This window comes from Bos javanicus, chromosome 14 (genome assembly GCF_032452875.1).
Source record: "Bos javanicus breed banteng chromosome 14, ARS-OSU_banteng_1.0, whole genome shotgun sequence".
Classification (NCBI taxonomy): domain Eukaryota; kingdom Metazoa; phylum Chordata; class Mammalia; order Artiodactyla; family Bovidae; genus Bos; species Bos javanicus.
This window is the reverse complement of record NC_083881.1, coordinates 33,397,275-33,638,391: the sequence shown is the minus strand read 5'-3', so window position 1 is coordinate 33,638,391 and position 241,117 is coordinate 33,397,275. Positions and strand designations below refer to the sequence as shown.

The following is a 241,117-nucleotide window of genomic DNA, read 5'->3' as shown; positions in this document are numbered from 1 at the left end:
TTTTCTGAGTCACTAAAGAGAATAATTCTAAGCATTTCATCTTTTATCTATTTAAATTCAAACAAAATTTGGAGTTACAGAACTGTATGCCTTGAATATGGTTGGTGTTAGTCAGGATAGGCTATGTCATACTTAAATAACATGCCAGTCCCCAAATCTCAGTGGCTTCATAGCACAAAATTCATTTCTCATTAATAAGACACATCTGTGTGGGTCTGTTCTAGAGTCCTTCAGGGACCCAGCCTGACAGAGGCTCCCTCATCTTGAAGTTGCACAATTTGGAACTTTCAGAGATGGTTTTGGTTGTTAGAGGCAAGGAAGAAGCATAGAGAAAGGCAAAGGGGCTTTTCTGTGTCTCAGACTGGAAGTGACACACTGTATTCCTCTGAACTAGAGGTGTGTCCCTGCTTAACTGCTGGGTCCTGGAAGTGTTGGGGAGCAGATAGCAGGCATTTGATGGATGTTACTCTTTGCCACCAAGTTGACCATGATAGGTTTAAGGGTATTTCCAAAGGAGTGCAACTCATGAGTCTGTTGTTACTTAGTTGCTAAGTTGTATCCGACTGTTTTGCCACCCCAAGGACTGTAGCCTGACAGGCTCCTCTGTCCATGGTGTTTTCCAGGCAAGAATACTGGAGTGGGTGGCCATTTACTTTTCTAGGGGATTTTCGAACCCAGCGGTCAAACCTAACGTCTTTGCAGGTGATCTCTTTACCACTGAGCCACCTGGGAAGCAACTCATGAGTTTAAGAATTGATAAACCAAAGGAAGGTCTCAAGCATAAAAAAGAATGATTTCCAAAGGAATAAATATAAAAACTTGATCACCAAAGCAGTTAAAAGCCCCGTTCCCCTAGTCTCTACTGAATAACAAGCTGATCATTGCTCATGGCGGCCAGGAGCTGGCCTGAGCCTAGAGGAAGAATTTGTGGTCAGACTCCAACCCCCATGGGGAAAAAGCACTGGATTTTGAGGGCTTATCTGAAGGGTAACGGCATTTTCTAAGTGTACTGGCATCTCAAACTTTTGGGTGAGAGGCAGAAGGAGCTAAATGAGCCTTGGAAATAACAGCATGACTCATGGACTGAGATGCAAAGTGGCTATATTTAGAACCCAGCTCTGGAGCACTCAATAGGTGGAAAGCAGGACAATTGATTTCCATTTACCACCCCCTTGCACACCTAAACTAAAAGGTCACAGTAGCCCAAGATACATGGATAATTGGAGGGAGTCTGTGCTTCTGTACTGATTTCTGGGCAAAACTTTCTTTTCCTCCATGGCTTTGTGTATTTAACAAAAGAGCCATTTATGCAAAGACCAAATAGTAACCCCTATCCAAGTATACTGTCTTCTCTGGATTTCCCTTGAATCTCTTCGATAGCCCACACCTTCAAGGGAGAAGCAGAGCCATTCTGGATATTACACCATTTGAAATAAACACAGAAGGAAAACAGTTTCTTTTTAAGGAATGAAGACAGCAGAAATGTTTTGAATGTGACAACTCATCTTCCATGCTTCAGCCCCAGACTTGGTAAAACCTCAGCATTTTCAGAGCAGTTAAAAAGCATTCAGTTCCTTTTGGTCTTTAAAAAATTGCCCGCTGGGCAGAGACGGCCTCCGTAGCTTGGTTTATGGGAGCCAAAAAACATTTTTAATTGCACAGAGTCATGGGGAAGCAAGGAGATCGATATTCGGGGCTCACTCTTGAATTTAAACGTCAAAGTTTGATGCAATCCCTGCTAATAATACCAATATAAATCAGTAGAAAGCTAAACTGTTCTTTGGCCTCCTGGAATGGCTAAGATCCTAGGCACTGAAGAAAGAGCAAGCCTGCCATGGATCAAGTTGTTCTAGATGTTTTCTTAGAGATATGGTAGAGCTACTACTTTAGAAATCAATATAAAGGGCTGCTTTGCCAAGGGTCTAGGCCCTGGGACCCAGCAGAGGTCTTTAGTTGCAATAGAGTGACATCTAATGGTCATTATGGAAAAACACAAGCTGTAATCTCTTAACCCTTCAGATTCCCTGGCTGGACTTGGGTGGCTCTGTTGTTGTTCTGGTGTTGTGTCCAACTCTTCGTGACCCCATGGACTGCAGCACGCCAGCCTTGCCTGTCCTTCACTGTCTCCCAGAGTTTGCCCAAACTCATGTCCAGTGAGTCGGTGATGCTATCTAACCATCATCTTCTGCCGCCCCCTTCTCCTCCTGCCCTCAATCCTTCCCAGCATCAGGGTCTTTTCCAATGAGTCAACTTTTCACGTGAGTTGGTCGAAGTATTGGAGCTTTAGCTTCAGCTTCAGCATCAGTCCTTCCAATGAATATTCAGGGTTGATTTCCTTTAGGATTGACTGGTTTGATTTCCTGGCGGCCTAAGAGACTCTCAAGAGTCTTCTCCAGCACAGAATCTTCCGCAGTTCGATTTGGGTTCGATCCCTGAGTCAGGAAGTTCCCCTTGAGGAGGAAATGGCAACCCATTCCAGTATTCTTGCCTGGGAAATCCTATGGATACACTGAGGATTCTAAGGACACAAATGCTCTGCCTTACAGGAGAACAGAGGAACCAGAAATCAAATTGTCAACATCTGCTGGATCATCAAAAAACCAAGAAAGTTTCAGAAAAACATCCACTTCTGCTTTATTGACTATGCCAAAGCCTTTGACTGTGTGGATCACGACAAACTGTGGAAAATTCTTCAAGAGATGGGAATACCAGACCACCTGATCTGCCTCCTGAGAAATCTGTATGCAGCTCAAGAAGCAATAGTTAGACCTGGGCATGGAACAACAGACGGGTTGTAAATCGGGAAAGGAGTACGTCAAGGCTGTATATTGTCACCCTGCTCATTTAACTTTATGCAGAGTACATCATGAGAAATGCTGGGCTGAAAGAAGCACAAGCTGGAATCAAAATTGCTAGGTGAAATGTCAATAACCTTAGATATGCAGATAACATCACCGTTATGGCAGAAAGTGAAGAAGAATTGAAGAGCCTCTTGATGAAAATGAAAGAGGAGAGTGAAAAAATTGGCGTAAAACTCAAAATTCAGAAAACTAAGATCATGGCATGCAGTCTCATCACTTCATGGCAAATAGATGGGGAAACAGTAGAAATAGTGACAGACTTCATTTTTGGGGGCTCCAAAATCGCTGCAGATGGTGACTTCAGCCATGAAATTTAAAGATGTTTGCTCCTTGGAAGAAAAGCTAAGACCGATCTAGACAGCATATTAAAAAGCAGAGACATTACTTTGCCAACAAAGGTCCATCTAGTCAAGGCTATGGTTTTTCTGGTGGTCGTGTATGGATGTGAGAGATGGACTATAAAGAAAGCTGAGCACTGAAGAACTGATGCTTTTGAACTGTGGTGTCGGAGAAGACTCTTGAGAGTCCCTTGGACTGCAAGGAGATCAATCAAGTCAATCCTAAAGGAAATCAATCCTGACTGTTCATTGGAAGGACTGTTGCTGAAGCTGAAACTCCAATACTTTGGCCACCTGATGTGAAGAACTGACTCATTTGAAAAGACCCTGATGCTGGGAAAGATTGAAGGCAGGAATGGGAGTGGATGACAGAGGAGAGATGGTTGGATGGCATCACCAACTCTATGGACCAACTCTATGGAGTTACTCCTGAGTAAACTCTAGGAGTTGGTGATGGACAGGGAAGCCTGGCATACTGCAATCCATGGGGTCGCAAAGACTTGGACATGACTGAGCCACTGAACTGACTGGAGAACAGTTTGAGCAGATTCCAGTAGATAGTGAAGGACAGAGAGGCCTGGCATGTTGCAGTTCATGGGGTCACGAAAGAGTCGGACACAACTTAGCACCTGAACAACAACAGAGCTACCTAAGTTTAACCCAGGAACCAGAAGGGCTGAGATGTTGGAGAACTGTCCCAAGGAATTAGCACTGTCTTTCTTGGGCATGTTTTGGAAAAGCAGTCTGTCTGCTGAGTGTCTTGCCATCCTTGACTCAAACCTATTTTATAGTCAAAGAAGCTGTGTTGGAGTGCTTATGTGACTTTTCCAAGCTCACGCAGAAAGTAAAAACTAGAGTTTGTGGTGAAGTTAGTCTTCTATAATTTCATGCCTGTCAATCTTTCCACTACTGACCAGATGGGGTCCCCACTGTGGCCTCTGTTTTCATGGATTTGGGGTGCGTGCGTGTGTGTGTGTGTGCCCCCATGTGTGTTGAAATGGGGAAAGTGGACAGGGCTGGCCCTCAACTCTGCTAAATCTCTCTTCTAAACCCATGGGGAGCACACAGGTGGCCATCAGCACACCTCTTCTGGGCATCAGCTTTGTCACAGATTACAGGAGACCCGCCTGCCAGCAAATCTTCAGGGGGCCTTTTGAGATCTGAATAGTTTCCCTCAAGCCCTTTATGCAAAGTAGCTACTTAAACAGAAGTAGAAATAGTTATTGAACCACAGTGGAATTTCCTCCAGGATAGCAACATTTGGTTTATTCACATCTTGCGGGACAGGAACAAGGAAGGCACAAGGATGCGTCTTTGGACAGTACTATTACCTTGGATTCTTCTCTCATGAAATCGTGGTGTTAGGACTGGAAAGTGTCCCCTCAAAATTCATATATTGAAGCCCTAATCTCCTGTGTGACTGTATCTGGAAAGAGGATTTTAAAGAGGTGAAATTAAATGAAGTCCTGATGGTGGAGCCCTGATCTAGTATGACTAGTGTTTTCGTAAGAAAAAGAGCCCCACCCCCACCGGGAAATGTACACACGGAGAAAAGGACATGTGAGGATACAGAAGAAAGTGGTCCTCTGCCAGCCGAGGAGAGATGTCTCTGGGGAAACCGTACCTGCCGATACCTTGGTCTTGGACTTCTAGCCTCCAGGAGTGACAAAATAAATTTCTGTTGTGTAAGCCACCCAGTCTGGTTCTGTTATAGCAAACAGATAAAGATGGTTTGGGGTTTCCCTGGTGGTTCAGTGGTAAAGAATCCACCTGCCAATGCAGGAGACGTGGGTTCAATCCCTGGAGGAGGGCGTGGCATCCCACTCCAGTATTCTTGCCTGGAGAATTCCATGGACAGAGGAGCCTGGTGGGTTACAGTCCATGGGGTCATAAAGAGTTGGACGCGACTGAGCACTCATTTACAGATGGTTTCCTTCATTATCCAGGGGTTGAACTGGCAGGTCCCAAAGTTCTTTGCTTTTTTTTTTTTTTTCGTTTACTATTAACGTTCTGAGCTCTGGACATGTCACAGATTGTTAGCCTCTCTATCTGAAGGGGAAAAAGCTCCTCAGGAGATCTAGAATAGAAGGAGGTATATGGAACTTGTCAATCAGAAAACTTGAGGTCTTGGAAGGTGGTGAGGAATTCACCAAATTTCATGGTCACCAAAGAATTCAAACTTCCTTCTTTAGGGAGGGGAGTGGTGTGTCCTCTTGCTTTTGAAAAACTCCCATTTCTGCTGCCTAAGACTGGCTACATAATTTGCAAGTTCAGTGAAAAATGGGAACATGGGGTCCCTTGTTCAAAGACTACTGAGAATTTCAAGATGGCAACCGTAGAGAATTCAGCCCAGCGCTGGCCCCTTTGTAGCTGCCCAGGCTGCCTGCCCAGGGAAGCCACCCTCGACTGCCTCTGCTACACCCCTCTGGACACCAGTGAGGCAAATCCATGTTGAAATCATCAACTGGAGAATGTTCTATAACATACACTGACTTTGGATCAATTTTTCAAATAAGGATAATGTTTAATCATATACATTGAGGGACTTCCCTGGTGGCCTAGTGGTTAAGGTTCTGTGCTCCCAATGCAGGGAGCACAGGTTCCATCCCTGGTTGCGGAACTAAGATCCCACAGGCCACAAGGTGTGGTTAAAAAAAAAAGTGAAAAAAGAAATTATGTACATTTAAAAAGAAAAAAGAAATTATGTACATTTAGATCAGGACTCCATTTTACTGGGATGAGTGTACCACAGAAACTTGGTTAAGTTCATTTCTCTGAAACGGGTAAAGTTTAAACTCCTTTTATTTTAAGAAATAGTGCCTCTAGACTTTCCTGAAGCCAGAATTGTTCTATAAAAGTATCACAGAATATTACACAAGATTTTAAAAAACACAATATGCTTCCTAATAACTTGAAACCTTTTTTTACAAAGCACGTCATTCATGACCATAAATATGTTTCATCTGTCATTCAGCCGGTGACACACACATCTGATAAAGAGTTAATTTTAACATATGTACAGAGTCTATGATAAAGACAAAGTTATCAAAGATTCAACTCTAACATATCAGGTTTTCTTTAAAAGAGTTTACCTTAAACACGTAAAGGTAACATAACTTACCTATGCATTTGATTATCTAAAAATAAAATGAAAATTACCATTAAGCTAAAAAATACCTTCTTGGGAAGTTGGCTAGGATACTGCAAACTCTCAGTGAGGTAATAATCCTTTTGCTGGTACTGAAACATCTATATAGGACAAATATTTTCAAGAACACAGAATTTCAAAAGCAGTTTTCACTTATGCCTTAAAAAAAATCAGAACCTGGTGAAGGCCTTAAAAGTAACCATAGAACACATATGGTGCATTTAAATTATGAAACATTCATGAGTTTGTTTTACTGAAAAAAAATTTTTTTTTCTTATATAAATTCAAAACTAGATATATTTTCTCAACACTTAAGCTTACTAGCCAGGTCAAGAAAACAAAACAAAGATTAAAAAAAAAGTCTTCAGTCCTTTTATCCTGTTAAGCAAATAATAAAAATTTAGCAGTTTTAAAGCAGATGATGAACACTTTGAGGCTAGGCACAGAGAAAGCAGGCAATCTTTGTTTTGTTTATTTGTTTATTTTTACCGCCAACATCCTTAGCCATGCCTTTCTGCTAATCGATTTTAGCAAGTCGAGGTAAAACACATGCATTATTTTCTGGCAAAAGCGTACGCTGAACAAGATGTGATGATACTGTCTGTCATCCCTGGGGTCCATTTTCCTTTGTCACACTGAGAGCAAGCAGTGACGCTGTGACAAGCCTGGGGAAAAAAATAAGACTAACCAAACAGACATGGCATTCCCATCTCAAAGTGCAAAAATCACTGGGTGAAAAGCAAGGGCACTGAAAAATTCCAGTGGTTAAAAATGAATTGAAACCACATTACGCACGCAGTGGAAAACAGATTGAAATTTCACCGAGGATGTCAATTTCAGAAACTCAGAAAGGCACAATTCTAGCCATCTTGACTGGATAACATTTGTATACACACATCCCTAGAACTTTCAAAGGTTAATACTGTTTTAGTGCCCCCCCAAACAAACAAAACCCCACAAATGCACCTTTCTCTCTATTCTTGACAGTGACTTAGAAGACCAAGTCCCTAGGTGCGTGCCGCTCGTGTCCGCACTGACTTCCGCTGCACAGGTGTACCTGGGGCAGTTTGGAATGCTGGCTGTCATGACCACCTTTATTAGTTTACTACGAACAAATTAAAAAAAAAAATACTGTGTTTAGGGTAAGGCCACATGGCATCTAATCAGAGGAGAGTGGAAACGAGGCACTGCCTTCTAGACTCTGTAGGCTCCCGGCCCTGTGGTTCTTCTCCACTTGGTTTGACATCCTCTCTGTGATGCTGGAGGAAACAGGCGGCCCCCTGGTGGACTCTCTGATCACCAGATCAGTGGAGTTAACATCAGGACGTGCAGAAAGAAGCAGCTGATCTTCGGAAATATCTTCCTTTGGATGACCATCCTGGGGACGGCCCTTCTGCTGCCTGGGTCTAGGCTGCACCAGCTCTGTCATGCCATTGCCGCTGAAATCAGTTTCAAGGTGATTGATCCCTTCATGCTCCATCCATTTGTCAGTTTTATGATTTCTCCAGTGTTCAGAATCCAAACGATGAACTTCGGGAATGTCGTTGTTCCATTCAAGTTGACTGTCTGGACTGAATGTTGGTCGGCTGGAATGCAGGGTGGGAAGGTCAGCCAGCAAGGTCAAAGGAGGCGCTTCCCCAACCCTACCCCGGGGGTCTTCATCCATCTCTGCTGGGGCTGAGAGGTCAGCAGACACAGCCAGGAGCCCATCACTTGGAGCACTTTTAGTCTCATTGGCTTGGTTTTGCTCATGGTGACTGTTTAGCAGTGCAAATACTCTATCTACATCCTTCAAGTAATTAGTCCAGTCAGCCAGACTAAGTCTATAGTTTCGTCTGTCCTTGTAGGCGCTTCCATTCACACTGTATACATCCTCCGGGCCTTGCCAGTTGCCGTCTGCAGTGAGACTGGGCAGATTAACCTTCCCATCCATCCCATAACTGTCCTCTGTGAAGAGAGATGAAGGTGGATCATTAGTGAGAAAACATGTTCAACCTATTGAATAAGCAACTTGCATTGTTTTTGTGGCACAAAGCAATTTGAAATAAAACATGGAAAAGTATGTGTCTCTAGTAATTTGTTATCAAGGACTGGCCTTAGGTTACGGAAGTGACTGAATGAGAATGAACTTTGGAAAGAAGACTGAACGAGTGAGGAATTCTATAACAGACTTGGCTGGTACTGGGATTACACTGGTATTACCTGTCAGGGGCTTATGTTTTACTCCTGGCTCTACTCAAGTCACCAATGTAACCAGGAAATCAAGTGTGTTAGTCTCTCTGAGTCTTGGTTCCTCATCTACCAAATATAGCTATGTGTTAAAACCTTTATTACATACAGAGCTGCTAGATGAATGATGTTTCAAAGTAATTTAATGTAATAGACAACACTTTGTAAGATATTTTTATTTTATTATTTTATACTCCTTGACAGTATAAAAACACATTTGAATGCAGTTAAATATTTGCATCTATTTAACTTCAAATTAGATCTGTTTCTTTGATCGTTTTTTTTTTTTTTTCTTTCCTCTAAAAATTCTATCCTTTAAAGAAACCAACCACTGAGTGGTTTTGCACAGCATTCAATGAACCCACTGGCTTTCTTGCTCTGATTTTTCTACATCATCAAAATGACTATAGTTCTGCAGAAAACAATGTCTTTTCCCTAGGTGTGCCCAAGTACCACTTAAGAAGAGGTGGCCTAGAGGAAGGCAATGAACTACCTAGAAAGCAATACAGAGAATCCTAGAATCTTCAAATTACCTGTAAGTTAAAAAAAAAAATTAATACCAAATGCCAGTAGAGCTGTGTGTCACACTTTGGGCACCAGCCCTGGGAAGACTGTATAGAAAAGAAAAGAAGGAAGTGAGAATGCAGTCAAAGATAGATTTGAAACCATTACTGGAAAGAACATCAACCTGTGGTATAAAACTCTGTAGAGTCTTGGTAAATTGTGGTTGCGAATGAAGAAAAGACTGAAGGGAGCATGAATGGAGATGACAGTCTTGAAAGGCATCACTTTGGGGGGAAAAAGGATACAAAGGAAGAGAGAAATGGCCTTCGAAAACTGGGTGACAAAGGAAAAAAGAAGCCAAAAGGGTGCAATTTCAGTCCTGTAATAAAAAAGAGAAACGGACAAACTGGAGGACACACAACCTCTTATAACCCCATCCCCAAATAATAATGCAATAAAAAGTGAAAAAAAAAAGTATGCTTGGTTACACTGACAGAATGGGCTCTTCTTAAACTAGGCATCTTGGAAATACTTGAAGTCCCTGAAATTAATAAAAGCAGTCTAAATGTAAACAAAATTATTACAAAAGAACATAGAAAAAAAGTACAAAAAGTCTACCATCCTATGAAAATGCCCCTGCCAAAATAAACCCGAAAGTGAAGAAAACCATAATGTAACACTGTTAAGTAAATGAAATCTTCTCAATCAAGTATCCCAGGATGTGAAAGCCACCTTAGATCAAACATGAACCGAGGGTCGTATATCCAGCCAACCTCTCCCTTAAGTATCAAGGCTACAGGAAAACAGTTTCAAACATGGAAGAATGCAAAGAACATGGGACACATCAGGTCATCTTGAACAGTCTCCCAGAGGGTGAGTTTCATTCAATCAAGAAATCACTGGGGAAACGTGAGCAAAAGGATGGGTGGTGAGCGTTTAACACATTTATCAGATCCAGGAGTGAAAAAAATTAATAAGGCAAAGAACAGAAAAATGACATATCTAATTCATAAATATTGATAATAAATCAAAACCCTGTTTTTTTTTTAAGAAAAAGGATCCCAACAGTAACTAGCTCACCTCATTATGAAAAAAGGCACCAATTTCAAATAGACAAAATAGAAAATGACAAGGCAGAAATAATGATTGAAATATACAAAATTTAAAAAGTAAACAAGTACTCTGCAGATATCAAAGCAAATCAATGGAAAAAACTTAGATGAAATAGATAATTGTCTAGGAAAACATGTTTTATTGAAATTGATCCAACAGAGGTAGAAAGTTTAAACAGAACAAGTCCCAAAGAAGGAAAATAAAGGTTTATTACCTTTATATAAGTTTATAAAAAGTACTTAAGAACTTTCTATCAGTGTTATAAGAACTACACTACAAAGAAGCTTCCCTGGTGGCTCAGCAGTAAAGAATCCACCTGCCAATGCAGAAGACACAGGTTCAGTCCCTGGGTTGGGAAGAGCCCCTGGAGGCGGACATGGCAACCTACTCTACTATTCTTGCTTGGAGAATTCTACGGACAGAGGAGCCTGGCAGGCTATAGTCCATCGGGTTGCAGAGAGTTGGACGTGACTTAGCGACTAAAACAACGAACAATAAAGAAACAACAGGTCACTATAGTTTTGCAGGAGAATTTTACCAAGCCTTCAAGGAAAAGAACATCTCAATGCTATACTAACTGTTCCAGAGCATAGAAGATCAAAGAAAACTCTGAAGCTCTTTCTACGAAGCAAGTCTAACCTTGTTCGCTGTGGCAGGCAGAAGAGTGTACTCACCTTTCAAAGATGTCCACATCCTAATCCCCAGAAACTAGGTATTGTTGCCTTACATGAAAAAAGGACTGTACAAATTCAAACTAAGTTATGGATTCTGAGGTGAGGAGGTTATCCTAGCCAGGTGGGGCCAATGTCATCCCGAAGATCCTTTTTAGGAAAAGGAGGGCAAGCGAGTCAGAGAAAATGTGACCTTGGAAGCAAAGGTTGGCAGGGGAACAGGTAGGTATTGAGACTTGAAGACACTGAATTTTCAACTTTGAAGATGGAGGAAAGGGCCGTGAACAAGGAATCCAGGAAGCTTCTAGAAGCTGGAAAAGGCAAGGAAATGGACTCTTCTCTAGAGGCCCTAGAAGGAACACAGTGATTTTAGCCCAGTAAACCATTTCAGACTTCTAACTTCTAGAAATGTCAGAGAATACGTTTGTGTTGCTTTAGGGCATGGGGTAGGTATCACTTGATGGCATGGTGGTAAAGAATCTGCCTGCAAAGCGGAGATGCTGGTTTGATCTCTGGGTCAGGAAGATCCCCTGGAGAAAGAAACGGCAACCCACTCCAGTATTCTTGCCTGGGAAATCCCATGGACAGAGGAGCCTGGCAGGCTGCAGTACATGAGGTTGCAAAGAATCTGACACAACTTAGCAGCTAAACAACAACAGGCATGGGGTAATCATGAGTTATGACAGTGATAGGAAACCAATACCTAAAAAGATAACCTAGCATAAACACAAAGACAGTTTCAGACCGAATCATTTATAAGAAGACACAAAAATCCTAAATAAAATATTAGTGACGAGAATTCAATAGTATATTAAGAGAGTAACACATGATGGTCAAGCAAAATTTATTCCAGAAATGGAAGGTTAGTTGGTCTACTCTTAGCAAATCTATTAACATAACATATCATATTAGTAGATCTGAAAAGAAAAATTATCTGAGTAACTCCATAAATGCTGAAAAGGTTTTTGACAACCTCAACATTCAATAAATACTAAAAACACTAAAAAATACTAGAAAAGAATTGATGGCTATTTCCCTAACATAACAAAAACATATATATCTTAGTCCTAAAGCCCGCTTCTCACTTCACTTCATGGAGAAATCCTGAAATTACTTTCACTAAGAACAGGGACAAAGTAACATTGTACTGAAAATATTAGCTTATTCAATTAGATAAATCGATGAGACACATAAATGGGAAAACAAGCAAAGCTATCTCTGCAAATGTTTGACAGTATACCTGGGAAATTGAAGAGAATACATGACAAAGCTGACTGAAAAAAAATTTTTAAGGTAGCAGGTAGTAAAATTAATGTACAGAAACCAATAGCCCTCATATATATAAACAATTATCAAGTAGACGTTTTAATGGTGGATGAAAACTTTATGTAGTTACAAAAAAGATAAAGTGCTTACAAATACACTTAACAAGAAATGTGCAAAACCTTTAAGAAAATACTTTTTAAAAGCTTCTGAAAGACCCATAAATATACTTGACCAAATGGAAAAATGTCCTTTGTTTGACAGAGCATGACAAAGATATAAATTCTTTACAATAAACAATATTTTATAATAACTATATAGTTATAACTTCTAAAAATTGTGAATCACTATAAAGTACACCTGTAACTTATGTAATATTGTACATCAACTATATTTCAATAAAAAAAAAAAAACTCTTCCTGACAATTCTTTCAGAAACCAGATAGAAAAATGGTCAAAGGCAGAAACAGTCTACAAAATATGCCAAATTTGCAGTTAGTGTGAGTTAACAATTCTGAAATTCCTCCCTGTGTACTGCAGCATTTAGAAAATGACTGAATCCACTGAGGATAACAGGAACTGGGTTCCAGGGCCCGCCTGTCCCCCGACGGCACACTTCTGTGCAGGGTGCAAACCGCACAGCGCCACCCAGCGGCCCTGGTCCTGACTCACACTCTAACAGCCCTAACGCAGGTCCCCTTCATTGTCTTAGGAAGCCAACCTCACCTCCAGACCTTTTAACTGCAAACCCTGGTCTTGACTCATCTCTTGGTTGAGTGCCTTAAAGAGAAAAGTCCAACCGTACTAGCAAGGTAGCTTGAAAAGAAAATGGAGCCCTGAGATGTGACCGAGAGAAGATAGCTTTCTTTGGGCAACACAGAAAGTTAGTCACTCGGTCGTGTCTGACTCCTTGAGAACCCATGGACTGTAGCCTGCCAGGCTTCTCTTTCCATGGAATTCTCCAGGCAAGAATACTGGAGTGGGTCGCCATTTCCTTCTCCAGGGGATCTTCCCGACTTAGGGATAGAACCCAGGTCTCCTGCACTGACAGGCAGATTCTTTACTGTCTGAGCCACCAGGGAAGCTCAGGACAACACAGAGCAGGGCAGTAAAGGCTGCATTTTTTCCTTTTGATCTCAAGAGATTCCGGTGGTTCAGAGAACACATTTGTGTGCTGAACTCTGGGTTGCCAATGAGTGATGATGGAGATGGTGCTGGCTCTGATAAGATCTCTTTTTGGGTTTCTTAAAAAACACGGTAGCATTCTTTTATCATTTATTATCACCTTTCACATACCACTTTCTTCATGTGAATTTTTTGCACCCCCATATTATTATACCGGACTAGTAATACCCATCATTCCTGGGGCTTGCTATACGTCAGGCTCTGTTCTCAGTTTCTGACGAGCAAGACTGGGATTTGAACCCAAGGCAGGCTGGCTTCAGCATCCGTGCTCTAACCACAATACCGCACAGCCTGTAACACACGGCTATGTCACCCGTAACTGTCTGCAAGGCATGCGCTGTTGCCACAGGGACAAGTGAATCAAAATGAGCAACAGGGGTTCCTTAAAAGACTGAAAGTAGAGCTACCATATAATCTAGCAATCCCACTCTTGGGCATATATCCAGAGAAAAGTTTAATTTGAAAAAATAAATGCACCCCAATGTTCATAGCAACACTATTCACAATAACCAAGACATGGAATGATGGAAGTGTATATAGAGGAATGGATAAAGAAGATGTACATATATAGAATAGAATATTAGTCGTAAAAAAGAATGAAATAATGTCACTTGCAGTAACATGGATGGACCTAGAGATTATCATACTAAGTGAAATAAATCAGAGAAAGTCAAATATCATATGATATCACTTATATGTGGGATCTAAAAAAGGGTTAGGGTTAGGGATATCACTTATACGTGGAATCTAACAACAAAAAACTTATTTACAAAACAGAAACAGACTCACAGACATAGAAAACAAAGTTATGGTTACCAAAGAGGAAGGAGAAAGGGGAGGATAAATTAGGAGTACGGGATTAACAGATATCTGTATAATATAATGGCAACAAACTCCAGTGTCCTTGCCTGGAGAATCCCAGGGACGGGGGAGCCTGGTGGGCTGCCATCTATGGGGTCGCACAGAGTTGGACACGACTGAAGCGACTTAGCAGCAGCAGCAGCAGCAGCATATAATATAATATAATACAGATAAACAACAAAGTCCTACTGTCTAGCACAGGGAACTATAGTCAATATCTTATAATAACCTATAATAGGAAATAATCTGAAAAAGAATTGATGTGACATGAAGCCTAGCATATAGCATAGAGGTGTGCTCAGTTGTGTCCAACTCTTGGTGACCCCATGGACTGCAGCCTGTCAGGCTCCTCTGTCCACGGGATTTTCCCGGAGTGGGTACCATTTTCTTCTCCGAGATATATGTATAAAACTGAATTGCTTTGCTGTACACCAGAAACTAATACAACATTGTAAACCAACTATACTTCAAGAAAATGAAAAAGTCAACTTTACATGTAAAAAGAGAAAAGCAAAAGCAATGTGAACAGGAGGTATGGTTGCTGAGGGTGGGCACAGTGTGGCCTTCGGGCCTGCAGGGCGTGGACAGAAGGGTCAGGAAGCTGCCGTGCCAGCGTCAGGCTGCCAAGAACTGACCGTCTGGCCCACGCAGCCATGGACACACACCATGACTGCCGGAGAAGCTCATCAAAGGTCAGCAGCATCAGTTTTCAGACAACGAGAAAAATAAACACCCCATTAACCTGTGGATCCTATTCTATTTTGCAACACAGAAATTATTACTTTCAACTCAAGCCAACAATTATTTCCTGAGTCATGGCGGCCACTTTACTGAACTGTATCCTTACCCTGAGCTTGTCCTAACCGGAAAATGAATAAGCAAAGCATTTCAGCTGCCCCTGCCTTATGCAACTACCACGCCAAAAAGAACAACAATAAAAAAGAAATTGAACTAGGGAGCAGACTTTTTAAAGACCTTCTAAATATGTCTAAGGATTAACCCACAAAATTGAAGGCAGTTTAAAAACTCTTCTGTAGTCAGTCTCATACAAGATACATCTTCTAATATCCTCTGCTGAATTTTCAAGTTCCAAATTCTTCACGTGTGTTTGTTATCATTTTTATCAAAGGCTTTTGTAATCAAATTTCATGATTGAAAACACACTTTAATTAGTTTTCTCTTTTTTCTTTCTTTCTAGTTTTTGGTAGCACTGCTTGGAATATGGGATCTTAGTTCCCTGACGAGGGACAGAACCCCTGCCCACTGCATTGGAAGCTCAGTGTCTTAACCACTGGACTGCCAGGGAAGTCACCTAATTAATTTTCTTAAAAAAAAAAAAATATATATATATATATTAAAGGATCGAAGCTTCCAAAATCCTGGGAGGACTAAGCATGGGTACACTGGGACAGTGGTTTTTCTGACTTTTCCACATCGCTGCCTGTCAATCCAACAGAATACAATGAACAGGGAAGGCTACATCAAACACTGCCTGGAAGTGTCCAGTGAGAGCACAGTGTGACAGGTTGATGCTTTCCTGTTTCATCATCTCCTGCCTATCGTGAGGACAGCAGCTGAAAGGTAGTTTGCACCATGGATTATGAAGTGGTAGAGTCTGAAAAACCAGTCATTTTGAGTTAAAGAGGATCCTTAAATTTGTCCATTTGTAAGGAATTTAGAAGGAAAAGAAAAAGCAACAGGTAACACGAGGTCAGCGCACACACAGTTTCATGCCACGTTACCAGGGAAGGGATGACATCAACAACCAAAGTCACCAAGGGCGTGCCAAAATGACCCCAGAAACGAGGGATTTGGCTCCATTTAGTGGTGGTGGTGAAGGCAGTGGCACCCCCACTCCAGTACTTTTGCCTAGAAAATCCCATGGACGGAGGAGCCTGGTGGGCTGCAGTCCATGGGGTTGCTAGAGTTGGACACGACTGAGCGACTTCCCTTTCACTTTTCACTTTCATGCATTGGAGAAGGAAATGGCAACCCACTCCAGTGTTCTTGCCTGGAGAATCCCAGGGACAGGGAGCCTGGTGTGCTGCCGTCTATGGGGCCGCACAGAGTCGGACACGACTGAAGCGACTTAGCAGCAGCAGCAGTGGTGGTGGTTACGGTGATCAGGGCAGGGGGAGTTCCAGATGTGCACGCTAAGTTGCTTCAGCTGCATCTGACTCTTTGTGACCCTAGGGGCTGCAGCCTGCCAGGCTCCTCTGTCCATGGGATTCTCCAGGTAAGAATGCTGGAGTGAATTGTCGTGCCCTCCTCTAGGGGATCTTTCTGACTCAGGAATCGAACCCTGAGTCTCCTGCACTGCAGGCCTGGGAAGCCCAAATCCCTTTAATCATGACTGGAATGGAGATGACATTCTTCATCTCAGAGCTATCGGGGGATAGCTTGTGAAGAAGAACTCTTCCTCAGCTCCAACCAGACTTATGTCTTGATCTTTTACCTCTGTCATGAGAGACATAAAAGAGGGCCAGACGGAATATCCCTTGGCTGTAGAATCGAGTGCCTCATAAAATAACTGTAAAGTCAATGTCCAGTGTGAGCTCCGCTTAAAATGCCCTGTTTGAGAAATGTCTTAAAGGGGCCCCCGGGAGGCAGGCAGATGAGTCCCAGTGTGTGAGACAGTATTACCTCACCGGCACATGGCCCGGGGGGAGACCAGCTTAGGAGCAGGGTTTTCTGTTCTGTCTTATGCATGCTGGGGGAGGGGACCCAGGGTGGGTTTGGGAGCAGAGTGAGGAAAGGGAAGAAAAAAGACAAGAGGGAAGAGAGAAGACAGAAAGAGATGGTTATCACGGATCCTCAAAAGTCCAAGTTCCTTTGTCTTGTTTGATGCTTACACCTTCCCCACCACCACCCAGCTTCTCCTGGCACCAATAAACTGACCTTTAAAAGAAGGGATCTGACAGTTCCCAGATGGTAAAGAATCTGCCTACAATGCAGGAGACCTGGGTTGGAAGCCTGGGTCAGGAAGATCCCCTAGAGAAGGGGATGGCAACCCACCCCAGGATTCTTGCCTGGAGAATCCAATGGAAAGAGGAGCCTGGCGGGCTACAGTGCACAGGGTTGCAAAGAGTCGGACACGACTGAGTACAAGCACAAGCAAGCACAATATATGTGTGGCTTGCCTGTGCTAAAAGAAAAAAAATGGAATCTGAGACCAGAGCTCAGAAGGCTTGAGGGAGGGTGGGGCCACCAGCACATCCTGGAAGGGCAATATTCTTCGGTTTCTCTAGGACAATATCAAAACAGGTGACACCAATGAAGTCCATGTTCCTTTGATGGAATCATTTCTCCCAAGAGGATTCATGAACTGAGGCCGTGCCTCAGTTTCCCCTCAGTAAGGTAGTAGGGACAGGTCCCTCCTGCCCCACACGGCATGCTTCTGACAGACCTGCCTGAGGTCTCAGCAGGGAGTAGAAGGTCATGAGCAAGGGCTGACCCCGTCACTAGGTGTTTGGGGTCCTCCTCCCCGACCCCAGAGTTCAGGGAGGCGGGGGGCTATTTGGGGGCGGGGGCGAGGCTAGAGTGAAGTAAGAAGGCTGGTCCCAGGGCTGGTCTTCAAGCTTTTGTGTGTCAGGCACTATTGTCTCCATGATGTGCTGAGACCTTCCTGTGTGTCTTGACTCTAGGTTTGCCGACCCCCATTTTCCCCCTTCACACACCACCACCCTACAGAGCTTCTGAGCCCCAGCGTGGCTGCTTTTATCACCGCAGCTAATTAAGGACCGTGAACAAGGAAGCGCCTTGTCTTTCCTTCAACGTCAGCTCTACCACGCTCTTTACATTCCCACGATCCCTTTTGTGATACTGACGTCACATTTCATGAAATCTCTAACTCGTTGCCATGACACCTCTCCAGCAAGTCGACGTGTAAGAACCATCAGGAAAATAATTCTCCCTGCTTTTTCCCAGGGCTCCCGAAGGTCATTCTGTGTTCTCCCCCTTCCCGTCATTCCATGCTGCCAAGCACCATCCAACAAGCACACAAGCACGAGTCAGTAAAGGCTCTGAGACACATCTGGTTGTGACAGTGAGTTGATTTCAAACAAAAATGACAGATCTGTTCCCGATGACACAAGACGGTGGAGAGAGCTGTTAGAACATGCATGCACCCCAAGCTACGCTCTGAGCGACAAGGTGAGGGGCGGAAATGAGTTAAAATGGCTCGATCATGCAATTATTGGGAAAGAAGCTGCCAGGGAGAATAAAAAAGTCTGAATACCTGTGCAGGTCATAGCTTCCTCCATCTTTATTTCCTGATGTAGGAAAATATAAGAGTAATTTATGTTAACTTTAGAACTCATAAAAACCACCCCCTCTGTCCTGCTTCATGCACAACCTCTAAATCCTAGAAAGAAATATATCATGTGAAATACAGACAGCGCCAGAGTCCAACAGAGCTTTTCTGTTAGGTTCAAAATGAGGATGGAAAGCTATAAATAAAAAAAGGGTTTAAAATAAAACATATTGGAGTTTACATGAAAAATAGGTGGGGGTGAGATAGGAGAGTCCATTTCAAAGTAATAAGACGGTACTTCCCAAAGTTCAAGTAAGTCTCAGGAATAGTTAACTTTTGGTGACTTTAGACCGAACCCTTGGAAGAAAGGGCCGACAATCATCTCTCTTAGGAATCGTCTAGAAGTGGACTGCTTGAAGTGTAACAGCAAAAACAGGCTCCACCTGGCACGTCACTCACCATTCAGAGGCTTGATCAGGTTTCACTAAGTAGAGCTGCCATGTCATCACCAATAAGACTGCTATGAGCTTCGGGGAAGAGATATCTGGGTGTCATATTTCTAGTGCCTCTAATGGTTGTTCCAGTTTCCAGGCTGTAGGTTTTTTTTTTTTTTTTTCCTTCAGGATTTGAGGAAAAGGTCAGATACACCAGATATCTGAAAAGATTTAAGTTGAGTGGAGCTACTGACCAAAAATCTGGACTCTCCTGGCTGGTGATGAATTCCACCAAGGCATGAATGGAGGGGTGGGGACTGACAGCGGTGATGGGACCGCCCACGGGATGTAGAATTTTCAAGCTGCAACTTGCAGTTTGAAAACCTCTGGGACCCAATACTGGTGGAAGTGACTGGTGACGATGCTGCCATTTCAGGATGCATCCTGGCTTTTCATTCCCATCACTCACATGGCCCAGGGAGCTGTCTGCTTTTATTACTGGTGATGCTGCTGATGCCGGCTTACAGGGGACCCACAGAGACACAGGCCCTTAAGGGCACTGAGAAAACCCAGCTGCCAACAGAGGAGTCTTGCAGATTGCTCCCCACTGCCTACGGATCCAGGCTTCCCAAGTGACACTAGTGGTAAAGAACTCCCCTGCCAATGCAGGAGATGTTAAGAGACACAGGTTCAACCCCTGGGTCAGGAAGATCCCCTGGAGAAGGGCATGGTAACCCACTTCAGTATTCTTGCCTGGAGAATCCCATGGACAGAGAAGCCTGGTGGGCTACAGTCCATGGGCTCTCAAAGAGTCAGACACAACTGAGGTGACTTAGCACATAGCACGGAGAAGGCAATGGCACCCCACTCCAGTACTCTTGCCTGGAGGAGGAGCCTGGTGGGCTGCAGTCCATGGGGTCGCTAAGAGTCGGACACGACTGAGCGACTTCACTTTCACTTTTTCACTTTCATGCATTGGAGAAGGAAATGGTAACCCATTCCAGTGTTCTTGCCTGGAGAATCCCAGGGGCAGGAGAGCCTGGTGGGCTGACGTCTATGGGGTCACACAGAGTTGGACACGACTGAAGTGACTTAGCAGTAGCAGTAGCAGTAGCAGCACATAGCACATGCCTATGGGTCAAACTCTTGGCCCTTTTGGGGTTGACATGTTATGCCCTTGGCCAGCTCCAGCACTTTCTCCTTCCTTCTATGGACAGCTGATATTTACATTTCTATAGGAATTATGAGAAAATCAGTATTCTCATTAACCAGGAAAGAGCTGGGGCAGACACTGGAAAGAACTACTCTCCAGGAGCCAAAGGAGAAATGAGTGAGTTTAGCACTGCAGACCAGGGAGGAAACTTCAGGCTGATTCCATGTCAGCCCTCTTAAACTTTCAGATCTCAAAACAACATCCTGCTCAAACATCTCTAGTTTCAGACAGGAAATACTGGCAAAAGAAATCTAATTCAGTATGTCATGGGCAGGTATCCAATTGGGTAAGTTTCAAACTCTGAAAGGCAGAAATAGGGCATTGTGTGTTTCCATTCTAATTCTCTTTAATAAAAAAAAAAAGGATTTCCCAGTTGACCTAGAGTATCTCTTATGACTGTTGACAGCAATAACAAATAAACCCCTGGGGCTTTCATCCCATCTTCCAATGGATGCTTTCATCAGATATTGAGGTTTACTAAGAGAATGCATCTTTGGGAGAGATGGAATGAAATGCCCACCAAATCTTTAGGGGTATTAAATTTTTCATTAGTGCACCCAGAGCTAAATTTATTGAACAAAGTATGTTTGGAATTGCCTGGAGAGTTTCCCCTGTAAGGGTCCCAAAAGATACGCTTTCACATCTTCTCTCCCCAGCTATATGTTTCAAAGGCAGAAAACTTGACCACAGAAAGAATTTTCCAGGTGCTATAGGAAGAAAAAAATTCTTTTTTTCTCCTTACCAACTTCAAGGCCCTTGGGTCTTGGGTTGCACTGCTTATACCCTTGGCAGCTCCTGAGCTCCATCAGCTGCAGGTGTAGCTGATTCAAAACGCCCCGCTCGACTGTGTGCACCGTGTTTGTGAGCTGTGGACGAAGAGGCCAGGACGACAGCTTTAAGCTCACGTTCTCCTTATTCCATTTTCAATAGCTTCACAAATGAGAACATAGGGACTTACCTGATAAGGATCTGTATTCATATCAAAATACTCCAAAAAGCCAGTGGCAAACTCGCAGAATAGAAAATTATGCGTCTCATTAACTGTCCGCAAACACCAGTAGGTGTTATTGTTAGAGCTCGTGCAAGCACAGAAGGATCCCACTGTTGGTAAGAAAGAAAATAAAGGGAAGACAGTGAGACAAGGTGGCAGCCTAGCTATTTCAACCTTTTCTTGTCTTCACATTTTTAAGTTCATATTTTCTCTCTTGCAAACACTGTGTGGGTGGACATTAAAAGTACTCTATTTCCTCCCCCTTCTCTATACAAATTTGCTGTGAGATTAGATGAAGATGGAAAAAAACAGTGGCGACTCATGAAGGTGAAGTTTCAGGCCTGTTCGTCTGCTGTCCCCTAAGTTCTGCTGGGTATTGATCTCTAAAACCTGGTGATGAGTGGAGAGAAGGAAGGAAAGTATCAGAACTCCTATTTATGGTTGTTGTCATTTTTTATAAAAATGAAAAAAAAAAAAAGGTTGCTTAATAAAAAGATGGACGCAGGGCCTTAGCTTGTTTTGAATGTCAGATGGTCGAGTGTTACAAACGGGCCCTGGAAACAGAGGGGATTCTGCAGTGTAGATGGGCTTGGAGAAGGCCTGAATCCAGCTCAGAGGGTTTAAGGATGTCGAAATTTGTGATGTCACAGACTCTCCACAAGACTTGAACATGAGATGGACAGTTACCATGAACATTTCTTGTACCATGCAGAAGTTCACTGGTTAACTTGTAGAACGTATATGAAAGAGCTGTCAGATTAAAGCTGCTACTGTGTGTACATGTCCACCCCAAACTCCCTAACGCCCCCCATCCTTCCCCGCTGGCAACTGTAAGTTCATTCTTTAAGTTCTGTGAGTCTGCTTCTGTTTTTTAAGTCGTTGTGCATGCGTGCTCAGTCATGTCTGACTCTTTACGACCCTGGACTGTAGCCCAGCAAACTCCTATGTCCGTGGATTTCCCGGGCAAGAATACTGGAGTGGGTTGCCATTTCCTACTCCAGCGGATCTTCCTGACCCAGGGATCAAACCCAAGTCTACTGCACCTTCCTGTACTGCAGGTGGATTCTCTACCACTAAGCCACCTGGTAAGCCCATGTAAACCTAAGTGCAAACAGAGACACTGAAATCAAGATGCACGAAAACAGAAAGATAGAACAAAAATGGTCAGAAGATAGGCCCTCGGTCTCCCTAAGAATGGTCTGTGGGTTCTTTGAAGTCTCCAAATTCAGTTTGCGAAGCACTGACCTGGGAGGCCTACTGCGGTCCTTTCAACTAGAAGATCTGGTGTTTTGGCTACTCTGTGGGCTGGCTGGCCTTCATGCAAGAAGCTGGTATTATTGAAGGGGACTGAGAATAAATCTGACAGAGTCCCTGCGTTCAAGGAGTTTTACTTCCTTTTGTGATATGCAGAATGTGTTCTTGAAGAAAGCAGAAACGAAGCATATTCGGGGTAAAAGTGTTCATCCATTTATTCAGTTACTTAGTGATGGAGCAGTCTTGCTGGGCCAGAAATCCGTCAAGGGCTGGGGACCTTGTGAAATATTATTGGGAGAAAAACCCATGGAGAGCGTGGCATTTTCAAACAAAAGACCAAAATAAAAATTTCTAAAGAAAAAAAGTAATTTAGAGGCAAAAATGATCCTAGTTGTCGGTATAGAAAAATGATATGATACTTTAATCTAGAATCTTTCTAGATTCCTGGATTCCAGCTGCTGAATTCCTTCATCTAAGTAACTGGGTGAGCTGCTGGCTGTCCACATGGTGGCAGGAAGTAGCATTTTTCTTTTTTTTTTGTCAGCACTGGGCAGCCTGTGGGCTTCCCAGGCGGCACTAGTTGTAAAGAACCCGGCTGCCAATGCAGAAGACATAAGAGACGCAAGTTCAATCCCTGGGTTGAGAAGATCCCCTGGAGGAGGGGATGGCCGTCCACTCTAGTATTCTTGCCTGGAGAATCCCATGGACAGAGGAGCCTGGAGGGCTACAGTCCATAGGGTCACAAGGAGTCAGACATGACTGAAATGACTTAGCATGCATGCATGCATGCGCAGCGTGTGGGATCTTAGTTTCCTGACTAGGGATTGAACCCTGGCGCCCCTGCATTGGAAGGGCAGCGTCTTAACCACTGGACCAGCAGGGAAGTGCAGGAAGGAGCACTTAGATGGAGCGACTCACGGTTCCAGAACGGGGCCGTCTGCCAGTGGCTGTTGTCGTGTGTGAAGCAGGTGAGGCCGGGGAGGCTGCACTCCTCGCCCTTGCGCTGCCTCCTCTTCTCCTTCCTCTCTTTCTTCCTCCTGCGGTTCTCCTTGTAAAGCTGCAGTTTGCTGTCTACTTCCTGAGCAGCTTCTCTATTTCAACAGAAGGGATGTTTAAATGATCAGAAAGCACTTTCTCAAGTAAGAACAGGTTGCTATGAGTCTCACACACATATTCAGGCATAAGATAACAGACACACAATAATAGATGGCCTTAAGTTTTCAGGGCTTCTCTGGTGGCTCAGATGGTAAAAAAATCCTCTTGTGATGTGGCAGACCTGGGTTTGATCCCTGGGTCAGGAAGATCCCCTAGAGAAGGGAATGGCAACCCACTCCAGTATTCTTGCCTGGAGAATTCCATGGATAGAGGAGCCTGGTGGATTACAGTCCATGAGGTCGCAAAGAGTCAGACACAACTGAGCAACTTTCAGTTTAAGTGTTCAGAGGGCCTCAAAGCATGGAATATAATCAGTGATATTGAAGAAAAACTCATTAAGTGACAACACCCTTAGCATTTTACTATCTCAACAGGATCAATATTTTCTTCCTTACTGAATGCAAACATTGATGGAAATAAATGTCCATGTGAATCAGAAGATTCCACTAGCCTTGCCCTTTGGACAAGTGGCTCAACCTCCTGGCAGCTCAGTATCTATCAGCCATGAAATCAATGATTGGTTGGATTAGATAACTTGAATTAAGTTTCTAGAATTCTATTGACAAATCCTACAAAACAGGCTTGGAAAGAATTTTTTTTTAAAGTGTTTTTACTTTTTCAATTTTTCCATGAAGGGCTCAAATTTTGTTGAGGCTCAAATATTAAATTCCTCTTATATGCTAATTTTACTATTATTTTAAAAAGATGTTGATTTCTTCCAGCTTTCAGAATTCAACATGATTGCAGGCTGCTCTCCAGAACACAGGGACCTAATTCAGTGAGTCCATGTGTTGTGATCACTGCCCACAGAAAGCAGTGCATGGAGGACAAGCCAGTTACCAGCCAGTGTATCGTCAGAGGGAACACAGTGTATTGTCAGAGGGAACACGTGGAATTAGATTACAGCCCCATGTGATGCCCCCTCATGGGATTCCAGAAGCAAGGATTGCCTCTGTCCCTTGGTAAGATGTGGGCTTGTTTTCAACTTCTTGAGCTAATACCCTCCCAGCTGTATCTACTTTTCTCAAGCCACATCACTTGGAACAGAGTTCCAGTCCCCTTTCAGAAACGCCCAGCAAACAGTCCCTTCACTCCCAGGAAATGTAGCAAATGGTTACTCACTTGAATGGGTGAAGGTGGCTCTTTAATTTCTCTTGCTTTTTCACGCCTTTCTCTTTGTTGTAATAGCTGCAGGCAAGAAGGTTAAAAAGTGAGTTTGCTCTCAAAATGGATTAAAGATCTCAACGTAAGACCAGAAACTATAAAACTCCTAGAGGAGAACATAGGCAAAACACTCTCCGACATACATCACAGCAGGATCCTCTATGATCCACCTCCCAGAATATTGGAAATAAAAGCAAAAATAAACAAATGGGACCTAATTAATCTTAAAAGCTTCTGCACAACAAAGGAAACTATTAGCAAGGTGAAAAGGCAGCCTTCAGAATGGGAGAAAATAATAGCAAATGAAGCAACTGACAAACAACTAATCTCAAAAATATACAAGGAACTCCTACAGCTCAACTCCAGAAAAATAAATGACCCAATCAAAAAATGGGCCAAAGAACTAAATAGACATTTCTCCAAAGAAGACATACAGATGGCTAACAAACACATGAAAAGATGCTCAACATCACTCATTATCAGAGAAATGCAAATCAAAACCACTATGAGGTACCATTTCATGCCAGTCAGAATGGCTGTGACCCATAAGTCTACAAGCAATAAATGCTGGAGAGGGTGTGGAGAAAAGGGAACTCTCTTACACTGTTGGTGGGAATGCAAACTAGTACAGCCACTATGGAAAACAGTGTGGAGATTCCTTAAAAAACTGGAAATAGAACTGCCTTATGATCCAGCAATCCCACTGCTGGGCATACACACTGAGGAAACCAGAAGGGAAAGAGACACGTGTACCCCAATGTTCATCGCAGCACTGTTTATAATAGCCAGGACATGGAAGCAACCTAGATGCCCATCAGCAGATGAATGGATAAGAAAGCTGTGGTACATATACACAATGGAGTATTACTCAGCCATTAAAAAGAATACATTTGAATCAGTTCTAATGAGATGGATGAAACTGCAGCCTATTATACAGAGTGAAGTAAGCCAGAAAGAAAAACACCAATACAGTATACTAACGCATATATATGGAATTTAGAAAGATGGTAACAATAACCCTGTGTACGAGACAGCAAAAGAGACACTGATGTATAGATCAGTCTTATGGACTCTGTGGGAGAGGGAGAGGGTGGGGAGATTTGGGAGAATGGCATTGAAACATGTATAATATCATGTATGAAACGAGTCGCCAGTCCAGGTTCAATGCACGATACTGGATGCTTGGGGCGGTGCACTGGGACGACCCAGAGGGAGGGTATGGGGAGGGAGGAGGGAGGAGGGTTCAGGATGGGGAACACAGGTATACCTGTGGCGGATTCATTTCGATATTTGGCAAAACTAATACAATATTGTAAAGTTTAAAAATAAAATAAAATTAAAAAAAAAGTGAGTTTGCTAATCATGCATTTCATCAAATAGTTCATTTATAAAATGGAAGCAGAATGGAAGGTAGGCGGTTACTTTGTTATATGTAACAGTCTTAACGGGACTTTTTTTTTAACCTTCTGCTTGGGTTTATGACATATTTAATTTGACTGAAATGGTTTAGATTGTTATAATATGCATTAGGGAATTCCATTTATTAAACTTTCTATTGGTGAAACAGAGGCGAGCCCTGTGCGTGTTACTGCAGCTTGTGTTTTGAAGATGATTCTGTGGTGGGACACGCACACACACCTCTGTTTACTGCAGCCACACTCCTCAGGCTTCCTTCTCTTCAGATGCCCTCTCACTTCTCTCAAATTCTTAATTTTATCTTGCAAAGCTTCAATCTGGAAAACACACACACCAACAATGACATCATACGGTCAAGATCTTCTATACGAGGTAACTTTCTTTCCGCCCCGTTTTCCGTGATCCATAATTATAGCTATTCATCTGAGACAACAGTTTGGAAACAAGCTGAGCACAGACTAGGTCTACCTCTCTATACCGTCCAATGTGTTATAATAAGCATTAATAGCTGGCTCTTTCATAATCGAATCATTCTGCTCACAGAGATTTCAAGAGGTCAGGCTTTTCTCACTGTCTATTTTGCCTTCCGTCAGGACTATCGCTGTATCACTGGAGAAAGAGAAGCACCTTGTTCTTCTATTTTCCACCTAATTATAAAAAAGGATGAGCGTACACAGCAGGGCTGGCGAGCAGAGTTTGCAACTGGAATACACCTGCCAATCACGTGGCTTCAGCTCACCTCTTTATCAATGAAGGCCTTGTGGTCCTTCCAGGCTCTGGCTGATTGATAAAGTTCTCTCTCACAATGGATTGTATCATTTGGAAGAATAAAGCACCTGCAAAAACAAGCTACATTAGAAATAGGTTTCTAGTCTAGTATCAGAAAACATTAGAGGGACTTCCCTGGTGGTCCAGTGGTTAAGATTCTGCACTCCCAATGCAGAGGGTAGAGGTCTGATCCCTGGTCGGGGAACTAAGATCCCATATGCCACGTTGCCAAAAAGTAAAACACAAGTAAATTTTAAAAATGCACCTAATGCTGGTTCCGAGGCTCTTTGGAAAACACTTAAAAAAAGGCAAGTAGTTTAAAAAAAAAAATTAGGAATAGCAGAGGGAACTTCATTATCTAAATGCTTAACTTGGATGTTAGCATTAATTTGGAGCTGAGCCATAAACAAGGATAAGTGGGAATATTTCCTGGCAACTGGCAAGGTCAAAGGATGGTGTCAGAGAGACATCATCACAAAGTGAGAGGAAATATTTAAGCATCACCCCAAACTCCATTTCTGAAAGCCCCACCAAATACTGTAGGAAAAGAATGAGGTTCTCACAGCCATAATGGAAGTGACTGACTTGAAGAAATACAGAGTTAGAAGGGGTTTATTAATCCAGCCCATTTTGTTATAAAGAGCCTGACTGAGGGGCCTCTTTCAATGTGAAGTAAGAAGCAGCCCCAGGGATGGACAGCAGGTGAGATGGGGTCGGGGGTATCAACACTGAAAGAGAAACCAAGCTGGGTCTAAATCTTTCAGTATCCAACCATAACCATCATAGGAGCCTAGAGACCCTTGTCCGAAAGATAAAAGTCCTGGCAGTCCTCATGGCACCCTGCCTCCCTAAAGATGAAATGAAAAGAAAACAAAGATACTGCTAATGCATTTGGAAAGAAAAGACTTCTCTATCAAGAGAGCACACAGATTTTAGAAAGATGAACAGGGCAGTCGGTCAAAGCCGAGGAGGAGTCATCTCCCCCACCCCACCTCATCTCTGTGATTCTCTGGGATCTGGACAGGTCAGGTGTTTCTGATCTCACATCCATCCCCAATCTACACCATCTTTCTGGAAGCTTCTCTAGGACCCAGAGCCCTCCCTTGGGCTGTATTTCATCTCTGAAGTCCTGAGGGTAAACTGCTCTGAGCCACGGTGACCAGGCAGCAACGGGGCACCTCTGCAGTCCGGGTAATGATTTGTACGTGTTTTCTAGACCCCACAAAGGTAACCGCTTCAGAGCAGAACTCCATGCCTGCTAAGTCAAGATGTGACAGCATCACTCTGTCTCAGGGCCCAGCTGATCAGCCTTCATGTGATACCGACCCAAAACAAAAAGTGTCCAAATCTATGACAGTCTGGACTCCTGTTGCTTCTCACTCAGTCGTGTCTGACTCTGCGACCCCAGGGACTATAGCCCACCAGGCTCCTCTGTCCATGGGATTCTCCAGGCAAGACTATTGGAGTGGGTTGCCATTTCCTCTTCCAAGGGATCTTCCCAACCCAGGGATCGAACTCACATCTCCTTCATCTTCTGCACTGGATCGAACTCGCATCTCCTTCATCATCTGCACTGTAGGCGAATTCTTTACCATTGAGTCTCCTGGGAAGCCCCTCTCTTGATTCTTAACCCTCAGTTATCACGTGGTCTAGCACTCGGACACTGCCCTGCTGAGCGATATTACTTTTTGCAATGGGGAAAAATCATGACAATATGGAGGGATGGCTTTGAACTCAACTCCCGTGACCACAGAGCCTTCTTACTTGTGCGTCACGCGGACGGTGGTGGGCAGGCCCACGACATTGCCACTGTCCGCCAGCATTGTGTCCCCGTCACCATCGCCAGTCGCCTGGTGGCCTCTGGGCCCCTGGCGGCCTTCATCATGACGCTTGGCAATGTTTCTTGGCCGCAAGACCTGCAGTTCTTCTTCTTCCAGGTTGATGTCATATATTTCGCCTTCAAATTCGACTGACAAGGAACGTGTCTGCCGGGTATGGACAAATCTGGGCTTGTACTCTGGAAAGAAGGGAAGACAAATTAACATGAACATCCGGGTATAGTTTAGGAGGGATGAAAATGATCGCCAGGCTTGGGGAGCATTTCGAGGGGGATGAGCAGCACACACGGCCTTGCTAGCTGGCCCGAGGGAATTCATGCGGGAAGAGGCAGGCTCTGGTCCAGGCTTGAACAGCGCAGAGTGGTGTGCTTTTCTGGACCTTAGGCCCTTCATCCCTCAAGTGAGGTAGTAGGTCAAGGTGATCTCTAAGACTTTCTGCTTACGGTAGGCTGTGAACTTCTACTGCCTTAGTCACTCAGTTGTGTCTGACTCTTTACAACCGCATGGACTATAGCCCACCAGGCTCCTCTGTCCATGGGATTCTCCAGGCAAGAATACTGGAGTGGGTTGCCATTTCCTTCTCCAGGGGAACTTCTATTGAGTTGGCTAAAAATTTGTTTGGATTTTTCTGTAAGATGGTATGGAAAACGAACTTTTGGTCCACCCAACATTGTTTTCAATGTGAACTACAAGGCTGTTTGGATAAAACTATAAATAATAGTAATGACTATAATTTAATAAGCTTTTGCTATGTATATTTCCTTCACGCATGTGTGCTAAGTCGATTTAGTCGTGTTCAACTATGTGTGACCCCATGGACTATAGCTACCAGGTTTCTCTGTCCATGGGATTTTCCAGGCAAGAATATTGGAGGAGGTTGCCATTTCCTTCTCCAGGGGATCTTCCCAACCCAGGGATGGAACCCACGTCTCTTATGTCTCCTGCGATGGCAGGCAGGTTTTTACCACTAGTGCCACCAGGGAAGACCATTTCCCACGTACATATTTCTAATGCACAATCATGAAAGACAAGTATTATGATAATAAATCCTCACATTAAAACAAAACACGATCAGATTGTCAAAACAGGCTCATGAATGTGGTGTTCTCATCTCTATGTTATGACGAGAAATCTGAGGTTCGAATGCTATGAATCTTTTGCAAGGTCATGCAGCCAACAGTTGTGGGGGCTTGGACTATAAACTATCAGATTCTAAAGATGACAAAGTCGCCCCTTTTTGACTGGGCTGCCTTTTCAAAAAGGTAAATGGCTCAGATAATGAAGAATCTGCCTGCAACGTGGGAGACCTGGGTTTGATCCCTGCGTTGGAATGATCACCTGGAAGGGAATGGCAACCCATTCCATTATTCTTGCCTGGGAAATTCCATGGACAGAGGAGCCTGGCAGGCTACAGTCCATGGGGTCGCAAAGAATTGGACGTGACTGACTAACACTTTCACTTTCAAATGTTCCAGACACCTTCTATTTGCACAAATAATAAAAGATTGCTCTAAGAAAAAAATTGAACTTTGCAAATGCTTTCATCAGCCAATGGACTAATGGCAGATGGACCTGGCAGATGGAGAAATAATGCCGGGGGGAGGCCAGTATGCTTTCTGGTCAACATAGACCACTGTCAAAACTCATTGTGGGCTAGGTAAGAGCTTTAACGTGCAAACATGGGCTCCTGCCGCTCAGATGCACTCAGGCTCTGTGGGGGTGCACTCAGTGCTCTGATGTGTCGACCCTGCTGCTAAAGTAGGAAGAAAGGGCACACATAGGCTGCAGAATCAGAACCATCTTGTTCTCTGCTGCTCTGAGATGGAATGCCTCTTTGAGGTAGCTCACTGAGAGTGCTCATGAATTCCACCGTGACGGAAAAGAGGAGCATCCAACCCCTGTTCCCCACACAGCTCGAAAAAAATGGCCCTAGACTTCTCCGGCTTGTGCTCAACACAGAAAAATCAGTGTGCTTTACGGTCAGTGCCTGGGGAGTAACACTGAAGTTCTTGGGAGAGAAGAGGCTGCCTCCACCTTCAAGCTGGACACTGGGGATGGTTTCTGTTAAGGGTGAGGGTCTGGGTCCTCTCCTTTGTCATTTTCCCATTAGAAATCTTGGTGTGAATTATTAAACCTGGCATTTTCTTTCAGGAGGAAAGAAAATCTCCCAAGTCAATGATTTTCAGCCTTTTGGATTATCGATTCCTTTAAAGTTTTGTATCTAGAAACGTGCATATATACACAAAGAATATACTTAAAATTTTGGATAAAATTTTAGAGGGCTCAGTGGTCATGTATGGATGTGAGAGTTGGACTGTGAAGAAAGCTGAGCACCGAAGAATTGATGCATTTGAACTGTGTTGTTGGAGAAGACTCTTGAGAGTCCCTTGGACTGCAAGGAGATCCAACCAGTCCATCCTAAAGGAGATCAGTCCTGGGTGTTCATTGGAAGGACTGATGCTGAAGCTGAAACTCCAATACTTTGGCCATCTCATGTAAAGAGTTGACTCATTGGAAAAGACCCTGATGTTGGGAGGGATTGGGGGCAGGAGGAGAAGGGGACGACAGAGGATGAGATGGCTAGATGACATCACTGACTCGATGGACATGAGTTTGGGTAAAATCCAAGAGTTGGTGATGGACAGGGAGGCCTGGCATGCTGCAATTCATGGGGTTGCAAAGAGTTGAACACGACTGAGCAACTGAACCGAACTGATGATCCTATACAGTTCACCTGTGGAGTCTGAGTTTAAGAAGTCTGTTCTAAGGGCTCCCGTTGTTCTAGTCTATGATTTGATTTCTTGGTTCAGAATTTAATGTATTTTGCTTTTCAAAATGGGAGAGGGAGAGGGTGGGAAGATTTGGGAGAATGGCATTGAAACATGTAAAATATCATGTATGAAACGAGATGCCAGTCCAGGTTCGATGCCTGATACTGGATGCTTGGGGCTGGTGCACTGGGACGACCCAGAGGGATGGTATGGGGAGGGAGGAGGGAGGAGGGTTCAGGATGGGGAACACATGTATACCTGTGGCGGATTCATTTTGATATTTGGCAAAACTAATACAATTATGTAAAGTTTAAAAACAAAATAAAATTAGATTTAGCAAAAAACAAAAACAACAACAACAAAAAAAGTACATAAAGGCATTATCATGGAAATGTCACTTTTCGTACTTAGCCACTAGATGGCACTAAACTCTCATTCTTTTATGGAAGGTGCCGCTTCATAGGAATCTGATAGCTAGCTGCCTGATAAGAGTTTTTATAAAAATGCTAGGCAGTGCTTTTCATACTGAATTCGACTAGTTAGACCCTACAAATCAATGAGAGGAATTAGAAAAACACATTGTCCTAAAGCAGACAAGCTTTTTTTTTTAAAAAAGCATGCATGCTTCTCTTATTAGTTAAATGCATAAGCCCTGAATTTTTTCTTCCAGTATACAAAGAAAGCCAGATAACATTATCATTTCCAGAAAAAGATGTATACAAGTCTGAGAAACTCCTAGTAGTATAGAATCTATGTGTTCTTTCTTACTATTCAGTTGTTCTGATCTGCTGTAGATGTAAAACAGAAGAATGCAATGAATATCTGGATCCTCATCACTCAGGAAAACAAACTATTAAAATAACTATGCCTCCCATTGTACCACGTTAAATTTAATGTTTTATAGTGAAAGTGAAAGTTGCTCAGTTATATCCGACTCTTTGCGATCCTATGGACTACATACTCCATGGAATTCTCCAGGCCAGAATACTGGAGTAGGTAACCCTTCCCTTCTCCAGGGCGTCTTCCCAACCTAGGGATTGAACCCAGGTCTCCCACATTGCAGGCAGATTCTTTACCAGCTGAGCCACAAGGGAAGCTCAAGAATACTGGAGTGGGTGGCCTATCCCTTCTCCAGAGGATTTTCCCGACCCAGAAATCCAACCAGGGTCTCCTGCATTGCAGGTGGATTTTTACCAACTGAGTTATCAGGGACATGCACATATACATAAATAATTTTATGACATATTTTTTAGCAATTTATACTGTTAACTCATCTTCTAGCTGAAACTTCAGATTTTCATTTTCTTTTTTAAGTATGCATATGTTTGTGTCTGCCGCTTTTACAGAGTATATTTTCATTCTAAGCTTAATATTCACAAAGCAAAATTTCAAATGACCTCAGCCTTCATATTTTAAACAGAACCATTATTTGCTTTTAGCCCCAAACCTATGCATTGGTGATATTTAACATGTAGATGGATCAAGGCTTGTTTGCCTTCCTAACGGCCAAGCCTGAAAGCCTCAGCCTGCCACCGAGAGGGTCACAGGCAATGGCTTACTTGGGGTCCCCTGGTTCCGCAGGAACTGCCTCTGATTCTTTCTCTGGCTCCTGCTGGCCCGATACCCGGACTCGCCACAACTGCACTCTTTGTCCTTGTCGTGGAAGCCACGAAAGAGGGGCCGCGTGCTCTGTCGGACAGCGAGCAGGTCACCAGAGCCCTTGCACTTGTGAATTCGAAGCTTGCCAGACGTGTCCTCGACGCACTGCCACTTCTGCAAGAGCCAACGTGAGAGCCAGTTACACACCCACATCAGGTGTTTCTGATTAAGGACTGCTGCTTTTGTTTTTAGAACCCTGGCAACACCGTTAAAAAGAGCGCATGAAAAAAGGCCAGCTTTCAAGTGACCCTGGAATAAGTTGACTCCTGTTCTCTTAGTTCTTTCCTTCACTGCGGGCGAATACAGATGACCACGAAATCACAGGAAATCAGAACTACCTCAATGACACAGAGCCAAGAATTGATACATAAATCCTCAGCATCCAGACTAAACAGTCTTGAATGAAACATGGAAAAGCCCTTACTTAACTCACCAAGCCTCAGAGCACAGCTGTTAGGGCTGTTTTCACCAGACCCGTCTTTTTTCTGGAAAAAACAAACTTGGCTGCTTTGTTCTCTGCCCTTGAATTTCTAATTCGAGGCCAGTAAGAGTGGCATATGAGGAAGACAGAAATGAATTTAACCTGAGTCCATCATGGCGAGCCAAATTTCATACACGGCAGACAAGAACATTTGCTTCTCTTAGCTCAGGCGGTAAAGAATCCGCCTGCAATGGAGGAGACTTGGGTTCGATCCCTGCATCAGAGGGATCCCTGGAGAGGGGAATGGCAACCCACTCCAGTATTTTTGCCTGGGAAATCCCATGGACAGAGGAGCCTGGCAGGCTACAGTCCATGAGGTGGCAAAGAGTCAGACACGACTGAGCGACTAACATGCATACACACATAGACATGAGCAGATGAGCCGAGCATCCTCTGTGACTTTTCTTATCCTTCTACAAACACTGCACACTCTTAATTGGAGGCTAATTACTTTACAATATTGTGGTGGTTTTTGCCATACACTGACATGAATCAGCCACGGGTGCACATGTGTCCCCCTATCCTGAACTCCTCTCCCTCCTCCCTCCCCACACTATCCTCTGGGTTGTCTCAGAGCACCAGTTTTGAATGCCTTGCTTCATGCCTCGAGCTTGCACTGGTCATCTGTTTTACATATGGTAATATACATGTTTGAACGCTATTCTCTCAAATCATCCCACCCTTGCCTCTCCCACATAGCCCAAAAGTCTGTTCTTTACATCTGTGTCTCTTTTGCTGCTTTGCACACAGGGTCATCGTTACCATCTTTCTAAATTCCATATATATGTGTTAATATACTGTATTGGTGTATCTCTTTCTGACTTACTTCACTCTGTATAACAGGCTCCAGCTTCATCCACCTCATTAGAACTGACTCAAATGCATTCTTTTTTTATAGCTGAGTGATATTCCATTGTGTATATGTACCACAACTTCCTTATCCATTCGTTTGCTGATGGACATCTAGGCTGCTTGCATGTCCTAGCTACTGTAAACAGTGCTGCAGTGAACACTGGGGTACGTGCGTCTCTTTCAATTCTGGTTTCCTTGATGTGTATGCCCAGCATGGGGATTGCTGGGTCGTATGGCAGTTCTACTTCCAGTTTTTTCAGGACTCTCCACACTGTCCTCCATAGTGGCTGTACCAGTTTGCATTCCCACCAACAGTGTAAGAGGGTTCCCTTGCCACTAGGTTTTCTCGTTTGAGCTTTCTATTAAGATAGCTACAGAGGTGGGACCTCCCCGGTGGTCTAGGGGTTAAGACTCCATGCTTCCACTGCAGGGGCCGTGGGTTTGATCTCCAGTGGGGGAACTAAGATTCTGCATGCTGCACAGAGAGGCCAAAAAAACCCCAAAACATATATATATATATACAGCTACAGAAATTTCCAGCTTAACTCTGGATGAATATGACACAGCATCACATCTCAGTGCCCCCTCCTCCATTTTATGGGTATCAAACCTGGCTGAAATAATAGCTCTTTGCCTGGGGGTTATTTCATGGGATCCTCTATAACTGACTTAAGAGCGGATAATCTTCCTATTTTCCCTTTTCTCTCCCTAAAATATTAATCTGGCAAAAGGGAAGAATAATGACATTCATTTCAAGTTGATCATGGTTGTTACAACATGGTACAATATAGAGTTATCAAACTTTTGTGTTTTTTTCCCCCACATCCATATATGAGTATCACCTGTGTACAATTTTTTATTGATACTTTTTTTCTTTAAGTGAAGAGTTAGTTGCTCAGTCACATCTGACTCTTTGCTACCCTATGGACCGTAGCCCACCAGGCTCCTCTGTCCCTGGATTTCTCTAAACAAGAATACTGGAGTGGGTAGCCATTCCCTTCTCTAGGGGAATCTTCCCAGCCCAGGGATTCAACCTGGGTCTAAAGAGTCAGACATGACTGAAGTGACTGAGCATGCACTCCTGTACTGCAGGCGGATTCTTTACCATCTGAGCCACCAAGGAAGCCCCTTTTTCTTTCAAATGGGTGTATTTCTAAACTGTGGACAAAGCCATAATACTTGTAAAATTGTGTGTTTGTTGTGCCAGTTTTATATTTTCAAATATACATGAAAATAAATGAAAAATGATTAGATAAAAGATGTTTTTTCAGGCCTTCTGTGAAGTGATCTCATGTATCCCCTTGTTATACCTGTATCTTTGAGGACTATTTTGATGCAAGGTGAAGTTTGACACTGACACTAGTGTACAAAATGGTGTGCAGCCCTTCACAATGGACCATCATGCTGAGCCACAGTTTGTTTTCTCTTAACGGAGTCACATGCTTTCCCAGGTGGCACTAGCGATAAAGAATCCGCCAGCCAATGCAGGAGATGGAAGAGATGCAGGTTCGATCCCTGGGTCAGGAAGATCCCCCTGGAGAAGGGAATGGCAACCCACTCCAGTATTCTCACCTGTGAAATCCCATGGACAGTGGAGCCTGGCGGGCTACCGTCCAGAGGGTCGCAAAGAGTCAGACATGATTGAGCAACAGAGCACACATGTGGCGTCAGTAGCTGCAGAATGATCACAGCAACCTTTGCACTTCTACCTGTGCGTGCTAAACCCTTCAGTAGTGTTTGACTATAGCCCGTCAAGCTGTTCATGGGACTCTCCAGGCAAGCACAGTGGAGTGAGCTGCCATGTCCTCCTCCAGGGGACCTTCCCAACCCAGGGGTGGAACCTGAGTTTTTTGTCTCCTGCACTGGCAGGCAAGTTCTTTATCACTAGGGCCACCTGGGAGGCCCTATCACAGAGCTCCCAAATCCCTGCTATCTAGAACGTGTTCTATAATTTCACTTTAGCCCCTATACACTCTGTGCTGTTGAATTAAACTATTTCAACACACCAGGTAACAACCTTCTTTAGCGGTTTGGCCAGAATGTTTTGAATGTAAATCTCTGTCCAGAGAAGCAGGAGCTCAAGAGACAAGACAAGTAACTACCTATTTACAAAACCAAGAAAAGGCAAGAAGTCAAGAATAATCTAAGGACCAACTAAATTAGAGATGATTTAACTCGACTCAAACAACAACAACAAAAAAACCAAATATGAATTCAAATTGATATGGCACATGGGAGTTATGAATACATCTGATCAGTGGTTCTCACCTTGGCTGGACACTGGGATTTTTCCAAAGCTTCCCTGGTGATTCTAATGTGAAGCTGGGTTAAGGATCACTGCTTTAGATTCACAACTGGTTATTGGACCTCTTTGCAGTGGGATCCCACAGGAGGGCAGAAGGTATACTTTTAGGTCTAAGGAGCTCAGGTGGATGGCCTTTAAGAGGGATGTGCATATTTTTGAGTGTGAAGCAATGTACTGATGTGACCCGGTTAGAAAATGGCTCCAGTTGAATAGACGGACACTCCCAGCTCATCTACAATGGCAGAACTACGTGCTTTATGAGTAACCAGTTCTCCTCACTCTCTCCTAACCCTAACCCTTTGTTGTTGTTCAGTCACTAAGTCATGTCCGACTCGTTGTGACCCATGGGCTGTAGCCTGGCTCTTCTGTCTATGGGATTTCCCAGGCAAGAATGCTGGAGTGGGTTGCCATTTCCTTCTCCAGGGGATCTTCCCACTCCAGGGATCAAAAGCAAGTCTTCTGCATTGGCAGGTGGATTCTTTACCACTGAGTCACCAGGGAAGCCAACCCTAACCCTTACCCTGATCCTAACCAGAACAGTTAGTTGATGAATGACACAATCTTCACACATTCTTAGCTGAAAACTGCATGGAGCTGGTGCTATGCAGTTGTTTTTTTTTTTAACATGGAGATCAGTGCTTTCTAAGCTTGGGTTTGCTGCACTGTACTCCTAGATATGGCCAATTCGCTTGAGGAGGTGCCAGGAAATTCTCAGAAGAGTTCTCGGAGGGCTTCTCTGGTGGTCTAGGGGTTAAGAATCCCCCTGCCAATGCAGGGGAGGTGGGTTTGAGCCCTGGTGTGGGACGATTCCACACGCCCAGGAGCAACTAAGCCCTTCAACCACAATTACTGAGCCCAGGTTCCTAGAGCCTGTGCTCCACAAGGAGAGAAGCCGCCATAATGAGAAGCCTGTGCATCGCAGTGAAGAGTAGCCCCCGCTCCCCTCAACCAGAGAAAGCCCATACGCAGCAACAAAGACCTAGTACAGTCAAAAATAAAAAATGAAATTCTTGCTCGTGAAAAGGGTCTCAAAAAAATAATATTTCATAGCTCCAGAATGTTTGGGAATCAGTGGTGCTTGAGTTTTTATATCATGTATCTGTCTTAAATCCAAGTGGTTTAAGACACATCCATCCACCTCATGCATTCAAAAACCAAGTGTTGATTACTTAATGTTTGTAGTAGCAAAAGAAGACATCAGTGGATTCAACTCACAGCCAAGCAGAAACTTAAGAAATACTCTATTTTTTATCAGACAGAAAAATGTGGCTCTCTTTATTCTTAAAAAAATGATGGCTTTATGTCTTTCTGTGTTCCAATTTATATCAACTTCAGTGCAAACACTAATTTGTAAAACACAACTGTACTGAAAACCTTCCTTAGTTTTAAAACCACAATGCATTAAAAATTTTCTTTTTTTGTCCTGGAAGAGCTGAGGGGACAAGTAGATTTCTGTAGAAAAATATAGGCAGAATTTTTAGTGACTTATCCTATTTGGATTACAACCCATTAGCCAAATTCCTTGTTGATTTCCGATGGGACCGAAATGAACAAAAAGTGTGTTTCTTTCCTGAAGAGTTGAATTTAATCCCATCTAAGGTCTAGCATGGTCATTGGCACAGATGACATATCATATAAAATCAAACATACATACATACATACATGCATGTACATATATACACATGCGCATATACATATACCCCCAAACACTACTTATATATACATTCTTGTATAATACAGAAGTCATTGACAAAAATGCCAATTATTTCCTGTACCACGGACTCTCTGAACAAGTCATTGACCCTATTAGATAGAGTAATTAGCTAAAGGCTTTGAAAATCTCCTTAGTGGCAAGCATACTAGGAATTTTAATGAAATATAATTACCACACGTGGGCCACAGTCATTTTAGTGTTCTATATCATGGCAATTTTTATGGCTGAGCAATAAAACCTGGAAATAGCAGCAACTCAAATGGTCATCTTACTTGGAGAGTTTATAGACGGAGGTGGAGAAAGAGAATTTTTAAAGGAATAGCTCTGAAACCTGCTGCAGATCATTTACATGCTCCTGGTAATGAGATGGTTTTCCAGTGCAGAAGAGTTGCTGGAATCAGATAAGAGCGTGACTTCAGGTAAGGCTAATGGGACCTGAAGTACGTGCCCCTCCCGAAATACAGATGTCACACTGCCTCGCTTTTATCTACGCTCTTGGACTTTTTTGGTAAATCGGTTAATGGCCAAATCCAGTTTTCTCCATCTTCTCCAACCACTTACTCCTGCAAATTCCTTTCCTGCTTTCTGGGACAACATCAGTTCAACCCTCCTCCTCCTCCGTCTCTGACGTCTTAGTCTGTGTTGATAATTTAGCACATTCATTCCACAAATACTTCTGGACATCTACCATGCTCAAGGTGCTCGATAAAACTATTTCAGTAATTCCAAAGTTATTATTATTTCATGTGAGCCTTTCCAACTATGCTGAAACTTGGGATGAAGGGGACGGACCAAGCCTCATGCATGAATCATTCCCTGAGTTTAACTCAGCATTTAATCACTCTGTTTAGTAACTGTGTCTAAGTGCTTTGGATGGGTTATATTGGGTTGACCAAAAATCTTATGGAAAAAAAATGAATTAACTTTTGGCTGAGACAATATATAAGTGAAGGTAAGACACACCTGAGGAAGAAGAGAAGGTTGGCTCTTTTGTTCAAAGAATCATGTGTGCAGCTGTTTGGGTAGAATCCAATCTAAGGGGAGATGTCACATTATCATCACCTATTAAACTCTTACTTGATACCAGGTACTGGTCTAAGGTGTTTTATATAAAAATTTATTCATTTAATTTCCATAATAACCTAAAGTGCTATGCTGTGCTTAGTCTCATCCAACTTTTTGCGACCCCATGGACTGTAGCCCACCAGGCTGCTCTGTCCATGGGGAGTCTCCAGGCTAGAATACTGGAGTGGTTTGCCATACCAGGGGATCTTCCAGGGGATCTTCCTGACTCAGGGATCGAACCCAGGTCTTCCACATTGCAGGCGGATTCTTTATCGTCTGAGTCACCAGGGAAGCCCAAGAATACTGGAGTGGGTAGCCTATTCTTTTTCCAGGGGAACTTCCCAACCCAGAAATTGAACCAGGGTCTTCTGCATTGCAAGCAGATTCTTTACCAGCTGAGCTACCTGGGAAGCCCAATCTAAAGTACTACCATAATTCATTTATTAGAGTAGGACTTTGTAGCACTGAATATCACCTATCTTCTGCCTGGGACCTGGGAATGGCATTTCATACTCATATTGATGTGGCTTATTGGAAAAATCTGGACTTTCAAGCTAGAAAAGCCCGATTTGAATATGTTAAATTTATCACATTGCTAGATACCAAGGGAACATTTCGTGCAAAGATGGGCTTGATAAAAGACAGAAATGGTATGGACCTAACAGAAGCAGAAGATATTAAGAAGAGATGGCAAGAATACACAGAAGAACTGTACAAAAAAGATCATCATGACCCAGATAATCACGATGGTGTGATCACTCACCTAGAGCCAGACATCCTGGAATGTGAAGTCAAGTGGGCCTTAGAAAGCATCACTACGAACAAAGCTAGTGGAGGTGATGGAATTCCAGTTGAGCTATTTCAAATCCTGAAAGATGATGCTGTGAAAGTGCTGCACTCAATATGCTAGCAAATTTGGAAAACTCAGCAGTGGCCACAGGACTGGAAAAGGTCAGTTTTCATTCCAATCCCAAAGAAAGGCAATGCCAAAGATTGCTCAAACTACCGCACAATTGCACTCATCTCACACGCTAGTAAAGTAATGCCCAAAATTCTTCAAGCCAGGCTTCAGCAACACGTGAACTATGAACTTCCTGATGTTCAAGCTGGTTTTAGAAAAGGCAGAGGAACCAGAGATCAAATTGCCAACATCCGCTGGATCATGGAAAAAGCAAGAGAGTTCCAGAAAAACATCTATTTCTGCTTTATTGACTATGCCAAAGCCTTTGACTGTGTGGATCACAATAAACTGTGGAAAATTCTGAAAGAGATGGGAATACCAGACCACCTGACCTGCCTCTTGAGAAATTTGTATGCAGGTCAGGAAGCAAGTTAGAACTGGACATGGAACAACAGACTGGTTCCAAATAGGAAAAGGAGTATGTTAAGGCTGTATATTGTCACCCTGTTTATTTAACTTATATGCAGAGTACATCATGAGAAATGCTGGACTGGAAGAAACACAAGCTGGAATCAAGATTGCCGGGAGAAATATCAATAACCTCAGATACGCAGATGACACCACCCTTATGGCAGAAAGTGAAGAGGAACTCAAAAGCCTCTTGATGAAAGTGAAAGTGGAGAGTGAAAAAGTTGGCTTAAAGCTCAACGTTCAGAAACCTAAGATCATGGCATCTGGTCCCATCACTTCACAGGAAGTAGATGGGGAAACAGTGGAAGCAGTGTCAGACTTTATTTTTGGGGGCTCCAAAATCACTGCAGATGGTGACTGCAGCCATGAAATTAAAAGACGCTTACTCCTTGGAAGGAAAGTTATGACCAACCTAGATAGCATATTCAAAAGCAGAGACATTACTTTGCCAACAAAGGTTCGTCTAGTCAAGGCTATGGTTTCTCCTGTGGTCACGTATGGATGTGAGAGTTGGACTGTGAAGAAGGCTGAGTGCGGAAGAATTGATGCTTTTGAACTGTGGTGTTGGAGAAGACTCTTGAGAGTCCCTTGGACTGCAAGGAGATCCAACCAGTCCATTCTGAAGGAGATCAGCCCTGGGATTTCTTTGGAAGGAATGATGCTAAAGCTGAAACTCCAGTACTTTGGCCACCTCATGTGAAGAGTTGACTCATTGGAAAAGACTCTGATGCTGGGAGGGACTGGGGGCAGGAGGAGAAGGGGACGACAGAGGATGAGATGGCTGGATGGCATCCCTGACTCAATGGACATGAGTCTGGGTGAACTCTGGGAGTTGGCGATGGACAGGGAGGCCTGGCGTGCTGTGATTCATGGGGTCGCAAAGAATCAGACACAACTGAGCGACTGAACTGAACTGAACTGATAGAATGGGCAGCAAGTCAGTTACACCATCAAAAATTTTTTTTTTTTTTTTTTTTACCATCTAAATTTTTATAGGGTCATGAGCAGTAAAGGTAACTCATAGGAAGAACTCAGCACATGGCAGGTACTCAACAAAGGTAGCTGCTATTACTATTATTATTTTTGCACACACACACTTTATTATTTATAGAAATTTACCTAATGGAAGCTTCATGAGAGGTAGTCATTTTTAACGGGGATGAGTATTGGGTTAGGGATCTGAGGACCTCAATTTTAATTTTCTTTTGCTGCTAACTCTATGGCCTAGAGCAAACTGCAGCATATCTTTGTTCTTCCAGATTCCACATCTGGTAAAATAACACTTATTCCTCCTGGCTTCAAGGATCTGTCATGAGAATAAATTGTTGACCATTTTTGGAGTTCTGAAGAAAAGATGCACTATAGGAATCTGAAGCAGAACTATTATAGATGACCTTTAACAATGCCTACCCAGTCCTTGGGCAAGTCACCCTTCCCTGGTTGTAAGCTGTCTTAAATATAGTAATTAGTGTTTCGTGGGAAGGTTGCAAGCTTCGAATCACAAGGATCTTGTTTTGAACAGACTTGTCACCCTTCTAACTGTGAAAATTTGGTCAAGTAACTTTCCCATTTAAACCTCATATTTACAATGGGCATAATATCTATTTTTAGAAGAGTTTTCAGGTGAAAAAATGTCCCATGTAAAATGCTTAGGACAGTGACTTCCCTGGCAGCTCAGTGGCTAAGTCTTGCGCTTCCAATGCAAGAGGTGTGAGTTCAATCCCGGTGGGAGAACTATTAATAAGATGCCATATGCCATGAGTTGTGACTCAAAAAAAAATGTTTAGCATAAGTATTAGATGATGATAGAATTCTGGGTACTTCCCTTTCCTGAAGTAACCACTTGAGGATCATTATAGTTTCTATGTTTCGAATTGTATATATTTCTCAGATTGATTAAGAATGCCCTGTAAACTTATTCAGTAAGTGTTGTCTTACTAAGTATTTAGTAAGATACTTGGTCGTATCTGACTCTTTGCAATGCCATGGACTGTAGCCTCTGTCCATGGAATTCTCCAGGCAAGAGTACTGGGGTGGATTGTCATTCCCTTCTCCAGGGGATCTTCCTGACCCAGGGATTGAACCTGGGTCTCCCAAATTGGAAGCAGGTTCTTTACCATCTGAGCCACCAGGGATGAGTATAAAAAATCTTATTTATATAACTTATACCCATTTTCATGAGTAAGAAAAAAACTGGTGACAAGTTTTTCGAAGGTACACTGCAATGAAAGCTTAATTTTATATACATATATGCACATGCATTAATTCTGTTATTATACTCCCTATTACATGGATTTGGCTCTAATGCAGGTCGGATTATATTCTCTAAGATGTAACAATGATATACTAATTTTCTATAACCTGGTTATCTGTTAACCCAGTGCCGACATCATGGGAAGCAGTTACCTGCATGAGGACATGTGTTTAGAATTTTCACCTGGGATTATTGTTGTTCAGTTGCTAAGTTGTGTCTGACTCTTTGTGACCCCATGAACTGCAGGACACCAGGCTTCCCTGTTCTTCACTATCTCCTTGAGTTTGCTCAAACTCATGTAGGATGAATGTAGGCAAATGGGTAAAAGTGGTCAAAATATACAAATTTACAGTTATAAAATAACCTCCTGAGGGTGTAATGTATAGCATGGTAACTACAGTTAATAACAGCCTAGTACATATTTGAAAGTTGCTAAGAGAGTACATTTAACAAGTTCTCAGTACAAGAAAAACAAATTTTAACTGTGGGGTGATGGATGGTAACTAGACTAATTGTGGTGATCACTTTACAATATATACAAATATTGAATCATTAAACTGTACACCTGATACTAATACAATGTTATATATCAATTATACTTGAATTAAAAAAAGAGTTTTCATCTCAACACTGAGGAATATGGCCATATAAACATCCTTGTTCAAATTGCTACTAGCTCAAGTTATTTTCAGACTTTCTCACAAACATGAAATAGAGTTATTTGTGCTGAAGATATTTATCTCCTGCTTTCTCTGAGATGGGGTGAAACAGGATGGGGCAGGGGTTGGAAGGGGGAGGGAAAACCAGAAAAAAGATAAAATGTTTCCTCCTTTAGATTTTAATGTGAATAACCATTTGTAAAAGTCGCTGTTGGAATGTTGGAAGAAGTATGGTTCTTGCAAACGAGGGAAAATAAGATTGGTGAACTGACCTTGGCTAACAATCAAGAGCCAGTATTTGTTGAGTGCTTGCTATGTGCTGGGGACTCCTGCGATACATTTAACTCCTACAGTCTTTTGCAGCAACCCCTGGAGGCAAGTACTATTTTATGCCCATGTCACAGATGAAGAAACTGAGGCAGAGTTAGGGTAAGTAATGTGCCTGCAGTCACATGCTAAGCGAACAGCTTGGATGCAATCCTGGTCGATGAGGACACCGATACAAAAGGGGATTGGTTTGGGGCAGAATGTGAGGCTGCCGATAGGTTGAGGGAAGGACACTTGGGAAGGCAGAGGTGAGAACTAACACGCAGGAGAGAACGTTATGCTTGAGACACATAGACACTGTTATGCATGAACAGACAACTAATGAGAATCTGAAAAGACCCTGATGCTGGGAAAGACTGGAGGCAGGAGGAGAAGGCAGGATGAGATGGTTGGATGGCATCACTGACTCGGTGGACATGAGTTTGAGCAAACTCCGGGAGATGGTGAAGGACAGGGAAGCCTGGAGTGCTGTAGTCCATGGGGTCCCAAAGAGTCGGACACGACTCAGCAACTGAACAACAACTTAGCTGATTCACTTTGCTGTACAGCAGAAAGTAACACAACATTGTAAAGCAACTATATTCCAATAAAAATGAGTAAGAAACAGAGAGACAGAGGGAAGAGGGGAACCTGACCAGGGTGGGCACAGTGGGAAATGAGAGAGTATGAATTAAATAAGCTGGGATCACATTATGCAGTTGATGGGAAAAGCGTCTGTCCTCAACGTTTGTTTCTGAGTTGTTTGGAGCATTACTAAAGATGGTTTAACGTTTAACCCTGTGATTTGTGTTCTGAAAAAGGCAAAGAAGCCAAGCACCTAGGGAGATGACCGGCCATTCGGCCTCATCCTTCAGTGCAGGCTAAAGAGAGCAGGAGACTAGCCTTCCATATTGAGGCTAGTTGAGACTCTCCCTGTTGAGATGAGAGTTGAGCCAGAGGATGGCATCTGGAGGCTCCATATTTCTGGCCGATTTCTCTGGAGCTCAGAGAGCCAGGGCAAGGGGAGGTGGGGAGGGGATGGCCACAAGCCATGTTGTGATCTTCACCAGGGCTCAGCGGGTTTCTGGAAACAGGCAGTGCATTTCGGGCACACTAACAATTCTAGCCAGACCTTCCTGGCAAATGCCTTTTTATTCCTGCTCTGCAGCTGGTCACAAAGGGTCAGAGGGACCTCTGGTCAGAGGGATAATTTTTGGATGACAGCATAGATCCTGGCACTAAACCAGTTTACACTCAACAGGCTACATTTTAATTTTCTTTGCCTGATGCTGAGGTCTTTTCAGAATTTTAACAGATCTTTGATTTTGTATTGATACAATAGTAGAAAGGCAAACTAAATTACAAAGATGCTGGAATTCAATGATTTAACAAAAGGACATGCCATTTGCTCTATAAAAAGAAAACAAGTTGCTTTTTTCCTCGTAAAGGACAGAGAATATATGTATTAAATGAACTTCAAAATGGAATGCCCAGGGAATTTCTCTTTTATGTAACTCCTATTTAAGAAATCAATATCTATACCTAGAAGAGGAACAAAAAATGACCACCCTCCCCCAGCATGAATGGTTTTCAATCTTGGCTGGTCAAAGGAATCACCCAGGAGCTTGAAAAAACAAAACAAAACACTGCCACCTGGGCCCCATCCTCAGGGATTCAGATTTAATGTGTCTGGGCTGAGATTCAAACATGGGCATTTCCAAAGGTGCTTAAGTGATTCTAATCTGAGGTCATGGTTGAGAGTTGCTACCCTAGATGCTGTGAGGGATTCATGGAGGCAAATGCCATTGACAATTTCAAGCAGAAAATCTACTGTCTTACATTTTTGCAGAGGCAGGATGTTCTGGGGAAGAAAAGATTTGAACATGAAGTGAAGAGATGCAGGTTTTGACATTGGGTTGGTGGCTTAAGTTTTCTGGATCTAAATTTCCTTATTAGGAAAAGGATACCATTTGATCAGAAGATTTCTAAGCCTCCTTCCAACTTTGACATTCTTAGATTCCAGATCTGTGGTTTGTAATGCTGTTAAAAAACACACATGCCTTGACCATCCCTGCAGACATGTTCATCTGATTGGTCTGGGGCAAGGCTGGACATCAGTATTTGCAAAAGCTCCTCAGGTGATACTGATGTGCAGAAGAACTGAGCATCACTGATCTATGTTCTCCATTGAACCAACTTCAGATGAAGCTGAGCTTGTACATGACTGTGTGCATGCATGTGTGTGTGTGTGTGTGTGTGTGTATAGTGTGCACATAAGTAAGCGTGGGGGTGTCACACCAGCTGAGAGAGTGATGGGAATTCACACTCAGCCTTGTATTAACTCAGAAACATGGAAGTAATGCTAACACATATGTCCATGCTGTCTTAATTACTCCGTGCTGGTTGTTTAGTTCACATGATGGAGACGTGATGCCAAATGTCTGGGATTCTGGCCCATTTTCGTTCCCTATTGGCTTCATAGGAATGAAAACAACAGGTAAGATGGCCTGGAACAATACTCACACACTACTTTAAAGCTCACCTAGAACTTTACATACATGATGGCACTTTATCCTCCCAAGACACAGATCAATTTTCTTTCCAGAGACAGAACATCCAAGACACAGGAGAAACTGTCTTCTGAAAGAACATACAACTGGAAGGGAGTGGATGCCAATATTCTAACCCAAACCTCTGAACTTCACACTGCTCCTTCTTTTATTTACTCCACTTCCTGAATCCACATTGACCGTACCAAACCATCCTAGGAGACCAGACATGGGGTCTGTTGGAGGAGTGAGGGGAAGGCACTATCTTTTGGGGGATTAGGAGTGAAGTGAATCAGGCTAATGGTGCTGATTTTTCCTCTACATTCCATGGAGAGTCAAACCAAGGGTGTTCCCTTTGAAGGAAGGCAGCTAACCTTGGTGAGAGCAAGAAAAGCAGGGCACAGGCCAGGTGTAAAACGCATGTCAAGGAAAGAAAACCCAAGCAAGTCAGTTCAAGACTTGGCTGTCATCTTGATCCTGAACAGTCTCATTATTCTGGACTTTTTCTTCCCTTCTAAAAGCCAATGATATAGTAAATAAAAAGACAATCTTCAGGGACTTCTCTAGTGGTTCACTGGTTAAGAATCTGCCTTCCAATGCAGGGGACATGGGTTTGATCCCTGGTCAGGGAGCTAAGATCCTACAACCTCAGAGTGACAAAGCCTGCATGCCACAACTACTGAACCCTTGCACCACAACTGCAGAGTCCGTGGCCACAATGAGAGATCCTGCATGGCACAGTGGAGATCTCATATGTCGAAACTAAGATCCAAAGCAGCCAAGTAAATAAATAAAAGGTAACTTTATTTAAATCATTATCATAAATAAATGATAATAAATGAAAATTTATCATTTTTTAAAAAAAGGTAATCTTCAAAGTAGAGCCAAAAAGAAAGAGCAAAAAACCGACATACAAAGATTCTATAGAATATAACCAAGCTATGTCAGGTTGGACTTATAGGTTTAATAACTGCCTTGAAGAGGCTCAAAATTTTCTCAAAGTTCTCAGCTTCTAAAGGCATGGTTTGCCACCACCTATAGAGAGAAATCACCATTGTGCCGAGTGTAATTCTTTGCCCATTAATTCAGGCACTTCTCAAAGAGATCATTGCTAATGTTCTTATATACTTATGTGAAAGTGAAAGTATTAGTCACTCAGTTGTGTCCAATTCTTTGTGAGCCCATGGAACCTGCCAGGCTCCTCTGTCCATGGGATACTCCAGGCAAGAATACTGGAGAGGGTTGCCATTCCCTTCTCCAGGGGATCTTTTCGACTCAGGGATTGAACCCAGGTCTCCTGCACTGCAGGCAGATTCTTTACCATCTGAGCCATGTGATAGAAACCAAATTCAGAGTGATTAACAAAGCAACAGAGGAAAATTCCAGGGAGCCACGCATGAAAACATTTCATGGGGGCAAAATGCGTTTAGAAAACTATAAAAAAAAAAGCAAAGTGAAGTTTTTAACATAGTTGGCATTTAGCAAATGAGTGAAGAGCTGGGGCCAGTAATCTAGTTTATGCTGTGTTTGCCCTTGAGGACATAAATTAAAATTTCAGCATGAGCCATATAGAGAGGTTTGCAAAAGTGTATACTGAAAGGTAGGCCATGAACCTTATCTTCAAAGGGTTATAAGTCTCTCCACTTAGCTGAAATAGCAACCAGATCACTAATGTGCATGAGATATATTTAACACTGAACATTTCCCACTCCTGAATAGAAGTAAAATTAGTCTATTGAGGCTGCCTCATAAAAATCGTTTTAGAGCTACAAAACAATTCTGAGGTTTTAGTCATAATACTACTTGGAGCTTCCACAAGAAGGATTTGGAGACTTCAAATTAAAATATAATGAATAGGTCTAAGCTTCTCCACTAAACACTTGAAAATTAAGGCTTAGCAGAGTGCTATGAAGGCTTGGTTTTATCCCTTAATTCAATAGCCCTCCCTCCTCACCTTTTTCCACTTCAAAGAGATTCCTGTGTACAAAAAGACACAAGGAAATACAGAGCGGATGAGGGTCAAGTAGTTTATTATGAACATCTATTCAATATGGTTAGATGCCATATAAAAAGCGTATAAGAAACGAGGCCATTTCAATAATAACTGGGCTACCCATTTTATGAGTCTGATACCTTGAACTGGTGTTGGCTAGTTGTGTGACTATCCAGAGGTCAGATTAAAAAAAGGAAAGCAAAGACAGAATTGAACTTCTCTTCCTCTTGTTAAAAATTTACCTTGGAAGGCATAAAGTGGCCCAAGTTTTAGAATAAGACAATTTATGGATTCCCAGATTGTAAAATGAAAATGACTATGCCTCTCTTGACAGGGGTGATGATTAAATTGAGCTAATGTGTATAAAACACTGCATACAGTGCCTTACAGATTGGGAGTTTGGGATTGACATATACACACTGCTATATATAAAATGTCTTTCCATAAAAAAATAAAAGATGTGTTAGGCTCAGCATATTAACAAAAGGCAAAAGCTCAATAAATGTTATTTTTTCTCTTTCTTCCAATTCTGTTCTAAGTTGTAATGACTTAGGCAGAAATTTAGTCCCTCTCATCGTGACATAGTGTTTTTCTCCCAGCTAGCATAGATTTCAAGCAAGAGTACTTAAATTAGTTTGTGTTCCTATGTTCTCAGTTTCCTTAAAAACAGGTCTGTGTAGTGGGAGACTTTAATACCCGACCATGGATAGACCTATGGATAGACCAACTAAACAGAAAATTAACAAGGAAACACAAACTTTAAATGATACAATAGACCAGTGGATAGACCAACTAAACAGAAAATTAACAAGGAAACACAAACTTTAAATGATACAATAGACCAGTTAGACATAATTGATATATATAGGACATTTCACCCCAAAACAATGAATTTCACCTTTTTCTCAAGTGCACTTGGAACCTTCTCCAGGATAGATCACATCCTGGGCCATAAATCTAGCCTTGGTAAATTCAAAAAAACTGAAATCATTCCAAGCATCTTTTCTGACCACAATGCAGTAACATTAGATGTCAATTACAGGAGAAAAACTATTAAAAATTCCAACATATGGAGGCTGAACAACATGCTGCTGAATAACCAACAAATCACAGAAGAAATCAAAACAGAAACCAAAATATGCATAGAAACGAATGAAAATGAAAACACAACCCAAAACCTATGGGACGCTGTAAAAGCAGTGCTAAGGGGAAGGTTCATAGCAATACAGGCATACCTCAGGAAACAAGAAAAAAGTCAAATTAACCTAACTCTACACCTAAAGCAACTTGAAAAGGAAGAAATGAAGAACCCCAGGGTTAGTAGAAGGAAAGAAATCTTAAAAATTAGGACAGAAATAAATGCAAAAGAAACAAAAGAGACCATAGCAAAAATCAACAAAGCCAAAAGCTGGTTCTTTGAGATGATAAATAAAATTGACAAACCATTAGCCAGACTCATCAAGAAACAAAGGGAGAAAAATCAAATCAACAAAATTAGAAATGAAAATGGAGAGATCACAACAGACAACACAGAAATACAAAGGATCATAAGAGACTACTATCAGCAACTATATGCCAATAAAATGGACAACTTGGAAGAAATGGACAAATTCTTAGAAAAGTACAACTTTCCAAAACCGAACCAGGAAGAAATGGAAAATCTTAACAGACCCATCACAAGCACGGAAATTGAAACTGTAATCAGAAATCTTCCAGCAAACAAAAGCCCAGGACCAGATGGCTTCACAGCTGAATTCTACCAAAAATTTAGAGAAGAGCTAACACCTATCCTACTCAAACTCTTCCAGAAAATTGCAGAGGAAGGTAAACTTCCAAACTCATTCTATGAGGCCACCATCACCCTAATACCAAAACCTGACAAAGATGCCACAAAAAAAGAAAACTACAGGCCAACATCACTGATGAACATAGATGCAAAAATCCTTAACAAAATTCTAGCAATCCAAACCCAAAAACATATTAAAAAAAATCATATATCATGACCAAGTGGGCTTTATCCCAGGGATGCAAGGATTCTTCAATGTCCGCAAATCAATCAACGTAATACACCACATTAACAAATTGAAAAATAAAAACCATATGATTCATCTCAATAGATGCAGAGAAAGGCTTTGACAAAATTCAACATCCATTTATGATAAAAACCCTCCAGAAATCAGGAATAGAGGGAACATACCTCAACATAATAAAAGCTATATATGACAAACCCACAGCAAACATTATACTCAATGGTGAAAAATTGAAAGCATTTCCCCTAAAGTCAGAAACAAGACAAGGGTGCCCACTCTCACCACTACTATTCAACATAGTTTTGGAAGTTGTGGCCACATCAATCAGAGCAGAAAAAGAAATAAAAGGAATCCAGATTGGAAAAGAAGTAAAACTCTCACTGTTTGCAGATGACATGATCCTATACATAGAAAATCCTAAAGATTCCACCAGAAAATTACTAGAGCTAATCAATGAATATGGTAAAGTTGCAGGATATAAAATCCACACACAGAAATCCCTTGCATTCCTATACACTAACAATGAGAAAACAGAAAGAGAATTAAGGAAACAATTCCATTCACCATTGCAACACAAAGAGTAAAATACTTAGGAATATATCTACCTAAAGAAATAAAAGACCTATATATAGAAAACTATAAAACATCAGTGAAAGAAATCAAAGAGGACACTAATAGATGGAGAAATATACTGTGTTCATGGATCGGAAGAATCAATATAGTGAAAATGAGTATGCTACCCAAAGCAATCTATAGGTTCAATGCAATCCCTATCAAGCCACCAATGGTATTTTTCACAGAACTAGAACAAATAATTTCACAGTTTGGATGGAAATATAAAAAACCTCAAATAGCCAAAACTTGAGAAAGAAGAATGGAACTGGAGGAATCAACCTGTCTGACTTCAGGCTCTACTACAAAGCCACAGTCATCAAGACAGTATGGTACTGGCACAAAGACAGAAATACAGATCAATGGAACAAAATAGAAAGCCCAGAGATAAATCCATGCACCTATGGACACCTTATCTTTGACAAAGAAGGCAAGAATACACAATGGGGAAAAGACAATTTCTTTAACAAGTGGTGCTGGGAAAGCTGGTCAACCACTTGTAAAAGAATGAAACTAGAACACTTCCTAACACCATACACAAAAATAAACTCAAAATGGAGTAAAGATCTAAACGTAAGATGAGAAACTATAAAACTTCTAGAGGAAAACATAGGCAAAACACTCTGACATAAATCACAGCAGGATCCTCTATGACCCACCTCCCAGAATATTGGAAATAAAAGCAAAAATAAACAAATGGGACCTAATTAAAATTAAAAGCTTTCACACAACAAAGCAAACTATACCGCTGCTACTGCTAAGTTACTTCAGTCGTGTCTGACTCTGTGCGACCCCGTAGACGGCAGCCCACCAGGCTCCCCCGTCCCTGGGATTCTCCAGGCAAGAACACTGGAGTGGGTTGCCATTGCCTTCTCCAATGCATGAAAGTGAAAAGTGAAAGTGAAGTCGCTCAGTCGTATCCGACTCTTAGCGACCCCATGGACTGCAGCCTACCAGGCTCCTCCATCCATGGGATTTTCCAGGCAAGAGTACTGGAGTGGGATACCATTGCCTTCTCTGAAGCAAACTATAAGCAAAGTGAAAAGACAGACTTCAGAATGGGAGAAAATAATAGCAAACGAAGCAACTGACAAATAATTAATCTCAAAAATATACAAGCAACTCCTGTGCAGCTCAATTCCAGAAAAATAAATGACCCAAATCAGAAAATGGGCCAAAGAACTAAACAGACATTTCTCCAAAGAAGACATACAGATGGCTAACAAACACATGAAAAGATGCTCAACATCACTCATTATCAAAGAAATGCAAATCAAAACCACAATGAGGTACCATTTCATGCCAGTCAGAATGGCTGCTATACAAAAGTCTACATGCAATAAATGCTGGAGAGGGTGTAGAGAAAAGGCAACCCTCTTACACTGTTGGTGGGAATGCAAACTAGTACAGCCACTATGGAGGACAGTGTGGAGATTCCTTAAAAAACTGGAAATAGAACTGCCATATGACCCAGCAATCCCACTGCTGGGCATACACACCAAGGAAATCAGAATTGAAAGAGACACGTGTACCCCAATGTTCATTGCAGCACTGTTTATAATAGCCAGGACATGGAAGCAACCTAGATGTCCATCAGCAGACCAATGGATAAGAAAGCTGTGGTACATATACACAATGGAATATTACTCAGCCATTAAAAAGAATACACTTGAATCAGTTCTAATGTGGTGGATGAAACTGGAGCCTGTTACACAGAGTGAAGTAAGCCAGAAAGAAAAACACCAATACAGTATACTAATGCATATATATGGAATTTAGAAAGATTGTAACAATAACCCTGTATGCAAGACAGCAAAAGAGAAACAGATGTATAGAACAGTCTTTTGGACTCTGTGGGAGAGGGCGAGGGTGGGATCGTTTGGGAGAATGGCACTGAAACATGTATATTATCATATGTGAAACGAATCACCAGTCCAGGTTTGATGCATGATACAGGGTCCTCGGGGCTGGTGCACTGGGATGACCCAGAGGGATGGGAGCGGGAGGGAGGTGTGAGGGGGGTTCAGGATAGGGAACACATGTACACCTGTGGCAGATTCATGTCAATGTATGGCAAAACCAATACAATATTGTAAAGTAATTAGCCTCCAATTAAAATAAATAAATTTGTATTTTAAAAAAAAGGAAAGAAAAAAAAATACACAGAAATTGAAATAACATCCCCTCCCCAAAAAAACAAAACAAAACAGGTCTGTGTTAATTCACCGCACGGTAATTCTTTAGTTCTTATTGGTAACACTTGGTGTTCTGGGTAGCCCTGAGTTCTCTACTTAATATTCTATAAATGAAGAGGATTGAATCTAATGAAATATTTGATGTCAGTAACTTTGTGAGCACAGGTAGAAACAATAAACAAATAGAATATGGTTTTCCTTTTCATTCCTCAACCTTGGTCACAGACTCTGTCCTTCTCTCCGGGTTAGATGACATCTGATCCTACTCCAGGGTGTGGAAACCCAATCATGGCTCTTGGGGTGGTTTGCTGTCCAGAGGCTCAGTATCTGCCTCAGATCTTGATTAAGCTATCTCTTGACACGTCCTGATCACCTGTTAAGAGGGGTGGGGTTTTCTCCTTAGATGCAAACAGTCTCTGAACTTTCTAACACAGGACTATCCATTTCCTAAGTCTGATATCTTGAACTGATGTTGGCTAACTAGGTGGATATCTAGAAATTTCACTAGAAGCACCATCTTTTTTAAATGGAGAAAGCCCAAGCAGTGATGAGGAGACCCAGCTGGGACCAGTCAGACATTGCTCAGTCAGTGGAAAGGGGTTGCAGTGAGCACTCCATGACTGCTATGAAAAGCTTGCTGCTGCTGTTGCTAAGTCGCTTCAGTCGTGTCCAACTCTGTGCGACCCCATAGACGGCAGCCCACCAGGCTCCCCCGTCCCTGGGATTCTCCAGGCAAGAACACTGGAGTGGGTTGCCATTTCCTTCTCCAATGCAGGAAAGTGGTAAGTGAAAGGGAAGTCGTTCAGTCGTGTCCGACTCTTCGCGACCCCAAGGACTGCAGCCCACCAAGCTCCTCCATCCATGGGATTTTCCAGGCAAGAGTGCTAGAGTGGGGTGCCAATATGTACATTATCTGACATGTTGCAAGTCTTTACATCAGAAATGGAGAAGCAAATGAGTGATGGTACAGAAATGCTGAGTCACTCACCTGCCCGGGCTGTTCACAGGCTGTCTGGTACCTGGCTTGCTGGCACAGTTCTTTGACCCTCTCATATTTAGGCAAGTGATTAGACTGTTGGATATTCTTGTTTGATTCCTCTTTCTTACGTAGAAATTTCCTTTGACAGAAAAAGAAAAGCTTATGTGAGAAGTGATCTGAAATGACCTTCACTGTGACGCCTGTCTTTTTTTTTCCTTCCCTGTCACATGACTCCACACTCTCCAAAAAGCAATAAATAGTTATCAAGTCTCTACCCACAGGAGCCCAACATTTTATGAGTCCTTTGGGAAAATTACAAGCTGGGAATTATGAAGATGAGAGATCAGGGAAGGAAAATCACTTCCTTCAAAATCTTCATTTCAAAACTCTGAGCATAAATGTTCAGCTTTATAGGCTCAAAGTTCATTTTTGTTAAAAAGCAATGATAGAAATGTTTTTCTCTTGCCTAGGGTAAGCATGGAGAAAAACAAAGACAATGGACATTACAAATAGAAAGGAGAAACCCAGAAATGACTCTGGAACAGTTATTAATACAAACTCATCTATTTGTCTATTCAAAACTAGGAAAGGCACATAAGGAAAAGAAGTGGAAGGGCATCAGGCAGAACCTGGAAGGGATAACTGAGAAAGTCAATTAACCGGTTCATTTAGGAACTGAGGTGGACACATGCTGTGGGAATCCACGGCCTCATAAAGACTGTGGTCCCATCTTTGCAATTCTGACTCAGCCATCATTACTCTGCTGGCCAGAGGAGGATGAGTCTTATGACTAGGTTTACGAAATCCACACGCTTAGTAAACCAAAATAAGGGGGAAAAACATTCCCAGCAGGGAGAGCTGCCCACAAAGACTCGTTCCCAGAAGCACCCCAGGAACCAATAATTACCCTCTTTCCACGAGGAATGTATCACGCCAAATTTTGACCTTCTTGTTTGTTCGAAACCTGGAAGCAAAGTAATAATATTTACTGTTGGCACTGGGACACTTTTCCAAATGGATCTGTGCTAACAGTTTATTTAAAGCAACACCCCTCGCTTCCCACAGACCAGGACAGCATCTCCATCATCACGCCATTCACAAACAACGGAGGAGGTGCTCAGCTCAAGGCGATCCCCGGGGGCGGAGGGTATTTTGCCTCCACTTCTGTTGGCTGCTGGCTGGCTCTGGGAGCTGGTGTGCTCGGGGCTGGCTGAGGGGAAGGAAACTGACGCACCTGTTACCTGGCTTTTCCTGGTCCAGAAGTTTGAGTACAGACTTGCCGTCTATGTCAGGAGGTGCGTCGAGCCCTGCGATGTCCAAGATGGTAGGGGCCAGGTCAATGTTTAGAACGATCTGTGGGACTCTGTAAAGGGACAAGATGGTTATGCCTGGGCCCCAGCACCAGTGGAGGGCCCCACCAGGACTGTTTTTCCCATCCCAGTACTCCCTGGCCTTCACTGCTTCGCAGCTTCTCATCTGGTTGCCCAGGAATGGTGGTTGATTCTGGGAGGTACCTGAGTGCTCAGCCACTGGGACCAAGAGAAAGACTGACTGTCACAGGGGTCAGGCTGGAGACAGGCTTGTCCCCCTGAGTTCTGGCCACACCTCAGACAAATTGTGGCCTGATGTTTGGCTTTTGTAGGCTATGTATTTTCTTCTGAAACCTGAGAGTCCATCACTCCTCTGTTGAACTAGGGCTTTGAAATCAATCTTCTGAAAAAGGACACAAGGTTTTTATACTTGAATTAAATGCATGCTGCCTAGCCTTTCAAACATAAAGCCTTCCGACTCTAGATCCAGTGCTTCCCCAGGAGTTTCCAGCGATCTGGAGACAATGCATGTGTGCACATGACTCCTTTGCATGTGTCACCCAGTCGTGTCCAACTCTTTGTAACCCTGTGGACTGTAGCTCACCAGGCTCCTCTGTCCATGGGATTTTTTTCAGGCAAGAATACTGGAGTGGGTTGCCATTTCCTCTTCCAGGGGATCTTCCTGAACCAGGGATCAAACCCCCGTTTCCTGTGTCTCCTGCATCGCAGGTGGATTCTTCACCTGCTGAGCCATCCGGGAAGCCAGGGAAAGACATAATAACATTCTCCAAAGCGGCCCTTCTTATTGCCATCACTTCCTCCCCAGCATGCACTGGAATGCAGCAGCAGACAAGCCACATAGATGAGACTCAGATTATCTGGCATCTGGGCCCCACTGCTGTCACATCCAGGATGGGGGAACTCTGAGAGGGGCGTGCGTACCCTGTCTGTGCAGCTTCTTCATTGTGAAATCAGGGGTCCAGACTGGATGCACTTGAAGGGTCATCCCAGGTTTTGAATTCTACTTGCACTCTTTTCTTTCACGCTTTCGGTAACTGATTCATGTAAAGGATCTCATTTTACACTACACATTATGATGTGCTGGCAGGGCATACAAAATCCATTTATGATGGGAATACTGACATGCAAAGGGATGCAGTGACTTAAGATGACAGAAATGGAATTTCAGTCCTTCAGGCTTCTTTTCTTAAAATTCATTTAAAGTTCATTTAAATAATTTTAATTAAATAAAATGTATCTAAAATTATTTAAACTTTAAAGTTCTTAACATTTAATTTCCTTTAAAAATTCTTCAGTAATAGTTTTTTTAAAAAAGCAACCAAGAGGATGGCACTGGTTATCATTTTAAAAAAAGATTCGAAGAAGGTAAGGATGACATACCTAAAATCACACTCTATGTCTGTGTTCACAGTCTCATGGATTCTGGTCGGTTTGAGAGAGCTAATCATTGATACAGTTATTTTTCCTTTCTCTTGAAAGAGTAGACATTAATTTAGCATGTGGCAGGACTGGGGGAGGGGTGGGGCAGGCGGGAGGTTTTGTCTTCTAAATTATGAACCTACACTCACCCTTTTTTGTTTGGACTAAAGGAAACCAGACCCTGAGATTGGTAATCGAATTATCTCAGACATACACGAGCTATGACAGTTGAATGTTGGAAACAGAGAAATACGTACATGGATCCTGGCTCTACACTTGGCCCACGAATAAAGAAAGGCACGCGGATATCAAAGTCATATGGCATGGATTTCCCCTTGACCAGTCCAAATTGCCCGATATGGTAACCGTGGTCGGCGGTATAGATGATGTAAGTGTTCTCCAGCTCACCCGTTTCCACAAGCATATTATATAGCTGAAACACAGCACAGACCTCAGTCAGAAACAACTGTGATGGCATAAGATGACAATAGCATCGCCATGATTCCCCTCAAATCCTTTTTCCATTATTTTTAGAAGGCAAGAGTTGCTTTACTAGGGCTGACAAACATGTACGTTTATACACATTTTTCAAGTTGCCTGCAATCCTGGAGGGAAAAAGTCCAGTAATACAGTTGATTCTTATATAACTTTTCTTAATCTGGCTTATTTTTGCCTATTTGAAAAAAAAAAACACACAAAACAACCTCTACCATCAAACTTTAAGGTTTTACTTTGAAAAATCCATTTTAAAGCAAATTTGACTATCATCCCTCATATTTAGTTATCAAAGATTAAAAACAGGCTACCTCTGAGCCTGATCCAGTCACATCCAGCCTTTAGGCATGTCTTGTTTGGTTTATGTTATCTGTAAAACTCAGGAAATTTAAAATACAATTTTTGTATTTCTGGCTTCTTTTAAAAGTCAGAAGACTTAATACTGTATCCATATTTTCACAAGACCAAAATTAGTTGAAGCTGAGTAGCTGTTCCTTGCGTTAGATGAGGGAGTTTAGATTTGAGTTCACCGTGATCCTCACCATGCCCTATCGCCTTATACTCTATCTACTTTAGCTATCTACACTATTTGCTTAACCCCTGAAGGTATTTGTGGTGATAACCCTTGATTTATGATCAAAGGTTTATGATTTTTGGTCAACTCCTTTTTGCTACTGGCTCCACAAGAACCAAGCCTAGAAAGAGAACAAGATGAGGGGGGATGATGAGTTCACAGAATACCCAGCCCCCACACTCTCGCAAAATGAAAAACAACAACTACTACAGAAGCAGGGTTGGCAAGAATGCATCTGCACAAGGGGAGCTGGACCAAAGCCCATCCCTGGGGCCGGTTCACGGGCTTACCCGTTCCACAGAATCATCCACTGACATCAAAGTTTGCAGCCGTTTGCGATGTAGAACGTTTGTGAACTCCATGTGGATGGGCAGCATGGGTCCCGTGTACTGCATAATCCAGTGTTTGTCCATATTGGGCGCATAGTTATAACTAGGAGTTCTGCAAATATCCAGAAACGAGTCTTACTATATATGCTTTTTAGTCATTTAGAGAAATAGTTCACGTTAAACGTTGTGAAATAACCATTTAGGAAAGACTTCAGACACAGCTAAAGAATTTTTCTCTCTGGTACATCTCTGTGTTTGTAAAGCGATTTCAAGTGTGCACCACCCCAGACCACACGAGTTCTCTGAAGGTGTATGGGTTCAAACTTATAAAACCAAGACTGGCAGTGAAAATCTAATTAGTGCAAGTTCATTTAGGTTCATTGAATAAAATGTGTAAAAATACCTCGAGATGATTGTGGTCATGTTACAAATTTACAGATAAAACTCAGTAATGTAGAAGGGAATGTTCTCATGGTGATGTTAACTCATAAAATTTTACTGCTAATTAGGCTATTAAATATAGTCACTAATGTGTTACGTGCAGTGATGAAGAATCATAATTTCAACACATTTTATCTCTAGAATTTACTAGGGTATTATATTGATTACTTACATATCTAGTCTCTGAATTTTTCTCATTCCTAACCTCACATATAGATATCATCAATTTATTGGATTTGCTGGAATTACAAGCAAGTCTACTACAATATACATGTTTATCAGTAAAGCTGTTCATTATAGACAAATCAATATAGGTACAGGCATAATTTTTGCTAACTATAGGGAAGTGAGTCCTATTGTTCTAAAACAGGTGGTTTGAGCCTATATTTAATCTATAGAGATCTAAGCAGTGCCCATACTTCCCTTTGGGGACCCATAAAGTACATTACCTTCTCTTTGAAGTCTTCCCCAACTCCCTGGATCATAAGACGCTGCCACTTCACACTCCCAAAGAACATATCTATGCTAGAATATATCTATGCTTTTCACACTGAGAATTGTTTTTCATTTGACCTCTCCATCAGACTATAACGTGTTTGAACTTTCTCCTTAGCTGATAAGCCTATGAAAGTCAGTCACTCAGTCATATCTGACTCTTTGAGACCCTATGGACTGTAGCCCACCAGACTCCTCTGTCCATGGAATTCTCCAGGCAAGAATACTGGAGTGGGTTGCCATTTCCTTTTCCAGGGGATCTTCCCGATTCAGGGATTGAACCCGGGTCTCCTGCATTGCAAACAGATTCTTTACTGTCTGAGCCACCAGGGAAGCCTATAAACATTGTTTAATAGTGAAAATTCAGTATTTACCACGGGTCAGGGACTGTGCTAAGTGTTTTGTTCACATCTACTCATTTAATTAGCTCAGCTCTTCTGGGAAATAGGTTTATCATTCCCATTTCACAGGTGAGAAAACTGAGGCTTAGCAAAGCTAACTTTCTCAAGTTAACAAAAGTAGCAGGGAATCGAACCAGGACTTGGTTCCAAAGCTCATTTGCTTTAACAAAATGAAGGGAAAGTAAAATGATGGGGGCTTCCTGCATCTGAAGCTGCTCTTTGTGTGAACCACAACTGTGCAAATAGCCAGTCTCTCAGAACAAGAGAGGCTGATAGAGGAATCTGATTACTGCTCTCTGTTCCGGGGAGAACCCTATCAGTGAAAGGCGGTGGATAATGATGACTGCAGGAGATCCTGTGACATTGTTTACATCATAAAACTAGAGAAACAGTCAATCACTGTGACCTGGTGAGTCCAGAAGCCTCGACCATGTTCTACTTGTCCCGTCATGGAGCAAATTTCCTATTGAGGAAACTTGGAGTTTCTGAGCTGCGTGACTGTACACAGAACATGAGGCTCTCTATATGCTACCTGTTACTATATATTTTCTTCCACCAGTGGATTTGCAGCGCTTCTCTTTTAGTAGTTGAAAATGCTGTTTTGGTACCATTGGCCTTCCTGTGTAGAAAGTTACCCTAATCATCTGTATGGATGCTGGCTGCTTAACGAATGCCAATACAACACTGAGCACAAGAGAAACTGTCCTTAAAAGTGTACAAGTTATGCTGAGAGGTGTCAGTCAACTTCCTTTTAAAGAGACATATTTGTAGGGTAGGTAAATGTAGCTCAATTTGCTCACCTGGAAATGGGGATAAGAGCATCTCATAAAAATCTGCTTTGAGGAACAACAAATCTGACTAGGGACTTCCCTGGTGGTCTAGTGGTTAAGATTCGGTGCTTCTGATGCAGTGGGCGTGGGTTCGATTCCTGATTGGGGAACTAAGATCCTACATGCTGCATGGTGCAGCAAAAAAAAACAATAAAAAAAAACCCAAAAAAACTCAGCCTCTCACCCTCTAAAATCTTTAAACCTGTCTGTCTATTTATCTATTATCTATCTATTTAAAGTGCCCAGAACAAAGTACCTGAGTTTCCTACATAAGCCAATAAACAAATGTATTCTATATAAGGATCTGGGTGGGAAAAAAAATCCGTGACATTAAATAAACAAATTTTCAGATATCACTTGCCATTCTTTATCAGAGAAACTGTCAGCACGAACTTTCCTCTGCTCACCAAGCAGACAACTCATGAACCGAATGGTCCCATTTTTGGTCTGAAAGGGTTCTTCGTATCTCCCATTGCACCACAGACCAAATGAGACCCTTGTATTTCAGAAGCCTGGGCAGTAGGAAAGGACTTAAGCCCGGGTTTCTTATTCTTAACGCAGCATGTAACCTTACAAACAAGATTAGAGGAAGAGACTGAAGAGGAGGAGGAGAGAAGGGGGAGCTTCTAAATCCCAGAGGAAAGAGATTTTCACCGTTGGGGGGAGTTTGAGGTCAGAGAAATAGAGCAAGCTGGTCACGAAAGGTCCTTCACCACTTACTGATACGTGCCCTGAAAAAGAATATGGCTATAAAAGATTACACGGGCTTTCTTCATAATACCTCACCAGCCTCCTCTTACTGCCTTTGATGTCGGTGTGCTTTAATTTAAAAATAAACCTAGTTGACTTTTTTTTTTTAACCACAAAACCTCAAACACAAATAAAAATTACAATAGGGAACCGAGAAGCAGGCTCATGGTGGGTAAATCGTATCTTCCACCGGTTACCTTCCAGTGCTTGGCACGGCTCCATCCACCTCGCCCTGAGGAACAGGGAAGCTCGCAGCAAATTACAAGCCTCAAATTGGACTCCCGGATTTACAGAATGACATATGTTCAGTCTGGCTTTTATTAAAAGGGAGAGTTTGGGTCTATTGTCGAAGTTGTCCTTCCTCCATCCCATTTTTTTTTTTCTTTTCTCTTAATTTCTGAATATGGGAGATGACCACTCCCCCTCCAGCTCTGGGGACAAGATCCCAGGTGGAGTCTCAGCAGGAGGGGGAGGATAACCATTTGCCTTTTAGGGGAAGACAGGCTGCCACTGCTTCCCACAGAATAGCAGCTGTTCAAGGGGCCTGCAGGTGGAAGGTTGGGGGTTGCTGGAATTGACAGTTGTTGAAAACTGATCTTTTGCCAAAGACCTGTGGGTGCCTCCCGCTGGTGTCTGCCAAATTCCTGGAAGATGCATTCTTCTGTCCCTCTGCCCTGTGATAATGAAGGCTTGCTGCCCTAACTAAGAATCAACTTACAGTGATTCAGACGGAGCTGGGAGCTGTTGGCTAAAAACGTGAGACACAGAGAAGCAGGTGACTGTTTTAGGGAATGGTGGAAAACCACATATCCAATTGTTCCAGAATATTCTGGAATCAGACCTGAATTCTCAGCCCAGGACTGTTGCTTACTAGTGTGTGATCTGGAGCAACTTTTTTCTTTTTCTTTAAGTCTGTGTTCCCACATATCTGTAATGGGAGCAAGAACTCCAAAGAGTTCTTGTGAGGCTTCACAGAGGCTTCAAAGGACAAAACCTGGGACCACTCATACTCATAGGAAGCTGGGAGAGAGCTTATCACATCACAGCTCACTGATGGCTGAGGCAGCCCCGAGAGGGCAGCGCCTCTTACTGTAGTCCGTTGTTCAGTTGCTAAGTCGTGTCCGACTTTTTGTGATTCCCATGGACTGCAGCACTTCAGGCTTCCCTGTCCTTCAAAATCTCCTGGAGTTTGCTCAAACTCATGTCCATTGAGTCGATAATGCCATCCAACCCTCTTATCCTCTGTTGCTCCCTTCTCCTCCTGCCTTTAATCTTTCCCAACATTAGGGTCTTTTCCAATGAGTCAGCTCTTCGCATCAGGTGGACAAAGTACTGGAGCTTCAGCTTTAGCATCAGTCCTTCCAATGAATATTCAGGGTTGATTTCCTTTAAAAGTGACTGGTTTGATCTCTTTGCTGTCCGAGGGACTCTCAAGAGTATTCACCAGCACCACAATTCAGAAGCAACAATTTTTCAGCACTCAGCCTTCTTTATGGTCCAACTCTCACATCCATACATGACTACTGGAAAAACCACAGCTTTGACTAGACGGACCTTTGTCAGCAATGTGATGTCTCTTCTTAATACACTGTCTAGGTTTGTTATAGCTTTCTTTCCAAGGAGCAGGTGTCTTTTAATTTCATGGCTGCAGTCACCGTCCACAGTGATTTTGAAGCCCAAGAAAATAAAATACTCCTATTTTACAAACGAGACAGTAAAGCATACGGAGATGGCTCAGAAAGGACAGGTTGGGAACCCTGCTCCTTTCATGATGTCACACTGAACTGTCCTCTCCAACAAGCATCTCAAACTCCCATCATTAAAAGAAGTGATCCATACATTTCTTCTATCAAAAGTTAAGTCCTGGGGTTTCCCTGGTGGTCCAGTGGTTAAGAATCCTCTTTGCAGTGCAGGGGATGACTCAGGTTTGATCACTGGTAGGGGAATTAAGATCGCACATGCTGCTGAGCGACTAAACCCACGTGCCACAACTAGAGAGTCCGTGCACCGCACCAAGACCCCATGTGCCGCAACTGAGATCTGACAGCGCCAAATAAATAAATATTTAAAAAGTAAGTCCCAAAGTTCTTAGCTTTTATCCTGCTTATCCTGATTTAAAATATTGGCTGCTTCTGTTTCTCACTCAGATGCCTCCCACCAGCTGCTGTGTTCCTACGTTTGTTGCAAATACAGAATCAAGTCTGACCCTCCAGAACACCCTGGAGACATATTTGAAAAGGTAGAGAACTCTGACTCTTTGCTTGAAAATGGAGAGGACAAAGGATGAGATTGTCATAAAAAAGAAAAACAAACCTCAAAAATTCATGTCAGAGTGTCAGCCATGTGTGTCTGGTCTGGTGAGGCTTTCTGTGTCTGCTCAGATACACGTTTGGCCCAGAACTGTGCTCTCCAGACCGTATACTCTTAGGAATGCACCTGTAACTCTCAAAAGATGATTCCAATACTTATAAAAGGTGAGCTTTCACTAGCAAGGCTTCTCTGCACATTGTTTTTCTCTAGTCATCATTTGTTCAGCGTTATTGCTCAGCGCGGGCTTCCTGGTGGCTCAATGGTAAAGAATCTGCCTGCCAATGCAGGAGACATGAGTTGATCCCTGGTCTGGGAAGATCCCCTGGAGTAGGAAATGGCAACCCACTCAAGCATTCTTACCTGAGGAACCCCATGAACAGAGGAGCCTGGTGGGCTACAGTCCATGAGGTTGCAAAGAGTCGGACGTGACTGAGCAACTGAACAAAAATATAGTTGCTCAGCACAGTATTGCTCACGGATGGATCCCTCAGACCACTGCACTTCCATGTTCAACTTTTGCCGTCAATATCAGATTCTCCCCAGGCTTTGCTTTTCTTGCTAACATTGCTTATTGACATAACAAGGATAAGATTTCTCAAATCAATCATGTCCCCTTTCTTCTTGATGGGTGGACATTTTAGGAGACTAATTCTTAGTAGCACAGAAATAGTTTGAAGAAATGCATGTGTTGCATATTAAACCCATTCTCGGGGAAACACAAAGAACTTAGCAGTTCATTTGGTACCACTGATGGCCTCTGCTGTCACCCCAAAGAAAATACATTTTGAGTATTTTATATTTGAACGTGTGTTTTCTTCATTTGCTATTAGTCTCATGGTGGTGGTGGTTTAGTTGATTGGTTGTGTCCGACTCTTGGAATCCCCCAGGTTCCTCTGTCCCTGGGACTTCCCAGGCAAGAATACTGGAGTGGATTGCCATTTCCTTTTCAAGGGGTCTTCCTGACCCAGAGATCAAATCCACATCTCCCCCACTGCAAGCAGTCTTCTGCACTGCAGGCAAATTCTTTACCACTGAGCCACCAGGGAAGCCACCCGTCTAGTCTCATACAACAACAAAAATCCTAACACTTAATATCCTTATTGGTAGCAGGATCATCTCTCACTGAGAAACAGGTCTCAATTCCCAGAATAAGCTGATTGTACAGATTCAAGAAGTACACACTCAAACTATTAAAATTGGATATTCTAGACAATCTCCCAAGCCACACCATCCCAGCCTTCACTAAAATGAAACTTGATGAGACTTTGTGGAGAGATTCTCCACTCGAGTTCAAATGTCTTTAGGTGGGTAACAACTGAACACGTGCAGGATAACATCAAATTGTCTTGATTACAGGTGCATCCTAAAACTTTACAATAAAAAAGATACACGCTAAGTAGCTTCAGTTGTATCTTACTATTTGTGACACTATGGACTGTAGCCCTCCAGGCTCCTTTATCCATGGGACTTCTCAGGCAAGAATACTGGAGAGGGTTGTCATTTCCTTCTCCAGAGGATCTTCCTGACTCAGGGATTGAATCCAAGTCTCTTACATCTCCTGCACTGGCAGGCAGGTTCTCTACCACTAGTGCCAGTTGGCAAGCCTTACAATAAAATGGCATATCACAAAACTAATTCAAAGACTCTTCCAACGATGATGCTATGAACTCCAACTAGAAATTGTGTCAATACATACATAGGGAACACTTCTACTAAAAATTATGACCGTGACAGATATTGAACAGGCCTGGTGTAGTGGGAAGATCTAGGGCCCAGAAGAGTGGAGTTTGGGCTTCAGCTTCATCCCTATCTACTTACGTGACTTGAGCAAAGCCGCTGAGTCTTTTTTTTTTTTTTTTAATAAACTTTGGGTATTCATTTTTTAATCTAAAAATTTATGGATTTATACTATCACTAGGTATCCTTTAATTCATAAAACCAATTGTTCAACTACTTTCACACTATTTTTAAAAGGGTTTTAATGTCAGCTAGTTGGAAGGGTTAACATGTTGATGCATTTGCTAAACAAAAATGTATCATACGACTAAGGCAGCAGGAGCCATGCCCACCAGGCAACGGGAAGTAGAGATGGATCCTTTGGGAAAGAGATGCCTTGCATAGCAGCAGGGTGTCATTCGTGTGGTGTTAAGTGTGGATATTCTGAAGTGTGGCTGGACATCAAGGATCTGAGTGAACAGCCAGTGCAATGGGATATGTAGTAAATGACAGAGAGAAGAATACAGAGGTAATATGGGAAGTGTGTGTGTGAAGGTTACTCAGTCGTGTCTGACTCTCTGTGACCCCATGGACTATACAGTCCATGGAATTCTTTAGGCCAGAATACTGGAGTGGGTAGCCTTTCCCTTTTCCAGGGTATCTTCCCAACCCAGGGATCAAACCCAGGTCTCCCGCACTACAGGTGGATTCTTTACCAGCTGAGCCACAAAGGGAGCAATTAATCCTGCTCAAGTCAGAAATGTTTATGGAGGATTTAAAATTCTCTCCTCTTTGAAAGCATATCCTTTTATGTATTTGTGGAAGAAATGAAGAGAGAATGTGCAAATTCTTTTTAAGGCAAGATATTTCTTTCCAACTTGAATTAATTTATCTGGCTGCATGACTCAGCATGTTAGATCTTAGTTCCCTGACCAGGGATCAAACCTGCACCTTGTGAAGTGGAAGCATGGAGTCTTAACCACTGGATTGCCAGGGAAGTCCTTTCTTTTCAACTTTAGGCAACAAAGGTGTTTCAGAAATGTTCTGAGGCTTCCTAAGGGTAGTTGTCCCTTTGACATGCTGTGTCCATCCCAAACTCTACGATCAGAACAATATCTGCAAGTTAGTTGATGTGGATTGTTCTGCCTAAATTTTGATTTCACATGAACCTGTGTGTCTGTGTGTGTGTGTATGTGTGTGTGTACAGAGTCAAATGCATTTCCAGGGATAGAAAGAAAGAGCTGTTGAACTGGAACAAAATTTTTCTTTAAGTTCATGGAGACATGCTGCTGCTGCTGCTGCTAAGTTGCTTCAGTCGTGTCCGACTCTGTGAGACCCCATAGATAGCAGCCCACCAGGCTCCCCTGTCCCTGAGATTCTCCAGGTAAGAACACTGGAGTAGGTTGCCATTTCCTTCTCCAATGCATGAAAGTGAAAAGTGAAAGTGAAGTCGTTCAGTCATGTCCAACTCTTCACAACCCCATGGACTGCAGCCTACCAGGCTCCTCTGTTCATGGGATTTTCCAGGCAAGAATACTGGAGTGGGTTGCCATTGCCTTCTCCGTCATGGAGGCATAGTTGGTGGAAAAATGTCAAGGGATCCTCAGCATCTCACAGAATCATCAAGAAGGCAAACGTAATCTCTTTTCTCATCAGCTTTTGTCTATAAGTGAGTATTATCACATCACTGATGCCAGGAGAAATGATGCCAAGAGGATGAGGCTTTAGCATTATTATGAGGATATGGGGGAGAGACAGAGAAGGCAATGGCACCCCACTCCAGTACTTTTGCCTAGAAAATCCCATGGACGGAGGAGCCTGGTAGGCTGCAGTCCACGTGGTTGCTAGAGTCAGACATGACTGAGTGACTTCACTTTCACTTTTCACTTTCCTGCATTGGAGAAGGAAATGGCAACCCACTCCAGTGTTCTTGCCTGGAGAATCCCAGGGACAGGGAAGCCTGGTGGGCTGCCATCTATGGGGTCGCACAGAGTCGGACACGACTGAAGCAACTTAGCAGCAGCAGCAGCAGCATGGGGGAGAGAATTTACTGGAACGTGCAGTAGAGTCTTAGTCATAGTGAAGGGCTTTGTGATAAGAATGATTATATGTATTATCATGATGGAGACTTCCTCAGATCTCTCAGAGGCCAGGAGTGACTGAGCCACTGTCTGATTAAACAGGGTCCCCTGTTCCATGCGGTCGATAATCCGTTCTCTTTCTTAGTTGGTTGGCATAACCTCTAGCCTCAATATTGAACTGGCTTGCTTTCTTTGTTGGCGATGGCAAACACCATGGAAACCTGATACATTCGCTCCAGGCAGTGGGGGTCAGATAGCTCTAACCCAAGGCGGATGAAAGACATCTGGATAATGCCTGACCACCAAGGAAGGCAACCTCAAGGAAAGTGCTCACATGGCTTGCATCCCCCTCCCCTGCCCCCGACAGCACAGAACCTACAGTTTCTTCCTCTGTTTTCACAGGGCCTGCCAAATATCTCTGCAAAGCACTTAACTTCTTGCATCGCTTTGCTTGAATGCCTTGCTCATGTTCTTGCTAAGGAGACCAGCCATTCAAGAGCTCCGAGCGGCACAATGGAAAGCTTGTCTTCAATTTGTCTCACTCCTTTTGTGTGCAGCCTGAACTGTGAACCCAGGCAGTCACTCACAGCCTCAAGAGAGATGCACATGGACTCTTTCCAGCCCTTTCTTCCTGTGATGGCTAGGGAGACCTTGATGACAAAGATGCCCGGAATTCAACGCTTTCAAGGTCTGTGGGAGACACAGCGGATCTCCTGATTCTAGGGGCTCCAAAGCCTCGGGCTTAGCAGCAAACAGAAGCTGAACCACTCAACTCACCGTGTGAGTTTTTATTTTCTATGGCTAAGGGTGTTCTTCAAACTGCCAAGAGCACGGTTTGCACCTGGCAAAGATAACACAGCCCAGGCTGGTGCTTCTGTCTGTTTTTAGAATAGGCAGGGTGAGAGCCTCATCAATGCAGGTCTTAGCTCGTCAACAGACTTGTCAGGTCACAACGGACAAGAACCAGCTTGTTCCTTCCCTAGCTGCTTCCCCTTGAATGTTAAGTTGAAATTCACCAAACAAAACAGCACCTTTTTGTAGGTCAAGAAAGATCAAATCCAGCAAAAACAGTTTTGTTTGTTTTTTTTATGGTTCATCTTAATAGGAAGGATCACGGAGAATTAGTACCTATGAAGTGGCTTCTGTGTTCCAGGTCCAAGGTGAGGTCTCTTTTAACTGTCATTCATGACATCATGCCAAGTTGCTGGTTATTACTCCCATTTTACCGATGAGACAATGGAGGTTCTGAGAGGTGAAAGGTACTGCCTACAGGTCAGCAAGGACCACTGAGATAGGAACCAGTGCTTATTTGCCTCCAAGGCCTGAGAGCTTTCACTCTGCCAATGTGTGGATTCAGCTTTATAGAATCACTAGTAAGGCTCACAGGGCTTCCCAGGGTGGCGCTAGTGGTAAAGAATCCACCTGCCAATGCAGGAGACACAAGAGACGCAGGTTTGATCCCTGGGTCGGGAAGATATCCTGGAGTAGGAACAGGAGACCCACTCCTGTATTCTTGCCTGAAAAATTCCATGGACAGAGGAGCCTGGTGGGGTACAGTCCATGGGGCTGCAAAGAGTCGGACATGACTGAGCCCTGAGCACAGTAAGGCACACAGGTGGTTCATCTGAACTAAAAAGGAATAGCGAAAACTTCACATATAAAAATGGTCAAGTCACATATGATGTCTACCTTGACTAAACAGTCTCCAGGGACTGTGTTTACAGCTACATACAAATTCACTCACGTTCTCAATACCCTGCAGGTTTCTCTCTCTAGCTTTATCCCTTACTTCTTTCCTCACTTCCTTGGTCACATCTTAGACAGCCTCATGGTGACCACTTTTCCTGAAATCATGTACCCAATCTCTGTCTATCAGCTGCAGAAACGTTGCCCATCCTTTGCAGTCCACTTTGCCTGCCTCCTTGGCCCTGAAGTTCTCCTGGTTCTTCTAAAAGATGAGTATGCTTCCTCCTCCAAACTTTCACAGACCCTGGGCTCCCTGCTCTAGCACTTGCTTCTGAGCCTGTTGCTGACAAGGCTCTTTGATAAGGCTCTTTGTCTGTCTTCCTCCTTGAGCAAGAGCCCAGAACAAACTTATTCTGTAAAGAATCATACAGTAAATAGTTTAGGCACTGCAGGCTGAATGGCATCTGCCACAGCTACCCAACTCCACTGTTGCATTGCAAAAGCAGGCACAGATAATACCTAAATGAATGAACATGGCTGTGTTTCAATAAAACTTTATTTATAAAAACTGGTGGCAAGTCAGAAGTGGCCTCCATGTGCTGACCTCTGTCCTAGTTCATTGGTTCTAGAATGAGCAATTGTGTCTCTTTTTTAAAAAATGCAGATTATTTTATGTTTATTTGACTGCACCAGGAAGTCTTAGTTGTGGCATGTGAACTCTTAGTTGTTACATGCAGGATCTAGTTCCCCGACCAGGGATTGAACCTAGGCCCCCTGCATTGGGACGGTGGAGTGTTAGCCACTGGACCACCAGGGAAGTCCCAGCAATTGTGTCTTCCTTGCGCCTATATCCCTGCTGTGCTGTACAGTGTCACAGGTGGCACGCATAAATATTTGTGGAATGAAGCAGAATTTAATCAGAGATGCTTCTTCTTTGTTTTTTAAAGCTATTGTTGAAGCCCTGAGAACTCTGCAGATTTCTCTCATCCTGCACTGCTGTCTGTGCACACTGCTGAGCTGTCAGAACCTTTTGACCTGTGGCTGATTTTCCTGTAGGCTCAGGACCTTGCCCCGAAGCTTCAAAGGCAAGCTGACTTCTAAGGAGCCATAAAACACATTTTGTCAACTTCTTGTCCTCAAACTCCCGGGAAAACAGCAGTGAGGTTTACAGTTGTGGAAAATCACCTTAGGCTGGGATTCTGCTAATGCAACAAAGAAAGCAATTTCAGACTCAAAGAAAAGGAAAAGGTGAGTCCCAGGGCATGGAAGAAATCTGCAAAGACCTATTTCTTTTACTGAACCAGCAGGTTACTGCATCTGCCAGTGATGGCTAATGGAGAGTCACTAGTCCCTGGTGGGCTTCATTTATGAATTTAGCTGCATAATTATACATAGGGTAGAGAGTCTTGAATATTTATCCACAGGGTTGATTCCAAAACACAATGGATCATCCAGACCCTATACCTCAGTTGCTGGGGCAGCTTTCTTTGTCGACAGTATCTTATGCATCAAAACACTTCCATCCTCCAAGTTTCTGGGTATGCTCAGTAGGACACTCACCTGGCTTCATTTATGTATTGTTAGTTCCCGTCTTTCCTTCTTTCTAAGTCACTTGATATGATAGAGAGGATCTAAGTACCACTGACAAGGAGCCATAAGTTTATTAGTTATAATAAGATAAAAAATATGAATAAAAAGTTTTCCAGGGATATGTTATGCCAGCAACTAGAATGCCTTCAGTAGTTACTTATCTCTTTTCATAAAGAAGTACATTTAATCTTTATTTTTTTCCCCATCTGGGACCATAGCTTTAAAATCAGTGTGGCTGAAGAGGGATAATATTTAAGCACAAATAGATTAAGAATGAATTCTGGAGGTTTAGTGATGAAGGAAACGTATCAGTTCCTTGTTTCCTACTCTTCTCATAGTTAAACTTTCAGCCCACTGCTCTGCGTGGAGGACTGCATATCATTGCAATGGATAAGAAGAACGGGTGTGGAGAAGTAGAAAAACAAAATCACATTCTTCGCTGCCTAAGTATCCAGACTTACTACACGCGTCTCGTGAGAATGGTCAGCTTAATACAGCTCTCTGCTCTCTGTCTCATCGCCATAAGCCATCAGCCTCTCCTCTGGGCCTCCCAATCCCCTCCCCAAGGCTCCTGCCTCTCAAAAAGAAACATCAGGTTATTTTAAAGCCGTGACCTGAGACGGCCTCTCGGGCATGCCCTCTGCAGCTGCCTCTGCAGCAATTCTAATCAGACATCTGTGGCAAAGCTGCGACAGCCCGAGCCCAGGAAATTCACCCAGGTCTCTATAACCAGACTGGGGGTGTGGATCACTACCACTCTGCTGCTATAAGAAACATACCGTTTGATCATTATTATTATTAGATCACGTTGATGAATATTATTTGAGACAACTGAAGGAAGCCCTTGATCAAAACCACCCCCCAGTCACCCCATGTGCTTCTCTCTGTTCATTTTGTTGTTCTTGTTATTGTTCAGTTACTTACGATGTTGGAGATGTGATTCGTAATCAAGCCACCTCAGCAAGCCCCTGAGTTCAGGGCCTGCCTGATCTGTGGTCTCGGGGCAGAAGCCCCATTCCTGCCTTGTGGAGATGCCACGTGGAAAGAAATGGGGTGCAGGGGAGGAGATGGGTGGGGAGCAAAGGAGAGGCTCAAGATCAGCAGGTCCCAGAGTTGAGGTTGTTACTCACATGTGTTGGGAAGCATTGGGGTACAGTTCTGAAAACTGTGGGGCCGAGTCCTCGGGGCCGTGGGGCGCCGCGTGGCTGATCACCATCATAATGGGCCTATGGGGATACATTCTCTTAGACATTTTGAAGTAATTAATGCTCTCGTTAGTGATTAAGTCTGTGAAGTAGTCCTGAAACATACATTTGACACAAAACAAAAATTACAAAAGGTGACATTCATCAGATCACATTTGAATACTGCTTTCCCTCAGAAGCAACTCACTGAATGAGGAGGTAAGATCTTAAGCACGAAGAGAAACTGTACTTCCCAAGGAGAAAAACATCTTCCGGAAACAGAGATCAGTTGCCAGTTACTTTCTAGGGTTGCCAGCATAGTAACACACACAAACATCTTTTTAAAAGTAATGTACAATTTAAGAATTAGGGGGAAAAAAAAAGTCAAGTCCTGCTTGCCCAAGATAATGATCAGATCTGGCAATACAAATGCTACAGTACATGAAACACCGGATACTTATTTCATTCTCAGGTTTCGCTGATGTAATTCGTTTTAAAAAAATTTAATTGCTTCAAGGACAGGAAATACCCACGCCCACTACAAATTCACAGTTGCAGACACGCACATGCATACACACATACACGCATAAATGCACACACACAAAAAATCTTTTCGTGAAATTAAAAATTCACCTGTTAGAATTACACAATGATTGCCAATGAAAGTCATGACCAAAATCTGGATGCACAGGGAAAAGGGGCAGCATTCTATAAATTAGTTTATCTGAAACACTCAATATGGGGAGCAGTTGATTTCCTGCGGATTACACTCTGTTAATTGCACAACTAAAATGATCCAGCTGTTGGGATTAGAGCCTGACTTGTTAATAGAACAATTTAATCTATAATCCAAGGGGCTGATGCAAGACTATAAGGGGGAGTGGGGGAAGAGATGGAATGAGAAAGAAAGAAAAGATGAAAACTGAAAACACCTGCTTCCTCTAAGTGTGTATCATTGGCCTGGAACTCCAGTGTAAAGTTTATTCAGAAAGCTCTCAGGCAATGTGCACTGTCAGAGGCTTCTAGGCATGACTAATCGCATGTAGATTCAAGGACCAGAACAGCTGCAAAAGCCATGCCCAAGGGACCAAGCCTATGTCACATGTCCTTCTTAGGACAAGCCCACAGGCTATCACCTCCTTCCATGGAAGTCTCTGTTTCATTCCTTTCCTGTCTTTCTAAAAAAACGATCTATATTCTTTTCGACACAGTTGTCTTTGACACTTAATCAGCTGTGATAATGGGCAAGATACGCTGATTTAGTCTTTGGAGGGAATCTTGATTGCTTTGCTCTCCTTAGGACAACAGGGAAAGAAAGGTTAATAGCTTCAACAAGGAGCATGGCAAGTATCCCCACAGATAAAAAATGGGAGCAGTGACAATTAGTGCACTTTGTAGGGCATTGCTCAAACCTGCCTCCAAGGTTTCTGCCAGCTCACAACTCTGATGAGTTTGGAAACCTATTAGCAATGTTTGTGAATTCATTTGCATGCATTGTTTTCTGGAGGGTATGAAAGGAGACTTACACTTTATCTCCCCCGCCAAGTTCCTTGAGCTCAAATCAGGCCAAGCATAAGGATAGCGATGTGCCAAAATTAGATCAAGTCTCCTCTTTCTGATTTCTACCAATGGCTTTTTCACAGAGATCTATGCTAGTTGGAGCAGGTTCTCAGCTTCTTTTAGATAAATGAGGAAGAGATGGACATGGTTAGGAGGGAAGAGGGTATTTTAGGCTAATTAGCAGGCTAAATTTAAAGATGTTTCCCCCTCCGCTCCTGCGATCTGGAAATCGTTTTAAGTTGGCAATCACAAAAGCTGTGTAGATTTTAAAAAGTCTAATCTGGGATCCATTTGTTAGAGAACTCTGGGACCTGTTCACTTCTGTTTCTATGAACTGATTTGGAAATTCTAGGACTGACTGCCTTACAGACTTTTGTGGACTCATTGCCATGGGCAGGTGTCCTTGTCAATATCAAAGTGTGGTAAAAGCAAAGAATGTGGTTTTCCAACTTTTGAGTTTTGCACTTGTCTTTTCTTATTCTTACATCTAAATCTGAAGGCGCAGACAGAATATACTCTCACCCTAATGAAAAGCAAAACAGTACAAGATGAACATCTGATTATGTGGACAAGTCTTCTAGAGGGGGGGAGACCAAAAATTATCACAAGACGGAGTACAGGCATCTATGATTTTTTTGATAATACTCTCATCAAAGGCTGATTGCCTTTCATCCTAATGAAGGGGGGAAAAAATCCACTATTCAAAGTCAGTGTTCCCTGAGAGCCTTTTTCTTGCCTGGAGTTTAAAATTATCTTAAAATTTCTCTTTCTAAAACTGTGAGAACATAGAAAGCCAATCTCGTGGATAGGCTAACATACTGAAAATGACTTTCTCCCATTATGCATGAAGTAAATTGATGCAGTGTAAAAGTGCCTGAAAATTACCTTCGCATAATCAAATCCATGCTTTTCTTTGATGCCATTGCGACAAACAGTGTAATTATAGAAACGAGAATTCTTGATTAATCCAAGCCATTCTCGCCACCCAGGAGGGATGTAGCTGCCATTATATTCATTGAGGTATTTTCCAAAAAAGGCTGCAAGGGGGAAAGAAGGATTATTTTCTCATATGAAATGATCAATCATAACTAAATGCATCGACATGAGATTACATCTTGAAAAAAAGACAGTGAAACAAAAGTTAACCTAGGTAACAGTGGATGCTAAGGTATCATTCATGTACTCTGATTCTTTGGCAAAGTGACCCACATACATTTTCCTTTTGAATAAATAAGAATAGTGCCTAGGTACATGGATAGTTTATATAAATATAGTACAGTTTAATAAAATCACCATCAGGTTCATGATACTTCGAATGCATGAATTTTTTTGTGGTCCTTCCAGGATAAAAGCAGAATGAATCTTTTTGTTAAGTTTATACGATAATCAGAGAAGTAGCCGGTGTGAGATGTGCAGTACTGAAAGTTGTCTTTGGGGTAAGTTTTCCAACATATTGCTTGAAAGTTGTGAATTACAAAAACATTATTGAAAAACTTGTCTTTGTTTTTGCCTATCAGGACAGTATGTGTTTTCTGTGTCAAAGAACCTTCATAAACTCAGCTTCTATGGGGTGTGGTCAGTGCCTTTATGTCACATGTATTTTATGTCATCTTGTTTACACTGTGTATATTTTACAAATGTGTGCTTATTACTGATAATCAAAAAGTCTAGCAACATGGGGTTACAACCTTGATGACTCATTTTCATAGAATTACAGTAAAACAGAAGAATTGATATATGTGCCACAAAAACACCACTGCTCAACCAGATGCCTTCCATGTCAAACCCACTTTCTGGCTTCATTACAGATGCCTCCGCTTACATACATAAAGAAAGTTCTTAGCTGACTGGCTCGGAATGATGAAAACAGATCCTGGAACCAGGCACTTTATTGGTATTGCTCTTAAAGCACATGTTTCTGAATCTCAAACTTATCCAACATATTTCATTCCTGGGTCTTTATGGAGTCTCTATTTAGCTTGATTTCATCTTTGATATATAACCACCAGTAGAATATCTCCATCTGAATGTTTTTCTTGCTCTTAATGCAATTGTCCAGAATGGAATGAATAATGTTCCCTTGCACATGTACTTCTTTAGAAAGCCTTTAATTCTCAGAGTGGCATCATCACTCACCAGGCGTGGCCTGGTGGCACTTTCCCTGCCTCAACTACCCCTTCGCTCACCTTGCTATGGAGCAGCTGCTGCCTGTAGGCTCTAAGTGGGTCAGAGCTCTGGGACCTCTCATTGTTTCTCTGACTTGACACCCCTCTGGGGGCCCACAGATTCCTGACCATCTCTCCTATGCATGCTCCAGGGTCTTTCCACTCTCACCATCAGCTTTCTGAAGACCAGCTCAGGTCACATCACCTTCTTGCAATCTTGGATGAAGAATCACAGTTGAGTTTAACAGCTTGCAGTCCAAGGCCTTCCTTTTGTCTGGACAAGATCCCTCTCTTTCCAGCCCCATCTTGCACATCTCTGTGATGCGTACCTCTCTCCAGCAACTGTGTTGCCTCTAGGTGTTCTGGTTTCCACCTCTCCACCTTTGCCTGTGCTGTTCTCTTGGTCTCCCTCTCTATGAATCAGGCCAGAACACATGCCATTTCACTCCCAGTCTTTGCGCTGATTCCACAGGACTTTATCTCTGTGGCTCTGATGTCACATTCTCATCCTTCCTTGTGGAACAGTTATGTTCACGTATAAGCCTAATCTCCCTTATGTTGTTGTTTAGTTGCCGAGTCCAGTCTGAATCTTCTGTGACCCCCATGGATCATAGCTCACCAGGCTGCTCTGTCCATGGGATTTCCCAGGCAAGAATACTGGAGTGGGGTGCCATTTCCTCCTCCAGGGGATCTTCCCAACCCACACTGCAGGCAGATTATTTACTGCTAAGCCACTGGGGAAGCCAATATCCCTTACACTGTAAGGTTTTTTTTTTAGACAAACACTGCTTGATCTAATCTGTGTGCACTCTCCTCCCATCCTAGTGTGTAGTCTAGGGGCTCCATTAATTTTAGTTTCTTGAATTGGGGTTCATGGACCCCCACATATTCTTGGGACTCTACAAGTTCTGGACTTGTTAAATTTTGTGTTTTCAATTGAGTTATGATTTTTCAAAAAAAGCTAATTTGGTCAAAATATTTTCATAGAGTAGAGTTTCAGAGGTGCAAAAGTTGATACTTCTCTTTGGATTTATTTTCTTTGAAGAGTTGACTCAAGTCTGAGGAACACAGCAATGTTTGTTTACTTGCTGAATGAATGTTTATACGTTGAATCTGCAAATGACTGAATAAATCAGGTGGTCCCTTCGTCAAACATACACAGCTTAAGGATTCTGCCAGGGCTCCTGAGCAGACAGACAGGCATGGAACAAAGTGTCAGAGGGTCTCATGTCAGCTGTGACTCAGGATTTCCCTCTGAACTTCCTATGAGCTGTAGGAATTCTTCTAATGAGATGTTCTCATCTTCAGAGACTAACCACCTTCTCACACTGAACCACAGATGATTTTCCTTCCTGACAAAATGCAACGGGACTTGAGTCCCAGGCAGCAGACCAAGGCCACACTCCACCAGCATGACTTCAGAACGGGACTGTTTCCAGAAGCCTTTCACTAGATAACCAAGAGCCCAGCTCTTTCCCCTGGCCTACTCCTCATCCTCAGGGTTTTTTTTCCCACTTTTCCCTCTTTTTATAAAAGATCATAGTGGTTAGGAATATAAAGCCTGGGGCCAGCCTGCCTGGGTTCAAATCCTGGCTCTGTTACTTTCTAATTACATGTCCAGAGGTGACTTACTTAACCTCTCTCTACTTCCAATTCTCTTGTTGGAAAACCATGAAGATGATGATGATAATAGCGGAAGGGATATTGTGAAGATGAAAATGAATTAATACATATGCAAAGCACTGAAAACAGTACCTGGCATATAATGAGGGCTTATTAAGTACTGTCACTGCTGGTACTGGGTTGGCCAGAAAGTTTGTTCAGGTTTTTCTACATCTTATGGACCTTTTGGCCAACCCAACATTTTTATGATTTTTGTTTGTTGTTTAGTTGCTAAGTCGTGTCTGACTCTTTTTGATCTCATGGACTGTAGCTGGCTAGGCTTCTTTGTCCATGGAACTCCCCAGGCAAGAATACTGGAGTGGGTTGCCCTTTCCTCCTCCAGGGGAATCCTTCTAACTCAGGGATGGAACCCAATTCTCCTGCATTGGCAGGCAGAATCTTTACCATTGGGTAGCCCCAATATTATGATTACCATCACCATGATCATTAGCTTTTCAACTCTGGGTTCTGATTTAAATAACTTACCCTCCTGAAGTGCAAGGAAATTCTGTTCTAGAGTTCTGCCCTGTGCATCTGAAAACATCGCTGGAGAGGTTACACAGTTTTCTTTCCTAATCTGATTCATTTTTGTAGCAACAAATTCCCTCCCAATTGGCTGACATTTTCTTGCTTAATTAGTTTTTTAGATTTGTTTTTCTTGCTACTTTTAGTTTTGTTCTCTGTTTTTTCCCCCCCTCTCAAGGAAGCCAGGCCAAGTCATTCCTGCCCTTTCCTCATTGTTTTACTCATTAGGTTATTTAGGACTGTTTTCTACCCATTGCCATGGCTATCGCCCTTTCCCTTAATCCTCCCCTTATAAACAATTCCTTTAAGTCTCTTAATAGTCCCTGTTATTCACTTCAGAACTCCCTCCAGGTTTTCCGTGTCTTTGTGTTAATGGGGTGTAAAAAATGTACTCACTATTCCAAATGTGTCCTCACCCATCACTCTTGGCTCCAAGGGAGACGAGGCCTTGTGCATCATGAGGCAGTACCCAGCGTTGTCAGCGTCAAGTTACTCAGCCTTTAGTGTCACCTTCGAACACTGAGGCTCATTTGTAATTACCCCTGGCCTCTTTCAACAACACTTCCTGGCAGTGCTCTGCAATTGATTATCTGGGATTCTAATTATTTTCCTCCAGATGCACTAAATCTCTTCCTCCATCTCGAAGGTGAAGTTCATTTTCTTGCCCATACTGCCACTATGTTACGTGTAGTTTGAAGGTTTTCAATCCTTTAGCTTTGGCAATTCAACTCAACTACTGTCTGAATATGTCACTAGCACACCATCTACCCCTCCTCTCTTCTCTGGGCCATTAAACACTTCCCTTCACAGCTGTTTAGAAGGTGGAAGGTGGGGTTGGGTGACAGGGAGAAAGATCAGAAAGACCTGATCATAATGACTGTTGACTAAAGTCCACACTACTTCTGTCCAAAACTACCTGTTACACAACCCTTAGAAAAATTTCCTTGAACTATTTGAGGCAAAAGCTTTTATTTTTAGATTTGCAATAGTAACTACATATACAAAGGATTTCTGGTGCTGTAGAGAAGTCAAATGTTATTTAATGCAACAATGTACTAATTGAGCTCTCACTCCTTGCAATGATTAGATTTGGGGTGGCAGGACTTCACTAATAGTAACTATAAATTTACATAATTTTGAACCAAGTTAAAATTATGATTTACTCTTATGTCACCTCATACACATGAGTTTGGTTTCCCCAACTAGACTGGGAGTCTAGCAAAGACAGGAATCTTACTTTATATCTCTTTATGGATCAAAGTCTACTATAGTTTTAAGCAGAATGTGACTTAATTAATAGCATATTATGGTATGCTACATCTTGTTTTTGGGTACTTATCAAAAATCCATAATACTATCATTCATAAAAATAAGAATATTAGTTTGTTTTACTTTTAGTGAACTCTATTAATACATTTTAAAACATCTCATACTAGAGAATAAATATACTTGCCATAAGTAATGTGGGGCCTTCCTGGTGGCTCAGGCTGTAAAGAATCTGACTGAAATGAAGAAAACCCAGGATCTATCTCTGGGTCTGGAAGATTCCCTGGAGAAGGGAATGGCAACCCATTCCAGTATTCCTGCCTGGAGAATTCCATGGACAGAGAGCCTGGCGGGCTACAATCTATGGGACTGTGTAGAATTGGACACGACTGAGCAACTTTAGTTTCACTTTATAAGTAACATAAATTTTATAATGTAAAAAGACATATAAAAAATGATTAATTTGTCTGCAGTGTTTTGTTACAAAAATAATTCTTTACATAACAATTTTATTGCAGGTCTTTATTAAATATTGTCCCTTCCACCCCAGTGATATGAAGCAGAATTAGTATGACTAAAATTTAATTCACCTGTGAATTTACAAATCCTGTGTTATGATTATAATTTGAGCACTACCATTTTTAAAGGAATCAGTATGATTACAGTGATTATAAGAAAATTACAATATAATTTTGGATAGGAAACAGAACTAAGGAATCCCTCTAGTCCTATCTCTGCATTCTATAGGTTAGAAAACTGGCCTGGAAAAGTTCTCAAAATAAGTTCAAGGCAAAGTAAGGACGTGATTCCAGTTCTCCACCATTTTGTTCAGGGTTTTCCCCTTAATACTTGATGCTACCTCTCAATTATGCATTATTACTGTCACTTTAAAAATTTATGCCAGGTGTTACATTCATGTCTCTCCTCTCAAAAGAAATTTAAACTAAAAATTTTTGAGTGGATAATCAGGTAGAATTTTCCTTTTTATGATAGATAATACAATATTGTTACCATTTCACTTAGAACATAAAACGCAATAGAAATGTTATTTTATTTTCCTTTCTTAAACATTTAAGCTGTTGTGAAGTCATATTTTCCATGAGTAAAGTTAGAAAAATTTAGGTTATAGTCAGTCCAAAAATATGCCTTGGTTCTGAAAAAAGAAAATAATGTCATACAACGGTAAGTACAATACTGGATCAATTCATTTAAATCCATGTACTCTGGATACCTCCCAAAACAAGCCTCTCAGTAGTTTGTCTTCTCTGGGTTGTTCTTCGTAAAACTGATTACTGCTTTGTGCTTCTTGCTAGATGGATCTTTATGTATAATACAGCTTCCGTCATTATTTTTCCTATGTTCTCAGCTAAATGTTCTAAATGATGCATTTATTGTTAGGAAAACAATAAAATCTTTATATATTGGCTCCCCCCACTAGTTTAGTGGTTCATAAATAATTATGCTGGTTTAAAACCTACACACCAATTCTCTTAATTTCCTGAGATGTCTATCATCCTGATGTGCTTATTTGTAGATTTTCAAATGAGTCTCTGTCCCTGGTTGGATTGATAATTATTGTCACAGAGACATCTTTACTTCCTAATTGTCTGAGACATATCAATATTTTCCCACTAAAGATGAATTTACATTATATAGCTCATTATCACTGCTCTTTTAGCCCTCCAATTTTTACCTTTTCCGATTTACTAGTGGGCACTCTCAAAATTTATTTTCCTGGGTGCACATCATCCATTTTCTATTCCTAGCAGAGTGTTTGAAAAAGTCTTAAGCATTTGGAAGAGTCCTGTTTTCCTTAAAGAATTCCTTTACTTTGTAGAATGACTCACTGTAAATTCCATTATTATCTAAGTGTCTAGACCCCAGGGAAGAAGGTTGGCTACAGAATATGAGTTAATTTCCAGAAGCAAATCTCCTCTTCCTGAAGAAGAGAACTGACTGAAGCAGGCCCAATGGACTGCACCACCAGACTGCTAGTTGTCCCTGGGAAAGGCTGATTGTCTGCAGTTTCCTCCTAGACCTAACCCACAAGGCTAGGGTACTATACTGGAAAGAGCCCTGAAGACCAAGGTCTTGTTGCTCACTCTTCCTAGTAGAACATCAGATGGATCATTTTCAGCAAGTCCTCTTATCTTGTGGGTCTAAATTTGTTCATCTGATGGGACTTCCCTGGTGGTCCAGTGGTTAGCACTTTGTACTTGCCTTGATCAGGGAACTAAGATCCTACATGCCTCTTGGGCAGTGTGGCCAAAAAGTAAAAAAAAAAAAAAAAAAAAGTGGAATATTTAAATTTGTTTATCTGTATATGCTTAGTTGCTCAGTCCTGTATGATTCTTTGTGATCCCATGGACTGTATCCCACCTGGCTGCTTTTTCCATGGGATTCTCTAGGCAAGAATACTAGAGTGGGTTGCCATTCCCTTCTCCAGGGAATCTTTCCGACCCAGGGATGGAACCCGGGTCTCCTCCATTGCAGGCGGATTCTTTACCATTTGAGAATAAGAGAACTGAATGAAATTATCTCTGAGGTTTATTCAAGCTCTCGTAACCCACTGTAGGGTGGATACAGCATAGTGATAGTGATAGTGAAGTTGCTCAGTCGTGTCCGACTCTTTGCAACCCCATGGACTGTAGATTGCCAGGCTCCTCTGACCATGGGATTTTCCAAGCAAGAATACTGGAGTGGGTTGCCATTTCCTTCTCCAGGGGGTCTTCCTGACCCAGGGATCGAACCCAGGTCTCCTGCATTGCAGGCAGTCTCTTTACCATCTGAGCCACCAGGGAAGCCCGTAGGGTGGATACAGCATAGGATAATTTAAACAAGTACCAGAATACATTCCACTTCTTAGAAGCAACAGATTTGTTTTTTCTTGGTGACCCAATGAACTTTGTGCTAGATGGCGTTTCCATTTTTGCTTTTGCCATCTGGAAATTTAGCTTCAAATATGCAGCCTTTCTCCACAATTCTGTGGCATGTCTGTGGTTTGTATATTTGTATATATTGTTGCCTTGATTTGAACTGGTTCTACCCTCCATTTCTACTGGACAGGGTCCTGATTGCTCTGTATCCTATTATGTTTTATGTGTCACTATTAGGCACTTTGGAATGAGGCATGATAGAAACATATGTCAGGAAATAAGATAATGGGAAGGAGAAAGATGGAGTCAAGTGTGCTGGATTCAGTCTGTCACTGACTAGCTTGTGACCTCAGACCAACTCTCCTGAGTTTCTGTTTCTTCACTGGCAATATGGGCAAATCCTTTCAAGGCTGCAGGAAGAATTAGGTGAGAAAACTCAGCTAAAATGCCTGGTACAGAGGAAGCAAGCACAAAATACCAATTTCCAATTTTTCCCCTTTCTTTCCGATGGCCCAGCTTTACTTAAGTATAACTGACAATCAAACATTCTAAGGTTTGTAACCCAAGGGCCCACTATACAAAAACATTGTGAAACAAAAACCATTGCCAAGCCAATCAACATACTCATCGCTTTACATGTTCAGTAGTTTCCATTATTTTCTATTGTGATAACAACACCCAAGATCTAGCCTCTTAGCAAATTTCGAGTACACGATGAAACACTGTCAACTATAGCCAAACCACTGTTCAGTCTCTCTCCAGACTTCTTTTCGTTCTTCCCTTTCTTGATTTGGCCCTGAAATGTATTAGCAAGCCATAGTCAACAGCTCTAAGTCTCAGCAGGGTTCTTGTAGTCACCCACATCTCTGTTTCCTAGGACAGACCCCAACCACGTTGGTCTGGATATGACGAGTGTTCTAACTCCCTAGGTTCCAACTCTGTCTGCTACTAGGAATTAAATTACAGGGACAGTGAGAGTTGAAAGGCACTGACTTCACACAATGCTTCCCATGAATAAAACACAATTTGGTGGTCAAAATCAGGAGTCAGGCATCAGGGGACCATTTCTGATTTTGCTTCTGAGCTGGTCGCACAGTATTTGAAATCCTCACCTCAGTTATAAAATGGAGCCAAGTACACTGGCTGTTTATGAGCCCTACAGGGATGTTGGAGAGATTTGCAAATTGTTTTAGAGCTCTCAGATGAAAGGTGCTATACATTTAAACCACTCATGTGGGAAAACACTCAGGATAAGGCTCTCCGAGTAACCTAGTTTCCTTCCGAAGCATAAGCAGACACCTTTGAGGCTCATGGGAGGAGTTCCTTCTGTGAGTGGAGACTTTGAGATGTTTGCGGATGACAATGCTATCATCTCCACAGTCAGTGTTTTCATCTATAAATAACAAGTATTGTGCCCACAAGGTGCTCTGCACAGAAGCCAATGACCACATAGTTCCTAAATCCAAGGGGAAAGATTAATTTCATTTTTAGAAGAGATTTGAGAGAGAATACCTTTATCCAAAATCCTTTCCTTTGAAATCTTCAGAATAGAGAATCTGTAGACTTGACAATCATTTCCAAGTTTTTAATGATGACACCCTGAATTCTTATGAATAAGTCTAGTTGGTTCTGAAAAAATTATTTTCCATTATATCCCTCAATCAATATCTGGGTTTCCTTTCCTAAAATAGGAAATGCTCAGACTATGTCTTTCCCACTCCTAATTCTGTTAAAATGGTTCCACTCCCCCAAAGATAGTGGAAACTGTGCTGTCTAATACAATATGGTAGCTATTGGCCACATGTGGCTAAGTTTAAAATAATAAAAAATAAATAAAAATTAAAAAAAAGAAATGCTCAGAAAACCTAACAAGAGCATTTAAATGCTTGGAGAATAAAGGCTTTGGGTCAATCATACAGGAAGGAGCCTTGCTTATTTCTTAGAACGATTGGTCTGATGTTCACGATCTCTCTGGAAGGAGGTCCCTAATATGCAAGACACCAGTTAACCACACCCCTCATCTATGTAGGTTAAACGGTGATAAAAGGTGTACCATGGGATGCCCTCCTTTCCTGGGAAATAAGGGTGAACATTTGAGATCTAAAAGTAACCACAATGAAGCTAAAGAAAAGCAGAATCCTATTGATTATGAGTAAGTAAATAGGTGAATTAATAAAGTACACCTCATTGGATTATTTCATTCAGCTATTTATGAATTCAGTAAATAATTTTGATAATCTATTGTGTCCCAGATCCTGGGATAGGAGCTCTGCATTCAAGAATGTGCTCAGTTGGTACCAGGACCTGGAAATTTGGGAGGTTGAGGTAAGCAGGCTCATGGGATAGAAACTCTTCAGTTGTAGGCTGTCCGGAAAATTCCAATTGCTGGGTGCTCTGATGGAACAGAGGACCCTGGCAAGCTACAGTCCATGGGATCGCAAAGAGTAGGACGTGATTCAGTGACTGAGCAAACACACATGCACGCACTGATGGGGACAACTTGTCCTTCACGCGTCCACTGAGAATCATTCTGGCTTTTCTCTAAGGGATCTCCGGCTGGGACATTCATCAGAGAGAAAAGTAAGGGATGCAGAGGGAGACTCCTTCCACTTAGGGACTGATTGGAAGGTCACAGATTTCATCACATAGTGCATTTTTCTGAGATGCGTTACCAGAGTTCACGGAATGAAGGCCTGGAAGTTTCCCCTTTACCTGTTCTGTAGCCGGTGCTGTTCAGATAGACCGCAAACGTCCGAGGCTCGTGCACCGCCTGCCAGGAGGGGGAAGAGCAGTTCTCGTTGTTGGTGTAGATGTTGTGGTTATGCACGTACTTGCCGGTGAGCATGGAGGAGCGCGAGGGGCAGCACATGGGCGTGGTCACGAAGGCATTGGTGAAGGTGGCCCCCCCACGCTCCATAATCTTTCTGGTTTTGTTCATGACTTGCAGGGACCCTGAAAGGCACAAGGCCAGCCCTGTTTAGCAGACAGCACTGCACAATCACCCACTGACGTCATGTCACTCTGTTTCCCCGACTTGTTAACGTCCCTCCCTTGGCTTGAAGGAGTCTGTGATTGGACCAGTTCTCATTTCCAGGACACAGTGCACCACTGGGGATCCTATCATCTCAAGTATTTGCAGAATAATAAACACATTTTGGCTTCTCCCTTTTTTAATCACAAAGGAAAAAACTGCAGGCTCATCCAATCATTAAAGCTAGAATTTTAGAGATGGAGTAGATTCAAAGGCCAGCAGCCCTTTGAAGTTGACTAGAGAGCATCAAAACTCCTAGCCCACCAAACTCACACCAGCTACAAACACTGCAGAAAAGATGGATACAGTACTTTTATCATATCAAACAAAAGAGGGAAAAATTTCTACAGTTAAGTAAAAGTTCATCCAAAATGCGTGTTGAACTAAAAAAAAAAAAAAAAAAAAACTCCAATGCAACTTGGTATCCCCTAGTAAACTCACCACCTACCTGGCAGATTTTCTATCAGGATCACACGATCAGTTTATGTTTTTGCCTGTTTCCACGTCATTTAAAAAGATGGATTGTTTGCTTATGAAAGAGCTATGATTCTATTGCATTCAAAAGCATTTGCATTAGCAGTAAAATATTCCATTTGAACTCTAAAGGATGAAATTGTACATAAAACTGCCGAGAAAGAAAAAAAAAAAAAAACTCTTTTGATTACTCAATCCAGCCAAACATGGCAGCTGAATCCCATCCAAATACTGCAGGAAAAAAAAAAGCTCAGGCCAGAATTCAATAGTCTTTTCAGGACTTGTCAAGAAATGCACTACAGAGCACTACAGCCAAGCCCATTGCATTTCAATCCTGGAGCCTCACATTTCCAACAGGTCCTGCTTCTTCCAAAGAAAGGGAGAAAGTCTATGTCGTTTTCCAACAAGGAAGGAAATCGTAATGCAAACCAGGCAAGCATTCAGAGCAGAAGAGAAGTGTGCAGCCATCCAAAAAGCCACAGTCGGCCTCATATTTTTTCACATACGTGCTTTTACTGTTTACATGAAAACAGAAAAGACGGTTTCTAATTGTGTCTCCTTAGAGCTCTCTACAGTATGCCTCGCTGAAGAGGATTCCAAACTGCTTTTTCCGCCCTGGTTGTCTTCAGAAGATCAAGCAACTTATTTTTTTGCCATCGATGAATAACATGTAGTGAGCGCCCACTTCATGCTGAGCATTCATTCTACTGATCTCAACTCTCTGGATTGGTCCCGCAACTATAGCATTAACAAAAGCAATGGGAAGTTCTCTGCTGCCTCCAATCTTCACTAGTAATCTATCTAACAAGAACTTATATATGAACATTGCTTGGAGATATCTGCAAAGCAAGGTAGTGTGGATACAGCAGTAGCAGGGCATATAAGGACAGTGGGGACAGGAGGCAATATTTAGTAAGAACTCCAGTACTCTTGCCTGGAGAATCCCATGGATGGAGGAGCCTGGTAGGCTGCAGTCCATGGGGTCACTGAGAGTCAGACAGGACTGAGTGACTTCACTTCACTTTCACTTTTCACTTTCCTGCATTGGAGAAGGAAATGGCAACCCACTCCAGTGTTCTTGCCTGGAGAATCCCAGGGACAGGAGAGCCTGGTGGGCTGCCGTCTATGGGGTCGCACAGAGTCGGACATGACTAAAGCGACTTAGCAGCAGCAGCAGCAGCAGCTGCCACAGTACTTGAGGACAACTGGAAGGAAAGGAGGAAGAAGATCTCAGGATGAGTGAAGTGCATCATTGGGGGTTATGTGCGGTGGTATGTGTGGTGCACTGGAGGTGGGATGAGGTAAGTGGAGTGATGAAAATGGCACACGAGTTTTCTGGAATGAAAACGAAAATGAAGAAGACTTCTCTTGATGTAATGGGTGGCAGAGCTAGCAAACAGCTTGGCAGCTGGGGAGAGACATTCAGCTTTGACAGAACAGACAAAATGATGGCAGAGTCAGATCTTTGTCAAAGGCGTGAAGGATATGTTACGATAAAAGTCTTTGAGAGGTGTTGCTATGACAATGGAGGTATGTACACTGTCGAGGAAACAGGCTGGTCCATCAAAGGTGTGGCCAAGGGGTTGCTGAAACTTGAATGGCGTTGTGCGTCCACAGTAGAATGACTCTTAAGAAGCAGACCTAAGAGCTTCCCTGGTGGTCCAGTGGTAAGAATGCAGGGTAGACGCCAGTTTTATCCCCGGTCCAGGAAGAGCCCTCATGCGGCAGAGCAACTAAGCCCACGTACAACAACTACTGAAGCCCACTCACCATCAAGCCCATGCGCTGCAACAAGGGCAGCCACTGTAACGAGGCCAGTGCACCTGCATCTAGAGAGCAGCCCCCACTCTCTGCAACAAGAGAAAGCCAGTGCACAGCCAAAAAAAAAAAAAAGAATAAATAATTTTTAAAAGATACTTATTTAAAAAAAAAATAGAAGATCCAAGAGATGCTGTAATGTATCAGAAGGCTGTGTGTTGGCTAACATTTTTCAGCTTGGGAAGAAAACTGGATAAGTAATGGTTTAACTGTTGCTCAAGAAGTAACTTGAGAAGAACTATGCCCTACAGAACATCAAAGAAGTGCACATTAGGAATGTTGTGTTTTATATTTATGTTAGTTGATCATAAAAGGGATAGAGCCTGGAATAAATACATGCAATGAAACACAGGAGTGGGGAGAGAGTTCAAGGTCAGTGTCAAAGTTCATTCACTTATTCTTTTCTCCTCTTTAGAAATCTGCAGTGATTACTTATGGTAACTGCTTGAATTTTGAGAAAACTTAGCAAACACTATTGACCAATTTTTATTGCCTAATGGTCTCTTCATGTCAGAGAATGACTTCTCGGAGTTTCCTCATGAGCTTAGCTAGACTCAAATTAAAAAAAAAAAAAATGCAACTGGAGGCCATCCCTCAAGGTTGCATCACAAAGCTGCAACCTCCAGTTTACAAACTCATTTGGACCACAACACTGGATGGGAGGTGGAAATCTGATCTAAGATCATATCATATGAAAACTAGGGGGGAGAATTCAGCCCCATGCAGAAAGAAGTGAAAGTGTTAGTCACTCAGCTGTGTCTAACTCTTTGCGACCCCATGGACTGTAGCCCACCAGGCTCCTCTGTCCATGGAATTCTCCAGAAAAGAATACCAGAGTGGGTTGCCACGCCCACTTTGAACCCGGGTCTCCTGCATTGCAGGCATATTCTTTACCATCTGTGTCACCAGGGTCAGTTCCACGCATCACTCCTGGAATTGCCCCAGCCAGGACTGTCCTCTCACGCTAAATATCACTCTTGGGACTTCCCTGGTGGTCCAGTGGCTAAGACTTTTCCTTTCAATGCAGAGGGTGCAGCTTTGATTCCTAGTCAGGGAGCTAAGATTTCACATCTCTCTGAGCTAAGATTTCAGGTCTCTCAGCCAACAAACCAAAGCATAAAAGAGAAGCAATATTGTAACAAATTCAACAAAGACTTCAAAAATGGTCCACATCAAAAAATCTTTTAAAAATAAATAAATATCATTCTTTTCTTAAACAACTGAGCTGGTTGTGTTGAAGAACTAAAAAAATCCCTCTAAACCCCGTGCTTCCAACTGATCTGCCAGTCAAAGGAGAGAACAATGAAGACGTTTGGTCTTTGTTGCTGCTGCTGCTGCTAAGTCGCTTCAGTCATGTCCGACTCTGTATGACCCCATAGACGGCAGCCCACCAGGCTCCTCCATCCCTGGGATTCTCCAGGCAAGAATACTGGAGTGGGCTGCATTTCCTTCTCCACTGGTCTCTGCAGGTACAGTGTTAAGAGCCCCATGGGTGGGGCTCCTGACTGAATATGAGCATCTAGCTTGAAGTTTCTTAGTGAAGAGAAGATTCTGAGACAATGCTACTCCAACTTTAAAAATCACCTGGAGAGCATGTTATGTCATAGAAGAATTTGCATTTCTATCAAGCTCCCTGATGACACCGGTGCTGCCTGTCCACGGTCCACTCTTGGAGATGTAGTTGAAGCCTGACACAGAACCAGGGAAGCTTTGAGCTGGAAGAGACTTTAGTGGGTGCCTCACTTTAAGTGATCTAAATGGTTTAGACCACTTCCAAAGCGGTAAGATAGGTAGACAGGAAAAGAAAACACTGATTTCATATTTATTCTCACGGATTTTATGACTGTGTGCGCTAAGTCGTTTCAGTCATGTCTGACTCCATGCAACCCTGTGAACTGTAGCCTGCTAGGCTCCTCTGTCTATGGGATTCTCCAAGCAAGAATACTGGAGTGGGTTGCCATGCCCTCCTCCAGGGGATCTTCCTGACTCAGGGATTGAACCCGCGTCTCTTATGTCTCCAGCACTGGCAGGTGGGTTCTTTAGCACTAGCGTCACCTGGGAAGCCCAGCGGATTTTATACTTGCTTCCATTTCTAAGTGTTTCATATGTAGCAAATCATTTAATCCTGACAATAACTTTCCATAGTGGGTGTTATTAATTATTATTCCTACATCAGGGATGATAAACTGAGGTACAGAAGGGTTAAACAACATGCCTAGGACTGCACAGACCCTAAGCAGCAGAGCTCAGATACAAATGCAGGTTGTCTGTTCAGAGATCATGCTCTTAAGCTCCATCTAGGCTGAGTACTGGCTGTGACATTGACTTCTGAAGACTGCAACACAGAAATGATGTCTGCTCATAGTAAGAGTATATCTCATTTACTGTAGTCTCATATTTTGCTTCCCAGGTGGTGCTAGTGATAAAGAACCCACTTGCCAATAGAAGAGGCATAAGAGACATAGGTTCTATCCCTGGGTCAGGAAGATCCCCTGGAGGAGGGCATGGCAACCCACCCCAGTATTCTTGCCTGGAGAATCCCTGTGGACAGAGAAGCCTGGCGGGCTACAGTCCATGGGGTCACAAAGAATCAGACACAACTGAGGTGACTTAGCACATATGTATTTTGCTTCATCTAGCCTCTTAGGGGAGATACTAACAGACACTAAAGCCTGTCTCCTGCCTTCTTATGGACTGATTTCAGTAGCTTGGGTCTGAGTGGGAGAGGGGGCGTAGGCTGCAGATGTGTCTGTCTTCAGAAGCTGACAGTCACACTGATGTTAAATGCTGCCTCTGATCTTGGAGTCCCTGGGTGGATACAGATGACGGAGTGTAGGAATCATACCTCTTCCTTCTGCTGAGTAAGTGTGCTCCAGCAAGGTAAGTACAAAGCCCCTTCTCTTTTATGGCTGTGCAGTGATTAATGTTAGCCAACAATACTGCCTGGTCCTGCACCTATGGCCACTGTGACTGCACCATTGATTTTTCATTGGGAAACTACCCAAAATGATTCTGTATCCATACAACTATAAATTATGCATTTCCAGCATGGTCCCATTGGATGGGACCATGTTTTGTCCTATAGCTGCAAGGACTTGGTTTTAAGCCAGAGCTCTTCACCTCTCTGAGTTTCAGGACTTCGGTGCCTAAAATGCAGACTGTGCTGATTCTCAGTTATCAGAGCAATTATTTCATGAGAATGTTATGAAACTTTAAGGCTGAAGATTCACCACAAGATTGCCAAGGCAGGGCTTAGGAGGATGAAGATGAGAAGAGAAAGAGTCCTGGACTTGAACTTGAGGGGAAACATCTGAGTTTTTGTCACAGGTGTGTTTGAACAAGTCATTTACCCTCTTTGGATTTGTGTTTCTCAGCTGTAAAATAGAACTAATAATAGCTCTCTGGACCTGTTGGCAGGGCTGTTGAGCAAATGGCATGAGCTGTGATTTACTGTGTGATCATCTTGGCCCCAAGATGTTTCATTTACTTCTGCCTTTCCCATCTCCCTCTCTGTCATCACATCTGAACTCCAAAGCTAAGGTAGGCATACAGAGATAGCCATAAACTGCATGTTTGTGCTCCTTCAAAACTTATAGGTTGAAACTTAATGTGCTAGGTTATGGTGTTAGAAGGTGGGGGCTTTGGCAGGTTATTTAAGTCACGAGGGTGGAGCCCTCATGAATGGGTTTAGTGCCCTCATAAAAGAGACCCCAAAGAGCTCCCTGGCTCTTCTGCCATGTGAGGACACAGCGAAAACACAGCATCTGTGAACCAGGAAGCAGATTCCCACCAGACACAGAACCTGCTGGAGTCTCAATCTTGGACTTTTCAGTTTCCAGAACCATGAGAAATAAATGTCTGTTGTTTATAAGACACTAAGATGGGAATACCAGACCACCTGATCTGCCTCTTGAGAAACCTATATGCAGGTCAGGAAGCAACAGTTAGAACTGGACATGGAACAACAGACTGGTTCCAAATAGGAAAAGGAGTACGTCAAGGCTGTATATTGTCACCCTGCTTATTTAACTTCTATGCAGAGTACATCATGAGAAATGCTGGGCTGGAAGAAGCACAAGCTGGAATCAAGATTGTCGGGAGAAATATCAATAACCTTAGATATGCAAATGAAACCACCCTTACGGCAGAAAGTGAAGAGGAGCTAAAGAGCCTCTTGATGAAAGTGAAAGAGGAGAGGAAAAGGTTGGCTTAAAGCTCAACATTCAGAAAACTAAGATCATGGCATCTGGTCCCATCACTTCACAGGAAGTAGATGGGGAAACAGTGGAAGCAGTGTCAGACTTTATTTTTTGGGCTCCAAAATCACTGCAGATGGTGACTGCAGCCATGAAATTAAAAGACGCTTACTCCTTGGAAGGAAAGTTATGACCAACCTAGACAGCATATTCAAAAGCAGAGACCTTACTTTGCCAACAAAGGTCCGTCCAGTCAAGGCTATGGTTTTTCCAGTGGTCATGTGTGGACGTGAGAGTTGGACTGTGAAGAAAGCTGAGCACTAAAGAACTGATGCTTTTGAACTGTGGTGTTGGAGAAGACTCTTGAGTGTCCCTTGGACTGCAAGGAGATCCAACCAGTCCATTCTAAAGGAGACCAGTCCTGGGTGTTCATTGGAAGGACTGATGTTAAAGCTGAAACTCCAATACTTGGCCACCTCATGCCAAGAGTTGACTCACTGGAAAAGACTCTAATGCTGGGAGGGATTGGGGGCAGGAGGAGAAGGGGACGACAGAGGATGAGATGGCTGGATGGCATCACCGACTTGATGGACATGAGTTTGAGTGAACTCTGGGAGTTGGTGATGGACAGGGAGGCCTGGCGTGCTGCAATTCACGGGATTGCAAAGAGTCGGACACGACTGAGCGACTGAACTGAACTGAACTGAAGTCACCCAGTCTATGGTATTTGGTTATAGCAGTCTTGATGGATTAAGATAGAAGTTTACTTTGTCTATGCTTCAAGACTTAAAATGTTAAAGCTGGTTTAAAGATATCAGTTCCCGTCTACCCATCATGCACTGTTCCCCATGACTCTCTTAAGCCAGAAGCCTGGCTTCATTATCATTTAAAATTGTCCTTTGAGGTGGAAGCCTGACAGGGATGCTATGAAGTGACCATAATGAAGTCCAGTAGTTGGCATGGGGGCACTGCTGACTGAGCTGGCTTGAGGTTAGGGAAGGTCCAGGCCACAGCTGAGCCTCGAGGCTGCCAAGAAGAGCTGCCCCAGTGCCAGAGTTCCAGGTTGGGACTGGGGATGTCTGCCATCGCTCCTGCAGGGGTGGGTGGGGGTGCTTTGACAGTGATCAGCTGTGGACTAGGATTCTGCTAGGTCAGCAGTGACTGAGAGAGGAGTGGCGCTCTGGGAATCCTGCAAGATCTATCAGGTTTGCAATTCTGATGGGGTTAAAATCAAGGCTCCAGGAACAGTCCTTTGGAGGTAGTGTGTACTGGGTTACTGGGGCCTGACAGAGTCATAGCCAGGAATTTCAATCGTTCTACAGGCTTCAAGTCATTTAGTCTCAAATCACATGCGTGTAAAAGGTCAGAGGGGAGAAAATGTCCCACTCATCAGGATGACTTTACCAAAATCACACAGTGAACTTGAATTACTTTATGTCCATGTCAAACTTTACGACAAAGATTTGCCTTTCCTGATTCAAATATCTTAGCATTTGGTATTTGAAATATTTCAATATTTCGTACTATCAAACATTAAGCTTTTCATTGAGGCTATTCATCATGTCCAGAAAAACACAAAACTAGAAATTTGATAACAAATTTTGTCATCATCATTCATTAAGGAAGTCCCAGGTATGTGGTATTCATACATACCTGGCTTCATAGGAGACACACCTCTGTGTGAATTACAACTGCTCATGGTTTGATGAGTGATAACGACCAGCAAACACAGCTCTTATTAAACATATAGGGTTGTTTCTAGATGCCATTGTTTTATGATGGGGTAGAGTCAATGCTCGAAATATATAAATGGCCTGTACTAAGCACATCCTGATAATTTCTTATGCCAACAATTAAGTATGGAAATTTAAACAGTGATATTTCTCATACTAAAAATGGCTTTATTGGTCTATTGAAAATTTGAATTCTGAAAGCATTAGAAAAAAAAATAACATGATCGAACAGTACACCTTTTTCTACCAAAACTATGGAATTGATAGGGGAAAACCTACAAAAAAACAGATGTTTCAGCTAAAAACAAGTTGGGGAGGGAAACCAAGTTGGGGAAAAAAGGGACTAAGAAGCAGATAATAAATCTGTCTGGAATGTTTCCAGGTCACTAGGACTCATTATTTTTTCCCCTAAAGAGCTAAAGGCCATTAAAAGTGGAGACTAGCTTTTTAGTGGAATGGAAGTAAAAATGCCTACAGGGCTAGACAGAGAAGGCAGGCAAGTGAAGCCAGCTCAGTACAAGAAAAATCACAATGCTTTCGTCTTTCCAGTTTTCTACCCTTGATAGAGATGTGAGTATACAGAATTTTCCAGACAATAAAAAACAGCAGTGTGGACATGATGGCAAAGACAGGTGCTCCTTGGTCTAGGTGTTGGGGAGCAGTGGAGAGTGGTGGGGACCCTGAGGGCCTGGGGAGGACAGGCCCCACCCAACAGGGCAGCTTTGACTCCTCTTCAAGCATTATTTTAAAAAATTTTAGCTGTGCTGGGTCTTTATTGCTGTGCACAGGCTTTCTCTAGTTGGGCTGAACGGGGGCTACTCTTTCTTTTTTTAAAACTTTTTATTTTGTATTGGGTATAGCCGATTAACAAACAATATTGTGATAGTTTCAGGTGAACAGTGAAGGGACTCAGCCATACATAAACATAAATCCATTCTCTTCCAGACTCCCCTCCCATCTAGGCTGCCATATAACATCGAGCAGAGCTCCACGTGCCACATACAGTAGGTCCTTGTTGGCAATCCACTCCAAATATAGCATTGTGTACGTGTCAATTCCAAACCCCATAACCATCTCTTCTCCACATCCTTTCCCTGACTGGGGGCAACTCTGTGTTGCGATTCATTGCGGTGGCTTCTCTTGTTGCACAGCATGGGCTCTAGGCATGTGGGCTAGGTTGCCCCTTGGCATATGGGATCTTCCCAGACCAGGGATTGAATCCACGTCCCCTGTACTGGCCAGCAGATTCTTTAACCACTGGATGACCGGGGAACTCCCCTCTTTAAGCATTTAACTGAAGGCTGCCTCACGGGAATGTAAGGTTTTCAATGACTTTTCAAGAAAAGTCAGAATCTGGATTTTTTCCCCCTCTATTATATAAAAATCACTTGATTTTTTAAATGCTGCCTTGATTTTGATAAGCATGCTGGTCAAGCAAAACACATCTGTGGAATAGCTCTGGACTGTAGACCCCATTTGTGACCTCTGCTTTAGACAAAGTGTTTCCATGTATTTAAGATTTCTTAATTTTACTTATGATATAAATAGATCATAAGTCAGCCTTCCTAAGATGTTAGCACCAGCCCAATTTCCTAAGAATTTAAGAAATGCCACATTGAACCAGATCAATGGTCTAATCAGCTCACTATTTTGCTTTTCAGAGTGGTACCCAGGGACCATTTGGGAAAGATTTATTCGATTTTTTTTTTTTTTTTTTGATGTGGACCATTTTTAAAGTCTTCATTGAATTTGTTACAACATTGCTTCTGTTTTATGTTTTGGTCTTTGGCCATGAGGCATGTGGAAATCTATCTCAGCTCCTTGACTAGGATCGAAACCACATCCCCTGCTCCGCTGCATTGGAAGGCGAAAGTCTTAACCACTGAACTGCCAGGGAAAGGCTTTTGGGAAAGGCTTAGAGCTTAATCTCGTTGACTATAGTCTCAGAAACTTAGGGGAGTACCACAAGCATTTTTGATTTTCTTCTTTTTGACTTGTAAAATATTTCAAGTGAGGGAAAAATAGAATAAATACTGTGTCTTTTAGCTTTTAAAAACTTAACATTTGCTCATAGTTGCTTGAGATATATTTTTATTTTTTTCAGAAATGTTTTTAAAATTTCATAATAAAACGTGGATACTGCTGATGTTCTTGGTTACCATTCCTTTCCTGGATGATAGCCATCATCCCAAACTCTTTTAACCATGTCCATTTGTGTTTTTTAGCTTAAAAAATAAAACCATAATTTGAAAAGATACATGCACTCCAATATCCGTAGCAGCGCTATTTACAGTAGCCAAGATATGGAGGAAGGAACCTAAATGTCCATTGACAGATGAAGGTATAAAGAGATAGGGTGTATATATATAAATACCCCATGTATATATATGATGGAATGTTACTCAGCCATAAAAAAGAATGAAATAATGCCATTTGCAGCAATATGGGTGGATCTAGAGATTGTCATCCTAAGTGTTATAAACCAGACAAAGACTAATATATGATATTGCTTATATGTGGAACCTAAAAAAAAAAAGATACACATGAACTTATATACAAAACTCACAGACACAGGAAACAAACTTATGGTTATCAAAGGGGAAAGCTGGGGGGCGAGTGGGCGGCAAATTAGGTGTTTGGGATTGACATACACACACTAGTATACATAAAATAGATAATCAACAAGAACCTACTGTATAGCATAGGAAACTATACTGGACATTTTGTAATAACTTATAAGGGAAAAGAATCTGAAAAAAATAGCTATTTTTATATGTATAACTCACTTTGCTGTATGCCTGAAATGAACAGAATACTGCAAATCAACTATACTTCAGTGTTTTTTTTAAAGATATAAATCTTCCACCCATTAGCTTTGCCTAAAAGCCTGAACTATTTACAGATAGAGGCATAACCTGAAAACCACTTCCCAAGTAGTGGAAAAAGCAAATCCAGAAGCATGGGGACCATTGGTTAAATTACTTAATCTTTCCACGGATTAAGTTTTCTTCTGGGGTAATGATCTTTGAACTACCCACCCAACTTGGATGGAATGACAATAAAATGCAATAATGAGAATAAATGTTCTTGGGAAAAGATAAAGTGTTATTCACATATCAGGTGCTAGCACTTTTATTAATAAATTCCTTCTGTGCCTCACCCCCCTCACAAAGTACCAGTTTATTTGTCCCCAAAGTTCAGGGAGTGTCCCTCATTCCTACTGAGTAAGAACTTTTCGTCCCAGCTTGATTTCATAAACTTGGATTACCATCCTTCTTAGTCTTGTCTTTTCAGACAAGAAGATAGAATTGTTTCATTTTTAATTTCTCAAAAGGAGAAGTATTCGATTACAATTTTTGGAATTGTTTTCCTAAGCCTTTTCTCAGTCTGATATCCTTCTGGAGGCACTGAAGCCAAAATGCTTGCAGTATTACAGGCGCAAAAATTTTGCTTTTTTAGGCGAAGGTTTATTCAATATTTGGCAAACAAAATCACATGTAAGCAAAAACCCAAAACACATCAAACCATATCAAAACCACAATGAGAGAATATCTCACACCCATTAAGATGGTTATTATCAAAAATTCAGCAAATAACAAATGTTGGCAAGAATGTGGAGAAACTGGAATCCTTATGCACTGCTGGTAGGAATGGATAATGGTGCAGTTGCTATGAAAACAGTACTGTGGTTCCTCAAAAAATTAAAAATAGAACTATCTAATGATCCAGTAATTCTATTTCTGGGTATATACCCCAAAGAATTGAAAGCAGAGTCTCAAAGAGATATTTATACACCTATGTTCATAGTAGCGTTATTCACAATAATAGAAAAGCAGAAGCAACACTAATGTCTAAAGAGATAAATGGATAAACAAAGGGTGAATATACATAAAATGGAATATTATTTAACCTTCAAAAGGAAGGAAATTCTGAGACATGCTATAACATAGGTAAACAGTGAACAAGGACTTTATGCTAAGTGAAATAAAGTGAAAGTGAAAGTGAAGTCACTCAGTTGTCTGACTCTTTGCAACCCCACGGACTGTAGCCTACCAGGTTCCTCTGTCCATGGGATTTTCCAGGCAAGAATATTGGAGTGAAATAAGTCAGTCACAAAAAAACAAGTACTGTGTGAAACTGTATGATTCCACATATGTGAAATACTCAGAGGAGTCAAATTCATAGAGACAGAAAGTATAATAGCGAATGCCAAGAGCTGGGAGCTAGGCAGTTATTGTTTAATGGATACAGAGCTTTAATTTTATATGATGAAAAGAGTTTTTGGAGATTTGCAAATGTGAATGTACTTAACACAAACTGTACACTTAAAAATGGTTTAAGATGATTAAAAACAACAACAACAATACCAAAACCCAAAGTTAACTAAAGACTAGAGCAGAAGATTTCAGAGATTATGAGGACATTACAATCGGCCAGACAAAAGTCTCTATGAAACTGTACCCACCACCCAGAACATAATTTTTCTGCTGAGAAAGGTGGTTGGTCTCTAAATTTTTACCTATTGTTCACTCTAGTTCATCATCAACTTGCTCTGTCAATGGGATAATAAGACCCATCTTGTCATTATCTCAGAACCTAGGATATTATCATATATTTACAGGTTATTTTAGGAAGGGCTCAACAAATATTTGTTGAAGGATGGACTGATGGAAGGAATCATGGTTACATGTGTAGCTGTGGAGATTTGGACATAATACAGGTCTTGGGTTCACCATTTCCTAGCTCATCAGAGCCTAGGCAAATCTTCTAAGCCTCGTTTGTCTTAAGCATAATCTGAATAGAGTAGTAGTAACTACTACATAGAGTGACTGTGAAAATTAAACAAGTGAATGCTTAGCCTGGTGTCTGGGAGGAAAATCAAGGAAAGAAGTAAAGACAAACATGTAAGAAACAGTTGGCCACCAACTCTTCACCATTATATCCATGTGCTTCCCCTAGAAGACAGTATTTAGTAATTGCTTAATAAATATTTGGCTTCTCTGGTGGTTCAGTAATAAAGAATCCTCCTGCCAATGCAGGAAATGGCAGCATATGTGAGTTTGAACCCTGGGTTGGGAAGATCCCCTGGAGAAGCAATGGCAACCCATCCCAGTATTCTTGTCTATAGAATTTCATGAATAGAGGAACCTGGTGGGCTACAGTCCATGGGTCACAAAGAGTTGGATACGACTGAGCGATTAACATACACACACACACCCTATCCTTTAGTTGCTCTCAATCAAGTGGAAGAGACAAGGACGGAAACACACGGTGGATTAAGGGTCCTGCTGGAGGCAGGTCCGAGGTGGTAATAAAGTTCCATCCACCGTGCTGGAGGGCAGGATGGTTTTGGTGAAGGAGGATCCCTGAGGGCAAGGCACTGAACTGGGTCATGAAAAATAGGTAGGGTTTCTCTAGGTGGAGGAAGGTGGAAAGAGCAGAGGGGATGAGATGTGTAAAGGCATGAAATATAAGTGAGGGAGATGAAACCACTAGACAGTTTCAAACAACTAGTTGTTTCCATGAAGCACAGAGCAAAACTGGGGGAAAGGAAAATAGTCTTAGTGAGATAGGTATGGGGCAGATGCCCAGAGCTCATCAGCCTGCACAGAGGAGGTTTTTAATCCTCTTGGCAAGAAACATCTTGGAGGGTTTTAGCAGCAGAGACCCAATCAGATACTTGCATGAAATGAAGAATAGGCAGGAGGGGCCAAGACTAGAAGGGACAGGTACCATCAGGTGATCAACCAGTTAGGAAAAACTAGGAGAGTGGAGAATGGCTTCAGTGAAAGGGATGGGTATGAGAGATGTTAAGGAAGGTGAATTCAAATGTCTTCACTTTCCTTATGCTATAGGTTAATGAAAACTTAAACCACCAGCCACATACACACTAAAGTCACATCTCCAAGATTTCTCATTTTGACATGTTGCCTAAAAATCCATGGTCGAGTTTAAACAATTAAGTGAGAGACAACAGACTGTAAATCACATCCAACAATTATTACCTCCACTGGCTTTTAGTGCTTTTGTTTCTAGCTGAATCCAAAGAGTTAACTTTGTTGAGATTCCATAGTTTGGTTTCAAACTGGAAAACAAAGTCCCCATCCCTGTGGATCGACTTCCAGCCTACAGGGGTTTAATCCTCAAGGAACCTAGCCAGAGGAGCTCTGGAAAGAAGCCCAAGGTATTCTGCCAGCATGAACTGCAAGACTAGAGATGGTCAAGTTCAGTGTGATAGCCTGAGAGCAAGGAATTTGGTTCAAGAATGGAAAGGAGTGCTGGTGACAACTTGTAAGGGCAAACTTTTCATCTGTCTTAGGTACCATAGAAGAACTTGATCCTAAGCTTATGGGCAAGACCATAAGGCTGGGCCATGAAAGAAGATGAAAGGGTGAGAAACCCAACCAGAAGATTTAGAAGCTAAGCTGAAACACTGGATGTTGGCAGGCTTTCCAAGCACTCCAGAATTAACCCAGGTGAGTGAATTCTTCTGAAAAGCATCCTGTCTAGTGGGTGGCAGTGATCTGCAGCAGAAGAAGATATGTATAATGCTGTAACTTTTAATTTCCTAACAATTACAGGCTGTGAATAAAGGATTCACCTTAATAATAATGACAATTGGAAGTTCCTTGTGTATCTACCTTTGTTCATATGCACTGCAGAGAATTACAGTCATACTCTCATGTTCTTCGAAAGAACTTTGCCCAAATATTTTAAAAAGCTCTTGACCAAGAGTTTCCAAGGTGCACGATCCAATCCTTGACTTTTATAGTTCTGTGTTTCCTCTCACCACCCCCATTCTCATACCCCCCCACCCCACATTGCTTCAAAAACTTAAGACCAAAAAAGTCATGTCGAAACACAAACCAGATGCTTTACCATCAATGTAAGTACATTTTATAAACTAGGTTTTGGTTAAGGTACTACTGTTAAGCATCAAACCCCTGAATGTTTTCAGACTGTTACTGATACCAGGAGGTCAGTCAATCATTCGAGCAAAAGGGATGAACAAGTGAAAAAGCCAATGTCTCACCCAGCTCCACGTCTTGATCATCGGTGAGCACAAGAATGATGTTGGGTCGTATGTTTTTTCGTTCCTGCTGTATCCGTCCTCTGAATCTTGGGGACCTGATGCTGGAACTGAAGCTCCCCAGCAGCTGCGTGCCCAGGACAGCCAAAACCAGAGTACAGCAAGAATACTTCATTGTGCTTGCTCCAATGTCGCAAAACTGAGAAAATGTCTGTCTCTTGATTCTTGCAGGTCTGGGCAGTCAGAGAAAGGGGAGAGGGAAAGACGAAAATGAAATCCAAACCCTGAACATGGTTGCAGAAAAAGGACTACAACTCAGTGAGAACTGGCACATAAACTGGCAGAGAAAGGGCTGCCCGTGAGTCAGAAGCAGCAAACCCTCCCAGCGTAGGGTTGGTTTTTTTTTTAAGCGCTTGATTATTTTGCAAATTCACTTTTGTCCTTTATTCTCATTCCAACTTTTCCAATTTCAAAATTCATTGCCAAAATAGAATTTCCAGCACAGAGCTCGGATGTAAAAGCTTTCTGACAAGAGCTAATACCTGGAATTAGGTATCCCGGTTGAAGAATCAATTGTAGTCAGAAGTGTTCAGGACATCTGCAGAGTGGGTCCTGAAATGGGGAGGAAAAAAATACAAAGGAAACGTCAATCAGAGATTCTGATACAGATTTTTGGTCTGAAACAGTCTCTTAAAACAGCATAAATATATATATGTGTTTATATAAATTATTTATTCACCATATATTTTATAGTATTTATATTAATTATATTTATGTGTAAATATAATATACAATGTATATTATAATATATATACATACACATATATAATTTAAAATCTGTACTCCAAAAGGAAGAAACAGAAGGAAACAACATTCAGAACTGCTTAACACATGACTTGAATAATATCTTCATTGCATAATCATAAACACAGTGATCTGGGTATCATCCCTGCTCATGTTTTAATAGCATTAATACTTTAAACATCCCCAAAGAAAACGGATGACTGATGAGGAAAAGCCAGCAGTGCCCGTGAAACCACAGTGCCCTGGAGTGTTTGCCTCTGGGAAGCGTTAACTCACCTGCATGCGATATTGAGTACTCATCAAGCAGAACGAAACGCAAAGCTGTCATTTGTCATCTGCATGATGTCACTCACTACCCAGGAGAGTTCTTTCTGCTGACAAAGACTTCAGAGTAAGTGGCTGAGAGGGCAACCTTCCCCAGCCTCCGAAGAGCTCCTAACTGTCCTCCATCAATCACCAGGGGAAGAGGCGCTTCCTCCGGGCTGGGCTTGTCCCTCGGTCCAGCCCGCATCCCCAGTGCATCAGTGCCAAAGGGGACAGAGCCCTCCTCTGACTGTCAGCACCAGGCTCACTACTGTCCAGACCCAGTGCAGTGCCGCCAGCACTGAGCTTTGGCTTTGCTGCAGCAGATCTCAACCTGCAAAGCAAAATGATTGATGGGCTCTGAGGCTGGAGGTGACTCTTTCACCTTAAAAAAATAATAAAATCTGGAGGGGAGCACTGCAAAATCTTTGTAAGTCTGCACAGGAGGAGACTTCAGAAAGGGTTGGAAAAATGCCCCTTTCACTTTAGAACACTAACCTGCTGGACGCTGTTCTTTAGGACTTCTGAAAGATAGCAAAGGGCTCATTAAAAAAAAAACAAAAAAAGCATCTTTCTCTTGAATGTTCATGAGGGAGCATCTGTATGGGAATTTCAACTGCCCTAAAATTAATTAGATGGCAGCTGGTTCCAGCACCCATTCTCTCTCCACACTTCTGAGGTCTGTATTTTGATCCTCAACAATCAACTGACATCAGATAAATACGAATCACGAATGAAGTGTGAGGAACCAGAAGAAAAAGGACTCCGTTGCTCACTTCCATGTCTTAAATTCTGGAGGGTGACACGGGGCAGTGAAAGAAGAAAGAAGGGTATACTGTTTCCCCCTGCCATACAGATTATTGTGTTTTACACAAATACACACGCCCCCATTATTTTAAACTTTATGAGCTGTTTTGTAAACAGTTCTAATGCTTTTGACTCTGCAGCCTGTAATTATTCCTTGGGAGGGAAGGAGAGAGGGAGAGAGAGAAAGAGAGAGAGAGAGAAAGACTCAATAAGAAGTAGGCTTTAAAACAAAAATCCAGTGTCTGCAGCAAGGCAGTCCTGACCACATTATCTGCAGAGCAACCAGCTAACCACCTCCGATTGATCCTGTGGCTTGAGAAAGTCAATATGCACAGTTTGGCGTGTGGGTTTTTTCTTGTTTTCTGTTTGGTAATAACTTGGGGTTATTTCAGTGATTGCGGTGCCTGCTGAACACTGAAAGCACGCAATTGTTCTGCCCTGACTGGTGGGTTTCTGGGCATTTGGTTCAAATCATGAGAAAACTGATAGGAGCACGAAAAGACAAGAAAGCGAAAGAAGTGAATGAAACAATGGCTCTCTCCCGTGGAGCAAGCATCAGTCTAAAGAGTTAAATACAGAAATTTCTTAGAGGGTTGGTTCTTGAAGTAATAGAACTTTACCCACCTCTCAAAGCCATGTATGAAGAGATAGTTAACAGGGTTTCTTGCATCACCGATCATTTAAACCAACCTCTGTGGACAATGGTGACCCCCAAAATACAGCCAGACTCACACTGTATCGTGTGTGCGCGGTGCTTGGTTTAAATAATCAGTCACACATGCAACTGAAAATTCTTGACAATTAAGATGCTGATAACATTCCTTGGAACACAATCCATGTTCTGGGTTATTCTTTTCTTTATCTTATTTACCTTTACTTCCTCTTTTAGGAAAAAGAAAATCAGCCTTAATGGCACCCTGTATAAACTACATTGAAAGTCATTTCCTAATAAAGAAAAGAGACAGGAGAGAAGATGCGAGCTTTACCTTTAAAGTGGCTTGCCTTGCCTTTCTGGAGAGTTAAAAGGTGCGAAAGAGACCTACATTTTTTGTTTTTCTTTTTTTTTCTGCCACAGTTTATTATTGATTCAGGGGATTCATATGTAAAAGCCGAGAAGCTGAGTGGTAAAGAAAATGGAACTTTCAGACAAGTCTGTTCAGCAGGAGCACTCCCTTGACTAAAACACACAAAACACAGCACTCTGAAAAAAAAAATGTGCACACAGACAATTCTTTATTCAAAATTGACCTTTTAGAACCTGTCATCCTCTCACTGCCTGGTTTCTACCTCCAGAAGGAAAAAAAGTGAAGAAGAAGAAGAAAAAACTGACAGACAGAACGCAGACCTTGACAAAGGAGACAAGGATGCAATGTTCGAAATGGATACTTGGTGGCGGACGACAAGCGTCCTTAGAGACTAACAATTTGTCTTGAGAAATAGTTGAAAATGGGAGAAATGTCCAAAGAGGTTTTTCTCACACATGGAAAGTGAACTTAAGGAACGGTGCTGTATTCATGAAGCGGGACCAGAACACAAGCTGCTTTTTCTTTAGGATCTAAAATGAAAACACCAACTATCACTATGGCCAATTGATGTGGAAAGTTTGCAGTACTTTGTTTGGGGCAGTCAAGCCAACTATAAATGTGACATAAAAAGTTTCAAGTCACATATAAAAGAAAGAAAAGACTGGGAAGCCTTCAAGCCAATTGGATAGCAAGTCTAGTTCACATATGCTTATCTAGCAAAGCCCCACACTAAAACAAAGCCCTCATTGCCCTCATGGGTTTAAGGGGGTCTCTGTCTTCAACACAGTCCCCCCCTTGTCTAGACAGCTGGGGTGGAGGTAAAGGGATGGTGGTAATATGCTTGTCCACAGCCCTGGTTGTCAAGGTATAATCTGGGCTTTGGGGGACCCTGAGATCCTCACAGATGGAATCCAAAAGACCAGAACTATTTTTTTTTTTAGTAAGACTGGGTCTTTATCTTATGTTTATTTTTAATTATTATTTTTGGCTGTGCTCCATCTTCATTGAGGCACATGGGGGCGTCTCTAGTTGTAGAGCCTGGGCTCTCCATTTGCCATAGTGAGATCAGCAATCCCTGTCATGGGGGGATCTTAGTTTCTTGAGCAGGGATGGGACCCACATCCCCTGCATTGGAAGATAGACTCTCAACCACTGGACCACCAGGGTTGTCCCAGACCGGAGCTATTTTGATAAGAACGCCAACACTTCATCCCTCCTGTACACTTTGTTGAAATTTGCACTGATGGTCTAAGAGCAACCATTTGTAAAAAACCAATTTGTACAACCGCTTTAGTACAAATGCAGGGAGCATCACATATAGTTTTTTAAAAAGCCAGTTTCACTCAAGATGAAGCTGTAAAATGATTAATTTGATTAAGCCCTGAGTGTCAAATACACATAGGCCTCCCAGGTAGCTCAGTGGTAAAGAATCTGCCAGCCAATGCAGGAGATGTGAATTTGATCCTTGGGTTGGTACATCCTCTGGAGAAGGGAATGGCAACCCACTCCAGTATTCTTGCCTGGAGAATCCCATGGACAGAGGAGCCTGGCAGGTTGTAGTCCATGGGGTCTCAAAGAGTTGGACACAACTAAGCATGTCCCTGTGTGCTCAAATACATGTCTTTTCTTTTACATTTTCTGTTTTATCAGAGAAAAGGGACACATAAAACCCTCTGCTGTGTATGGAGGTGTGATGCTTATCAAGGGAAACCACTGTGTGACTAAGCTGCAAGGTGAACTGGATCCATCTCCTTTCTGTTTTTAGTCAAACACTATTTTTACTTGGTAGAACTATTTGAACTTGGATTTTTGGAAGACGTTTTCTCAAGTCATGAATGAACCAAGACTCACTTCAAGGAAAACAACTGACAGTATTCGTCACATTTGTTGCTAATGACAGAAATCTAGTTTTCAAGTCAAAAGCAAAATTTTGGAAAACTTTTATCTGCCACTGTGAGCTTGGCAGCTTCTCAATAGGTAAAACTTTTCTGATGACGTTGATGTTGATATTAACAAATGTTATTTTGTGATATAAAATGAAATGTGTCAACATTTAGACTATTAGTATAAGTCAGTGAACCAATACTTCTGAAATGACCAAATGCAATGTTACAAAATTATACAGAAGTAAAAAAAGCTCACTCAAAGTGCAAAATGACCACTGAATCTTAATATAAGAAAGTATTAAAAGCTCATTCATGTGGTTTCAGATTTCTTATGACAACTGACCTATAGGAATCACTACTTGTCAAGTTTTGGTATAGTATCAAAGAAGATCTATAAGTATCTGAAAAAGCTTTTGAAATAATTCTCCAACTATTTACCCATGGGAGGTTGAATTTTATTCCCATAGCTCGCCCAAAACAATACATTTCAACAGATTGAATGCAGAAGCAGATATAAAAATCCCGTTCTCTTGTATTCAGATAAATATCAGATTTGCAAAAATGTGAAACATGCCATTTTAATCACCAATATTGTTTTGGTTTGCAAAATAGTTATTTTTCATAAAATATATCATTTAACATATAAATGTATTGTTTTTAATTAATAAATATTTTAAAAAATTCTCAGTTTGAATTTTTAAGTATCAATAGCTAAAATCCCCATAAAGTGAAAGCCACTCAGTCATGGCTGAGTCTTGCAACCCCATGGACTATACAGTCCATGGGATTCTCCAGGCCAGAATACTGGACTGGGTAGCTGTTCTCTTCTCCAGGGATCTTCCCAACCCAGGGATTGAACTCAAGTCTCCCAAATTGCAGGCAGATTCTTCACCAGCTGAGGCACCAGGGAAGCCCCAAATCCCCATAAACACAAGCTTAATAAATTACTTTATTTTTTTTAATTAATTTACTTTTGGCTGCCTATATGGCATCCAAGCTCCTAGTTCCCTGACCAGGGATCAAACCTGTGTCCCTTGCACTGTGAGAACAAAGTCTTAACCACTGGACTGCCAGGAAGTCCCACAAGTTTAATAATATAAAGGGATAAAAACAGAATTTCAATAATACAAAAGGATTTCACGTTCAAAGGGTTTGAGAATTACTGGCCTAGAGTATACAGCCTTTCACCTCTAAGGCCCTCGTCACAAACTTAATTCATTCCCTCCTGCCCCTTAAAGCTTTGAAAGTTTACTAAGTTCTAAGTGCCTGGTATCACTGTTCAGTGATGACATTCTGTGTTTTTTCTTTTTTAATCTGAGGATAACACAAAACTTTATAAATGAATGCCCACACATCTCAAGTATGAGAGAGATAGGCTCAGAACAGCCCACTCAGCACAGAAATCAACCTCTTAAGGATGAGGCAAAGGAATTGTTTCCAGCACAAAGCACTCCACTTCAGAGTGAAGACAGAGAAAAAAAGGGACATCATAACCAATCACAGCAGTAGGGGAGATTAGGCCAGCAGCATGCAATTATTCAAAGCTGAATTTAGCCAGAACACACTTAGTTTATCATTAGAGTGAAGTGAAATAGGACTATACTAGCAAGAAGGTGGAATCCCCCCTCCTGATTCCCCCAATCAACAGAGTTCTCAACATATCCTGGGGTCAGTTTACATGGCCCTCTTCCCTTAATTTTGACTTTCAAGTTTCCCATACATCACTTTTTTTTTTTTTTCTATAGAGGAAGCCTTCAGGATGTGCTAGCTTCTTTATGATATATGTGAAACTATGAAGGAGCTAATTTCTTCTTTTAAAAACCCCATAGCTGGCAAAGTTCATCTACTGTTAATCCCCAGAAAGCCTGTTCACGGATCTACTTTATTACAACTCCAAGCAAATAAGATAGACAACAGTCTCCTTCTGGTGCAGTAACATTTTTATACCCCTCGAATAATAAATCTCTCCCAGCCACCAATGACAGCTGGAAAGTGTGCATCTCTGACCTGGAGCATCTTTGGGGAAACACTTGGCTAAATGATGAGATCCTCCTTGAACAATGTTTGCTTTTCTTCCCCTTTCCCCCTTTCTGTTCTTTGTCCCCATAACACTGTGAATAGTGACATTGGAAGGAACCTTGAAAAGTCATCTGTTCACAAAATTGTTAGTGTTGATCATCCCCAGGGTACGGTGAGGCAGAGGAACAGATTCTATTTTTTTATTTCATTTATGTCTAAGTTGGATTTTTCCCCATGATCTGTTGCACAATAAAAATAGAAAAAGTATTTTTAAGCTTCCTAGGTTTTCTCTTTGTCTTCTCATGGAGGAAGAGGATAGAAAGATATAAGCAGTGATAAGAATGAAGGGAGAGGCTATAGCAAGAAATATACTTATGAGGGAGGTGGAAGGGGGGTATAAGAGGGAGGGGACAAACGTATACCTAAGGCCAATTCATGTTGATGTATAGCAAAAATCATCACAATATTGTAAAGCAATTATCCTACAATTAAAAATAAAATATAAATTAAAAAAAAGAAGAAATGTACTTATGAGGATTATCCTACAAAGACAGGAGTTACCTACATAACAAGGAGCTCACCAAGAACATTTTAGGAAATGCAAAGCATCCAAGATGGAGATTTTCCCAGCTTCTTTCAAATAGAAATTAGGAAAGCAAAGGAAAACAAAGTGACCTAAAAATTATGAGAACAAGACAAACCCAGAAGGACCTGATATTTTTGAAGCAGATGCTACAGAGTGTCTTACAGGTCTGATAACAGTCATGAGTTTCAGTGGTGGCCATGAGCTCCAAGATAAGGGGAATAAAAAGATTGCTGACTTTTAAAAAGGGGGACATTGGAAACTTCAGTTTGGGTCTGATGATAGGAAGCATATTGATAAAAAGAACCATAAATGTGGTCTTAGAAATCTTAGTTATGTCTTAAACTATATGGTTTATTATATTAAATTTGCCTTTGGTTTCATATTCTTATACCTTAACTGTGTTGAAGTATCTTAAAGGTATTGCAGAAGTTAGCAGAAACAGTTTACTGCAATAACAAGGAAAAACAAACAAACAAATATCAATGACTTAACACATACTGCAAGTCACACACAGAGTGACAGGGAGCTTTGATCTGCTCGATCGTGCATAGATGCAGTCTGATGGGGGCACTGTTGTTTTATTCTTGCCATAGCTGGATGGAGAAGAAGAGGAAGAAAAAAACTGGAGATTCTTGTGGTAGAGCTTTTCATAGCTCCAACCCAGAAATGACTCCAATCACTTCTAATATTTCATTGGCTGAAACTAGTCACATGACCCCAACCAACTGCAAAATTGACGGCACAGATGAAGTGTGCTGAGCACTACCCTCTACCACAAGCATCACGTTTCATCAGTACCTTATGTATTTATCTCTTTTTCCTAACTATTTGGGTTCACCAAAAAGTTTGTTGAGGTCTTTCTGAAAGACGCCATGGAAAAACTGGAAAGAACTTTTTTGCCAAACCAATAGATATACACACACATGTGCATAGTTAAGATACACGTATAAACATATTCACACATACAGACACATATTCAAGTAATGAGGAAACATAGTTTTCTTTGTATTTTAAAGTTCAAGCATTCCTAAATAACTAAAAATGTACCTCTGAACAAAGTTGGGAATTCTGGGGACATATTTTGTTTTAGTCTGTTTCTCTGATGTGTATCATTTGGCACAATATGAATTTATTTCAAAGTTCTACAATTCCTGTGATACGTTTTAAGTTGAAGAAAATATTTAAAAAATACTCAGGTGCTATATTTAGATTTCAAAAGCATTTCTCAAAATATTTTCTTGTAGTTAACATCTTTGTGAGGAAAGAGGAACACCTGACTTTAAAAATTAAGCCACAGTCAAGAGAGTTTGTGCTGGCCTATTTTCTACGTGATAAAGCTCACTACCAACATAACATACTTTAACATTTCTAAGGCTTTAAATACAGCAGCTGAGCACCAAAGAATTGATGCTTTTGAACTGTGGTGTTGGAGAAGACTCTTGAGAGTCCCTTGGACTGCAAGGAGATCCAACTAGTCCATCCTAAAGGAATATTCATTAGAAGGATTGAATATTCATTGGAAGGACTGATGCTGAAGCTGAAATTCCAATACTTGGGATGTGAAGAACTGACTCATTTGAAAAGACCCTGATGCTGGGAAAGATTGAAGGTGGGAGGAGAAGGGGATGACAGAGGATGAGATGGTTGGATGGCATCATCAACTCAATGGACATGAATTTGAGTAAACTCTGGGAGCTGGTGATGGACAGGGAGGCCTGGCGTGCTGCAGTCCATGGGGTCGCAAAGAGTTGGACACGATTGAGCAACTGAACTGAACTGAACTGAAATACAGCAGAGTGGAGATACAAGTTCCTTCCAAGGGACCCTGCTGGCCTCATATGGAGTCATGATGCAGAAAAGGAGGTCTGGGAACACTGTGAAAAATGAATATGCATTTCAAAAGACAGCAAATTCTAGTTCTTAGCTCAAGATTTAGGGATGAGTTATGGGGAATTCACAGTTGCGATAGTGGTAAAGAACCCGCCTGCCAATGCAGGAGACATAAGAGACAAGGGTTTGATCCTTGGGTCAGGAAGATCCCCTGGAGGAGGCCATGCAACCCACTCCAGTATTCCTGCCTAGAGAATCCCATGGACAGAGGAGCCTGGTAGAGTCCATAGGGTCACAGAGTTGGACATGACTAAAGTGACTTAGCACGCACACATGCATGTATGGGGAATAGCTCTGTTTTTCAATTTTTCCTTCCACAATGTATACCTTACAGGAAAGCCTTCGAAGAAAATCAAACATCCATATTTAAGTCAACTGCAGTTCTCAGAGATCCATTTTCAAAAGACACCTTAAAATTCAGATTTTGATGTCATTCAGTTGCTAACTTGTGTCTGACTCTTTGCAACCCCATGGACTGTCCTATACAGATTGCTCAAACTCATGCCCATTAAGTCAATGACGCCATCCAACCATCTCATCCTCTGTCATCCCCTTCTCTTCCAGCCTTCAATCTTTCAGATTAGTTCACGTATAATTTCAAAAATACTCCCTTCACAAGTTGTACTGGGAAATGCTGGTTTGAGTTTTGGGGCAGGAGGTTAAATATATCATTCTAAGTCTTTATATGACAAAAATCACCGTCAATACCCTATTCTGTTCAGATTGTCATCATTCCTTCAGTTGTATACTTATCTCCAGTGAGTACCAAGCAAAGTTACACATTTATCAAGTAAAAAAAACAACTCTACTTCAGTTTCATATGAGATTCAGGTTGGCAATCATGGAAAATATAATTACAGTAGAACAAACCGAGTAACTAGCAGGCCTCACTAGGAAAATTAATTTACTGATTATAACCACAAAGCACACATAAAGCATACAGCAAAGATAAATTTTCTACCCATTTTTATTGACATCCATCTGATTTATGGCATCAATTTATGGCATCAATATCAAATTCATCTGTTAACTCTTAAAATAGTATTTGGATGTAGAGATATTTATCACAGTTTTCAGGTGAATTAGCACCTGAAGAGACCCAGTATGACATTTTTAAAACCATAAATTCACTACCACTGATTCGAATGACGGTGCTTACATTGAAGGCCTATAGTAATCCGAAACTTAAAACACAACTTATGTCTTAGCTTTTTGTCTAAGCAGAAGCTGGGAAATATTTTAGCTAATGAAAACCCATATTTTTCTCTATTGTTACAAAAAAGTGAACTTTATAAAGTCTTTTAATTTTATTTTTAATTTTTATTGGTTGTGTTGGGTCTTCGTTGGGTCTTCGTGCACGGATTTTAGCAGTTGCAGCACATGGGCTGAGTTGCTCCAAGGCATGTGGAATCTTCCTGGACTGGGGATTGAACTCTGATCCCCAACACTGAGAGGCGGATTCTTATCCACTGTACCACCAGGGATGCCTGATGAACTTTTAAGCAGAGGAATTTATAGAATGAAACAAGAGCTGTATTATCACTGTAAACTATTATCTATCATATCTGTAAAATAATTTTCCTGAAAAGGCTCAGATTATGGTGTATTCTATGGATATTTGGGGCAAATGTATGTTTATTGTCACTAGAATATCTTTATAAATAGATGTTTACAGCTGGCCAAGTCCCTAAATATCATCTACTACACTTCTATACTATAAACACTCAATGTTGCTCTACTTCTAGAATTTATTTTTTCACTAACAACTCTACTTTGTTTTAAGCCTTCATTTCTCAGCACACACAACACCAGCACTTGTCACACAAAGGAGCTGATATAATTAACCCAGATGATGTGCCCCACAAGTAAAATCAGCCATTCATGAAAGCTGGTCACCAGAGGCCATTTCAAACAATGCATATTTCAAAGTAATCTAAAGTAATCCCTTCTCTCCAGATTTGGTTTCCATGAAGTCTTAAGCACATGTGCGCTACAAAAAGGAGGCTTATTAAAACCTGATGTGATATCAGAGATTATAATGCAACACGGTTGGGCTCATTTTAATATGAGTCTTCAAGAAGAAAGCGATTTTCAATTATATTTGTAGGCTTACTAAAACATTATGCGTATAAAGGTATGTGATGTTTACTAATTAAGGAAAAAATGAAGAATGCTCTCCTGTTATCTGAATCAGGCTTGTATATAAAATTTGCATATAAAAGTGGAGGAGAAACTAAAACAGTTTTTACTGATGGACAGATTAGCTAAAGGCAGCATGTATTTATAACTCTAAAGAGTGAGGAGTTTAGGTTGTTTAGAAAATTCCTTATAAAGTTGTGAATCTCTAGTATACCATTCTTTTGGCTTGCTATGGTGAAACATTATCAAAATGTGTTGTGGCAGTGGCATGGCATGGCACTTCAAAATAGCATGGCAGCTTCAAAACACTAGTTGTCATCAACAGTAGAACTGGCTTATTGGGTAAGTCTGGCTGCTTATGAAGTTTACCAGACTTTCAGTCCTGGTGAATCTCTGGAAGCTTTGTTTGTTTGTTTTTCCTAATCTTTTTTCTATTTGCTGGATGTAGTTAGTTCCAATTGTAGATGAAAATACAAAGAATTAGATTTGATATGCTTCTGGTCCCTCCATTTCAGGATCTCCTGCCTACAGCTTTGTATCCTTGAAACTCAAACAAAAGGAAAGTTGTATGTGATCATGAATGGGTTCACAAAATGAGCAGAGAGCAACACCCTAACACAGAAAATCTGCTGTTCCCCATTGGAACATGGCTTCACAAACCTGATTATATATAAGAAAGGAGGGAAATTACCTCCTTTGCTCTAGACAGCTAATGTGAAGGAGGCAGTCTTGAAAATATGGTATATTAACAGCATCTCTGAGTTTGAAGGTATTACAAAGTGTTTATGTCCCCCACTGCATTCATATGTTGAAATCCTAACTTCCAGTGAGACAGTATTAGGAGACAGAGTCTTCAGAAAAGTGATGCGGTCATGAGGCTGGAACCCTCAGAAACGGAATTAATGCCCTCATAAAACAGACCACAGAGAGCTCTCCCCACCCCCACCTTCTACCATATGAGGACACTGAGAAGATGGTCATCTATGAACCAGGTAGTGGACTCTCACCAGATACCCCATCTACTAGCACCCTGATCTTGGATTTTCAGCTTTCAGAACAATACAAAATCAATGTTCGATATTTAAGTCACCCAATCTATGGTGTTTTTGTTATAGCAGCCCAGACAAAGACAAGGGATCTTAAAGTTCACCTAGATTATTTTTTAACTAATGAATAAAACTTCTCTGACTGTGTGGATCACAATAAACTGTGTAAAATTCTTAAAGAGATGGGAATAGAGGACCACCTGACCTGCCTCCTGAGAAATCTGTATGCAAGTCAAGAAGCAACAGATAGAACTGGACACGGAACAACAGACTGGTTCCAAATCGGGAAAGCAGTATGTCAAGGCTGTATATTGTCATCCTGCTTATTTAACTTATATGCAGAGTACATCATGTGAAATGCAGTGCTAGATGAAGCACGAGCTGGAATCAAGATTGCGGGGAGAAATATCAATAACCTCAGATATGGAGATGACACCACCCTTCTGGCAGAAAGTTAAGTAGAACTAAAGAGCCTCTTGATGAAAGTGAGAGGAGAGTGAAAAAGTTGGCTTAAAACTCAACATTCAGAAAACTAAGATCATGGCATCCGGTCCCAGCACTTTATGGAAAATAGATAGGGAAATAATGGAAACAGTGAGAGACTTTATTATTTTGGGTTCCAAAATCACTGCAAATGGTGACTGCAGCCATGAAATTAAAAGACACTTGCTCCTTGGAAAAAAAGCTATGGCCAACCTAGACAGTATATTAAAAAACAGAGACATTACTTTACCAACAAAGGTCCATTTAGTCAAAGCTATGGTTTTTCCAGTAGTCATGTATGGATGTGAGAGCTGGACTATAAAGAAAGCTGGGCAGCAGAGAACTGATGCTTTTGAACTGTGGTGTTGGAGAAGACTCTTGAGAGTCCCTTGGACTGCAAGGAGATCCAACCAGTCAATTCTAAAGGAAATCAGTCCTGAATATTCATTGGAAGGACTGATGCTAAAGCTGAAACCAATACTTTGGCTACTTGATGCAAAGAACTGACTCATTGGAAAAGACCTTGATGCTGGGAAGACTGAAGGTGGGAGGAAAGGGGATGACAGGATGAGATGGTGTGATGGCATCACTGACTCAGTGGACATGAGTTTGAGTAGGCTTCGGGAGTTGGTGATGGACAGGGAAGCCTGACATGCTGCAGTCCATGGGGTCGCAAAAGAGTCAGAAATGACTGAGGGACTGAACTGAACTGACAGCACCAATAAAAAATGTCCCTGGTGGATGTCACAGACCTCATCAGGCCACCTGTTTAGTTTGGGGTAGAATTAAGATTAAAAATCTGTCCCTTTAATTGAGCAAAAATCTCTCCTCCTATCTTCCAGGTATTTAATCATGCTCTATTCTACTGAACCACACAAAATAATTCTAAATTCTTCTCAATAGCAAATGCTTTAAATATTTGAAGATTGTTTCCATCTAAGTCTTGAATCTCTTCCTCTTAATAAACAAACTTATGAGGTAAATTATGGGAGAGCAGTGGAAGGGCTAATTTTGAATTGGGTCATTGGGTGGTTAAGTATTATCTCAATAGATCCAACAAAACTGTAGTTACACAGATAGGAAGCCAGTATACTTAATGTCCATCTGACTCAAAGGAATTGCTTTTCAAGTTCACCAAGAAAAATTCCTTATACACCACTACTTTCGTGTTTGGACTAAATTCAACTCAGAAATCATTCAAAATTTCCATTAAGTAATTCATTAATCCGTTTTTTGACAGTTTTGATAAAACTTTATTTGTAAGCACTGAAATTTAAATTTCATATAAATATGTCACACAATATTATTCCTTTTGATTATTTTATTTTTTTAATTGGAATATATTTGCTTTACAACACTGTGGTTACTTTTTGCTGTACAACAAAGTGACTCAGCTATATGTATGTATCCCCTCCCTCATGAGCCTCCATCCCACCCCTTTAGTTCATCACAGAGCAGTGAGCTGAGCTCCCTGTGCTATACAGCAGGTTAACCCACTAGCTATCTATTTTACTATTAATCGATTTTATTGGAGCATAAAGCCAGACAAGAAAGATGAAGGTCTAGGCTAAGAATCCTGATCTAAGAACTAGATATTTTTCCTTCCAATTTAGGTCACTGATTTCTCTCTCGATTTTGAGAAAGTTTTCCTTCTAAGAAAAACATCCTCTTTACCACATTTGGCTTCCGTTTCAGAACATGTGTGTGCATGCTCAGCCATGTCCAACTCCTTGAGACCCCATGGACTATAGCTCCCAAGGCTCCTTTGTCCATGGAATTTCCTAGGCAAGAATACTGGAGTGGGTTGCCATTTCCTATTCCAGGGGATCTTGCCAGCCCAGGGATCAAACCCAAGTCTTTGTTTGATGTCTCCTGCATTGGGAGGCAGGTTCTTTACCACGAGTGCCACCTGGTAAGACCAGTTTCAGCATACTGGATACTTTAAAAGAGCCATGCAAGAGAAGAACCATTTTACTATTAAACAAAGGCCCCAAGCTCAAGTACTTAAGTCATAAGGTAGAGCAGGGGCTCACTATAATCAATGGAAGTCTTGTTAATTATTTCAGAGTTCCTGATTCACAGGGAGAGCCCAAGATACTGCAAGTCTAACAAGTTACTGGGGGATGCTGATGCTGGTAGTACTGGTCCAGGGCAGAGCAATCAACTCACTCACTTTAGCAATAGGAAAGGCAGGTGGAACCAGGCCTGGGGGAGGCATTTCAGGTCTTTCCCTGAGGGTTGATCTCTCAGGCCTTGGCATTGGCTGAGACAGCTGATCATTCACAAAACAGGACTCTTGGGATTGCCAATTATTTCATAGCTGATAGGATCATTCTCTAAGATTATCTTTTGCAGAGTTGCTGAAAAGGCAAGCTTTCAACAAACCCTGTAGGAACTGAAAGAGTTTTCTGCTGGAGAGCAAATATCCAAAAGTGTTCTTTTGCACAGCTTTCAGAGGACCCTCTCATATTCTTTTCTATATATTCTCTTTCAATGTCTGAAGGAACTAGGTTCCACAAATCCTTGCATGCGTGAATTAGCGAAGTCTTACAGTGGCACGGTGTGATGACGAAATCTGTTACATTTGTTAAATGATGGTTAGGAACTAAGACAGGTTTACTATCACCACCACTGGTTTTCCACCTTTAGGTAAACTCTTACTAGAGATTAAGGCAGCAGAGTGAGATACTGCTTCTGTTTTGAGGAAGTCCATCTTCAGTTTGCTAATTCTGTCCAGCTGTCTCTGCCAATCGCCCACTCTGGGTCTTTTACTCTCATTTATCACCTCCTCTTTGAGACACTAGCAGGCAAATACAGATGCAGTAAGAAAACAAACTGACTCAATGACACAGCATGATCCCAGAAGGTATCAACCCACCACAGTGCGCAACACACATTCGATACTCTGGGAACCCCCAGGCTGAATTCTCCTTCTGATGCTGAGCAAGAGGAGGAAAAGGGATGAGGCCACACAGAAGTGAACTGGGAAACAGGACAGAACCTCCTGAAACTAGTGTGGTGGGTGGAAACAGAAGGAAGGTCAAGTTTGCATCCTTCCAGACTTTCTTTGTGTATCTTTAACTCTTGTAGCAGCTACTTCTTAGGAAACTGAGTCATCCTGGTCGAGAAGAGATAAGAATTCTGGAATCTGGTTTTACCAGTTGCCTGACTTTGGGGAATGTATTCCAGCACCCTGTGACAGCTGTGGGGACCTGGGCACTTCTCAGAAGTGGCATATCTTGAATTTGTGGCCTTCCCCTCCACGTTTCCATTTTCTTGTCGATTTCCCTTTCGTTCCTCACATACAACTGCCCTCACATGCTCCTTGACTATGTCAAGTCCTCCACCACACCCTCCTTCCTTCTGCTTTCATGGGTCTCCAACCTTTTACTATTCCCAACATGTGGATCAGACTTTACCCTTTTATCAAGAAGTAACAGGGACTTCCCTGGTGGTGTAGTGGTTAAGAATCTGCCTGCCAGTGCAGGGAATGTGGGTTCGATTCCTGGTCAGGAAACTAAAATCCCACATGCCACAGGGTAACTAAGCTTCTGTGCCACAATGAGAGAAGCCCACGTGCCATTACTAGAAAAAGCCTGCTCACCACAATGAAGACCCAGTGCAGCCAAAAATTTAAAAACAAATAAAACACAGAATATAAAAAGAAATAACAATTTTCACTAATATCCATTGAGCACTTGAAAAGTGAAAGTGCTAGTTGCTCAGTCATGTCCGACTCTTTGTGACCCCATGGACTATACCCTACCAGGCTCCTCTGTCTTATGAGATTTTCCAAGAATACTGGAGTGGGTTGCCATTCCCTTCCCAGATGAATTTGCCAATCCAAGGATCCAACCCAGGTCTCCTGCATTGCAGGCAGATTCTTTACCATCTGAGCCCCCAGGGACGCCTATATCATGTACTAAACTTGTCTTCAGCCCCTTTTATCCCCATCATGTACCAATGAAGCAGGCACTACTATTGCTCTTTTTTTTTTTTTTTTTAATGAGGAAACTGAGACTCAGAGAAGTTAAGGAATCCATCCAAGGTTACACAGCAGCAGGCAGAACTGGGGCTACCCCACACCAGAAACTTCGTTCCTAACTGTTCTGTTTCTCTATTTTCTCCTAAAGTGCATTTTCACTTGAAAAGATCTTGGAGACCTAGTGAATTCTGAATTGGCCAAATTAATAGGGAGAAATCTGGGGCTGAAAATGAGTGGCAGGTGTTGCTGAAGTTTCCAGGCAGCGGCCACCGCACCTTAGAGCATCTCCCCCAGGAGCACGCAACAGGGCATCCGCAGAGGAGCCACACATCACGAACAGGCCCCCTTTCACTTTCCAAACAGAAGGGGACCCCTCTGAGCTCAGTAAAACAAAGAGTCATTGCTGGGTGAGACAGTGGACTGGCGTTGGTTGAACATGAATATTCAAGACCACGAGTCACAGCTCCATGAATTCGGGGGTCTCCTCTATTTGTATTTAGTATTGTGCAGTCGCGAGACAACTTGCAATGATTAATTAATCCTGGGTGCCGAGGCAGAAGGTGAAATAAGTTGTGCATAGTCACGAAGCTGGTCATTCTCAGGCTCAGAGTTAGTGCCGGAGGGCTTCCTTTTCCAGAGACAGAAAGAAGATAGCACTTGGCTTTCTGCTTTACGCCTATGATCCCAGAGATCTATACTCACAACCCCTAAAATTTTCTAAAAGGAGGGCAGGTGGCTGCCAGCTGTCCTTAACCCACACCCTTATGACATCATCCTCCATATCACCAGTCCATGGAGACTCCATCCACTGAGAGCCCCCCACCTCCATCAGGCCTTGTTCCTTGGCCCGTGACTTGCTGGGTGAAGGAGGGGGACAATCTAGTTTATATATTGTACATGGCTCCTTGTGGCTGTTTTCCCACCATCTCTTCATGTGCAATTTTAATTGACGTTAGGGACTTCCCTGCTGGTTCCATAGTAAAGAACCCAACTGCCAATGCAGGAGACACGGGTTCGATCCCTGGGTAGAAAAGATGCCCTGGAGGAGGAAATGGCAACCCACGCCAGTATTCTTGCCTGGGAAATTCCATGAATAGCAGAGCCTGGCAGGCTACAGTCCACAGGGTGGCAAAAAAGTCAGATACAATTTCGTGGCTAAACAACAACAGTTGAGGAAACTGAGACTCAGAGAAGTTAGTAATTCATAGTAATACTTCAAGAATCTATTAGAGTTAGGGGGAAGTAAAGGTGTTAGTTGCTTAGTCGTGTCTGACTCTTTGTGACCCCATGGACTGTAGCCTGTCATGCTCCTCTGTCCCTGGAATTCTCCAGGCAAGAATACTGTAGTGGGTTGCATTTTCCTTCTCCAGGGGATCTTCCAACCCAGGGACTGAGCCCAGGTCTCCTGCATTGCAGGTGGATTCTTTATCATCTGAATCACCAGGGAAGCCAAGAGTTGGGGGAAGGGTCTCTAAATATGTGAACTTCCATGAAATCTTATTTAAATTATGTAAAGGCAGGAGCTTAAAACAAATAAACAGGAACCATTATGAAACATACTGAATGTGCAAAAAAAAAAAAAAAAAAAAATCTCCCGGAGCTCAGAGATATAACACGAAAGGAAGGGTTATGTCTCCCTGTGTTACATGGAGGCCACAGGGGTGGTGGCTCTCTGAGTCTTCCCACTCCAGGCCTCAGGCCAAGGAAACAGCCCCAGTGCGAGTCACGCCAGACTCATGACAGACACCAGGGGCAGGAGAGTTCGTGGAAATCTGGAATGCCACTCCTACTCATTGGCTTGGACATGGCATCTGATGCACCTGCTCACTTGGCTCTGGCCAAAGCAGTGCGTGTGGTGGAGCCCAGGGTGGGGTGGGGGCAGGGTCTGCTCCCAGGGAGGTTCTGCAAGTCCCGAGCAGTGGGCAGGGACGTTGAACTCTGGTCACATCTCTGGTGGAGGGGGGCAGGGGCGGTGATAATTGGGATTATGATTTAATCTATGACATGCACTTTCAAAAATGAATCATGTATTTCCTAGTTCTCAAAAAATACTGGGAATGATGTCACTGTTGTGTTTGTTTTATGGCTTTGGGTCATCACTGTTAACATAAATACTGCTTTTAAGCTATAAGTCAGACTTTTTCCTACTGGGATGTGGAAAGCTGTTTGCCCAACACATAAATGACAAGGGACTGATACTGTTTGGAATTCCTCATGAATACCTTTCACAGGGTTGTTTTCACCTCCTTCGCTATCCATTATCACTTGTAGTTATTGTAAGGGTATTTACCTCTCACAACTCCACCCTCCCTCTGCCTAACATGCTAGGGAGATGCTGAAGAGATGGCTTGTTAGATTTACCTGCAAAGTAAGAGGGAAGACATGACTCTTTTAAGTGCAATACATCGGTAGGTTTGATGCATAGCCTCTGGACAAACGTTTGGGTGTGGCTACTTCCTGGGTTATTAGATTCCTTCTTGTTCTTGTGTGTCTGGCTTGTTGAGAGTGTGAAATAAGCAAAGTCAGGGAAGACTGAGTGTGGAATTGAGTTCCAGGTAGCAGCCTTGTTTTGCCATTTTCCATATTCTTCCCTATACAGTTGACTAAGCAGTAAAACTACCTGTCATTTCTTGCTCAATTCCATTTACCTTAATCACTGCATACATTTAATTCACCAGTCTTGTAGAGCTTCTGGGTAAAGCATGATTGGAGATACTGGGTGAATGAGAAAAGAGCCCTGCTTCCAAATGGGGAGTTATATCCAGGGCTAGGTATAATACAGATCCAGAATGTGCTGGCAACTGCTCTCTTTCTAAGGGTTGGACAGACACCATACTCTGAAAGCCCCCAGCATATATTCAGGAAAGTTGAAACCTCTAACTTGAAAAGATATATGCACAATAATGATCCTACCAGCACTATTTACAATAGCCAAGGCATGGAAGCAACCTAACGTCCATTGACAGATAAATGGATAAAGAAGATGTGGAGATGTGGTATATGTATACAACAGAATACTACTCAGCCATAAAAAAGAATGAAACAACGCCATTTGTATCAACATGGATGGACCTAGGGATTATCATGTGTAGAGAAAGACAAATATCACATGATATTGCTTACATGTGGAATCTAAAATATGATAAAATTATTTTATTTATAAAACAGAAATAGACTCATAGACATAGAAAACAAACTGTGGTTACCAAAAGGGAAAGGCAGGGGGAAGGATAAATTGGAAATTTGGGATTAACAGATACATACTACTATATACAAAATACATAAACAACAAGGATCTACTGTATAGCATAGGGAACTATACTCAATACCTTGTGATAACCTATATGGAAAAGAATCTGAAAAGGAATATACATATATAATATAAAACTGAATCACTTTGTGGTACACTTGAAATATTGTAAAACCACCACACTTCAATAAAAATATTTAAAAAAAAGAAAGGCTCCCTAGAATGTGCACAATATTCACTCTGGGTTGATATCACCCTGAACACCATAGTGGAATCTGACGTTCATTTTTTCCAAATTAAAAAAACCACAAAGAGCTACATTAGCCAGTCAAGGTAAGATGAAAGTCAGGAGTTTCCACCTTGGTTAGTAGACAACTATTTCTTAGCTGGCACTTTCCTTGACATACATTTAGTTATCCCCTGAAAGTCTGACCTTAAGTTGATAGTAACTGAACTGTGAACAAGATTTGTCATACACTTAGGTATTTTCTCATATTTCAAATCCCATTAGTACCTTGGTTGTTCTTTGGATAAATTAAATCCTTCTATGTTCACAATGCATCACACTTCAAGAAAGACTTTGGCATGGATTATTATTTGTTCTTCACAGTAACTTCTGTAGGAAGCTACAGAATGCATTATTATTCCTTCTCTAATCCACTGGCATCCCCTAGAGGAGGTTCAGAAAGCTGAAACTCACATTCCAGTTCTGACTCTGAACCTGGGAACTTTTCCTCCCAAAAAAACCAGTTCTTTTCCATTTCCCCCCATTATTTTGCTAATAATCACCAACTTAATCATCCTGGACATAAATGTTAGAAATATACAGACTAGTGCGTGCATGTGCACTAAGTTGCCACAGTTGTCTCCAGCTCTTTGTGACCCTATGGACCACAGCCTGCCAGGCTCCTCTGTCCATGGGGTTCTCCAGGCAAGAATACTGGAGTGGGTTGCTATCCCCTCCTCTATGGAATCTTCCTGACCCAGGGATTGAACCCACATCAATAGTTGATAATCAATCAAGTCTAAGAAGCACAGAGAGTCCCATAAAGGATAAAGCCAAGGAGAAACACATTGAATATGTGCTCCATGCAAACTGAAACACATATTAATTAAACTAACAAAAAATAAATGAGAAAAAAATGAAAAGCAACAAGGGAAAAGCAATAAGTAACAGAAAGGAATCTCCATAAGGTTAAGAGCTGATCTTTCAGCAGAAACTCTGCAGGTCAGAAGGGAGTGGCAGGATATATTTAAAGTAATGAAAGGGAAAAACCTACAACCAGGATAATTATACACAGCAAGGATCTCATTCAAAATCAATGGAGAAATGAAAAGCTTTACAGATAAGCAAAAGTTAAGAGAATTCAGTATCACTAAACTAGTTTTACAACAAATGCTAAAGGGGCTTCTCTATGCAGGAAACATAAGAAAAGGAAAAGACCTACAAAAACAAACCCAAAACAATTAAGAAAATGCCAAGAGGAATGTATATATCAATAATCACTTTAAATGTAAATGGATTAAATGTACCAACCAAAAGACATAGCCTGGTTGAATGGATACAAAAGCAAGACCGGTATATATACTATCTACAGGAGTGTTTTTTGCTATGACCAGTGCGTTCTCTTGACAAAACTCTGTTAGCCTTTGACCTGCTTTGTTTTGTACTCCAAGGCCAAATTTGCCTGTTACTTCAGGTAGCTCTTGACGTCCTATTTCTGCATTCCAGTCCCCTATAATGAGGAAGACATCTTTTTGGGGGTGTTAGTTCTAGAAGGTCTTGTAGGTCTTCATAGAACTGTTCAACTTCAGCTTCTTCAGCATTACTGGTCAGGGCATAGACTTGGATTACTGTGATATTGAATGGTTTGCCTTGGAAACAGAGATCACTCTGTTGTTTTTGAGGTCGCATCCAAGTACTGCATTTTGGAATCTTTTGTTGACTATGATGGCTACTCCATTTCTTCTAAGAGAGTAGTACATATAATGGTCATCTGAGTTAAATTCACCTGTTCCAGTCCATTTTAGTTTGCTGATTCCTACAATGTCTATGTTCACTCTTGCCATCTCCTGTTTGACCACTTCCAATTTGCCTTGATTCGTGGACCTATCATTCCAGGTTCCTATGCAGTATTGCTCTTTACAGCATTAGACTTTACTTCCATCACCATCACATCCACAACTGGGTGCTGTTTTTGTTTTGGTTCCGTCCCTTCATTCTTTCTGGAGTTATTTCTCCACTCTTCTCCAGTAGCATATTGGTCACAGTATGAAAAGGCAAAAAGGTATGACACTGAAAAGTGAACTCCCCAGGTCGGTAGGTGCCCAATATGCTACTGGGATCAGTGGAGAAATAACTCCTGGAAGTAAAGTCCGATGCTATAAAGAGCAATACTGCATAGGAACCTGGAATGATAGGTCCACGAATCAAGGCAAATTGGAAGTGGTCAAACAGGAGATGGCAAGAGTGAACATCAACATTTTAGGAATCAGTGAACTAGAATGGACTGGAATGGGTGAATTTAACTCAGATGCCCATTATATCTACTCCTGTGGGGAAGAATCCCAAAGAAAAAATGGAGTAGCCATCATAGTCAACAAAAGAGTCCCAAATGCAGTACTTGGATGCAATTCAAAAACGACAGAATGATCTCTGTCATTTGTTCCAAGGCAAATCATTCAATATCACAGTAATCCAAGTCCATGCCCCGACCAGTAATATTGAAGAAGATGAAGTTGAACGGTTCTATGAAGATCTACAAGACCTTCTAGAACTAACACCCCCCAAAAGATGTCCTTTTCATTATAGGGGACTAGAATGCAAAAGTAGGACGTCAAGAGATACCTGGAGTAACAGGCAAATTTGGCCTTGGAGTACAAAACAAAGCAGGTCAAAGGCTAACAAGGTTTTGTCAAGAGAACGCACTGGTCATAGCCAACACCCTCTTCCAACAGCACAAGAGAAGACTACACAGGGACATCACCAGAGGGTCAACACCGAAATCAGACTGATTATATTCTTTGCAGCCAAATATGGAGAAGCTCTATACAGTCAGCAAAAACAAGACTGGGAGCTGACTGTGGCTCAGATCATGAACTCCTTATTGTCAAATTCAGACTTAAATTGAAGAAAGTAGGGAAAACCACTAGACCATTCAGGTATGACCTAAATCAAATCCCTTACGATTACACAGTGGAAGTAACAAATAGATTCAAGGGATTAGATCTGATAGACAGAGTGCCTGAAGAACTATGGATGGAGGTTCATGACATCATATAGGAGGCAGTGATCAAGACCATCTTCAAGAGAAAGAAATGCAAAAGGCAAAATGGTTGTCTAACGAGGACTTTCAAATAGCTGAGAAAAGAAGAGAAGCTAAAAGCAAAAGAAAAAAGGAAAAATATACCCATTTGAATTCAGAGTTCCAAAGAACAGCATGGAGAGAGCAGAAAGCCTTCTCAGTGATCAGTGCAAAGAAACAGAGGAAAAATAATAGAATGGGAAAGACTAGAGATTTCTTCAAGAAATTTAGAGATACCAAGGGAACATTCCATGCAAAGATGGGCACAATAAAGGACAGAAATGGTATGGACCTAACAGAAGCAGGAGATACTAAGAAGAGGTGGCAAGAATACACAGAAGAACTATACAAAAAAGATCTTCATAACCCAGATAACCACAATGGTGTGATCACTCACCTAGAGCCAGACATCATGGAATGTGAAGTCAAGTGGGCCTTAGGAAGCATCATTACGAATAAAGCTAGTGGAGGTGATGGAATTCCAGTTGAGCTATTTCAAATCCTGAAAGATGATGCTGTGAAAGTGCTGCACCCAACATGCCAACAAATTTGGGAAACTCAGCAGTGGCCACAGGACTGGAAAAGGTCAGTTTTCATTCCAATCCCAAAGAAAGGCAATGCCAAAGAATGCTCAAACTACCGCACAATTGCACTCATCTCACACGCTAGAACGTGATGCTCAAAATTCTCCAAGCCAGGCTTCAGCGATACGTGAACCATGAACTTCCAGATGTTCAAGCTGTATTTAGACAAGGCAGAGGAACCAGAGTTCAAATTGCCAAGATCCACTGGATCACTGAAAAAGCAAGAAAGTTCCAGGAAAACATCTACTTCTGCTTTATTGACTACACCAAAGCCTTTCACTGTGTGGATCACAACAAACTGTGGAAATTCTTAAAGAGGTGGGGATATCAGACCATCTGACCTGCCTCCTGAGAAATTTGTATGGAGGTTAGGAAGCAACAGTTAGAACTGGCCATGGAACAACAGACTGGTTCCAAATAGGAAAAGGAGTACATCAAGGCTGTATATTGTCACCCTGCTTATTTAACTTCTATGCAGAGTACATCATGAGAAATGCTGGACTGGAAGAAACACAAGCTGGAATCAAGATTGCCGGGAGAAATATCAATAACCTCAGATATGCAGATGACACCACTCTTAGAGCAGAAAGTGAAGAAGAACTAAAGAGCCTCTTGATGAAAGTGAAAGAGGAGAGTGAAAAACATGGCTTAAAACTCAACATTTAGAAAACTAAGATCATGGCATCCAGTCACATCACTTCATAGCAAATAGATGGGAAAACAATGGAAACAGTGAGAGACTTTATTATTTTGGGCTCCAAAATCACTGCAGATGGGGACTGTAGCCATGAAATTAAAAGACGCTTGCTCCTTGGAAGAAAAGCTATGAGCAACTTAGCATATTCAAAAGCCGAGACATTACTTTACCAACAAAGGTCCATTTAGTCAAAGCTATGGTTTTTCCAATAGTCATGTATGGATGTAAGAGCTGGACGATAAAGAAAGCTGGGCAATGGAGAATTGATGCTTTTGAGCTATGGTATTGGAGAAGACTCCTGAGAGTCCCTTGGACTGCAAGGAGATCCAACCAGTCCATCTTAAAGGAGATCAGTCCTGAATATTCATTGGAAGGACTGATGCTGAAGCTGAAACTCCAATATTTTGGCCACGTGATGTGAAGAACTGACTCATTGGAAAGACCCTGATGCTGGGAAAGATTAAAGGTGGGAGGAAAAGGGGATGACAGAGGATGAGATGGTTGGATGGCATCACCGACTCCATGGACATGAGTTTGAGTAGGCTCTGAGAGTTGGTGATAGACAGGGAGGCCTGGTGTACTGCAGTCCATGAGGTCGCAAAGAGTCAGACATGACTGTACACCTGAACTGAGCTAAACAATTGATTTACAGTGTTTCAGGTGTATGGCAAAGTGATTCAGTTTTGTATATCTATAGACATAGATATGCACATATATACATATTCTTTTTCAGATTCTTTGCCATTGTAGTTTATTACAAAATATTCCTCAGTGATCCTTACTATTCTTTCCCCTTTGGTAATCCTAAGTTTGTTTTCCATGTCTCTGAGTCCATTTCTGCTTTGTAAATAAGTTCATTTGTATTATTTTTTTAGATCCCACATATAAATTATGTGGGATCATATGATATTTGTCTTTGTCTAATTTACTTCACTTAGTATGATAACCTCTAGGTTCATCCATGTTGCTGCAAATGGCATTATTTCATTCTTTTTTATGGTTGAATAATATCCCATTTTTGGGATGGGATGAGTGTCATTTCTGACTCTTTGCAACCCCTTGGAATGTGGCACACCAGGCTCCTCTGTCCAAGGGATTTTTGAGGCAAGAATACTGGAGTGGGTTGCCATTTCCTCCTTCAGGGGATATCCTGACCCAGGGATCAAATCCACATCTCCTGTGTCTCCTGGATTGGCAGGCAGATTCTTTACCACTGAGGCACTTGGGAATATATATGCCACATCTTTACCCATTCATCTGCTGACAGACATTTAGGTTCCTTCCATGTCTTGCCCACTAAAAATAGTTCAACAGTCATTTTGAACCATAATATACACTCACTGATGGAATGTTCCATGGTGGAGCAGAGAGGGAAAAGCATCTGGGTCTCTAGTGACTATTATCCCAGCCCTGACAATCTGACTCTGGGTGGATTTTACTTGCGAGAACAAAACCTTTTGTGACTAAGGCAATATTTTGATTTCTGCTATGTGGAGTCAAAATGTCCAATGACATCTCCTTACTAACACTACTGTTTTTTTTCCCCCCTGATTCTACCTCCATCCTGTATTTAACATGTTAGGAAAACATGGGCTTTTAAATCAAATCAGAAGAGTTTGATTTCTAGTCAAAATAAGAAAAAACAAAACCTGTGGTTAATGAGAGATTTAAAGACATAAGAAATGACACAAATAAATGCATAATTACAAGTTATGTTAAGCGGGATAAAATCACAGGGGCAAGTGGCAACATGAAATTCTCTCAGCAGGCTTTAAGCCCCAAACTAATATTTACCTAATATTTAAGGCAGTTTAAGGTTTCTGGGTCAATTAAAGAATGTTAGAAATCTCTCATTAGGCCCAGAGATGAGATTATTCTGGTGATTTCCCAGGCTTCAAGTGGATTTTATTAAGGTATGAATTGACTTTTAGCATCTTAAAAAAAAAATGCCTGAAGATTTTCTGTAGACAATAATCAGTACCCTATATAAATTTTCTTAAAACAGGTTAAATTGTAACCCCCCCATGAAAAATTTCATATTTTACAACCAAAGGAGGAATTTTAATATTTTTAAAAGATTTACTTATTTTATTATTGTCTTACCTAAATGCAAAATTTTATTGGATTAAAAAGATGGGAACAAAAACAACCCCTGTAAAGAAATGTTAACATATGTTTATTCATGAGAAAAACTTAATTATCTCTCTTCATCTGCAGACCTTTTCATTTTTCACCTTCCCACTCTTGCAAATACAACTTTTATTTTTGGTTGAAAATAGGGATTCTGCCTTAATTTGAATAGCAAGGATTTTCTAAAAAATTTAAACTCCTGAATTCAAAACCCAAGGTCTCTATGCTTTAAAGGAATTTTTAAAAAGGGTTTGTTCTTCATATATATCTCAGTTATGTGTCAGATATGCCTCAAGTTAGGATTTTTGAAATTCAGAGTAATGCGTAAGTGACACACTAGTCTTAGACTGGTGAGACTGCCTTCATAACAATTACTAATGGTTAATCCAACATTACTGTTAAGAAACTAGCAAAGCTGAGGAGGGAAAAATATGAATACACAAACCAAAATACCTTATTCAATTTACATTTTGTTGTTGTTCAGTCGGTCAGTCGTGTCTGACTCATTGCGACCCCATGGACTGCAGCATGCCAGGCTTCCCTGTCCTTCACCATCTCCCAGAGTTTGCTCAAACTCATGTTCATTGAGTCAATGATGCCATCCAACCATCTTGTCCTCTGTCATCCGCTTCTCCTCCTGTCTTCAGTCTTTCCCAGCATCAGGGTCTTTTCTAATGAGTCAGCTCTTAGCATCAGGTGGCCAAAGTATTGGAACTTCAGCAAAGTCCTTCCAGTGAATATTCAGGATTGATTTCCTTTGGGATTGACTGGTTTGATCTCCTTGCAGTCTAAAGGACTCTCAAAAGTCTTCTCCAACACCACAGTTCAAAAGCATCAATTCTTTGGTGCTCAGCCTTCTTTATTAGGTCCAACTCTCACATCCATAAACGACTACTGGAAAAACTAGCTTTGACTATACAGACTTTGTTGGCAAAGTAATTTCTCTGCTTTTTAATATGTTTACCATGAAATGAAAATTATCTGGTAAATCTGATTAGTGCATATTGTGTTTTCCAAACTGTTTCATGTCATGCACACACAGAAAATAATAACACCAATTCTGTATGGCACAGCCTGCCAATGCCGGAGACGCGGGTTTGATTCCTGGGTCAGGAAGATCCCCTGGAGAAGGAAATGGCAGCCCATTCCAGTATTCTTACCTGGAGAATCCCCATGGACAGAGGAGCCTGGTGGGCTACAATCCATAGTGTCGCAAAGAGTCAGACATGACTGAACGACTGAGCACAGGTACAGTCCACTAGAATAAGCAGACAAGGGGACTCTGCTCATTCTCTGCTTATTCTCACCCTTCCCAGCCATCCTGAACTGAGGACATGGGTATCTTGACACGCTTGCCATCTCTTTGTGGCCTGCTGCCAACACAGAGGGATTACTAAGGTGCTGGGTTCTAGAGAACTGAATTGGGCTGTGAGGTTTTTAAACTAATGTGGTTTTTTTGTCTAAAAAATATTATGTAGAGACAATGAAAATAGAAGATTAAAAAAATCAGAGCCTTAATTTCTATATTTGTAATGTAGTGTATACAGTGGTGCTTTTAGAGTTAAAAAAAAAAAAAGGCAGAAGTAGTCTGATTTGACCAATAAAAGGAATCAACTGTACAATCAACTTAAATCTCACCTCCAAAAAAGCAGGCTCATAGAAGTCACATAGACTCATATAGTCAAGAATGGACTTTAGAAATCATCTTATTTAACTTATTTTGGAATTGTGGCAACAGAGGACTTCAGTTATCAGTGATACCTCACGTAATCAAATGTACACTGTCCAAAGATTTCACAGACCATTTCTAATTGGAATTATCCAATAACCTGCAACAGCATGCTCTATTTTTGTAGGGATGGAGCTAGATTCAGAGAAGCTAAATGACTGTCCCCAAACTGCTATTTCTGAAGGCAGAGAAGGAACCCCACATCTCATACTTTCCTTCCACATTACAGAACCTCCCATCCTGGTCACATTGGAGCTACACATTGCACTTAACACAAAACTAATTTAAGGCAGTCACCTTTGAGATCCATGAATATTTTCAATGAAGTCAGTTCTGCCTCAGATTTAGGAAGCAGATCAAATGAGTACATTGCATGTGTAGCATGAAGAAATGCCATCTGCCCCCAGCCCACCTACATGTCTGAAATGTGTGAAACACTCTCCAGTGTTTTTCAGGGTATGTGGGACTCCTAGGGTTTCAGAGTAGTGACTCCCAAGAGAACCTATGCCACTGAAGAAGATACGGGAGGGTATCCATCAGGGATATTTCCTTGGAAACTTATTATTAGTCTTTCATTTTGGATTCTATCTGGCAAAGGGAAAAAAGGCATAATATATATCTGTCTGTAGTAGAGGGCTTCCCTGGTGGCTCAGCGGTAAAGAATCTGTCTATAATGCAGGAGATGTGGGTTCAATCCCTGGGTCAGGAAGATCCCCTGGAGGAGGAAATGGCAACTCACTCCAGTATTCTTGCCTGGAGAATCTCATGGAGTTAAGAGCCTGGCAGGTTGTAATCCATGGGGTCGCAGAGAGTTGGGCATGGCTGAAGTGATTGAGCACGCATGCATGCATCTATACTAGAGTTCTCAGGTGTCACCCACCAAGACTCTTAACCATGGTCAGCAACACATACAGCTCAGCAAGGACACCTGGGCAGGAAACACCATCCCCAAGACAGATAGTTCATGCCTCTGTCCTGGCACGGAAACAGCTCCTCGAAACAGCTGCAGTTCTGCCGGAGCAGAGGGACAGACAGATTTGGAAGGAAGTTCTGCTGTCTCATTTACTAGTTGTGTGATCCTGAGGAGGCTGACCTCCTCTGAGACAGTAGTTACTCATTTCTAAACTGCAACAGCTCTCCCTGTCTTCCAAATGACTGAAAATTCATGGAGCACTAGATAAACACGAAATGCCTTGTGACTATTGGGCACTCTAGTGCTTTGGTCTCTGTTTACAGAAAATAATCCATGTTATTATGGCTTTGGGTCTTATAGTGTCTCTGTCTCGGCGGCATGACTATTATTCCCTGAGTGATAAATGGAACTAGAGCCCACTTGGATCCTTTTTCTCCATCTCTTCTGGCATCTTCTCCACTCATCAGAGCTGATCAATCCCTTCTCCTGCTGATCTTGTCATTTAAATGCTTCTCAATGCTGTTCTCTTTTCTCTATTTCTTTCTTCACTACCACAGTTTATGCCTTCTCTTCCCCCTCCCACCCCAGATTACTAATAGCTTCTAATGGTCTGTCTCCTATCTGTATGCTGTGCTGTGCTAAGACACCTGTCATGTCTGCCTCTCTGGGACCCTATGGAGTATAGCCCGCCAGGGTCCTCTGTCCATGGGATTCTCCAGGCAAGAATACTAGAACGGGTTGCCATGTCCTCCTCCAGGGGATCTTCCCGACCCAGGGATTAAACCCGTGTCTCTTACATCTCCTGCATTAGCAAGCAGGTTCGTTACCACTCGAGCCACCTGGGAAGCCCTGCTGCTGCTAAGTCACTTCGGTCGTGTCTGACTCTGTGCGACCCCATAGACAGGAGCCCACCAGGCTCCCCCATCCCTGGGATTCTCCAGGCAAGAACAATGGAGTGGGTTGCCATTCCTTCTCCAATGCGTGAAAGTGAAAAGTGAAAGTGAAGTCGCTCAGTCGTGTCTGACTCTTAGTGACCCCATGGACTGCAGCCCACCAGGTTCCTCTGTCCATGGGATTTTCCAGGCAAGAGTACTGGAGTTCCTTTTAAATTCACCTTCAACTCTCCAGGGCACCAGAGCAATCTTCTTAGATGCTAGCTTAACCATGTCTCTTCTTTGTTCAAAATTCAGCATCTTCCCAAACATGGCCATTGGTGTTAAAAAGTTCTAGATTCAAGCACCAGCATGACATCTGTCCTACCAGCTCTACTCCTATCAAAATGGTGGATCCCTTTTTAGTTCACTAAGAAAGTTCAGACTTCAGTGAAGCCTTGTGTGACCTCCCCCTGCCACTCATATACTCAGGAATTCTATCATTGTCACTTGAGAACACCCTCAAAATTCATCATACCACAGGGGCTTGGTAAGTGTTTGTGGAATAAAAGAGTGGATGTCTAGGTGATACTTCTTCAACTCAAATGTAAAAACATTTCTTTAATCAATTGACTACCCCAACTTCTGGTATTTTCAACCCTATCTAAGTATCTGGTGAGCAGCTGCCTGGGACAAAATCTTTTCATATTTGCATATCATAGTGCAATATAAGAAAAATTAGGACATTTAAATGCCTTTTTCAAATAGCACATGATCTTTCATCTTTAAAAGCCTTTCCTTTTTCAATGAGCTTTAATTTCTCTAAAAGATCATTTTCATTCAGGAGACTCAAAGAATGAAAAGCTGTGAATGGCTGACTTTACTCCCAATCAGTTTGAAAGCCGTTGCTTAGTTCTTAAGTCCTCCTTTCCGAGAACAAAGGCTCAGGTATTTGGATTGTGAAGCATCTCCAGCAGCCTTTCAGCCTGTGAGGTGACAGCGAGGTGAGTGTGTGAGCAGAGAGGAATTCACGGACACACGTGCCCCTGTTCCTTTCAAAGAGAGCCCTGAACACTAGCCGGTATCCAGCTGCAGGGCTCAATCCTGGCTTATCTCACTTGGTTTTGGAAATAAACTGCAGGTTGCAAACCGCAAGACTAGAGAGTGGGAAGGCTTAGCCAGGACAGGATAGTCTGTTTTCTCTCATGGCCTCATTTTTGCTCAGTGCTTTGGTTCCAACCTTCTCTGATAGAAATCATCACTAACTATTCCTCTCTCACTTTCTAGACAAGTGCTTTCAAAACTTACTAAACTTCCAGCCAACAATGGGACAGATTCTGAATATTCAAGAAAGGGGGTCTGGCCTTGGCATGTGATGACACAGCCTAGAAATTTCCAACCAAATTTCTAGACAGCAACTGCAGTAAATGGTTATGGCACCTGAAGTTGTTTAGCTTCTAGGACTTGTATAGGAGATCAGGGGTGAGAAGCATGTGTCTAGAAAAAGAGCTCAATTGCTTAAAAAAAGGTAAAACAAACTAAGAAATCAATACACAAACAAACAAAACAAAAGGCATGTTGATTATTTCTCCCCTTCTGCACCCCCTTCTCCCCTGAAAGTCATTTTCTCAGGTTGCATAATATTTTTATCCCAGTGTGTGTGTGTTAGTCATTTCAGTTCAGTTCAGTTCAGTCATGCCAGCCCTCCTTGTCCATCACCAACCCCCGAAGCCTACTCAAACTCATGTCCATGGAGTCGGTGATGCCATCCAACCATCTCATCCTCTGTCGTCCCCTTTTCCTCCTGCCTTCAATCTCTCCCAGCATCAGGGTATTTTCGAGAGTCGGTTCTTCATATCAGGTAGCCAAAGTATTGGAGTTTCAGCTTCAACATCAGTCCTTCCAATGAATATTCAGGACTGATTTCCTTTAGAATTGACTGGTTGGATCTCCTTGCAGTCCAAGGGACTCTCAAGAGTCTTCTCCAACACCACAGTTCAAAAGTATCAGTTCTTTGGCACTCAGCTTTCTTTATAGTCCAGCTCTCACATCCATACATGACTATTGGAAAAACCATAGTTTTGACTAGATGGACCTTTATTGGCAAAGTAATATCTCTGCTTTTTGTTATGCTGTCTAAGTTGTCCATAACTTTTCTTCCAAGGAGCAAGCCTTTTTTAATTTCATGGCTGCAGTCACCATCTGCAGTGATTTTGGAGCCCCCAAAATAAAGTCTCTCACTGTTTCCACTGTTTCCCATCTATTTGCCATGAAGTGATGGAACTGAATGCCATGATCTTCATTTTCTGAATGTTGAGTTTTAAGCCAGTTTTTTCACTCTCCTCTTTCATCAAGAGGCTCTTTAGTTCTTCTTCGCTTTCTAAGGGTGGTGTCATCTGCATCTCTGAGGTTATTGATATTTTTCCTGGCAATCTTGATTCCAGCTTGTGCTTCTTCCAGCCCAGCATTTCTCATGATGTAGCCTGCATATACGTTAAATAAGCAAGGTGACAATATACAGCCTTGATGTACTCCTTTCCTGATTTGGAACCAGTCTGTTGCTCCATGTCCAGTTCTAACTGTTGTTTCTTGACCTGCATACAGATTTCTCAGGAGCCAGGTCAGGTGGTATTCCAACCTCTTTAAGAATTTTCCACAGTTTGTTGTGATCCATACAGTCAAAGGCTTTGGTGTAGTCAATAAAGCAGAAGTAGATGTTTTTCTGGAACTCTCTTGCTTTTTCCATGATCCAGTGGATCTTGGCAATTTGAACTCTGGTTCCTCTGCCTTTTTTAAATCCAGCTTGAACACCTGGAAGTTCATGGTTCATGTACTGTTGAAGTCTGGCTTGGAGAATTTTGAGAATCACTTTGCTAGCGTGTGAGATGAGTGCAATTGTGCGGTAGTTTGAGCATTGTTTGGCATTGCCTTTCTTTGGGACTGGAATGAAAACTGACCTTTTCCAGTCCTGTGGCCACTGCTGAGTTTTCCAAATTTGCTGGCATATTGAGTGCAGCACTTTCACAGCATCATCTTGTAGGATTTGAAATAGCTCAACTGGAATTCCATCACCTCCACTAGCTTTGTTCGCAGTGATGCTTCCTAAGGCTCACTTGACTTCGCATTCCAGGATGTGTGGCTCTAGGTGAGTGATCACACCATCGTGATTATCTGGGTCATGAAGATCTTTTTTGTACAGTTCTTCTGTGTATTCTTGCCACCTCTTCTTAATATCTTGTGCTTCTGTTAGGTCCATACCACTTTTGCCCTTTATTTAGTCGTTTAGTCATATCCAACTCTGCAGCCCCATGGACTGTAGCCCACCAGGTTCCTCTTGTCATGGGATTCTCCAGGCAAGAATACTGGAGTGGGTTGTCACGCCCTCCTCCAGGGCGTGATGCCCTCCTCCTCTTTCCTGACCCAGGGATTGAACCCGAATCTCTTCTGTCCCCAGCATTGCAGACAGATTCTTTACCACTGAGCCACCAGGGGAGTGCACAGGGCAGTAACTGCCCCCAAAACCAAGGAGGTGGGACAATTTCCCCCATTTTCAGCTGAAGAACTGAGCTACAGACAGGTTAAACAACTTTCCAATGTTACACGGCTAGTCGGGAGAGCCACTTTGGGCAGGAACGTGGTTTTTCTACCATCATCCCAGACTTCGTGGCACTTTGCACTCTGTGTAACATGTTTCCCTAGCTTATTCTTCTGAAACACTGGCATAGAAATTGGAGAATACATCTGCCACACTGCTCTAAAAATTTTACCAAGTGAATCAAATTAAGCATTTCTAGAAAAAGGAAATATCCTCCAGGGTCTGGGTTCTGGGGCTCCAGCCTTAGTAGTTTTGTTTGCCAAATGATTATCTTAAAATGCAGCTCACTTAAGCCTGGAGAATGTGGCTAACAGGTTCCAGTCTGCCACTCCTCCCTGGCCAAAGGCACTGAGTAGTGGGATGTCCTGCTTACCACAGACATTCATAAATGTAAGCAGCAGGCTGCTAAGGCAGTCTGAATGTCCTTGATATGTAGTAGTAATGGTAGGACAAAAGCTATTTTTTTAAAAAAATTTACTTTATTGAAGTATAGTATATTTACAATGTGTTAATTTCTGCTATAAAGTCATTCATATATATATATTCTTTTTCATATTCTTTTCCATTAAGATTTATCACAGGATACTGAATATAGTTTCCTGTGCTATACAGTAAGACCTTGTAACTCCCAGTCGTTCCCTCCCACCCACCGTTGGCAACCACAAGCTTGTTCTCTCTGTCTGTGAGTCTGTTCCTATTTCTCAGATAAGTTCATTTGTATCATACTTTAGATTTCACATATAAGTGATATCACATGGGATTTGTTTTTCTCTTTCTGACTTACTTCAGTCAGTATGATAATCTCCAGGCTCATCTATGTTGTTGCAACTGGCATTATTTCCTTCTTTTTTGCAGCTGAGTAATATTCCACTGCATACATACTACATTTTCTTTAGCCATTCATCTGCCAATGGGCCTTTAGGTTGTTTCCAGACATCACCTATTTTTCATTTAAGTTGCAAATGACACTCAGAATCATAGAGTCTGTACAAAGTACAGACAATAAATTTCTGTAGCACATCTGATGGAGGGGAACAACATTCACTTTCTGGTCCTCTAAACAATTTTATTTGAATTGGAACTCGATGATGCTTTCTTATGAGCTGAAAGGTGAGTTTATGTACATAAGCACATGCACAGGGCTTCGAGGCTCCCACATACACAGCTGTTTGTGTTCAACACCAAACAGAAAACCAGAAAGATTAGATGGAGGAGAGATGATGAGCGTACAACACCTGGGCATATGTAGTATTAAAAAGTCATGATCAAGCCAGATCAGTGGAGGTTTCTGGTATCTAAGTCTTTTTCACCATCAAGTGTGGGGTGCTAGTGACAGCAGACAGGGCTTTCGTGGTTTCCCCTTGGACAAGGTGGTTGTGTTGTTCTCTGACAGGTGGCATATGGTTTCCCAGTTGGAACCATCATCTTATCTAAGCCAGTCTCACGGATTTTATATTAATGGTATGCAAGATTAGAGATTCATTTCATATATCATGGCACCAGAGGGGCTATTTGTCATCTTCATATCCAGCAACTGCCCTCTGGTTTTGTAAATGGCTCTGATTTTTGGCTTTGGGGGAATCATTTCTCACCCTTTTGGAATCCCGTGGATTTTTAGGAATATTTACATCTCCCACCCATCCCCTATTACAGAATGAATTCTTCTTTCCTCTCCTGAGCAAGAGTGATGGTTTCAAAGATGAAGCATTGGCCAAAGCCAAGTCATTCAGAGGCAGTGAGGCCCACTTTAGAAGCTGTGTCTTGTTTAACCTGTGGATGAAGGCAGTGTGCTGTCATCCACTGACTTAAGACTGTGGGAATGAAAAGCTAGAGTGGCAGCAGCCACATTGTAAACAGGAGGGCATAAACATATCTAAACATAGGGCTCTCTGCAGCAGGCAGAGCCAAGAGAGGAGGGAAGGAAATGGTGTAGGAGACTTTCACTGACCTCTAGTAATGGCTGCAGTGAGCAGTGGTCCCTGGAATTATCATTTGTAAGCCAAAACACTTTTGTTGCCTAAACCAATTTAAGCTGATTCTTTTTCTATTTCAACCCAAAGCATTCTGAATTACACACACAATGTAAAACTTTAATTTAAAAAACAGCTTGCTTTTATGATTAAAATAATCCTCATAAAGTCTACTATTATTTCCCTTCCAATCATCACATTCCTGTCTGAATTATTTACAATTTTTTCCACTTAAGAATTAATTATGAATGGTGACTTTTGTGTTTAGGACCATTTAAAGATACTGTTCTCATTAAATATGTATGACATCAATTGTATCAGTGTACAATTCATTTCACAGGACTGGGGAATTTGTAATCTTTCCAACCTCCTCAAATTGCCTGTGAGTATTGCTATCTTGTCTCATTTCTCTTAAGTCTCAAAAGAGTGGGGGAAATAAAGTATTAGAATTCATTCATTTGTCAAGGAAATACAATCTAAGACATATGGAAGATCAAGCTGACTTCATCAAAGTTGAAGGTTGAACTAGTAATAAAACCAATATAAGTAAAAGGAATGCAATCTTCCTACTTTTCTGGCAATTGTTCTTATGTACTATAAAACTTCAAATGATTAGTGATGCTCCTAGAAATATATCCCTATTCTTCAGAGTTGGTATCTTCAGATGCACTAGTTTCTTATTTCTTATGGTATAAAAAGCATTCCTTTAAAACCTAAGCTAACAGTAAGTCACCCAAAATTGACCATGCATGATTTAGTGAGAATAGCCCTTGTGTATCTCTTAATTTCGGAGAAGGCAATGGCAACCCACTCCAGTATTCTTGCCTGGAAAATCCCATGGACAGAGGAGCCTGGTAGGCTGCAGTCCATGGGGTTGCTGAGTCAGATATGACTGAGTGACTTCACTTGCACTTTTTACTTTCATGCATTGGAGAAGGAAATGGCAATCCACTCCAATGTCCAGCCTGGAGAATCCCAGGGATGGCGGAGCCTTGTAGGCTGCCATCTATGGGGTCGCACAGAGTCAGACACGACTGAAGCGACTTAGCAGCAGCAGCAGCATCTCTTAATTTAGGAGTTTCTCAAAGAGCTATTTGGCTCAAAAGATGTAATATGATATTATAGACATTTAAATGAAGCATTTGTAAATGCTTCCTGAATTTTTCAATTTTCATCTGGTCCTTGAAGATTGCCTATTTAATTAGTAGTTACTTCTTTCATCAACTGCAAAGTAAGCGAACCTAAGGGTTCAGTAACGTGAAACGTACATCATCAAATATATTCCACCTCAAGATGAACTTGGATCATGTGGGTCTCACTAAAGTCATTAAGGGAAGATTTTCCTAAACCACTGAGAGCTTCCTTATCATTTCCATTCCATGTCACGATTTTTGTCATTATCTTAACAACTAAGAATAAAACTCCCTTAAGCTGGGAAAAATAGTTGACTTTACAACTGAACCTTGCAAATATTTTTTCTTGATCTATCTGCCTTTCAACTTTGTTTATGGAGTTTTCAGCTATTCCCAACCGGTCTTTGATTTTAATATCACAATCATGTCAGATTAGGGGTAAAAATAACCACATTCTTTCCAACTTCTTTGGTTTTGGAACAAATGGCCCATGGGCTTGTACAGTTAGGTTTTACCACTCCCCACAGCCCAATACGACCCTATCCTCACTGGGATTGTACCATCAGGGATCAGGTTTTGTTTTTTTTTTAAGAGCTTTTGCATAAAACCAAGCATGTAGAAGACACTATTAGAAAAGGTAAGAGCCAAATAAGTGTTTTTAATCACGTGGTCAATCAAAGTTCTAATCTGTGATTTTCTTATATTAGTACATTCAGATTAATCAATATTCACAAATACTGTGAATTCATATTCATAAATTCATCTAAATTTTATTTGTACTCACAATTATTCTAATCAGCAATAAATCTATATCTATGGGATTTCCAGGTAGCTCAGTTGGTAAAAAACCTACCTGCAATGCAGGAGACACAGGAGACATGGGTTTGGTCCCTGGAGAATGCGGGAAGATCCCCTGGAGGAGGGCATGGCAACCCACTCCAGTATTCTTGCCTGGAGAATCCCATGGACAGAGGAGCCTGGCGGGCTCCATGGGGTCTCAAAGAGTCAGACACGACTGAAGCAACTGTGACTGAGCACAGCACACACATGATATCTACAGGTCGAGTGGGTAGTTGCCCAATTTCCTCTTGTGTCCTTTTCCCATTTTCTTACGTAGGATGCATTTAAAGACCATACAAAGAATTCCCTTTTTCAGAGCTTAGTGAAAGCACTAGTTCCTTTCTGTGTATGAGCTGACTTTTCTACCAGTTAATAACAGTGGTGAAGTATCTGTTGCAGTTTTGGAAAAAAGGAGCTAGTGACCTGTTTTGTCACATTGCTCATGAATCCATTCTATTTGTATTGCTGCCCAGTGTTTTGTTTGTGTTTTGTTTTTTAAGAATTGGAGATTTTTTTTTCTCCCTAAAAGTTGAAAATTCCTTTAAGGTTCAATGAAGCTTAAAGCTTTCTCATGGGTCTGCTTTGAAAGACTTATTTTAAGACACAGAATGACTCATTTCCTTACAAGATCCTTGGGCAAAAAAAAAAAAAAAAAAAAAACTTTAAAATGAAATACATAAAATTTGAGGTTCTATGATGACCTGGAGAACAATGTTGTTGCCTGAATGGATTGCTTGTTGCTTCACCTAATGCAGCCATGAAATTAAAAGACGCTTACGCCTTGGAAGGAAACTTATGACCAACCTAGATAGCATATTCAAAAGCAGAGACATTACTTTGCCAACAAAGGTCCATCTAGTCAAGGCTATGGTTTTTCCAGTGGTCATGTATGGATGTGAGAGTTGGACTGTGAAGAAAGCTGAGCGCCAAAGAATTGATGCTTTTGAACTGTGGTGTTGGAGAAGATTCTTGAGAGTCCCTTGGACTTCAAGGAGATCCAACCAGTCCATTCTGAAGGAGATCAGCCCTGGGATTTCTTTGAAGGGAATGATGCTGAAGCTGAAACTCCAGTACTTTGGCCACCTCATGCGAAGAGTTGATTCACTGGAAAAGACTCTGATGCTGGGAGGGATTGGGGGCAGGAGGAGAAGGGGACAACAGAGGATGAGATGGCTGGATGGCATCACTGACTCGATGGACTTGAGTCTGAGTGAACTCCGGGAGTTGGTGATGGACAGGGAGGCCTGTCATGCTGCGATTCATGGGGTCAAAAGAGTCGGACACGACTGAGCAGCTGAACTGAACTGAACTGAAGGTCTTGGGTCTCAATGTTATTAGATGGAGAGAAGTGACTTCATTAAAACTCATGCTTCCTATCCCAACTTATACTCCTCTTGGAGTGTCAGTAAAGCTAGAAAGATGCTTCCCTGGCAGCTCAGATGGTAAAGAATCTGCCTGCAAAGCAGGATACCTGGGGTCCATCCCTGGCTTGGGAAGATCCCCTGGAGAATGGAATGGAGAATGTCCTGGAACATTCCATGGACAGAGGTGCCTAGTTGGCTACAGTCTGTGGGGTCCCAAAGAGTCGGGCACGACTGAATGACTAACACTTTCACTTTCATCCTGTCCTATAGGTTATCAGCTGGTGAGTGAGTCTCAGGTCTTCATTGCCGTTAAGGATGTGAATTCCTGAGCTCGACAGCCAAGTGTTCCCTCCACAGCGGATGGTAGTGAATTGAATCAGCTTAGCTTCTCTTGTCTATGGTGACCCTGAGCTGTGGAGCCACCACACAAGAAGAGACAAAGAAAAAAAGTCTTCTTGAGAATTATAAAGAAAGAGAAATAGAAATAAAAAGTATTATAAAGTATCTACATTTAAAAAATGATTCCAGAATAGAAAATACTTCTAAGATCTAGGGTCTCAGTAGGGAACTCTCTCAGCCACAATAAAATCAACTTTTCAGCTTCTACATTAATTACTATAATTGTAACTCCAAAGCAGACAAATGCATTGACTAAGAAACATTTTTTAGGGGTTATAATCTACACAAGTCTTGGGGGAAAAACAGCATGATTTTAAACAATGAGAAATCACTTTTTCTCCACCAGTAGAAGAGAACACTTGGTGGATTGGGATGGAGATACAGGAGGCTGGTTGTGGCTTGGGTTAAAACTTGCCACAAGAACAAAAGCTGTCTCCAGAGTTCCCTGTGGGCAGAGCGCTGTAATGTTGGGGAAAAGGGAAATTTAAAAGGAATACTGTTATTAAGGAGATAACTACATATTTGGAAACTCTTCATTTATATACATATACAAATCTAACAGCTCTCACAAAACAACATGGACAATCTAAGGAGAGGATGGGAGTGAGCTAGGCCTGGTTATTGAGAAGTTAGTTACAAGTGGTATCTGGACAATATAGTGAGTAAGAATCCAGGCTCAGGAAGACCTGGACTTAAGTCCCAAACCTGCTTCTTGCTCCCTGAGCATCCTTGGGCAAGTGGTTTACCTTCTTAGTTTTCTCTTCTGTAAAGTGAGATAAGAATCAGGCCTATTGCCTCATACCACTCTTGTGGGGATTAAAGAGTTGGCACGGGAGTGGAAATGCCAGCACTGTCTTGGCACACAGGAAGTCCACAGCAAGTATCTTACCTTTCTCTCTTTCCCCTCCACCCTTTCTCAGTACCTCCTTATGCAGGATACCAACAGCTCCAACCCCTTTGGAAAGGACAGTTGTTTGATTTGATATATTGGTCAAAAGGTAAGCTGTTGTCGTTGTTTAGTTGCTAAGTCATATCTGACTCTTTGCAGTCCCCATGGACTATAACCTGCCAGGCTCCCCTGTCCATGAGATTTCCCAGGCAGAAATACTGGAGTGGGCTTGCATTTCCTTCTCCGTGAGATTTTCCCACTCCAGGGATAGAACTAGAATCTCCTGCATTGGCAGGCAGATTCTTTACCACCAAGCCACCAGGGAAGCCCTGATCAAAAGGCATAAAAGTGTTAATTTTGGTATGAGTCAATGCCAGGATTGAGGGTTAGTCAGATTTGCCTCTTTCTAACATAAAGGAACCAGATTATGTGTTCATAAACAACGCAGGCCTGTTAAGTGAACTCTAAAAAGAGGTACAGACAGCTTCCGGCCTGTGTTGAAGGCTGGCTGTCACCCATTATCAGTTTATTCATTGTACTATCAGGTGATTTGGGTTCATGTGTATGCTTCAGGGCAAGACCAACAGAGAGATTTCATAAATGATGAAATAAAAGATGAAAAACCGCTTAGCAGTCATTTGTAGAGGTTCTCCGTGGATTTCAGTGATCAGTTGAACCACTGCCGTTTTGACTGACATTTCATGAATGAAAAGTCAGGGCAGAACAGGCACAACAATGTGAAAATAAGCAAGTTTTGGTTTCTGGAGAATTCAATTTTCTCATTTGTAAGAAGAGGTGGTAGCGATATTGAATTATCTCTAAGGTTTATTTTAGCAATAAATCTCTAAGAATAATAGACTGAGCCTTCCTAGTGGTTTACTGTGTCAAAGATTCTGCAAAGACTGTAGTTCTGGCCACTGATAGGTATCCAGTAAATCTTTGTCAAATTAATGAGTGAATATGGAGAGTAGTCTTAAATATGTCTACTTTTTCTGTCTGCTCAAAGTGCCCGACAGTTAAATGTCTTGATGAGCCTTATACTCAGACATTGTCCTACACATGGTCAGTAGTAGGATGAGAGGATGATGAGTTGCTAGTTCAGCATGACTCCTCAAATGCTAGGTCTCCTGGGACAGATGGAGGGCAGATTGCCTGGTCCTGCTGCCTTCATACCTCTTTGAATGTACTTACCATTTTTATTTGATTTCTCTGTTGGTCTTGCCCTGAAGCAGAAAAAAATGAACTCAAATCACCAAAGGGTACCATTAGTAACCTGATAATGTGTGGCAGCCAGCCTCTAACACAGTGTTCCACGACTCTCACCTCCTGGTAGACACACCTTTGTATAATTCCCTCACATGCTTGGTAGGGCTGACCTGGCATATTGCATAAATGATGGAGTGTGACTTCCATCACAAGGTCAAGTCATAGAAATCACTGCTGCTCTAACTCAATGCCTTGGATCACCTTCTCTGGGGAAAGCAGGTTGCCACGTTGTGAGGACACTCAAGCAGCTCCATGAAGAGAGGTCTACTTGGCAAGGAACTGAAGCCTCCTGTTAACATCCAGCACTCATCTGAGCGAGCCATCTTGGAAGAGGATCCACCAAACCCAATCAGTCTCTCAGATGACTGCAGGCCTGGGTTAAGGTCTTGGACTGCCATGTCATGAATGACTCTGAATCAGAACTTCCTGAAAGTTCCTGAGCCTTCCAAGTTATATGAGATAATAAGTGTTGATTGTCGCTTTAAGCAACAAACGTTCAGTCATTTTTAATGCAATGATAGACAACTAATATAATAAGATTCTAAAGAAACTCATCTCATAAGTGCCTGAAGTCATCTTTCAGTTTTGTAGTAAGAGCTACTGTTAACTGCTAATCACTGATGAGTCTAGAGAGTATAAGTGTCCTGAAAGTCTAACAGCTCTATCAATGATGGTTCAAAGGAATTTTCTAATGGCTTTTTGAGAAGATCCTTAATTGTTTTCCCTTTCTTATGTACAAGCACTCTTTCCTCATCTATCACAGTCAGTTCAGTTTGGTTGCTCAGTTGTGTCCGACTCTTTGCGACCCCATGGACTGCAGCACGCCAGGCTTCTCTGTCCATCACCAACTCCCTGAGCTTGCTCAAACTCATGTCCACTGAGTCAGTGATGCCATCCAACCAACTCATCCTCTTTTGTTCCCTTCTCCTCCTGCCTTCAATCTTGCCCAGCATCAGGGTCTTTTCCGATGAGTCACTTCTTCACAATGAGTCAGTTCTACACAGCAGTTTCTAATAACTATGAGTTTGGGAATCTAACAAGCTGGGGTTTTTTATTTGGGCTCTGCTGTATGCTAGCTGTGAGAACTTGCACAAGTTAAACTCTGGACCGAAGTTTCCCCATCAATAAAGATGATAGTGTCCACCTCATAGATCTTCTAAGGGTTAAATCACCTAATATATGTGAAGTTCCTAGGACCATAGCTAGTACACAGAAAGCTCCTTGTAAATATTACCATTTTTGTTACCCATTTATTTTCACAACCTAAACATATTACTCCCGTCACAGTTTCTACTTTTTTTTAAACCACAATCCCCCATCTTCCCCAAGAAGACTGTGTTTCACCAGTACAGATAACTCCAAAGGCATGCTTGGTGATCTCATTTCATTCCCATCATTGATATGACTCTGTCTTTTAACACTTGTATATCTGACAATTGGATTTTTCAAAGAGAATTTTAGGTAATCAAATATTCCAGTTTTCTAGTCAGGGTTTACCAATACATAATTAAAGAAAAAAAAGTATTGCAAGGAAAAAAAAAAAGTTGACTCAATCTCAAAGTACAATGTTAAACTGACTCATCTTTTGAGAACTGGATCTAAATTTTTCTGTGTGAGAGAGGACATCAGAATGTACTTCTATCTGTAAGATTTTTCATTCTTATTCCTATTTGAGTAGCGGTGGGAGAATTAAGAGATCCAACCAATGATGACAACTGTCTGATCTCACAGGAACAGTTGACTTGAGGATTTAGGGGGGTTCAGAAAATTAGCATATTTATACAGTCTGCCAATTCTATTGGAATTCACTGGTGGGAGAAAGAGTAGAGGAGGACAGCAGGTGGTTTCATCAAAATCTCCCTGAAACTCTAAACTCTTCATTTTAAGGTTAGGAGGCAATGTGCCAAAGGTCACGGGGGGCAAAGGGCGAGAAGACTGAAAAGGATTAGAAAGAGATAGAGACTGTGGGCTTGGACATAAAAAGAGTTGCTGGGAAAGGAAGAAACTGGGTGAATGGATCACATTTTTGTTGTTTGGCTTAAATTTTTTAGCAAAACTAGCCTTCTTTTAGTTTATTGCATGATCTTGGGTTGGGGAAGTAGTGGATCAAACTAATTACAAATTCCCTCTTTCTCATTTCCCTCATCATTGTCTCTCTCTGCCCCACCCCAGTGAAACACATATGGATTTTGTAATCCAAGCATCATTTTTTCATCTTGCGTTTTTGCTGCAATTCTAAAAGAAAAAGAAACACACACATGGACATGTGCGTGCGTGCACACGTGTCCACACTACATGGACAGAAACCACACAATGAGAATCTCATTCATTTCTAAGCCTTTAAATCTGTATGGATAAGGGTTGTTTATTTTTCATTTAATCCGTCTATCTAGCTTTCGGTCTATCCTCTATTTACTCAGGAACATGTGGAAAAACACATCCTTTGGCAATACCCAGAATTCTGGTTTTTACATAACATATATTTTAAGCAAACCAAAACCCTGTGCCTGCCTAGTCCCTGAGCCGCCCAGGAGTCCCCCACTGACACCAGCCGTCCTCCAGCTCGGGGCATCTGGACTCAGCTCTTTGGTCCTCTCCACAGAGCCCTTTGTGCTTCTGACCTCTGGTTCTTTCCTTTTTCTATGCTGGTCATTCGCCTTGTCTTTTCATTTGCCCCCAATGACATGGCTATTGTAAGGTTTTTGTATTATTTTCGTTTCTACTACAAGGCCTTCTATGGAACAATCTGCGAGCCAGTGGGTTTTTATCTCCCTGTTATTTTCTCTTTTCTGTGTATAGACAATTTACAGATGGAGAATATGGCCATACACTGTTAAAATGAAGCTCTGAAGATGAACTACTTTTGCATCCACAGCATCTGTCCTGAAGAGCACTTATATATTTTGTCTGCATGCATGCATGCTAAGTCACTCCAGTCCTGTCCAGCTCCTTGTGACCCTATGGAATGTAGCCTGCCAAGTTCCCCTGTCCATGCGATTCTCCAGGCAAGAATACTGGAGTGGGTTGCCAGACCCTCCTCCAGGGGATTTCCTCAACCCAGGGATCAAAACCATGTCTCTTACGTCTCCTGCATTGGCAGAAGGGTTCTTTACCACTAACACCACCTGGGAAGCCTGTTTTCTGCCCAAAGGGGCATCCTCTCAGGGAGGCAGAGTCTTCAGCAAACGAGGCAGAATTCTCAAGACCATCCTGAAGTTACCAGCTGATACCAAATGAGAACCGTTCACACTGACATCTTATTATTTGTATTTCTAGAGTGTTTAAAATAGTTTTGGATTAGCCTTATCTTTCAGACACTTATAAGAGATGGTTATTGATTTTTTTTTTTTTTTTTTGGCTATCTTTCTCATGAAGCAAATCCCATAACTTGAGTGGAACTCAAGTCACCCCTCTCTGTAAGCTTCAGGAAACAAGTATTTTGAAATAGAAGCATTTAAAAACATTGACTAATAAAAGAAATCATTTTAACGGACTGACTAATCAAATACAAATTTAAGAAAAGACAGGTTGATCTTTGGGAAGAAATGTCCATACATTTAAATTCTCCTTTGCACTAAAACAGACAATAGCCCAGGGAGGAAGCCCTTTCTGTTTAAAGAATGAAAAAAGAGACCTCTCTGCCTGGATATTAACTGCACTTCTAATATGAGAAAAGGGATTTTGTTGCACTCAGAAAAAGTTACTGGGAGATACTTCCTGTCACAGTCTTGAGCATTCTTAAACTGGAAAGTATAAGCAGAAATCTGGTATTTGGTTACGTTAGCAATTTGGTACTTATAAACTTTACAGTTCTTGGGATGATCTGGCCAATTTTCATTATTAACTTCTTTTTAAAAAAATTTATTTTGTTGAAGTGTAGTTGACTTACAATGTTGTGTTAATTTCTGCTGTACAGTAAAGTGATTCGGTTATACATATATATATGTATGTATATGTGTGTGTCTCAGCTGGTAAAGAATCCACCTGCAATGCAGGAGACCCTGCTTCCATTCCTGAGTCGGGAAGATCCGCTGGAGAAGGGTGAAGGGATAGGCTACCTGCTCCAGTATTCTTGGGCTTCCCTGGTGGCTTGGATGGTAAAAAATCTGCCTGCAATGCAGGAAACTGGGTTTGATCCTTGTCACCTGGAGAATTCCATTGGCAGAGGAGCCTGGTGGGCTACAGTCCACGGGGTCATAAAGAGTTGGACATGATAGACCAACTAACACTTCCACTTTTTTTCATACATATATATATACACACACACATATATATGTATTTCATATTCTTTCCCATTTGGTTTATCACAGGATATTGATCATAGCTTCCTGTGCTCTGCAGTAGGATCTTGCTGTTTACATCATTAACCTCTAATCATTTTCCTGAAGTCTATTCTAACAAACAACAGAGCTGGCATTATCAACCACTGAAGAGTTCTAAGATATATGTACCAGGAGCTAAAGACCACTCACTGACCCTTTAAAGATGTAGTGTCTTTTGATCACACCAGCAGGGATCTTCAGTTCACACCACACAGTCTTAGGGTCATGGGAGAATGTGAACTTCTGAGAAGAGTCTGCAGTCACACCGACAGCATATCCTCACAATAACCTGCACATGTAAGGTATGCAACGACATTTATCACATGAGTGAATGACTGAGATCTGCCATTTCAGGTGAAGTCCACAGAATTCACTTCACAGAAAATTGGCCATGTGGAAAACTCATTGCAATTTATAATTGCTATCTACAGTAAAGTATAAGCAAGATCCTAATTTATTAAAAGAAAACCCTCTACTTAATGGTCTTTCCCCATCTGACTCTCTCTTCCTACTTGATTTCCTAGAAAAGTGCAAGGAAGAAGGTTTTCTCTGCTTTGGTTGTTTAGTTGTTAAGTCATGTCTGACTCCAGGCAACCCCATGGACTGTAGCCTGCCAGGCTCCTCTGTCCATGGGATTCTCCAGGCAAGAATATTGGAGTGGGTTGCATTTCCTTCTCCAGGGGATCTTCCCGACCCATGGATAGAACCCAGGTTGCATTGTAGGCAGATTCTTTGCCTCTAAGAGCCACCAGGGAAGCCCTTCCTCTGCTTTACTAATTTTTAAAAACAAGTCACCTGGTGCCATCCTTGCCCTTATGCACCACAGGCAAAGTTATGGCTCATAAACACGAAAAGGAAAATCACTCCAGGGAACTTCTACCCAACCATCTTTCTTGATTTCACTCCAGAGAAAACAGAATTTGTTTCCACTATAAAATGGAACTTAAAACAGGATTAACAGTCAGAGACTCAGTTCCACTGAGCACTTATTGAGAATTAGTGGGCTCAAATTTGTACAGAATCTGACCAGGGTGTCATTCCTGACTTCCAGGAGATTTTTTCCAAATATTCCTATGTCATCAAGAATGGAGTATGGCGTAATGATGAAAATAGAAAAATCAGATTGTATTCTCTGAGCCATCTCCAGGATAAACACTGTGAATTACTTTCACAGGCATAAAACCTTATGGATATCATCAAAACAAATTCATATCTGAATGATCTTTTGTTAGAATAAGAAGAAAATGCAAAGCAACAAAACGGGGGGTGATAAAGCCACCACTATACATATAAATATTAAATATTTATATTTAAGTATAAATTTAATATTTAGCATAGATAGCATATTAAAAAGCAGAGACATTACTTTGCCAACAAAGGTCCATCTAGTCAAGGCTATAGTTTTTCCAGTGGTCATGTATGGATGTGAGAGTTGGACAGTGAAGAAAGCTGAGTGACAAAGAATTGATGCTTTTGAACTGTGGTGTTGGAAAAGACTCTTGAGAGTTCCTCAGACTGCAAGGAGATCCAACCAGTCCATCCTAAAGGAGATCAGTCCTGGGTGTTCATTGGAAGGACTGATGCTAAAGCTGAAACTCCAATACTTTGGCCACCTCATGTGAAGAGTTGACTCATTGGAAAAGACCCTGAGGCTGGGAGGGATTGGGGGCAAGAGGAGAAGGGGACGACAGAGGATGAGATGGCTGGATGGCATCACTGACTCGATGGACATGAGTTTGGATAAACTCCGGGAGTTGGTGATGGACAGGGAGGCCTGGCAGACTGTGATTCATGGGGTCGCAAAGAGTCGGACACGACTGAGCGACTGAACTGAACTGATACATATAAAGCACCATCCACTATTCTTCAGAGATTTCAGCTCTTTTTCCCAGAGAAGATACTTGGTTTATTATTGCCATAAAGCAAGGCTTTATGGAGAAGGAAATGGCAGCCCACTCCAGTATTCTTGTCTGGACAATCCCATGGACAGAGGAGAAAGGCAAGCTACAGTCCATGGGGTCACGAAAGAGTTGGACATGACTTAGCAACTAAAACAACAGCAACAACAAAGCAAGCCTGCTGCTGAGTCACTTCAGTCGTGTCCGACTCTGTGCGACCCCACAGACGGCAGCCCACCAGGATGCCCCGTCCCTGGGATTCTCCAGGCAAGAACACTGGAGTGGGTTGTCATTTCCTTCTCCAATGCATGAAAGTGAAAAGTGAAAGTGAAGTCACTCTGTCGTATCCGACTCTTAGCAACCCTATGGACTGCAGCCTTCCAGGCTCCTCCATCCATGGGATTTTCCAGGCAAGAGTACTGGAGTGGGGTGCCATAGCCTTCTCCTAAGCAAGCCTAGATCTATGCTTAAATTAGATTCCTTTTATGTGCTTCTTTTGTTTGACACCTTTCTAAGGACTTTTCTGTTTATTTCACTGTAAAACAAGAAGCAGCAAGTTACTGGGCATCTTGATAGTTTCTAGCAGAGGAAAGTGAAAAAATTCCTTCTGGTAAAATGTTACTCTATATGAAACGCAATGGTTTATCCAGGTTTGTGGCTAACTATGCTATCTTTTAATAATCAGAAAGTTGAAAATTAGAAAACTGAATGCAAATTTGGGTATATCCACTGACTGTTACATTAAAATCTTTCTTAACATCTGCCAGCCCATGCCAGCTGGCCTGCATCCCTCTCTTCCTCCTTACATCTGTGTGCTTTCTTATTTCTCATCTTATGGACTTCCCCGGTGGTGCTAGTGGTGAAGAATCTGCTTGCCAATACATGAGACTTAAAAGACATGGGTTCAGTCCCTGGGTCAGGAAGATCCCCTGGAGAAGAGCATGGTAACCCACTCCAGTATTCTTGCCTGGAGAATCCCATGGACAGAAAAGCCTGGTGGGCTATAGTCCATGTGGTCGTAAAGAGTTGGACATGCATGCATGAAAAATTTTAGCCCATGTTATTAGATTACGTAGCTTATTATTCCATAGATTGAGCCCAGGACATTCCTCCTCATTTCTAAGTGATTTTTAGCTTCTGCTTCACTCTCACCTGCCCACCCCACCCCTCCACTATTATACTCTCTGAACTCTTGGAAATTTCAGTCTGTGATGTGAGCTTATCAGTCTCTACCCTTCTGGACCACCTTTCCCCTACCCTAGCTACTCCTGGGGCCAATGTAGCCAATCCCCAGCCCTTAGCAGTACTAGTACTTCCTGTCATCTCAATTTCACACCTGCTGCCCTTGGACATCTGTCATCTTCCCACAATTCCAACCCCAACAATTCTCTGACCTAGTGGCAGGGCTAGTCAGTCCTTTGATCCAATCACTGTGGGCCAGCGCTTCCTCTCTTGACATCCTCACTTCCCTCCTGACCAGGTCAAGGTCATTTTACTCAGTCACGATATTGAGTCTCTGTGAAGACTCTTGACCCACTTCCTCCTCCCTCACTCTGCCATCCTTGTTGGTGCACCATGCCCTAGTGACATCCAACTCCCTGCCTGCTCCTCAACTGCACCTGTGTCACTGCACAGAGAACAGGCCTAAATGCGGCCGGCAACCACACCGGACCCTCCCAGTCTACCCACCCTTCCATTCTCTGAGATGTCACCTGCCTCTCCTCGCACCCTCAACCCTCCTCCCCCACCACCTGAGCAGATACCCGTGGTTCAAACTTCACTGAAGCAATAGAAGCAACTGGAAGAGAACTTCCACAGGTTTCCTCCCATTCCACTCCCCAGGCTGGCTCACCGACCAGTTTCTCTGCTCCAATATCCTGCCTTACCCTCTACTAGAGTAGATGAGTCATCTGTGCTTTCACTGTCTGAAGCCAATTCAACACCTTTGTACCAGCTTCTACTTCTTTTCGCCTACTCAAAAAATCTTGGCTCCAACAATCCTCCTCTCTTTCATTAGGATCATCAATCTTCCTTCCCAAATTCCATCCTTCCCATCAGCATAGAAACATGCTTTTTTCTCCCATCTTTTACAAACCTTCTTGACCTCTTGATCTGGCATTGGCTGATGCCCCACATTTCTTTGCTCTGCTTGCAGCAAACTCCTTGGAAAAGGCGCCATATTTCTGTCTTAATTTCACTCCCCATTCTCTCTTATGTCCACTGCCATCAGACTTTCTCTCCCTCTACTTCACCAAAGTTGCTCTCAGACTTGTCACTAATGACCGCCCAGGAGACAAATCCAACCATCAGTTCTCAACTCTCATCATGCTGGATCTACCAGACAACTAGTTACTCACTCTCCTCCTTGAAACACTGTCTTAATTCAGTTTCCAAAAAACTGAAAACTCCTCCATCCTCATTTCCCTGCGTTCCTCTTCAGTATCCTCTGTTAATCTCTCCTCTTCTCTTTGACCTCTTAATGTTGGAGTACCACAGAGGCTAGTCTTTCCTTCTTTCCTCAGTCTATACTCACTCACATCTTTGTTGATACGATGCTAATGATTTCCAAACACAAACCTCTATTCCCAAATACACACCCATAAATCCAAATGCCTGCTGATTCAACAATATCTCCACTTGGAGGTCTAACAGAGACTTCGAACTTGATTTCCAAAAGTGAACCCCGATCTTCCTCCCCAGAACTCTTCTGACTGTAGCCTTTCTAATTTCAATGAACAACTCCATCCTTTCAGTTGCTTCAGCCAAAACTTTTGAAGCATCCTTGATTCTTTTCTTTTCTTCCCCACCCACCCCCAAAGATAGCTAGCATCTGATTACTTTTTCCTACTTCCCTGGCTATTATCAAATCAGAAGCACTCTTATCTCTTTAAGTAGCCTTGTAATCAGTCTCTTTTACCTTTGCCCATCTGTAGGCTATTCTCAACATGACAGATAGAGAGAGGTTTTTAAATAGAAATCAGAATGTACTATCCTTTTGTACAAAATCCTGCAGTGACTTCTCTTTCATCCCAGGAAATAGCCAAAATCCTTCTCATGGCTCACAGGTCACATGTGGCCTATTGTGACTGCTTGACCTCATTTTTTTTTTTTTTTAACCAATCTCTGTTTCCTCACTCTATTTCTGTCATTGTGTGATTCCTCTAATGTGTACATATCTTGGGACTTCTGCTGTAGCTATTTTCTCTGTATGGAATTCTCTTCCTCAAAATATTTGGTTGCTGGGACTTACTTGGTGGTCCAGTGGTTCAGTTCAGTTCAGTTCAGTCCAGTCGCTCAGTCGTGTCCGACTCTTTGCGACCCCATGAACCACAGTACGCCAGGCCTCCCTGTCCATCACCAACTCTCGGAGTTCACTCAGACTCACGTCCATCGAGTCAGTGATGCCATCTAGCCATCTCATCCTCTGTCGTCCCCTTCTCCTCTTGCCCCCAATCCCTCCCAGCATCAGAGTCTTTTCCAGTGAGTCAACTCTTCACTTGAGGTGGCCAAAGTATTGGAGTTTCAGCTTCAGCATCAGTCCTCCCAATGAATATTCAGGACTGATTTCCTTTATGATGGACTGGTTGGATCTCCTTGCAGTCCAAGGGACTCTCAAGAGTCTTCTCCAACACCACACTTCAAAAGCATCAATTCTTCAGCACTCAGCTTTCTTCACAGTCCAACTCTCACATCCCTACATGACCACGGGAAAAACCATAGCCTTGACTAGATGGACTTTTGTTGGCAAAGTAATGTCTCTGCTTTTCAATATGCTGTCTAGGTTGGTCATAACTTTTCTTCAAGGAGTAAGCGTCCAGTGGTTACTACTCTGCAATTCCAGTGCAGGGGCCACAAGTTCAATCCCTGGTCAGGGGACTAAGACCCCAGATGCTGCATGGTGTAGCCAAATGAAAGAAAAAAAAGATATCTGGCTGCTACTTCCTCACCACTTTCAAGTCTTATTCTAATCTTGCATCTCAGTAAAGTTTTCCTTATAAGCCCTCCTTAACATTGTTACCAACTCTGACTATAATTCTTACTCAACCTCTCTTTTATTTCATAGTACTCACTACTTTCTAATATACTGTATATATTTGATCTATATATTATGCTTCATTTTATTTTCCCTATTCTGTCACTAAAACTTGAGATCCACAAATGTCAGGCTCTCTAAATACTTCGTTGGTTCGCTAAGAATCCTAAGTACCTAGAACAAGGCTTGGCATGTCATGGGGCAGGTGTTGATGAATAATCGTTGAATGAATGAATGCACAAGTGGAGGAAGGAACAACAACAACAAAAAAGTGAATTAACCTGGTCGAACTGAGCTATTTATGTGAAAACTCTTTTGTTGAGACTTTGGAAAAATTCTTTCCCTAAAGTGTTATGCCTGACATTAAGAGCTTCTGTTACAGAGTTTAACTGGTTTCCCAATCAGAGTGGGTTCTAAGTAGCTGAGAAATTCTCCCCATGTTATACTAAAACAAAATGTAACTGTGCTTCAATCACTAGGAACTACCATACAGACTCTGGGGACATTATAATAAGAGCTTTTCAGAAGATGGAACAAGGTGAGTGGACTTATTTTAGGGTCTGATCTAAAAATCAAAACTCCAAACAGGTTTATCAAAAGCCTGGCCAAGTTTCCTGTAAGCCTGGCTCATAGAGAAAGAGAAACTAAGCTGATATATCGTTTCAAATGGAAACTATGCAAAATTCAGTGGCTTCATGTGGTTTCAACCCCAAACCAGGTGGAACCTGAGGCTTTGGCAAAGGTTCACATTAAATTCTTAACTGGGGAATGTAAATCAAGGAGGGAAATGTTGGAGAAAAACTAAGTGAAAGAAAATCTTCAGTTTTGAACAGTTCTGGAACCACAAACTTAAATCACTGCTCTCTAAACATCATCTCACTCTGGCTTTAAACAAGTACAGTCATTTTGAAAAAATGTCCCTCAACAATGAACCACCTTTTGTTATCCTATCTTAGAATTTAAGGGCTCCTTCACATTCACGCTGTTGTTGCTGTTCAGTCACTAAGTTGTGTCCGACTCTTTGCAACCACATGGACTGCAGCATGCTAGGCTTCTCTGTCCTTCACTATCTCCCGAGTTTGCTCAAATTCAGGTCCACTGAATGGATGATGCTCTCTAACCATCTCATTCTCTGATGCCTCCTTCTACTTTTGCCTTCAATCTGTCCCAGCATTGGGGTTTTTCAGATCAAATTATTATTTCCATCTGGTAGGCTGTGTAATCAAAGTACAAAGATGAAAATGTAGACTTGCAGAAGGTAACTGCAAGAATGAACCAACATCGCATTCATAGCTGAGTTTCTTGACCTACAAAACGGCAGCCTTTCATTGAAGGGAACCAGACATACAGTCAGAAACAAAAGGGAATTTTAAGAATCCTGTGGATAAAATGTGATTAAGCATTAAAAGTCTGTTGTTTTGATAATAGCAATATTGTATGAAGCCTGAGTTGACCTATAGAGTAGGAATAAGTTATCAGTATTGTGGTTTGTATACATGCATGTGTGTGTGTGTTTAGGACTGGAATACTTCTGAATTGTAGTTGCTTTTCAGTTGCTCGGTTGTGACTGACTCTTTGTGACCCCATGGACTGCAGCACACCAGGCTTCCCTGTTCTTCACCATCTCCCAAAGCTTGCTCAAACCCATGTCCATTGAGTTGGTGATGCCATTCAACCATCTCATTGTCTGTTGTCCCCTTCTCCTCCTGCCTTCAGTATTTTCCGGGATCAGGGTCTTTTCAAATGAGTCAGCTCTTCAGCTTCAGCATCAGTCCTTCCAATGAATATTCAGGATTGATTTCCTTTAGGATTGACTGGTTTGATCTCCTTGCTGTCCAAGGGACTCTCAAGAGTCTTCTCCAACACCACAGTTCAAAAGTATCAATTCTTCAGTGCTCAGCCTTCTTTATGGTCCAACTCTCACATCCATATATAACTACTGGAAAAACCATAGTTTTGACTAGATGGACCTTTATTGGCAAAGTAATATCTCTGCTTTTTATTATGCTGTCTAAGTTGTCCATAACTTTTCTTCCAAGGAGCAAGCGTCTTTTAATTTCATGGCTGCAGTCACCATCTGCACTGATTTTGGAGCCCAAAAAAGTAAAGTCTGTCACTGTTTCCATTGTTCCCCATCTATTTGCCATGAAGTGACGGGACTGGATGCCATGATCTTCGTTTTTTTAATGTTGAATTTTAGGCCATCTTTTTCACTCGCCTCATTCATTTTCATCAAGAGGCTCTTTAGTTCCTCTTTGCTTTCTGGCATAAGGATGGTGTCATCTGCATATCTGAGGTTATTGATATTTCTCCCAGCAATGTTTATTCCAGCTTGTGCTTCATCCAGCCTGGCATTTCTCATGATGTACTCTGCATATAAGTTAAATAAGCAGGGTGACAATACAATATCCAGCCTTGAAGTACTCCTTTTCCAATTTGGAACCAGTCCATTGTTTATGTCCAGTTCTAACTGTTGCTTCTTAACCTGCATACAGGTTTCGCAGGAGGCAGTTAAGGTGGTCTGGTATTCCCCCCTCAGGATTTTCCACAGTTGTGATCCATACAGTCAAAGGCTTTAGCATAGTCAATGAAGCAGATGTTTTTTCTGAAATTCTCTTGCTTTTTCTAGGATCCAACGAATATTGGCAATTTGATCTCTAGTTCCACTGCCTGATTTTAGCGACATTTTAACTAATTAGGTAACATTATTCTAATCATGGGCTTCCCCAGTGGATCAGCAGTAAAGAATCCGCCTGCAATGAGGGAGACCTGGGTTCGATCTCTGGGTCAGGAAGATCTCCTGGAGGTGGAAATGGCAACCCACTCCAGTATTGTTGCCTGGAAAATCCCACAGACAGAGCAGACTGGTAGGCCTCCCGTCCATGGAGTTGTAAAGAGTCAGACATGAGTTAGTGACTAAACAACAATTCTAATTATAGGAAATTTCCCATGTCCAGAAATTTTAAGCATCATAGATTTTTAAGAGACCTCCATAAATTCTATATTCTTCCAGACACAGGTATTTCTCATGTACAATCTCTGGTACAGGTGTTGTGTTAAGGTTTCAGAGAGAAATCTTTAATGAGACTTCCACACACCTTCTGAATGTATATTCCTACATCCAGACACAAGTTGTACCATACAAAGCCTATCTTAGTATTTCCCTAGTTAGAAAGTCCTTTAAACTAAGATGGATTTCCAATTAGAAATGTAAGTTACATTCCTTTCCCTTCATTTAGAAGTGAGGTTTCAACCCTTACAAACTACTAAACTGACAGTGTACTGACGTTTGAAAGAAATTCCTCTATAAGTCAATGCGTGGGGTGGAAAAGCAACCCGAAAATGGAGTATTTCCCTAAGAGAAAGGCGGTCTTATGACAAGCACTGACAAAGGGCAGAAGGATGTAATTTTTTCTCTCTGGCCTCTGTCTAGGGGATGCAGATGATGGCAATTTCTTAATCCATTTTCATGCAAAAGGAGCCAGTCAACAAGATATTGCAAGCAACAGCCCTCATTCCCAGTTAACCTTGCACATCTTTTTCCTAATCATAAAGATTACTTGGAATCAATCATTACCTGAATTCCAACAGCTCCAAGTGTATAATATAGTAGGAGCTAATCTTTTCACTCCTATTTTTAATGCTTCAACCAGTAAAGGTATTTCATTTTGAAGCATTTCTTTTAAATGCACTGAATATGTAGTAATAATCTGAGTGATTTTATAGCCTCCTGTGTATGCAAAGCATTTTTGAATTTTTGCCAGCCTTCAAAATACACATTGGGATTAGTTTACTGGAAGAGATATAAAAGTAAAAGAATAATGGGGGAGAAATAAGGTGCTGGGAAAGAACAGTCTGATGGGAACTAATGAATACCACACAATATCTTAGCCTTTTAATCCAGCAGTAATGGGTCGTGTTTGAGTGGCTTCAAACATCTGTTCTTTCCAAAGGTACTTTTACATCTTTTGTCTTATATTTACAACAGCCCAGTGAAGGAAGGGAGACAAGCATATTCTAATTGTGTAGAAAATTACAGAGTAAACAAAAATTGCAATCAACCCTCAGTGCAGGCCAGGATTCTTTGGATATCCATAGACTATCCATAACCCTTCCAGCACAACACTGATATGCTAACTGGCTGCTAGTGCTCCCGTGGCTCCTGTCCATTGCTGAGTACCATCATGTCTGGCCAGATCAGATGCCTATGAATAGTGTAGGATGGATTTAACCCTAAAGAGCATTCTTACCTCATATAACTCAATACCAAGAAAATAATCCAATCAAAAAATGGGCAGAAGACCTAGACAGACATTTCTCCAAAGAGGAATACAGATGGCCAAAAGGCACGTGAACAGATGCTCAACATCACAGATTATAAAAAAAATGAAAATCAAAACTACAATGAAGTACCATCTCGTACCAATCAGAATGGCCATCATCAAAAAGTCTACGAACAGTAAATGCTGCAGAGGGTGTGGAGAAAAGGGACCCCTCCTACACTGTTAATAGGAACGTAAATTGATACAGGAACTATGGACAGCAATATGCAGGTTTCTTAAAAAACTAAAAATAGTACTACCATACGAGCCAATAATCCCACTCCTGGGCATATACTCGGAGAAACCCATAATTCCAAAAGATATACCAATATTCACTGCAGCACTGTTTACCATAGCCAGGACATGGAAGCAACCTAAATATCCATCAACACAGGAATGGATAAAGATGTGGTACATATATACAATGGAATACTACTCAGTCATCAGGAGGAATGAAATAGTGCCCTTTACTACTGGCACTATTAGGTGGACCTAGAGACAGTCATACAGAATAGAATAAACAAATACATTTTAATGCAGAAAATACATCCAATCTTTTCTTGGTAAAACTGCAAGAGTAAATAATTTTAAAATTAATTTTATGGTAAATTTAATTGTTAAGTTCAGTTCAGTCATTCAGTCGTGTCCGACTCTTTGCGACCCCATGAATCACAGCACGCCAGGCCTCCCTGTCTATCACCAACTCCCAGAGTTCACTCAGACTCACGTCCATCGGGTCAGTGATGCCATCCAGCCATCTTATCCTCTGTCGTCCCCTTCTCCTCCTGCCCCAAATCCCTCCCAGCATCAGAGTCTTTTCCAATGAGTCAACTCTTTGCATGAGGTGGCCAAAGTACTGGAGTTTCAGCTTTAGCATCATTCCTTCCAAAGAAATCCCAGGGCTGATCTCCTTCAGAATGGACTGGTTGGATCTCCTTGCAGTCCAGGGGACTCTCAAGAGTCTTCTCCAACACCACAGTTCAAAAGCATCAATTCTTCGGTGCTCAGCTTTCTTCACAGTCCAACTCTCACATCCATACATGACCACAGGAAAAACCATAGCCTTGACTAGACGGACCTTTGTTGGCAAGGTAATGTCTCTGCTTTTGAACATGCTGTCTAGGTTGGTCGTAACTTTCCTTCCAAGGAGTAAGCGTCTTTTAATTTCATAAGTAGCTACACCTAATTGATTTTCTTTGTAAGCAGTGGATTTGCTTAAACACTTGCCTTATTTAGCTGCCATTGTCAACTTTTGATCATGGCCTCAGATTTTTTTAATGCCAACTAGAAAAAAAATAAAACAGTGTCTTGAAAACTTGGGAACTTCTGATGGTGCTGAAAATATTTTTTTTGGAAATATTTTGGTTATTTTTAAAATCTTTAAATAATTATTTTCCCTCGAAGGTCCTATAGCCTAATTGTGCTCAGTTGCTTAGTCATGTCTGACTCTTTGTGTCCCCATGAACTGTAGCATGTCAGGCTCTCTGTCCATGAGATTTTCAGGAAAGAATACTGGAGTGGGTTGTTATTTCCTCCTCCAAGTGAGCTTCCTGACCCAAGGATCAAAACCTCATCTCCTGGGTCTCCTGCACTGCAGGTGGATTCTTAATGGTTGAGCTATCAGGGAAGCCCAACAGCCTAATTACCTGGCAGTCAACAATAAGGTTAGCAGAAATCACTGCAGTTCATGTCAAAATCTGCTCAAAATCGGATTCTTTCAAAACATGCCTCTTTCCATGTTGATAGCCACAATCTGCAACAGTTTTCACACACTTCTGTGACAGGTACATCATCACCTCACCTCTGCCCTCACTTACCACACAAGTTCTCTAGTCATCAGTGAGCAAAGTCATATGACAAATACGAATTCCCACTTTAACCCAATGTTACTTTTACATCTCTGTATACTCTATAAGAGAGAAAGACCTTGTCCCTAGATACAAACAAGCACCTGAATACCAGTGGTTTACCAAAATCGAACCTTCAGTTTTACAAATACTCTAAACCACAGATGACAGTGTAAAAAGGCTGCAAGGTTTCAGTTCTATTGCAAAGGCTCATGCAGCAAAAATATCCTTTTAAAAAGGTCTCAGACAATGACTTATTTGTATGAAGCCTATTAATGTAATACAACAGAATCGTAATAACAGGATTTGAACCTATCATGTAACTATTCCAGGGCTAACTTCTTAGAAAATCTAACCTTCATTTGTAATTGTGATGCACTCTTGTGAAATCTAAGCAGATGAATGAGGTGAAATCAGGACACCATTGAGAGAAGGAACTTAAAATTGAATATATCCACCATCAGGGGTACGAGGAACTTAAGATCGACACAGATCAAATGCTTCCTCTGCAAGCAGAATTAATCAGTCCTAAAAATGTCTTACCATGGTACAAGGCAGTATTTCTTTTCAGGAAGTGCCAACTTTCTACTGAGAATATATTCTGTTTTAACTTCAGAATTATCCTACCAAAAAGGGCACCAGTTTAAGATCTCTGGCCTGATACCAAGCCAAGTCGTTACACTCTGCTTCTTGAAATTCACTATGTTATAAGAATTCAGACACTCTGTCCTAAACTCAGTGATCTTAAAAAATGTTGTAAACCTAGTGTGGGCCATTTTTCAGCACTGGATGAAATGGTTCTGCCCTTCTTATCCTTTTTAAAGATGTCTTGGGGAAGATCTTAACGTGAACAGGGTCCTTAGACCCCTCCTAAGAAGCATGACCACAAAGTAATCTCTTGTTAACACAATGCATCTGGGCAGAGAACAAGATCATTGTGTGTGACCTGATTTCATTTCAGTGAGTGTCCCCATAAAGAATGACATCATCCCATTCTTTTTCTTGATCTCCACTTGTGACTGTTCCCAGCCCCCAGTCCCCAGGCTCATCATAATTAAGCTGCTTCCCCCCTCCCATTCCCCATTCCTCATCTTCACCGGAATTGTTATTTTCCTCTGAACTTCCTGCCGGAATGTATCATTAGGGCAAGAGCAAAGGGTTTCCTCTGGTGGGTCAACACTGCTAGAGTTTGCTTCTCGGTTACAGGAGACAAAGCACTAGTCTGATGGCAGTCAGAGTAGACTGAGAGGGTCATCTGCTGGGTCCTGGTCAGATGAGAACAGAGAGGAGCCAGTGAAGGTGGCACAGCCTGATGGGCACAACGTTTCTTGTCCCACTGGAGTTGTTGTTACTACTTGTTCTAGTTAGTTGTTAAGTCGTGTCTGACTCTGAGTTGGGTTTTCTTTAAACACAAGTTCATTGATTTGGAGGGTATATTCTCTAAACAGATTCATTTAACTACATACATACCATGTGTGCGCGTTTGTATACTTGCATGAACTAACACTCCCTTTATCACTTAGATTTGTATTGAAAGACTCATATGTGAAAGTATTTTAATTCAGATGGATGGATGGATGGATGGATGATGCGGGAGAAGATCCTGTTTTAAACACCAGGGTGAGGAGGGCTTCCTTGATGGCTCAGTGGTAAAGAATTCACCTGCCAATGCAGGAGACACGGGATGGGAAGATTCCACATGTGGTGGAGCAACTAAGCCCATGCACCACAACTACTCCCGAGCCCGGGAGCCACAACTACTGAGCCCAGGAGCCACAACTACTGAGCCCATGAGCCCTCGAGTCCATGCTCCGCAAGAGAAGCCACCACAATAAGTCTGTGCACAGCAGCTAGAGAAAAGCCAAAACCAGACAAACAAAAAGAGCACAAGAATGCAAACAAATTGAATGGCCACGGGAGAGAAGGTACTGATTGTGATGTTTTGAGTATTTCCTTTTATAAGGAAAAAGAAAAAACAACTTATTTCCCACATCCATGTAATGGAAGATGATACACAAATTTAAACTATGAAAAATGAAGACAATGCAGAAACTGGACACTGTTTTGATAGAAACGTAGGTGAAAAAAAATCCAAGTAAAACATCCTCCAAGTTTCTAACTATGTAAACCCCTAGGTAGTACCATATAAAATTACTGCTTTTGTAGGTAAAAAATAGCCAATTAACCGCAATTTTCTAGGATTCCACCTAGCATATATTTATACAGAAAAGATTTATGGGTTTGGGTTAAGCATGTGTGCTTCTTAACTTAAAATAAAAGTTCCCATTAGGTAGCAATTATATTGTTTTTACAACAAATACACGATTTTAACTGACATTAAGATTTTGAGTCATAAATTGCCCTCTTTCATGAGAAATGTTAAGGGTAAGGGTGGTCACAAGAGTCTGCTTCTTAGCATGCGCCGTCAGCTCTATATACTCTGCAGCAAGATTTACACGCCCTCAGATACCAAGATGAGAATAATGTTAGTGGTTTTTAGGGTCCACATATGAAATTGATTCTTTGAAAAGATGTTGTTTACTATTACAGTCTACGGACGATTTTTAAAAAATACTCAAATTTAAATTAAGATATTTGAGTATAACTTAAATAATTAAGGTAATAAAAATAAATAAAGTGCCAGGGCAACATAGCTAAGGCATGCTTATAACATTTTCCATCCCCAAAAAGCATCCACAGGGCTAGGAAATGTCTTAATTTCCTTACAAACAACATAGTCGCTGTTTTAAACTATCCCATCTGTGTGCACCAAACCTCGTCTGACAGTGCAGTTTTTGAGTCCAGAAGGTACAATAGCAGGCATTCAGATTTTGGCAGGTGCACTTCAAGCTGAATACCAGGCTCCACAAAACATAACAGCCTGTTCCACAGGTGTGAACATTTTTGACAAGAGCTCTCAAAAATCTCCCCCAAGCTGTGAAATTTAATTGTCCTTTCGATGTCTTATTATACCTATCTCTCCTTGGAACAAGAGAGAACCTTCTGGCAAACAAACAGCCAGGGGATGCTTGGCCAGCTTCTGAGATCTGCTTTATGACATTTCCTGGTTTTGTTTCTTATGCTACGTGTTTTGGAGGTGATGCCAAGTTCAATGAGCTTCAGGTAAGCAGTTCTTAAAGCTGGAAAAATAGCAAATGAAAGGAATTTATACCCCAATGACATGAGCATAAAGCCAGTCAAAATGCACAGGGCAGCATTTTGAAAACTTAAGACTCATTAAAATGGTCCCTACACAGAGAGAATCCATTTCTTTCTACAAAATTTGCCAGCTGGGAGGACTACAGCTATGTGAATACAGATGTGGCAGTGGGAGGGGTCTTAGCTACCTATCTAATCCAGCTCAAATTATGAAGGAAGAGGGGCAGAGATCTCTGAAGCTGGCAGCTGGTCAGACCCTGAATTTTCCAGTCCAAAAGACGAAACCAGCAGACTAGAGTTGGCTCTAACAGGTTTCCGCAGATTTTTAGGAAATAAGTGTCATGTGTGTTAAATTTGAGCAAGTGATTCTGATTTCATCCAGTATTAGAGAAAATGCATTCTATTTTCTCATCAGAAGGACAGGCCGAGAAATGAAAGGATATAATACTTAAAGTGGTGAAATGACTCATTAAAGGGAGAAATGTGTGAAAGAATATTGTGCTTAGTGCTCAGTTGTGTCCGACTCTTTGCAACCCCATGGACTGTAGCCTGCCAGGTTCCTCTGTCCATGGGATTCTCCAGGCAAGAATACTGGAGTGGGTTGCCATGTGCTTCTCCAGGAGATCTTCCCAACCCAGGGATCAAACCCAGGATAGAATCCTGCTTTGCAGGCAGATTTTTTACTGTCAGAAACACCAGGGAAGCCCTGAAAGAATATGGGCCAGATAATAAACAACATGGCATCCCAGCAAAGTGGTCTCTTCATAGCCCACGAGAAACTGCTTTGAGAAAGCAGGTCTTGAGTGACCTCTTGGGATGATATAGGGTGACCTCCAGTATTAACGGTTTTCTGGCCTCTTCTATAGTTAATTTTGAATGATATGATACCTAAGGACAACTTCTTTCTTTCCTACAGAAAAACAGGTACATTGGATGAGAGGTTCACAAGAAAAAGGTCTGGTAAATTGACTCAAGATGATGAAGCAGATTTAAGAAGTCACGTACTGTTTATTGAGTTTATTCCTAAACAGGATTTTTTTCAGTTTGCTTTGGAATACTTTCCTCTCCCATTTGGAGTTTCAAAGTAAAGAAGACCTAAATTTCAGCTTGTCTTCTCCTACTGTTGATTTAGCTTGTGAATAACAGGAATCTAATACATTACTGGTGAGACCCCAGGCCACCTTCAGACAAAGCTCTGAGAATTCGAGAACTGCCAGTGCTCATGACTATGTCAAAGAAGCAACCCTGGTCCCCCCTCCCCACCATATGTTTCCAGCTATTTCCCTTCTTTCCTTGCAATCTGTAGTATGAGGACAAAATGTTGAATTCCATAAGTATTAGAAAGAAAAGCTGGAGACATCAACCCTCAAAAGACAAACCAGAAATTTAGGTCAGACTTGAAAATTTTTGTTTTGTTTTGCTTGTGTGAGGTTCATGAGCTTTTTGGTGATTAAAGGACTTATTCCAGGTCAACCTGGGTTAACATAAGAATTAGAATGAAAATCAAGCAAAGGGCAATGATTTTGACAAGCTGCAGAAACCAAGAGGAGCTCAACAGTTTCCATGGTGTTAGTTTTCACTGTGGGTGGAAACAACTTTCAGTGTTGACATTTGAGAAAAACTCATGGGGAGGGGGTGTGGTATAAACTCATATGAGTCAACACCCCTAAGAATGTTTTCACAACTGAGGCTGTACTGCTGAGGTGGGTCCCCGTGGCTCGCCCTGGCCCCACAACACTCTTGGCACCAGTGTATCTGACCAAGGGGAGAAACTATGAGGTTAAGCTGTTAACAACATGGGTGACATCTGCAGTTTTCATGCCGAAACTGTGGATGGCTGGGCATAGCAGACCTGCCATGAACAACCCCCTGGAATTCCCCTGAGCTTCTGGAATAGCTCATAAGATGTTAATAAACCAACATGATTCTTTAGAGGCTTCTTTTCCCATTCTTGAGGAAAATATCATGCAGTGACTCTGGCTTTTAGCTTTTTCAGCCGAGAAGGAAGAGAGTGCTACAGGGAAGAGCAGAATTCTCAACTCCTCATTTTCTGATAATTCCCCATCTGTGAAATGCTACCCTCTCCAAGTGACATGGAGTACTCAGGTATTGCTAATGTCATGGTTTAATTAACCAAGAAATCAACATTTGGGACTTCCCTGAGGGCTTCCCAGGTGGCACAGTGGTAAAGAATCTGCCTGCCAATGCAGGAGACGCAAGAGACTTAGGTTTGATCCCTGGGTTGGGAAGATCCCCTGGAATAGGAAATGACAACCCATTTCAGTATTCTTGCCTGGAAAATTCCACGGACAGAGGAACCTGGCAGGCTACAGTCTATGGGATCGCAAAGAGTCAGACATGACTGAGTAGGCACTCGCCTGGTGGTCCAGTGGTTAAGGCTCCGTGCTTCCAAAAAGGGGACGTGAGTTTGATCCCTGGTCAGGGAACTAAGATTCTACATGCCACGCAGTGCAGTCAAAACAAACAAACCTCAATTAATTAAAAAAAAAAAAAAAGAGAGATCAATATCTGATATTGAGTACCTTTGACGATTTTCTGTGATTACTCTGTCTTGGAGAACCTGCATGTCATTCGCCAAATTCACCTTCAGATGATGGGGCTGGCCGTCAGCACCTAAACGGAGGAAAGCAAAAGAGCCATCAGTTTCATTCACCAGCGATTTATATTTCAGATGTTGCCTTTCACATCTTCATAGGAGGACATCATTAGGAAGAGCATTCTCCAAATTTCATTCAGTCTGAGTTTCTTACAGTCACTCCAAGAGACTTTGAAGTATTGTGGGTCATTCGGTCCTTTAATAGAAGTTTCCATTTGACTTTCTATTCACCTAGGGAAAGACTTTCCATTATATTCATTTCATATTATTCTCTGACTGGATTTCATAAAGTCAATAAAGAAGGGTTTCTCTTGAAAGGTTTACAAAGTGTTCCAAGTTTAAAAGTTGAATGATGTCTAATTTCAGCTGCTAAGACCTATTTTAAAGGAATATGTGCAGAATCATAAAATCTAAAGTGACGGCAAGTGGTTATTTGATGAGTAGCAAAGCGAGCATTTCCAAGTGGTAAATTTGTTTCTATTCTGCATTTACCAGAGGTGAAAAATATAAGTGACTAAAATTAACTTGGATACTTAGAACTAGAGGAAATACCCAGTTTAATGCATTCAGTATTGGATGAAACAATCTTGCTGCCATGAAGAGCACATTTTAACATAAATACGCTATAAATAAATGCAGATATGATACATAAAAGACAATAAAAACAGATAACTAATGAGAACCTACTGTATAGCACAGGCAACTTTACTCAGTGCTCTGTGGTGACCTACATGGGAAGGAAATCAGAAAAGAGAGGCTATAAAGAACTGCCTCCGTGATGCAGGAGATGCAGTTTCGATCCCTGAGTCGGGAAGATCCCCTGGAGTAGGAAATGGCAACCCACTTCAGTATTCATGCCTGGGAAATTCCATGGACAGAGGAGCCTGGTGGGCTACAATCCATGAGGACACAGAGTCAGAAGTGACTGCGAGACGGAGCACGCATGCACATGTAAACACAGAGCTAATTCACTTCGCTGTACAGAAGAAACTAATACAACATTGTAAAGCAACTATACACCACTAAAAAAAAGGGATAAACTCTTACCTGGCCAAAATTATATTAAAGCTCATTCTCATTTGTAAAATAAAAAGGAGGAAGAAAGAGAAGAAATATTGTATCTACATCTTATAAAGAAATAGAAGCTCTTAGGTATATGAGCTTTAAGAAAAGGAGAACAACACACACTATTTCACCACTCCAAATTTCCTCTACATTAAAAAAATATTTCTCTTATAGCAAATTCCCATCAGCTAGTATTTTACATATGGAATACTCAAGGAACCCAAACCGAGGCTCTGTAACAACATAGAGGGGTGGGATGGGGAGGGAGGTGGGAAGGAGGTTCAAGAGGGAGGGGACATACATATACCTATGGCTGATTCATGCTGATGTTTGGCAGAAACCAACACAATACTGTAAAGCAATTAGCCTTCAATTAAAAATAAATAAAGTTTAAAAATTAATCATATTTCTACATAATAACAATAAATAGTTGGAAATTGAAAAAATATTTCTCTTGCTCATGTAATAATATTAAGACATTTCCTTTGGAGCTCTCTGACCTCTTCACTAATGAATATTCTCAGAGTTAATGGGTGTAGATTCTTTCAATACAGTAGACCTGGAATCTCTTCTTGTTCTGAACTGACTCTGATGATTCAGCTTAAATATGGCCAGTCCCAGGTCCTCTGCTCTGTTCTGGAAACTTCACTCTTAAAGAAATTGTGGTGGCAGGACCTCCCTGCAGGTGGCTTCCTGTTGCTGGACTCTTCCTCTCATCCACCCTTGCCCTTATGTCTCTTTCCATTCCTGGCAGATCAATTCCTCCACCCCTTTCCACCACCCTGTCATTTGTCACATCCAGCCCAGTCAGTCTTTCAACCCTGCCCCTGTGCTCTCAGCATGGGAATTCTTGAGTTCCAGGGGAACTTTTATACTCTCTAACATTATAAATTATTATAAGCATCATGGAGATCTCTATTTTTTTTAATATGTTTCCAGAAGACATTTAAATGCTTATTTTTATAATTATGCATGATACCCTGTGATCTTCCAAAATAAAAATTTACGTTTGACTTTGAGGCTTCCAGTATCTGGCTGTGGTCGTGCTGGATCATAGCCTAATGTCCAACAACAACATCCTTTCTGTGGTTATTCAGAATCTACTACTGGGAGTGGCAGGAATTAGATGTGAATTCCAGGTTACAGCATCCATTGGCTAGGTGACCCTGAGCGAGTTACTTCATTTCTTTATGCCTCAGTCTCCTCTTCAGAAAAATGGGGATTAAAAATAGTATATAATTCCATAGGGTTGATATGAGGATGACAGGCAAACATCCTCATAAGAAATTTAGAATAAGTGGCCAACAAACATTGGTGATCATTATTACTGGCACTGAATTGTTTTCTAAGCCAATTAAGAAAGACACAACTTCCCAAGGTATAATTTGCAGTCAAAGATATTTTCATGGAGTGAGACTAGAGTTTTCATTCATTGTATAAATGGAGGCTTTGCTTTGTCATCACTGGAATGATAATATGTAGGAAAATAGTGCAATCATTCAAAGATATAGGTGATTAAAGAAAGAATAGAGGCAGATATTTATACCTGCTTAATATGTGTATGCATGTGAGAGTCAAACACTTCTCCTGTGCTAAATGAAGTTTTATTTGCCAAGAGAGTGTAAGGTGATAGGATGACTGAGCCATGATAGTTTTTAGTTCCATAATCTCATCACCAACAGATGGAATGCCTGGATCCCTTCTTCCTTTATATGTGCTAATTTGTAAGAACTCACTATAAATAGAGTATGAAATGTGCAATGGAAATTTTTAATTAAAATATTTCTCTTGCCTTTTTGGCAATATTATTAATGAACATGGGTTAAAACAAATTTATTCTTTAGTTTCAGCAAAACAGCATCATTTGGCAAATAAAATCAATATGACTAATTTTAACCAAATAATTTGATGCCAACAACAGAATATTGTTGGTTTATAGTTTTGTTTATATTTAATTAGCTATTTATTTTGCACTTTCAATACCATAAGTATATCATTGTAGATTTATAGTTATATGTGTGCATGTGTGCGTGCATGCGTGCTAAGTCACTTTAGTCATGTTCGACTGTAGCCTCAAGGATCAGCTGACAGCTTCAGTTTTCACTTATCTGTCTCCCCAGAATTCCTACAGCACTTAAAGTCTGTGCCACACAATGTAACGTTTAGTTAGAGGGTCTCTGTTGCTGTCTAGACAGGGGAAGGTCTCATCTCTCTCGTCAGGTTTTCAGATTCCGAAGCATGAAGGTTGTGCCTTGGGCTCTTGTCTACATTTTTAGCTCTAATCATCTCTTCCCAGAACTCCATGCACTGATTGAGTATCACTGTAGCATCAGGATCTGAGTCACACATCAACCCTTGGTCTGTTTGGAGTTTATTCAAGTGTTGGTCAAGTATATCTAGTCTAAGAACCTGAATCGCTCCTGAAGCAAGAAAACATGAGTAGCCCACAGCCCTAAAGCTGGGCTACACAAACTTGAATGGAAAAGGAACCACCGGTCCAGCTTTGGGTCATTTTTTTCTTTTTTTTTTTCTTAAGCCAGACCTATCATATTTTCTGCAAGCAATGACTTGACCTAAGACTCAGAAGTACACATGCGTGCATTTGAAGTGAGCTCATATGAGTCTCAATCTCTCTGCTTGTAAAATAACAAGTTAGATTGGAAGACCTCCAAAATCACTTCCTGCTCTAAAATTCTAAAAAATGTTGGCACATGTGCCCATTAATTTGATACTTAAAAGTAGTGAAAGTGTCAGTTGTGTCCGACTCTCTGTGGCCCCATGGACTGCAGCACACCAGGCTCCTCTTTCCATGGAATTCTCCTGGCAAAGTGAGAAAACCTACCGGAGTGGGTTGCCATATCCTTCTCCAGGTGATCTTCTCAACCCAGGGACCGACCCTGGTTCTCGTGTATTGCAGGCTGATAGATTCTTTATTGTTTGAGCCACCAGGTAGCCCAACTAATTTTTTTTTCTTTTTTAAATTTTATTTTATTTTTAAACTTTACAAATTGTATTAGTTTTGCCAAATATCAAAATGAATCCACCACACGTATACATGTGTTCCCCATTCTGAACCCTCCTCCCTCCTCCCTCCCCATACCATCCCTCTGGGTCGTCCCAGTGCACTAGCCCCAAGCATCCAGTATCGTGCATCGAACCTGGACTGGCAACTCGTTTCATACATGATATTATACATGTTTCAATGCCATTCTCCCAAATCTTCCCACCCTCTCCCTCTGCAACAGAGTCCATAAGACTGTTCTATACATCAGTTTCTCTTTTGCTGTCTCGTACATAGGGTTATTGTTAGCATCTTTCTAAATTCCATATATATGCGTTAGTATACTGTATTGGTGTTTTTCTTTCTGGCTTACTTCACTCTGTATAATAGGCTCCAGTTTCATCCACCTCATTAGAACTGATTCAAATGTATTCTTTTTAATGGCTGAGTAATACTCCATTGTGTATATGTACCACAGCTTTCTTATCCATTCATCTGCTGATGGACATCTAGGTTGCTTCCGTGTCCTGGCTATTATAAACAGTGCTGTGATGAACATTGGGGTACACGTGTCTCTTTCCCTTCTGGTTTCCTCAGTGTGAATGCCCAGCAGTGGGATTGCTGGATCATAAGGCAGTTCTATTTCCAGTTTTTTAAGGAATCTCCACACTGTTCTCCATAGTGGCTGTACTAGTTTGCATTCCCACCAACAGTGTAAGAGGGTTCCCTTTTCTCCACACCCTCTCCAGCATTCATTGCTTGTAGACTTTTGCATCGCAGCCATTCTGACTGGTGTGAAATGGTACCTCATAGTGGTTTTGATTTGCATTTCTCTGATGAGTGATGTTGAGCATCTTTTCATGTGTTTGTTAGCCATCTGGATGTCTTCTTTGGAGAAATGTCTATTTAGTTCTTTGGCCCATTTTTTTTTTTTTTTAACAGAAGAATAGATTTTATTTATTTATTTTTTCCTAATTTTATTTTATTTTTAAACTTTACATAATTGTATTAGTTTTGCCAAATATCAAAATGAATCCGCCACAGGCATACATGTGTTCCCCATCCCGAACCCTCCTCCCTCCTCCCTCCCCATACCATCCCTCTGGGCCGTCCCAGTGCACCAGCCCCAAGCATCCAGCATCATGCATCGAACCTGGACTGGCAACTCGTTTCCTACATGATATTTTACATGTTTCAATGCCACTCTCCCAAATCTTCCCACCCTCTCCCTCTCCCACAGAGTCCATAAGACTGTTCTATACATCAGTGTCTCTTTTGCTGTCTCGTACACTGGGTTATTGTTACCATCTTTCTAAATTCCATATATATGTGTTAGTATACTGTATTTATGTTTTTCCTTCTGGCTTACTTCACTCTGTATAATAGGCTCCAGTTTCATCCACCTCATTAGAACTGATTCAAATGTATTCTTTTTAATGGCTGAGTAATACTCCATTGTGTATATGTACCACTGCTTTCTTATCCATTCATCTGCTGATGGACATCTAGGTTGCTTCCATGTCCTGGCTATTATAAACAGTGCTGCGATGAACATTGGGGTACACGTATCTCTTTCCCTTCTGGTTTCCTCAGTGTGAATGCCCAGCAGTGGGATTGCTGGATCATAAGGCAGTTCTATTTCCAGTTTTTTAAGGAATCTCCACACTGTTCTCCATAGTGGCTGTACTAGTTTGCATTCCCACCAACAGTGTAAGAGGGTTCCCTTTTGTCCACACCCTCTCCAGCATTTATTGCTTGTAGACTTTTGGATCGCAGCCATTCTGACTGGTGTGAAATGGTACCTCATAGTGGTTTTGATTTGCATTTCTCTGATAATGAGTGATGTTGAGCATCTTTTCATGTGTTTGTTAGCCATCTGGATGTCTTCTTTGGAGAAATGTCTATTTAGTTCTTTGGCCCATTTTTTGATTGGGTCATTTATTTTTCTGGAGTTGAGCTATAGGAGTTGCTTGTATATTTTTGAGATTAGTTGTTTGTCGGTTGCTTCATTTGCTAGTATTTCCTCCCATTCTGAAGGCTGCCTTTTCACCTTGCTAATAGTTTCCTTTGATGTGCAGAAGCTTTTAAGTTTAATTAGGTCCCATTTGTTTATTTTTGCTTTTATTTCCAATATTCTGGGGGGTGGGTCATAGAGGATCCTGCTGTGATGTATGTCGGAGAGTGTTTTGCCTATGTTCTCCTCTAGGAGTTTTATAGTTTCTGGTCTTACATTGAGATCTTTAATCCATTTTGAGTTTATTTTTGTGTATGGTGTTAGAAAGTGTTCTAGTTTCATTCTTTTACAAGTGGTTGACCAGATTTCCCAGCACCACTTGTTAAAGAGATTGTCTTTAATCCATTGTATATTCTTGCCTCCTTTGTCAAAGATAAGGTGTCCATATGTGCGTGGATTTATCTCTGGGCTTTCTATTCTGTTCCATTGATCTATATTTCTGTCTTTGTGCCAGTACCATACTGTCTTGATAACTGTGGCTTTGTAGTAGAGCCTGAAGTCAGGTAGGTTGATTCCTCCAGTTCCATTCTTCTTTCTCAAGATAGCTTTTAGCCCAACTAATTTGACATTAAACATCCACCAACAAGTGTGGTGTGTGCCAGAATTTCACCTGCTGATAATATGTCCGGAAGTTAAGCTTGATGGTTTAAGAGCTTTGGTTTGAAAGTTTGCTTTGGCTTCTCTCTCTGTATTAGTGTGCTACTGAACTTGGCACCTAGGAAGCCATGCTGGAGAGCTAGTGGATGACTGACCGGAGCTGTCTGGGCTTTCTCTGTTGTTCAGAAACTGAACTGCATTTCCTGGCTCTCAAACTTCGTAAGCTCATCAGATTTTGCTGCAGAGAAATGTCATTCAAATAACAGTCCCCGGTGGAAAACACTAGCCCCATTCATAGTTAGTGAAATGCTGAAATAGTAACTAATATTTTAAAACTGTGGATTGAAGGCATTTCTGTATACGCTACACGTACATGCATTTAGATAAATGTGTGAAAGAAACGTTTCTTTTCCTTAAGCTGTTGTCCTTTAATTGTCTCCTAAAAGTGGCTTTAGTCCTGTTGCAGAAATGCACTCTGTCTCTGCTCCCTTCACCTTGGAAAGTAATAAGTGGTTCCAAACTGCCTTCCCAAAGGAGTTGTTGGAAGGTCCAAAATGTCCTCATTAGGAAGCTTATGCCGAGCCACACAAATCTTGCCATTGTGGATGGTGTACGCATGTGGGACCATTACTTCATGCACAATGACATGAGACCAGAAAACATGTGAACAGGAAGCCAAACCCAAGAGAGAGCTGGGGCACTTCCAGCTTTGCATGGAGCCCAGAAATGAAGCAAAATTCAGCAGTATTCTGGACTCAGGTGTCTGGGGGCCAGCACAGCTGCACCCCAGCCCTCTTCAAACACTGCGTAGGAGAGCACAGTGGCTCCAGCAGCACCCAGCCTGGACTCAATCATTATGTCAGCAAACCCCAAAAGATCGTGAAGACGAAGTCCTTGCTTAGGAAGCCAGACTTTAAATGGCTTGAGTAACCTAAAAGCAGAATGGCCAGCACCATTTATGGAAGCTCAGTATATTCCTCATGCTTTCAAGCATGCTAATGGGAATTCCCTCCAATATATCTTGCTCCTTCTTTAAATAATAAACTTTCCCATGATGCAAGCTCATCCTATTCTAAAGTATATATTTGGTGATTAATTTATATAACAGATAGTGACAGTTCCTTTCCTTCTTCCTTACTTTCTTTTTAAACTGTTTTAAAACCTGTTACATCATCTCAGAAACCAAAGATAATCTCTGAAGTTTGGGGAATTTGAAGTGAGCTCCCAGAAGCTGGATGGAATTCATATAATAACCAAATACTATCTTTCTGATGAGTGACAAAACTCGATATTTGGAGGTGACAAGAGTTTCTTAAATCTCCTTTTAAATATGTTAATACAGTTTATCTACCAGGAGGAAACACTATACTTGACTTTGTGAGACCAGCCATGAAGGCTGGGACAAGCCCCTTTTGTAATAAACGGTCTTTGCTCTGAAGTGTTCGGGTGTGGGTAAGAGCTCTAAAATTCAGGAAATCCAATAGAGGCTTTGCCATAGAAGATTAGAAAGGGTAAAAGGCTATAAGAAAACTAAGGTTATCAAGTAATCAGACCTCAAAGACTTAAAAAGTCACAGCTTCCTGTCTGCTAATCAGATTGTTTTCTGTTCGCTCTAAATGTTAAAATTCTTCCCCTCGTTATCTTTAAAAAATTTACAAACATGACACACCTCTCCTTTCCAGGTATCCACCATTCAAGTCAATGGGAAGAACTTCCTGCTCACCCCGAAGGAGGAAATGTTTATGGGATAAATCACCGCCAGGTAAGAAATCACCTCTTTGCTTTAGTCTTACAGTTTCCTCTTTTCCTCTAGTCTCTGAGTGGGTCCTCAATTCCAGGGAAGTAAAATAAACACCCTGCTAAGGAAAGAGCTACTTCATGATGAGTAAGTATACATTTTTCATGAATATGTGCTCTTTATGAATAAGTATTCTACTCGCCTACAGATCTTTTCCCAAGTCTCTGCTTGTTTCTGAAGGTTTAGAGGAAGTACAGATTTCTCTTTTTGAGGGTATACAAAATTATTGGCAAGACTACTCTGGACATGGCCTTCCTGTTGAAACTGAGTGGGAAACAACCCACTCAACAGCAGAGGTACAAGATGAAAGCTCAGAGCCCCAATGAGCCCAGAGACTGACATTTCTTTGGGGGGACTGGGCATAAAGGGGAAGAACCCAGTCTCTATGTTTCGTCTCTAAATTTCTAAGACAAATTTGGCAGTTTTATACTTTTTAAAAAGCTACCTTTTACATATAAGCAATATCATTTGTATCATTTTTTTAGATTCCACATATAAGTGATATCATGTGGAATTTTTTTAAATGATGCAAATGAACTTATTTACAAAACAGAAACATACTGACAAACATAGAGAACAAATTTATGGTTACCAAAGGGGCAAGGGGTAGGGGAGGGACAAATTAGGATTTGGAGACTAAAGTATATACTGCTGCTGCTAAGTCACTTCAGTCGTGTCCGACTCTGTGCGACCCCATAGACAGCAGCCCACCAGGCTCCCCCGTCCCTGGGATTCTCCAGGCAAGAACGCTGGAGTGGGTTGCCATTTCCTTCTCCAATGCATCAAAGTGAAAAGTGAAAGTGAAGTCGCTCAGTCGTATCCGACCCTCAGCAACCCCATGGACTGCAGCCTTACTATGCACATAATAGATAACCAACAAGGACCTACTGGGAACTATAGTCAATATCTTATAATAGCTTATAATGGAAAAGAATAAAAAAAAATTGATTCAGTCATATATGTATATGTATATATATACATATATACTTTCCTGTATACCTGAAACTAATACAACACTGTAAAGGAAACAAAAAACAGTATCATTTATATATAAAAAAGATTAAACAAAAACTGACTTCTTATATTACTTAATGTTGGAGGTTAGCCTCTAAACACAACATTCAGTTCAGTTCAGTTCATTTCAGTCGCTCAGTCGTGTCCGACTCTTTGCGATCCCATGGACTGCAGCACGCCAGGCCTCCCTGTCTATCACCAACTCCTGGAGTTTACTCAAACTCATGTCCGTTGAGTCGGTGAGATGATCCAACCATCTCATCCTCTGTCGTCCCCTTTTCCTCCCGCCTTCAATCTTTCCCAGCATCAGGGTCAGTTCTTAGAATCAGGTCGCCAACGTATTGAAGTTTCAGCTTCAGCATCAGTCCTTCCAATGAATTTTCAGGACTAATTTCCTTTAGGACGGACTGGTTGGATCTCCTTGCACTCCAAGGGACTCTCAAGAATCTTCTCCAACACCACAGTTCAAAAGCATCAATTCTTTGGTGCTCAGCTTTCTTCGTAGTCCAACTCTCACATCCATACATGACCACTGGAAAAACCATAGCTTTGACTAGATGGAGCTTTGTTGGCAAAGTAATGTCTCTGCTTTCTAACATGCTATCTCAGTTGGTCATAGTTTTTCTTCCAAGGAGCAAGTGTCTTTTAATTTCATGTCTGCAGTCACCATCTGCAGTGACTTTGGAGCCCAAAGTCTATCACTGTTTCTACTATTTTCCCATCTATTTGTCATGAAGTGATGGGACCAGATGCCATGATCTTAGTTTTCTGAATGTTGAGTTTTGAACCAACTTTTTCACTCTCCTCTTTCATTTTCATTAAAAGGCTCTTTAGTTCTTCACTTTCTGCCATAAGGGTGGTGTCATCTGCATATCTGAGGTTATTGATATTTCTTCTGGCAATCTTGATTCCAGCTTGTGCTTCATCCAGCCCAGCGTTTCTCATGATGTACCCTGCATATAAGTTAAATAAGCAGCCCCAGCTAACTCAATTTCCTTCTATTAACTTGTACCTCTTCTTGTTTTATGGTATTCTATTATAGCTACCCATTTGTGCAAGCTTAAAGCTAATATTATAGGTGTTTCCTTTTTCCTTCATTCCTTCATTCAGTCCCCAAGTTGAGAATGTTCCACCTTCTAAATATCTCAGCACTCTGTGCCCTATTGTCCACCTACACTGCCCAGGCCTTAGCAGTTCTCACTTGTTTACAATAGTCTTTCAACTGATCTCGTAGTTTACAGCACTATCACTCCCTAAGCCTTTGCCCAGCCTACATTCCACACTGCATAGATGATCTATATAAAATCTTCCTAAAACACAAATCACATCTACTTTCTGCCTTCTCAGCCCCAAACAAAGTCCTTCCTTGACTCTCCATTGACTCAACAGTAATCTTAAAAGTACCAGTAATCTTACAAGTAATCTCAGTGAGGAAAGGAACTTGTGCTACAATGCTTGCATCATTGAGTTGGGTTTGCTACAAACAGAAAAACCAAATAAACAAAATGGTCTATTGAACCAACTAATATCTTAGTGATACAGGTAACATGTGCCAGCCCAAGCTTTTTACATTAACGCGAACCTACAAAAGGCATTTCTTTGGATCATGAGCTCATCCAAAAAGACTCATGAGCATGAGTTTGAGTTTTACTAGAGTGATGAGTACAAACACCTACCTGAGCATGAGACACCACCATATTCATGATTAGACCCCTGATTAAATCTCCAGGACCCCAAGATTCAACAGTCCAGCACCAACTGAAACCAGTTCCCAGTCTCCACCCCACCCCCTGTTCCCCATCCCCACCAGCCCCCTCATCTTGGCCTTCTTACTTATTCTGCTCTCCAAGGCCCTTCCTTTATGGAATGCCCTTCCACACCACCAGCTGTTCCTTTAAAACTCATACAATCAGCATCATCTTTGTAAATGTTGCTTTGAATTTCATTGGAGAGAATTTCTCTGCCCTCAGTTCTGTCACTTAATCATAAAAGACTTCTGTTTTTTTGCAGGTGTTATACTGTTAAGAAAATTCTGTTTTTTCTTTTTTTTTTTTTGGTTTGTTTCCTTAGAGCAGGAGCTCCCTCAGGGCAGGATATGACTCCTCTTGTTCATTTTGGCGTGACTAGTGCTTAGCACAGCAGGCAATACAAAGTAGATGCTCAAAAAACTCAGGCACTGAATCAAAGATGAAAAAATTGTGTAAATGGAAAAGCCCTAAAATTGACTGAAACACTTCTGCGTTCAGACACTGTGCTAGATACTTTACTTGTTTTATTTCCTTTTAATCCTTTCAACAATCCTCTCCTTGGGATAAGTATTGGGTTGGCCAATCCCATAGTATTTGTCTCCTTTCACAGAGGTGAAACTTGAGATTGAAAATCTGAAAGGTCTTGCTGCTGGTCACATAACCATGTAATGGCAAATCCAAGCCTCACAGCCAGATCAAATCATAGTTTGTGTTCCTCCTACCACAGTCAAGTATGCCTCTGAGGAACACTGAGATTATGTGGCTGATCTTTGTAACTAAATTAGCTATAGCATAGAATTTTAGTGTTGACAGCTCACTTTTAAATTTAGGGGGGAAAGCAAGTAGAATCCAGTCTTATTTTCAAATTTAATTATGCCTTAGAATTTCTTGGAAGCCACAAGGAATTTTAAGTGGAAATGTCATTTAAAGGGACTCTTAAAAAAAAAACAACAACTGAATTTTACAATGTTTTCCATGTTTGTTGAATAAATAATGAATAAATAGATCTACTGTATTCTGAAATTTGATATGAAATCTTTCCACCTAATCTATCTTGGGCATGATACTATCAAGTAATGACACTGAACACTGGATAGTTACAACAAATATAAGAGATGATTATATATATTTAATTAAACATATACATACATAGTATCTTTAATTCTTTTACATATACACACACACACTGATAAACACACATTATATGTGGTTTTCATAGCTGTTTATATAAAGTAATCAAGCTCAGTGAATTAATCATAGCACTTAGGACACTGAAAGGGCTTCCCCAGTGGCTAAGCAGTAAAGAATCCGCCTGTGATGCAAAAGGTGCAAGAGACACGGATTCGTTCCCTGATCAGGAAGATCCTCTGGAGGAGGGCATGACAACCGACTCCAGTATTCTTGCCTGGAGAATCTCATGGACAGAGGAGCCTGGAGGGTTACAGTTCACAGGGTCTCAAAGTGTCAGACCCGACTGAAGTGACTAGCATACACATGACACTAAAACTGCTTTCTACAATTTGTATTTCTTAGTTTTCTTACTTGAATAAAGACAGTAATTTTCTATATCTCATAGTACACCAACTTATAATCATGGTTTCATAAAAGCAAATTGAACAACTACCCAAGATAGAACTTGGTGTTCTCGGCTTATTCAATTAGCAAATCATACTTCCTAAAAGCTCAGAAATTGTATCTTTCTTCTAGAGTTTTAAATTCACTTTTTGTTGAAAGGCAATTTCCCAAAGCCTCGAGCATCATCCCTGAGAACAAAACTAACTCAGCATTTACAGACACGTAGTCGAACAACAGAGCTTTGGGTTTTGCCAGGGCTTGAGAAGCTCATTCTCTGTAATATTTAGATCTTTCAGCTGTACAGTGAAAAACTTAGTAAGAATTCACCTGTCCACTCCAGTGACAGTGTTTTGCAAGGTTTTAAACACGCCAGTACAAGTTTCAAAACTACACCGAAAAATGAGATTTATCATAGTGTGAAAAGAAACTTCCCACAACTGAATTTGCCTGAAAGCAGAGAAACTTAAGCCCAAAGTTGCAACATTATTCCTGGATACCTAACAAGTAAGTAAGGTGAATAACCAGGGTTCCTTTGTAGGGTGAGATGTGTGTGTGGAGACCAGTCAGCTACCACCAGGACCAGGACATGGGGAAATTTGGGGGGACAATTTTGTGAATAAATGAATGAGCAACAGAAACCTCTTTCCCTCTTACAATTTTTAAGAGGGACCCAATTTGGGTGGAAGACTTTGGCCAGAAACACATTTCCGAAAATCAGGGTAGCATCTGAGCACGGGGAAATCTATTCTCGGGAATAAATAAGATGAAATGGACAAGGGCAGTGAGCAAACTTTGGTTCTTTCCTTATGAAAGAAAAAGCAGAGCATCATACTTACAAAAGCCGCCTTCCAAGTCCTCTCTAGAGAACCAGCTCTGGGAACTGGGAGAACGCACAGGAGCGGAGATAAGGCGGCGGCAGCGGGGCTTCCTTCCTCCTCCCCGGGGCGAGAGTCATTGTTCCTTATCTCCCTGACCTCCGGGGGCGCCGGGGGCCGGGAAGGGCCGGCCTCTGACCCCCTCTGCCCTCCCTCCTGGCCTCCGCGCCTCGGGTCGGGGTTTCCTATTAGCCGCTCCAGTCGCCCGGCCTGACACGGGCCGGGGGAGGCAAGAGGGCCAGTCTGCGAAGCGCTTGCGAGATGCAGAGGGTTATATAAGCCCGCGTATTATTATCATCACACACCCCCATAGAACCAAGGCTGCCAGACAAACAAAAGGCAGTTCCAAGAAGGGGAGGAGCAGAGGCAGAAGTTACACTGGGGGTGAATTTCGGGACACTGCTGAACTGGCTGGAAAAAAAAAAAAAAAGGCAACTCAATATGTGCATGCAAACCTCGGCAAACAAACTGAGCTGCAGCTGGCCGGCCTGCCGGCCGGTCGGCCACGCGGGAAGGCTCCTCGGAGGAAGGGAGGGAGGGGGTCGGGGGTTGGCAGGGCTCTCAGGCTGCGGTCCCCCCGCCCCCGCCCCCAGGCACCCGACACAGTAGCCGCCCGCCCGTGGTGGGATGGAGTGGATGAGGAAGATGTGGTATTTGGAGAAGCAGGCGTTCCAGAGACCGAGTGCTTAGTAAACACGGATGTTTCTTAAGACTCTCACCAGGTGCTTCTGCTGCTTCGCTTTCGTTCTGGTCTCTCATTTTGCTAATGAGAGTTTGCAGGGAGTTCCAGGGGTCAGGGTCCTACCCTATATATCCATCCTCTGTTTTAAATCTCCGTGGGTCTCTGTTCTTTTCTTTGTGGGAGCCCAAACCTCCCAGCCAAAGGGTTCTTTAGGCCAGAGCTGGAGCTGAGAAAGTTTTCACTTCATCCTCTCCGCTACCCTCCCTCCCCCATGCTGCTACCCTCGGGTTTTCTTTAGATGATTCTTTTCCTGCCCTGTTTCTGGCTCTGCTGCCCAACCTCTGAGGAACTTCCTCCTCCAGGCATTCACGCCTTCCACGTGTCACCGCACTAATTCCTCTCTTCCCAGCCCAACGCCCCTCACCTACTCCAGCTCTTGAGACTATGAATCATCTTCTAAAGATGGCCTTTCCGGTTCTTCCCTGCCCAGCCCCAGCCTGCCTGTCCTCCACCTCAGCCTGGAATGTCAGCCCTCCCATTGCCTTCAAAGCACAGTTCAAATCCCATCTTCCCCCTCAAATTCTCCCAATTTCCCTTCTTTTCTTCTCCTTGACCTGGCTTCTCTGCTGTAATTCTTCACGTATATCTGGCTTCCTAAGTATGGGATCTGGTGTGATTCTCGGAGGTGGCCCAGGACAGGCACTTCATTGAGTGTTTTGACTGAATGTAGCTGACAGCCAACCCAATGTCACCTGGGCCATCAGTCTTGGAGTGGAGGAGCCCCAGGTAACCTCCAGGTGTTCAGATTAAAGCCTGCGTTGACGGACTGTTGAAATTGTGCAGTGGGCCAGGGGCGGTTGTGGTAACTTTTACTTTTGGATATGTTTGGAAATTTTTATAAATTAAAAACAAAAAGAAAAATATATTAACGCATATATATGGAATCTAGAAAAATGGTACTATTGAACCAAGATGGTTCTTGGTGACATTCCCCTGTTAGTTCCTGCAGGGCAGAAATAGTCAGAAATAGAGAATAGGCTTATGCACACGCAGCTGGAAGGAGAGGGTGGGACAAATTGAGAGAGTAACACTGAAATATTTACATTACCGTGTGTAAAGTAGATAGCTAAAGGGAAGTTTCTGTATAGTGCAGGGAGCTCAGCCTGGTGATCTAGCTACAGCCTAGAGGGGTGGAATGGGGTGGGAGGGAGGTTCAAAAGGGAGGGGACATATGTATGCCATGCTGTACTAAGTCTCTTTAGTCGTGTCCGACTCTGTGCAGCCCCATGGACTATAGCCCACCAGGTTCCTCTGTCCATGGGATTCTCGAAGCAAGAATGCTGGAGTGGATTGCCATGCCCTCCTCCAGGGGCTCTTCCCGACTCAGGGATTGAACCTGTGTCTCTTATGTCTCTTGGAGTGGCAGGTGGGTTCTTTACCTTTAGTGCCACCTGGGAAGCCTGGACATATGTATATCTATGGCTAATTCATGTTGATATATGATAAAAACCAACACAACATTGTTAAGCAATTATCCTCCAATTAAGAATAAATTTTAAAAAATAGAAAGCTTTGTAAAATTTGGAGAAGAATGTCTGATCTTCTGTCACATTCCTTAGGACGTGTGCTTGTGAGGGCACCAGGAATGCTGGTCTCTACTGGGCTCCTGCTATTGCTCATCAGGAGACCACCGGAGTGTAGATGACTTCCTAGAAGGCCAGGAAAGTTCCTGAAAGGTGAGATTTTTCAGAAATCACAGACTTCTTGGATGCATTTTATGAGAGAACTCCTCCACTGTGGAAAGAATGCAGACTATCACAACAGCAGCTCAATGTGAGCACAATAGCTCTCTGGTGATGTGTTTTATGATATGGAGTGAAGTACAGAATGTGAGCTGTCGGGTGATGAATTTCTGTGGCTTAGTGTTCAAGCGTTCTTGGTGACATTCCCCTGTTAGTCTTTGGTGAAAGCAGTAAGCTGTCAGTGCCGTCTGCGGTGGCTGGATGTACAGTGGTGTCATTTTAGAGACTTGGGGCAGGGGGTGTCAACGGGCTCTCCCAGGCACGCAGAATGTTCAGTGAATTAGAAGAACTTTCCCGCCTCCACTAATTTAGAACAATAAAAAACCGATTCAGGTTCTAAAGAGGTATTTTGGCCTTCAGTTCTTGAGGTATGGGCTTCAGGAAGGACTGAGATCTCATTACAATTCAGTAGTTCAAGATCTCCCCTCTTTTTGTTCTGCTCAAGTCAGAGCCGTCACCTTTGTTTTCACTACCATGTATGAGTCTTGACTGGTGTCAGGCACTTTAATGTGCCTTATGTTCTTTATGTGCATTCTAACGTAGTGATTGATCTAGTTTAACACTTGATCTACTTTAACTTCCTCATTACAAAGGTACAGAACTTAAGGTCTAGAGAAATTAAATGCCTTGCCCCAGAATTTTTTTTTGTTGCTATTTTTTTTTTTTTTGATGTGGACCATTTAAAAAGTCTTTATTGAATTTGTTACAACATTGTTTCTTATCTCCTGAAGCAGGGATCAAACTCCCAGCCCTTGCATTGGAAGGTGAAGTCTTAACACTGAACTGCCAGGGAAGTCCCCTGCCTAAGATTTTAAACAGGCCCAGCATTAACTTCCCACATGGTGCAGTGGCAAAGAATTCACCTGCCAACACAGGAGATGTGGGTTTGATCCCTGGGCTGGGAAGATCCCCTGGAGAAGGAAATAGCAACCCACTCCAGTATCCTTGCCTGGAGAATCGCATGGACAGAGGAGCCTGGCAGGCTACAGTCCATGGGGTCACAAAGAGTTGGACACAACTGAGCACACCCACCCACACACATACACACACACCCCATTAAACTTCAGAGGTCCAAGCTCTGCCTGGAACCCCAGGTCTCCCTGAGTCCATTATCTCCTCAGTGGTTAAATTTCAGGGAAAGTAAGAGAACTTCACTTTGGTTCGCTTGTCTTTTTTTCTGCTGGAAGTAGAAACTGGTCAACATTCACCTCGTGGCAAATGAAAACCAAGTGAGGAATAGATATGTAATTTGTCTCAATGATGCAGGGCTTGCCTTCTCTTTTCATTCAAATCAAAGTGAGTAGCAGAGAATACTTCTGCGTGAATCATCGAGCTACTTATATAGCCTTGGCCTGAGAGCACTCTTGCTAGAAAACTTCTTATGCCCTAAGGTTATCAATCCAGTCAAGGTGACTTTTTTCACAGGAGACACAATAATTATGGCAAAGACATCTCTCTTAGAGGGGTCGGTATAGCCCAGGGGAAATAAGCATTCCATATGTCGACATAGTTTGTATGAACTACTGGCTTGGAAGGGCTGATTTCACATGCTGCCCTGACATCTTTGAGCCTCATGGGGCCCCAAAAGGCTGTGCGTTCCCCTACTTTTACCTGATATGCTCCCCACCATTCAGGAAAGACTCTCTCCCTGGCTAGTTCCCCTACAGCTGGACAGCAGCAGTCTACCTACTCTGCATCCTGCTGGGTTTACTTCCCTGCCAGCCCACAGTCATTGAAACCAGCCAATCACATCCTTCCCTGGGATCCTGGGTGCCTCTCACTGTCAGGTTACTACAGAGCCTGCTCCTTATAGGCTCTTCTTTTCCCCTCTGTTCCTAAATGTAGCCTCTGTGTTGCCCCATGTGACCCAGAGTGTCCACTTCCCCCTGGACTCTTAGTATATGTGACTAATAAATTACTTTTGATCTCCTGTGTCCTGAGTCAGATGTCCTGTGTTTGGTCATCTGAGAACCCTAGGACAGGACTCCCTCCCTCCCCCATGGGGTGAAGAGGAGGTGAACAGAACAATGACCAGACATTCATGTTAATACTAAATGGAATTCTCATAGAACTAGTGCCAAATATCACATCCTTTGGCGTTTCATTAAGCGAAGCATCAGGCTACTGGCAAATAGATATGGATTTGAACTGAAATTAGCTGAAACTGACCTTTATTAATTTCAAGGTCCCTGGGCTTTCCCTTGTGCTCTTTTTAATTTTTATTATTCTCACCTGGAGATTTTTGCAAGAAACAGCATTGTTCTCTTTCCTGAGCTGGCTTAACTGTAGTCCTGCCCAAAGGCAAAGAAATCAAAAGATGACCCTTTCATTCCTGTCATTTAAATCTTTACTAACTGCATTCTTTCAGGACAATGTAGCAGAAAGAATTTTTCTCATCTCCAAAGACAAGAGATTATAATAAGCAGATGTTTTTAATATTTTTTTTTTTTTTACCATCTGAAGCATCCCAATATTAATGTATTTCCAAATTCTCAGCCCAAGAAACAGTCTTCGATGTAATTTCTTTCCCTATTCATGAGATTTACAATAGGAAGGTCATGTTTGTACTAGATTTTGACTTGAAATAAATCTTTTCTCCTCGGCATTTCTATAGAATCCAAGCACTTCATTATTTAGTCTTTTCCAAATATTAAATGCTTGTCATTCTTGAAGAACTAGCTAATCTTCCCTTTGTGGGTGGAGAAACTGAGATGTGGAAGTACAATCATTGCCAGAATACAGACCCACCTAAAGGTTGTGGCTACCCATTGAAATGCTATCCTCTGCACATCTTAGACATGAAATAAAACTGCAAATCGTCTCATAAGCAGCAAGTATGACATCCTCCAACTATTAGAAAGTGTTTGTTAAAAGCTCATTTGCATTTTGCTTAATGTGAGAAGCTTTATGGAGTAAATATATATTCAAGCCCCACCACCACCCTCAACACAGGCTCTGGTCGATCGATTCACTGCCCCTCTTTCTAGACTGTGCCTCATACAGATCAAAATATATTCTGAGTTCAGCTGGACAAGGCTTCGTTTAAACCACATCTGGTGCTCATCAAACCTCTATTTTAAGAGTGGGGAATTCTTTTTCAGAGATAGATTCTGTCTGGAAGGTCTATGGCAGCAAACAGTGCTCATTAAATTTCACAACATTTTACCAACGTCTGTACAGTACCCGCTTTTCCAGATTACGGAATCCAGACAAAAACCCTGACCCCCCACTTCAAAGAATTCCTCACTTGACTAATTCTAAAGAGTAAATTGATTTTCTCATCATTTGTTCTGTTTGACAATAGAAAGGCTGATGCAGCAACATTGCTAAAATGACAGCTCCTTTCTATCCGAGGGGAAGGAATTCGTGTTAATATTCTTAATGACTGGCATCTTTATGAGAATGTGAAATCGTTTATCCTCAGCAATAACCTGCCTAGGATTAAAAAGTACTTGGTACTTAGAACGGAAGTCATCTGTCAGGAAAAATTATTTAGACGGATGCAAATGAACTGAATGAATTGGCTTCCTAATTATGGTGTGTATAGTCAAGTTTGTTAAAATCAGTTTGAGTTGAAGCATTTGGAGAGGATCTTTCAAGAAGTGATATGACATTCTGCTGGAGGAAAAGACAATACATTTGTCTGATAAACTCCTTTCACATTTCCTAAGCATTTCTGGAAATGATTTAAGAAGGAAGGGCATGTAAATTGAGGGAAAATGCATTAAGTGCACTTTATGTCTTGCTAATTTGTAACAACAGTAATAATGCCTCACAGAAAACAGTGAACACGTGTTCATCACAATGCCCTAGATTTTACCTAATAATAATTATATCTAATAATAACCAATATTATTTTCCATGGGGGTTTGTTTCAGCCCTCTTGCGGCTGACCTGGGCGTGAGCCCACAGGGACAAGTCTATGCCAGCCCTTAACAAACAATGTACAGACCAGTCTGTATTCTGTAAGAGTTGTTCCCCTCTTAATGGGCATGGTTTTGCACACCAGTTAGCAACTTTTTACTTGAATCTCAGTCTTCTCTTCCTCACCACCTTGACAGCAAACTTTCATTTAGCTTTTTACAAAAAAAGCCTAGTAAATTGTGGGAAGACGCACTTTACTAGCATTGGCAATTAGTCTAGGGAAAAGTTGTAAATTGCAGGCAAATGCAAATTCCTTCCATGTAATTAATGATGGGGTTTTACCTTTTAGCATTTATGCAGAACTTTCTTTTGAGAGTCAGCACTGACTTTTGAAGACAAAATGACTTGGGTCCAAATCCTAGCTCTACAGGTGTGTAATTTTTTTTAAAGTCTAGTTCTTCTAAGTAGAATGACTAGTACAGATACAACTAAGTTTATAGCAGTGTCAGCATGTCGTCGGTACTCAGTTATCATTCAGTTTCTCCTTTTTCTGGCTATTTTAGGGCATTTGTGTCCTAATCACTAGTTTAGTATTATTTGCCCTGCGTGAGTAAAAAATATTCCTTTTTTTCAGTGAGTACATATTGAGCGGTGACCCTGGCAACAGCTCTGTATTTAAATATAAATATTAAACGATATTGGAGAAGGAAATGGTAACCCACTCCAGCATTCTTGCCTGGGAATTCCCATGGAGAGAGAAGCCTGGTGGGCTACAGTCCATGGGGTTGCAAAAGAGTCTGACATGACTTCCCAACTAAACAACAACATTAAATGATACAAAGAGATAACAGTAAGGATCTTTTTAAAAAGAGAATGATTGATAATTACTAATAATAATCCAAGTGTTATAGTTGCGACTTCAGCCCCGGGAGCAAAGTTATTCAGAGCATCAGATAAATTCAAGCTGTTAGGGCTGGTGTCAGAAATCCAAAGAAAGCTTTTGCTAGAAAATAGTGGATTAGAGAGACATAGAAAAAAAGAACCCAGGGAACATGATCCAAGAAATTCAACGGGACCAAATCCAGTTTGCTCCCTCCAGTTTTTTTTTTTTTTTCTGTATGTGTGTGTGTGAGAGAAAGAGAGAGAGAAAGTAGAGGGGACCCTGATGCTAGGAAGAGTGAAGGCAGAAAGAGAACAGGACATCAGAGGATTAGATGGTTGGATGGCATCACCAATTCAATGGACATATGAACTTGGGCAAACTCCAGGAAATGGTGAGGGACAGGGAGGCTTGGCGTGCTGCAGTCCATGGGATTGCAAAGAATCAGACACAACTTGGCGACTGAACAAGAGGGAAAAATGGCAAATGCAAAAGCATATGCCAAAGAGCAGGGACTGGGCAAAGCACAGAAGCACAGAGTGGGAAGAGGAGATGAAGAGGTGCGGAGGTGAAGGAGATGATGGACGCGGAGGTGTGGGGGTCGTACAGTCGTGCAGTCTTTGAGAGATGCTGGTGGAGGATGTGTTGAGCCGGAGACAGGAAAAAGCCTCATTCTGCAGAATCTACAAGTACCCATGTCTGGGGCTGGCAGGTGTATTAGTAAGAACCAGAGGTCAAGAGCCCAAGGCAAGAGTGATGGACAGCAAGAGAAGTGATAACGGGCAGAGCCTGAAAGGAGTTGCTTTGCTGCTATAAACTGGTGCCAAGTGGAGAAACCTGAGACCGACATGTGATTGACTTACCTGAATGCATTTTTTACCCTGAAATTCACTAACATTGCAGTCAGGTTAAGCTGTGCACTTAAAGTGTCTGTGCTCTGGGTGGGGTAGGACAAAGGTCATAGTACCAAGGCAGGAAAGATATAGGGGAATGCGGTCTTCTTAGCTCACCTAACTATTCGTGTTTGAGGAAAGACAGATACAAGTGAATATCAGAAACTTTGGAGCCGTCCACAAAAGGGATGGCTGCAATCGTGGGTAGGAAGAAAGGAGGTGGAAAAGTGTACCCTTTGTATCCTGCCACTTACCTGGACTTCACATCTTCCCTGACTGATCCTTTTCTGCATCATTGCTCAGCCGGCGTCTGCGAGGGCATCTTACATAGTAAGTCATCTATGTTCACTTTTTATCCTGACTGGTTGTAGCAAAGGGAAAAATCATGGACTCCCACCAGCGGTGAGACTGAGCATTACTTTTGTCATAGAAACAGGAAATTATCCAAAAAAGGTTATTCAGACAGTCCAAAACTGTCAGATTATTGACAGAGCAGTTCAGGTTTCCAAGAACTGGCTTAAAAAATATTCTTAAGTGAAATTTGTTCACTTCTCTATCATTTTTTTTTTTCTGGCTTTGAAACTATGTGTTTTGTGGCAAAGCTGAGACTTGGCAAATTGAACCGATTCATAAATCCTGTATTTAAGTATTTGGGCTTCCCTGGTGGCTTAGTGGTAAGGAATCCGCCTGTCAATGCAGGAGACACAGGTTCGATCCCTGGGTTGGGAAGATCCCCTGGAGAAGGAAATGGCAACCCTCTCCAGTATTCTTGCCTGAGAAATCCCATAGACAGAGGAACTTGGCAAGCTATATAGTCCCTGGGGTTGCAAAAGAGTCAGACATGACTTAGTGACTAAACAACAACAACCATTTAAATATTTAGATCATGACATCTTGAAAGCTTTTTAAGAGAGAACTCCAAACATCCTTTACATTTAGCAAACACTTACTGGATGTTTAATATATGCCAGAGACTGCTGCCAGTGCAAATAGGATATGGTACCTGCTTTTTCAAACATGTGTTTTTCCATACAAACTCTGTTCCTGGAAAGAATTCTCTCAACTGCAGAGTTTAAGATCATTGAATATATGAAAAAGAACTTGGCTGAAATACCAACTGAGCTTAAAGGAAAAAGGGAAAATGTGGAATAGGACAATGTAATTAACGGTGGGAGGTTCGCAGGTCCTGCCTTAGCCCTGATAGTTCTGCACATCAGTCAGGTTAGACTCTCAGACATGTTTCCTTGTTTGTATGATGGGGACTATGAGAATTACATGGCATAGAGATGTGGAAAAATTAAATTAGATAATATATATAAAGCACTTCCTTACACATAGCAGATAGGTACTCAATATACTTAGCTGTTATGTATAATAGTAAGTAAAACATAGGCATCTTTTTCAGTCATTTGGTTTTGTTCTTTGACTGTTATTTTTGTCAATAAAGCATGAGACCTAGAAGTTTTAGATATGGTCATTAGGGGTATGAAAAGGCACTGGACTGTCAAGAGGATTCATTGGCATGAGTACTGTTCTGAAGTTTTCAGACTTATGTATCTGTCTCCAGAATATGACTGCCAGTTAGTTTCACAGTCTGTTTCTTGATCTGTAAAATGGGTCCAATAATGCCTGTGCTATCTACTTTATTCAAAAAGTTATGAGGATCAAATAAAATAGGATTATAAAAATGATTTGAAATGGGTAATATGATATATAAACAAATGTTATAGCTAAATAATAATTATGAGTTTTCCTTGAGCTATGGTACTGATGACTGATTGGCAAAAAGTGTAATTGTGGTTTATAAATATTTTAAGTGGAAGTTACTGTTCATTTTATACAGAAATAGAGTACAGATTTACAGGAAGTGTGGAAAAATAAGAATACTTGGATTCTAATCAGATTGCTGGGAGAAATATCAATAACCTCAGATATGCAGATGACACCACCCTTATGGCAGAAAGTGAAGAGGAACTCAAAAGCCTCTTGATGAAAGTGAAAGAGGAGAGTGAAAAAGTTGGCTTAAAGCTCAGCATTCAGAAAATGAAGATCATGGCATCTGGTCCCATCACGTTATGGGAAGTAGATGGGGAAACAGTGGAAACAGTGTCAGACTTTATTTTTTTGGGCTCCAAAATCACTGCAGATGGTGACTGCAGCCATGAAATTAAAAGACGCTTACTCCTTGGAAGGAAAATTATGACCAACCTAGATAGCATATTCAAAAGCAGAGACATTACTTTGCCAACAAAGGTCCATCTAGTCAAGGCTATGGTTTTTCCAGTGGTCATGTGTGGATGTGAGAGTTGGACTGTGAAGAAGGCTGAGCGCTGAAGAATTGATGCTTTTGAACTGTGGTGTTGGAGAAGACTCTTGAGAGTCCCTTGCACTGCAAGGAGATCCAACCAGTCCATTCTGAAGGAGATCAGCCCTGGGATTTCTTTCGAAGGACTGGTGCTGAAGCTGAAACTCAAATATTTTGGCCACCTCATGCGAAGAGTTGACTCATGGAAAAGACTCTGATGCTGGGAGGGATTGGGGGCAGGAGGAGAAGGGGACGACAGAGGATGAGATGGCTGGATGGCATCACCGACTCAATGGACATGAGTTTGGGTGAACTCCGGGAGTTGGTGCTGGACAGGGAGGCCTAGTGTGCTGCAGTCCATGGGGTCGCAAAGAGTCGGACATGACTGAGTGACTGAACTGAACTGAACTGCCCAATCCTTTCATCAATTGTTGCTCATTTCCTCTTTCTATGGGCTTCCCTGGTAGCTCAGAGGTTAAATCATCTGCCTGCAATGCAGGAGACCTGGGTTTGATCCCTGGGTTGGGAAGATTCCCCTGGAGAAGGAAATGGCAACCTACTCCAGTATTCTTGCCTGGAGAATCCATGGACGGAGGAGCCTGGTGGGCTACAGTCCACGGGGTCGCAAAGAGTCAGACACGACTGACTTCACTTTCACTTTCACTGTTTGTTTGTTTTCCTTGAGTTCAGTGAAAGCTGCTTGACTCATGGTCTTATAACCCTAAATATCTTTCATTGTGTATTATCCAAGAATGCAACTTCATTCTTATTCTTTAAAAGGGGCATAGGTACTTAGCTGGGTGATGTGTTCCACAAGGTTTTCAAGATCAAATGAATGGTTTGAAAGCACTTTAGAAAGTATAGATTGTTATACAAAGTTAAAAGTTTCATAAATGGGAAAAGTCAAATTTCATAAAACATTAGAGGACTAAGCAAGGAAGGTCAAACTAAGAAGTCCATTTTCTCTGTGTATAAGAAGCTGAAGATTGAGTAATCTTTGGAATCTCTGATGGGTCGGGGAAATGAGAAAAGATGTTCTTCAGTTACACTACTGAAAAATTTGCATCCTTTTTGTGTGTAGTTTTTCTTCTTTAACAGCTTGCCATTTTATGTAGTCTTTTTGGTGGAGATTATGAGCATGTTAGAGAAAAAAGTCATAACGACTTAAGGGCAACCCCTGCTCAACGGCAGAACAAAAGAACTATAAAGAGTTTGGAAAGAGCTCAGCTTTATTTCTTCTGACCCTCCCTTCAAGTAGTGAAAATGACCTGTTTTATTTTCATTATGAACAATGGCAGAGATACAAATAATAAATAGGAAAGCATGTTTTACAGAAGTGGTCAAGGTATAGGCTTAGTTCAAAGAAGAAAGTATTCTTGTGGACCGAAGATATAATTTTTCATAGAATTCTTTTTCAGCACTTGCTGTGATTAAAATTTAGCTATATGACAAATAGGTAATTATTCTGCTAAATTAACTCTACATTCACAACAGAATTCTCCCTTTTACCAGCAGATGTAATACTGGTAAAGCCTGATTTCTTTATAGTTCTAACCAGGTTTTCAATCACAGTGAATTGAAATATAGCTGATAACAATCTGAATGCACATACTCTTTTTTTCTGTGACATATTCCTTGCATTGCTCTGAAAATCAGTGACTTTTTAAATAACAAATAGAAATATAGGATATGTTTTAAAAACAAAGCTATTTTTTCCAAAAAAATCAAAACCACACTTTAAAATTCTAAGTTAATCTTTTTTTGGAATTATTAAATTATTATTCATGATAGTGCAAGATGAAAAATGTAAATTAATGATTTTGAAAGACATTTATAATCCAATAATGACTCATTTTACTTCCTCTACAAATAAATCTGTCTTAGACATAAATTATGTAGGTACATACTGGTTTATATACTCACATAATTTAGAAAGCTCTGAAGACTATGGCTCTTATACTTCTCTTGGGAAAATTCCAGAACCTGAGGATGTATGTCCAATGTTTATTTCTCAGTGAGGTGACATCAGGGCAGCTCAACTCCAGGGATTAAACCAAGGTCTCCTGCATTGCAGGCAGATTCTTTACCCTCTGAGCCATCAGGGAAGCACATGGAAGGCAACAGGTTTCCCTAATGTATTACATATATAATAATATATGTATTTGGAATCACTGGAAACATGAAGCAGTGAAGTAGGTGTTAGAAGACATGAGTTCCAATGTGGATTACTCTACTCGCTAGCTCTCTAGACTCCTCTCTCAGATGCTGTTTTCTGGTGTGCAGAAATGATGTATTTGCTTTGCTAATCCAAAGACTGCAAGTTCCAGTGATTTGACTCAAAGGAAAATGTTTTGAGGGTGTGATGGTTAATATTATTGTCATCACTTGGGTAGCATTCTGTTGGCAAAGGTTAAAAGGGGCCTTTACAAACAAGGCTCTTTATAACAAAGCTTCGAAGTTTCAGATCAGTGATTGGGTATTTCTGGTAGAATAGATTTTCCACAAAGAATACACCTAAACAGTAAATGCTTCTGCTGGTATTTGTTCCAGCCCTGAGACTTCTCTGCAGTCTGGCACTAGTAAGAGGGGCCGTGGGAGAGCTGGCTTCACACCCTCATGTTTTCCTTGATTCTAGAGGACATCTGACACATGAAATCCAGTTAGTCCTGGTAGAACTTTACTGCCTTATACGTTTCTATAAAGCCTGGCCTAGAACTATCTGGGAAATGTGGGTTTTAGGATTTTTTTTAGGCAGGCTTCATCTCCTCAGGTGGTGCTGGTGGTAAAGAATCCGTCTGCCAATGCAGGAGATACAAGAGATGCCAGTTTGATCCCAGGGTCAGGAAGATCCCCTGGAGAAGGAAATGGCAACCCACTCCAGTATTCCTGCCTAGAGAACTGCATGGACAGAGGAGCCTGGCAGGCTACAGTCCATGGTGTCCGAAAGAGTTGGACACGATTGAGCACAAACACCTTCATACTTTTTTTCCGTTTCCTCGGATGTAAAATGGGGGATTTTTACCTAGATGATCTCTGAGGTATACCTCTTATAGTCTGTGCTTCTGTGATATTTTTCCATGCCTTTCTTGGAAAATCAAGCCTTAATTCTGATTATTCCAGAAAACTACAAGAAATAAGATCCAGTAGATCCAATAGAATGTGTGATAATTTCCTCTTTCTTCTAAGTGATTTAAAACCTCTCATCTCACAGGCAAATTGTCTTACAGCTGAGAATGTGATTTCAAGCCAATGAATTTTTATAGTCAAATCCAACTACAGAAACAGAAAAATACGATTTACTGTGGGCTTTTCAGGGAATTTTAATTTATGATATGCAGCAGATAGTGGATACTTTCATCCAGGTGGGGTGGGTCTGTCTGTCTGGCACTGTCCCTAAAATTCTGGTCTAGCCATAATTTTACATGCCCTTAAAAGTGGAACTGTCACAATCTCCTCAGTTCAGCTCTCAAGAGAAATTAATTGATAGCATAGACTCCTGAGTGGCTGGCATGTGAGTGACACCCAGCTCTGCAATTTCACATCTACTCAAGGAGGATGGGAATTCTAGTTGGCCTATTGTCTATTTAAATCTGTTTCTGGATGGAATTCAGCTGGCCCAAATGCAGCACTGAGAAAGTGATGTGCAGAAGATGGAAAAATATTAAGCCAGAAAACTGGTGCATGAGATAGTGCTTTCCACAGTGTCAAAAGAATTGCCTGTGGTTGTGGATTTACTTTTGATTAGTTTCCTCAAATTTCTCAGTGACTAAAGTGCAGCTTTCTATTCCAAGTATCCTTGACCAATCTGGCTATGAATATATAATGAAGACCTATGGCCTATATCAGATATACCGTCTTGAAGCTATGCTTGATAGAGGCAGAGGTTTAAAACTCAACTTCTACCTTCATGTTTCTGATAAGAAAGAGAGGGAGCAATATTAAAAATCTATGAAGAATAGTAATAAATGTAAAATTGTAGTTAATCAAGAGCTAAAATTAGATGGCAACATGTTAAGTGGTAAGAGATCACCTATGAGAAGGGACTTATTAATAGTTGGTATAGCAAACAAAAGAAAGTTCCATGTAAGTAATGGGGTAATTTTTCTTCAAGGATGGGTGAGATGTGAACATCACAACTATGATGGGAGGACAGCCTGAGCCTGGAAAACACTATGGGCAAATCCTTAGCAGTAAAAGTAAGTGATGGAAATTTAGGAGATACTGAACCAACTTAGTAAAGAACAGAAAGTACATCAGGGAAGGGATATGGTTCAAGTGGAAAACATGATGCATGTCCTTAAAGGCTGGTGTTTTATTTATTAATAAGCTGGATGCTATAGAAAATTGGCTATTTTAGAATAATGGAAGAGCACAATGAAAATGATGCTAGAAGATTAGTTTAATAGTGATATATAAAATGAGTGGAAAAAGAGCAAGAGATGGTGCAAAACTGGATTAAAGTCCTTCCCTGTTCCTCCCACCATGCTTTTTAATTTCAAAGGAGAATATCTTATTTATTTAGACTGGTCTTAGGGAAAGAGCAGAGCTTGCCAGTTAAGGAGAATAATTTGATGGAGGGAACAGTAGAAAAAAGGTTAAGAAGTAGTGGGAGGCATGCTCCTGAAAGGTTAATTAATTTGCTCAATATCTCATTATTAATGGTAACCAAGCTCTAGAATCTGGGTTGCCAATGTTTTCCCACTGTACCACTCTGCTTCTTTTTCCTGACTATAACACAACTGCCACTGTTCAGCAAATTTTGTCATTGCTAGTGACATTTTAATCTATTACTTGCCCAGCATGAAATAAGCTTACCTAAAGCCAATGAGGCAGTCCAGTGAGGTTTTCTAAACTTGTAATAGTGGCAGAAACAATTAGAAGAGTACTTCCAATTCCACTTCTGAGATGAAGGCAGTGGGTGCCCAGAAGCGTGGCTCAATGGATTTCTGGTTTTATCTACTTTTTATTAAAAACTTTTTTTTTTTTTTGCCGTGCCACGTGGCATTTGGGATCTTGGTTCCCTGACCAGGGATTGAATCCACAGTCCCTACATAAGAGACACAGAATCTTAACCGCTGGGCCACCAGGGAAGTCCTTGGATCTCCAATTTTAGAGCAAAACAACTAATGAGAATAACAACCACTACACATGAAGTGTTTCATAAAGCTTATTTCCTGTTTTCTGTCCTTATTTTTGTGTCAAAAAAACATGACTCTAAAACACGGTATGTTTGACTGGTATTTTCCCCCCTTCCTCTCCACTTATTCATTTTTCTTTTCTTACAAGGACTATGCTTCTCCTTGTCAAGAAGTCTTTGTACCTCTGAGACAGGTGGATAAGTTGAACATGTAGGAATAGAATCCTGAATTGAAATCTGAGTTTAGACAGTCTGGATGAAGGAGTTTTAGAATATCAGCCTATACTCCATACCTTCATCTCCACATATGCAGGCTCATGGGCCTGTTGACCTAAGTGGACACCAGCAGAAAAGACCCAGTGTTAAACTTCACAGTTAAACCCAACTTTTGTGCTTGCTGCAGATGACATTTATTGCTCTAATGATGGAATGAGTGTATTCTGTCTTTTTTCCTTAGTTCCTTGCACTGGATGTCTTGAGAATGACCAAGTCAGTTGTTAGCCATTAATAGCTTCCGAGTATAAACTAACTCATGCTAATTTGACCCCCATGGGTGGCAACCCTAACTGAGAACTAGATTTATAGGTGCGGATACTTAGGCTGGCATTTCTCCAATAGGAACCAGGGAACATGGTTCAGCAAGCTCAGTTGAGTAAAATAAAACGGGCCAAAGTCTTCATTAAAAATTTGAACAGAACCCAAGTCTCTTTTGAGGAACCAAAATGCTGTCAGGTCTCCCCAGGTCAGTATTATTCCCACAAATTCCTAGCAATTTAAATCCCAAATCTAGCAGATTCAAGCAGTGTATTCTTTCAATCATGCTGCCCTGCTCCTCCCCACATCTGGTGCAAGAGTGTGAAATGGCAAATATAATCTTCTACCTCTAATAAAATTATACCTAATCCTGAAAATTATTCATTGATTTAGTATCAAGAATGGCTCTCCTGTTTTTGGAGAGAAGCTTAAAATGAAATGTGACAAACAAAAGAATAGAACAAGAGGAGACAGAAAGAAAAGCAGGAGGGCAGGAAAATCTCTCTCAAAGCTTTAAACTAAGAATGATTTGTCGTTGTAGTGAGTGAAAAAGGGAGTGTCTATATCACTTGTAAAATAAGTCATTCACACGTTTTGTAAAAGGATGTCAACAAAGTTATAAGCTGAACGTTTATGAGCAGAAGCAACTTAAATATTTCATCTCTTCTTGCCTCTTTACTCTTTAAATTATATGTCCCTCTCCACTAACATTTTCTGAGCTGAAAGAAGAGAATTACAGATATTGCGCAGAAGTAGTTTGTTGTTCTGACTTGAAAATCCCTTACTTCCCTTAAGTTTAAAAACACTAGAAGAGTTATTGAGCCAATTATGTTCTGAATCTGAGAAAAGATCCTTTTTATCTGAGGAGGAATATGTCATAAAAAACACCACAGTGGTATCTTCTGCCTTCTGTCCACGGATGATCAGAAAGTTCAATTTTATGGCTTCAAAATTATATTATTAAACATTTAGACGCACATGTATTTACCTGTTGGAGTAGGGAATGGCAGCCCACTCCAGTATTCTTGCCTGGAGAATTCCATGGACAGAGAACCACGGCAGGCTATCGTCCATGGGGTTACAGACAGTTGGACACAACTGAGCACACAGGACACGCACTTGCCTGTGCTGCGTTACAAAGTTATCTCAGCCGTAGCTTGGGATGTGTATAGTGTTACAAAAGGAAGTTCTTCTTCCAGCATCCTTATTTTCCTTAAGGGATGTCACCACTCCCTGATTTCCTGGGCTTCATGCCTGTGTCTTCTTTGCCACTTGTCTTTCCTTTGTCTTTTATTTGACTAATTACCAAGCTTTTCACAATGTTTCTTGCACCCATCCGTTCCTCACTGTCAGGGTTACTGATGAGAACGGCAACTTATTTTTCATTTTCTTTTTTGGACTCCCAATTGAGTGTTCCCCCCACACTCATCTCTTTCTCTCTTTCCCTCTCCCCATTCCTGAAAAACCTACTGCTCAAACATCCTAAGGCATCTATTTCAAAAGTAGATACAACCTCGCTAGCTGAAGTCCTGATGTGTCATGACACTCTGGAATCTGGCCTAATTCAGCTGACATGATGTGCTTAAAGTAGAAAAGGGGGGACGTCCCTGGTGGTCCAGTGGCTAAGACTCCAAGCTCCCAGTGCAGGTGGCACAGATTTGATCCCTGGTTGGAAACTAAGACCCTGCATGCCACACAGCACAGCCAAAAAACAAAAAAGACTAAAAAATGGTACAAAGTAGAGGCAACCAAGGACTGTATTCTTCCTCCTCCTTCTTTCTCATCTTTTTCTCTCTCTTCCTCCATCACTTTTTTCCTTTCTCTTCCCTCTCCTCTGCCGAATACCTCCTTTATCATATTCCCAAACTGCATCTATGCACATCCTCTGACTTAGAAATACTATGTCTTGGCTTGCAAACGACATGCACAATTTAACTCCAAGCCTTAACTCAGGTGGTTCCTTCTGCCGTCTTGGAAAAAGCTTCCAACTCTTTGAATTCTTACTTAGTTCTAGGTGCTGTGTACAACATCTTACTTTTATTATCTCACTGAACTTTCTACACTTTGTGATGATCATATCTCCATTTGACAGAGAAGAAAACTGAGGAAAAGAGGGTAAATGAATTGTCTCCATAGACTTTGCAAAGAATGGAGGTGAATCACTGCTCTGATTCATCTGCTTAATGACCTGGAGAAAAGTCTTGCCTGGCTCAGATTCCCGCTCCACCAGTAGGGGGCTCTGTGGACATCCTTTTTATTTAATTAGTAGTAATAATTGACGGAGAAGGCAATGGCACCCCACTCCAGTACTCTTGCCTGGAAAATCCCATGGACGGAGGAGCCTGGTGGGCTGCAGTCCATGGGGTCGCTACGAGTCGGACACGACTGAGCGACTTCACTTTCACTCTTCACTTTCATGCATTGGAGAAGGAAATGGCAACCCACTCCAGAATTCTTGCCTGGAGAATCCTAGGGACGGGGGAGCCTGGTGGGCTGCCATCTGTGGGGTCGCACAGAGTCGGACACGACTGAAGTGACTTAGCAGCAGCAGCAGCAGCAGTAATAATTGATATTTGACCACAAAATTCTTTGCATTACTACTAAAAAAATTTGGGAAGTGGGGAGCGTGTCTTCCACTCACAGCTAAACTAGATATTCCTAAAGGGAAAGAATAGTATCCTATATTATTTTGTAATCCTCTGAGCACTGGGATAGAAGTATATACACAAGAAGTTGTTGAGTACATATGCTCAGTTGCTCTGTCGCGTCTGACTCTTTGCAACCCCATGGACTGTAGCCCACCAGGCTCCTCTGTCCATGGGATTTCCCAGGCAAGAATACTGGAGTAGGTTGCCATTTCCTGCTCCAGGGGATCTTCCCAACACAGGGATCGAACCCTGGTCTCCTGCATCTCCTGCATTGGCAGGAGGATTCTTTACCACTGCACCACATATTAGCATATTGATACAGCTTTCAGTCTGTTCTTTTGGTTTTATTTAGAAGTTACCTATGGTTGTTTCTTAGGATAACAGATCAACTGCCAAAAAGTAGTTTAAGCTGTTTGATATTGAGTCTGTCCCTCAAGTCTCTTTTACTAAATATAGATACCATATATGACATGAATGGGATAACACATGTGAAACCTTTGGAAATAAATAATACACCCCTTGCTTTTATTCATTTGCTGTATCCAGAAGAGTTTCTTTTTTCTTGCCAGTGTGAAAGCTCTCAAGATAAAGGAAGGAGCACATGATTTTAGAGGCCTTTTTTGGGGGGAAGATGCACTTCTTGTAGATGAAAGTTAAAAGCTGAAGTGTCCAGAATTTATGGATGCAACACCAAGCACATCTGTGTGCTAGGATATTCTACTCAGGGGAAGACTGATTACTGGCAGGTGAAGGTTAAGGAGGAAGCTTGAAACTGGCAGGAAGTCTATTCAGAGGACATGTTATGTTATAGAAAGGTGATTTTGATGCTAAGCCAAATTAGTAATAGGAGTTTGAGGCTAAGAACCACAGGTGTACACTTTTATGTTAACTTACCAAGAAATGCACAGTCTTGTATGCACTTCATCTATTATCATCATGACCCTGGTAGAGCTAATATCTCATTAACAGTTTGGTCTTCAGTTTTAAGTTAATATAGCAGGTGTTGCCTATGAGTTATAACACCATACCACAAAACTGGTCAATAAACAGAACCCCCTGAAATTCAGATTTTTAGTTTGTCTGTTAAGAATGTACTCTTGTTGCTCAGAGATGCTTAGATTGGTGTATTTGGAGGCTCTACCAAGGAAATGACTACAGGAGAATTTTCCTGAGCTCTTGAAATAAATTTGTTTCAGGCCTATTATGTATTCCATGAAGTGGAAAAGCTGCGTATATTAGTAGCTCTATTTGCAGATGAGAAAAAGCAGAACAAAGTAATAACAAAAACTAGTTCAGGGTTTCAGTTCATTGTAGCAATAGACCTTCTTTCTAGCAACCACAGTTTGTAGCTGAGCTGAAGATTTGGACAATGCCAACACCAGAACAACAAATGAAGTGAAAGGAAAATGAAATGAAAAGATGCTTGCTCCTTGGATAGAAAGCTATGACAAACCTAGACAGCATATTAAAAAACAGAGACATCACTTTGCTGACCAAAGTCTGTATAGTCAAAGCTCTGGTTTTTCCAGTAGTCATATACGGATGTGAGAGTTGGACCATAAAGAAGGCTGGGCACCAAAGAATTGATGCTTTCAAACTGTGGTGCTAGAGAAGACTCTGAAGTGTCCCTTGGACAGCAAGGAGATCAAATCAGTCAATCCTAAAGGAAATCAACCCTGTATATTCATTGGAAAAACTGATGCTAAAGCAGAAACTCCAATACTTTGTCTACCCAGTGCGGAAAGCTGACTCATTGGAAAAGACCCTGATGCTGGGAAAGATTAAAAGCAAAAGGAGAAGGGGCGGCAGAGGATGAGATGGTTAGATAGCATCACTGACTCAATGGATATGAATTTGAGCAAACTCCAGGAGATAGTGAAGAACAGGGGAAACTGTCGTGCTGCAGTCCGTGGGGTCACAAAGAATCGGACACGACTTAGCAACTGAACCACAACAATAGAACAGAGATGAAGACTGAGGAGAGTAAAAAAACTGAAGAGAATAAAACAAAAGCAAAAATATATGAAGGCAGATGAATGTGTACTTCAGAGTCAATTGCTTTGGAAGAGAAAATTCAATTATTGTACTTTTATAACATAATTGGATATGAGATAAAAACAAATCCCCTTCTTACTATGGCTCTTCTCTTACACAAGTGTCCAGTCTTGCTCATGAGTTTATCAGCCAAATAAACTTTTGAATCTTTATTTTATGTTCAACCAGAGCCAATGGGGCTCTTAACCCATTGCCAAATGATGCGCCCTCTGTCAACCATCTAACTGTCTTGTGTGAAAATTTATCACTACCTGAAATTTGTAGATTAACTTGGGTAGACACTACCTTCTCACCCAGAAACACATTGTGTCTGCTCATTTTTTCAGCATAGCTCTTCAATATTGATTTCACCCTCTCTAGTTAATTAACAGTGGCATGGCTCAGAGTTTCTTAGATCCACAATTTCAAATATGCAGAAATATTTTCTTACAGATCTGTGGTTGTGGAGTAAAAAGGAGATCAGAGTATAAGAAAAGATTTGACTTTTGGAGGTCAAGTGTAGAGCTACATTTTTTTAATTAACAGAGGTTTAATGCACCATTGTGGAGTAGTACATGGATCCCATATTTTCAGCATCTAGTGTATCTGCCGGAGAAGGCAATGGCATCCCACTCCAGTACTCTTGCCTGGAAAATCCCGTGGATGGAGGAGCCTGGTGGGCTGTAGTCCATGGGGTCGCTAAGAGTCGGACACGACTGAGCGACTTCTTTCACTTTTCATTTTCATGCATTGGAGAAGGAAATGGCAACCCACTCCAGTGTTCTTGCCTGGAGAATCCCAGGGATGGGGGAGCCTGGTGGGCTGCCATCTATGGGGTCGCACAGAGTCGGACACGACTGAAGCGACTTAGCAGCAGCAGCAGTGTATCTGCTCCTAGAGATGAGGTCCAGCCAGGTAACTGTTAATGCTTCATTTTGAAAGTTGCATAGTTGTCTCTGCTGGTAAGAGAGAGACATCTCCAGAAATCCTGCCTTGCCCTTCATTTATAGGACTCCCATTTTCTTTCCTTTCCCTGGTCTGGGGCAGGTGTGGACCAGATGATCAGGAGTGCAAAGAATATTCTTTGATCTATCCCAAGATCCTGAAAACTGAATGACCAGGGTCCTAGGACGTATCTGCTAGGTGGCATTTAGTGCTTTGTGAGATCATTTCTCGGTCAGCCCACTGCCCTTCTGGGGGAACGATACAGATAGACGACTCAGTGTTTGATGGTGGGTGCAGAGTTTGGAAACAGGCCAGAACTAAAGCTGATTGCGTTCAGCTTTTTGTTCAGTTTGCTTTCAAGGTGAAGGATAGCAAAGGTCCAAGCGCCTTGCTTTGTCTAAATGGTATCTTGCTTTACCAATTACTTCTGGAAGCTTGACCTGACTCTCTACAATGTTTTGCCAAGTTATTATTTCTTTCCAAACAGTGAGGCAGGGGGAAGGAAGAGAACCACATGACCTGTTGGTGAATTCAGCTCCCTGCTGGGGTCCACTGCCTAGGCTCTTTGTTCCCCTCGCCCTGCAGCCCAGCGTCTGCTCTTTATTATCCTTTAATGCAGGACCCAGGACTCCCTCCTCCCTCCAAAGGGTATTCAGCTGTCACCATTGTCCCTATGGGTCCATTAACTCAGTTGCTCCAAATCCCCTAAATGCTAAAAGCAGCTCTTCCTGCTCCCCGTCTCCTCCCCAACTTCCACCCCACTACCACCTTTGGTGGCAGAGAAAAAGGCTAAAAGAAGACATGTTCTAAATAGACAGAATGAGTGATTGACATGACCAAGATGAACACAGTCACGCATCCTAGACCTGCATCCGCTTATGTATATACCAACCTTCTTTCTCCCGTTTATTGCACATGCGCTGAGCTAGGTGCTTTGTAGGTTTCTTCACAACTTTCCCAAAGAATGTATTCCTCTCTTCATTTTACAGAAGGAGCTAAACAGTTAAGTCATCTGTTCAAAGCCACACAGTTCATGAGAAGCAGCACGTGAATTACAGCACAAGTCTGTCTGAACCCAAAGACTGTTCTGCTTCCTAAATCATATTTGAAATCTCACACCATAGCAAAATTTCCTGCCACTGTTATAGAAAATTGAAATAGATTGGGGGGGGGGTTCAGATAATAGTCAAGCTTAATTTGGGGCAATCATTTCACAAGTGGCATCTTTCCTAAGCTGTATTTCCCAAATATAACCAATCAAGTTTTACCATTTTTTTCCTTTTTCTTTTATGAATGGAGAGGAGGCTATCAGAGCCAACAAATGACTCTAAAGTGGGATAATTAGAAGAGTGCCTTGCATATCTGAGCGACCTTGTGAGCTAGTTGACACACATCTTTTAATGAGACACAAAGTGGACCAGACTAGTTCCTGTCTTAGGAGACTTCACCCTACCTGAGCAGTCAAGTGATAAAAAGGCAAGGGTAAAGAAACAAGGTAATTGTGTTAATGGTCAGCCCCAAGGGATGGGAAACCTCAGTGGGATATATGGTAGTCAGGGAAGGCTTCCTGGAGGAGGTGGAACTTAGAGAGGCTGAGGATGTCCTACACACAGGCTTATAAACATAGAACCAGAAGGAATACACGTAATGATAAACTCCCATTTTGCAGACAATAAGATGGGAAAACTGGAGTGGTTAGAGGTAAGAGAAGAGACCAGGAAGTGGGGGACATTGACCTGGCCACTTCAGTCACAGGGAAGGGTAGACTTCTGTTGCTGTAGGGATTTACAGTTGGAAGTGAAGTGAAGTGAAAGCCACTCAGTCGTTTTCGACTCTTTGCGACCCCATGAATTGTAGCCTGCCAGGCTCCTCTGTCCATGGAATTCTCTAGGCCAGAATACTGGAGTGGGTAGCCATTCCCTTCTCCAGGAGATCTTCTCGACCCGGGGATTGAGCCCAGGTCTCCCACATCACAGGCAGATTCTTTCCCGTCTGAGCTACAGTTGGAAGGTTAGGGCCAAAAAACAAAGGGCCAGCATGTCGTACTGAGAAATTCAAACTTCATCTTGTGGACAGTGACAATCCATCTGGTAAGTCACAGCTGAGAAATGTTTTGATGGAACCCATGGTTTTTTTTTTTTTTTTTTTTAGGAAGCTCAACGACAACTGGTAGACAGGAGGGAAGTGGAGGCAAGAGGACCCGTTAGGAGGTTGTTGTAATGACCCACGTGTGAGGGATCATTGCACTGGAGCAGTAGCTGTGGGCCAGATGTGAGTGATGCTTTACAGGAAGGACTCACGGGATTTGATGGCAGTTTGGCTGTGGGGATGAGAGGAATATTAGAGCGAAAAAAAAAAAAATGCTAACAGACGAATAGCCCTCCTTCCCAGCATATTGAAATAGAGTTGAAAATATTTTAAATGAGAAACATATTTCAGGACAAACTTTTCCCATAAAATATCTTCTTTCAAATCTTTCTCCCCGCATGGATCTAACCTAAAGGAAAGGTAAATTTGCCATATCACTATAGACTTAATTTCATCCATGAGCCTCTTTTTCTTCAAAGTCAATAATAATGATTAAAAATAATAATCTATTTCGAGTCAGCTCCTTAAACATTTTAACTCCCTTAAATTTACTACATGTTCTCTGCACACACAAAAATATTGCACGGGGGAAAAAGAACCAGATGTCCCGACCTGACCCATTGGTTGGCCTCATCCACATGGCAACAGTTGGTAAAATCTCAGTACTCAGTATCAGAATTCCTGCTCTCTGGATTCCTAAAGAATAAACCATTTGAAATCAAAACCACAGAAGAACAAAACCCCATATCCATTCCCTTATGGGTATTTACTTAAGACAGGAAATGCAAAGTGTCAGACATGCCACTCTTCAGTACTATTACAATGGAAATGACCACAGCAATCTGCTTGAAGTCACATAAATTTCCTTAGGAGACGAGCACAGAGAGAGCCCTTTTAGTTCTTTGATGAAGGCTCTCGCTCATCATCTACCACAAGTTCAGTGACTGCCTGGATTCATGGATTTTAGTTTTCTACAACACTGTCAAAGTGGGTTTTGTAAGCTAATGGATCAAGCTTTCAGATCGCTTTCGGCCTCAGATTTGTCACCTTCCTGCGTGCCTTGATCACAGGCTGCAGCCACAGGGCAAGTTGAGATTCCCCCCTTCACGCCCCCCAGGGATGTTCCACCTCTCTGGGAGATATACCCTGTGCTCAAGCACTTTCACAGCTGTTAGAACACTGATGGGGACTTCACGTGTGTTACCCGCGCAAGTGCTGTCAGGAAGAAACCAAGTGTCAAACAGAGGTATGTGGAAGTCACAGTCAATACGCTTCTGAATGTTTTCCATCTGGAACAGTGGATTTCGATTTTGACAAGAAACGGGAATTGCCCTGTGGGCGCTGTCTTGAAACAGATCCTTTTGGTTCATTAAGTAACTTCATGTTACCTTTGCCTTGTTAGAGGGAGGAACATACAACTTTGCCTTCTCAAGGTGTGAATTTATTATTTCTCAACACTTCCTTTCTTGTTTCCGTCCTGCCTAAATCCTGCGGACAACTGACTTTGGGCGGGGACAGGGGAATTCTCCCATTTTGCCCAAATCCTGGGCAGACAGCTTGGTGGTCAGTCTATAGTATTAGCACCTTATGCTTGTTGTGGGTGGGCGGGGAGCAGGGCGCGGGGGGGGGGGTCCCGTGGCTAATCAGTGGCTTGCCTTTGTTAGAGGCCATCAAACCATGTCTCCCTGAGAAAGAGCTATCGGTGACGAGGGCCTTGACTTTTTCCTGAAATATCTCTGTGATCATGGAAAGTGGCATTGGTAGCCAGCACTGTACCTGCTCCAGGCTGTGCCTGTTATCCTAATCCTGACCTCACTCCAGATATTAGTTTGCTTTTCTGTCTTTATTTTGTTAAACCCCAGTTCCATTGTAAAGCTAAAATGGAATGACTGGAATTCCAAAAGACTTCAGCTTATGAACTTAGTCCTCTTTGGGTTATGTAATATTGGGAATCGGATCTTACTCAGTCCTCATAACTGCCTGGTTATTTCTGAGGATGTTTCCTCACTGAAGAAGACTTTTGAAACAGTTTCAGAGAACACTCTGTTTAACAGCTAGACACAATGATCACACATTTTTTTAATTTTTCAAAAGAGGATTAATAAACCATAATGGAAAAGAAAAATAAATAAATACAAAGAGGATTAAAAAATAAACTCTCTGGTTGCCAAAAATATATATGCAATGTGACTTGAACCATAATTTTTTCAAGCATCTTTCTGTACCCAAATACAAATATCACAGAGCATTAGCCATAAATCCTGTTATTCAACCTACAAAACAGCTCTTATTTCAGAATAGCTTATATACAGTATTATTCATAGAATCTCTCACCTGTCAAGGGTGAGGGTGTTGGGTTTCTCTACTCAGTTGGAAAGTCCAATAGGAGCAGGAATTCTTAAGCACCACAGGTATCTGAACACTGATGTGGGAAGGCAAGTCGGTTAGGGTGCAAAGGAAGTAACACATGGATTCACCTCACTGGATCACAAACTTGAAAAATGGAAAAAAATTATTTTTTATCCCTGTACAAAAACAGGACATCAACTTGAAAGACCTTTGTTAGACCACAACTTAAGCATCAGATCTAAGCCCCCCTTGCTCCATCCAGTTCAATTTAATTTTGGTGATGCTTTCAACAGTGGTTACATTAATGGCTACTCACTATACCATGACAACTCATTTTGTATTGTCAGATGACCATTCATTTCCAATGACTAACTTGTAATTAAAACCTTTTTTTTTAAGTTTGTTTATAACCAAGCCAGAAAACCTATTTACATTTAATTAACACTTCAGATAGCCTGTTTAAAAACCCATAAATGTAGGGACTTTAACGATCCATTAGAGGTGCTTCTTTACTTTTCAGTGACTTGTAAAACTTTCACAAACAGATCTGCAAATGAATTACCTCCATCTGCTCCCCTGCAGCTGCAAAAGGGCCATGTTAAAAAAGCATTTTCCTACTTCCTCCTTTTCTGCTTTTCTTCTAGCTTTAAGCATTTTGGTTTTAAAGCCGCTCTCAGCTGCTCTGAAGGCAGCCCCTCAAGGAGTTTCCAAGTTTAGAGTCCATCTCCAACTGGTTTTGAAAACACTTTGGTCCACCTCAAATCAATGCAAAAAAAAAAAAATGGGGAAGAAAGCGTTTCCATCTCTGCCAGCAAATAGACTCTTCAAAGAACCTTGAGCCACTGGGTGGTAAAATGCCACAGTTTAAAAGTGACTGGTAAATTTCGAAAGCTGAGAGACATGCTTTCTTGGATTTCTCCATCCCTTCTGAACAACGTCTAGCTCCTGTTTGGAATATGCAACGGGGATATGAAAGGGTGGGGGACAAACAGGCTTCCAAAGACATTTTCTTAGCTACACCTTCGAGAGCAAGGCTTGAGGAGAGTTAGTTCTGTAAAGACAGCCAAACACCAAGCTATGTCAGCCCTGCAGCAGCCGCTTTGAGAGGAGGGCAGCAACTGGGTTTGACAAGTGTGCTGTGCTAGCATTCCATTCAAAAGTATGTTGAGAGAGAGAGAGGCTCATTCAATGTCTTTTACTTTACCTGAAAACACTGCTTTTCTCGTGGCTGCGGAAAACGAATTCCTCCTCTTCTCCCCGGAGCAAAGGAGTTCTCTTGCCCGCAATTCTCCCTTGGAGAAGACCACACAGCTCCGGCAAGGCAGCCTTCCTACTCCTAATCCCCACTCGAATGTGATGACACACGCTAACCCCAACCATCTGGTGAAACACGTCTTCAAGCACTCAGCACAGTGGTGTGTCAAGGCGGGCTGCCCAATCCGATTGCTGGGGCTGGGTGTCTCTCTCTCAACGACTGGAGGCTGAGGGCAGGGCTGAAACTGGAGGTCTGAGAACTCCCAGTCAAGTAACCTGAGATTTTTCGAGAGAAAGAAACTGCTATAAAAAGAGAAGAAGTGGGAGGCGCTAACGAGAAGGTGGAGGGGATGAATTATTCCGGTGGCCAGTTGTGCGGTACTTTTCACAACTCCTCGTGCGCCCCGCGGGGATGATGGGGACCCTCCGTAAGATGCACAGAAACGCCAAAAAAACAAACAACTTTTCCTGCCAAGCTAGGGAGCGCAATCTTCTAAACGAGGTCCCGCCCCCCTCCCATCTCCCTCTCCGCCAGGAGATAAAAAATTCATCTTGACATACTGATAAAGTGTTCATGTAGGAGTCGTTTACACTGAAATGTGACATCTACGTTTTGAAATCTAAACTCCTACCTTCTCTTGATGAGATCGTGGCTGCCTCCAACATTCCTGGGAGGAAGGGGGTAGGGGCGCAGCTAAGAGCAGAAACTTCTCTCTTCCCACAGACAGCTCTTCACCGTTTGCCACGGGCTGAACTTCAGAAACACTCAAGGAAAATCATTTTCCTTTCTACTCGTGTAAATTAGCACGCAAGCCCATAGATAAAGGTGGCTTTTTTGAATCACTCGCCGCCTTCACAGACATCTCTTTGTGAAAAGCGCTGGGTACCAGGGGGCTGCACTCTGTCATTGATTATTTTTATTGATTATTTTTATTGGCTTCTAGTTAATTGCACATATAATGTCCATATAGCTCAAACAGCTCATTAACAATTTTGCTTTGAAATGTTTTCAATTTGGGGCCATTTCAGTACCTCCTTCTTCTGTTCTTCTGTGCATTTCTTTTCCAGTTCTCTGAACTATTTTATAGAACTAATTACTTTGATAGCAGTTTAAAGCAGAAAATGGCTATAGTTGTTACAATACTTTTAAAGAGCTATCTGGAGATAAAGTAATCGTTTAAAATCTTATACCAACTTAAAAAAATTCCATCAGACTTCTAAGGAATTTTGATAATCTGAAATACAAAATAGGAATTTGAAATATTAGCAACTCCCTGTCTGCAGGAAGCCAACATTTTAAATATTGCACTTTTTGAATTTCTTTGAACTGAGAGAGGGATCACTGGGGGAAAAAAAAGACCCCAAACCAATTAAACTTGCTTAAAGTATGAAAATCTAGACTACAAATACATATCTAATACAAAGAGAATTATTTCAATATATAGCAAAATTGACTAACTTTTTTTCAGAACTTTTTGTGTGATATTATACTAATGTACTTAAAAATGACACCTGGTACAGTTTTCTGAAGCACAAGATTAGAGAACTATTATTTTTAGACAATGAATTTTTCCTGTAATTGGGCTGTAGGGAAGAAGGAAGAAAAAAAACAAAAACAAAAACCAGTATTAGAAGTTGGAGTCCTGATTCATTGGCTCAGTTTCTTTCCAGAAGTGATTATGAGGTGTCCATTTCACCATATCCAGGAGATTCACTAAACCACTACTCCTAATCAGTTAAACCCAGATACATAATCAACACTGAAACTTTCAACAATGGCAAGTGGCCCCACAGGGGTAAAGCTTCCCTCTGGCACCATAAAATTTTTAATAGTGCCAATTATTGCAAGGCAATTTTTTTCATTAAAAATTTTTTTTTTTCTCTTCGTTAATCCAACCAGACTCACGTCTGGAAATCTGGATTACTTCAGCTGCGTAGATTTTGAAGACCCTGGAGACGTTATTAAGGTAGTTTACCTTCTCTTAAACTGAATTGAGTCACAAAAGTAAAACCTAAGAAACTGTAAAGGTGTTGAATCACATGTTATCCACCTTGGGCTGGTAACACACCTTCTGTGAGACATTTCCCCAATGAGCCTGGGCTCTGAGCCACACTTTTGTAGAAAGAGCTTTTGAACTCGAGTATTTCTCTTCTCTTCCCCATGGTCAATCTTTTCCTGAAGTCTCAGTCACTGCCTCTCTTTTATGGATAGCGTCAGTTGTTATACTACTTAAAACTTGCTCTAAAATGAAAAATACCAGTGGAGCAACAGATCCTGCCCTTTGGCTATGATCTTAATTCTTGCCCTGTTCTGTGTCCGTAAACATTACCTTTCAAAAGGATTGTAAAATGAGCCCACAACGACACATTTTGGGCTGGATGTTCTGAAATGCTTTTGTTAGGGAAAATCAACTCAAACAAAGACCTGAAGCTGGTGCTACAGGATAAGATCCGGGCTCCCCTTGTCTCTGAAACCAGCTCCAGTGCTCAGCAGTGTCAGTTTAAAAGTTAAGAATTTTCCATTACCTCCTTTCCTTCCCCCTTGCCATCTGCAAACAGTTTATTTTTTAAGGGGGAAAAAAAAAGTGAAATTGATTCTGTCTTGAAAGATCGAAACCTAAAATATGACACGTTCTAAAAGATGATATTCGGCTTTTGAATGTCATGTTGATTCAGGGAGAGGTTGTATGCAGAGAGTATAGCATCATCATAAGAATGAAGTAGGGCCACTCCTAAAATGATAGACTAATTGTAGGTAACGATGATATTGAAAAATTGCCCCTCCTCTTCTGTTCCCACAGTTAAAATGTCCCTTTACTTATTAGCTCCAATTAGTTTCCATGGTAACCGACCAGCCCTTGTAAACCCGTACTCTGAGCTTCACTCATCTTTGTCTAGACTGAGCTCACCACCCTTCTTCCTCCACATTTGGCAGTTCAGCTGAGTCTATATCTATATCCATATCTTTTGCACACATGTAACCGGCACCTAAGTGCCCACATCCACATTATTGCTAGTACAATGGTGGCCAAAGGAGAATGGAAGTGGCATTTAATCCCTGAGTACCACACGTGCATCTGCTGCCACACTAATTTTTCCCTCTCTTGGTTATTGTTTCTTCCAGCCTTGTTCTATTATCATCTGTTTGCTGCTTGTAATTTCTTTTCAGGGAAGCCAATACAGTATAATAAAAACCTCATTAAACAGAAACACCTATCAGCCTCAGTGAAAGCCCTAAATGACTCCTTTTTGTCTAAAGAATCATTAAAAAAGAAAAACCACTTGTTTGTCATGCTTGGAAAAAAGAGAACCAAATCAGCAAAAGGGTTTACCAAGCCAGAGGTCTAATATGAAGATTTAATGTACTTAAGACACCATGGTTCTTTTCCCCCTTGTGCTGCCCGTTGGCTGAGAATCCCAACCTGGGCTCAGTAAACAAATAATGAGGGAGGGTGAGTAAGTCTGCCACTCCAGAGCCTTGGTGGAGATGGGAGGACCTGGATCTGCAGCAGCCTGGTTGTCATAGGCCACACTGTACCCCGGGGCCACCGGCAGGTGATGCTGCTGGGGTCCCCAGATGTTAGTGTGAGAAGCATCCCGTGGAAAGTGGGGGAGGACTTTCAGCAAAAGTTTGAAATCGTGAGAACTTAGTAATTACTAACAAGGGCTCTCATAATTTGTACTGACTTTACTTATTTGGACACAATTCTTATTTTATTCTATTTTTCTTTTAAATTGGGATATAGTTGCTCTTGGGGGGCTTCCCTGGTAGCTCAGATGGTAAAGAATCTGCCTGCAGTGCAGGAGACTAGGATTCAATTCCTGGGTCCGGAAGATCCCCTGGAGCAGGGATAGGCTACCCACTCCAGTATTCATGGGCTTCCCTGGTGGCTCAGATGATAAAGAATCTGCCTGCAATGCGGGAGACCTGGGTGTGATTTCCTAGGTTGAGAAGATTCCCCTGGAGGAGGGCATGGCAACCTACTCCAGTATTCTTGCCTGGAGAACCCCATGGACAGAGGAGCCTGGTGGGCTGCAGTCCATCGGGTCGCAAAGAGTTGGACACAACTGAGCAACTAAGCAGAGCGCATAGTTGCATTAAATGTGTTAGTTTCTGCTGTACAAGAGTCATCCAGCTAGATGCATACATATTCCCCTCCCTCTCGGACCTCCCTCTCACTCAGCCCTCCATCCCATTTCTCTAGGTCATCACCGAGCTGAGCTCCCTATGCTATGCAGCAGCTCCCCACTAGGTATCTATCTTACACATGGCAGTGTACAGACTTAACCCCAATCTCCCAAATCTTCAGCATCTCCCCACTACGTCAGTTCTCTAGGTCTGTGTCTCTATTCCTGCCCTGCAAATAGGCTCATTTGTGCCATTTTTCTAGATTCCATGTACATGTGCATCCAGCATGGCAGTCATTAAATACCACGTTAATCCATTGTGTCCAACTCTTAATTAATCCCAGGGGAATTTTGACAGACATTATTTTCTCAGGACAATCCCACACATGATTTTCTAATGCTTCCTTTGGACCAGAAGTGAGATCTGATGAACATGACTGAAGTGGCTTAGCATGCACACACTTTGGGGCTTAGTTGCTCAGTTGTGTTTAACTCTTTGTGACTCCATGGACTGTAGCCCACTGGGCTCCTCTATCCATGGGATTCTCTGGGCAAGAATACTGGAGTTGGTAGCCTTTCCCTTCTCCAGGGGATCTTCCCAACCAACGGATTGAACCCACATCTCCTGCATTGCAAGCAGATTCTTTGCTGTCTGAGCCACCAGAGAAGTCCTACTATTCTCTGCTATTCATGGTATCATGTCATCATGAATATTAGACACCAAGTTCAACTTTTCAAGATACTGTCCTTATGGTTTGCAGTAGTTGCATGGGAAAGAAAGGAAGCAAAAAGGAAACTCATCAGGGTCCTGTGTCTGCTATTTGAGCCTCATTAAAATGAGCTCAGTATAATATTAATATCAAGCTCGACATAGAAGCCCCCCTTCTAGGAGATGGGAAGAGGATTGCTTACACAATCTTTAACATAGGAACCCTGGGGATCTAAAATGTTTCGATGCTTCTCCTCATCTTGAAATTCTCCTAACACGTATAGCCCAAAGAATTACTGCAAAAACCTTGTGTGTGTGCTAAGTTGCGTCAGTTGAGTCCGACTCTTTGCAACCCTATCGACCATAAACCGCCAGGCTCATCTGTCCTTGAGATTTTCCAGGCAAGAATATTGGAGTAGGTTGCCATTTCCTTCTCCCCGGGATCTTCCTGACCCAGGGATGGAAGCTGCTTCTCTGTGTCTCCTGCATTGGCAGATTGGTTCTTTTCCATTAGCACCACTTCGGAAGCTTGGTATTATATATATTCTGAGAGCTATAATGTGGAAATTTAAGGAAACTGCTACTCACAGAAAATTTTTAGCCCTGTTGACCTCTCTCATGTCTGAAATTCTTCAGATGGAGATTCATCTGGTTTAATAGGTGTAGCTTTAAAAACAAAAACCATCTGCCCTTAATTCTTCATAGAAGAAATTTGCCAACTCATGATGAGGATATTGGACTTGGCATGGGAGGAAGATGTGGGAGGGATGGCAGGGAAGACAGAAAGAGGGGTGGGAAGACATCAAATAAAACCTGTGCCTAGAATTGACCTTTCACTAACCTAGGGAGTGAGATTCCTCTGTGCTGCATGATTTAGTTGAACTGTAGATCAATTAGGCTTCTGACCCTTGACTCCAAGATAACCACATTTATAGCACTGAGTCATCAGGAAATTTTTTTCTTAGGTTTCCAGACACTAGGAATCCAAAGTGAATTGGACATTGTATTTTCTGTATTATTTATACAGAGTTTAGAAATGTAAATTAATCTAAAGCTGAAGTTAGCAGTACACTTATTCTGTAAGCATCCAGGCAGCCCCCAACTTCTTCATATATACTTTTGGAAATGAATGTATTCGTCCATCTTCTTTCTTTCACCCTCACTTCTAAAGTGGCTTTTGGGGACCAAATTTTGCAGACTCCTGCTAGTGATAATGTTGTCTAGGAGAATATAAGTTTGGAGGAAAATTCCTAGCATATTTTTTAAAAAGTGAGACTATTATAACTTCATACATCTTTGTGGTATACATTAAGTGTGGTATATATTTATATTGGAAACTTTATGCTTGTAACCCACAAATACATAATGCAATATAATTGTGCCATTCATAACTGGGATTATGAGATATATCAAATATAGTAATTTCTTGTACACAACAGAGAGCACAGGCTGGAAACAAGACACACATTAAAGTTGAATGAAAAACATCTTTTTCCAATCCTTTTAGAGTACTTCTGGGTCTATAAATGTAATCAAATTTGGAGATTCTATCAAAAGATTGAATTTTGGTTTCTTTGTGGATGCTCAGTGCAGCCAAGGCCATATGCAGTCAAGGAAAAGGACATATGAGAAGAGTCCAGATGAGGAGGAAGGGTTAGGGAGTGGAGTCCGGATGCAGAAAAGGAAGGGGAAGGGAAGCAGGGAGAGAGAGACCAGAGTTTGAAGACCACTCATTGGGCTTCCCTGGTAGTTCAGACAGTAAAGAATTTTCCTGCAACGCGGGAGACCTGTTTTCGATCCCTGGGTTGGGAAGATCCCCTGGAGAAGGGAATGGCAGATTGCCTGGGAATTCTTGCCTGAAGAATCCCATGGACAGAAGAGCCTGGTGGAGCCCATGGGGTCACAAAGAGTTGGATTCAGCTAAGTGACTAACACTTTCACTTTCAGAATTTAAGTGGATTGGCAAGAAGTCAGGCATCATGGCTATAGGAGAGGTTAGGTGGAGTGTATGCAGTTGTTGTACAGAGGCTTCGGTTGGATCTAGGATTTCATGACAATCAAGAGAAAAAAAAATTTCAGGCCAGGAGAACAGAAAACCATTGCAGAATCTGGAAAAGGTGTGTACATTTGCCTAATTAGTTCTCTGCCCTGACAATAAACACTTTCCTTCAAGTAACAGATGAGGACTAAGAGGATCGGGAATTTTCGTACAGACTGAAACAATGCTCCTGGAGCTCATGATGAGAATAGCAAGCACGGTTCTCCAGTGAATCCGACTAGAAGAGCCAGGAGTGAGGTCCAAAATCCAAATGCTGGCATGTAGCCAGAACATATATACTGTCCTGTTGTCTGGCTGTACAACTTCTATTTGTCCTGAAAAGTCCTGCTCAGGTGTCACTTCTGTGAATATTTTCTGCCTTCGTAGACAGAGACAACCATGCCTTCCTTTGTGCTCCTTTCCCACTTCATCCGTAACTCTGTGATCATACATAATGAGCGTTAATATAAAGATCTGCAGGCATCACTGTCTCCTTTGCTAAGATGGTGAGCTCAAGATGGATTTTACATTCCTGGCTTCGTGGTGCACAAGGCTGCAAATATCCACGAGACCTCCCTACTACTCCCATGAGAATGCCCGTGGAATCCTCTGAGGATCGTGAGATTAAAAGCGTGGCAGCCCCTGGACAGTTGTCTCACCTCTGCGATTGGCAGGAGCGGAGCTTGTGGAAGGCAGAACGCTGTGAACAATGTTGCTGCTTTAATAGTTTTTCAAATGTTACCCTGTTAGGAGTATTTTGCTATTTAGGGGAGGCTTATATCAAATAACTGGACACAACTGAGTGACTAAGCACACACTCATGATGTCAGTCATAAAGGAAAGAAATCGAGCACTAATTTGGGAGGCAGATCATCTTAGTTCCGTTTGGGCTCTGCTCCCCATTGATTGTTGTTTAGTTGCTCAGTGGTGCCTGACTCTTTTTCCATCCTATGGACTGTAGCCCGCCAGGCTCCTCGGTCCATGGGATTTCCCAGGCAAGAATACTGGAGTGGGTTGCCATTTCCTTCTCCAGGGAATCTTCCCAACCCAGGGATCAAACTCTCATCTCCTGCATTGTGACTCAGTGGTAAAGAATACACCTGTCAAGCAGGAGACAGATGAAGGTTTGATACCAGGGTCAGGAAGATCCCCTGGAGGAGGAAATAGCAACCCACTCCAGTATTCTTGCCTGGGAAATCCATGGACAGAGGAACCTGACAGGCTATAGTCTATGGGGTCACAAGGAGTCAGACACGACTTGGCGACTAAAACAAGAACAACCCCATTGACGGGTTGAGCCATTCCCGAAGCATCGCAGTGCGCTCTTGGGATGTGGTTCTCCCATCCATGAAATGAGAATGTTTCGAGGCTCTAAGTTCACTTTAAAGTCTTCTATTGCCTCTGTGCTTCTCTCAGCAGTCATATCCCATCAAATGTGGCTCCCCAATTCCCCCCAACAGTCCTAGGACACTTCACTTTAGGTCATATCCCATATTTCCCTTGTTCTGATGTTGCAGAACATCAGACCCACCAGGTCGGAGGAGGAAGGGTAGCACCTGGATTGTGCACTTCTTCAAAACCTAGTCAGAGCTGTGCTTGTGCGGTGCGAGTGTAAGAGCATCCACCCCTGTCTGGTCCCTTCATACAGTAGAATGGCCCTGCTGACAGTCTGAGGGAGGGACTACGTGAGTATCTTGAAGGGCATCCTGTATTGCTTTCCTCACGGACCTCAGGATCTAGAGGCTTGTGCCGGCTCACACATTGTTTACTGCCACTGATTTGATGACCTCTCCAAAACTTTCTGTGCAAATTTTCTGTGGAATCAGGCATGCTCTCTAAGCCACTGGGCAGGATGGGTTTGTAGAGACCTGTCTGGAGGTTACCAGAGGATTCAGGCGAGAGGTGTTGAAAAGCTGAATCTGGGGGGTTGGCAGAGGGGATGGAAGGGTGCAGGTGGATACAAAGACCATTTAAAGGAAAGGTCAACACAACTTACTGACTAATGGGAGATCCTGGATGAAGGAAAATACCGAGTGAAAGGAGACTGTAACCTTTCAGAGTCGTGACTCACTTCTCCTGGGTTTTGGATTCTGTAAATTCAGAGGATTAGCTAAGAGGGTACAGGAGAAAAGAGGGAGGTGGAGGATGTAGTCAGGGTGGAATTATGAATATGTTAAGTATGAGATGATGGGGAGAGAGCTAGAAATATCCGTCCCTGAGCTCAGGAGAAAAGTGAGAACTAAAAATACAAACTCCTCCTGGATCATCGTATCTGGAAAGTTGAAGCTTGGGAGGAAGGATATAAACCTCAGGTCTGTGCCCAGGGACTAACTTTGAAAGAAGCACTTTTTTTTGACAGCAGAAGATTCTGAGAATTTTAAGATCTGATTACCAAATATTAAATATTGTCCAAAAATGAGGAAGATTGGGTTTCACAGTAAATAAACAATATTTTTGGGCTTCCCAGGTAGCTCAGTAGTAAAGAATCTGCCTGCTACTGTAAGGAGCCACAGGAGACACGGGTTCGCTCCATGGGTCAGGAAGATCCCCTGGAGGAGGAAATGGCAACCCACTCAGTATTCTTGCCTGGAGAACTCCATGAACAGAGGAGCCTGGAGGGCTACAGTCCATGGAGTTGCACAGAGTCGGACACGACTGAGCAGTGGAGCACACAAGTAATATTTTTTTAAATATACTCTTCTGTCTTGGCCTCTTTTTCTTCATCTGTTTGTTTTTTAAAAATATGTATTTTCTTTTTATTTATTTATTTGACTGAGCTAGGTCTTAGTTTCAACATGAAAACTCATTAGATGTGGGATCTATTTCCCTGGGCAGGGATCAAACCCAGGGCCCCTGCATTGGGAGCACAGAGTCTAAGCCTCTGGACCACCAGGGAAGTCCCATTCACCTCTTTGTTTGTATTTGTTCCCCAGCTTGAATCTTTTTTCCTTAAGCTTCTTCCTCTTTTTTAAATGTTTATTTTAGCATACTAACCATAAAAAGGGCTACCCTGGTGGCTCAGTGGTAAAAAATCCACCTGCCAATGCAAGAGATCAGTGTTAGATCCCTGGGTTGGAAAGATAACCTGGAAAAGGAAATGACAACCCGCTCCAATATTCTTGCCTGGGAAATTCCATGGACAGAGGAGCCTGGTGGGCGACAGTCCATGGGGTCACAAAGAATTGTACTTCACTTAGCAACTGAGCTTGCATGCACACATCCATAAAAAAAAATCACTTTAATCATCCTGCTACTGCTAAGTTGCTTCAGTCGTGTCCGACTCTGTGCGACCCCATAGACAGCAGCCCACCAGGCTCCCCCGTCCCTGGGATTCTCCAGGCAAGAACACTGGAGTGGGTTGCCATTTCCTCCTCCAATGCATGAAAGTGAAAAGTGAAAGTGAAGTCGCTCAGTTGTGTCCGACTCTTAGCGACCCCATGGACTGCAGCCCACCAGGCTCCTCCATCCATGGGAGTTTCCAGGCAAGAGTACTGGAGTGGGGTGCCATTGCCTTCTCCAACTTAATCATCCTAAATTGTACAATTCAGTGACATTGACTACACTCATAATATTCTACAACCATCATCACCATCTAATTCTGAAATATTCTTATCACCCCAAAAGGTAACCCCACACCCATGAAGCAAACTATGCGAAGCAGTCACTCTGCATATTTCCTTCTCCACTGCTTCTGGCAGTCACTAATTTGATTTTTCTCTCTAAAGATTTGCCTGCCCTGGATATTTCATATAAATGGAATCACATAGTATACATGTTCTTTCCTGTTTTGCTTATTTTACTTAAAATAATGTTCTCATACTGCAGTCTATATCAGTACTATATTCCTGTTTATGGTCAACTAATATTACATTGTATGGCTATACCACATTTAAATTAGTCATAAATTGGTGGGCCTTTAGATTGTTTCTACCTTTTGGTTATTATGCGTAATGCTGCTCTGAATGTTTGTGTACAAGTTTTTGTGTAGACATAAGTCTTTATTTCTCTTGAGAGTGTAATTAGGGAGTGGGCTGTATGGTAATTCTATATATAATTTATTGAATGACCATCAAACTGATTTTCTGCAGTGTTTTAACCCTTTTATATTCTTGCCAGCAATGTGTGAGGGTTTCAGTTTCTCTCCATTCTCACCAATGCTTAGTGTCTACCTAACTACCTACCTTTCTATTCCACTATCCTAATGAGTGTGAAGCAGTGTGTCATTGTAATTTTGATTTGCATTTCCTTGATAACTAATGATGTTGAGCAACTTTCCATGTATTTGTTGGACAGTTGTCTATCTTCTTGGAAAAATGTCTATCCCTGTCCTTTTGTTCATTTAAAATTGGTTTCTTTTATTTTTGTTGATTTAAAAGAGTTCTTTATATATTGAGGATACTAGACAGGCTTCCCTCTCAACCTCCATTTTAAACTGCATTCTGAAGGGCAAGTGGGAGTTATTTTGGTAAACAGTAATGGGAAGATCTTCCCTGGCAGAGAGAACAGTTCATACCTGTTGTTTCAATCTGCTCAGGCTGCATGGACTGATACCATGGACTAGGTGGCTTAAACAACAGAAATGTATTTTTGTACAATTTTAGAGGCTTGGAAGTTCAAGATCAGGGTCCTGGTATGGTCAGTGCTGGTGAGTGCTGTCCTCCTAGCTTCTAAAAAGCTTCCTTCTCTTTGTGTTTTCAGAGAGAGAGGGGGAAGAAGAGGGAGAAGGAGAAAGAATGCTTTCTGTTATCTCCCCTTATAAAAGCACTAATCTCATCATGAAGGTTCCAACGTCAAGACTTCATCTGAACTTAATTATGTCCCAAAGGCCCCCATCTCCAAATACCATCCCATGGAGGTGGGGAGGTGTTTTGCCAGAAGTTTTACTTTCACTTTAGGGTCAAAGGATTTGTTAACAGAAGAAACCACTTATCACAGACAATGAACAAGTTCAGTATTTAATAGAGGATTATTTGACTTAATTTCAATATGCAGTCCTTAAAAGAAGAGAAATAGAAACAACAGAAAAGAGTAAGAGCACATACATCTTCGAATTGGACCCACTAACATCCAGATTAAACAGCGCTGAGAAGTCCCTTGTTAGCAGTAATCTGGAGTCCCTACTGAGAAAATGTCCCAGGCAGTATGTCTACTCCATGAGTAGGACTTCAAATTGCAGTTTTGGGGGCTCCCACTTATGATCACAGGCTGCAAACTGATGTTGTTATCAGTTTGTGAGTAAAAATGCAGCTCTGGTTTTAACCTTTTTACAATGCTGTTTGTTTCACCTTGAAGTCATAGAATTTTGTTAGGCCCTGGGGGGTTGGCAGGACCCTCATGGGCTCAAGAATTCCAAGACTCACTACCTTTCTTATCTATGGTGCCACCTGATTTGCTGTGCTTCAAGGCAGGTATGGAATTGGAGCAGTGTCCAGGCAGGTCAGAGGCCTGCTCTTCAGAAGCTAACAGCTTCTGAAGCCCGAGCAAGACTTCCTCCATTTTAATTTCCCTAACAGGAGAAGTTTAGAGCTTCAACGTATGAATCTTGGGGCACACAAACATTTGGTCTGTGTTACCCACAAAGGCCCTGGGAAAGGGTGTGATGAGTGAGAGGCTGAGGGTACGTCTCTGCTGATGGATCGCGGGGAGCCCTGAGGAAGCTGGTCCTCAGTGAGCTAGTGCACTGACAGGAGAGTCAGACCATGAAGACCAACCCTTCTCAGTCCTAATGTGCTCAGCTGTCACCTGGGATCTTGTAGAAGTGCAGATTCTGGTTTGGTAATTCTGGGTAGATTTGGAAATTCTGCATTTCAAAGTTCCCAGGTGATAGTGATGCAGAAGCAAGATCAGATCAGATCAGTCGCTCAGTCGTGTCCGACTCTTTGCGACCCCATGAATTGCAGCACGCCAGGCCTCCCTGTCTATCACCAACTCCCAGAGTTCACTCAGACTCACGTCCATCGAGTCAGTGATGCCATCCAGCCATCTCATCCTCTGTTGTCCCCTTCTCCTCCTGCCCCCAATCCCTCCCAGCATCAGAGTCTTTTCCAATGAGTCAACTCTTCGCATGAGGTGGCCAAAGTACTGGAGTTTCAGCTTTAGCATCATTCCTTCCAAAGAAATCCCAGGGCTGATGTCCTTCAGAATGGACTGGTTGGATCTCCTTGCAGTGCAAGGGACTCTCAAGAGTCTTCTCCAACACCACAGTTCAAAAGCATCAATTCTTCGGCGCTCAGCCTTCTTCACAGTCCAACTCTCACATCCATACATGACCACAGGAAAAACCATAGCCTTGACTAGATGAACCTTTGTTGGCAAAGTAATGTCTCTGCTTTTGAATATGCTATCTAGGTTGGTCGTAACTTTCCTTCCAAGGAGTAAGTGTCTGTTAATTTCATGGCTGCAGTCACCATCTGTAGTGATTTTGGAGCCCAGAAAAATAAAGTCTGACACTGTTTCCACTGTTTCCCCATCTATTTCCCATGAAGTGATGGGACCGGATGCCATGACCTTCGTTTTCTGAATGTTGAGCTTTAAGCCAACTTTAAGCAAGGACTTAAAACCCCCTAAAAGCCTGCTAAGGATAGTGATCTTTTCTATGAGCAATGATAAGGTGTGCAATTTAAAAAGGAGAGTAAGACGCTCAGCTCTGAGTTTTTAAATGCTCACTCTTAGCTGCCCAGTGAAAAATATATTGGAATACGACAAAGAAATGGAGAAAGTGCTGTTGAATTAAACATAGTTAAGTAAATTAAGGACTGATTTCATACAACAGAAAGGGCTACAAACATTAACAACAGTGGTTATGAAGACATTTCCATGACATGGAAAAACAGAATATGAAATTAAATAAAAAGGTAGAAATCAAAATTATGTATACAAGTCAGTTTCAGGTTTGTAAAACAAGGTGTGTAAGAGGATGGAAATATGCTCAGTTGTTAACAGGGCATTTTGAGAAGCTGAATGATGGCTGATTTTTTTCTTTTTTTATGTTTTCTTCTGTATCATTTTTTCTCACCCTGATATTTTACTTGTTTACATTTCTTTCTAAACAAACAACCAGATATTACTGAAGTTATCAAAGACCCAGGCATTTATCTCTACGAATTTCGAATAAGCCTCCACAGAACTGCAGTTCTAATGTAGTAAATAGAAATGTGGGTAGAATTCATTTCCTGGCCCTTCTTAAGGTGCCATGCTGTTGCTGCTTGTCAATTTCACACATGCTATTTCTATCCATTCAGAGTTGACAGCTTGGATTTCCCCCTTCATTGTAATAGCTGTTCTCTCTTCTGGCTTCCCCAGGCTTGCATTGGTAACCTTTGCCCTTTTATTTGGTACAAGCCAAAATGCCATCTTTGGACAACTAATGTACCAGAGAAAATGGAAGCAAGAAGCCACATAAACCTACTGTTCTTTTCCTTTCTGCTTGTAAAGGTTATTATTAGACCTCATTTTAGAGAATTTCAGATCCTTTCAAAGTATCATGGATTTAAATTTTTCTAACAAAAGCAAAGCTTTTGATGTTTGGGTTTGAGAAAGCTGTCCAGCCTCTTTAGAGTTCAAATGTTCATACATTGGCACAATTGATCAAAGACTTTAAGATACAGAGAAAAGGCAATTTACCTATAGTTGTTTTGTATCCTCAGCGTTGTTATTATACTTTTTTTCTAAACCATCTCCTTGTTTGAAGATCTATTTTTTTACTAACATATATTGGCTTCACCTTGTTTTTGATCAGCTTGAGAAACCATCTGAAAAGAATTGAGAGTGACGTCACAAATCTACCATTAAGATTTCAACATAGGAACAAAGAGGAGGAGGAAAGAAATCCAGGAGTGGAAAAGCTTGATTTAACCTTTAAGCACAAATATCTAACAGGGTAGGAAGAGGCAGGAAAATATGATAAACTGAAAGGACTATTCATGGGCATTAAAGAAGGGCAGTTGGTTTACCTTGAGGTTCAGCTTAGTTAATGTACTAGCACCCACATTTTATATTTATTGTGGGGAAAAAAGAGAAAAACCATCATCCAGGATAAGTCCAAAAAACTATACCAAAGTTAAAAGACTTTGTCCTGTTGGGTTTGGCTAAGTGTCCTGAAGCTAAACGTGGAAGACTACGGAAAAAGTCTTAGACTGGGGCTAAAGGTCATGAGCAAGGATAATAGAGCTGGGATTTGGAGGAATTCATACTCTACTGGAGAATTCCTAGGCCATTCATGAAAATAACAGATTGCCTGGTCAGCAGGGAAAATGAAAATGAAAACCAAAGTTAAAATGAAGCCACCCCTGAAGAGTGATTAGGGGGGGAATTTCAAGCATATGAAGGGGTAAGCACCTCCCATTTTGATGGGGATGACCCTGAGATTACAGCTAATATAGAAAGTAACATCCTTATATCTATCTCTAGAAACCGAACCCTCAGAACCTGACTCAGTTTGCTCTTAAGTCTATCAGCTCATTCTGGAGAGAAATGTATGTTTCTAGCTGACCAGGACAGCTGATCTCCTACTTATGGATATCAGCCAGAAGCTAAAGAAGGTGAAGGATTCAGGAGATGATGGGTCTGGCAAGGTGGAAGGACTTTTCTTTGGAGCAATCAGGGAGCAGCAGCTCTAAAATCTTTCCCTGCTATATGAATCAATAGTCTGGAATTTTCCAAGATCATTCCCAAATAGAATGTATTTGTATATATTTTAAATATCACTTTAAATATAAAGATGATTTATATTTAAAACCTTCTTAAATGCTGTTTATTTCTAAAATCTCTGCAAAATATCTCTACACTATTAAATATAGTCATTTATTTAAAACATCATTGTGGAATTGTATGTTCTAATTTAGGTTTAGAAAATATGGTCACTATACTAATTCATACACTTTTTTTGGCCACCAAACTTGCCCTCAAAGATCTTTGTCTAAAGTGGTTATTGTTACTCTTATCACCATAGAAGTTATCCAACTAGTCTATTGAAGGCATTTTAATTTAATATAATATTTGCTGTTATAATAATATTTATTTACTCTTGCTGTTCTTTATTGAAATACAACATCCCTTAAATAAAACACTAATAGAATCTTATTTTTTAAAGTAAAAAAAACCAAACAAGTGGTCATACCTATGGAAAAAACATTTAGAAAGAACACACAGAAACACATTCTACTATCTTTAATTTGATGTGAGAGTTTTTTGAACACTAAGGAAAGGCAAAAAGTATATCTTTCATGCCTTGTTCCTATACCATTAGAAGTTCATAGATAGATTGCTGCTGTCTTCTTATGAATCTTGTCAAGGCTTCACAGTAGTCTGTGCAATATTGAACACAATATTCCAGGAGCCCCTAACAATTAATAAGGAGAAGGCAATGGCAACCCACTCCAGTGTTCTTGCCTGGAGAATCCCAGGGACGGGGGAGCCTGGTGGGCTGCCGTCTATGGGGTCACACAGAGTCGGACACGACTGAAGCAACTTAGCAGCAGCAACAATTAATAAAAGTTTGCATTTGCCTCTCTGGCTTTAGATGATGAACATTTCAAGTCTGTTGATAATTTTGGAGAAGGATACATATGACTTTATTTAGAAGTGAAATGATTTCATATTTTTGCTTAAGTGCAATTATAAATGTACAGATAAGACATTCCCAATTCACAAATATTCCATCCATGATTGTTTAAACCTCATAACCTATGAAAACAGCAGTTGGGAGTAGGAGGACCCGAAAACAAGACAGAGTAAGTTTTCCCTATTTCTATCAGTACAGCAGAACACTTCAGAATTGAATCTTATAGGGTGAGATGCTCCTGGCTTCAACCTTCTTCTCATTTCTATTACATTGTGTAAATTCTTATCTTTAAGCTTATTCCCTCATTTGTATAATGGGTTGTTTTTCAAATTAAATGTGGTAGCTCAAAAAGCACTTAGCTTGGTATGTGGTGCATAGTCAACCCTCCAAGAGTATTATCTTTGATTAACAGAGAGAATAGATGTCTCTTCTCAGTAAAATGAAGACAATCCTAGTCAATTCTCATTGGAAAAGACCCTGATGCTGGGAAAGATTGAAGGCAGGAGGAAAAGGGGACGACAGGGGAGGAAATGGTTGGATGGCATCACCAATTCAATGGACATGAGTTTGAGCAAGCTCCAGGGGATGGTGAACAGGGAAGCGTGGTGTGCTGCAGTCCATAGGGTTGCAAAGAGTCAAATATGACTGAGTGACTGAACAACAAAGTCAATTCTAAACTTTTGTTTTAATAGAGTCCCTGGATGCTAACATGACACAGTTGATACAAAAGGCATTGTCCTGAGAACTATAAACCATAGGCCCTGGGTCCTACTTGGTTTTCAGCAATTGTTGAGCAGGTTGTTTAACTTTACTAGGCTCTCCATTTCTCACATAAAGTTGTGATTCTCAGATGCTATGATATTAGGTGCTATTATCTTAGAATTATTGCTGTTGTTCAGTCATATACATAATTTTGCTTTCTGCCTTTTTATTTAGTGTTGCAAGTACACGTGCATGTGTGCTCAGTTGTGTACTCTGCTGTGTACAGAGGAGCCGTGGACTGTAGGCCACCAGGCTGCTCTGTCTGTGGGATTTCCCAGGCAAGACTACCAGAGTGTTTTGCATTTCCTCTTCCAGAGTATCTTCCCAACCCAGGATTGAACCCGAGTCCCCTACGGCGCCTGCATTGGCAGGTGGATTCTTCACCCCTGAGCCACCTGGAAAGTACACTCACCGTATTGAATTTTTTAGAAAACCTGCAAAATAAATTAAAACCCTACATAATCTCCCCTTTCAGACCTAGCTAAAATACCTCTGGGACGCTTTCTGAGACACTTCTAGGCAGATCTATTCCTATCCTCTGATAGCTCTGTTTATGCAATTTTTCTACAGCAGCCAAGAATTTTTGGATTAATGTTCCCCTGAGGAATTGTGAAGTCCTTTAAAACAGAGATGACTTAATAGATATTGACTGAATAAATAAGTGGATGAATTCTACTAATTCTAATTTTTTCTTTTATGAAGATAAGACAGACTCCATAAATAATAAAAGGATTTGATAATGAAATAAAATTTGGAAGTAAGCTTTGAAGATGTGTCCATTCTCATTTAGGAATTCACAATTTTAAAACGTAGCCTAGTAATCTTATTTTCATAAAATTGATTTTTAGTTTCTTTTACTTTCAGCACCATCGTGTATACCTGTAGTTGAAAGAGCTTGAGGGTTGTACAAATTATATTATGAAACATACCAATTCTCTCTGTCTTGCCCTAGATTCCTCTTCCCGGAGACAAACACTTTATATTATCATGACAACATAAATGTAGATGCTATCACAGCAGAGCCCTGTACTAAGTAATTCTTACTTTATCTATCAGCATGCTTTGTTTTCTTTGAAGATAATTACCTTTAAAAAAAATCGACGCACATGCTATATTATTGTTTTATATAGTTGTAAAAAAAGTTAATTCTGACTAACATTTCAAATTTCAATCTTCCTTGACTTGTGGGCTGGGTCAGAGCCGCCATCTTGGGTCTCCCTCTTGATCCGTTTGCCATTCCTCATCTCTCTTCAGAGTGGGATCTCCTGTTTCCTGTATTCTATTTACTCCTTTTTCTTAGTTTATGACCTCATTTTTCTGGAGTGTATTTTCCAGCAGTCTTCAGGAAAAGGGTTCAAAGAAGGTAAGATTTTTGAGACTTTGTCTGAAAATGCCTTTATTAGTTCTCTCATTTGATCTGTAGTTTGGCTGGGTTTGAAGTTCAGGGTAGGAAGTACTTTTCTTTCAAAGTTTGAAAGAATTGCTCCATTGCAATTTTTGTTTGCTGCCCACAGAAATGCATTTTTCTCCTTTACTAATACATAATTGACAGATAAATTTGTAGTAATGCATATGACATGATGATTTGATATATGTTTATGTTGTGAATGGATTCTTGCCACTGAGTTAATTAATACATCCATTAACTAAATATTTACTTCTTTTTTCTTGATAATAACACTTAGGTTTCATTAGCAAATTTCAATTGTAGAATACAATATTATCTGAGAAAGACAAATATTTTATGATGCCACTTATATGTGGACCCTAAAAAAACTGAACTCATAGATGCAAAGAACAAAAAGTATGTTGGGAGTTGGAAAAATGGGTGAAGGTGGTCAAAAGAAACAAACTTCTAGTTATAAGATATTATACATAAATGCTGGGGATGTAATTTATGACATGGTAACTATTGAATTCAGAATGTTAATATTTGTTGTTGAAGATTTTTGCATTTATGTTTATTAGGGATATTGAGATATTGACCTATAATTTCTATTTTTTGGTAATATCCTTATTTGGTTTTGGTATCAAAGCATATTTGAAAGTACCTGATACCATTCCATGACAAAAATCCCTGCACAAATTTGAATGAATTTAAGGTTGAATGAGAAAGAATGGAGGTGGTGGTGATGAAAATAGAAACTTACAAAATTAAGAATTATAATGTTAAAAGAGAAAGCCAAATAGTAGGATTGTGTGAAGAGCATGTTTAAATAGCCAGTTAGCATTTACTTAAGGGCTTCCCTGGTGGCTCAAATGGTGAAGAATCTGCCTGAAATGTGGGAGATCTGGGTTTGTTCCCTGCGTCGGGAAGATCCCTTGGAGAAGGTAATGACAACCTACTCCAGTATTCTTGCCTGGAGGATTCCATGGACAGAGGAGCCTATCCATGGAATTTTATTTAATTTTTTCAGATTTTCTTGAGATATAATCAACATTTAACATTGTGTAAGCTTAAGGTATACAACATTAATGGCTATGGGCTACAATCCACAGGGTTGCAAAGAGTTGGATACAACTGAGTGACTGACACTTTCACACTTTAACATTTACTTAGTAAAGTAATGCTCAAAATTCTCCAAGCCATTTGTTAACTTATGTAATCCTTAAAACACTCGATGAGAGAAGTTCTAATATTACTTCTAATTTATAAATGAAGAAACTGAGACAGAAAGTTAGTAAAGTATCTTACCTATGTTTATAGTTAAGTTGCAGCTCTGAGGTTAGAAGTGGGCCCCAAAAGGGAAACAAAAACAAGGCTAGTGATGAGCAGTTATATTTCTACTACAAATAACACCAACATTTATGCTGAAGATTTTTGTTTGCTTTGTATCTTTAAAATTTTCTTTTCTTTTTTTCAGGCTTTCTTGAGATATAATTAACATGTAACATTGTGTAAGCTTAAGGTATACAACATTCAGTTCAGTTCAGTCGCTCAGTAGTGTCCAACTCTTTGTGACCCCATGAATTGCAGCACGCCAGGCCTCCCTGTCCATCACCAACTCCCGGAGTTCACTCAAACTCACGTCCATCGAGTCGGTGATGCCATCCAGCCATCTCATCCTCTGTCGTCCCCTTCTCCTTTTCAATATGCTTTTCAATATGCTATCTAGGTTGGTCATAACTTTCCTTCCAAGGAGTAAGCGTCTTTTAATTTCATGGCTGCAATCACCATCTGCAGTGATTTTGGAGCCCCGAAAATAAAGTCTGACACTGTTTCCACTGTTTCCCCATCTATTTCCCATGAAGTGATGGGACCAGATGCCATGATCTTCGTTTTCTGAATGTTGAGCTTTAAGCCAAGTTTTTCACTCTCCTCTTTCACTTTCATCAAGAGGCTTTTGAGTTCCTCTTCACTTTCTGCCATAATGGTGGTGTCATCTGCATATCTGAGGTTACTGATATTTTTCCCGGCAATCTTGATTCCAGCTTGTGCTTCTTCCAGCCTAGCGTTTCTCATGATGTACTCTGCATATAAGTTAAATAAGCAGGGTAACAATATACAGCCTTGACTATTAATGGCTATTAATATCACAAAAAGAGAACACCACATATCTGCTTTTGGGGGAAATATACAACCCTACTTATGAAGCATCCTAGCCAAAAATTCAGATTGTGGGATTGTGAGGAACTCTGTAACCAACAATCTGCCTTCCCCCTCTGCCCCAAATATAAGTTACAGAGACAGAGAGAGGGGAAGGAAGAGAGAAGGGAAGCTATAAATTAAGAGAGATGTAAGGAAGATGGTGGAGGACAGAAGAGCCTGGTGTGTTTTAGTCCATGCGATCACAAAGAGTTGCACATGACTTAGCGACTGAACAGCAGCAATAACAAAGGATTTATTGATTTATTGCAATGTTTGGATCTTATTTGGATCCTAATTCAAACAAAGAAATTAATAAATGAGAACAGGAATGAATTTATGAGAAAACAGTAGAAATTTGGATAATGATTGAATATTAATTTTTGAGATTGTTTAGAATTATTATGTTCACGTTCAAAATTTTTCATCATTTAGAGACACATCTTAGACATTAACAAATTTTAAATTTATATTATTCATTTTTTATTTTTGGTTGTGCTTTGTTGTAGCACACGGGCTCAGTAGTAATGGTGCACAGGCTTAGTTGCCCCGACGCATGGGGGATCTTCTTGGATCAGGAATTGAACCTGTGTCCCCTGTGTTGACAGATAGATTCTTAACCACTGAACCATTAGGGAAATCCCCATCTTAGACATTTATGGATGAATTCATATTATGTTTAATTTGATTCAAAATTATAGAGTAAGGAGAGTGAGATAAAAAAATATTAAAACTAATTTGCTTATTGTTTAAGCTGGGAGATTAGTTCATGGGTATTCATTATACTAATCTGTCTGCTTCTGTGTATGTTTTAACTTTGTATAACAAAAGTTAAAAAATATATAACTAAAACCTTATATGAATTTCTATGATGTATTTTCAAAAAATGAAAAGACCAATTCACAAAAGATATATAATTATTTTTCATTAAAAACATCACCCCAAACCTCTGTAAACATGCTCATATAAAATAAATGAATTTAGCAGCATGAATGGATATGTCCAGGGTGTTATATTGGTTAAGTCAGTGGGATAAGATGGTGGTAGGCAGATGAGGTGGGGGAAGGGAGTGTACAGGAAACGATTATTTTTGCATGCCTACATATTTATTGGGCTTTCCAAGTGGCTCAGTGGTAAAGGATCTGCCTGCCAATGTAGGACACGTGGGTTTGATCCCTGGGTCAGGAAGATCCCCTGGAGAAGGAAATGGCCTCCCACTCCAGTATTCTTGCCTGGGAAATCCCATGGACAGAGGAGCCTGACAGGCTACAGTCCATAGAGTCACAATGAGTCAGACAGGACTTAGCAACCAAACAACAGCAACATATTTATTATATTATTTTAATTGGCTACAACAATCATATACTACCATTACCATCTGACAAATATCAAATAAAGAACTTTTTAAGAAGAAAAAGATTACATATATAGAGAGCATAGCTCCTCTTTTAATCTTTTAAATGAATAATTTATATATTTATTAAACAATTCATTGCTTTTTAAAAATTAAAACCCCTATATTTCTTTCAAGTGAGATATTCTAGAACAATGAAACATCAGCAATCTGAATTTAAAGAGTGAAATGAACAGAAAGACATAATACATATATATGTATGTATGTTTTTTAACATATGTAAATATATATGATGAAGCTATGCCACTAAATAAGAAATAGAGAAAAGTGCATTAAAAAAAAAAGTTCCAAGTAAAAATCAACAATGAATTTAGCAACAGGTGCTCAGTGTCATTGATTCTCAAGTCCCTCCTTTTGAAAAGTCACTTTAGTGTGTACAAAACCAACCATTTTCATTTTCTTTGGTGTATTCACATGGTTGATGGAATGCTGATTAGGAAAATTTCCCTTTTTCCTTCACTTTCTTTTATCACCACACACCCTGAAAATGATAAGAGAGCAGTATATCCAGAAACATGGGCCTCTCCCATCATCCTGAAGTTATTTCTGTTTTATCTGTGTGTGCGTGTGTGTGTGTGTGTGTGTTTTAAAACTCCTCTTACAAAAGAACAATAGAGGCACCTAAATTTCTGTCTTAGCCCTGAATGCATCTCAGTGCTGCGGAAACATTTCATTTTCCAGAGATTTCAGGGTCTGTATATTCCCTACTGTTATAGTCTTTATTAAAAGAAAAAGAAAGGAGAAAAGAACAGAAAAAAGAAAAAGAAGAAACTCTACAGGACAAGAACATTAAACCCCAAGGGTGGTTCATTTCAATTTTGAAGTCTTTCTTCACTACTCCGGGGACACTATGTCAATGTCTTAATAAGGGAAGTAAAGCAGTTTATACGCCTCAGAGCATGTGTGTTCAAACCAGAAAATTAGCCTGAAGCGGGAGAAAGCCAGCCCTGCCTTGGACCAATGCAGCCGCATAGTAAGGGGGCTCTTCTGGGGGGTGGGGGGCGCCAAATGACACAGTCTGCAGGGGGCAGGCTTTATGTTGTCACATATTAGGGCTGGAAGGAAATCTTCGAAGAAACATTAGTTTTACCCCCCTACTCCTAAATCTTGAAGTTAATTCATACATATGTCGGAAATAACTCTATCCAAATACCATTAAATTATATTTTTATGATGTTGAAGTAATTTTGTATCCTGCAAATCAAAATACTCTATCAAGATTATATTTCAATTTTGATATCATGATGATGTAACAATGACTTGGTTCCATTTGTATTTTGATAAACATAAAAGCAAATGGAAAACTGAGAGCTATCATTTTATTTGAATTTTTCAATATCCTATAAGTAATATTGAATGATAGTGAATGTGTATTACCCTTTCTTGCTTTATATTATTTAGGCTTCAGGGTTCTCAGTTGCAACTTGTGAAAACAAGGCGAAAAGTGTGAAAATAAAATAGAAAGATTTATCCAAATATTTTAAAGTATATATTTCCTATAAAGATCTCTTTTTTCCTGTTTCTTTTTACTACAAAATCTGCCTTTTCCCATTAGAGGTTATAATTGTAGGGCTCAATAATTAGTGACAATTTCTCTAAAAAATATCAATTTATATATCTTTGGATTGATAGAAGATCATCAACAGTCAAGTTCAGATACAATTTTGAAACCAGTTTTATAAATTTTAATGAAAATCAACTTAGACTTATTAGCCTGCATTCTTTCAGTAGCAAGTGATAGAAACAAATCCAAACTGACATTCGTATGAAAAGGAAGAACATTTGTTTCTTTTCATAACTATGAAGTCCAGAGTTTCATATATCGACTTCATGTATTACAGGCTGTAGAAGCTTTCTTTCTCCCACTTTTTCTTCTTTTTTGTTATGTGTACTGGTTTTAATCTTAGACTTTTCTCAGTGATGGCAGAAAAGGCCATCAGCAACTCTGGTTTCATGTGTTAAAATTTTAGCAATCTCAGGAGAAAGCCTCTTTGCCCACATTTCCAGCCACTTCTTTTGATTTGTGTGATTTAGAACATATGACAATCCCTGAATCAATCACCATGTCCAGAGAAATGGAATATTCTCATTGGCCAACATGTGTTCATCCAAGCATGTGCTCACCTCTGAAGCTGGGACATAGGCCCAGCTCCATGTAAACCATGAAGATTGGGATAGAGGAGAGAAAAATTCTAATACATTTTGCCTTCCAAAGTTGAAATCATACCCTCCAATATGACTGTATTTGGAGATGGAGCATATAAAGAAATAATTAAAGTTAAGTAGGGTTGTAAAGTGGGGCCCTAATCTGGTAGGATTAGTGCTCTTCTAAGAAGAGACATCTGGAGAAGGCAATGGCAACCCACTCCAGTACTCTTGCCTGGGAAATCCCATGGATGGAGGAGCCTGGTAGGCTACAGTCCATGGGGTCGCGAAGAGTCAGACACGACTGAGCGACTTCACTTTCATTTTTCACTTTCATGCACTGGAGAAGGAAACGGCAACCCACTCCAGTGTTCTTGCCTGGAGAATCCCAGGGATGGCGGAGCCTGGTGGGCTGCTGTGTATGGGGTCGCACAGAGTCGGGCACGACTGACGTGACTTAGCAGCAAGAAGAGACATCAGAGAGTTCTGAAAACTCTTTCTTTCTCTCCACCATGAGAGGATATGGCAGGAAGGTAGCTATCTGCAACCTGGAAGAGAACCTCCCTCGTGGTGCAGTGGTAAAGAATCCACCTGCCAATTCAGGAGACACAGGTTTGATTCTTGGGTTGGGAAGATCCCTTGAAGTAGAAATTGGCAACCCACTCCAGTATTCTTGCCTGGGAAATTCCTTGGGCAGAGGAACCTGGTGGGCTACCATCCATGAGCTTCCAAAGAGATAGAACTGAGTGTGTGCATGCATGCACACACACACACACACACACACACACACAAAAGCATAGAGAACCTCAGTAGAAATTGACCTGCTGGTATCCTGATCTTGGACTTTCAGCCTCCAGACTGTGAGAAATAAATTTCTCTTACTTAACCATACAGTCTATGGTATTTTGTTATGGCAGCCTGAGCAGACAGACACAAAGCACTTTATACATTTTGTGAAACCTCTATAGGTTCTATACAGGACAACACATGGGGACAGCCTTAATGTAAACTATGGACTTTAGTTAATTACAAGGTGTTGACACTGATTCATCAATTGTAAGACAGGTACCACATTAGTGCAAGACCTTAATAATATGGGACACCACATATGTGGACAGCATGGATATGGGGACACTCTGCTTAATCTTTCTGTAAACCCCAACTGCTCTAAAACTTGCCTATTAAGAAAGCAAGTTAAAATTTTAAATTAGCATAAGAAAGGAAGAATGAATACCTTCCCTGCTTACCTCATCTCCTAGATGTATTGTGAATCTAAACTGAAATCATGCGTGTAAAGTAATTGCAAAAGATACAGGGCTTTTTCACACAATCTGAACATGTTATTGAAATAGTTGAATTGCTTAAAGCAAATCAATATCGATGAGGAGAAGGCAACCCAACTCTGGCATGAGCTGAATAGCATCTGATCAGGATACTAGGATGGAAAAGAGGAGAATGCAATGGCTGAAGTAGAAATGAGTGTTAGTCTCTTGATCATGCCGGACTCTTTGTGACCCCATAGACTGCAGACCACCAGGCTCCTCTGTCCAAGGGATTCTCCAGGCAAGAATACTGGAGTGGATTGTCATTCCCTTCTCCAAGGGATCTTCCTGACCCAGGGATTGAACCTAGGTGTCCCATATTGCAGGTAGATTCTTTACTATCTAAGCTAACAGGGAAACCCTAAAGTAGAGATAAATAAATATAAATGAAGGTATAGCATATGACCTGCATAAAATAGTCTGTTTATATAAAGAGTAGAATTGTCTAGATCTGAGAGCTGTTTATAAAGATAATAATGTATTTAATAGTGAATGTCAGACTAAGGGGAAAGATTGAAGGCAGGAGGAGAAGGGGACAGCAGAGGATGAGATGGTTGGATGGCATCACTGACTCAATGGACATGAGTTTGAGTAAACTCTGGGAGTTGGCGATGCACAGGCAGGCCTGGCGTGCTACAGTCCATGGTGTCGCAGAGTCAGACACGACTTAGCGACTGAACTGAGTTAGGATGAGTAGACTAAACTATAGGTTATCTTATTAAGTGAAAACCCATCATTTTTAGTAGAATAGTTCTGATTGCATATAGACAAAGCTAGGTGAACTATCCAAAATTCAATAATTTTTGGATATTTGTAAGACTGATATGGTTAAAAGTTATGAAAGAACACTTGAGGTCTTCTGTGCCCTGGCCTTTTGGTGGTGGTCTGTTTTCCAGTCACCTCAAAGCTGTCAAAGGGCATATAAAGAAGGGGACTGGAGGAGCAGGGTTGGAAACCTAAGAATCTGGATTCCTCCTCACAAAGGTGGATCAAACTACTGCTAATTAATGCACACTTGGTCTATTGCAAATAATCAAGCTAAGCCCCCAATAGGGCATGATATTCTAGCAGAAGATAGATTATGTTAGATCTGTTCTATCTGGAGGAATTGTATTCGATGGAATAAGTACTTATTTTGACATGCACTTGTTTTCTGTGCTTGTTATACTTCTGACTTTAAAATCACTGCTTATCTTATTCCCTGTGTTGGTGAGTAAGACACCAAATGAGTAAGACGCTTGGTGAATCTTTTAACGTGGATTCTGAACAAGAAATGTATTTTACAGAAAAAAAAAAACCCAAACAAACATGGAATGTGCAGCAGAGGAAAGGATTTATAAAATTATAAAGTATCAGCTATATATCCTCGTTACTATTTGAAAATATGAAGCTACAGTGTTACATTTTCTTCCTTGGTTTAGTATAGGTATGTGTGAATGTGTGTGTGTGTGTGTTTCTCTCTTTCACTTTTCCTTTCTACTTTATATGGGGTTGAATGTGAGCTGCTTTACTTGGTTTCCAGGTAGTGAGTGAGATGGGGTAATAGAAATAGAATGGAAGTGAGCTGAAATTTGAAAGAGATATTTTTCCTGATGTTAACTTTTTATCTTTTAAAATTTTCTCTAAAGAACTAGTTTTTCTCTCATAAATTTGAAAAAAAAAATTAACTAGTTCTGTTTATGGAAGCAAAATATGAATAGCTCATATATCTTTTTTAGATGCATTCTGCGTACAACTGCGTAACTAGACATTTCTATACTTCTGTGTTTTTTCATTTTGAAATCAGTTTCAAGTCCAAGCTTGTTAATAGACAAATATTTGCAAAGTTATACTTTCATTGAATTGGGATATGAACCACAGCTCACAATGAAAGTGTGCCTCTAGCTCAGGTTTAAATGGTATGTTTCTATTTTTTTTTTTAATAGTTTCCTTCTGAGGTATTTCTTGCACAAGAGCTTGACCAATGGTGTGTTTCAGTTCTCAATAACTGAGGGAAATTAAAGAACAATGGTCCTCATAATCACTCACCATTTAAGCCATAATTTTTGTTGGTTTTGCCAAGTGAAGTCACTCAGTTGTGTCCGACTCTTTGCGACCCCATGGACTATAGCCTACCACGCTCCTCCGTCCATGGGATTTTCCAGACAAGAGTACTGGAGTGGGTTGCCATTTCCTTCTCCAGAGGATCTTCCTGACTCAGGGATTGAACCCAGGTCTCCCGCACTGTAGGCAGACGCTTTACCGTCTGAGCCACCAGGACTGAATAATTAAATCTACCAGGACTACCGAGAGAAATATCAATAACCTCAGATATGCAGATGACACCACCCTTATGGCAGAAAGTGAAGAGGAACTCAAAAGCCTCTTGATGAAAGTGAAAGTGGAGAGTGAAAAGTTGGCTTAAAGCTCAACATTCAGAAAACGAAGGTCATGGCATCCGGTCCCACCACTTCATGGGAAATAGACGGGGAAACAGTGGAAACAGTGTCAGACTTTATTTTTCTGGGCTCCAAAATCACTACAGATGGTGACTGCAGCCATGAAATTAAAAGACGCTTACTCCTTGGAAGGAAAGTTATGATCAACCTAGACAGCATATTCAAAATCAGAGACATTACTTTGCCAACAAAGGTCCATCTAGTCAAAGCTATGGTTTTTCCTGTGGTCATGTATGGATGTGAGAGTTGGAATGTGAAGAAGGCTGAGCGCCGAAGAATTGATGCTTTTGTACTGTGGTGTTGGAGAAGACTCTTGAGAGTCCCTTGGACTGCAAGGAGATCCAACCAGTCCATTCTGAAGGAGATCAGCCCTGGGATTTCTTTGGAAGGAATGATGCTAAAGCTGAAACTCCAGTACTTTGGCCACCTTATGCGAAGAGTTGACTCATTGGAAAAGACTCTGATGCTGGGAGGGATTGTGGGCAAGAGGAGAAGGGGACAACAGAAGATGAGATGGCTGGATGGCATCACTGACTCGATGGACGTGAGTCTGAGTGAACTCCGGGAGTTGGTGATGGACAGGGAGGCCTGGTGTGCTGCGATTCATGGGGTCGCAAAGAGTCGGACACGACTGAGCGACTGATCTGATCTGATCTGAGGACTATGGAAGAGTCCTGAGTACATATTTGAGGCACAAACAATGTAAGTATTGGTAGGGAGCACTGCAATTTTTTCCTATTCACTTACCAATTTTAGAAAGTCTCCGTACTTGGTATTTTGGTCTGAGATAGTGATCTTTTATAAATGTTAATTTAGTGATTAGAAAGCACACTTCGTATACAAACTATCTAACAGATTGATGATCATTACATTTATTGTGAATAGCAATAGATCGCATAAATGGTAATGAACTTTAAGATCTCACATATAATGATTATTGACTTTCTGCCCTCTTCAACTAATTTTTTTCATGTAGTCCCTTCTTCACGGAAATGTAATTTTAGCTGTATAATATGGATCATGCATCAAATTAACAGACATTATATCTATAGTTTAAGTAGGCAATAAGATAGCATTTCTACTTGTTGAACATTAAATAACTTACACAGTTGCTATTATTTGATTTCTGTTTTTTCTTTTAAAACTTTTATTTATTAATGAACTAGACTTTGAAAATAAAAGCAATGCGTACTCTTAGGAAAAAGAAATTCCAACTGTATGTACATATATATATATATTCAGTTCAGTTCAGTTGCTAAGTTGTGTCCAACTCTTTGCAACCCCATGAATCGCAGCATGCCAGGCCTCCCTGTCCATCACCAACTCCTGGAGTTCACTCAAACTCACGTCCATCGAGTCAGTGATGCCATCCAGCCATCTCATCCTCTGTCGTCCCCTTCTCCTCCTGCCCCCAATCCCTCCCAGCATCAGAGTCTTTTCCAGTGAGTCAACTCTTGGCATGAGGTGGCCAAAGTACTGGAGTTTCAGCTTCAGCATCATTCCTTCCTTCCAAGGAACACCCAGGGCTGATCTCCTTCAGAATGGACTGGTTGGATCTCCTTGCAGTCCAAGGGAACTGTCAGGAGTCTTCTCCAACACCACAGTTCAAAAGCATCAATTCTTCAGTGCTCAGCCTTCTTCACAGTCCATCTCTCACATCCATACATGACCACTGGAAAAACCATAGCCTTGACTAGATGGACCTTTGTTGGCAAAGTAATGTCTCTGCTTTTCAATATGCTATCTATGTTGGTCATAAGTTTTCTTCCAAAGAGTAAGTGTCTTTTAATTTCATGGCTGCAATCACCATCTGCAGTAATTTTGGAGCCCCCAAAATATATATGTATATGTATGCTAAAAATGACAAGTCTTTTTGCCCAAATTTCTATCCCTCACCTAAGAGATAAGTACATTTATAGTTTCTTGTATATCTCCCTTGGAGAAGGAAATGGCAGCCCACTCCAGTGTTCTTGCCTGGAGAATCCCAGGGACGGGGGAGCCTGGTGGGCTCCCATCTATGGGGGCGCACAGAGTTGGACACGACTGAAGTGACTTAGCAGCAGCAGTATATCTCCCTGGAGATTGGGATATGTTATAGAAACATACATAGGACTTCTGCTTATGGAAGTTGCAAACTAGGTAGTTTGACAAACCCTCCCATTCTGAAGAGCTACAGAAGCTAAAAATTTTGAAAATCTTCTGTAAAGGCACTGGAGAGCTACCAAAATGGTGACAGCTTATGCAGCCAAGACTTGAGAGAAGGGATTCTGAATGTGGCATTTGAAGTTACTTTAGTCCCTAGAAATTCCATTAATTCTGAAAGTATGCTTCAGTAGATAGACGGGCTAAATGATGAAAACTGGAGTTCAGGTTCTACTGCTGCTGCTGCTGCTGCTAAGTCGCTTCAGTCGTGTCTGACTCTGTGTGACCCCATAGACGCCAGCCCACCAGGCTCCCCCGTCCCTGGGATTTTCCAGGCAAGAACACTGGAGTGGGTTGCCATTTCCTTCTCCAATGCATGAAAGTGAAAAGTGAAAGTGAAGTTGCTCAGTCATGTCTGACCCTCAGTGACCCCATGGACTGCAGCCTACCAGGCTCCTCCATCCATGGGATTTTCCAGGCAGGAGTACTGGAGTGGGGAGCCATTGCCTTCTCTGCAGGTTCTACTAAGGAGAAGTAACCCACTCAAGCTTTGGACTAGGATTCAAAATGACTATGTGCCATAAATAATGATAAATGGAACTATTATAGCCCCCCACAGTGGGGAGACCCAGCCTTGAATCATCTCAATTCTTGATTGGATAGATGATCTGGGATTGCTAGTGATTCTAGCAAACCTGTCTACCTGAAGCAAATTATCATTTCAGGAAGAAGATTGTGTTCTCCAGAGTCTCATATTATTGCTGTAATATTTCATCTATAATCTCCAGCATTAAAACAAAGGCATACGAAGAGATAAGATCATGTGACTAAAATCCACAAGAAGGAACAGATAATAGAAACAGACTTATGGAGATCCAGATAACGTGCATATCAGAAACTAAATTTAAAATATCTATATTTATGTTTGGGCTTCCCTGGTGTCTCAGACGGTAAAGAATCTGTCTGCAATGCAGAAGACCCAGGTTCAATCCCTGGGTCAGGAAGATCCCCTGAAGAAAGAAGTGGCTACCCACTTCAGTATTCTTGCCTGGAAAATTCCAGTCCATGGGATCTCAAAGAGTGGGACACGGCTGAGCAACCAACACTTTATCTTCCTTCATGTTTGTCTTTAAGAAACTACATAATAAGATTGAAACTTTGGCATAGACTTGGAAGCTATAAGAAAGAAACAAGCAGAAAGTCTAGAAGTAAGAAATGCAATAAAAAATAAAGAACGGAATCAGTAGATTTCACAGCAGATTAAACAAAGACTAATGGAGTGGAGAATGAAAAAGTTGTCTTAAAACTCAACACTCAGAAAACTAAGATCATGGCATCTGGTCCCATCACTTCATGGGAAATAGATGGGGAAACAGTGGAAACAGTGTCAGACTTTATTTCTGGGCTCCAAAATCACTGCAGATGGTAATTGCAGCCATGAAATTAAAAGACGCTTACTCCTTGGAAGGAAAGTTATGACCAACCTAGATAGCATATTGAAAAGCAGAGACATTACATACCTACAAAGGTCCATATAGTCAAGGCTGTGGTTTTTCCAGTGGTCATGTATGGATGTGAGAGTTGGACTGTGAAGAAGGCTGAGTGCCGAAGAATTGATGCTTCTGAACTGTGGTGTTGGAGAAGACTCCTGAGAGTCCCTTGGACTTCAAGGAGATCCAACCAGTTCATCCTAAAGGAGATCAGCCCTGGGATTTCTTTGGAAGGAATAATGCTAAAGCTGAAACTCCAGTACTTTGGCCACCTCATGCGAAGAGTTGACTCATTGGAAAACACTCTGATTCTGGGAGGGATTGGGGGCAGGAGGAGAAGGGGACGACAGAGGATGAGATGGCTGGATGGCATCACTGACTCTATGGACGTGAGTCTGGGTGAACTCTGGGAGTTGGTGATGGACTGGCAGGCCTGGTGTGCTGCGATTCATGGGGTCGCAAAGAGCTGGACACGACTGAGCGACTGAACTGAACTGAATGGAGAATAGTTCATTAGGTACTCTTCCTGTCAGATCTAGGCCCTTAAATCTATTTCTCACTTCCACTGCATAATCATAAGGGATTTGATTTAGATCATATTTGAATGATCTAGTGGTTTTCCCCACTTTCTTCAATTTAAGTATGAATTTGGCAATAAGGAGTTCACGATCTGCGCCACAGTCAGCTCCCGGTCTAGTTTTTGCTGACTGTATAGAGCTTCTCCGTCTTTGGCTGCAAAGAATATAATCAGTCTGATTTTGGTGTTGGCCATCTGGTGATGTCCATGTGTAGAGTCTTCTCTTGTGTTGTTGGAAGAGGGTGTTTGCTATGAGCAGTGCATTTTCTTGGCAAAACTCTATTAGTCTTTGCCCTGCTTCATTCCGTATTCCAAGGCCAAATTTGCCTGTTACTCCAGGTGTTTCTTGACTTCCTACTTTTGCATTCCAGTCCCCTATAATGAAAAGGACATCTTTTTTGGGTGTTAGTTCTAAAAGGTTTTGTAGGTCTTCATAGAACCATTCAGCTTCAGCTTCTTCAGCATTACTGGTCGGGGTATAGACTTGGATTACTGTGATACTGAATGGTTTGCCTTGGAAATGAACAGAGATCATTCTGTCACTTTTGAGATTGCATCCAAGTACTGCATTTTGGACTCTTTTGTCGACTATGATGACTACTCCATTTTTTCTAAGGGATTCCTGCCCACAGTAGTAGATATAATGGTCATCTGAGTTAAATTCACCCATTCTAGTCCATTTGAGTTAGCTGATTCTTAGAATTCTGTCGATGTTTACTCTTGCCAGCTCCTGTTTGACCACTTCCAAGTTGCCTTGATTCATGGACCTAACATTCCAGGTTCCTATGTAATATTGCTCTTTACAGCATCAGACCTTACTTCTATCACCAGTCACATCCACAACTGGGTGTTGTTTTTGCTTTGGCTCCATCCCTTCATTCTTTCTGGAGTAATTTCCCCACTGATCTCCAGTAGCATATTGGGCACCTACTGGCCTGGGGAGTTCCTCTTTCAGTGTCCTATCTTTTTGCCTTTTCATACTGTTCATGGGGTTCTCAAGGTAAGAATACTCAAGTGGTTTGCCATCCCTTCTCCAGTGGACCACATTCTGTGAGAACTCTCCACCATGACCCGTCTGTCTTGGGTGGCCCCATGGGCATGGCTTAGTTTCACTGAGTTAGACAAGGCTGTGGTCCATGTGATCAGATTGGCTAGTTTTCTGTGATTATGGTTTCAGTGTGTCTGCCCTCTGATGCCCTCTCTCAGCGCCTACCATCTTACTGGGGTTTCTCTTACCTTGGATGTGGGATATCTCTTCATGGCTGCTCCAGCAAAGTGCAGCTGCTGCTCCTTACTTTGGACGTGGGGTATTTCCTTAGGGCCACCACTCCTGATCTTGGATGTGGGGTATCTCCTCTCGGCTGCTCCAGAGCCGTGCATCCACTGCTTGCCACTCCAGTGACAAATAGCTGTGAAAAGAAGAGAAGCGAAAAGCAAAGGAGAAAAGGAAAGAATGCAGAGTTCCAAAGAATAGCAAAGAGAGATAAGAAAGCCTTCCTCAGTGATCAGTGCAAAGAAATAGAGGAAAACAATAGAATGGGAAAGACTAGATATCTCTTCAAGAAAATTGTAGATAGCAAGGGAATATTTCATGCAAAGATGGGCTCAATAAAGGACAGAAATGGTATGGACCTAACAGTAGCAGAAGATATTAAGAAGAAGTGGCAAGAATACACAGAAGAACTGTACAAAAAAGTCTTCATGACCCAGATAATCATGATGGTGTGATCACTCACCTAGAGCCAGACATCCTGGAATGTGAAGTCAAGTGGGCCTTAGGAAGCATCACTACGAACAAAGCTAGTGGAGGTGATGGAATTCCAGTTGAGCTATTTCAAATCCTAAAAGATGATACTGTGAAAGTGCTGCACTCAATAGGCCAGCAAATGTGGAAAACTCAGCAGTGGCCACAGGAGTGGAAAAGGTCAGTTTTCATTCCAATTCCAAAGAAAGGCAGTGCTAAAGAATGCCCAAACTATCTCACAATTGCACTCATCTCACACGCTAGCAAAGTAATGCTCAATATTCTCCAAGCCAAGCTTCAACAATATGTGAACTGTGCTGCAGTCCATGAAGTCACAAAGAGTCTGACGTGACTGAGCGAATGAACTGAACTGAATGGAGAATAAATGAACTGCAAGATAGATCAGAAGAAAATATTCAAATACCCACATTATAAAGAATGAAAATACCTAAAACAGCAGAAGAAACATTAAATATAGTGAGAATGTCTGACTCTAGAAAGGTGAGAAACAATGTTTGAAAAGACAATCGCTTGAGCTTTCTCAAATTATTTGTATATATGATATATAAATTAATCTTTTTCAGCAATGAAATCAGTTTATACACCCTGTTCTGCACCTTAATTTTATTTTACTAAAAGTATGTGTGGATCTCATTCTTTGGTGAAATATAGAACTACTTCATTTATTGGATGGGGAAATAGTGGAAACAGGGTCAGACTTTATTTTTTGGGGCTCCAAAATCACTGCAGATGGTGATTGCAGCAACGCTTACTCCTTGGAAGGAAAGTTATGACTAACCTAGATAGTATATTCAAAAGCAGAGACATTACTTTGCCAACAAAGATCCATCTAGTCAAGGTTATGGTTTTTCCAGTGGTCATGTATGGATGTGAGAGTTGGACTGTGAAGAAAGCTGAGTGCCAAAGAATTGATGCTTTTGAAGTGTGGTGTTGGAGAAGATGCCTGAGAGTCCCTTGGACTGCGAGGAGATCCAATCAGTCCATCTTAAAGGAGATCAGTCCTGGGTGTTCATTGGAAGGAATGATGCTGAAGCTAAAACTCCAATACTTTGGCCACCTGATGTGAAGACTTGAGTCACTGGAAAAGACTCTGATGCTAGGAGGGAATGGGGGTAGAAGGAAAAGGGGACAACAGAGGATGAGATGGCTGGATGGCATCACCGACTCAGTGGACATGAGTTTGGGTGAACTCCGGGAGTTGGTGATGGACAGGGAGGCCTGGTGTGCTGTGATTCATGGGGTCACAGAGTCGGACATGACTGAGCGACTGAACTGAACTGAACTGAGTATCCAATTGTAAGTTTGAACTGGTTCCTTAAATTCTAGGTATAGATGAGAAAATAGTTTGTTGTGACAGTTTTATTTAAAACCACTGACACTGTCAAATTCAGAACTCTGAAACACAGTT

At 41.5% G+C, this 241,117-nt stretch overlaps 1 protein-coding gene across 8 annotated transcripts; it reads right to left on the bottom strand.

Annotated features, from left to right (window-relative positions):
- Positions 1 to 5,983: 5,983 nt before the first annotated feature.
- SULF1 (sulfatase 1) lies at positions 5,984 to 206,043 on the bottom strand. Of its 8 annotated transcripts, none has more exons than XM_061438938.1 (22): positions 205,582 to 206,039; positions 164,456 to 164,546; positions 100,965 to 101,034; positions 100,426 to 100,655; positions 84,853 to 85,092; positions 74,532 to 74,683; positions 72,033 to 72,202; positions 58,564 to 58,714; positions 57,462 to 57,637; positions 55,689 to 55,817; positions 55,362 to 55,418; positions 54,464 to 54,593; positions 32,989 to 33,202; positions 28,585 to 28,837; positions 26,792 to 26,888; positions 26,275 to 26,369; positions 24,595 to 24,660; positions 23,236 to 23,408; positions 21,031 to 21,173; positions 20,815 to 20,938; positions 18,411 to 18,444; positions 5,984 to 8,294 (listed from the first exon to the last, which is right to left on the bottom strand). In XM_061438938.1, exons 4-22 carry the CDS (start codon positions 100,595 to 100,597, stop codon positions 8,264 to 8,266), a joined length of 2,607 nt encoding a protein of 868 aa, XP_061294922.1. In that variant the 5' UTR covers positions 100,598 to 100,655; positions 100,965 to 101,034; positions 164,456 to 164,546; positions 205,582 to 206,039; the 3' UTR covers positions 5,984 to 8,263. The 8 variants fall into 8 exon arrangements, with proteins under 8 accessions (XP_061294922.1, XP_061294919.1, XP_061294923.1 ...); XM_061438935.1 differs by lacking the exon at positions 18,411 to 18,444 and adding an exon at positions 142,257 to 142,288 and having other exon boundaries at positions 205,582 to 206,033; XM_061438939.1 differs by lacking the exon at positions 205,582 to 206,039 and adding an exon at positions 178,178 to 178,485.
- Positions 206,044 to 241,117: the final 35,074 nt, after the last annotated feature.

Bases quoted from the DNA above. Each gene is read 5' to 3' on its own strand.
- SULF1 (XM_061438935.1), bottom strand. From the start codon at position 100,597: ATGAAGTATTCTTGCTGTACTCTGGTTTTGGCTGTCCTGGGCACGCAG. The intron at 85,093-100,425 runs GTGAGACATTGG...TGTGCCTTTCAG, and splicing joins TGATCAAGACGTGGAGCTGG to GGTCCCTGCAAGTCATGAAC. The intron at 8,295-20,814 runs GTAAGGAGAAAA...CTCTCTTCACAG, and splicing joins ACCCAAGGGCCTTGAAGTTG to AGGACAGTTATGGGATGGAT.